Genomic DNA, 205594 nt, shown 5'->3' with positions numbered 1-205594 from the left:
GGGGGCAGAAAACAGCTGTGAGGCTGCAGGGGGTGGGTGGAGCCAGCAACCCTGACTTAGAGCCCCAGCATCCATGTCTTGTCCTCTGCCCAGGACCAGGCTCTGCTGCTGGAGGACATGGAGGTTCCTGCATGTGGGGTCGTAGGAACACACACTAGAGAACACAGGGAAGCTCTCAGAATTCAGCCTGGTGCTGTGAGAGGGCAATAGATCATCATTATAAACACCATTAGCCTCTGGCGTGACCTCTACCACCTCCAGCTCCGGTGCCTCTCTGCCCCGCCCCCACGCAGCCTCTGCCTCCAAGCTCTGGCTCTTCCTTCTACCAGGCCAACACTCCGGCTTGCAGCCCAAGCTCTGATGCAGGAAGGATTCCCCCTCCAGGAACCCTTTCCTGCTGGCCCATTCTGATATCAGTGTCCTCTCCTGTGTCCCCAGGGTCCCACCATGCTGCACACACGTCTCTATTTACTTCTCAGCCTCCTCTACAAAATGTTGAACTCAGAGATTTGTCCCTTTAGTGCTAAACACAGAGCCTGCAGTAGAGTCGGTGTCCCCCCTCCCCCAATCACACAGAATAGATGAAGAAGGAAGGAAAGGAGGAAGGGACAGACGGACAGAAGGAAGCAGCACAACCAGGGCACATCCCCAGAGTCTCCAGGCAGCTGGTCTTCCCACATCCTTCCAAAGACAAGCTCAAAGCAACTAAATCTCCAAAAGAAAGACTGCAGGCCGACTCTGCCTTTGTCCTGGGTGTCCCTGGACTTCAGAAAACTCTGGTTGAGGAATGAGTCATAGGAATCCACTCAGGAGGGACAAGTGGCTGTAGGGAGGCCAAGGCCAGAGTCAGAAAACAAAAGATGCTAATTATGAAGCCAGTGGAATGAAACCGAGGTTTGCTGGGTGCAGGGAAGGAGTCCACATCAGAGGAAGAGAAACGAGGGCAGAGCAAGCAGCCTGTTCAACAGTCAACCGAGACTCCAAGGGCGAAGGACAGAGTAAATCAAACCTCTGACTGGCGATCAATGGACATTCAATTAACAGTTACAATATTACTAATTTACACAAAATGTCTAAACGATACCCTTTCCCCTCTGAGGAGACCTTGATTCATTGCATGCTGGCTGTTGGGACATTCCCTGGTAACCCTGCAGGGCCACGTGGCTGCTGTGCCCTGCTCAGGGGCACCATGGCACCAGCAGCCAGAGCAAAGGGAGTTGCAGGTGGGGAGCTCAGGAGCACGCAGCTGTTTAGCGCAAGGTCAGGGGAGAGAGGTGCAGCGTAAGGGACCAGGTAACTTCTGAGAATGGGGGGCTCAGGAGGCCCCTGTCAGGATCTCGCACTCATCCTTGCAACAGCAGCCCAGAGGCTCCCGGCAGACCTCGAATGCCTTGTTCCCTGAGTCAGACACCCGCCAGGTGAGCTGAAGTCCTTCCTCCCGCTCAGAACATCCCGAGATGGAGACAGGGGAAGGTCCCCATTTGGGAGTAAAGAGGAAAGGAAGAGATGGCAATGGATCCATAGTGGCCACTGATGACCCTCAGGTGACATCCTTGGGCCAGAACCATGAGGCAGCAGGGTTCTAAAGGAGGCAGGAAGGGCTGAGTTCTGACCAAGACCTTGGCCCCTCATTGTTGTGGGCCTGTTTCTTGCTCGGTAAATAGGATGATCCTGACAGCCAGCAGGAGGCTCCTGGGGCACGGAGCCCCTGGTTCACAGGAGACATTGGAGTCCAAGTGCTGATTTGGACAGCACTGCTGAGCAGGATGCTGTCCAGGAGGGGGCATGAAGATGGGCCATGAAGGAGTGTATGCTAAGCAGATGCACCAACCTCCGAGTCACCCTCCTGGCCGTTCTGGCGTGGGGGATGAATCCTAGAGATGCTACAGGGGAAAAATATTTCATCACATGCAGATAAAAATCTCCCATTGCCCACATTTTCTAAGCTTTCCAAAAGCCCAGCTTAAGCAAAGCATGAGACCGACTCTGAAGAACCATCAGACCCTTCTGCCTGGACGGCCCAGCCTTCTCCTCCTGATCCCATGTAGAGGGCCAGGAAGGACTCACTGTCCCCATTTTACAGATGAGGGAGCTAAGTCACAAAGAGCTGAAATGACTCTCTCCAAGTCACACCGTGGCAGGTCTTCTCTTAAATTGGCATTTCCCCAGCCCACGAAGCTTCTGCCAGCAGAGGTGCCGTTGCCTGGCCATCAGAGCACTCCTCACCCTGAAATGCTCTCCCATCCGAGTCCCCTCTTCACCCCAGTGGACCTGCCTCCCCACACCGTGGAGCCTGTGGCATGTCCCTGGTTGTTTTATGAACCTGCCTAGGGCTCGGAATGTCACTCTCAGCCCTGCACCACACAACCCAGCCTGCCCTGCAACCCAGTCACCAGAGGTTCCCTGGAGCACAAGTGTAGGACTTCATGGGAAACAGCTTCCCAAATTAAGGATTTTAAGTACAGATGACATATTTGGGAGCCATTTACCCAGTCACCAGCCTCCTCCTCAGCCTGCAGATGCGGCTACCGTTGGAAAATGTGCTTTCAAACAAATTGCACACCGTGCAGATTAACGAGTCCCCACACTGGAGCAGAACAGAGATGCCCCCAAGAACAACCCCCAGCCCCCACTAAGCCCTGAGCCCAATCTCAGAGTCTTCGATGGCTGAGACCCCTGTCACTCCTTTCGTGAAATATTCTTCTCCTGCCTCCTCTCCCCACCGGCCATCGACCGATTCATTTACTCACCATTATTTTTAAAACTCAAATTTTATTAGCAGTGGAGCATGAGTAATAAATAGTAATACACTGTTTGCACTTGAATTAGCCCTGCGTGTCCTGGGACCACAGGGCTATTCATCAAAGGCAGACTTCCCTCCCCACCTGCACCTTCTGGTAGGGACACAGGTCCTTCCAAGGTCAGGGACTCTCAGGAGCTAAGTGAGCACAGGGGCCTCTGAGAACTCACACTTGCTGTCCCCTGATTCCTAAGGAGGCCACTGAGCTCCTCTGGAGGGGGGCGTGACAGAGGCATGACATCAGAAAATGGTGAACTGGGTTCCAGCTCTACTACTGACCTGCAGGTTGACCTGGGGCACATGGGCCTGTTCCTGGCCTCCCAGGCTCAGGGTCCAGTGGGGGAGACTGAGCAGGAAGCAGATAGCTGTAAGACAGTGTCAGAAGAGTTCCAAAGAGGGGGGAATTGGAGGCTGCTTTAGGAGCACATACAAAGCACCTCATGTATGCTGGGGGCAGAGGCAGCAGAAGAGGACTTCCCAGAAGAGGAATAGATACATACTATTGTAGAAAGAGAAGAAATGAAAGAGAAGTTTCTAAAAGGGTAAACAGCATGTGCAAAGGCCCTGAGGCAGAGAACCAATGCTACACTGAGAGCCAGTGTCAGAAATACAGTAAATAGGATCCCTAAGAGAGGATCCCTGTAATCCTGCCCTCTGCCAGCCTCTATTCAAATAGGGTTGATAAGACTAACACATTGAAGACTGGCTTAAGATATAAACCACCACAAGCAACCAGAATTGGTTAATGTACTCTATTCACAGCATGCATGTTCCTGCTGAGGATCAGATGCTGAAGGGGTTAATCAGGGCAGGCCTCCTGAAGGAGATGAGGCCAACTTAGCTGGAAAAGAAGGACACTTCTCTGGCACTCTGGCCATCAGGACTTTTTCTCTCCCCCTGACTGGGGACCCTGGATACCAAGAAGGCTCTTCTGTTGAGCCAGTTGCATATAAAGGCAAACACAATACTGTCCCTCCCTCCCCAGACCAGGCAGGATCGGCTTAGTGTGAGTGTCAGTTACAAAAGCACCTGACTTCCTCCTTTCCCCCAAGCCCAACCCAGCTGTGAGCTCCTCCCTGCTTCTCCAAGTGAAGGAGAAGACCCCAGACCCCCGCGGGGCGACAGGGAGGGAATCCACAGCTGCAGCTGCAGCCCCCTCTCCTCCGCTGCACGAATAAACACTGTCCTGCCCTCTGCCTGGCAGGGGTCTACGCTGGAGGGTTTTATGGAGCACCCCACCCTTTGTCCTGGAGCCTCCACCTGGCCCCCTTCCCTCACAACCCTGGAGACCCCACAATGAGCACAGCATGGCTCACTCACGGCTCCCCAGACCAGCCTCTTCCTTCCTGGCTTCTGCCTCCCCTACTTCCATTCTAGAAGCATCTCCAGGCTGGGTGGAGCATGGAAACTGAGGCTTTCTCACATATTGTAGGCAAGCTGCGGCCAGAAAGACCTTGCAGAGAGCAACTAAGGTGACAGAGAACCAAGAGCCCAACGCCTAGTCAGGCCGGGAAGGGGTCGGGGCACCTCCATAAACCTCGGTGACCTGCAGACTCCACTTGGAGGAGGGTGCTGCCTCTGGGTCTGCCCCCATCTCACCCCACTCTGCCACAGCTGGCTGTTCGCCTTTGGGCAACTTGGATCACCTCTCTGAGCCTCAGTTTTCCTAAGTGTAAAATGCGGGTTGTTGTAGGATTAAGTGAGAAAATGCTTGTGGAGTGATGAGCACACTACCTAAAATATTCAATAGGTACCAGCTACCATTTTTATTAACATCATTCTGGGTCTCCTCTTAGACATTTGATCAAGTGACTTATACTTTAGCACTATAATGTGGCCATTATATGCACTATAAGCACTTAAATTTTTAAAAAATATTTTTTAGTGTTGATAGATCTTTATTTTATTCATTTATTTATATGTGGTGCTGAGAATTGAACCCAGTGACTCACACATGGCAGGCAAGTACTCTACTGCTGAGCCACAACCCCAGCCCCATAAGCACTTGAATTTTAAAGAACTTTTAACACCAACATATAACGTACAGGTAGAAACGTGCATGTTAGTGTCCACTCAATGGCCATCCATGTAGTCGGCCCTTGATCACGAAACAGCATGACCAATATTCTAGGGCCTCCCTGGGAGTTCCTTCCAAGGGTATCCATCACCCTGACTACCATAGATTACTTTGCCTGGTTTTGAACTTTATATAAATAAAATCCTACAGTATATACTGAAACACCTTGTGATTTAAGAAGCCCTTGTATAGATGTTATCTTATTTGCTCTTCCCCAGCCCGGTGAGATTAGGTTTTTATTGTCCCCATTTTACTACTGAGCAAACAGAAGCTTGTCCTGACCTGTCCAAGGCTGCAGAGAATCAGGGAATCTCACTCTGAGCAGGCCAGGACCCTCTCCTGTCACCTCCCCCCAGGTGACTTCCCACATAGCAACCAGCACCTCCCTATGACAGCAAGTCCTCCGCCCAAAGGCCTGCTTCCTCCAGAGAGCTTTCAAGATCGCCTGAGGACGGCCACTAGCCTGTCCTGCTCTGCTCCTTTCTAACCCAAACTGCAGGACTTCACCCACGCTGTCCTTGGCATGGATCTGATGGGGATGCACGTGGTGTCTGGAGCCCGGATCCTCACCCTGTGTCTCTGAGTCCCAACACCTGCATGAAGCTCCTGCCACACCTGGCCCAGCAGGAATGGAGCTGGCTAGAAATGGGGGTGCCTTAGGTCCCGGCCAGGTGGGGAGCAGGGTAGCAAGGCACCTGTCCCCATGGGCCGATGAGCGGCTCTGAGGGAATCAGTCTGGTGAAAGGCAGGAGACCAAATGGGCCACCTGCGGGGAGCCCATTCCAAGTCCTGATTCTACAGGTCACGGTGACCTCCCCTCTCTGAGCCTGTTTCCTCAATTGTAAAGGATTTGACTGGATCAGTCGGTTCACTCAGGGCCCAGATCAGACCCACGCTGAGCCAGCCCAAGGGGTAAGGAGGGAAGCCACCTGCAGCTCCGAAGAGCACCAGCACCACGGCTTCCTCCAGAAAGCTTCAGTGCTCATGGCTCAAGGTCCAGGCATGATCGTGACCCCAGGCCTGGGTCCTCTTCTGGGTCATGGGGCCTTCTTGTCTCTGCACAGGGACAGCCTTTTCCTAGGACTCTGCCCCCACAGCACCACCTCTCATGCTGCCCCTGCCCCCCTCAGACCTGTCTACTCCAGGGTAAGCAAACTGGAGCCCCCCGCAGTGGGTGCACCTAGAGCAACAGCCTGGGTCTGGCCTCTGCTCCCAGAGCCTCCTCCTGACTCACGGGAGCCGTGTGTCCCCCCAACCCTGATCTAGAATCACACTTGTCACCCCATATGCTGCCTCTGCTTTCACTACCCACCCTGGTCCAATCCCCTATACCCATGGTTGCCAGACTCAGCTGGCTTCAAGGAAGAGGCAAAGTGTCCTAGGCCAAGATCCAGCAGACCAAGGTTACCCTCTACTGGCTCAGCTCCATCACGGGTGATGCCAACCTGAGAAGTGATTCTGCCATCCAGCAGGGGATCCAGAGTTGACTTCCAAACCCTACATGCCTGTGAGCCGAAGCCCTCCCGTCCAAGCTTCCAGAGGCTCATTGCTAGTCCAGGGCTCTGGGATCCAGACCTCTACAGACAAGCACTCACAGAGGAAGCTGATCATTCAACAAGTGTGCATTGAGCATCTACTATATGCAGGTACTACCCTAAATGTTGAGGAATGAATGCTGAGAAAAAGACACAGCGCCTGTGCCAGGGGAATCCATGTCTGTGGGACAGACAGTCTCTGCGGACCTCCCTGAAGCACCCAAGGGTGGCCTGGCCTTGTCTTACCACCTCTACCTGACCATCCCAGGTGGGCTGCTTTCATTCCCGCCCTACTGGGAGCTGGAGGCTTGAGCAGATTCCTCCAAGCTCTGCAGAAGGCCTTGGCCACCGTGGAGACGCAGCAGTGTAAGAGAACAGAGCAATGCTGGGTTCAGCTGTGTGACCTTGTGCAAGGGACTCGGCTTCTCTGAGCATCTGTGGTCTCCCCTGTCAAGCAGGACTAATTTAGCTCCAGTGCAGGGCTGCTATGAGGACTCACAGTGACATGTAAGGACAGAAACTGGGAAGCAAAGAGCAGCAGCAGCACTGCCCCAGGAATGTAGGGCGAAGGACAGCTCCACCCAGGCTCTGCAGCCCAAGGTCAAGCTCTGGCTATCCCACCTCACAGCTCTCCTCCCATGAAGGGGCTAGGGGAGCAGTCCAGAGCGCAGGGGAAACGCACTCTCGGCTGACTTTCCACCCCACACAGCCCGACGCCTGTTCACCGCCAGTTTGCACCTTCCCGGCAGAGCTCCTGTTCCAGCCTATTTACCTGGGCTCTGGCAGAACTCTTCTCTTCAAAGGAGCATCGGATGATGCTATTTTAGCTCCCATAAATGCATGAGCTTTCTCCCCCAGGTGCCCACTCTGTGCTCTTAGATTTGGGTCATCTGAATTTGGGGCCCTCTCACGGATGTCTGCAGCACCACCAGCCACCTAGAAGCTCAAAGGCCCACTTTGTGGCATCTTGCAGACTGAGCCCATACCTGCGCGCATTCCGGAGGACAGGTCTTGGGGCGTGACCTGCTACACCTGCTGCGTCCAGTGCCACTCGCAGCAGGCATTCTGGAAATGGACGCTCACCCGTGGGTATGTGGCAACCCCCACCAGGGTCCAGGCAACGGTCTCCCTGGAGGCAAGCCCAAGCCCTGGACACTTCTCCAAGCCTCCTGGGTCACTGTCACCTTCCTGGTCCAGAGTCTTCAGTCTGAAGAAAAGAGTCTGGGCATGCAGGGAGGATGGGATTGAACGCGGCTTTGTCCCTTGCTCGGTGGGCATCTGCACATCCCAAGGGCCACCCAGGGTTACAAGGAGGGGAGTGGGATGAGGACCCAAGGGAAGTGGATGTGGCTCGCCTAAGACAGAACCTACAGTCACCTACATTGACTGAGCACCTTCCAGGTGCCAGGCAGCAGGCTGGGGCTTGCCCTGCGTGGTCAAGAGCACCGCCCGGGTGGCCTCATTTATCTCCCGGCTCACCACTCCCAAGGCTCACCTCGGAAGAGCTATGCATGCGATCACTGTGGGTCCGCTTCCTCACTCTTAAGACTACAGCACCCATTGCACAGGGAGCCTGGGAGACCAAATTGGTACCTACCAACCACCTACAGCAGTGCCTGGATAAGGCAGGTGTGCCCCAGGTCGCCTTTCAGAAGACAGGGCGGGGCAGCTGGAGCCGGGGAACATCCATGGGAGGCTCCGTCAGGAGAAGCCTCAGGTGGGAGGTCCAACGCCATGACCCCAGGTTCCTCCCAGGAATAACATTTTGTGGTTCGTTTAATCTCCCGGGGTTTAGTTTCCAGCAATCAAACAGGCATTGTCATCCCTGGACAAACCCTGCTTTGTTCTGCGTCCATTCTCAGCCTTGAGAAGAGCAGGGATTATGGAGGATGGCTCTTTCCACCACCGGCACAAACGGAACGCTGGACGGGGGCAGTGGTTCTGGGTCCTGACCCCCTTCCCCATACAACAACTAGGTGGTTTTCAGCTAGTTTTTGAAATTCTGTGAGTTGGGGACAATAATTTCTACCAGTCCTATCCACCTTTCAGGTTTATAGGCCTTGGCGATCTTTTGGGGAGATGGAAGTCACCAAGAACCTAATAAGCCTTTGGGCAGGTGACTGACCATCAGAAGTGGCACGGCAGCCTTGGTCCAAGGGTGGGCTGTGCTCCCAGAGGCTGAGGAGGGGCTAGAGGGGCTCCATGAAATGGCTCCAGAAGGACATTCTACCACCACCAGAAAGAGAAAGACCCCCAGCCCATCCTATGAGCAACCTTGCTACGGATGTTATTTGTAGTGATCTTAAGACTGAACTAGGCTACAGGAGACCTATCAAGAGCAAGAATAGCCCTAACTGTCACCCAGTGCTGCCTCAGACTTCTTCCCAAAGACAGCCCCAGTTATTCTGCTGAAAGAAAGTCCAAGACCCCAGTGAGGTTCCCTCCCAGGAATCCCCGGCTTACAGCCCAGGGCAGCCACGCCAGCCAGCCTGGAGCAGCTGGAGAATAGACTGGACTCTGGCTGGTCCCACCAGGGTGAGGCTGGAGCTAATCCCTGAGTCCAGTGTCACTTGACGGCTCGTGAGAGGGTCTCACCAGTGCTTCCGTCATTGCCTTTTTCCTGCTTCTACCCCACGTCCTTCCCTGGACACCCTCCACGGTGGAAAAGACCAACACACAATTCAGGGAACACTGCAACGAGGGATGGATCCTTAGTTGACTCCCCATCTGACCATCCCACTCAAGGTCAAAGAAATCACACCCAAGACAGAAAAGCATCCCAGTGCAGAGGGCCCCACTGCCAGCTCCCCAGGCCTGCTGGCCGCTGGCTGGGCTGGTGTGGGCCATGAGGGTGTCAGCTGTAGAAATGAGCTTTGGCCTCCTGGCCTAAGGCATGAGGAATGGAAGTGGCGAGGAGGCCAGAAGGAGAGTCTAGGAAATCCGAGGAGAATCCGTGCATATTCCACTACACACGCATATGTGCACACACAGACACACACAGGCACACGCAGGAACTGTCATCAGAGTCTGAAATGAGACTACCTGGGTTCAAATTCCAACTCTACTTCTTACTAGCTATGGGATTTGGAGTTAATAAGTCATCTGTTCTGGATCTCAGCTTCCTCATCTGTTAGAGAGGTATAACAACCGCTCCTTAAAGTTAATATCTTTGTCCATTTAGGCTGCTATAAGAAAATCCGATAGATTGGATAGCTTATAAACAAAAGAAATTTATCTCCAAGTTCTGGAGGCTGGGAGGGCCAAGATCAAGGCACCATCAGGTTCAGGGTCTGGTGAGAACTTTTAAAGACAGCACTTTCTCTCCACATCCTCACATGGTGGAAGACATGAAGGACCTCTGAGGGGTCCCTGGGAGAAAGGCACTAATCCCATTCCTGAGGGGCCCATCCTCATGACCTAATCAATTCTCAAAGGCCCTACCTCCTAATGCCAACACATTGGAGGTTAGGATTTCCACAAGTAAATTTGGGGGAACACAAATATTCAGTCCACAGCAGTTATTAAGAGGATTTTTAACTAAGATAACATGCGAAGACTCCACTGTGTCACACATGCTACGCAATAAGCAGTGAAGAAACGTTAGCTATTATTATGGTCATTGTCATGGATTTTGTTGAATTCACATCTACTCTATGTCAGCCTGGTGTGGGGCAAAAAAACAAAGCCCCATGTCTGTCCCCATGGCGCTCACAGTGGAGGGCTTTCAAGATTCAGGGTCTTCATTCTCCTGCTTCATTATAGTTCAAGTTTGTCTGGATGTTGGGACTGAACCAAAAGATTGTTGAAGCTTCTCTTTTTCAGCCTTTTCACCACCCAAGGACAGCCACAAAACCCAGTAAAAGGGTAAAAGGGACACAGGCAGGGGAGCATGGAGCCTGGGCTTATACCCCAGCTCTGCCCTTCCCTAGCTGTACAGCCTGGTCAAGTGACCTCACCCCTCTGGGCCCTCTTCTGTCTGGGGCTTAGATTAAATCCACTCAAGACTTCACTGATTTAAAAAAAAAGGGGGGGGGGTTCCTGCTTCCTAAAAGCATGACATCCCTACCTCATCCTCTCCCCTACCTCATTGGGCATGTTAACTCTGTGAAGTCTTTTTCCCCCCAGTACTGAAGATTGACCCCAGGAAGGCATTATCATTGAGCTACATCCCTAACCCATTTTATTTTTTATTTTAAGATAGCATTTTGCTTGATAAATTACTGAGGCTGGCCTCAAACTTCTGATCCTCCTACCTCAGCTTCCCAAATTTCTGGGATTATAGGTATACACCACTGTGCCCGGCTTTATTCCTGTAGGGTCTTATGTACTTGGGCAGGGCTAGCCAGATACTATAAAGATAAAAATGTAATAATACTTCTAACAACAACTGCTGCCCGTGACCAGGAACTTCTCCACACCTGCTGAGATTACAGAGGTCACTATGGAGCTGGTTTAGCTCTGTGCCCTAAGCCAGGCAGCTGAATCTGGAAGACCCTGATACACAAGTGCTAACCACTGCACTACCCAGCCTCCAGGGAGCAAGGGAGGTGCCCGCCCAGGTCACCTGACAGAGAGAGAGCTGCAGACAGCCACCCTTCACACCGCTCCTGAGATCCAGTTTCTTTCTTCAGGAGCCAGCTCCAGGCTGCAGAGCTGGCTGAGCAGAGCAGACCACCCCAGCTTCCCACCCTGAGCTCTGCCTCCATCTTCCACTTCATCTCAAACTTTTCTTTTTCATGAAATGTGCCTTGCCGCTGGCCACTCACTCACACATCTTAACCTCCTCTGGGCTATTGATTTCTCATTCTATTAAATCCTCCTCTTTAACTCTCATCCCTAAACTCCAATTCTAAACATGTATTTACCCCACAGCCACCCTCCCAGGCCACCACTAGGACTCCCCTGTCCTGGAGGGTCGGCCTGCTCCCTTCAGGGGTTGGGGCTCCCTGTAAGCATCTCACTGAAATGGGAATTCCGAGAGGTAAAGTTCGCCACATGCCCGTATTTTAGAGAAGAAACCGAGGCAGCGTTTTGTAACCTGGGTTTCCTGCTTTAACCCTGTTCTCTTCCGCGAGTCCACAGCATGGCCTCTCCCCAAGATGCCCAGGGTGACTGTGCATACGGCGGCTTCCCTTTCGTCGCCTCATGGCCACAGTGACATGCAGCACCCTGCACAGGGAATCCCAGACTACCTGGTTTTCCTTGGTGCCTCTGAGAAAACTGTCCCTGACTTAGAGATGAGGAGGTTGGGGCTCGCAGCAGTGGGTCTGTGGACCCCCCCAAGGCCTCTCTTGGGCTGAAGAGCAGCCTATTTCAAAGTCAAGACTGAGTGAGGAAGCAAGGCTTGTCAGCAGTGTTCCCACAGGCCCGGGGACTGCTGGCCACACACGCCAGTACTGCATGGCTGGGCGCCAAGAGGAGAGAGTCACGGACATGAGGAAGTACAGCAGGCTGTGGAGCCGGACCAGTTCCCCGAGGCCTGAGGCCCACGGGGCCTGTGCAGTTAGCTCTGTAACACACACTTACTAAATACGAGTTGAGGCCCCTTAAACAGGACAAATATTTACTAGCACCTGCTCTCTGTAAGCATCAGGGACATCTCGGACACAGTTCCAGCCCTCTTGGATGTCAGCTCCATTCTCAGTCCCCTGGGAGGACTGGAGGGCAGGGAGTGCTGGGTACAGGATCCGGGGCCTTGAAGCGGGCAGCAAGCACTAACAGGAAGCTGGGGAGGTAAAATTCAGACATCAGAGACCCCTGGAGCCAGTTCTTCATGCAGCGTGTGCCACACAGGACTGTTTAGCTGCTGTTCAGCAACTCCAGAGGCCACAGGACCCTGTCCCTGAATGCTCCAGGCAGCCCCCTCAAGGCATTCTGGGGAAAGCGCCCCGGCTTTCCCTCAGCCCTGCTTCCCCTTCTGGCTTCCCTATTTCTGAAAGCAGCATCACCAGTCTCCCTGGCCTCCCGGGCTAGAAATCTCAAAGTTATCCCGACACTTCCTGCTCCTTCGTCTGCTATACCCAATCTGTCGGCACGTTCTGCTGTTCCTTGGAAATGTCATTCGAGTGCACCCCCGCTTAGCCCTCAACCCCTCTTTTGGCACAACACTCTTCTGCCCAAGAATCTTCAGCGACTCCCCACAGCCTGCTGCCTGAGCCTGAGCCTTTTCTCTCTGGAGTTCAGTCAGTCCTACCTACCCTCCTCTATGCCTTGAACGAGCCCTCTACAGCAGACAGGACTCTGCACCTGCCCCGTCCATTCTGCCCACTCACTCCATCCTCTCCCCTCTTGTTCTGCCTGTGCAGCCCCTGTTCATCCCCCTCTCTGTGAAGGCCTCCCCTGCAGGCTCCATCCAGCTTGGAATGCCTGCTTCTCACATCCACGGTGCCTGTGAACACAGGCATGAGGTTCCACCTGAGCAGGGTCCAGCATACTCTCCACCCAAATAATTCACCTGCAGAAGAAAGAACAGGGCCCGCCCACACTAACTACCCACTAACCCCCCAGCCCAGGCTGCACTGCACGTAAATCTGAGTGTCTCCAGGATCTGGAGCTCCCACTAGACTGTGACTCAGGACAGGGTGTATTGACACTGCGGGGCCCCAGGGACTACCTGTTCTCTGTGAAGGTGGAGAGTGGCACATCTAATTCACAGGGCAACTGGGGTGATTGAGCAAAACAAGCAGAATATGTAGTCAATACGATGTTCAATTGATTCCTGCCTTCTCATAATCTATCCAGCCTGGTGCTGTGGTATGAGATTTTTTTTTTCATACTGAATTTGCTAAATGTAAGACATACCCTGTTTTATGTAACAAAATAGTATACTCAAGTAACAACTGTTTCTTATGTCCCCACTATGCATGGGGCCAGTATACAGGTCATGAAGGACAGTGCCTGTCCTGCGAGGAGCAAAGGCCTTGCTCCTCAAGGGATTTGCTGTCCGAGTCAGGAGACAGACAGGGCAGAGAGTTATGAATTCTGGGCAGAATTAGAGAACTAACCAGGCTCAAGGAGAGGGAGAGTAGGTAGGGCACCCAGGGGACATGCCCCAGCATTCCTTTGCCTGTGTCCACTCACATTCCCGCCACTCACGTTCCATGCTGCTAGCCCTCTGATGCAGATTATCCTCATTTTATAGGTGAGGAAAGTGAGGCTCGGAGAGGTGAAGTCTCTTGTCCAAGGTCATGCAGAGAGAGTTGAGAGGACAGATACCTGAATGGGCCTGACACTGAGCAGCCGGAGCTGCTGTCCCTTCCATGCCATAATTGCCTCGGGCTGCACTCTGAAGGGCAAGATGTGGATGGGCAGGGGCTGGAACTCAGTGGCAGAGCACCTGCTTAGTGTGCGTGAAGTCCTGGGTTTGATCCCTGGCAATGAACAAAAAGCAAGGACAGGGGCATAGTGAGAGCATATGGATGGTGCCTGAGCACATAGGTGAGCAGAAGGTCATGCCAGATGACACACATGGCCTGAGGCTACACCACATGCATATGGCCTTCAACTTCAAGCAAAAGCATCTGAACTATACCCAGGAGCCCACTGCCACTGAGGGCTCCTGAAACAGGGTCACCTGTAGACACAGTCTGTCCCACATGAAGGAAGAAAGCCCTGAGCTATCACTGGGATGGACTGAAAGCATGGGAGAGGGAGAGATGGCCTATCTGAGGACTGAGAAGCTGAGACCTTACAAAGTGACAAGGATTCCCCCATGAGCACAGGACTGTGAGTCCAGAGACCTCCCACATGACTGTGGAGCCTTGGATCAGTTATTCAACTTCTCTGAGCCTCAGTTTCTGTGGGTCACTGATACCTCCTTACTGGCTGTTGGTACAGACCAAATGCTATAGGGCCATGGTAGGGATCAAAGTCATTCTGCTGAAAGGCATCTGGAAAGCTGCAGAACTCTGTACACATATAAGGGATGAATACTTTGCAGCAGGGACAAGAGCTGTGTTCTTCCCACATGCGCACTACGGCTGCCCACTCTCACCAGCCACATAGCCACCGGTGTCCCACTCACCACTCTTGCTTTCTGAGCTGGTTTTCCATGTCACGTGGAGCCTGTCTCCCCCCTACCCCCCCCATCCCATCTCTTCAGGGTTGAGACCCAGCTCAGGGGAGTTGAGCTCCTGTCTCCAGGGCCCCCTGTCTTCCAGCAGCACTGCCCACCTTCCTAGAGAAGGGTTCACTTTCCTCCCTTTACAAAAATGTCCCCTCCCCATCCTAAGGGAAACCAAACTGGAAAGTGAAATTATGAAGAAGCCCCAGTCTCTGGGAACTTTCCAGTGCTGGAAAAACAGCAATGATCAAGATGCAAAGGGAAGGAGGAAGGTAATAACTTGGAAACCTATGATCTCCTCCCAACTCCATTAGCACCTGTCTCTTCCCCACTAGGGACCAGCCCTGCTTCTGGGGCTCAGGTGACAGGTCCAGAAGAGGAGAGAGGTGAGCTGGTAAGACAGGCAGGAAGCTGGTGGGCAAGCCCAGGCTACATGAAATGAACAAAATATGGAAAATTAAACAAACCCAGCCACTGTAATGTGTGCATATTAGATTAACTTCTCCAAAGGGTCATGACCTTGAGGAACACATCCAGCCCGTGAGGAAAATAATAAACCTGATTAATGATGAAGCATGAGCTGCCGCTTCAGCAAATAAAGCAAGCCCATAGATGCCCAGTGGAATTCCAGGAGCTTCCTTCCCTGGCAGGACGGATCACAGCTGACTCTCCAACCCCTTGCCCACCACCAAGCACAGACACTCAGGGACTAATGTAAGACAGGATTTTTCTCTCACATGCCCACTGCCAACCCCAATGGCCCCATCCCAGTGGATGCCACATCAGCTGTATCCAGGTGCTCTTAGAAGTGTCACTACCACCAAGTGACCCACAGGGAGTGCACGTGAAGGTAGTTCTCTTCATTCCTGGCAGGGCTCAGACCTCTTGGTCTGGTCTTGAGAGATGCCCACTGCAGGGCAGAGAGGCCCAGCCTTGCCAGAGCTCCTCTCCTCTTTCCAGACAACCCAGGCCCCTGGGAGACATGCCCAGGAGAGCCACTGGAGGGAGGCAGGGAGGTGGCACCGCGTGGCATCACCAGACAACAGCACCAGGAGGAAGATGGCAGCATCAAGTACAGATGCCAAGAGCCAAGCAGCCCAAGGTCCAGGCGGGGAGCGGCTCAGCCCGCATTGCCCCACCACTGCCAGGCAGCCCGGCAAGAGGGACCTGTCCCAGCCCCTTCAGCGATCAACCTCAACCCAAGGCCCTCAGCCAACTCTCCCCAGGCTCCACCTCCTCCCTCACTTTCCTCAGCTCCAGGGAGCCAGGCGCGAGGCACAGGTGCTCACAGCGCCTTGAACCCCCTGTCCCAGCAGTCGCCTGCGCGCCCTCCACCCAGCCAGGTCTGAGCCGCTCCTGCTCTGCCAGTCCCCACCGGAGAGCATCTCCATGGGCTCCCCTCCCCCTCCACCCAGCCCCCTCCCCCTCCCGCGCCTAATGCAGGTCTCTAGAGTTTCTCCCTCACTTCCCCACTCGGTGAACTAGGGTGGGATGTCTGGGAACCCCATTAGTCGCGGGAAGGAGGGTCATTTCTGATAGGACGCTGGTTCTGCCAAAGCAAGACGACCCGTGGGGTGGGGGGTGTGGTGGTGGCCGGAGTCCAGGGCAGGGGCAAGGGGCAGTCGAGGCAGATGGCAGCATGGGAAGGGGAGAGGGCTTCGGGCGCAGGGCTGCGCTTGAAGGAGGACCGTAGCTGGGGAAGAGCAGCGCGGGGAGAAGCGGAGGGTGACGAGATGGGGGAGAAGCGCCAGTGTCGGGAAGGGGCCGTCATCCCTGCAGGGGGCAGAGGCAGGGCTGGGAGTTGTACCGGGAAGGGGGAGGACCACAGCGGGAGGACGGCGAGCCAGGGAGGGGATGCAGAGGGGGGAGGCAGACGGTGATGGAGACTGGAGGAACTACGGGAGCACAGCGGCGGGGGCTCGGTGGCGAATTGGGGGACGCAGGCACCGAGGTGCCGGGGACAGGGCGGCTGAAGGCGGGAGAGGGGAGGCGGGGGCGGGGGCCGAGCCGCGGCCCCCGAGGGTAGGAGCGGCGGAGACGTCAGAAGTCGGGGTGCGGCGCGGCGGGGGGCCGGCGCGATGGCACTGGTGGGGGGGTTCGGGGGCAGCCCGAGGTGCGGGCTGGGGTCTCCGCGGCGGGCCGATGCCCTTACCTGGGCGGCTCCGCACTCCGGGGGCTGAGCCAGGGGCCGGGTGCTGCTCTGCCGGCCGCTGGGCTGTTGTTTTCCTTTTTTTTTTTTTTTTTTTTTTTTTTCTTCCGCAGCAACCGCGGCGGCTCCAGCCCGATCCGCCGGCAGCCGAAGGCAGAGTCTGTGTCCGGCTGCGAGCGAGCCGGGAGCGGGGAGCGCGGGAGGCGCGCTGCGAGGCGCGGGGCGCCGCCCGGCGGGCAGCACGGGAACTGCGGCGGCCCCGCTCGCGCCGGCCGGGGGGGCGCCCCTTCGGGGCCGGCCCGCACCCCGCCGGCAGCCGCAAGCCCCTGAGACCACTCCGGGACCCGCGGAGCGCGCCCAGAGCCCAGGCTCAGGGGCAGCGGAGCGGCGGCAGTGGCGGCCGGGGGACGGGTCCGAGAAGCCCCGGCAAACTTGCGGCCGCCAGGGCCGGCCAAGCGGGAGGCGCCCTGCTGGGGAGCGGCGCTGAGCCCGGACGAGGGGCGTTCGGCAGGCCGAAGCGCGGGCGCGGCGATGTCTGGAGCTCAGGTGGGGAACCCGGACGCAGCCCGCACCCTCCACAGCCCTGCGCAAAGGGGCAGCCCACCCCGGCCCCCGGGAGTTATTAGCCCGGCCAGCTTCGGTGGGCAAAGGGCGCCTCCTGGTGGCGTTTGGGGAACAGCGCGAGGGATGAGCGTCCGCTGTTAACCGAAGAGACTGGCCTTGGTGGGGGCACGGAAGATGAAGAGCCGGAGGATTTCTGGGCAAGACCATATTGACCACGTTGTTCCACCTGTTCCAGGGAGCTGAAGAGCAACAGCTTGCACTTGATGGTTCCAAGACACTACTTAATGAACACAAACATCTTGGGAGGAGCTGTCATTTCACGTTACCCACCAAGAGCCAAAGGCTATGAGAGGGGAAGGGACCAGCCTGAGTACACAGGTAACATGTGGTAGGACTAGGGGGAAACCAAGCCCCCTGACATGCGGTTCCATCCTCATTTACTACATCATAGCTGTCTGAAAAATGGGTCTGGGGAATGGGAGCCCAGCAGGAACAGGAGGCCCAAGGGGCATGTAAACTCCTCAAACCTATTAGTTCCCCTTTTCCAACCCACAGGGCCTCTGTCTTGAAAGCACCAATGAACTGATTGCCTCCCCTCACACACACATACACCCTACTAATGCTGAACACTGGACTCTTTTGACCCCAGATTGAAATGTCATCAAGTTAAGTGAGCAAACATGCAAGCAAGGTTTTTACTGGGGCATCCATTCAGGAGACAGCTCTGCCAAGAAGTCAGTTCTGCTGGCAGGAATTGGGGGGAAGAGGAAGAAGCTAGCTGAACTGTTTGCAGGTTGGGGTTTAGGAATGTTGCCCCAAGAAGTAAAATGAAAGCACTGAGGCTCTAATGATGCACCTCATACTATTTGTGTCAAGAGGCACATTTGGAATCTCACACTGTAAGTTAAGGTGGGATGTTGTAATGGCTGTCAGAGTGCATTTGCCCTCTGTCCCTATCTTACACTCATCAGCACACCCAATCTCAGCAAAATTGTTTGTGAAAAAATCGTTCCCAGACATACTTGGTTGGATCTCAGGCATGAAAGGTTTGTATGTGAACTATAGAATATTCATTGACATTTTCTTCCCCTTGGCCAGCCAGCCAGCACTGAGCTTCCTGCTTGGTGAGGAATATGACTCTCTGCAAGAGCCTTGTCCTCCCTCTCCCACCTCCATACTGGGTTTCAATGCTCCTTAGGAAGGGGAGTCACCATACTGAACAGGGCTCCATTTCTCCAGACAAAAATTATTTAGCACCTACTGTGTGCCAAGAGCAAACTGCCCACACAAGTGTGGTTTCCAAAATCCTTCATATCAGTTTTGTAAGGTAGGTGTAAGGGAAACCTAACCCTATTTCACCGATGAGGAAACCCGTTCAAGTTTAAGATCACCTGCGAGACAGTAAGGCCCTGAGGTGAATGGGCTACACAGCTGAGTTTAACTCCGGCTCTGTTCTCTCATTCTGGAACTCATTCCCCTTACTTGCACAAAGGACAAAATTATCTAATGGAAAGTGCCCTAGGCTGGCAGGAGTGAGGGGCATCCCTGTGACCCAGCCAGAGACTTCAATTCCCTTGGCTTCAGTTTCCATCTCCAAATATGAGGGAAGTAGCCTGGAATAGTCCTAAAGTTATTTCAAACTCTGACATGCATGAATCCCTAGCCTACTGGAAGGATGCAAGATCAGCAAGACCACAGAGGCTAAGTGTCTGGGAAGGAAAATAGTATAAAAGCGAAATGCTTTCTCATATTCTTTGGCCTGATGAGCTCATCCTATGAACCAGGGAAGTGAGGAGGAGCTTTTGGCAGGTCCCAGAGATTACTGATGACTGGCAGTAGCCTTGGCTGTAGCCTCATGAGGACCCCAGTTTCTTCCTTTCCTGCAAGGGTGATATTGATTTTCTTCTTCTTTAAGTCTCCGCCCTTAGAAACAGGAGTCCCTGCCAGGCAGAGGGTGGGCAGCCATGCCAGAGAAGCCTACTGTTAGCCCCAGCTGGTTGTCCCCCACTCACTTCCGGTCTCTTTCTTCCCTCAAGGCTGGCTGCTGCGTTCTTTTAAAATACTCACTTCTTGCTCTCCACCTTCTTTCCTCCTGAACATTGGTGCCACTTGCCAATCAGAACACAGTTCCAGGCAAGCTAACTTCCCAAGCTCAGTCCTAGGTGTGAGAAGGTCTTTCCAGATCATTTTTTGATTCCACAGTAGGGGAAGGTCAGAGCACAGTGAGCTGGCTTGGCTGATCTTGAAGGAAGAAGCAGAATGTTTGGGATGTGGGGCCCCCTCCTTTAGGACTTCTTGCCAGAAACCTTCCAAGCAGCCGACTGCTGGCTGTGCTAGATAGACAGGTTTGGATGAACCTGGGCATCCCCGTGGAGGCTGGAGACTGCAGGAAGGAGTTTGTTCTCCTGGATTTACTTTCAGCTCCTTCCATCTTTGTATTTACCTCGGGGTCATGGATGAAGAATACTTGATCTGAATTTCCTACCATGTCTTTCCCACAGGTCCCTTGGAAGGTTCATAAGTGCATGAATGGAGCCAACTGAGGCACAGTGACTGGGTGATTTGTCCTCACATTTAGTGCTCATGCCATCATCATGCCACTGTCTCTTAGAAACTATCACAACCGTCTCCCTGCCTGTGGACTGGCTTCTTCCTCCAGTACACCCCTAAACGGCTGCCAGAGTGATGTATTTAAAACGAGCCCCACCACTTCACACCCAAGTGAAAAACCCTTCTAGCATCCCACATAACCAGGAAGGTAAAATTGAATCTAAAATTCCTTGGCACAGACACAAGGTCCCTGCTTGCTTCCCCTGCCTCTCCCATCTTCTGCCTCTGCCTGGCTCATATTCCATCAATACCAAAGTACTCCAGGTTCTCCGGTCATCCTGCCCTAACCCTCTGTGCCTTAATACACTGAATTCTGCCTGGCCTCCTCACACCCCCTAAATACACAAGTGCATTTTTACCTTTCAAAACTCAGGTTAGAAGTCCTCTCCTGCCGGAACCATCTCACACATCACTATCTCGTCCCTTCCTGACAGAATGAATTCTCCTTTCTCTGGGCCCCTCTTGCATGTACTAGAGATTATGCTTACCTACTTGTTTTGTGTTTGCTCTAATAGTCTGTGAACTTGTTCTCTGGATCTATATTTTAGCTTCTCCCTTCTTTGGATTTGCCTCAGGTAGACCCATGAAGCAGAATATTTTATCTTAAATTTACCTGCCATTTTTTTTTCAAAGGTCCCTTCGAAGGCTCATCACAAGTTCATAGAGAATATGGACTACAGAGAAAGAGTTAGTGGGGTTGAATGACAATTCTGGCAGATCACAGTTGCTCATGTTATTAGTCCCCATAAGTCAGATGACATCCCAGCTAGCAAATATGACACTCTGGGTCCTCACTATGCTTGGAATCTATGTTAATTTAGGCTGAAGTCAGAGTTCACATTTAAGGAGCTGGAGGATAAGGGAAGCAAGAGTCTGGTTGTACATTGTATTGCCATACAGCGCTACAGTCCATCAATCCTATCGAAGCACTTCACTAGAGCTCCAGATTAAATGAAAGTAAATCCTCTGTGTCCTCGATGCCTGTGCTGGGGACAAATGGTTCATTCCTAAAGGATAAACTGGTCTAACAGAACCAGTTTAGAAATGGAATTGAAGTTAGGAGGAATGTTCTTTGATTTTTACCCATGCCTTACAGGATGAAATAAGCAGTAGTTTTCCCCAGTGACATTATGGATCAGTGTTGGCAAAGAACAAATAGATGTGGTCTGTGGTTTAGACATCGCATAGTCCTCAAGCCTTATCACACCATATTGCTCAGCCTCGCTGGCTGCAAAGACTACAACTAATGGTGAAAACTGCATCCCCACTTGACGACCATATTATAACCCAGCTCCCTTCCCCTAACATCTCTTATCTGCATTTTATTAGTCTAGGCATAACGAATACTGTTCACACTGAAATGAAAATGAAAATCTGGATCATCCTTGATCCGAATACAACCTGTCTCTCAGTGCTGCAGCCCTGCTCTCATCCCTAATGTGGGGACCTAATTCATTCCCGCCACATGTCTCAGTCCCCATTTACTACTCTGCAGAGGAGATCAGCTGCCATGGCAATTAGTTCTTCATGAGATCTTTGGTGCCTATTAGGTGCCAGGCAAAAGAGAAAACAAGATGAATCCAGGGCGAGTCCTTTTGGAGTCCAAAGTCAAGTAAAAGGTATTGTAGATGACACGTTTTTCTTCTAACAATTCTGGCCCATTCTGACTTGGGGTATTTTCTGTATGGTATCATTAACTTACATTGATCAATTAACTCAGTTAAGTGAACACTGTCCAGGCTAGAAGGCAGGGTGGGGCTGGAGAAGCAAAAAGTGGTTTATGACAATTTAAGAGTCAAGGACAAGGAGGAGGCGTCACTAGGATGGGTGGAAACCCAGAACTAGAGATATGAGTCTTCCACAGAGCTGCATGTAGCTGGAGGTCTACTGTCACTACAGCTACAGATGTGGAGAAAGGGGCACTGGTGCTCATGCACAAATGAAGACCAGGGCCGCCAAAGCTGCAGTCCTGTACTCACATCTCAGAACGGCATTTTACACGTATGATGTGCTTCCTCCTTCCACACCCCCTCTCCTCCTTGGATCCCTACAGTTAGTCTAGGTTGGTCCCATTAAGCCATGTTAAAAATACTTGCTTCCGGGAGGGAAGGACTCGGCTGGAAGAATGATGGTCCAAGACCACCTTGGGAAGGGATGAAGCTCCTTTAACTCAGATGGGGATGGGGGGTTGGATGGAAACAAGGAAGCTGCATTTTCCTCATCCTTCTGCATCTCCAAGGGTGACCAAAGAGACCATACAAATGAGCAGGAGCAAGAGGTAGCAGGATGAGTGATAGTGCAGCATTTTCTATCTGGGAGCAAAGCTTAATCAATTTAGCAATGGCAGGTACAGAGCAACGGATCTGTCATCTCCATGCAACCACCCCAGGATATCAGAAATAAGGCAGCAGTTTCCATGTTCCCCCAGGTGTTTGGTATTTGGAATTTATCCAGAGTATAGTTTTGTCTAAACAGTGGCATTGTCTTCCTAAGAATTATTATGGAGTGACATGGAGATATTTGAAGGCAAAAAAAGGTGTGTGCACATTTATGTATATATGGGTATGTGTACATTTATGTCTATTTACACAAATACTATTTACATTTCAGCAGACACCTGTGTTTCAACATATTGCTGGCCAGTTGTCTTTTTAGCTCAGTGGAGCAATAATTCATTGAATAGCATATGACAGGTAAGGTATTGGGCACTAAAGGGGACAGAAAGAAAGATTGGACATGGTTTCTACTTTCCAAAAAACATAGTCTGGTGCATTTAATTTTCCCTCCTAAAGGAAAACCTTTACATTTTATCTCACAGCAATTTTCAAGAGCTTGAGCTCCGTCCAGGAATTCAGAATAGCAAAAGGAATAAGCAGGATTTCTGTTCCCCCAGGACAGATATCCTAATTGTCCCAGCTAAATGAGGGGGTAGGTTACATTGGCGAACCATACTGGCCGCCGTGGTACACCCCTGTAATCCCAAATACTCAGGAGTGAGGCAGGAGGATCCAAGTTCAAGGCCAGCCTGGGCAACTCAACGAGACCTTGTCTCAAAATAAAAAATAAAAAGGGCTGGGGATGCAGCTCGGTGACATCTCCAGGACTGAAAACAACAACAAAAAAGGCAGTGGAATGTGCCCAAGTATGAATTCCCTGGAGAATACTCCACCAGACAGCTGCCATTAAAGCAAAATTTAATGTGCAATCATTTCCACACTTGTTCTCCTAGATACCAGGTAGAAATCTTAATTTTAGAAGAATTCAGTTATCTTAATTTGGAAAAGACTAAAGGAAGATGTGGTAGCTGTGTTCAGGTATTTAAGATTTTCCCTATGTTGCTCCACAACGAGGATCAATGGATAGAAGTCACAGAGAGGCTGATTGTAGCTCAAATAAGAAAGAATTTATGAGTTGCCTTAGGAGATAATGAGCTCCCCAGCACTGGAAGGATACAAGCAGATGGATGGCTGTCTGCCAGGACTGCCCCACAGGGTATTCCTGCAGTAGATTAGGACAGTGCACAAGGTACTTTCCATCTCTCAATTCTTGGATACTCAGCCCCTCTCCTTGGCCCAAGGCTAAAAGGAAATTTGAATACTTGGAGAAATGGGACACTTCTTGTTGAAGGGAGAATCTCACCCCCAGCTCTGGATTCAATTCCCAGCAACACAAACACAAAACAAAACAATAACAGACTTGCCTGTGTCTTTGGGCCTTTAAGTTTAGATACATGGACACTTTAAATGCAGTGAAGATGCTTAATACTAGAAAATGCAGTAATTACTTAAGTACTCTATTGACAAAAGCAATGTTATTGACACACACAAGTGTTACTAGGTAAATAACACTGATGGCCTAGTTGGAAAAGGCCAGATGTTTCCATGTGAGAAAGATAGTTCCAAAATAAGACCAGTCTGAATAAGGGAACATCGAATAAGGGAACATCGTGTTTGCTTTTAAAATGACCTACAACACACACACATTCAGGAATGAAAACAGTATGTGCAGTAAATATGCAAAAAAAATTATCTCAATGTATCTACTGCCTTTGTACCTTGGAGTCAGTGGGCATCTCATCCAGCAGGAAGGACGGTTTCCTTCAAACATTCTCAAGCATTAAGCACTTGAGTAAAGCTCGGTACACAGTGAAACCTAGTTCTTCTGAATACCAATGGACTCTAAGGCACTGCTTTTCAGATGCTAATTAATTAGGACATGGTTGAGGTGATCTGGTTGTCTTACAAATTTGGTGGGGAAAGGGGAACAAAAGTTGAAAAATATAAGCTAAAGAGGTAGACTCAGGCAAAAATACTTGGACATAAATACCTATCCATTTAATAACCAAAATAGAAAAATGGAATTCTCTCCCCTAACCTCCAAAGACAAGATTTTTATTTTCCAGTAGCAGTAAAAGGATCTGTTTTATAATGTTGTTGGTTAAAGAAATGGAGGGGTGGTACTCCAGGGCTATGAATTTGCTGAGTTACTATTCAGAGTCTTCTAGGTGGCAGGCACTGTCTTTGGTACTGGGTATACACTTGTGAGCAGGCGTGGTCCCTGCATGGGCCCAGGAGCTGGCCTACTGTGGTGCATAGAATAGCATGCTGCCCTGTACACCTCCAAGGCGGGCTGACTGCTGATTTCAGTCCTCAGCTCCATACAACTGCCCAGCTGGGGGTGTGGCTCAGTGGCAGAGTGTGGCTTAGCATCTGTCAGGCCCTGAGTTCCAGCCCCAGGACCAAAAAAAAACCCCAAAACCCTGAGTGCATGAATGAATACATTTGGGGACACACACACACACACACACACACACACACACACACAAAGTCAATGTGCTAGGATACTTTCCTGTTGTCAGTATGTAGGTACACAGCTCATCTCACCACTGCACTTCATAACAACTAACATCTGCAAAGCACTTCACAGTTTACAAAGTGTATTCACAGCCAGTATCATATTTGTTCCTCATCTCAACACTGAGTTGTGTTCTCCTCATTTCAAGACAGAAAAGTATTCCATTTAGTAGATTATGAGCCTTGAGGTGGCATTTCTTAAATTTAAACGAGCATGGCCTTCTCCGGCTGCAGTCACATTCCAGCAACCCCATTGCCCTCCTCATACACGTGCTCCACAGAACCAAGCTACACCACTTAAGCGAGCTGCGATCTAAACTCTTGCCCCTTAAGGCCCCAGAGTTTTTTCTTGTCACTGAGCAAAGTCACCAGCTTTGCCTTGGGCCAGATGAAAAGATCAAAACATTCTTTGTAGAATGAAAAACAGAGGTGAGATGAAAATAGCTGGAAAATTCAATCTATCACTTGAAATAAGAAAAAAATTTAAGGTAAAAATCAACCTTACTTCTAAAAGATGTTCAAGTGTATTTTGTTTTTGCCTTTCTTATTTTGTGTCTTATTTTATGTATGTGCCTGCTTTGGATCTCTCTCCCTGAGGGGCTGGGTCCAATGTTTATTAATTTAATAGAAAATATTTGGAAAATATCCCCAAGATGCCATATATGGTCCACTATCCATTTTTTAAATTTTTAGTTATAAAGGCTAAAACTAAGCATTCCAGACCCTAAAGCCAGACAGAACTATGGTATATTCTTTAACAGAGCACACAGAAAACATTTAATAAATGGTAGATAATAAAAATACTTCAAAATAACAATAGATGAAGAGTCTCGCTGAGCAAAGGCAACGTAAAGAACGTTCCCTCCCACATCTGGACTGCACAGGATGCACCTTCCCCTTAGCTAGTACAGAAGACATGGTGTCCAGCCAGACGTGCTGTGCCACCAGCGTCACCAACACCCTGGTGAGAGGAAGGGGGAAACGGCTCTTTTGTTCAGCCCTCTTCCCTAGTGATATCTTAGGTCTAAATAAAGAAAATACAGGCTCAGAAATAATTGACAAGCTAATGAAAAGGCACAGAGTGTGTGGGGGGGTGGCACTTAATCATATTTCCAGTAACAGAGCCAGAGGAAATGGACAGGCCCGAGCACCAAATTATCCACAATGCATGAAGCAGAGGAGATTCAAAACCAGAGGAGAGGAGTCAAGAAATTAACCTGGTTTCCATGCTAATTCAAAACTGTTTGTTTGGAGACTGAAGAAAAGGCAAGCAATGTAGTTTCCAGTAGAGAAACTGCTCGTTAATATCCTAGCAAAGCAATAACCTCGGATAATAGAAAATATTATGATGTCTCCAGAGAACAGAGAGAAATTTAGATTTACTCTCCCATCCATGGAGCTTGGTTTAATATCATATATTCAACAGAGCTGGATAAATATCAACAAGAAGTTTAAAAAATTGATTAGGGGAAATACTTTACATGACTGACAGCTGAAAACAAACAGACCAGTAAGGGGATTTAAAAAAAAAAAAAAAAAAAAAGCAAGCAGGGAGATTGTAGGTGTTTTTATTCTCCTGAAAGTAACACTGGTGATTGTGGCTCCCGCTGCCCAGCAGGGGGTGAGTTAGGGGCGGGGAGCAGGGAAGCAGAGGGAAGGTGGGGTGGGAGGGACAGCTCTCTTGAAGGTTGCTTCTATTGGGTTTATTACAGTGTTTTATGAAGCGATACAAGAGACATCTTCAGCTAACACCAGGATCGCACTAGACACATAATATAACAAATGGCTTATAAAAGGTTGCCAAACCTTCTAGATGACTGAACCTAAATAAATTGTCTCCTGTCTAAGCTTTTGGTGCCATATCATTTCACAATACTTGTCCAATCTTAGCCAAAACAAGGAAAAGAGGTGTGAGGTTAGGTCGAGAAGAGGAAAGGACTCCTTGTTACTTTCATATACTTTACAAACTACTTTTCTGTTTATAACTGTTAGTTTCCAAAGAGAATGGGGATGGTAGGAAAGTTCTGATCAGCGCCTTGTGCTAAATAAAACTGCTCTCAACTCTTAATGTCATTAGAGCTTTGGGGACAGGAGAAAAACACAAACTAAACACAAGTTTCTCCCAACATCTTGGCCATCCTACAGCGGTCAGGATCCCAAAGCTCCTCCTATCTTTTGCCACATGGTACACATGTCCCTTGAAGGGAAAAACAAAACTGGGCAAATTGACCTAATATAAATGCATCAGCAGATTCTAATGGGATTCTTAAAAACCAAAAACAAGCCATACATTCTCATAGCTCATTCCAATTATGCCATTGCCCTGTGTACCTCCACTTGGTACAATAGACTTTTTGGGCTCTCAGGCAATCCAAAAACACTGTGGTAATTGAGCTCTCACTAGGTATTTTGTATTGTGAAGAGCAGGCAAGAGATAAAAAACTAATTGCTACCATTTATCAAACGTTTACAACATGCTAGACACTGTGAGCGTCCTGTGCATTATTTCCAGGTTCGCAGCTCAACCCTGGGAGGCAGGTTAGCTGCACTTTGTAAATGATGAAACTGGAGCTTAGTGAAATGAACCATCTTGCCCAGTGTCCCACAAGTTAGGAAGTGGCACAGCCAGGACCATCTGATGTTCAGAGACCACGCTTCTTATCCAGCTGGAGACCTGTAACATGGGAACGGCTGATTGTGCAGAGTAAGTGTACCATCTTGAGTGTGAGCAGAGGATGGATGGAGGCATTGAGTCACTCAGTGTGGGGACAGAACAGGTACTTTTTCTTCTTCCAATTTTCTAAAAAGATATAATCCATGTGCCATAAAATTCACCATTTAAAGATGTACACTTGGTTTTAGTGTGTTCATCAGTTTGTGCAGCTCTCATCACCATCTAATTCCAGAACATTTTCATCACTCCATTCCCATTAAGAATCTCCCTCTCTGCAGCCTCTGGCAACCACCAATCTACTTTCTGTCTCCATGGATTTTCCTGTTTCAGACATTCCATATAAACAAGTCAGACAAGAATGGCCTTCTGTGACTGTCCTCTATACTTAGCATTTTCAAGGTTCATTGTGTTGCATGTATCGATACTTCATTCCTTTTTAATGGCCAAATAATATTCCACTATATGGATGTACCCATTTTGTTCATCAGCTGATGAGCTCTAAAGTACTTTCAACAGTGAGCTTTCATGAACACAAGACTCCTGTCCATAAATGAACCGGAACAACAAATACGTAGGGCTCAACTCCACTCTGTTCCAAAGCTGGATTTGTAGTAGACAGGTTCAAGTTAAAATAACACTGCTAACTAAAACTCAACACAGCTCAAACTAATTTTCCCCCAGGACCTCTCCCTCCTCCATGCTCCTCCTTTGCTATTAGTGGCAAGACCAGTTTCCTAGGTTCACCAAGGTTTCACTCCTCCCTCCATGTAAATGTCTGTGCCAACACGTGAGCTCTACCTCAACTATTCTATTTTATTCCCTTTGTCACTTTACCAAACTTAAGCCTCTCATTTGGATATTATAATAGCCTTCTACTGGTCTCCCCAATTCCTAACCCCAGACCCTTGCTATTCTATCCTACTTAGGAAAATTCAGATTCTGAGTTCATCTTCTGAATGTTCAGCTATGTTCAAGCCATTCCAAGATTAAATGCCTTAAATGGAATGAAAATGTCTCAGAATTTCTACCGGGGTTCAGTGTGGCTAACTGTAATTTAGTGAGAGAGAAAGGCAGAAACATGATATTCATGGACTTCTCTTTACTATTTGATTAAAAACATTTTAAAGGACAGAAACAATTTCTGCAGCTGGATAATAAAAACGAAGTTTTGGTGGCAGATAGACCCTTCTTGAATTCTCAGGAACATCATAATCACCACTAGCTTCAGTGATCTCATCTGTTAAAAAAAAAAAAAAAGCCACTTACCTCTTGGGGTCCTTGTGAAGATGAGAGGTAATGGAGATGAGGTGGTCAGCACCTGACACAGTTTGTACTCCGAAAGTTGGACCTATTATTTTTAGCACTAAGCTTTGAAGCCTCTGCAAAATGTGGTGCACTACCTGGCACAGAGTGGGTGCTTGAAAATGCTTGCATTGCTAAGTGGAGGTGTGAGGGTCAGGTGGGGGATGAGGACAGTGGCAGCTGCAAACATTGGACACAGAGAACATTAAGGAGTGGTTGCAAGAAATAAAAAGGCTGAGCTTGAAACGATGAGCTGGATGTGGACAGCTAGAGAGGAAGTGGTGCATTTCTGACTGCGGGAATAGCAAAGGTGCAGGCAGGACATGGAATGCCAGTGGGGAGACAGGAAGGAAGCCAAGACTTACTGGAGAAAAGGATTCGTGATGGGGAGGACAAGGAGGGAAATAAAGCTGGCGGCATAAGTTATGGACATCTCAGAAACTAAGCAGATTTGGTCTCAACAGAGCAGTAACTCCAGAGCCAGGGTAGGATCTTGGGCAGGCAAGTGGCAGGATGAAAGTAATGTGGGGGGGAAATCGCAGGTCAGTCCTGCATGGGACACTGGAGAGCAGGAGGAGGTGATTTATGCAAGTGTGCATCTGTGGAGATGGGCTGCAAGAAGACCTGGCTACAGTGGGAACAGAACAAGGGGTAAATCAGAGGGAAGGAAGGAAGGGACAGAAGGTCTGAGGGAGGGAGGGAGGAAGGGGGTGAAGAAGAAAGGAAATCACAGTACCCAGTAACCAATACTCCAATGATCTTAATCTCTGGTCTCCTTTCCCTAAGGCCCATGTTTCATTTTTTTCTCAAACCATATTCAAACGCTGTGCTTCTGCTGTAAATCTTTCTTTTCTGAAACAAAGCTGGAAATAAGTTCACCGATGAATCAATTGACTCTGTAGTCACCGACTGCTCTCAGCTATTCTGACTCAAGATAGCAAGATTCTGCTTATTTGATCTCTGAGGTATATCTAGTCTTAACCACAATTCAGCTTAGAACATTTCTGAAGAGGAAGAAAAAAGTTGAGGATCTAAGTTAATCAAAACTCATGTTTAAACACCCAGAACCTTCCCTACATACTTGTGGTTTGGATACGAGGTATCCCCCAAGGGCTCCCATGTGAAACACTGCAAGGTTTGGAGGAGGAATGAGTGGGTTGTGGGAGTCTTAACCCAGTCAGTGACTTAATCCCCTGAGGGGGATTAACTGAGTGGTAACTGAAGTGCTAGGGTGTGGCTGGAGGTGGGATTTGGGGTGTGGCTTTGGGTGTCTGTCTGTCTGTCTGGGAGTGGAGACTCTCTCAGCTTCCTGATCACTCTGTGGAAACATTAGGCTCTATTACAGCCAAATGTCACAGATGGCCCTGGTTAGAATTTATCCCAAAGAGCACAATTTCTAAGAGGAAAGACAGTTTGAGAATATTTGAGAGCTTTTTTCTTGTCTTTTACTTAAAATAAAATCACTTGAGCTATTAATTTGTAATTTTTTTTTTTTTGCATCAAAACTTCCAAGCTGTCTGAGACTTATTCTCATAGGTAAAACAGTTTTTCCGATGGTGCTTTTGCTTGCCAAGTGCAATCATTAATCCAGCTAGCCCATATTCCAGGGACTCAACTTTGTGACACCTTCACATTTCATAAACTTTTCTGAACAAGCCATCACTCTATTCCTGAGTTGGAATACAGACAGGACCTCACAGTCTCAGCCAATGTTCAACAAGTCTCCTGGGGAACCAAGAATGTCAGATCTTCTTCCACAAAAGGCTCCAAGTTTCTTGTAAACTGGCAGTGAGACCAGGAAGAACAGAAGAGAGAAAAATAATGCTTCTTACCTGAAGGTAACAATGAACAGGAAGAAGCTACCAAAAGACAGACAGATGCCCAAAGCAGAGGGGAGAAAGGACTATAAGGGACAGGCCTCAGCAAGTGAGGTTAAAATCACACTCTTATCTGGAGCAATACACAAGATCACCTAAAATGACCCAACAAGCCATTGGGTAACTCCGTCTGTTTTCTTATGTCATTAAGCTCATGGGCCATCTAATTTGGAAGGACCTTAAGGAGAAGAATCCTTATCCAACTTCTTCAGGGTGAGATGAAAATACTGAGGCCCAGATAAGGTATATGACTTGTTCCAGGTGAGACAATCAGCTAAAATCAGAGCAGAGATTAGAGAGAACTCAAGTTTGGTTTGCTCTTGCTTCCCTGGTATGGATGGAGAAGAAAACCAGAAATCCTGCTTTACACTAGATTTTAGGCCATGATGCTGGGCTCTCAGTTTGTTCAGAAAAGATTTCAAAGTATTATCATGACTTATTCTCTTCAGTGCAGTAGATAAGGCAATCAATGCATTTTTAGGAAGACAAAATACAAACTCATCAAATAACCATCCGATAACTCAGATTCCCATTAGAAATTAAAAAGAAAGTAAACAGTTTACATATTTGAAGAGAATAAAGATGTTTCAAAACTACCAAGATCTAGCTTTGACTAGAAGACAAACCCAAGAAGTATTAACACCCTGCATGTAGATGGGGGTCTGCAGCTAGACACAAATCACTACCAAACTAATGGAAAGTTTCTGGAACATCTACTATCCCACACTGTATGATCTTTTATTTTTTGCCATGCTGGGATGGTACCCAGACTATACAAGGGCACTTGAGTTCTCTTTAGTCTCTGCTCTGATTTTAGGTAAGCACTCTATCAATGAGCCACACCCCAGCGCTCAGACCCTTTAACAGCAGCACCAAAACACAAGAAGCCCAAAACACAGGTTTCTCGAAAACCAAATTTCTTGCTAGATCAAACGTAAAGGATCATTTTTCTTTCTTTACATTTAAATAGAACAATTGGGTTAAACTAGAGGATTTTTTTTAAATGAACACAAATACATAATAGCCTCTGCCAAGAGCCTAGGATTTAAATGTACAAAGCTAGGATAAGAAAGGACTTAAAAACAGCATACTACAGGGACACAGCCACATCAATGTTTGTAGCAGCACAATTCACAATAGCTAAACTGTGGAGCCAACCTAGATGCCCTTCAGTAGATGAATGGATAAAGAAAATGTAGCATATATACACAATGGAATATTACTCAGCAATAAAGAGAATAAAATTGTGACATTTGCGGGTAAGTGGATGAAGGTGGAGAAGATAGTGCTAAGTGAAGTCAGCCAATCCCAAAAAAAACAAATGCCCAATGTTTTCTCTGATATAAGGACGCTAATTCATAGTGGGGTAGGGAGGGGAGATGGGAAGAATAGACGATCTCTAGATAGCGCAAAGGGGTGGGAGGGGAAGGGAGGGGGCATAGGGTTAGAAATGATGGTGGAATGAGGTGGACATCATTATCCAAAGTACACCTATGAAGTACGAATTGGTGTGAATATACTTTGTATACAACCAGAGATATGAAAAATTTGTGCTCTATATGTGTAATATGAATTGTAATGTATTCCGCTGTCATATATAAATAAAAATTAATAAAAAAGACATAAAATGTAGCTGTATTAGCAAAAGAGATATTTATATATTCTAAACTAATTGGTCTTGTGATTAAGATCCTAGAATGAAAAACAACTCTGAGACACTGAACCCCTGCTTGGTAATTTTTCACTCAATCCTCCCAACAACTATTGACTATTATGTTCCCTGATTTACAGATGAGAAAATGGAAACCAAGAATGTAACCTGCTCGAGGTCACAGGGCAAGTAAGTAGAAGAGGGGGGAATGAATCCCAATCCTCCACAGTCAGGCGCTTTTCACTATACCAACAGATCTCAAAAGTGTGGCCTAAAAACCTCTGGGGGTGTCCAAGATGCTCTCAGAGGTCTGGAGAATCAAAATGATTTCCATAAAACTACTAGCACACCATTTGCCTTTTTTACCATGTTGTCGTTTACACTGATGACACAGAAACAATGGAGGGTGAAGCTACTGGAGGCTAGCATAGACCAAGGTTGTGACACCAAGTGTCACCAACAGTCACTCCATTCCTCACTGCTCACTTGCAATACAGATCTGCCTTGTCACTTAAGAATACCCTGGATGAAGCAGTAAAAACTAATAATTTTGTCTGGCACAGTGGGGCACAACTGTAATCTCAGTGGCTCAGGAGGCTGAGACAGGAGGATCCTACATTCAAAGCCAGCTTCAGCAACTTAGCTAGGCCCTAAGGAACTTACTGAGACCTTGTCTCAAAATAAAAAAGGGCCTGGGATATGGCTTAGTGGTTAAGGTACTCCTGGGTTTAATTTCCAGTACAAAAAAAAAAAAATTAAAAAAAACCCTAATAGTTTTATAAAGTCACAATCCTTGAAAACACACTATTTTTCTTATTACACTGTTGCTGGAGATTGGATCTGGGGCTTGTGCACTTGCCTTTGAGGTATACCCCCAGCCCCACATTTTCTTTTTATTCTGTAATGATATGGAAAGTTTGCATAAAGTATGTCTGCTGCATACCAGAGTACCCTAACTGCAGCTGAAGGAAAAGTACTTGTGCAAATGTTTGGGTTGAAACAAAACAAGCCAGTTTTCACTCTTTGTTCATTTTCTAAACAGAAGAACATTTTAACCTCAAAGAATGACTGTAAGCAATGAAAGAACAGACTTAAGAATTTGGCAGGTATTTTCTCAAAAATGAAAAAAGTGAGCCTATCACTTTGAGACAAACAACTACATTCACTGTCAATCATAAAATTCAAGATTTCAAGGAAAAATAGTATTTTGGAAATTTGCATCTACCACTTTTACACTTTTCTGATACGATCAATTGGGAAGTAAATATGATTTTTGTCATACTACAACAAGACAGCCAGCCACCTCAATGTTTAAAGCAGGACAATTCATACTGCCTAAATTATGGAATCAATCCAGATGCCCATCAATAGATGAATGGATTAAGGATCTGTGGTGTATATGTAATGGAGTTCTACTGAGTCATAAAAAAAGAATGAAATCATGGCATTTGCCAGTAAGTTGATGGAAATGGAGAATATCATGCTAAATGAAATAAGCCAAACTCAGAAACTCAAAGGTCAAATGTTTTCTCTCATAAGCAGAAGATAGAGTAAAATAAAGGAAAGGGGGAGGGAAGGATAAGATTACATAAGGAACCAATCAAATATAAATTAACAGATGAGCAAAAGGAAGTCAAGTAGAGGAAAGAGAATGGGGGGAGGCTGAGGGGGATGAAGAACTGAAACTGACTTCCATGCATGTATGAGTTTTTTTGGACAAATCCAACTAACATGTATAATTATAAAGCTCTAATTTAAAAAATGTGATTTTTTTACTTTATATAAAGAAATATGTCAATATTTGGAAGGCATATTTAACTCATTAAACTAATGCTTCCAAATGACCAATAAAGGATATTATGAAACCATGCATGGGTAAAAGATACCTTTTCTCACACATTTAAAGTGTAAAAGGGGCCAATGGATTTTCAGTGTAATGGAATATAAAAATTTCATTGATGTTTTTAGATTCTACATTGCATCTCTTTTAAAAATCTACCACATCAATAATCTATAATTATCTGAAAAGGCTATTAAAATACTTCTCCCTTTTAAAAATAAATATTGGAGACTAGACTTTCTCTGTAGTTCATACTTCAACAGACAGCATGAAGAAGCACATACAAGAACCTAGCTGTCCTTTACACCCGAGATTCAAGATGGTTCAAAAACTTCTCAATAACTATTTTAAATTGTGGAAAAGAGTCTCTTTTTTAAAATAAAAATGTGATTTATGTTAATGTGTAATGGATTTATTGCTATTTTTATAATAATTTTCTTATATTGTGTAAATTTTTTCATTTTAATTTTGAACATAGTAAATACTGAGAAGTAATCCACATATTCATAAGCTTCTCCATTAATCTTGAATAATTCTTAAGTGTGTAAATCAGCCCTGAGATCAAAAAGACTGAATGTCACTGCACTATGTATCATGCTATCTGCCTTTGATATTTAAAATAACAGGCTTGTCATAGTGGTACAGGCTTGTAATCCCAGCTACTCAGAGGCTAAGGCTAGAGGATCACAAGTTCTGGGCAACACAAGAAACCATCTCAATAAAAACAAAAACAAACAAAATAATAATAGTAATTTTTCCCCCTCTGGAAATACTTCTCCAAAAATTTAAATAAATTACCAAGATAAACCCTAATTAGTATCTTTGATCACCACATGTGCAGACAGACCCAATCCTGTGGATCATGTGCACAAAGAGATTTATTTCAAAATGCTTGTAAATCCATCTTTATGCTACAGGTAGATCAAAAAGTACCCTCATCAATGAGAGAAAAGGCTAGGAAAACAGCTCTATCTACCTTAATGCTTTCAAACCAAGACCTCTGCCAGTGCTTAAGGAATGATGATTTCTCACTAAAAGTAACAGGTGGAAACAAACATATTCCCTGACAGCTAAAACTGAGGAAGTGTTTTCAGTTGGTAAAAAGAATTATTGCTGACATTCCAGGGGTAGAGGGAGGAAAACACTTAAATCTAGCTATTTGTAATATTTCATCATAAAATATCAAGATGACATCAAGTTTCATTAAAAGGCAACTTTTAAATACAGTTTAAAAATAAGAGTAGAGCCTCTTATCTTTGAAATTGGTATTAAACCTTTGGTAAAACTGTCATTTGGCTTGAAGGAGCAATAAAAAGTAGAAGTGACTGCTCAAATGCCAACAGTTTTATTTTCTCCATTCCATGAGAAGATGGCTGAGAGCAAATAGGAATGCTATATTGTTTGTTTTACCAAACACACACACACACACACACACACACACACGCTTATAAACAGAATTAAGAGTAAAATAAGTTCATTTCTTACAGAGCTAAGAGTATAAATACTTAACTTTTAATTCATCTTAATTTTTAATAGGTTTAAAAGATCTTACAAAATATTAAAATGGCATTTTTTGTTATACTGCTTGGGTCTACCAGCCAAATATGCCCCTAAATGCCTGAAAACTAAAATACTATCTCAAAATAAGTCAAATTACAATTTAATTTCCAAACCAAAATACAGAAAATACCAAAAGTCAGTGAGCTTTCTAAGTTGAAATGGCACCTTAAAAGCATAGAAAAACTGGTATGTAGGAAGCTCAGCACTGGGGATAGGAATGATAATAAAGATATCATATTTTTCATGTATGTGGTATTAAACTAGAGTTATCTTCAAGTGAACCATAAAAGCTGGCCCATTAATCCTACTGAATTGTACACTTAAAAATGGTAGAAATGGCAAATTTTACATTACATACATTTTACCAAAATTTTAAGAAATTAATAATGTAATATACCAAAACCCATGGAAGTGTATACTTTAAAGGGAAGAACTGTATGATGTATGAATTATGTCTTAATAAATATATTTTAAAAACAGCAACAAAGCTGCCCCACTGCTAGGTGCCCTCTGTGCCATGCAGGGAAGGAATCCATGACCAGTACTAGGGTAATCATTAGCATGGAAGTCCACGTTATAGAGATCAACCAACCAGAGGAAACACGCCCCAACAAGTGGGAAGATGTATGAGAGTCACCGTCAGTAAGATGAGTTAGTTAAAGGCTCTTTGACTCCTTGACTTCTCTAAATAAATTGTATAAGGTAAATGAAGAATGTGTTCAAATAAAAAGTCACATACTGGTTCCTTTAAGCTTATTTAATATTTGAACTCTTATTTTCTATTTTCCCAAACCCCAGAAAACAGAAAGATTTTAGACGACCAATATTTTGTTCCAGAAACATACAGCCTTAACAGCTAGTTCATAAAAGAGCTATTTTACAAAGGTACATCTGGATAATTAGAACAATAAAGTCTTTTAGGCATTTCAAAATGTGATCAGTAAAAATACATGATTATTAATAAAGTTTTTAAAAGATATTTCCAGATTTTTTAAAAGCAATTTCTGTTAAAGAGTACATGATTGTATGGTGAACAAGGAAAATAAAATGTTCTAGTAGGAAGAGGTTTATTAAAAATAACCAACAGTGTGCACGTTACAGTTACCATTTTTGCAGTATACCTGCTTAGCAGTTGGCACCTGGGAATGGCAGGGAGGCTTCCTTCTAGGAGGAACATTTTTTTTTTCCTACTAATTTATTATCAAAACCCTCAGTTCCAGTGGGGAAGGCATAAGGTACAAGACAAAAGGAACTCTTCTTGAAGGAAGAATAATTTTGCAGATCACTCTGAAAAGGGTGCAGAAATGTCAGAAAAACATGATTTAAGAAACAAAAATTGTACTACTGGGGGGAGGGTAGGCTAGCCCACAGTTAGCTGCTATAAGTTCCTGCTAATTTTGTATTTTGAGGTCCTATGCACACAGTTCTCAATGGTGCCCTCTGTGACATGCAGGAAAGGAAACCATGACCAAAGCTCTAGTAGTTCCAAATAACATCATATCAACTTCAGAGAAGAGGACTTCCAGTGTGAGATACCAACACCTCAGGAAATGTGCCAAGTTTACTAACATCAAAGAAAAAAAAAAGATGCGAGTAAAAGAAAACTCACAGGAAATGTAATTATTTTCTTTTAGCTTCTAAATAATTAAGAGAGGGGAAAAAAAAAAGGCCTTTCTCCTGTATTACCACAGTCACTTCTTTCTCCCCCCAAAACAAACAAACAAAAATTTTTAAAAGGGGATTCATCCTAATAGTCATTAGAAGTTGTTTTGTGGGAAAGAAAGCCAGAAATCTTAGGAAATCTACCTCCCATGCAATGTAAGAATTACAATTTAGGTTCTAAAAGTCAACATAGCTCAGGAAGTTCAAGTTAGCTGATTTTAAATTACACAAAAACATATGGTCATGGCAATAATCTGATTTTAAATTATAGCACTTTGGGGGATTGTTGATTTGCCTTGATTAAGTCTATTCTCTGAAAAGGAAGGAGACCCTCCAAATGTAATTTGCCACTTAATAGTAAAAGAGCGGGTAAGCCCACAGGAGAGAACAGAGTATCAGTGCAGGTCACTTCCATAGCCAACATGTAACTTTCTGGCTTAGGGAAGGTTGTTGTCTGCCTCCATCACACTCCTCAGTACAACAGCAGATTCCAACTTCTAGTTATGTAACTTTGAGAAAAATCCTTTAATGGTAACCAATTTCACTCAAAGACAGGAGGAATATCTAATTCTATCTTCCCTGAAGGGGGACAGATATAATATGAAAGTCAAACAGATGTGATTATAATGGCCAAAATGAAATCAAAGTGTGGGAGGTCAGGTTAGGAAGGAGAAGGGAAGAAATTGGGATGGTAAGGTCAAAAGAACACTAAAAGTAGTAGGATGGATTTCAGAATTAACTTTATCTTGGGGCATGAATGTATTTCAAAGTACTAGAGCTACAGTCAAAGTATTTTTCCAGTTAGCCCTGTTTAGCCAAGGAAAGGCTAAATTGCAAGAAAAGAGAAGTAAATAATTACTAAGAACAAAATACTGGCTGAACTAGAAGAGAAACCCAAACTTTGCTAACCTACAACCTTCTTGAGTGCTAAAGAATTATGTAATGACCCTGTAGTGTCTTTCTCCTGAAGGTTTTAGTGTCAAGTGGCTACAGGTTTAACCCTTTTTATTGGAAGTGACTACACTATTTCCAGCAGCACAATGTAACCATTTGGTTTCTACTTGCTTCTCCTAAGAGATACAGAAAAGTTCCAAATTCCAAGCTTCACTTATTTGTTAGCTTCTGCCTCTAAACATTTTCAATTTCATTCTGAGTTAAATTATACTTGGCCTATGACTTGAAATATAATTTCAATTTATAGATGAGGTACAAAGATCCAAGTTGATCTACCTAAAAACATAGATCAGTTTTGAAAGGACAGATACAGGAATCTGGATGCAGATAAATAAGCTTGTTAAGTTGTAGTGGTGTTTATAGAAGTAGTTGGGAATCCTCACCATTTGTGGTGAGAAAGCTTCTGTTTTTGAGGAAGGGGGCTGCAGTGAAGAAAAAAATTACATCCTGATTACCCACAGAGTTCAGAGGGCACTACTGAAAGATGTGAACAATGAGTGAACTCCTTCTTTATTAACAGAATTTACAATTTTGACAAATGAATTCATTTTAGTTGGCAAATACTCCAGAAATACATTTACCTAATGTACAAAGAAAACCACAGACAGCCAATATAAATGAAGGAGTTCTCAAGTTATAATTCTGACATATATATCCTCTGTAGGTGCTGCCAATACTGCTATTCATCCTAGAGCAGGCAGTTACCAACACTTTGCCTGCAGTATCCAGTGTATGCTCTGGTCTGCAATTCCTAAGGTCAGTCATGGCCCAGTATGGACAGAGTTTGTGGCAGTGAGGTCAGAGGAAGTGATTCTGGAGCTGGTGTGAGCAGTTCTGCCTCCTCCACCACATCTTTTTCACTCCACCCTGGCTCTCCTCGTGACTCAAAGAGCCCTTTGGCACCATCAGTGCAAAAAATTAGAGTCAAACCTCCAGGTACTAATATTTTACTGGCCTTATAATCAGCAGTACCCGTGGCTTACGATAGCCATGGTTCAACTCAGTAGTGATTCATTTTAGATAACCTTCCCAAACTCTTTACCCACCCCCATCCCACCCTTCCTTAGCAACCCCCACCACCACTGAAGCATTTCCATTTATTTGTTCTTACTTCCTGCTTAATCTGCAGGAATGATTTTACAAGTGCCAAAGTCTAATGTAGAATTATAAAAATGAAACAATATCAAGAATAACAAATTTATAGTCAAGAAAATAAAAAATTTGCTTTCCTCTCCCTCCCAAATCCCAACCCTCATTAGAAAAGATGACAACAGAAGAGAATACACCCATTTTCAAGTGCCTGCTATTTAGTATGTTGAGGATTCCTGTTAATTGGGGGTATATTCCAGCTACAGAGAAGCAGTGCTTGCATTAGGGTAGGAGGAAGCCCACTACTCTCTGACCTCTGGGCAGCACATAGCTCACATCTTCTGCACATAGGGACCACCATGCCTTTGAGGTGACCCTCAGAAAATCAGCCTGCTGCAGAGCAGAGAGTATGGAACACAATTAGTGAAGATGAGATGCTTTTCCTCCCTCTGCTTCATCTCCTCTCTACCCAACCTCCTAATACCCCATCCTGACCTTTTTACTTCAGGAGCAATTGATCCTTGGGTGTACTAAATACAAAGGGCCAAAACTCTCATTACTCAATTAAAATAAACAAGACAAATAAAAATTAAAATGTGCTTTCAAATACGGAATGAAGTCAAATAAATACATCTGATTTTCTTTTTCTTATGTCTAAGTACAATTTCATATCCTACACCCAAAGCTCTATACATTTGGTTTTTGTTCTGAATCAAAACGACTTTCCGACAGTGAGGAGAGGAGAGTGAGAGAATAGACGTTCCCTCACTGACAGACCAGTGCAGCTGCCAGACTGTGAAGAACTAGTCCTGCTCTGGGCACCTCAGGACATGGTTAATCCCAAGTGGTTCACAGGCAGATCCTCTGTCACACTCTCTCTGTGTCCACACTGGAACCAGGATGTGGTTGATACAAGGCCAATGCTCAAAATCCAACAACCTGCAGTCACCTCCAGGACACTCGGCTTTAACTTTTATCTGATAAAACATAAAGATATGTGGAAACCTGCTTAAGAACAAATGAACACTGCAAAGAATACCATGAAATCTGTAGGCATGGTTATACATTTGTTTCTGAATCAAAAAAGCATAAAAGCGTACCCAAAAGCATACAAGCAAATGACTATAAACTGTTGCACTGAACAGACCCAACCGCAGTCAAGGGGAGACCCTGTCCCTGTCAGAAGAGGCATGAAAGCACAGCAGGACCTGAGGAACAACCCTCCATACAAGGGAGTCACACCAGCACATCTCACCCTGAATCTGTGATTTACCAGACCTCCCACAGCTCCACCTTCTGCTTTCAAAAAGGTGGAGAGAGAGAAGGAAAAGAGTATAGCATGGGAATTGACAACTGCAGTTCTTCTGTGAGAAGGAATAGCAGAGTCAGCAGACAAGAGCTTTTGCTTGATTTATGATGTTTAAAAACAAATGGTTTTTAAAGACAGAAAAGAAATGGAATCTCGGAAGGTTTTCATTTTAAAGAATAATAAATCATTTCATTCAATGTACTGTTCAGGCAGGATGATGCTAAAGTTGGGAACCCATAATTTCACATACCTGAGTGCTTGTCTGTGAGGGCTGATCCAGCCAGCCTTTGGCAAAGAATGGTATAACTTTCCTCCACCTTCTGTAAAACAAAACCACAGGTTTTTCATTTGGACATTATAAGAAAAACAAATTTTGTTAGCAGGGGCAAAAAGTAAATTTCCTTTTCCCATTTCTTCCTTGAATTAATAGCTTAAAACCTTCCTGTGTAAAATGAAAGCAGAGGGGGATACCCAGTAAAGGCAATTCTCCTATCACAGAAGTCACCCTGAAAATGGCCCCACCCCCTGTGGCATAAACTATATAAATAACTTGCCCACAGTGGTTTTCTGGCTATCTCATCTCATCAGCCATAGGATGATATCACATATAATCATATGAAGAGGTGAAAATCTATCATATGAAATAAAAGAAAAGCTAAGGGAGACCAGTCTTGAGCTAAAAGGCTAAGAACACTTTAAATCTATTCCTAAAGCCTTCCAACTAACCCATGTCAGGAAAAAGCACGTGGGCTCTAGTAGTGTTGTCTACTAGGGGCCAACCTGAATAGGGTCCTATTCAACCTGAATAGGCCACACAAATCAGTTTTGAAACAGTAATATCTTCAATTACTAGTTTTAAAGAATTGCATTAATATTCAAGTTTCTGGATTACAGAAGCCACTGAAGCCAATTCTACCCATCCTGGCATCTGGGAAACTACCAACATTACTTAGCGAGTCACAGATAATTAACAGGTTACAGCAAGTCAGAGCATTTCCCTGCTGAGATTCACAACTGTGTAAGCACCACCCAGCTCAGCTTACTGTTACTGTCATCTGATGGAGGGTAGCCAGCTGCCCCAAGCACTTTAAGCTTCTTGAGAAACCCACACAAACCATAGTTATAGAACTACAACTTTTTCTATTCTTTTTGATTTGTCACAAAATAAACAGTATCGATCTTAGCTTTTTATCCATGCTTACTCATGAAAATGGTCAAAGAAAACATATGGTTTTAGAACCTGAAAAAGTTTATCAACATGAGCATTTCAGTCATTCCATACATCCTCTCTGCTAAATGTGTTTCTTTTAATCAAGTCTTGTGGATGCTCAAGTGGGAAGTACCTTTAAGTGTTCAAGGTCAGCCTCTATCTTATGAATGTACTCCATGATCTGGCTTTGTGAATCTGTGTAAGAGGAGGGGCTCTGGATCTCAAAACAGGAATCTTCCATAGTTCCCCAGCGCCGCTGGACCAGGAATTCTGGGGTGAATGGCGAACCTGCCCCATCAGAATGAGCATTCTGGGGAGAATGCTGCTGATGGTGAGTGGAGTCCATAGAAGGGATGCCTGTCACAGGCTGCAGGGTAAATGAGGAAGCAACCTCCTCATCTGTGGAGCTCTCCTGCACCGTTTCATAGCCATCGAGGATCAAACAGTTTCCTATTGATGGAGTCAGAATAGTTAGATGAGATTAGTACTGCTATCAGGACATCAGAAAATAGAAAATAGAGATGGGGTTATATGCTGACAATCTGAAATGCTATTAACAAAGGGAAAAGCCATTAACACCCAAGCTTAGTTTTAAATCCATCAGAATTTTCTCACTTCAGATTAAAGCTAGACCTGGCAAGCTTTCAAGGTAACCTGTGAATAATTTCATATTAGTTGGCATTTTAAAAGTTTACAGCTAGCTACAAAGTCCCTATATGATCTTGTCACCACCTCTCCTGCCAAATACCTCTCTTACTTGGTTTCTTACCGTTTTATTCCTGCCCTGTAAAAACTCCCTAAATACAAAAAGCCTGTTCCTGACATGCTGCTTTGACTCCTCTGCTCTCTGCGGGAACACTGCTCCCAGGTATCCACGTGGCTTTTCCCTCACTTCACTCAGGTACTACTTGACAGAGGTCCTCTTTCCAATCCCTATCTGCCTCATTACTCTATACCACTGTATCCCAACATTTTTCTTTCTAATGCTTCTCACTATCTGACATCTACTTAATTGTTTTCTTTTTTTTTAATATTTAGTTTTTAGAAGTAGTTGGACACAACACCTTCATTCTATATATTTATTTCTATGTGGTGCTGAGGGTCAAACCCAGGGCCTCACACATGCTAGGTGAGCACTCTACTGCTGAGCCACAATCCCAGCCCTTAATTTGTTTTCTTATTTACCATTACTCTTTCCCCTACTAGTACTCAAGCTTCAAGAGGAGACTTTTTCTGCATTTTATATACTGTTGTATCTCTTAGCCCCTAGCATGAGGTCTGGTATAAGTAGATTCAGGAATTATTTATTGAATGAGGAATATGTACTACACACATGTAGACATATATGCAAACACAAATAACATTCATTCCAGCATACAAAACATTAACAATAATCAAAATCAAAGTTTAAATGTGAAAGAAACTTGCCTGAGATGCGTAAATTAACATCCTTCTCCTCCTTTTTAACTGCTCCATCACCTTCTGATGGATTATCATCACTATGTGCTTCACGGGCATCAAAAAAGTGCTCTCCACTCTCATCAAGACCCCCTTCTGGCTCTGTGGCAGGCATCTCTGGGGTCATAATCATGTGGTCCATTACTAAAATGTTACTTGCCTGGCTATCTTGGGATGCCAGTACCACTGAATCCCGTGGAGCAGAAGATTCAGTTGAAGTCCGTGGACCGTAACAAGCTGCAATGTCACCAGTTCCAGTTCTAAAGGGCATCTGTCCTTCACCAGGATAAGCCTTTGTATTTTCAGAGTTCTGGATTTCACTATCTGCCTGCACCCCCTGAGAGGTTATCCTGTAACTTGGGAAACGTTGCCAGTCTTCCTGAGTGTTCTTCTCAGTCAAACCTAGCTGCTGTACCAGCAACTGCTTCAACAGACCCACTAAAGATTTAGAATGGGGGAAAGAGAAAAGAAAAAAAAAAAGGAAAGCATATTTATAACCATAGCCTCAGACAGCCAGAATCAGGTAGCTGAGTTTCCAATCATCTCCAAATCTAAGCACCTTTTAATAACATGTTGCCAAAATACCCATTTTATACAATAACCTTAAAAAAAAAACCATCATCTTCTACAAATGACTTAACATTAAACTAGACTCAACAAGAGTTAAGCATCATGAATAGGGAGGTACTCCTCTTTAGGAAAAAAAAAACCCAAATACCAACATCATGTCTCTATTTTGTTTTCTATATAAGTGGACTAAAACTCAAAAGGTACTTAAGGATGTTGAAAGGCTGTCTAAACTAGACAAACAAACAAAAAAAAGCTAAAATTTCTGATTTTTCCAGGAGAACACTATATACATAGGCATTATTTTTTCTAGTTTTATTAGCCACATAGAACATTTATCATTATTAATAATACAAAGAATTTCCCTACATGGTGAAGAAGAAAATAAAATTGCCCTGTAATAATTTAATTCCTATTTTTTGGTAGTAGTGTATCTAATTTCCAAAGATAAGAAGATATTCATCTGGTTTTTAAAAATTATCTTACTAGCTGTATAGCTTCTATATGTTGTAGAAAATAAGAACCAATTAAACTACGAATGAACTAATAAATTTATGTTGAAGTCACTCGTACAATGACAGAGTTCTAGGGCAATGTTAGTCAAACTATCAGAGATCACCAAGACTAGAAGGGTGCATCAGTGCATACCTGTAATTTAGCAGTTAGGAGGCTGAAGCAAGAGGATGTAAGCTCAAAGCCAGCCTCATCAACTTAAAGAGGCCCTAAGCAACTTAGTGAGACCCTGTCTCAAAATAAAAAATAAAACAGGCTGGAGATGTGGCTCAGTAGTTAAGTGCCCCTGAGCTCAATCCTTAGCTTTTAAATAACTTTAGCTAATTCCCTACTTTCATCCTGGGCTTAATTTCTATCTTATGTTTTTTTAGGAAATTAGTTTCCACATGTGACTGAGTGTCTAACCCTCTTTTCTGTCTTTCATTACATTCACTTCCTGAGAGGTGTCATGAATTCTTATGGTGTTGACACTCAAATATCTCCCTGAAATGCCAACTTTGTGCTAGTCACTTTCTCTTGAATGGTTTGCCACTCATTATCTAAATGTTGACATGACTTAAAATGGAGCCCATAATCTGTGCCAAATCATCAAGTGGGGCAAAAAGAGGTAGGGAAGGTGGTATTCTGACTAGAATATTGAAATTATCTTTACATTTTTGCTTTCCTTTGCCCTCACATCCAAATAAGTCAAACGCTCTAAGTATTTAATGATTCCTTAACTTCATTTCTACTCCTAAAACCATTCTAGTCCAAACCCTTTCAGGCTCAAATCCAGACTACTATAATAACTTACTTAGTAAGCATATCACTCTAAGCCTCTTTCCCTTCAAATCCTTGTATGACTTTTAGCTCAATTAATCTTTTTTCATTTATACCCTAGTTTAAAAACCTCAAATGGTTCTCTACAGCTATACCAACTGTTCTTGGACTTTTCCCCACCTTATTACACCTGAGAGATGTATCTTCCTATTTGTAACAGTGATTCTCAACCAGTCCAGAGAGGGAAGGGGGCAACTAATAGAGTGGGGTTTGTGTGTGGCAATAATCTGTGGTAGATAATATGATAATTTCCATGAGAAAGGTAGAAGAATATGTGTAGTTTGAAAAGGCTCTTAAAACATGGTAATATGCTATCCTTGAAGTATAGAGTGCCCAATTTGGTATTCAAAGTTCACAATGGCTGGGCTGAACAGCACATTTTTAATCTTTTCAACCTTTCCCATAGTCCTGTAACTTACAGCCTCTACCATAGGAGAGCTAGCCTGCTTACTGTCTCTGAACACTTGCACAGTTTCCTGCTGATGCTTTCTGGTCTAAATGGCTTCTATTCTATGCACCTGTCTGAATCTTACCCATCCTTCAAGACAATAATCACATCTTTCTTGTTCTCTAATGCCTTTCTCTGATCATTCTAACCCAAATCAATTCTGACATACCTGCATTGTTACTGTTTGAATGTTTCCTTAAAAAGGTACAGGTAGGGTGGGTAGGGGTTTCTATCATCTTTCCAATTAGACTATAAATATCTTGAAGGGAAAAGTTTATACACCTTTGGATTCTTCCTAAATGGAATTATAGAATGCTGGTACTTAATAGGTATCTGCAGTAATTTATGAATAGAACTTACAATTCCTTAGTGCATCCAATGCCCACCGTTCTTCTGAGACAGGCAAGTATGGATCTGGGATTGTTATTTGATAATTTTCTCCACTCTCCTTTAGTGTCCCATCTGTATGCTGTTCCTTTGCAAACTGTCTCTCAGTCACAAAAAGATCATCTGTCTCTGATTTCCCAGAGATACTCAGTGAATGAGACTGAGGTTTTGATGATATTAAGGGAGACTCTAATCCCAAATCTCTGTCTGTTTAGTGGAACAGAAAAGGTAGAGTATATTTCAACAAAATAACTTTTAACATGAAGCATTCAGAAAATACTTAGAAAAAAACAGCACATAAGTTACAAAGCATCAAGTAAAATACACAACACGTAAAGCAATGTTATACTGGCAAGCAGAAAGTTTACAAGTTGAGTTTGTTAAATTGTATAGCTGATGCCAGCACCTGTGTAAACCAAAAGTTTCAAACTTTCTTTAGGTAATTTCAATAGGTAATAGGCTACATTTGTTCATTCTTATCAGTTTTTGTGTTTGATGGTGCTGAGGACTGAACCCAGAGCCTCATGCATGCTAGACAAGCATTCTACCACTTAGCTAGCTACATCCCCAGCCCCCATTCTTATCCTAAGAGATAAGTTTACCTGGACTTTGTAGACCAGTGACTGAAATGCCATGCTGTTCTACTTTTAATTTTGGTGGTTCTTCTTCATCATTGTCTCCTCTGTAGGAAGAAAACAACAACAACAATCTTTCAGCTTCATGAGGTACCTAAACATCACTGCAAACAAATATAAGAATTACCCATCTCTTTTCTGACCAAAACTACAAAATAAGTCCTATTACAACACCAAGGAACACTTACTCGCAAGCTGGTGACTGTAATGGAATTGGCTTTGTGGATTGCTCCTTCACTGAAGCAGCCATTCGACAGATTAGGTCCTGCCAGCTTCACGAAGTTTGAAAGAAATCCAAAATACAAGAAGCAAAGGAAAAAAGAAATACACTCAGAACGCAAAAATAAAAGTGAAACAGAAACCAAACTAACCGAACCAAAAACTCCCTACTCTGCCAGAGACTATTATTCTGGCAACACACTATTAAGTTAAGATTCCAAAATCACCCCTGAAAGAAAATTCTAACATGGGCATATTACCCAGTAAAACAATTCACTTGATACTTCTGAGAAATTTTTCTTTAGAAAATTTACTTGTAATAGAACAGAATCAAAAGACATCAATGTTAAAAGGAACAAGTTCTTAGAGGAATGTTTCTAAGAGAATATAGAGGAGAGCTGGGGATATAGCTAAGTTGGTAAAGTGTTTGCCTTGCTTTCAAAAGGCCCTGGGTTCAATCCCCAGTACCACATTAAAAAAAAAAAAAGAATATAGAAGAAGTGCTTAGTTTCAATATAGGTTTTGGTTTATAAAGTCTATTATAAAAACAAGTTCATGGAATATTATCCTTGGGATAATAAAAAATGTTAATTAGAACAAAGAAGCTAAATCTAATACATACACAGTCTTTTCAGAGACTGTCTGTGCCACCAATTCATAAATTTGGGCTCCGTTGTCTGACATGGAGATGACAAATAAAGCTTTGTTGTCTGGAAAAGAACAAGACAAAACTTATTTACTAATATGATCTAGAGAGTTCATAAGGGATATTTCTAGGGTCTTAATTTAGATAAAGGTTGAATATGCTCACATTGCAAAAATTCATCAAGCTGTACATTTTAATTATGAGCAACTTACTGTATGTTTTACTACATATGTTACACTTCAATAGAACAAAGATTATAAAAATTAACACTAAATTCCACAGTAGTTAGAAAAAGATGTCAAAATCTAAATTACTAAACTGAATGCTATTATTCTTTTGCATTTATATTGAACTGCCCCTTTGCTAAGTTGTCAATAACATTCAGTGAGTATTGAGAAAAAAGATATCATAAATTTACTTTGCCTTCATATAACTAACAAGTTTTGAAAAGGATCATTGTAATACAGTTAAAATACAACTTGCCAACCTAAACTGGCTTTAATAAACCCAAACTACACCCACCTCTTCAGTTATCAAAAAACATACCACTCTAATGAACGTCTTCTCATTGGGATTACCTCTCAATGCACTATCTTCATTGGCATTTATCAATGATTTGAACACAGAATAAAGACCAAAATAACTGCAAAAAAATTTCTAAATGCAGAAATCACTCAGAGAATCTAGGCAACCCAAGTAATTTGGGGGTATAAACTTTAAATTTCCTTTCTAAACAGTAAATAAACTGCATTTAATTTGCCTAAGAATAGCCAATTGTGCTATTTAAACAACAGTGACTACTGATGCAACTTTATAATTAATCTGGAGGTTACTATCCTTTGGTGGACATACTCACCCGTTGCCACTTGTCGAACCAACACTGTATTCAACTTAATGACAGGACTAAATGTGTGTTTGCTATCAGCTGTAGATGCCAGAATCTTACTATGACACCTTAACACCAGCCTATCATCCTGTTTTTGTAACAAAACAAGAATGTCCTCCAGCAGCAATGTGTACAGATCTAGAAATAAAGATGTAGAAAAGGTAATAAGTACAGAAACTGATATATGTTTAATAAACTTTAAAAGAATGTCACAGAGAAATTTTTTTTTCTCGATACTGGGGATTGAACCCAGGGGTGCTTAACCACTGAGGCACATCCCTAGCCCTTTTTAAGTATTTTATTAGAGGCAGGGTCTTGCTGAGTTGCTAAGTGCCTCACTAAGTTGCTAAGACCGGCTTTGAACTTGCAATCCTCCTGCCTCGGCCTCCTAAAGCCACTGGGATTACAAGTGCGCACCTCTGTACCTGGTTGAGAAATTTTATTTCTGATAAAGCTAATAAATTTGAAAATTGACATTGGTATTCCTTCCTCCCTCCCTCTCTTCCTTCCTTTCTCTCTGTGCTGGGGATCAACAAGGGCCTTACTCATGCTAGGTAAGCATTCTGTCACTGAACAATGTCCCCAGCCCTATGATTTCTTTCTTTCTTTTTTTAAATTTTTATTGTGTTTTACCAAAGTCAGTCTGTAACCAATAAGAACTAAAGAACAATATTCTCTCACCACATATAATTTGAGAGGTAATGGTCTAAAAAAAAAGCTGATTATAAAGATTCATTAGAATACAATAATGATGGAAATGGGACTGAATCATGAAAAAGTTTTCTGCTGCACTCCTAAATGAATATTTCACACACTCACACACACACACACACACACACACACACACACACACACACACACACACACACACAACAAATAACACAAATAGAAGTCCTCTAAATGGCATTGCTAACTCTCTTAAGGGAAAATTGTAAATGGTTCTTTCTTCTTCCCTTTGGTAAAATGAAATTCTTATTCTTTTCTTTTTCCACTCTTCTCAAAACTGACAGATAATATCAGACTCACCAATACTTTTGTCTCTATTCACCTTCCAAACCAATGGTCCTTCATGAATCATCTTCCTTTTTGTTAAATCCAAATTCTGCCAAAGTAAAGAGAGTTACACGCAAATTATTTCCAAGCACTCAATGAGAAGGTATTCTGTATAATTTAGTTTCTTTTCAAAACATTCTTAATATAATGAATACCATTTACATTCAACTATTATTATGCTCTCTGTCTTGAAAATGGAATAGTTTACATTAAAGTAACCTGCATCTCTCTCTCTCTCTCTCCCTGCCCCGCACCCTCTGTGTGTGTGTGTGTGTGTGTGTGTCCCCACGGTGCAAAACAATTTAAAGTATAATTTTAAAAAACTTTAAAAAAAATTAACCTACATAAAATCTCTTAAATAGGAAAGGCATCTTGGAGAAAAACATTCAAGAGTATTATCTTTCAACTCTCACTCCAAAGAGATAATAGCTTATGATAACAAGCAGTAAACCAACTCATTCCCAATCCATCTCTTAACTGCAATAACTGGATGAGGGTGATGTACATGCTTATCTATAAGAGGCTTCTGAGTTCAAAGGTTCTAATTGCAAATAAAGCTTTAAGGCACAGCATTCACCATGAAAAGTCCAAGTACTATTATTCATGCTTACTCTAAAATCAGTAGCTTTTTAGTAAGAGAATCATTTTTTAGCATTAGCAGCTCTTGGAAAATCTTTTTGGAAATCAATGGAATAAGTACATTAGCATGCTTCTTGATAAACTGTTACATGTGACACAGAAATCTATTTTAGTCACCAAACAAATCTGCCAAAACAACCACTTAGTGAAATGGTATAAAAAAGACTCATCGTGCCTAAAAAGTTTATTAGTATAAAAGTCCACATACAAGTGGTGCAATTAGAAAACACTATTATTCCTGTAATGGTTTCAAGTTTTTATGTTTTTCAAGAGCTTCACAGAAAAACAATTAAGTTATTCTGCTTTACTCAATGATCTGGAAAGTTCTTGTAGTAAACAAGCTATAGAACATAATAAAATGGGCCAGGGATGTAGCTCAATGGTAGAGTGATTGCCTAGCATGTGCCCAGCACCATTATAAATAAATAAATAAATAGTTTTTTTTTTTTTAAAGAGAAAGAATACAGTAACATAACTAATAATTAGTGTTCCTTAGTCTCCTGACAATTCCTGTCATGTAAAATTATAGTTTTTCACAAAATGGTCTAAAGACAAAAATAATTCTTACACAGATAAGACATATAAAAGGCAGAATAAAATCATAAATAAAGATAATCTATGATATAGAACTCCTTCATGTGATGAATATTCCCACTAAGATGTTAATTACCTGCTAGGTCTTTAGTACATTCTATTTTATTTTTAAAATTATGATTAGACCATCTCTCACCCTGAGCTCTTCAACATTTGGGTACTCTGATAACTTCAGATTGGAGGTATCAAGGCGACGCTGATAATCTTCTAAGCGCTGAAAATCAGGATGGAGCCAAGGTTACTGCTTTGGTCATCAATGACCTCTCTGTTTCCACACCAAGTGGACATAATTAATCTGTGTTGAACTGAGCTCACTGCAACACTAGACATAACTAACAACCATTCTTTCTTAAAACACCTCTTTGGCTTTAGCATTATTATACTCTATTAACATAACACATACCATTTACATTCAACTATTATTAACACTCTCTGTCTTGAAAATGGAATAAAGTTTACGTTCAAATAACCTGCATAAAATTTCTTAAATACGAAAGGCATTTTGCAGAAAAATATTCAGGAGTAGTTTTCCTTCCTCCTCCTTGCCTGTCCCTTCTCAATCTTCTTTTCAAACTCATTGGCCTTTAACTACCTTATACTTCTGAATATGTAAATCATACAGATAGTACAAATTTCTGAAGGTTAGTATGGCAAATAACCCTGTTCTTTTGCCCTCTCTCTATTCCCAAGTGTCTCTAAAGAAAGCACTAATATCTATTTCTTGGATGGCCATTAAGAAAAATCCTATTCAAAGAGAATACATGTATATACAACTGTGTGTATTATGTGTGTATACACACACTTTTAAGATGTGGTAGTATAATATATTCACACATCTATTTTTCTGGTATTCTTCATTCAATTGGCAGATTGTGTGTATTAGAAGGGGTAGGTGATAGGAAATATATTTTGGAGATTGTTCCATATTAGCACATATATAGAGAGAAGTCTCATGTTTTTTCAAAGACTATGTATAATATTTAACTGAATGAACTATAATTTAACCACCTCTTACTAATAGGCATTTTGATGACTACCAGTCTTCTCTAATAACAAATAATACTGTAATAGAAAGACCTTAAACATATGCCTTTGTACACTGGTGCATATATATCTTCAGGAGAAATTTCCAGATAAAAACACTGAATCAAAGGTTATATGCATTTTTCTTCAACATTATGAAATTTCCAAATACACAGAAAAGTTTGAAATTGTGTCATGAATACCTGCATACCCACTACCTACATTCCACAATTAACATTTGTTTTATTACATATTTATCCATCAATTCTTCCTGTATCTATCAAATCAATCCATTTTGTCTTTTGGATGCATCTCGAAATCATAGATCTAAGTATACACCTCCCCTAAATACTGCAGCATGCATTTCATAAACAGAAGTTCAATATCTGTGTAGAGTTCTTTAAGTAAAATTTAATAAGGTGAAGTGCACATATTTTAAGTGTATCTTTACATAATATTTGATAAATGCATATACCCATGCAATTCAAACTCCTATCAAGATATGAAATATTACCATCACCCCAGAAAGTTTCCTTCTACTTCTTCCCAGTTAACCTCCACATTCCCATTTTTCTGATACTTTTCCTACCATAGATTAATTTGGCCTCTTAGAAGTTTATATAAATATTTATATATAACTATTCCTTTGTGTCTGGTTTCTTTCCAATCAGCATAATGTGAGATTCACTCCTTTTTATCCCCTGGCAGTATTCTATTTTATGACTACACCACAGTTGGTTTATCCACTCTCCATCTGATGAATTCTTAGTTGTTATGAATAAAGCTGCCATAAACATTCCGGTAAGTCTGTTTGTAGGCATACACCTTCATTTCTCTTGAAATGGGTCAAAGGGTATGCACATTTAATTTAGATAAATATTGCCAAATTTCCCTTAGGTTTTATCTTTTTACCCTCCAAACAATACATTAGAAAGTACCTACACTGTTGTTCTACAGCCTCACCAACAAAGCTGTCACCATACTTAGCTCCTAAGATATTACACTCATTTCCATGGGTTCAATTAGCCTCTGTATATTCACAATCTGAAAATTTATCTTCAGTATAGTCCTCTTAAAGGTGGACCCACATAGGTAACTAATTACTGCATCTCTCCACCTCCTCAGATCTGTCTCCACTCCTCCTGACCATCCACATATGCAAACCAGAAACCTGTGTTTATTCTTGACATAGCCTCTCCTCAAATCTTTCTCTGAATCAATCACCAAATCCTGCCAATTTCATCTCCTAAATATTCCTCCAATTCCTGTCTCTCTCAGAGCCACCATCAGTTATTCTGGACTATGGTCAGACCCCTAACTTGTATCTCTCATTTAAAACCTACCTCTTTCAACCCACCCTCCACATAGGAGTATGAATGAAACCTCCCAGTAAAAATCTACACACTTCCAAGTGTATAATAAATACACACTTCATGTCTATAATAAATTCCTATTGTTCTTGGAATAAAAATCAAAGACTTTAAAATGGTTGAAAGAACCCTCTGTTGTTTGCCTCTGGCCTACCTTACCTCATTTTATAGTACTCTCACTACTTTATAGGCACGATCCACATTGATCTAACAGTTGTTACTCAAACAGACTGGACTTGCTTTGTATGTCATACATACTGTTTGCTCTCTATACCTGTAGGTTTTCCCTTTCCATGTTGTTTTGACTCATTTCTACTTATCCTTCCAAACTTGATTCAAACTTCAATTCCTCTTGGGAACTTTTTCTGAAAGTCATTCTAACATCTCAAAACAAGGTTAGGCCTCCTAGTGAGATACTTACTGATAGTATCCTTAAATTCTCCTTCATACAGTTACCAATACTGACTCAAAATGCTTGTACTATAATCTGTTAAATGCCTTTTGATTCTACTAGATAAAAGTTCAATGTGGAGAGTTATTGTGCTCAATTTCTTAATCCCTCTAGACTTGCTCCCAGCCTACAGTGTATGTTCCACAGAATAGATAAATGAATAAACAAACAGCAAGAGATGTTCAAAAGAGTCAAATACAACTCTGATATAACAAGTTGATCTGAACTTCTGGGAGTGATGGCACATGCCTATAATCCCAGTGACTCAGGAGGCTGAGAAAGAAAAATTACAAGTTTGAGGCCAGCCTCAGCAACACTGGAAGATCCTTGGCAAAGGATCTTGGCAAGACTGTGTCTCAAAATAAAAAATTAAAAAATGCTTGGGATGTAGCTCAGTGGTAAAATACTCCTGGATTCAATCTCTAGTACTTAAAAAAAAAAATCTGGACTCATATACTACATGTATAGATGTAAAGCTAACAAATGTCCTTGCCCATCAATCATGTAATGATAATTTCAATTATTTCACAGATCCTAGGTAATATGAATTTAATATTCTTTCAATGCCATCCTTATCTTCTTGCTTTTCCTTTTTACCTGTTTGTTTTCTGCCTCCTTGACAGCTTGATTTACATAATTTAAGATCTGACGACAGTGATCAGCAGCTTTCTTCACCTTCTCTCTTTCCATTGGCCATTCTGAATATGGGGAAGAAATTCAGAAAGTAAAATAGGAAAAATTTAAAAAAGAAAAAATATATAAATATATATGTGAGATTTCATCTTATTTCAACAGTTCATAAGAACATACTAAGACCCTAAATATTTTTATGCTAGGTTAAAATGTATGGCAGAATCTCGATTTGGATAGTCTTTGAATAGGTGAGACCTCTGATAACAATACTTTATTTATTTTTATTGTGACCAAGAATTTTTTTATTTGAAGTTTTCTAACAAAAAACTAGATATATTCAGATGAAAAATTTTACAGTATTGAAATAATTTATTATTTTAACCTGGTTCAAGAATTACTACATATCAACATACATAGTGTAAAAATACAGCCTAAACAAATTGTATATTTAACTCATTATTTAAAACCCTTTTTGATAAAGAAATCAGAATCTATTTCTTAAATAGTTTTCTTTATTGTACTCTCTCAAATTTATAAATATAGGCTTGTAAGTGGCATATGACTTGGATTTTTTTTAATAGAGCATTATGGTTGTAATAGTAGTTGGGTTCATCCCAAAAAACTCATTCATGCATGAAGTCAATTTCAGTTCATGATCCCCCTTCCTCCAACCTTTTCCCTTCTGTTACTTCCCCACCTGCCTCTACTACACTAGACTTCCTTTAGATTTTCTATTAATTAATGCATTTGACTGGCTCCTTATATAATCTTATCCTTCCCTCCCCCTTTCCTTTATTTTACTCTAGCTTCCGCATATGAGATAAAACATTTCACCTTTAAGTTTCTGAATTTGGCTTATTTCACTTGGCTCGATATTCTCCATTTCCATCCATTTACCAGTGAACACCATGATATCATTCTTTTTAATGGCTGAATAGAACTTCATTGTGTATATATACATATACATACATATACATATATATATATATACACACACATCATAATTTCTTAATCCATTCATCTATTGATGGGCTCAACTGGGTAAATTCCATAATGTGGGTATTGTGAATTATGCTGCTATAAACATTGATGTGGCTATGTTGCTTTATATAGTATGTCAATTTTAGATCTTTTGGGAAAACACCTGATGACAGTACTTTAAAACATAAGTTTTCATCTTTAAAAAGAAACTATAATATAGAACCCTAAATTCAGAAATTATGCATTACATAAAATATAATGATCACAATATTACACACTACAGGGGGAAGGTCTCAACTCACTTTGTAAGCTATATAAACAGGACCCTCTTTTCCCCCTGGAATTTCATAGTGCAGAGCCTATATAATTATGTCCAGTGGCCCTGTTAAAGCAATATTTTTTAAGTAACAGAATTCAAAAAAAATTCCAAAACAAGTTTCTTTGAATTATCTAAAGAAAGAAAATCAATTACAATGTTTATATCATTAAAATAAAAGATAAAGTTCACCAAAATGTGCTGAGGCTACACTTTGCCTAAGGGATACAAAAATCAGAACATTCAGAATTATAGTCCTCTAAACAATGGTCCAGCTATACTGAACAGATATAATAAGGTATAAAAATTAACAGGTATGAATGTTTCTCAATTATGCAAATTCTCAGACATAGAAATAGGAATTAGACTGCACAAATATTAATTTAAAAAAAGTATAAGAGCCTAAAGCTAAACTGAGAAACTCAAATTCACTTCATGTTTCAAAACAGGAGCTGGAATGATAGCACATTGGTTTAACTTAGTAGAACTACATATATAGATATAAAACATCTCTTCAACCCAATATAGATGTTCTTCAAACAAATATATATGCTTGAATGAGGATGGACAAATTTTTCTATAAAAAATCAGATAATTGTTTTATACTTTACAGACTAAATGGCCTCTCTTGCACTATTCAACACTGCTATTGCAGTATAAAAGCTGGCAGAGACAGTATGTAAACAGATAGGTAAGGCTGTGTAAGCCTGGGTTTAATAAAACTTTATTTGTAAAAATAGGCAGTGTGCCTGATTTGGACCATAATCCTCACAGTTTGCCAAACTCTCACTATAGCTACTAATGGATACATTAAATCCAATAGTCTAAAGAAGACTGGATAAGATTTTTTTTAGAAAATCCAACTCCAAGCATCAGGATGCTGTGAGAGATTACTTAGCAGGACATATTCTTTTTCTTTCTTTCTTTCTTTTTTTTTGTTGTTGTTCTTGGCTTTTTTTATTTCAGGGAGAATGCTGTACCTGTGTATTTGGCAATGTTATCCAAAAGAAGTGGGTATTTAGTAAGCCTCTGCATTTGGGTGGGAATGATATCTTTCAGCTGAAGACGACGACAAAGTGGATTACTCTCAGCATCCTAAAATTAAAAGAAATAAATGAATATGTACTCTTATTAGGCAGTACATTGTACCACATAAGTATCTATAACATTCTGGTTATTAAATCAAGACAAAAAATAACAAGACACATCATTGCCACACTATGATTCTGCTTTCTCCTCTAATCTCATATAGGGGGAAGAAAGTCTGTTATCAATGGTTTCTGCTATCTGTTTAAGCACTAACTGACAGCATCCACAATCAACTAACAATTACCTTCCTGTGTTAAAACTGCTTTACGTTCACCTATTCAAAAAATGTAAGTACACTTTCCTGACTGGCATTCCTATTAAAAGTTGGTTAACTTCTTTGTTATCTGCCATTCCAAGTAGGTACAATGGATCACCAGTCTGGACATGACAGCTTATCTGTATCAGAAGTCTACAAACATTCAGTAATGTGCCAGTTAGTAAATGTTTAGGTTTTGAAGGTCAGTCTCTTAAAATTACTTGACTCTGCTGTTTTAGCAAAAAAGCAGCCACAGATAATTTATAAATGAATGAACATTGCTTTATGTAGTACAACAACAACAAAAATAAAATCTCTAAGATGGACTCCAAGATTTCCACATTTTGGTGGAAACACTCTGCATAATCCCATCCCACTGAGTGGATGAAATCCATGAATAAAGAGGAATATCATTCCTATGATTAGCTTACTATCTATCAGTTGCCTGTGAGTTAATCACAAAGGAGATTACCCCAAGTGGGTCTGACTTAATCAGAAAAGACTTGAAAAGAAACCTGGGTCAGAGATCTCCATTCCTAATAGTCTGGAAGAAAACAAACATCTATCTATAGCTGTAAACTGGGGATCATATGACAAAGAGAAACATTCTATAGGAGATTGCTCCCTAGCCAACAATTAATAGGAAGGCAAGGACCTCAGTTATTCATTTTTAAGGAAATGAATTCGAACAACCAGTGAGCTTAGAAGAGATTCCTGAGTCTTAAATGAGAACTGCGGCTCTAGCTAACATTTTTATTTCAGCTGGTAAAACCCTGAAAACAGGATCTAGCTAAATTGTGGTCATATTCCTAAACAACAAAAGCTGTGAGACAATAAATTTGCATTAAGTGGTCACTTAATGTATATTATATAATACAAAATAAATACAACTGTGTTCCAATTAAACTTTATTTTTAAAAATAGGCACAAGGTTGGATAATTTACCTATGGGCTGTAGTTATCAACTCTTATCTATACCAATGTAAACACCTACCCCAGTGAGTATGACTGCTGTTATAGTGTTCCTTGGACCCGATATAAGCCCATTTTAATGTTTTAACAATATTCTTTTAAATATATATATATATATATATATATATATATATATATATATATATATATATATGAATTCCTGAGAAAATCTCTATGGTAATGTGAATTTCTACATCAAGTATTTTAATCCTAACATATATTTTTTTTGTTCATCATTCCAAAATCATTTTTATGCTTCCAATAATTTAAGAGATAAATATTGTTATTTTAAATGTTAACAAAAATGTAATCCTGTAAAAGACAGTCTAAGTCAGCATTTTCCAAGTTTATTTGGTAATTGTTAAAAACTTGCATTATTTTCTTTTAACTTGCATTATTTTCATTCAACTCACTTGCACAAATGTCTGGAATCGAGAGTCCTTTTTCTGACGAGACTTGATCATTTCCAGAGCGAAAGGTTGATTACTACAAAACGTAGCAGCAGCATGTTTCAACTTCTCCTCTCCTGGTCCACTGAACTGTACCAAGAATGCAAAGAAAACAATAGAGAATGAGATACAGAGCTTATACAAGGCCATGTAAAATAAGAGACAACCATGATCCTTTCAACATTCTAGTAGAATGTATTCTCAATTGACAACAAATATAGAACTAGATATTCATGTGCAGTATCAATAGCTTTCCATTAGGAAAGGTCTGACCCTGACACATCCAGGCCTTTTCTGATCGGACATCAATGTTTTCTTGCTGGTAACTTATCATAACTTGTTACCTTTCAGCCCACACCACTACTAAATCAGATAGAAAGGTGACATTTGATGAAGGCAAAAAGGAAATAGAATATTTTTCAAGTGCTGTCAACTTCAAGGAAAAGAATTGTCAAACATGCATTGCATATCTATTGAAGCTAACCTTCAGAAATGAAGAAATTTAGATATTCTCAGATGAATGGAAACTAAAATAATTAGCTTCTATCAGACTTACCCTTAAAGAATGGTAAAGGTCTTCAAACAGGAAACTAATCATGGAGCATCAAGAAGGATCAAAGAACAATGGAAAGGATACAAATTTGGACAAATACAATAGATAATCCTTATCCTTACAGAACTAGATATTATGTGCAGTACAAATATAACTGTCCATCTTTTGACCATTATGATGTTTTCATCTTAAATTTCATTTTATTAATAATAAAATTGTTATTTGACTTTAAAAAAATGGAGGAGGGTGACATTTGGAGAATACGAGACACAAAATGCCTGGAGACTCAGATTAAAATTTCATTTTCACAGACCCTGACACCTTTACAAGAATTACCGCTCCAGGAAACAAATCCTAGCTTGTTTTCCTACTAACTATGAAATACGCTGTGACTAAAAGCAGCGTAGAGATTAAATTAATTACTGCTACATTTGTGCAGAGACTAGAGTTGGCTTTGTTGGGGCAGGGGAAGCTATGAGCTTATGAACCTCTTGTGAAAAATTATGCTTTTTAATCAATATTTTTAATTTGTAAATTTGTTATATATGACAGAATTCTAAATGATTATTATTATTTTGGGTACTGAGGATTGAATCCAAGGGCGTTTAACCACGGAGCCACATCCCCAGCCTTTTTTGTATTTTATTTAGAGACAGGGTCTCACTGAGTTGCTTAGAGCCTTGCTAAGTTGCTGAAACTGGCTTTGACCTCATCCTCCTGCCTCAGCCTCCCAAGATGCTGGGATTATAGGTGTGCACCACCACACCCAGTTTAGAATTTTAAAATTTGATGAAACACCTAACAAGTACTTCATTAATAGGGTGTTCTTACAAGTCAAACAAATAATTCTTTAAATAAGTTCAAAGCCAGTTTCAGCAACTTAGCAAGGCTCTAAGTAACTCAGTGAGACCCTGACTCTAAATAAAATATAAAAAAGGGCTAGGGATGTGGCTCAGTGGTTAAGCACCCCTGGATTCAATCCTCAGTACCCAAAATAATAATAATCATTTAGAATTCTGTCATATATAACAAATTTAAAAATTAAAAATATTGATTAAAAAGCATAATTTTTCACAAAAATAATGCTTTATGGTTTTTTTTTCAATATTACTGGTGATTGAACCCAGGGTCTCATGCATGACAGGCAAGTGCTCTACTATTAAGCTATAACACCAGTCTTGTTTTATGGTTTATAAAGAGGTTTCTCATACAATCTTCTATTTAAAGCCATATTCCCAAAAAGTTTGTAAATGAAGATATTTTGTAAAAAGTTCCCTTATAGTATATCTGTATATATTTTCTTCAAGTAGGTCACATACAGATTGATATTTAATAGGTCAAACTTTATATTCTTATTCTATTCTAACTATGACATTTAGCTTAGGGGTTGAGAGCTTGCCTAGCTTGTGCAAGGCCCTAGGTCCAATATTCAGCATTGTAAAAATAAAAAAATAAATATAACTATCAACATGTATCAAGATCAGACTGGCAGCTTTTTTGGTATGTTTGTTGATCAAAGCACCACAAAACAAAACAAAAATCCCCTGGGTTTTCAAAAGAAAATAATGTCACCAGTCTGAAGCAGTTTTATAGTAATTTTTTCAAGTAGTTTGTGTGATCCTAAGGGACCAATACAAGACAGACTCTCCAAAATTATTTTCAAAAAACAGCAGAGCTGGGTGGAAGTAGTGCACACCTGTAATACCAGCATCAGCAACTTAGCAAGGTCCTAATCAACTTAGCAAGACCCTGACTCAAAATTTAAAAATTAAAATTAAAAAAAAATAGCAGGAAGAGACTAGGAGCATAGCTCAGTAACAGAGCATATTCTCAGCATGTGTAAGGCTATGGGTTGAGTCCCCAGCACTGATTTAAAAAAAAAAAATCTAAATCTAAAGGTCTGTTTATGATTTTTGCTTTTAGAATTTCTGACCACTGCTTTCCCCCAAATGAACCTTTGTTATGTAACCATTAATAAATCAAAATGATTATTGCATTCTGTTTTAACTCAACTTTTAATAGATATACTATAATGGCCAAAAATACACTTCTTTTTATGTGTTCTAAAGTAACTTTTTTGTCACTCTTTGTTCATATATTTCTCTATTTTCTTTTGCCATACAGATTTATGCAGTCTAATGGGCTGTGATAAGAGGATCAATTGCACATGTGTATCTTATTAATGATAAACATCACTTGACACTATGTCTTAAACCTTATTTATAGTAAATGCCAATGAATCTGCTTGGGAATCAAGGTGCAATATCTTAAATCCATACACCTTAAACCTTTTAATCAAAGTTTGACATAGAAATCATGCTATACTATAAAATGAAATGATGGTCTTATAAATTTTTTGATTTTCTGTTTCAAGTTAATAGTATACAGTGAAACCACTCAGTTATAATTTTCATTGCCTACACTGAGATCAAGAAACAAGATGAAGCTGGGCATAATGGCACACCCTACGATTCCAGTTACTAAGGAGGTTACAACAGGAGGAATGCAAGTTTGAGACCATCCTAGACAATTTACTCTGTATCAAAATATAAAAAGGGCTGGGGATATCCCAAGCAGATAACTCAAAGGTAGAGTGCCCCTGGGTTTAGTTCCCAATAACACACCAAAACAAGGGGGGCGGGGGGTGGAAGGCGGGGAAATGAGTCACATTATCTATTAGCCATAGAATAAGTTGAATTTTTCAAAGAAATTAAATATCCTTAATAACAATAATTCTAACATTGCTCTAAGATGGAAAGTGCAAGGTAAAACTAGATTAGGATTTGTAGCTCCTGTTCTGAGTCAAGTGATTAAAAAACAGGTCTTTTAATAGATTACGAGATTCTGAGCCATTTCTCACCATCAAGAAAGCAGTAAGATAAACATTGTTTTAGTTAGCTTTCTATTCTCTAATCTTTTTAAAAGTTACAATTTTAGAATTACTAAAATCTCATGGCATTTCCTCAAGAAACACACACACACACACACACACACACTTCTGTGTGCCTATTTTAAAACATTCTTATTCAGTCTATGTTAAAATTTGAGAACTAAATCACAGACTTTATTCTAATTCACAGTCTTAACTACATAGTGATGATGGTGGGATGTGATGACCATTATTATCCAAAGTACAAGTATAAAGACACGAATTGGTGTGAATATACTGTGATATGAAAAATTGTGCTCTATGTAATAAGAATTGTAATGCATTCTGCTGTCATATGTAAATTAAAAAATTTTTTTAAAAGTTTAAATCAAATGCTTTCCTCAAGAAGGTTTTCAATACGTTCAAGTTTAGGTCCCTCTGCTATACATTCCCACAACTTGTGTTTTTCCCCCTTTTTTTGTACTCATCTTGCATTAAATAACTTAAGTTCTGTGAAGGCAGGAGACATGTATGTTTTGATTGTCACTAGCTCCTTTCACAGCACTGTACAGTATATATTCACAGAGTTAGAAAGATGGAATTTGACAAAAAAACTACTACAGCCTTTGGACTCCTTCCTCATACTATTCATAAAATTAAGTAATTTTCACTTTTCTACTATTGTGAGAGCAATCATGGATATACACTTGTCTCAGAGTACAATTTCAAGATCTGAACAACAGAAGATGGCTAAAATTCTGTACCACTTAAATTATTTTTTTTGTGTGTGTGTGACAATATTTTTTAATGTGCAATAACTCCAAAGCCCTGAAAATTAATTTTTCAGATAGAATTACCTCTTGACAAGGATATAAATTATTTAAGAACCATTTTACCAGTTTTTAAAACACAAAGGACCAGTATACTTATTTCAATAAAATATAGCACTTAGTTTGAGCATTAATTAGTACATATTAATCAAGAATATCCACTCTAAACCCTTGCAAACTGGATGGGTTTGCATATTTAGAAAGACTTGGCCTTGAATCTTATCATCAAATGTCTATAAAAACATTAAAAAATTTCCTTACCCAGGTCAACAGATCTTCCCCAATGTGATCAATAACAGAGGTTTCATTCCTCTTTCGAACAGCCTTCATTTGTTCATTCAGCCCAACTAAAGAAAAAAAAATTTAAATAAAAATTTAAAAAAAGAAAAATTTAGTACACAACCTTAAAAAGTTTAATACACAATCTAAAAAATTTTGATAGCTAAGTTTTCAAAAACAAAATTTTCAGAATAGCACAACTCCTAATCTCTGTAAACAAAAATCTGAACATACGCTTATGCATCCAGAGACTGTAAAACAGTGTCTGAACAGTGTTTTTACTGTTAAAGCATCAAACAACATTTTTAGAAACTAGTATATTAAATATAGTGCAGTACCATCAAACATCATTTAACCTCAGGACTTCATCTTCATAATCATGCTCAAAAATAACTTAAGTCTCAACAGTGCTGATTGTGCTCACTGTTCCTTTCAAAATGTGTCCTGTTTATAGGCAACAGATGTAATCAGGCCTAAAGTTATCAATGCATTCTGATGGGACCTAACATTACCCAAAAAGTTGTAAAGAACATCAATTTGGTTGATAGGTGTTGGTGGGAAGTGATAATATTCTTGACAAAGAGAGATTGGAAATTTAGAGAAATAGTAACCTACAAAAGAGCAGAATATCCTACTAGGAATATCCTACTACTATCTATAAAAGTAGATTATTCAAACAGGGAAAGACACAGGTTGAATTTTTGTATATTTACAAAATGTGTATCAAGCAACAATACAATAAAGCAATGCCTAAAATTTATCATACTATGGGATTCCATATTGTGTATTGCTATTTACAAAACCTATTCTACATGTATTAGGACATGGGACACATATGTTCAAAACCTTTTATATTGAAATTGATAAGAAATGTTTAAGGGTAATTTTGACTATTCATGTTTTTAAGCTTAAGTGCTGTCTTTAGACCTGAAGCCCTGTGATAACACTTCGTATACAAAGCTTGATGACTGTAGGGCAAAAGGATCTAGTCAAAGTTCCATCATTTCTTCATTTACATTATGTGCTCATATATAACTTCAGAAATGCTAATATGGATACATTTACAAAATTGCATAAAATTATATAAAAGCTCCAAAGAACTGCCATATAGACTCCCAATCTTTTCTCTATTGGAAATGTAGGGGCAAAGATCAAGTCAGTTTCTCTTACCATGAAGTTGAAGAATATCTTCCAAGTTTGAAAAAATCTTTCGTAGTTCTGAAGGTGAAAGAATTCCTTCTCTGGATACTCGCTGATAGAATACTTGATCAAGAACCTTCAATGTTCGAACATGAGCTCTCTCAGTGTAGAACAATTCTAAGCAAAAAAAAAAAAAAAAAAGGAAAGAAATGGGGGAGGGGAGATATGAGTTATTTCCTCACTTAGAATAATTCCATGGGACTAAATAGAGCCTTTTAGCTGGAATTAGGTAGCAAATGAGTTAAATAATATTTAGCATTTACTTAGCAAATCACTTTGATTCCATGAAATTCTCCAACATAGTGATTCTGAGTTAAATGTGAACAAATGAAAAATATCCTTCAAAATAATTTTGTACTTAAAAGTTAAGTATACCCTACTCTTCCATTTATAATATCTACATATCATAATGACAATATTAGAAAACTGAAAGCCTCAATACCATACAGCCTTTAACTTGAGCCTTCTTCAGAAATAACAGTACTTTTGGCTATCTAATTTTCCTATAAACTCTCATTTATGGAACTAGACTGTAACTTCACTATGTTGTAATGTTGTCAGAGACAGGGAGGGTATTTATTCAAATGACATTCTAGGGATAAGGATACAGCATTCATGCCACATATCTGTCACAAACATATTGGAGTAACTAAAGAATGCTGAACCAGGGTTCGAAAGGACATAGATCCTAGTTTTCCCCTTTTCACTTATGGGCTATATGATCTTTTTTTTAATATTTATTTTTTAGTTTTAGATGGACACAATATCTTTATTTTATTTTTATGTTGTGCTGAGGATCAAACCCAGTGCCTCACGCATGCTAGGCAAGCGTGCTACCACTTGAGTCACATCCCGAGCCCATTGGCTATATAACCTTAATTAACTCAACTAATCCCATTGGGCTTTTTAGCTTCCTATTTATAATTTCTGCATAAAAAATAATTTAATCTGAAAGTAAAGTGATAAGTAAAGGGATAAGTATCTCAATGATTCATCAACTCTAAACTATAATGTTATGGATCCTGAATATCTTGAAGGTTAAACATTCATTCCTATTAAGTTATCAATAAGAATTATAATACCATTTGCATTTTTTGAGTTGAAGCATTCAAGGATCATTTATCTAATTTAATTCCATCTTTGTTTAAAACAAAGGGGTAAGAGAAACTGAAGCAAACTCCAGGGTTGAGGGATTTGCTTTATTCTGAAAAAAACTCAATATACATGAATGACAAAAACAATTAAACTCACCATTAATCACTTCCTGTCTTTTGATCTCAGAAGGTTTGAGTCCCAATAACACTTCTCTACTAACAAGCTGCTGCCAGTTGGGTGGATCTGTCTCTAGGTCATTTTCAAATTGTTCATCCTCACTCTGACTTTCTCCAAAGGCTATGCTGTCGAACCTAACAAAGAAAAATGATAAATTCTGTTTGAGGACTTCAAGTGGATAATGTGAAGCTACACAAGTCTTAAGATTACGGTAATCAGTCAGATTTCTGCAATTGATCAAAAAGCCTAAAATATCTTCCTGTTCTACAAAACAGCTTATAAATGTTATATACACCTTAATGTTTATCTTTTGAATTATATGTGCATATTAAAAACTTTATACAATTTAACAGATTTGTGTACAGGGCTTCTTTTCCTTTAAGATTGGAACTTTAGGGGGAAAAGCTCTATTTCTTAAAATGTGCCTTTATTCAAAGCTACTTAAGATTTACTTACTTTCTAAAGGGCTTTGGTGTCCCATGTTCCATCACCCTAAAACAGTGGAGAATAGAGTCAACATGACATACAATTTTGAATCCAGAAAATACATAACATTTTTACAAGGGATTGGTACTCAAAGGAATACTATAATTATATAGAAAATTCTTGTGGTAGTTACAGTTCCAATTTTAATATTTATTTCCTTTCATCCAAAATTATAATAGTTGATTAGACTTAATTCATTTTTAAGCATTTTAATAATACTTTATTCAGACTGAAATAACAAGATCTGATTATTATAAGTTGGGATATATATGAATATGTCAAAAAACTTTTTAGAAAAATCCATGTTCCTACCATCCAGATATATTTACTGTTAGCATTTTGGAATAGATCCTTCTAATCTTTTTCCAACTTTTTATAAAAAAAAATGCATAAATTATAAATATACAGAACAATGAATTTTCACAAATTGGACTACTTTTTTGTATAAACAGCAGCTAGTCAACAAACTAAATACTACCAGCAAATAGAAGTTCCCTTTTCACCTCCTTCCACTTGTTGGAACTCCCTGTGCCCCAAAAGTAAAGTATTTTAACACCACAGATTCATTTTACCTATTTTTGAGCTCTACATATTATAATGATACAGTATAATTTTTTCATGTCTAAGTTTCTTTTATTCAATACGGTGTGTGAGACTCATTCACATGGTTGCTCATAGCTGTCAATCTTTCATTTTCCTTGTTCTATGTCATTCTATTTTGTGACCACATATCAGAAAGAGAATGTCTTTTTTATTCATTCTATGTTGATGAACATTTGAGTAATTTCTAGTTTTCTGAATAAATAGTACTGCTATAAAAAAAAAAGAGTCAACCTAAAAAAAAAATAACGGATATCAAGGAGTTCATATCAAAGATACTGAAAACTGGGTCAAACTCCAATGGCTAGATAAACAATACTCTCAGAAATAGGATGTATTTAATGTAAAATGAACAGAACAAAAATTTCAGTACCTATCTAATATTTACTACCAACAAGTGCTAGTTCTATATAAGGAAAAATGCTAGATAGTACACAAGTAGAATATATTTCAAAAAACTTTAAGCAATGCCCTAAACTTTTTCAGATCTTCTTTCAAATTACCTTTCTACTTCAAACTCCTCCTCCTGCACTTGGTCTAATGCAGGAGGTGGGAAATCAAAGACGGTATTGGGAGTACGAGGTGTGCCATCCAATGAGTCTCCAGATGCTGGTGTTTCTCCAACTTGTTTTGATCCTGAAAAAAACAGAAGTCAGACATTGAAAGGAAGACTTTAAAAATCTGAGACCCTGGAGATTTTTAAAAATGTTTAATGAGAAGCCAGCAGAGAAAAGAGATTGACAATGTGGCAGAGAGTATAAGCAATAGAACAAAGTTTCAAGATGGCAAAAAGAGATGAGGTATTGAATGTATATAAAGGGCAAGGTTACTAGCTGAAGGCAAGGTTTTAGTTAGATGGACAAGGGGATTTGTAGAGTTATGTAGTCTCAAATAATGATAAAGATGCATTTTGCTTAAACTTTGGATCCTTACACATCTGGAAATGTCTTTATCCTTTCCTCATATTTGATGGAAAGTTTAGGTGGGGGCAAAATTAAAAGTCTAAACTGTTTTCTTTCAGTAAGTTGAAGGAATTTCTCTTTTGTGTCCTAGCAGTGTTATAAGAAATGTGAAGCAGCATAATCACCATTTCCTTTGTCTTAAAAGCTTTTAGCATTCATTCTTGGTGCACTGATGTTTCTGAGGACATTTTAGGTATAGATTTTTTTTAAATCACTCATTACATACAATCATGTGCCACATAACATTTCAACCAACAATGGACCATAAATACAATGGTCCCAAAAGATAACACTGTCTAGTGATAGCATAGCCATCTTAACTTGCTTATGTATAAGACTGTTATAGTTATTTTCTATAACTTGTTTTCTACCTTAAATATTGGAAGCTGTGGTGGTTTGAAAATACATCCACAAACGATTTGATAATCCTCCCTTCAGGAGTAGATCTTGCTTCCTCTGTCCTAAAGTATGGGCCAGATTCAAGGACTTGGGTCTAACTTGCAGAAGTAGCAGTGTGTACCAATAGACTAAGTTGTTAAGATTATCGGCTTCTTCTTGTCTTCTCTATCAGATCATTCTGGGGAAAATCAGCTACTACGTTATGGAACACTAAAGCAGCTCTTTGGAGAAATCCATGTGGTGAGGAACTGAGACATTAAGAAGGGGGTCTCATCCTTTAAAGAGACCAGATGCCAAAACCACCCAGCTAAGCTGCTGTCACATTTTTCACTCACCAAAAAGGTGAGATAATAAAGAATTTTGTGTAAGCCATTAAGGTTTGGAGTAATTTATCACACAGTGATTCATGACTATGCAATAGTCATTGTACTGTATTTAACAGTTATATTAATATTTTTTGGATGGGGAGTACTGGGGATTGAACCCAGGGGTACTTTACCACTGAGCTACATCCCCAACCCTTTTAACTTTTTATTCTGAGACAAAGTCTCACTAAATTGTTAAAGCAGGCCATGAACTGTGATCCTCTTTCCTGAGTCTCTTGAATCACTGAGATTATGGGCCCAGGTTCAGCTTGTCTCTCCTTTTTTCATAGAATCCATTTCTTGCATTATAGATTTGATAACTTCTTTAATGTCTCGAAATATACTACTTAATTTAGAAGTATTTTTAAAAGTTCTTGTCTATTACCAAAAAGTATATTTTCTTTCTAGGGGCAGTTTTCCTATTTGGTTTGTATTCTTTCTTCGTGCCATTGTTTAATGTATCTGGTATTATATATTATAAGAGGTCTTGACTCTCATATGCAGGGCTGGGGATGTGGCTCAAGCGGTAGCGCGCTCGCCTGGCATGCGTGCGGCCTGGGTTCGATCCTCAGCACCACATACCAACAAAGATGTTGTGTCCGCCGAAAACTAAAAAATAAATATTAAAAAAAAAATTCTCTCTCTCTCTCTCTCTCTCTCTCTCTAAAAAAAAAAAATCATATGCAGATTTTTCCAAGAGTGAATAGTGATATTCATATTTAAGAATGAAAGACCAGGCAGCTTATCTGGCTTTCTTTTGCTGCTGTATGGAAACAGCTCTGTTCTGTTGAAGGCCCAAAGCAGGGTGTGTCACTGGCAAGCCTATTATCTGGCTTTACAGGTGCCCAAATGTTGGAATTCCAGGGCATCAACTCCATGAAAAATGTAACTCTCCCTACACAATTCACCCAATTTCTTTGAAAAAGAGCTCACTGAGTCTCTTCTTGTCCATAAATAACAGACTACTAAAAGGGGTCAGAAGGTGCTGACATAGTTGTTTTGATTACATTATTATTATTATTGTTCAATGTATTCATCACTGCAGCTCTATTTCTTACTTACGTACTCCATTACACACACTAACTCTGAGCCCAAAGTCTCCCCAGAGTTTCAATGGATAGAATGGCTTCTACATTGGATTCCTTAAACAAATTATAGGTTCTGACTTCCTTTATGTTGTTTTATCCCTTAGAACAGTCTTGTCCACTTTCAATCTCTCAAATATTTGTTAAAAACATAATCCCTTCCTCTACTATCCTCTCTTTATGATTTTTAATATCTTTCTTACTACTTTTTTATTTCAATGAGTCATGGAAGCCATGAAATATGAATACATTCAATCTAACACCTTCAGATATCCATACCTGACAAAATCCCAACAGTTCTCCAAATGTTACCCTCACACTTCCTTGCCTTAAATAGAAAACTGTTTACTGCCCCAATCCTTTCAAAAACTAATGTTTCTGTCTTACACTGTGTACTTCAAGGTGGAGATATGATGAATAGCCTTCCTTTTCCCTACATGACTTTTAGATTATTATCTTGCTGCCTTCTTGTAAAATTCTTTGCACCACTGAAGTACTCACTCTCTGAATATTATCAGATGTTCTCCCTCCTCAAAACAATCATCTAGCAGCCCTAAACATTTGGCTGCTGGCTCATACTTCTCTTTTCCATACTCAAATCATACTAGGTGACCTCCAAATATATGTATATTAAGCTATTCAAACTTCTGGCTCCTTGGTTCTTTGCCTTCTTCATCCTTAGTAACCTCCTCTATGATATCTTACTGACCACTCCTACAGTCTCATCCTTGATCATGTCATCATCAGAAATGGAACAGCCTTAAGAAACACTAGTATAGACGGGCATTCCCTTCTCCAAATAAAACCAGCTGGTCTCCCAGCTCACTTGCTTAAGAAATCCTTCATTATAACAAGTATAAAGAAATATGGTAATAAGTTGCTTTCCTAATTTTCTCCTGCAATTACTTCTTTTCCTTCTTTACAAATCCCCTTGCCCATCTAACTAAAACCTCGCCTTCAGCTAGTAACCTTGCCCTTTATATACACTCAATACCTCATCTCTTCTTGCCATCTTGAAACTTTGTTCTCTTGCTTATACTCTCTGCCACATAGTCAATCTCTTTTCTCTGCAGGCTTCTCATTAAACATTTTAAAAAATCTCCAGGGTCTCAGATTTTTTTTTTTAAGAGAGTAAACTATACAGATCATTTTATTTGTAACCCCATGTGTTAAGAAGGGACACTGTAAAGTAACAATCAATTAGAAAGCGACAGTCAACAAACCAGCATTTAATTTGGTATTTAAAATTAATAATTAAAAATCAAATGGAGCAGTGCTTAAAGTAACTAAGATAATTCATGACAAACACCATTAATTCAAGCTCTAATTATTGGAAATATGATAATTCGACATGGGTAACTTAAATGTACCAGTAGAGATAGAATAAGGGCATATGTTAGCAAAGTATTAAATAAGTTTTCAGGGAGCCTCTAAAATTATCTTTAAGAACCTTAAAACTAGTTCTCTATATGCAAAAACTTATTAACTACAAATTTCTTTGAAGTTCTTTCATATATGACCTTATTTGAAGCAATGCATTTGCAAAATTCATGTCAAGAAAATATTTTTGAATTATTTCCCAGATCACTAGTTTGAATAGTCACTCCAGAGATTTGTCTCAATTTCTATTGAAAACCTACACTTTAATGAAGACATGCTTCTGAAAATAAGGCAATTTTTCTACAATCTGCTTATGAATAGAAAACAAATCTTTGGTTTTTAGTTAAAGTGACAGGAAGGGCTTTGAAAAAGAAATATGAAATAACCAAAACAATTAAAAAGCTCTTAATAAGCAATGGGAAACTCCAACCCCATCAAGGTCAATAGAGTACCTAAGGCACCTCAGGTGCGGATGATTCAGTCATCTCTGTTTAGAGTTCTAATAATCTATATACATGATTCTGACCATCTGGAGAAGGTCTCAGATTTTTAAAGTCTTCTTTAGAATATCCCATCCCCATATCTGCCTCTAACTACTGCCCAGTTCCCTCTATTCCTCTCTTAGGTAATTCTTTCTTAGACTTGGCACAATCTGAATTTTTCACTTCCTTGACTATTTCCCCCATATAACTAGCTGCATTGGGCAAGCATCTGCCTATAATTATTATATGCTGACTTCTGGTACAAAGCTAATGTCTGACAGAGAGCTCAGTTTTTTGTTTTTTGGGGTTTTTTTGGATGAATGGGAACTACAAATTATCATTCAGCATAAGTTTGTCATGGGTTAGAGAATATTAAAATGTTAAAATCAAATTAAATGGGGATTCAGTCCTGATTAAAAGAATCCGCCTCTCCACTGTACAATTAGTATATTTGTTTAAAAATCTTGACACCAAGTTAAGCTGAACTATAGCACTGGCTCACCTATATCATTCTCTTTCCCTCCTTCTTGGGAAAGAGTGGACCCTGAAGCCACAGAGGACATGGAATTGGCAGGAAGGTATCCAGTGTCTGTTCCTTCATTTGCTAAGCCACATGGCCGCACCTTAGCAAAGTCCTGGGGTTCCGGACTCACAGATGAAGGTGTGGATAAATGCTTAGGATGGCGTGGCTTCTGTAGTTCCATGGCCCTGCCAACTGAACAGAAAATGATAGTTAATAATCTGTGTTGCTAAATAACTTTAAAAAAAAGAGGAAATAAAAATATCCAGGAAAAAAAATGCCTGGAATATGGGCCCTAGAAAAATATAAAATAAATTATTATACAGAGCAAAGCACAGAGAAAAATAAAGAACGGAGTGGAAGGGAAAGAAAGAGAGGTGGGCAACAAGAGAAAGGGAGAGGAAGATGGAGGAGGGAAATAAGGAGATGGAGGATGAACAGAAAAGGGAATGAGAAGGTAAAATCTGAAGGTAAGAGGATGTGGCAGAAGAAGGATCATGAGTAAAGGAGATGAAAGAGCGATGTGGGGTGGAGATGCTGAGAGACAGAGATAGGTAGACATGTAGCTGTTTCATTTGTTAAGAATGAAAAAGAAGCCCTTAATCTCTGTGATGCTTAGCAAGCCCCATTCCACTTTTTTCCTAACACTCACAACTTCATTATCATAATATGCCTCAGACCATACAAAATTATCCCTATTCTGTTCATTATCCTTATTCACATGCATCATTATATGAGTTGCAGGCACTCAGGTTATCATCCACAGCATTGTACATCCTAACATCTTTCCAAATTCCGATAACTTCCTCTGTATCCCTTGGAAATCATGACAACATCTGTGGAAACCTCTAGGTCCTCAACCTCCTCTCAGTATTTCTCAATCAGGGCACTACTGGCATTTCAGTGAGAATTCCACATCATGGAGGATACTCGGTATCACTGTTCCACAACTCCACTTCTACCTCCAGCATGCCAGTAATTTCAAATGTGGTACTGTCCAAGACAGGAAGCACTACATGATCCAGTTGCTCTTCCCAGAGTACCACTATCCCTAATTCTCCTGCAACCCTCTTTAGTGGTCTGATCTCTCTCTACTAGGCCAGGGACTGAGGTAGAAGGAGATCAGAAAATAAAGCACAATGAAAACATAAAGAAACAGAACTACAAAGAGAGTAGTAAATGAGACTAAACAAAGTATGGTAGAGAGATCCATGCACATATTGTTTTTTAAATTTAACAAACAAAACTTGAATGCAAACAAAATCAGAAGAGATAAGTAAAATCATATCATGGACATCTAATAGAATACTGCCATTAAAGATGCTTATGACAATTACCCAGCAACATAGGGGTACTAAGATTAGAAATAGCACTGAAAGGAAATGAACTATGTTGGAAGTTCAGTGACATCATCTCAAGAACACCTTCCTCCAGCCACCCATTCTAGCCAATGAGTCTCTGATGTAAACACTGCATGGAATGGAGGGAACGCAGCATTTCAAACTTCAACCAAACTTCAACGTACTTGCACTATTGTCATGACGACTTGGTCTCCTTGGGGGTCCTAGAATGCTAGGGAATCCTCTTCGCTTCCCTTTTTCTTCGCCTTCTCTATCTTTCTTCATACTTTGCTAGAGTTGAGATATAATCAAAGAGATAAGAGAAACCTTATAGAAGATTTATTTTGCTGCTTTCGAACACATAAATGTAATTCTAATGGCTACTACAAACACACACACACACACACACACACACACACACAATACTTCTCAGAGGCTGGTACATAGTATTATGGATACCTCAACTTCAAGATGTCTTTTCAAGCCCTTTAGAGATAATAATTTTAGGAAATAAAAGGGTAGTTTTACCAGGAGCTTATTATTAACTGGGTGAATTTACACATTTACCAGGAGTTTGTTCTAAACAATGCATTCATCCATCCAACAATTTTATAATGTGAAAGCACTATGATAAAAGCTGGGGATATAATAAGAAAAGTCTTTGACCTCATAGAGTTTTAAAATCTGGCAACATGAAACACAAGTGATTACAAACTATTACAGGTACCCTAAAAGTATAAGGCAATAACATTTGGGGAAGGCGCTCTGTATAAACTGCTATTTTCATGTTTCACACTAATTAATAATAAGCTTACATATCTTTATCACTAATTTCTTGACAATAGGGACCATATCTACCTATTGTTATGCCTAGTGCTAATGTGCTGATTTAGCAAATATTAAAAGGCAGGAAAACAGTGCAACAAATGTAAAGAGTACTGAGCCCTGATCACTTTTTTATCATTCCAGTTTTCATCTTTGTGTGTGTGTGTGTTAGGGATTAAACCCAGGGGTGCTTAACCACTGAGCCCTTTTTATTTTTTATTTTGAGACAAGGTCCCACTAAGTTACTTAGTTAGGTCCTTGCTATGTTGCTGAAGCTGACGGTAAACCTGTGTTCCTCCTGCCTCAGCCTCCCAAGTCTCACCTTGATTTTTGGAAGGAATCCAATCCGACCCCGCTTGTGCTCCAGATTTCGAGGTTCTTTCACTTTTACTCCCAAATGCTTCATATACATGAGAATAACATACTGCATTGTGGAACTGGAGAATTAAATAAAAATAAGACTTCTGAGAACGGAGGGTCAGTATGAATAAAGACCAAAACCCCAACCCAACAATGGAATTATTAAAATTAATTAAGCAAAAAGGAAAAAAAAACTTAGGATTTATTCACTGCACACAGAGATTCTCCTCATATATCACTAGAATATTAATCAAATATAACACAAGGCCACCAGGGGGAAACCACAGTACATTTTTAAGTTAAAAGAAATCAATTGTAATTTAAGGCTCATAGGAGAAAAGAAAGTTTCCTTTTTTCTTAAAATTCTCGGGGTGGGGGGTCAGAACAATTATGTTACCTCTTTTCTTCTTCTACAGCCTGAGCAGTCAACCTAAAAGTACAAATGTTTAAAAATAAAACATATAAGTTTAATTAAAATTTTGCTATTGAACTTAAGACACCTGAAACAACAGAACAAAACCAAATGCTTTGTACCCCACCAGTAAAGAAAAAGAACAGAACTATGGAGAGAATAGTAAATGAGATTAAACAAAGTATGGCAGAGAGACCCATGCACATATAAATCAGAAGAGATAAATAAACCATATCATGGATATCTAACAGAATAATCTAGAGTAAAATATTAAGAGAACCCTAATCCCCAAAGGAATTCTACCATTTTTGCACTTATCAATTGTACATGTTTTACCATAAGAAATATTTCCAAAGTCTATGAGTTAAAAATCAGTGAAACTATTCACCTGTTTTGGATCACTGATTAGAAATTCCAGTGTTATTCATTTACCAACATCCAGAAAAAGAAATGCAAGAACTGTGTGTGTGGTGTGTGTGTGTGGGGGGAGGGTGTTGGGGAGAGTTGGGGATCAAATCAAGATCCTGCACATCCCAGGCAAATCCTCTACCAATGAGCTACATTCACAATCTAAGAACTTTTTCTAAAATGAAATGTCAGGGGGGAAAAAATAATAGTTTTTGAAGTTTTATAACAAAATAAACACTTCCTCTTATACACTGACTGCCCTTTTAAATCTGTCTGGAGTACTTCAAGCAATATTAACTTTTCCACATATACTTCTATTACTTACAACACTTCTTCAATTTTGGCAACGATCTGTTCTGCACATGCCCGCTCCTTCTCCAAAATTACCCGGTCCTTGTCTCGCTCTGCATCAAGTTTAGTCAGCTCACTTTCAGCCAAGGTCAGTCCCATACTACGTTTCTGCCTAAAGGGAATAGGAGAAATCTCCTGAGGTAGCCTAGGGGAAAACCATCTCCCTCTGCAGATGTTTCTCAAAGTCTCCATAGCTATAAATTTCTAGGAACAGGCAAAATGTCACATCACCTAGAATGCCAAAATTTTAGAGGCAATCACTCAAAGATACATATCCTGAAAGAATATACCTAGCATAGACACAATACTGAGCTTAAATCTTGAAAGGACACAGAAGGTAGACCGTAGACTCTCAGTTCCACTCTAACCCTTTGACTCCAGATGTCTGAGGTTGTGGCTCAGAGGTAGAGCGCTTCGCCTACATGCATGAGGCACTGGGTTCGATCTTCAGCACCACATTAAAAAAACAAAATAAAGATATTGCCTCTACCTCAAATAAATAAATAAATAAATACATTGTAGTCACATATAATAGTGGGATTGGCATATTGACAATGTTTTCTCCATTTCAATCCCTAGTATTATATTCTTCTGTACCTTCCTCCCTTACCCTGATCCCATTCCTCTACTTTATTGATCTTCCTTCTAATTTGTGTGTTATAGTTATATATAAAAATTGTTTGCAGGTAAATGGATGGAGTTAGAGAAGGTAATGCTAAGTGAAGTTAGCCAATCCCAAAAAACCAAATGCTGAATGTTTTCTCTGATATAAGGAGGCTAATTCATAGTTGGGTATAGAGAGGGAGCTTGAGAGGAATAGAGGAACTCTAGATAGGACAGAAGGATGGGAGGGGAAGGTAGGGGGCATGGGGTTAGAAATGATAGTGGAATGAGATGGATGTCATTATCCAAAGTACATGTGTGAAAACACGAATTGGTGTGAATATACTTTGTTTACAACCAGAGATATAAAAAGTTGTGCTCTATATGTGTAATAAGAATTGTAATGCACTCCGCCGTCATATATGAATTTTAAAAATTAATTAAAAATTAAAATTGGAATGCACTGTGATATATTCATACAAGCACATGGCATAATTTGGTCAATGTTACTCCCCAGTTTTTCTCCTTTGCCTCCCCTTCTCCCTCATCCTTGGTCCTCTGCTTCTAACTCTATTGTTCTCCCTTTTATTTTCATGAGATTTCCCCTTTTTTATTTCTTATATCTCTCTAGCTTCCATATGACAGAAAACATTCAACCTTCAACTTTTTGATTCTGTATTATTTCATTTCGCATGATGTTCTCCAGTTTCATCCATTTACCAGCAAATGACATAATTTCATTCTTCTTTGTGTCTGAGAACTCCACTGTGTGTGTGTGTGTGTGTGTGTGTGTATGTGTATGTGTGTATGTATATGTGTGTGTATATACACACACCACACGTTTTCTTTATCCATTCATCTAGTGATGGGCAGCTAGGATTGTTCTATAACTTGAGTGTTGTAGGATGTGCTGCTATAAATACTGATATGCATGTATCACTATATATACTGATCTTAGATCTTCTGGATAAATACCAAGGAGTGGGATGACTGGTCATATGGTAGTTCCATTCCTAATCTTTTGAGACATCTCCATACTTTTTTCCTATTCAATAACAGGGATAAGACCACCTAGTTTACTTAATTGATAAGTGAAGTTTTTAATGTGCAACTTTTCCTATTTAAGAAAAATTAATTCAGAACGACCACATAAGGTTTTATGTACACTAAGCTTACCGAAAATCTTCTAAATGCCTCTGAACTTCTGGGTGGACTCTTTCTTGCATAGTTTGGATATAGTGACGATGTAGATCCTCAGGAATAAGTTCAGGTCTCCTCTTTTCTGCATAAAGAAGAAAGGAATTATTTGATCTAAAGGTATGTCCTCTACAACATAAGTTCACTGGCAACATAGCAATGTTACTTTGTATCAATTTATCATGGAGAACCCCAAAGAGAAATTCTTAGTGCAATTCCTGCATTTGATCTCAGAATTCAGATTTCATTTCCCCTAAAATTTATTATACACTCTCCTTCTATTGTAATTCAGGGATTTAACCAGTTACTAAGCATTAGATAAAACCTTTAGAACTGAGCTGAGCTACATACAAAGAGGCATAGTAAAATTCTGCAGGATGTCGGTGCTCCGAACTTACCTAGATCTACAGATATTTCTTCAGGAACAGAAACCTTCAGATGCTAAAACAAAATCAAACAAAGGTGAAACAGCACTAAAGACTTTCTTTTCACAATGCTTGTAAATATTTGTAAAAATGGATAAAACAAGAATACCTACTCTGATAGGCATATTCACAAATGAGCTCATTTACTCATTCAGATCTCATAGCCCCAGAGTGTTCTATTGTTTAAACTTAAAAACAAGCCCTTTTCCCAGTTTTGTGGTATGAAGGAAATATCTACAGTTCTTTCACTTACAAGACTGAATGTGTCAGTGTCATACTTGTTCCTAATGAATAGACCGATTCTGATTTCCTTTTTTTCTTTCTTTCTGGTACTGGCGATTTAACCCAGGGGTGCTCTACCATTGTGATATCCCCAGCACACTCTATTTTTTATTTCAAGATAGGGTCTTGCTAAATCACAGGGGTTGGACTTGAATTTTCAATCCTGCCTCGGCCTCCCAATCTCTGGAATTACAGGCAACCACCACTATACCAGGCTTGGCTTTGGTTTCCTAAAATCATTAGTTAATACAACAAGTTACATAGCACTTGAATTAAAATAGGTAAAACCTAAACTATGTGTATGTTGTCATAGGAAAAAGTGACTCATCTAACTGTGAGGTTTATTTCCTGGATTTGAGATGCTCACCCTACAGACTTCCAATTATTTTCAATGTAAAGTTAAAAATCTGTAGGGTTTTTATTTAGTCACACTTCCAGTGAGCAAGTATTGGATGTCAATGTTGAGTTTTTAATCAGTAATCATCTATAGTGTTTGCTATTGAACTAACTAAATTGAAGGTCTTAGAATTTACTTCTTATAGCTAGGATTTTCCCCATGATAACTACAGTTGTTGGTCTCACAAGCAAACAGATTGTTGTGTTTCCCCTCCAACAGTTTGAGAGAAAACTTTATTACTCTGTATTTAGAAGAAATAGCTTAGGCTCTTCATTCTCATAAAGTATCGAATACCTATTTCAGTGATATACTTCCAGAAATTAAATGATTCCCATAAAGTTATCAAGTTTTAAGTTTTGAAAATAAGTCACTGCTAAAAAATTATGATCTCTCATATTCACTTTAAGAATAATGAAATGGACTGCAAAACTTTCTCTTTATGTTGCCAAGCAGTAGCTCAAATCATTTTTCTTAAAAGTCTTTCTAGTACAAGTACAAAAAAATAAAATTTAATTTGTGTATGTGGATATAAATCTGAAATAAATATGACCTGTAGCATTAAAAAAATAATTAGTAAATTAACCAATCCTTCTTATTCTTTAATGTTGATATACTCTAAATCATGAGCAGCAAAGTATAGTTTTGACTTAGCCTGGAGCTCTCTTATAAAATAAAAAATTTAAACATACTTAAATATTCTGTCATTTCTTCATGACAATAAGCTATTTTAACAAAAGTGATATATGAAAACAATGGCAGTATAATTCACTGAATAGATATGTATCAGAAATTTCAGTGTTAGAGATACTGCATCATACAAATAGTCTTATTGAAGCTTATATTCAGGTCAGGAGAGCAAGTATACACACAAATAAAATTAATAAATAAACTATAAGTCCTAGAGACAAAAACAACACAGAAGAAGTTACAGTAAAGGGAGTGAGATTTAGAAAGCTAGTCAGGAAAGGCCTTGTGGAAAAGGAAAGTATATTTAGCAATACAAAAGTATGTAGACAACTTTGTAAAGGAATACAGAGAAAATGAGGTAGGAGCTGGAGGGAGAAGTACGATCAAAATGTGTATGTTTATTCTAAAATAAAAGAAAAAACAATGTTTTACATGTTAATGTAATGATTCAATAGGGAAAAAAATCAACAATGCAAGAGAGCAGGGAAATAATAGCTAGAGCAAGGTCTCTGAGAAGTTATAAGGAAATACACTGGGTAAAAAAGGGAGAGCTGGCCATGGATAGAGTTTGGACAATTCCTCAACAGTATCCGGACAAAGGGCTGAGTACATGATATGATGGAAGTATGTGACGTAACTTGTAGAAGTTCTTTTTTCTATACTTTAACTTCTGCAGAGAAACAAAAAGGTCATCAGCTGAGAAAAAGCTAGAACAGGAAGTGATACACGTGTTAGGAGAGAAAAGGTATGAAGTACTTGTCTAAGAAAACTGAAACATGAAAGGGTGCAATCCAGGCAGCATGATCACCCATTGAAGCATTAAGGGCTAAGTGCTTTTTGCTTCTAGCAAGGCTAACGATAAAACTTACTAGTTTAAAACCCCTACTGACATTTCTATTAGTAAAAATAAAGCCCTATTATCATTAATCTCAGTATGTGAGATTTTTGCCTACCACTTTTTAGTTAAATTTGTGCCTCTAAGCTTCAAAGAGGCCATACAGATTTCAATTATACAATTATTATCCCTTGGAATACTAACAAATAAATGTGTGTGTGTGTATTATATATATATATATATATATATATATATATATATATATATATATGTATATACATCACACTAGAATATAAATATATATTAGGACTAGCTTATTTTATACTTATTTTATATGTTTTTTCATTCCCTTATTCTAATTATGCACTTATAAAAGTGTAAGTATACATATATAATCCCCTAAAATCTACTGTGAGAATTCATATGCCCAAAATTATTTTAGAAATTACTGTAAAAAGTAATCAATAGTTGAGATATAATACAGATATTTAAAAGCACAAAAAAGTCCAAAAAATGGGAAGGACTACTGGAAACAGCAGGATAATAAATCAATGTACTAAAGCAAAGATAATATTAACATTTAAACTTACTGCAGATCGATCCAGGAAGAACTGATGAAACTCAAGAAAGATACGACGAGTTTCTTTGGAATTGGTCTGTTTGTACAGGTCTGAATAGAGATAACAGAGCTGTCGTAGAGAAAGAAAAGGAAAAGACAAAGTGAAAAATCACCAAAAAAGGTAACTTGCTAGATCCTTACTGAACTGGAATGTTTGGAACAGGCATGTCACCATCAACAATATAGTTTTTACCATGTAATCAAGTCTTTAAAAAGTGAATTAATAACATTTTAAGTATCTTTCATATCTGCCTTTATGTGTTTGGAAAACTAAAAGAAGTATATATGTGAAATCTTATAAATATGAAAAGTTCTATTTAAAAAAAAGGTTCAATAAAAGACTGAATCAGTTAAATTGCAAAATAAGTTACCAATGTTGCAGGGTCAAACTGGGAAACTACATGGTGTAAGAAAACAGCCAAGTGAGCAGGGCGAGATTTTAGCAACTCAATGCTCTGGAAACAGCTGCACTGCCCATTGATCTAGAGGAAGAAAAAATCATACATCAATAACTCTGACATACAAATATGAAATGCAATATAAGTTCAACTAATCACAACTATCCAAATTTCACTTTGATCTCCCTATTTTAAAAAAAAACTCAATATTTTAAAAATTCCACTAAAGGATATTAGCAAGATAGGCCATGGAATCTGAATTTCTTCCTCTGAAAATTAATCATTTCCTGGGATCAGAAAACAGACCATTTTAGGAGAATGGAAGTTCAGGAAATGATCATGTAGGAGCACATACTGTCTTCAAATCAGTATGTGAAAACAAATAAAATTCCTGAAAATGTAGAAAAGTTTTTTGCTCAACAATGGAGAGATGATTTTCCTTTGCTTTCGGGCTAATCACAGAAAGAGAGTGTAAAATGGAGCTGTATGATTTTAAGTTAACATATTGTCATTTGTATAATCCCTAAGTACTCTGAACATAGAAAATAGGTAACAATTAAACTTAAAGACAAACTAGCATTACAATTTCCACGACTTTTCACACTTATATAGAGAAGAAAGTTAATATAAACAAATAATAACAAATAAAAAATACAGTGTAAAAAAAATACCAATTCTACATAGTATCTGCCCCAAAATAGGAGATCGCTTCCCAAATCATTCACAAGGCCAACACTATCTGACTATCAAAACCAGACAAGATATTACAAAAAGTGATATTCCAGACCATTATCCCTCATACATACAGAGGCAAAAAATTTTGGCAAAAATAAAAGCGAATTACATACAATATAAAAAAGGGATAGCACATGATTTGACTGGAGTTCTTTCTAGAAATACAAGGCTGGTTCAACATTCTAATATTAATCAATGTAATCTGCTACACTAAGAGACTAAATGTTTAAAAACCATATGATCATCTCAGGTTTTCAACAAAATTCAACATCTAGTCATGATTAAAACTCATAGCAAACCTGGAATAGTCTTTTATTTAATAATCCTTAACCTAACAAAGAGCAGCTACAAAAATACCTATAGCTAACACACTCAATGATGAAGGACTGAATGCTTCTTCCTAAGAACAGGAATAAGGCAAGGATTTCTCACCATTTCAATTCAACCTCATACTATAAGTCCTCACCAGCACAATAAAAGCAAGAACAAGGGGAAGGGGGGAAGATACACAGATTGACCAGCATGGTGTTGCACACCTGTAAACCCAGCTACTCAGGAGGCTGAGGCAAGAGGATTGCAAGACTGGAGCCAGCCTGGGCAACCTGGTGAGACTCTGTCTCAAAATAAAAATAAAAAGGGTTGGAGATGTAGCTCAGTGGTACAACACCTGAGTAGTACGCACAAAACCCTGGGTTCAATTTCTACTACCACGATAAAAAAAGAAGTGAAACAATACAGCTGGGCATGGTGGCATATACTTGTAATCCCAGAGGCCACGGCAGGAAGACTGAAAGTTCAAGGCCAGTCTTAGTAACTTAACAAGGCCCTAAGCAATTTAGCAAGGCCCTGTCTCAAAATAAAAAATTTACAAAGGACTGGGGATGCAGCTCAGTAGTAAAGTGCCCTGGAGTTCAGTTACCGGTACCAATAAAAAAAAAAAAAAAAAAAAATTATTTTTAAATGCAAAGACTGGAAACTAGAAAAAGATAGTGTAGTTTTTTATGTAGAAAAATCCCCCAAACTATTAAGAAGCTCCTAGAATAAAAGGACAAGAATTAAGCCAGATATTTCTATATACCATCAATGAATAACTGGAATTTTTAAAGTTTTTAAAATATTAAATATTCAATAACATCTCACCTCCAAAACAAAATGAAAAATTTAGGTATAAATCAATGACCTAACTCTTACGGCCTTGGAGAAAATGAAAAAAAAAAAAAACTTCCATTGTTTCCACTGGCCAAAGGTAAAATAAGCAAAGTTAGTTCTAAGATTAATTTCAAATCCTTACAAATGTTATTTTAATCTCCAGAAAATGTTAATTTTTGCAACAAATGAGACATCTCAGAATGTCAAAAATTGATTTTTAGGAAAAAAGTCATTACCTGTTCATGCTCAGTACCAAAATCATCATCCTCTGCTCCAATTATATGAGGTGCAACCCGGGTTGAGGGACTCCCAACAAGTGACTGAGTGTCCTGCTAACAGAAAAATTATCAGGTGGTCAAATTCAGAAAAAGAACAAAGCCAAATCATCAAAAAGATAATGGTTCACTTATGAATAGGAGTTCTTTTTGTTTATTTTCTTTAAGGTACTTTATTTTCAAACCAGTGCTTCTCAAATTTTTAAGGCCATAATACCACTCCATTTATTTATTTTTTTTCCCTTTCTTTTTTTTTTATTGTTGGTAGTTCAAAACATTACACAGTTCTTAATATATCATATTTCACAGTTTGATTCAAGTGGGTTATGAACTCCCATTTTTACCCCATATACAGATTGCTGTATCACATCAGTTACCCTTCCATTGATTTACATATTGCCATTCTAGTGTCTGATGTATTCAGCTGTCTATCCTATTCTCTACTATCCCCCCTCCCTTCCCCTCCCCTCCCCTCCCCTCCCCTCTTCTCTCTCTACCCCCTCTACTGTAAATCATTTCTTCCACTTGTATTATTCTTCTCTTACCCCTCCTTTCCTCTTATATGTAATTTTGTATAACCCTGAGGATCAACTTCCATTTTCATGCAATTTCCCTTCTCTCTCCCTTTCCCTCCCACCTCTCATCCCTGTTTAATGTTAATCTTCTTCTCTAGCTCTTCGTCCCTACCCTGTCCTTAGTTATTCCCCTTATGTCAATGAAGTCATTTGGCATTTGTTTTTTAAGGATTGGCTAGCTTCACTTAGCATAATCTGCTCCAATGCCATCCATTTCCCTCCAAATTCTATGATTTTGTCGTTTCTTAATGCAGAGTAATACTCCATTATGTATAAATGCCACAATAGCAACAAATCCTCTGAAATGGAAATGAGGACAACCACTCCATTCACAATATCCTCAAAAAAAATAAAATACTTGGGAATCAACCTAACAAAAGAGGTGAAAGACTTATTCAATGAAAACTACAGAACCCTAAAGAGAGATACAGAAGAAGACCTTAGAAGATGGAAAAATATACCCTGTTCATGGATAGGCAGAACTAACATCATCAAAATGGCGATATTACCAAAAGTTCTCTATAAGTTCAATGCAATGCCAATCAAAATCCCAACAGCATTTTTTGTAGAAATAGATAAAACAATCATGAAATTCATATGGAAAAATAAAAGACCCAGAATAGCAAAAACAATGCTAAGCAGGAAGTGTGAATCAGGCGGGATAGCGAAACCAGACTTCAAACTATACTATAGAGCAATAGTAACAAAAACAGCATGGTACTGGTACCAAAACAGGCGGGTGGACCAATGGTACAGAATAGAGGACACAGAAACCAATCCACAAAATTACAACTATCTTATATTTGATAAAGGGGCTAAAAGCATGCAATGGAGGAAGCAACTTCAACAAATGGTGCTGGGAAAACTGGAAATCCATATGCAACAAAATGAAATTGAATCCCTTTCTCTCACCATGCACAAAAGTTAACTCAAAATGGATCAAGGAGCTTGATATTAAATCAGAGACGCGGCATCTGATAGAAGAAAAAGTTGGCTATGATCTACAAACTGTGGGGTTGGGCTCCAAATTCCTCAATAGGACACCCATAGCGCAAGAGTTAACAACTAGAATCAACAAATGGGACTTACTCAAACTAAAAAGTTTTTTCTCAACAAAAGAAACAATAAGAGAGGTAAACAGGGAGCCTACATCCTGGGAACAAATCTTTACTCCTCACACTTCAGACAGAGTCCTAATATCCAGGGTATACAAAGAACTCAAAAAATTAGACAATAAGATAACAAATAATCCAATCAACAAATGGGCCAAGGACCTGGACAGACACTTCTCAGAGGAGGACATACAATCAATCAATAAGTACATGAAAAAATGCTCACCATCGCTAGCAGTCAGAGAAATGCAAATCAAAACCACCCTAAGATACCATCTCACTCCAGTAAGATTGGCAGCCATTATGAAGTCAAACAACAACAAGTGCTGGAGAGGATGTGGGGAAAAGGGTACACTTGTTCATTGTTGGTGGGACTGCAAATTGGTGCAGCCAATCTGGAAAGCAGTATGGAGATTTCTTGGCAAGTTGGGAATGGAATCACCATTTGACCCAGCTATTCCCCTTCTCGGTCTATTCCCTAAAGACCTAATAAGAGCATGTTACAGGGACACTGCTACATCGATGTTCATAGCAGCACAATTCACGATAGCAAGATTGTGGAACCAGCCTAGATGCCCTTCAATAGATGAATGGATAAAAAAAAATACCACTCCATTTAAAAAAAAATGACTACAGTAGTATTGATAATTTCTTGGGGAAAGAGGGGAAACTGTTATTGACCCTTAAAATAATAAATACTTTTTGTTCATGTACTTTTGGTTATCTGGTTCTAATTAATTGCTATATACCTCAGGTATTAAATTATACATATTAAATTATACCTTTTACATAAAGACATAAAATTGGCTTATAAGGTTACAAAAAACTTAAAAACAAAAGTGAATGAGGACAGCCCACCATGGTGGTGCACACCTGTAATCCCAGAAACTCAGGAGATTGAGGCAGGAAGATCACAAGTTTGAAGCCAGCCTTAGCAATTTAGAACTTCTCTCAAAAAAATGGTGGTGGGGAGGCTAGGGGTATGGCTCAGTGGTACAGAGCCCTAGGTTCCATTCTTAATTAAAAAAAAAAAATGAAGATAAAGATAACAGGACAAAGAAAAAAGGAGAGCAGAAAGACAAATTTAGCATAGACCTGAGAAGTACAAATCAAAAATTTTCATTGAAAACATAATTAAAATCTCTCACTGAGCCCTAGTTTTTCATTTTGAATTCATTTTTATAAGTGTATAATGCAGGGTTTCTCAACTCTGTCATTATTGACATTTTGGTCCAAATAATTCTTTGCTATGGGGTTGTCCTGTGCATTGTATGAAGGTTTTTAGCAGCATCCCTAACTTCTACCCAGCACTAGATGACAGGTGCAACTTTCCAGGTGTGATAATCAAAAGTACTTCCAGGCACTGACTGTCAAATGTCCCCTACAGGGCAAAAATCACTCCTAGTTAAAAATCACTGGTATATTACAATAACATTTAAAAGTAATATCACAAACATTGCTACAGAAACAAAAATAACCAAATTATAAAAGTAGGCTGGCAGATATCATGCCATGCAATAATTCATCTGTTTGTCTTCTCACAAAATAGGATTTAGCATTAAAAAGGCAGTACAGAGGCATTAACACAATGTGATGTTTGAAGACCATAAAGAGTAAAATAAAAGACCATATAAGATCAAGATAAGTAAATATTGGAAAACTGACAGCACTTGAACATGCAAGATCTGGACCTTGGCAAAGAAGGGTGGAGCCATATTGGTTTAGGAATTGTCTGCATAAGAAATTAAAGTTGTCTATATGTAAATTAATCCACAAATTATAAACTGAGTGGATAGTATGTATCTGTAGTTTTTCCTTCCTTAAGTATGTTATGATACTGCATCTCCTAAATGCTCTTACTCTGCCTTTTTTTTTAATTACTTTTTTATTTCTATGACTTCAAGATTTTTATTTTTAAAAATTCAGGTAAAAGAAGAGAAATTTGTTTAGAACAGTAGTCAAATTTTAATTTTATAAGTGATTTGATGTCTGCTTTTCAATAATTCTTATGTTGCTAAAAATCAATGTGTCACAAAATTCATTAAATATTTTACTATAAAACTTGAAACAAGCTGACCATGATGGCACACGCCTGTAATCCCAGAGACTCAGGAGACTGAGGCAGGAGGATTGCAAGTTCAAAGCCAGACTCAGCAACTTAGTGTGTTCCTGTCTCAAAATAAAAAATAAAAAAGGCTAAGAATGTGACTCAGTGGTTAAGCCTTTCTGGGTTCTATCTCTAGTACCAAAATCAAGCAAACAAAAAACTTCAAGCAAATCTAATTTAAAAGTAAAATCAGGGCTGGAGATGTGGCTCAGCGGTAGCGCGCTCGCCTGGCATGCGTGCGACCCAGGTTCGATCCTCAGCACCACATACCAACAAAGATGTTGTGTCCGCCGAGAACTAAAAAATAAATATTAAAAAAAAAAATTCTCTCTCTCTCTCTCTCTCTCTCTCTCTCTCTCTCTCTCTTCTCTCTCACTCTCTCTTAAAAAAAAAATAAAAAATAAAAAATAAAAGTAAAATCAGAATACTAAAAGCATTCAATTAAAATATGTAAGATCCAATAATCACACTTCTAGGTATATACCCAAAAGAACTGAAAGCAGAGCACCCTTATTTACAACAGCCAAAGGTAGAAGAAACCCAAGTATTCATTGTGCTGGGTGAATGAATAAACAAAAAGTAGCACATAATTGGGGAATATTGTTCATTCTTAAAAAGGAAGGAAATTTTGTCACATGCTACAATATGAAGATATTATGCTAACTGAAGCAAGCCAGTCATAGACAAAAAATATTGTAAATTCTATGTATATGAATAGCTAAAGAAAAGTTAAGAGGCTGGGGATGTGGTTCAGTGATAGAGGGCGTGCCTATCATGCACAAGGCCCTGTGATTGTCCAGCACCACAGAAGGTGGACAGGGGGAGGGGGAAGGAAAAGGAGAGAAAAAGAGTAGGGAAGAGAAGAAGGAAAAAAACAAGAAGAAAAGGTAAAAAAAAAAAAAATTCACTTTATGGATTTCATACTCACAGTGTCCTGAATTGCTTCACTTTTCTCTGGGCTTTCCTCTAGATAAATCCTCTCTTTCATGCCACTCTTGGGACTCTAATGGGAGGGAAAAAAAAAACCTACTCAGTTCATTTCAACAGGCTCACCAAAAGACAATAAGGAAAAACAGTATGTTTTTTTTTTTTTTTTTTACAAAAAAATAGCATTCTGAATTTCATGTTTATATTTATAACTATTAAATAACTTTCATACAATACTTGACTCTACTATGTTTTTCCTGACTTTAGAAAGTCACTTAATCCCTCAGCTTTTCAGTTTTATGTTGATAAAAAATACAGAACCAATAAAACAGTTTTACCTAACTTCTACCAAATAACTCTAACTAGATACATTACATACTTCAAATGCATTATGTCAAAATCAAATTCTATTCATCTTCTCTAACCTCTGCCTTTTCCAACTATCCTTTCTTTTCTTTTTTTTTTTTTATTGGTCGTTCATAACATTACATAGTTCTTAATACATCATATTACACGGTTTGATTCAAGTGGATTATGAACTCCCGCTTTTACCCCGTATACAGATTGCTGTATCACATCAGTTTCCCTTCCATTGATTGACATATTGCCTTTCTAGATTCTGATGTATTCTGCTGTCTGTCCTATTCTCTACTATCCCCCCTCCCCTCCCCTCCCCTTTTCTCTCTCTACCCCTTCTACTGTAAATCATTTCTTCCATTTGTATTAACTTGTCTTACCCCTCCTTTCCTCTTATATGACATTTTGTATAACCCTGAGGATCGCCTTCCATTTCCATGCAATTTCCCTTCTCACTCCCTTTCCCTCCCACCTCTCATCCCTGTTTAATGTAAATCTTCTTCTCAAGCTCTTCGTCCCTACCCTGTCCTTGTTTACTCCCCTTATATCAAAGGAGTCATTTGGTATTTGTTTTTTAAATATTGACTAGCTTCACTTAGCATAATCTGCTCTAATGCCATCCATTTCCCTCCAAATTCTATGATTTTGTCATTTTTTAATGCAGAATAATACTCCATAGTATATAAATGCCACATTTTTTTTATCCATTCATCTATTGAAGGGCATCTAGGCTGGTTCCACAGTCTTGCTATCGTGAATTGAGCTGCTATGAACATCGATGTAGCAGTGTCCCTGTAGCATGCTCTTGTTAGGGCTTTAGGGAATAGACCGAGAAGGGGAATAGCTGGGTCAAATGGTGGTTCCATTCCCAGCTTTCCGAGAAATCTCCATACTGCTTTCCAGATTGGCTGCACCAATTTGCAGTCCCACCAGCAATGAACAAGAGTGCCCTTTTCCCCGCATCCTCTCCAGCACTTATTGTTGTTTGACTTCCTAATGGCTGCCAGTCTTACTGGAGTGAGATGGTATCTTAGGGTAGTTTTGATTTGCATTTCTCTGACTGCTAGCGATGGTGAGCATTTTTTCATGTACTTGTTGATTGATTGTATGTCCTCCTCTGAGAAGTGTCTGTTCAGGTCCTTGGCCCATTTATTGATTGGGTTATTTGTTATCTTATTGTCTAATTTTTTGAGTTCTTTGTATATTCTGGTTATTAGGGCTCTATCTGAAGTGTGTGGAGTAAAGATTTGTTCCCAGGATGTAGGCTCCCTGTTTACCTCTCTTATTGTTTCTTTTGCTGAGAAAAAACTTTTTTGTTTGAGTAAGTCCCATTTGTTGATTCTATTTGTTAATTCTAGCGCTATGGGTGTCCTATTGAGGAATTTGGAGCCCGATCCCACAGCGTGTAGATCATAACCAACTTTTTCTTCTATCAGATGCTGTGTCTCTGATTTAATATCAAGCTCCTTGATCCATTTTGAGTTAACTTTTGTGCACGGCGAGAGATATGGATTCAGATTCATTTTGGTGCAAATGGATTTCCAGTTTTCCCAGCACCATTTGTTGAAGATGCTATCCTTCCTCCATTGCATGCTTTTAGCCCCTTTATCAAAAATAAGATAGTTGTAGTTTTGTGGATTTATCCTTTCTTTTCAAATTAAAAGCATTTTGCCTAGGGCTGGGGCTACAACTTAGTGGTGGAGTACTTGCCTAGTATGAGCTTAGGTTTACTCTCCACTAGCTCAAAAAACAAACCAACCAACAAATAAAAAACTCTTTTGCCCTATTTATATAGGGAAGACAATATAAAATACAAACTATATTATGACATGCAGAAAATTCAATTCTGGGAAAATGTGGAACTCCAAAGCAATACAGCCATTCCTCAGAGAAACTGAAAAGGAGGAACAAGAACTTGTGTGTGAAAGCCACTGGGAAGACAGACATTATCTATCATCATGTGTACGTATGAATATATGTGTGTGTGTGTGTGTATGTGTATGAATATATAGATACAGATATAGAGATATCAATATATCACAGTAGCTTCAAATGTATGGCCCACTTTAAAGAAACAGATAACTCTGGAGCTTAAGATAATAAAGATAAGATTAGAATAATTCCAACATAAAAAGCAAAAAAAAACTATCAAAGATACTGAAGAATCAAGTCAAAGTAACAAAAGAAACAACCTGAAGGCACTCTCACATTCCAAAAACAGGGTAACTCTAGTTAGAATCTCTTAGTTCAAAATATTACATTAATTCATTCATATTCTCTCTGTGTCTGTGTGTGTGTCTCTCTCTCTCTCTCTCTCAATACTCTCTCTCTCTCACGGTCACCCTTGGAACATGTTAGGAAATCAACTGTTCTGAAAACAATCAGGGAAAAAATATTTATCCTGCATTTTCTGTATAAGCTATATTTTAGGGTAACCTAAACACCTGTAAGGGAAAATCGTTCCCTATAAAATAATTCCATATAATAAATACTATAGAAAGAGCCAGGGGTGGTGGCACATGCCTGTAATCCCAGCAGCTCGGCAGGCTAAGGCAGGAGGATCAAACCTCAGCAACTTATCAGGACCAAAAGCAACTCAGTGAGATCCTGTCTCTATAAAAATATTACAAAGGGCTAGGGATGTGGCTCAGTGGTTAAGTGCCTTTGAGTTTAATTCCTAGTACCAAATTTAAAAAATAATGATAAAATTACAAAATCATTCTTCTGAAACCCCTAATTACATCATGAATCTGGACATTTAGGTCACCAATGGCACATAAAAACATTATGTAAAAGTTTGATAGGGAACTCTGTAATGAAGTTCCTCCTCTGAATGAACACCTTAAACAAATTTAGAACCACAGTAAGACAACCAGACATTCACTTCCTAATGTGACATAAAGAGATGTACACAGAACCACCAACAAAATGTTCCTGCCAAAAATCACACCTGAATCTGATCAAGACTCTAGATCAAACTATCAGTTTTCAGGAAATAAAGATAGAGGAACAGGTTACATAACACTGTGAATACAATTGAAAAGTGAGTTGTTTTACTAGTATATGACCCAATTTCTTTTACCAACAGAGTCCTACTACAATGACTCATCAACCAAAGACAACATGAAATCCTTGACTGAATCCAAATTCAAATAAACTATAAAAAGATTTTTTAAAGACGAGTATCAAAGCATATATTAAGAAAATATTAATTCTTACGGTTTGATAATGATATCATAGTTATATTTTTTAAACATCAAGTCTTTCGAAGACACATTAATGAAATAGTCTTTACTTTAAAATAACTCAGTGTTTGAAGGGTATGGAGAATAGAAGTTACATACAAAGCAAGTTTGGGAACATGTTGATGACTGCTGAGACTGAATTATCAGTGACATGACAGGAATATTTTTGAATGTGTATGGTAATTTAAAAAAAAAAATTCAGAAATTGAAACCCAGAAGCAGATGCTCTGAATTTTGGATAATGATGTAGGACCCAGTTCCTTATCTTGAGAGCGGTGTTATGTGAGCATTCTTTAAAACCTCCAGTAAAGTGAGCAAAATCAGAAATTTTTAATAATGATAGTATCACAAATACCAGAGTATACTATTTTAAAGGAAGGAAAAGAAACCTCAAAAAAAAAAAATCAGTGATTCAAAAGTTAAGAAAACAAACCGGTTCCTCCAAACTTATTACAGTACAATGGAAACAAACATGGAAATCCATAAGCTAAAAGCAGAACATCTTTAGCCTCAAACTAACACTTGTAAGAATTCTCATAATTTTCCACAATATTCATGTATTTGTTTTGCCCTAATACCTCATCTTTAGTGAGAATTAAAAATATATGTATACCATTAGGTACAACTTCTGGCAGAAAGTAGGTATTCAATAAATGTTAACTGTCAGCTATTCTACATACATTTGTTATGTTCTAATTCAGTCAAGCAATTTTCATTTCTTACAGATCTCCCTGTTTCTATACTGCAATTTATTTTTTACACTGACATGTTTCTGATGGTGCCCTTCATCTGCATGCAAGATAAAACCTAAACACTTGACTCATTCATTTTGTTGTTCATTGAATACTACAAAATATCAATTACATGCCAGTCTTAATTCATTGGAATGCCTGTTACCTATACTTACCAATTAACTCACTGTTTCATAAAGTTATACTTCTAAGCCACAGATTTTATTGTAACATTTCTCTAAATAAAAGATAAAATGCAAATTTCTCATAGGTATCACTTGCTCTGAATACCTATTCTTTGGAAACATGAAGTCACATAAGAGTGTCTATGCTCTCAAGGAACTTCTTAATAGTAGACAAACCATAAAAACAGAGAGCAATAAATAAATAATAAAAAAACGAATATAAGAAATATTCCCAAGTAGCACTGCTATCTAAGCTGAAGCCTTTATAGCCTCTACTCAAGATAATCTCAAGCCACTTCATCCATAACCCTAACACACTAGGTTGCTCTAAAATTTTCACTGCTCTCCCCAAATGATATGTGTTTTCATACTTTAATAATGTTGTTTATATTGAGAGTGCTGGTACTTTGGAACTAGACAGAGGTAGATCATTTATTAACTGGATAAGTTTGGCAAAGCAATTAATTCCCTTTGGTCTCAGTTTTTCTTTCACAAAGTTATAGTAACAATCATACTACTTCATAAGGCTGTTTTGAGAATTAGTTTAACTAAGATAAGGAATATAAAACACTAATGTATGGTATGTACGACCAATAAATGTTAGCTATTATAATTTTTTTCTTGAGTCAAAATTGAAAGTTTCCGCCACCATGAGTGGGGGCGCATGCCTATAATCCCAGCAGCTCAGGAGGCTAAGGCACAAAGATTCTGAGTTCAAAGCCAGCCTCAGCAAAAGCGAGATGCTAAGCAACTCAGACCCTGTCTCCAAATAAAATACAAAATAGGGCTGGGGATGTGGCTCAGTGGTCAAGTGACCCTGAGTTCAATCCCCCACACCCTCCCCCTGGCAAATTGAAAGTTTCTATTAAAACCTTTTACCCAATCATTAGACTCCTATCACAAAACAAAAAGTTTTCAAATTTACCTTGAATGAGGAACTGAGTCATTGGGTCTAACTTTCAAAAGGCAACCTGAGCCCACCATGTCTGTCCGCAATTCCAGAGAGACTCAAGAGGAATTGTTTGACCCTGATATCCCTGAGGAAGGAGGATTATAAGTTCCAGGCCTGCCTCACCACTTAGTGAAACCCTGTCTCAAAATAAAAAATACAAAAAGAACTGTAGATGTGGTCAGTTAAACACCCCGGGTTCAATCCCTAGTACCAAAAAAAGGTAACCTGAATAATGGTTTATACAGTGACTCTCAATTTTTTTTTTTTAAGAGAGAGAGAGAGAGAGAGAGAGGAGAGAGAGATACAGAGAGAGAATTTTTTTTAATATTTATTTTTTAGTTCTCGGCAGACACAACATCTTTGTTGGTATGTGGTGCTGAGGATCGAACCCGGGCCGCACGCATGCCACGCGAGCGCACTACCACTTGAGCCACATCCCCAGCCCCTCTCAATTTTTTTTTAATCACAACTTTCATTAAGATAAAAACCTTACATAGTTTACCATCACTTACATGTGTATGTGTGTATACAACAAAGTCACAAGAAATAAAATCTTCTATATACAAAGCACATTTATTTCCACTTCTAGTCTTTAAAAAATATGTATCTATTCATCACAATTTACTAACTTGATTTTTATGATCCATAGCTACAAAGACACTGGCTCAGACTACCTCCCTCATTCACTTTTAAAGAAAGTAACCTATTTTTAAGTCTTTTTTCCTATTGCTTCATGCTTCTAAGAGAGTACTGATGAGTAAATAATGCTGAAATTGGCTTTTAACATCAATGTGGCCATGGTGCTACAACATATTCAACTTAATATATTTTATTACCATCTTCTAAAGAAAGACCCATGTTCACCTGATAGTCTCTGAGTTAATCAAAAAAGTGCTGTTATTAAACCTGTACTATTAACTGAAAGCTATCCAACAGAACTAAGGTTTTTCCTCTTTGTAATGGCAAAATGCCCTGTGATTCAAGCCTGAGTCACTCTAACCACAAATGGCATATTAACATGCTCTTAAAGATATCAACAGTTGGCCTCCTAGTTCGGTTAAAAACACTGGCATTATTAACTTCTCTACCCACAAACAAGAAGCCTACTGGGAAATTCCATTCCTGTAAGAGAAAAACTTGGCAATTGGTGTCTGAGGGAAAAAATGAATTCTGAAATTTAAATTTCATATCCAATAGTATCCAGAATTTCTGTTCATCAAATTGCTATATTAAAGACTGGGATGGTAGTAACTAAGTATAAAGATAACACTTCTAATTCACATAACTTAAAATTAAATCAAGAAAGGAGCTGTAAGGAGAGTACAAGAAGATCAAGATTTAGAAAACTTAATGCTTACATCTGCATTGTCACTACTAGGCCGAGATGCATCTCCAGTGCTCCAGTCTGTCCTGCCCAGTCCATCTCCAGGTTCTATTTCTGCCTCACTGCCTGTTAAGGCATCACCTAAAGGCCTGGAGGGTGTAACTACAGCTCCATCCTAAAAGAGAAGAAAGGAGGACACACATACAAACATGTAAAAGAGAATGTTCATTACTGGCTAAACAAAGAAACCAAATGGCATTGTGGTCAACATGTAGACTGCTACAGGTTGAATACTAATGTGATCAAGAATACTTACTGTTCTCAATAAAAAAAAAAAAATTAGTAACTACTAACTCTATGATCTTAAGATGGAATGACCATAAAGACAGGAAAAGGGATATTTTAGAAGAGAACAAAAGTTTCAATTTCCAAATATAGCCAAGAAATATATACATACACACACACACACACACACACACACACACACACATATATGTAAATTTACATTATACATCTATAAGTAAAGAATTATTTACACTATAACTTCTGATTAACTGCCTTTCAGTGCTTTGGAGTTACAATGAACTGCAAATTCTGGGACAATTGATATAACATAAGTTAATGTTAAGCTTTTAAATAAGGAATTACATTTCACTGTTCAAACAGGGTAAGACCGTGGCCTTCGCTCAATAATAATAATGTGAAACTGTCAACATTACTCCAGCATAATACTCAAAATGTGACATAGCAAAATTAAAAGTAATGAAAAAAAACTGTGTAATGAAAAGTACATTGATACAAAAAGGAGACCTACATACTTTGTGACCTTGAATATGTCCATTTAAACAGTTCAGCCCTAGTTTTCTCAACTTGATTTTTCATTTGAAAATGAGATTAGCCTAGATGATCTCAAAGTACCCTTTTAGTTCTATTACTATGTGGTTTTCACTTCAGCCTAATTCAAGAAGTGATAGATCATCAGCTTTTTCACATTTTAAATGGCTAAAGCAAAATTTGTCCCATTTTTCTTTCAGATAAAATATAAGAAGCTTTATACATCCTACATATGAACATTACAAAATACATCTGGTTGACATACAAATGCTGAGCTATTTTTTCTAATGAGACCATTATCTGCATAACATACCTATACAGCAAATTCTATGTAAATCTATTTTAAAATTAAAATAAAAATATAGTCACTAAGAGTATAAATGTGTTTTGAAATCCTCAGACTGGGTTTGAATTGGGATTCAAATCCCAATTCTATCACTTCTGAACTGTACTAGTTCACAAAGTTGCTTATCTAAGATTTTTAAACTATATACGTAAAATGGAAGAAAACAATAGTATCTCACTTCAAAGGGATGTTGTGCAAATTAGAGAATGCTTGCATGTGTATTTGGTACAATGTCTATCACTGTGCAAAATCTTATGTCCCTGTTTAAAAACATATTTACTGCCATTCTGTTTCAAGATGGCAAAATGAACCACAAAAATGCAAATATATTTATCTAAATACATTTTTGTAGTTTATTACATCAAAGCAAAAGTGCTGGGTTCTTTTAAAATTATGGAACAAAGAAACATGATATGAGCAAGCAAACAATCAGAAGCCCTTATTTATTTTTGCTAATCATTACTTTTGTAATATTCTACATAGGACATCTTGTCCTGTGTTCGAAAAACCACTTTAAAAAGGCAACTGCAACATTTTCTGACACATTCCCAGAAGAAAATGTTCCTACAAAAAGTTGGGTAGCATTTTTCATAGTGATGCTACCTGAGCAGAGCCTGTGGCTTTGGATAACTGCTCTTGCAGCTGAGGAATGTGTTTCTTGGCTTCTTGGATCTCTTTTAGCAATCTTTGGGCAGGTGTTCGGTTGTAATCTTCCTGCAATAACTGAAAAGTTATAAAAATATTTTGAGGATTAATTATGCCATGAAAATATAGAAAAAGTTCATTATTAATCAATAAAATAGTTGACGGAACTGCTTACAATTCTACGGGACTGTGATTATGATAAACACCAACTCAACTATGCCCACTCACATTTTTACTGGCCTGTAAACAGCCCCCATTTCTACTTTAGTTACCTGTAGCCGTTCCTGTTCTTTCTGCAACATTTTTCTCAGAATTTCTACTTTCTGGTTATGAACCACATTATTTTCTTCCTGGAAAAAGAGAAAATGAACAAAAAAACCAACATGTGGAGAGTGAAGCTAAAAACAGAGAAAACAATATAGAAAATGTTCTGCCTCAGTTCTAACTATCAGTACTTTTAGGATTTTCTTCATTCCTGCAGTTATGAAGATGGGTATTTAGATCAATTCTTACGAATAAAAAATTACAGGGACATTTCTGCTCTTCCATTTCATTTTTACTAAAGAGAACTTACAAGAACATTACTAATATTAGTTGGAAAACTGAAATTGCCTTCATTACATAAACAGTATCTTATACTTCCTTGCTTTGGATTGTTATTATCATTGCATGGCTCAAACTCCCAGTACTTCCTGCCTGAAATATGAAGACAATTCCCTAATTCCTCCTTGTTTCACAACTCTTTAATATTTTACCAATTTAATCTTCCTATAATCCTGTTACAATCATGTCACTCACTTGCTCAAAAGAATGTTGAATGGAATCTTACTACTTATCCAATTACACGTGTTAATCAGTCTGATAATTGTGAAACATACATAGGCAATCTACTTTTTTCAAGCTCATCTTCTACCATTTACTTGAACAGGTATCAACCAAACAAAAGTCCTGAGTGCTTCCTGAAATATTTGGTGCTTTCTTGGCTCTTTATATCTATTTATCCTGCTTCCTTTACATGGGTTACTTTCCTATTACCACCACTTAAATGTTACCTGTTTTACAAAGTTCAATTCAAATAAAACCCTTTTATGAAAGCTTTCCTTATCACAACTGGATGTACTTTCTTCCTCCTTTGAACTCTCATAGAACGTAATATTTTTACCCTCACCCTACATGCATTCTGCTTTTGTATTATGATTGCTTGTATATTCTTGATTCAGTCTCAATGAAGGTTTATTATTAAACACCTATTATATGTCAAGTAATATTTCAGGTTCAGGGAGACAACAATTAACAAACAAAAAGCTTCTGTCTTCTTAAATTATACATTAGAAGATGACTAAAGACCTGGAACAGAGAATATCTTAATTATATTTTGGGGGGTGACACATTATTTTGTATACAGTAGGTGTTTATTATTTGAATTAAATTTGCCATGACAATACTCTGCAATCTTCCACATTACTACATGATTTCATATTAGGAAATTATTTTTTAGAATCTTGAACTTAAATCTGTCAATGAGTTCAATACCGCAAAACTCTTAATATCAAATAAAGAAATCTTTATACAATTGAGCATTTACTAAGAAATTTTCCTACTCTTACCCCCATGAGCACAGGACTAGTGATTCGCTCCATATTCCCAGATGCTCCAGGTGAGTGAGGGGATGTCATGATGGGAGACATATGTCCAATGACTGATGGTTCTACTTCAGAGTCAGCAAGTGGAATCTGGGGCGACCCAGGAGGGCGTCCCTGAACAGTGAGAGCTACATAGGAACCAGCTTGGGGTGTAGAGATGGGAGAAAGAGAAGGGGAAGGAAAATAATATCATCAAGAAACTTTATATAGCATTTCACTACTTAATCTTTGACAGTTCTAAAACTCCAGTCATGTGAGAAAGTCCCATCATCCATTAATCATGTCTCCACAGAAAAATAATACAATCTCTTTAATGACTGCCTTAAAAATTGAAAAAAATATATACTTTTCTATAGGAAATTACTCATAAGATCAGACTAACTAAAAGAAAACAAAATTTACAATCCAAAGAATATACTTTCCCAATTTAGAGATGATTAACATCAACCATCTACTAATAGATAAATTCAACTAATTTCCTAAATGTAAATGTTTAAAATCATCATATTTGAAGATGACACTAATTAGGCAGGGTTTAATTGACATTTTAGAATGTAATGGCACAATTTCAAAATAATTTTACAAAATGAATATGACCAAATAATATCCCACAAAACAGGGAAAAACACAACAAGCAGAGAGTTGTAACTGAAAAAAGTTGGAAGAGTAGACAGAAAAATTCACTAGACACATGAGAGGGAAAAAATATAGACAGAAAAATTATAACACAAAGACTCAACATTATTTACCTAGCATCAAAAAGAAATGAAATGTTCCAAATAAATGACTTTCTAGATAAACTGGTTTTTTAATGATAAAACCTTTTAATCAAGTTCTTCAATACAACTTTTAAATGTATTTCACACTTGCTTCCCAATTTAATCCTCCCAATAAACTCATTATCAATTATTTCATAATGTATAAGGTTCTAAAAACTATTTTTGTTAACTAAATAGTCACAAATGCTATGTTGCAGGTGAGGAAAGTATAAATACTTGTTAATATTTTTTGGTCTTATTGCTCTATCAAGAATGTCATCTATCACCTTACTTGGAAAGCAGGTGGAGTTAAATGGTAACAAGAAAGTGAAACTGAAGCTAGGGAAATATAATGTATGGAGCCCAAACTTCACTCACTCCTGAGATTCCCAAATACGTACTGCTATCACTTGCAAGCAAAGCTCAGAGGGGTAACTGAACTCTATCTCCTCCCTTTGCAGATAGGAAAATGGGCCTTACAAGCAATGGGGTCTGGCCTACCCATGTCTCACTACCAGGTGGAGAAGTATTATCACTTTGACCCTGAAGTACTTAGAGCTAGTTAGTTGCAAACTCTCACTGACTTGAACCCCAATTTCACTATGAAGAAATAAATGCAGGGGCGCTACACACCTGAACCTGAAGATCACCAATTCTTAACCCTAAACTTTGTGAAGCCACTATTCTGGGTTATATAATCATTTACTTCCCTGAGGGCAAGTAAATGTGCTACATGATTTCTAAAGTTCCATTCAGTTCATCAGGCCATTGTGTCTGATTTCTCAACCTCCTCTATCTCAGGGGATGCATGCATAACAATTTGTCTTTCAAATATATGTATTCAATATCATCAAGAACTACAAGGATAGGGCTGGGGATGTGGCTCAAGCAGTATCTCGCTCGCCTGGCATGTGCAGGGCACTGGGTTCGATCCTCAGAACCACATAAAAATAAAATAAAGATGTTGTGTTCATCGAAGACTAAAAAATAAATAATAAAAAAAAATTCTCTCTCTCTCTTTTAAAAAAAAAACTACAAGGATATAATCAACCATATACATGGAGTTGACAGAAGATAATTATTAGTAAGTTATAAGTTTTTACCTTAGTCCTTCCTTCAATGCAGGGATTGGAAAATTCCAACCAAGGGGCTAAATCTGGCCCACAAACTGTTTTGATAAATAAAATTTAACTGAAACAGCCACATCCATTCGTTTACATATGTTCTATGGCTGCTTTTGTGCTACAATGACAGAGTCTAACAGTAAATAAACTACATGGCTCGCAAAGCCTAAAATATTTGCTATTTGCCCTATTATAGAAAATGTTTACTGATCCTTATTCTAAGGGTTTAAAAAAACAATTAAAATTGAAAATAGCATTCACTTACATTTGATTAGCTTCACCACCTCCAAATGGTTTGAATGAGTCACCAGAGTTCCATTCACCTATAAGAAAATGAAAATAGTGTATGCCAGATACATCCTATTGAGACAATGGGTACGTACTCTAATTATAACAGTTACATCAAAATATGTATATATTTGGTTCAAAATGTGCTTTTATCACTAGTCTATAAAGTGTATTCAGCAACAAAATGAACTTGAACACAAAATCAGTCCTCTATTTAAATTACAACTTACTCACCATGACAAATGACAAAATATGCCATGAAACAGATTTAAAAATCCTTCACAGTGAAGAACTACTGTAATTAGGAAAAAAAAAATCTCTGCTTTTAATTACCAGTTCACTGATTTTTCAAAGTTATAATAAATCAAAACATGATTAAAAAGTAAAGTTTCCATAATGATACACAATTTACTTTTAGTTTTCCAAATATGACCTAATCTTTACCATGAAAATTAATTTTCAGACAGGTTATATGTTTAAAAAAAAAGTCATACAAAGCCTCCACTAAACTAAATAAATATATAAAGGTAAAAATATCAAACATGGATTTAACATTAATTTCTTTCTCTGAGGTAATGTTAAAGTTCGAATACAAAAGCACCCCAGATATGTCACATTTAACTATGATATCTAATCTTTGAGACACTCTTCTAGCATACAACACTATATGAACTGCACACATACATACATATAACTTCCTTTTTTACATTACACTACATATATCTTTCAATAAAGATTCAGGTAGACCTAATCTATTCTTTCTAAAGGCTGCAACTAAAAATGTAGTTTCTCCAACCCTCAGTTTATGCACAATTTGGATTGTTCACAAGTTTTTGATGTGATACAGGCAAAACCAATTTTCCTGTGCACATATCACTTCATGTTTGCAAACTTATCTCTTCAGGTAAGTTCTTAAAAGCAAAATTGTTAGTCAGCATTTAGATACTTTCTTAAAGGTTTTTTTTTTTAAATAAGTATTCAACTAAGTTTCTATTCAAACAAATTTTACCTAATTTACACTCAAGCTTATGAGAGCAGCCATTTATCATGCCCAAACTATGCCTACTATGGATTAGCAATCTTGTAAATTTCCTTACAACCAAATATATTTTCACTTATCACTTTAATTTCAAATTAACTAAATCACTTAAGTTGAAAATATCCTAATCAATATGCTATTTATTCCAATTACTTTATGAATTTGCTGATGAAATTCTTTGCCTATTTTTCTATTAGAATTATTATTTTCTTAGTAATTTAAAAGTGCTTTTTAAATAAGGACATCATATTGTATAACACATTCAAGATTTCTCCCAAATTATTTTTGTAAAATATGTTCATGGAGTCTTTTCTTGTAAAATAATTTTATTTTAGGTAAACAAGTCAATTGTTTCAAGTGTAACTACTCACAAACCTATTCTATTTCTGCTGGTCAGAATTCAGAATTGAAGATCTGTTTTTTAATTCTCCATTGTGTTCTACTGGTCTACATCTATACCAAGTCTACTTCTAGACTAGAATGACATACTCAAAATTAATCAATTCTTTCTTTCTCTCATTTACATAACACACTTTTTCTTTAGCTATTTTTTTTTTTAATGGTGCTGGGAATGAATCCAGGACCTGTATACCCTAGGCAAGCACTCTACCACTGAGCTATAAGCTCCATTTCTCTTTAGCTAATCCTAAAACTTTGTAAAGTTCATCTGTAAGAACAATCAGTTTAACAAGTAATACACTGCCACAATTTTATGCATATAAGCTATATATATAAAACACACATAAGTTTTATACACATACATACACAGACACACGAGTGTGTGTATATAATTTATTTATTATTTTTTTGTGTGTGTGGTGCTAAGGATTGAACCCAGGGTCTTCTTCATGGTAAGCAAGCACTCCACCATTGAGTTAAATTCCCAGCACTCTATATATTTGACAAGTCTTTCTTGCTTACTATTAATCTGGACAGAAATGATCTATACAACATAGGGAGTTATTCTCCTACTTAAGAACATACATGCCTACTTATTCAAGTCTTTCATTATGCCATTCAGTAAAAGGTAACATTAATTTAAAAGAAATGAAATAGGGTTTTACAGTTAATGGATCTACATATAATGTGCTTCTTTTTATAAAAATCCTAGTGGAAAAAACTATATAGCTAATACATGTTGTTTTATAATCTTACCATGAGTGCTGTAATAGTCTTTTCCTTACCTTGATGATTCGATCACCTGTCTGTACTCCAGCCCGCATGGCTGCTCCATCTGTATAAAAAATTAATTACATAATATATTGATTCATTTATATTCATTGATAAAAGAGGAAGTGTAGCAAAGCAGTTAAAAACACAGGCTTAAAGTCAGATGTACTTATTCAAATCCTGCCACTGCCACTCACTATTTCTGTGACTCAGACTTATTTTGTTTTTTTACTGTAAGCCTCAGTATCACCTAAAAAATGGGGACAAAAAATATCCATCTCAATGGACTGGAGATACAGCTCCGTTGGTAGAATGCCTGACTCGCATGCACAAGGCCCTGGGTTTGATCCCCAGCACTCACCCCCCCCCCCAAAAAAAAAACCCTACCTCGAATTACATCCCTCCACATAAAGGAAGTATTCAATATATGGTAATAGCAAAAGGTGATATCATTATCACTTGGGAAAAAGAATTGATAGTTTTGAGCCCATTACCATCTCTTTATCCTTAGCAAAATATCACTAGTGTTATTAAGAAATGAATTCTACAAACTTCTGAAAGTGATGACACATAAAGTGTCATGATCAAGGAGTAACATGATTTCTAAAACTAAGAACTGTTTTATTTCTATGAAGTATAAAGAAATTCAACTACGGTTAATTTGTTCCTTAACACTATAGATAAATCTAGTACAATAGTCCTCATGACCTGCAATCCCTGCAATTATTCTATTCTGGGCAACAGACACTATTTAAACTTTTCTATTCTTACTGTTTGCTTCCAAATAATAGAACTGTTTTTAAAAATGCCTTGCCTTCTTTCACAGACTGTACGAAGACTGGATTGTCTCCACTGACTGTCAGCCCAAATCCATTGTCATCTTTCTGGATGATTACACAACGCTGAACAAGACCTATACAAGATCCACAGAGTAAAGAGAGAGAGAGAGAAAATAGGGAGAAAAAGGTAATGATTATATTTTAGTAATGAACTGTTTTCTATCTAAAGAAATGTACATAGCTCATGAAATTCACATATTATAAAAACACCAACCCATAAGTAAAACAATAATATCACAAGAGTCACAAATATTGTCTTCTCATTAGAGAAGTAAAGTAGAATTGTTCCAGGATTAAAAACAGTGATGATAAACTGGAAAAGAAAGTATTAGAGATGGGACAATTAAAAGGAAAGTCCACCCACATATACGCTAATTATTTGTAATATAAAGTCCTACACCACTGTACTCTAATTGGTGTTTCACCTAAGAAAATTGAAGACTACAGGACATGAGGCCAGGAGTGTCTAATTCCAGAGAAATTCAATCTTAACCTCAATAAAATATACTCAGGAAAATAGAAACAAAGAAAGGGGGTGCTTACAGAATACCTGAAGAAGGAAAGAGTTCAAGGGAAGAAAAACTCTGGCTCATAGAAAAAATAAAAAGAAAGCCGGGCACTGTAGCACACACCAGTGATCCCAAATATTTGGGAAGATAAGGCCGGAGGATCACAAGTGCAAGGCCAGCTCCAGCAACTTAGCAAGACCCTGTCTCAAATTAAAATATTTAAAAAGCGGTAGGGATATAATAACTCAGTAGCAAAGTGTCCCTGGGTTCAATATCCCATACTGAGAAAAACAAATAAATAAAAGAGGAGAAAAAAAGCAGAAAAGAGGGCTGAGGATACAGCCTAGTAAAACAGCACTTTCCTAGCATGCACAAGGCCTTGGGTTTCAATCTTCAGCACCACACACACACACACACACACACACAAAAAAAAAAAAAAAAAAAAAAACAGAAAAGAAAACGAACCTATGGGCGCAACATATCCTTTCATGTTTTTCATATACTCACCTGATTCCTACAGGACAATTGGTTCCCTTCTACTTAAAACTGTCCAGGCAAGGTGAGAGAAAAAAGGGCCCAAAGAAAGAGGAACATTTCAGACTAGAACCCTGATTACTTGTTTTTATAAAGCATCAAATCTGAAGTTCCTAAACTCTGCACTGGACAGACTGTATATTTTCAGTTTTACAGGAAAAATACACACACACACAACATATAAAATAACAAATAAAAAGATGATTAGAAAAACAAACATTTCTTTTAAATAAAGATTTTTATACCAAGAACCACAATCTTTTAAATAAATCTGATGTACAAAGGATAGGTTTAATATATTAATAATATATTCTTACCATAGTATATGCTTGCTGATAATGATGCACTATGAGTATGTGAGCCTATGAAATACAAAAAACTAGTAATAACAGGATCCCCATATAGAAAACATGAACCTCAAACTCATATCCCACACAAAGACTAATTTAAAACAGATCATGAGGGCTGGGTATGTAGCTCAGTTGGCAGAGCCCTTACCTAGCATGCGCAAGTCCCTGGATTTGATCCCCGGCATCATGAAAAAAAAAACAGACCATGAACCTAAACATAAAAGCTAAAACTTTCCAGAAGAAAACATAGAATCTTCAAGATCCAAGGATAGGCACAGATCTCTTAGTAGAAAAAGGGAAACAATTGTAAAAGAAAAATCTGGTAAACTGGTCTCAAAACTGAAAAACATTTGCTCTCTAAAAGCACACTGATACAAAAATGAAAAGCCAAGTCACAGACTGAGAGAAAAATATTCACAATATAGTACAAATATCTGACAAAGAGCCTGTATCCAGATTATATCTTAAAAAGCAACTCTACAGTTCAACAATGGAAGACAAATTTTAAAAGGAGCAAAATATTTAAATAAGCATATCACAAAGAAAGATATACCAACAGCCAAAAAGCACAATGCAAAAGTGCTTTAACATCTGCCATCATCAGGAAAATGCAAATTAAAACCACAACGAAATTATTTTCTACCAACCAGAATGGCTAAAAATAAAAAAACTGATGATAACAAATGTTAGTAAGGATATGGAGCCGCTGGAACTCTCATAACATTGTTGGTGGGATTGTACAAACCCTTGGGAAAACAGTTTGAAATTTTGCATAAAGTTAAACATAATTTACATATGAACCAGCAAGCAATTTCATTCCCAAGTAATGAAAATTCATATCCACAAAAAGACTCAAATGTCCACCAACAGATAAATGGATAAACATATTGTGGGTCTAACCATACTAAAAAATTACCTAGCAAGGAAAAAAAAACAAACTACTCACATATACAACAAACATGGATGAATCACAAAAACATTATATACTAATCAAAACAAGCCAAATACAAAAGAGGGTACACATTATATGATTCAATTGCAAAGAGGAAAACCTAAAGTACAGAAACAAAAAAGCAGAATAGTGATTGCCGAGGAGAGGAGTGAGAATGACTACAAAGAGAAACAAAGGAACTTTCTGGGGTGATGGAAATGTTCTATATCTTAATTAAGGTATGGCATGAGTATATTCATTTGTCAAAACTCTTCAAACCTCACACTTAAAATTAGTCATTCTTATTTCAATAAAACTGGTTTTCAACATTAAACAACTTGTTAGCCATCACTCTAGAGATTACTAAGTACTAAGCAGTATTTGTTTTCACAAATTCACCACTCCCACAAAACAGTAAATTCTAATGAGGGTGAGGAGAAATAGACTATAAGAATTCAAACTCTTTCATCTGTTCAATGGCCTCCTTCAATCAGAAAAACCACAAATCAGAAGGGTATAAACTATATAAAGTTAATATAACATATATAAAGTACTAAGCTCAATGCCTCACAAACAGAAAGGGTTCAGAAATGTTAGCTCTTATATTGTTATGATTAGGGACATTGCCCTTGGAGTTTGCTGCTCGGAAATATATTAACCATCTAGCTGAGTGCAGTGGGTACGCCTATAATCCCAAAGGCTCAGGAGGCTGAGACAGGAAGGTCACAAGTTCAAGGCCAGCCACAGCAACCTAGTAAGGCCCTAAGCAACTAAGGGAGACCCTAACTCAAAATAAAAAGGGCTGGGGATTTAGCTCAGTGAGAAAGCTACCAGTTCAAAAAACAAAAATGTATTACCCATCTATCCATGTCATCATTAAAAACCAAATACGAATACTTTTATATTAATATATTCTAATCATTAATGCAAATGATTCTCAGGACAATCAATCCTCATTCACGTTTTGGATGGGGAAGAAAGAGAGAAGGGAAATTTTCAAGAGCAAGGCTTCTTTTATAGTCAGCTCTAGAAGATGAAGGACACCAAAAAGTCAAGAAACAAATGGTATCCTCTTAAAAGCTTCTCCTAGGGCTGAAGATGTAGCTCAGTAGCAAGGCATTTATCTAGCATGCACGGGGCCCTGGGTTCAATCCCTAGTACTGCCAGGAAAAAAACAAAACCAAAAAACTTTACCTAAATATCCTCATGTAAACTCCCCCTGCACCTCTATTTACTCCTATCACATCACGTCACCATCAATGAACATTGATGGTATTTGGTTTCATTCTCTCATTATTATATGCTTCAAAAGTGCAGAGTGCTATATCTTGTTCACTATTTTAGTTCAGAAATTGGCATGTATTCTGGCACAGAAGAAATTTTTAAAAAATTGCTAATGAAATTCAGAAAAGTAGAGGAGTCTAGAGATGAGTGGAAGCCCAGAGAGGGAAGTGATTAAAAAGAAAAAAAATCATAATTACTTTTACAAATATGTCTAGGGTCCTAAGAGGCTGCTACGGGTTAATATATTAGGATTACTGCATACATTATTTACAGAATATTGTAAATTTGCTTTTTCCAATTCATAATAGTTCCAGCCTGATAAACTTCTCTCTTAATTCTATGTCAAGGAGATAATGAGGTACAAGGGATAAAGAGTAAAAGGAAAAAAAGCTAAGCACACATCTATTCATCTTTCTCTTCTCTCCATCCCCAAAATATGATTCACTTTTGTTCTTCTAAGTCTACTTGCTAATCTGAGACTCTAGTGTACTTCAACACATAAGAATTAATAGACCTCCACAAAAAGAATGCACTTTACATTTTAAACATGTAATCAGTTCAGAATCTATGAATTCAAATTAATTATTATAATAATTATTATTATTACTAATAATTATTATAATAATACCCTATTGCCCTGTTAATCTGTGCCATCTGCATAAATTTAGATTTATGGTCATAATAAAGGGAAAACTAAGTCATAATTCAGAAATCCAATCTCAAATGCTCACTTCTATGATGTTACCTCCCACTCACAATCAAATGAAAATTTTTTTCTTTGTTCTAGAAATACATGATCTACTTGTAGAACAGAAGCTATTCTGACCCACTTCAGGGGAAATCCACCTTCTGTAAAAGTGAAATCATCAACACTGACTAAATTATTACATCATAGCAAAGTCCTTGACCAAAAAACCTACTTTTGTTTTAGCAAATTTGTTTGAGTATTCATCTGCTAGTTAGTTAACACTGCAGTCTACAGGTGCTGTAAAGATAAAAACAAACAAAAAACTACTAGAAGTCTTTGCTCTCAAAGAACTTAAATTTTTAGATTTGAAATAAACAATGAATATCTAACTAAGAATCGGATTATGGTACAGACAAGAGGCCCTATATGTTATAAAAAGAAGAGTAAAAGAAAAGTGGAATCTAACACCAAAACAGACATTTTGAATTTCATGAATTAAAAAATCCCCAAACTAACATTTATCAATTTTACTTTTTCTGGTTGAAGGCCATGGTTTTGTTTTGTTGCTAAATCCCTCACTATAATAAAGTTTATCAATCTAACTATCATACAAATATGTATATCTCTGAATGAGTTTTACAAAATCACACAAACACTTGGATGTAAGCTGTATCCCAGCACTTTATATATAGAGACAGAGTGTGTTTAAGAAGAAGACAGTAAAAAGGCTTCAACTTCCTTGAAACTCTTATCAGAGTAATATTTTTTCACCCTCATGGTTCTTAGTGTCACATGAAGATTGTTCACAGATATCTATTTTTTAAGTATATATGTGGTATTGGTGAGTAAGTGTATCTCTAAATGCATTTATCAAAAGGTATTGCAAAGCTTTCTTTTGTACTAGCCTATGAATGTGTAGAAAGCAAGTATAGACTCCTATTATTTGTTTTCCTATTCCTTAGCACAGTGCCTGGCATATAATAGGTGTTCAATAAAGCATTACTAAATAAATCTGAATTTATTTTACATAAAAGAGATTTGAAATAAATCATACCCAATTATTTTTAAATAAGAAAATCGGAGTCCTAAAGACCATGCAAAGTAAATAAATAATTCTGTAAGGACACTAATTAATCTCTGGTCTGGCAAAATTCCAACAAAAACAATTTGATCCCCAATCTACCCCAAACTAACCCCTCTACTTAATTTTTTTTAATTTCCTGTCTTGATATTTCCCCCTGGACGCCAATAAACTGATATCATGCTTATTCTCAGCTAAATAAAAATATTCTGCCAAATTTACATAAATTATTCCTTCCTAAATTTTATTCCCCTTTCATAACAAAGGACTTTTTTGTTATAAATAACGTGGCATATGAAACCAACACAAAAGACTATTTGTTGCTCAATAGGCAATTTTCAACGATAATATTTTGAAGGTGAAAAAAAGGTAAATCTTTGTAATGCTTTGGAGTGAAGAAGAAAAAGTGATAAATATGTATTCTGAAAAATTTGAGGGGCTGAGTATGTAGCTCAGTCAGTAGAGTGCTTGCCTCACATGCACAAGGTCCTTGGTTCAATCCCCAGCACCGCAAAAAAAAAAAAAAAAGAGAGAGAGAGAGAGAGAGAGAGAATTGTCATATTTCACTATATTTTTTAAAAAGGTCAGAGCTATAGTGCCAGATAGTAAATTAATGAAAATGGAGTGTTAAATATGTAAGGCAACATGCTAAATCTCCTATGCTACTTTCGCCTTAGAGAGCACACATTTTTAGTTTTTCTTCGCCTTTTCTTTTATTACATGACCAAACTTCTTTAAGTCTCACTTCTTAAGAATTAGCTTCGGGGAAAGGTGTGAAGAAAAACCATGTGCAACCTAATAAAAACAGCTCATTTTTAAACTGCTGCCAGACATACATGTTTTATGAGTAAGTCCTCAGATAATCCTTTGATTAAGAAGCCTCTGCATTCTAAATGCACAATGCTGCCAGAAAGAGGAGCCTCAAGTTCCAAGTATACTGATTTCATTCTTTTAGACCACTATCAGAAACAAGTTGCTTTTCTTTTATTTTTTTTGGGGGGGGGAGGGCTACTGGGAAATGAACCTCGGTGCACTCTACCGCTGAGCTACATCCGCAGCCCTTTTTATACCTGAGACAAGAGTCTCACTAAAGTGTGAGGCTAGTCTTTTTTTTTTTTTATTGTTGGTCATTCAAAACATTACATAGTTCTTAATACATCATATTTCACAGTTTGATTCAAGTGGGTTATGAACTCCCAATTTTACCCCGTATACAGATTGCTGTATCACATCAGTTACCCTTCCATTGATTGACATATTGCCTTTCTAGTGTCTGATGTATTCTGCTGTCTGTCCTATTCTCTACTATCCCCCCTCCCCTCCCCTCCCCTCCTCTCCCCTTTTCTCTCTCTACCCCTTCTACTGTAAATCATTTCTTCCATTTGTATTATCTTGTCTTACCCCTCCTTTCCTCTTATATGTCATTTTGTATAACCCTGAGGATCGCCTTCCATTACCATGCGATTTCCCTTCTCACTTCCTTTCCCTCCCACCTCTCAACCCTGTTAATGTAAATCTTCGTCTCAAGCTCTTCGTCCCTACCCTGTCCTTATTTCCTCCCCTTATATCAAAGGAGTCATTTGGTATTTGTTTTTTAAAGATTGACTAGCTTCACTTAGCATAATCTGCTCTAATGCCATCCATTTCCCTCCAAATTCTATGATTTTGTCATTTTTTAATGCAGAGTAATACTCCATTGTGTATAAATGCCACATTTTTTTTATCCATTCATCTATTGAAGGGCATCTAGGCTGATTCCACAATCTTGCTATCGTGAATTGTGCTGCTATGAACATCGATGTAGCAGTGTCCCTGTAGCATGCTCTTATTAGGTCTTTGGGGAATAGACCGAGAAGGGGAATAGCTGGGTCAAATGGTGGTTCCATTCCCAGCTTTCCAAGAAATATCCATACTGCTTTCCAAATTGGATGCACCAATTTGCAGTCCCACCAGCAATGAACAAGAGTGCCCTTTTCCCCGAATCCTCTCCAGCACTTATTGTTGTTTGACTTCCTAATGGCTGCCAATCTTACTGGAGTGAGATGGTATCTTAGGGTGGTTTTGATTTGCATTTCTCTGACTGCTAGCGATGGTGAGCATTTTTTCTTGTGATTCTCTGGTCTCAGCCTCTGGAGTCACTGGGATTACAGGCATGTACCACCACACCCAGTTATAAGTCTCTTTTCTAAGTTACTTGTACATCTACTTTATACTTTTTCAGAAGGGAAGAAAGAGCCAATTAAGATGGGACAAGATGTTATTCTATCACTTCTGTATACTAAAATACTTGACTTCAAATTCAGCAATCATTCACTTGAAACACACTTAAGAAAGTACCTCTCCACAGTACAATTCACAATAGCTAAATTGTGGAACCAACCTAGATGCTCTTCAATAGATAAAGAAACTGTGGTATATATATATCCACTAGAACATTACTCAACATTAAAAGAAAATAAAATCACGGCATTTTCAGGTAAATGGATGGAGTTGGAGAACATGATACTAAGTGAAGTAAGCCAATTCCAAAAACCCAAAGGCCGAATGTTTTCTCTGATATGTGGATGCTGATCCATAATGGGAGTGGTGGGGGGAACATAGGAGAAATGGAGGAACTTTATATAGGGCAAAGGGAAGGAGGGGAAGGGAGGGAGATAGGGGTAAGAAAGATGGTGAAATGAGATGGACATCATTATCCTAAGTACATGTACGAAGACACAAGTGGTATGACTCTACTTTGTGTACAACCAGAGTAATGAAAAATTGTGCTCTATATCTATATTATGAATTGAAATGCATTCTGCTGTCATGTCTAACAAATTAGAATATATAATTTTTTTTTAAAAAAAGGAAGGTAATAGACTAATGGGTTTGAAACAATAAAATTGAGAAAAAGGTACCTCTCCAAAGAGCCAGGTACCATAGAGGGTGCAAATATAAATATAGATGCAAATAACCAGACACAAAGCTGGATGTTAAATTCAGAAACAACAAAATTAGCTGAGCAGCTTTGGAAAAGCCCTATGAAAAGACAGTATTTTTTAATTGACAGATAAAATTGTATGTATTTATAGTGCATAACAAAAATTTTAGATTTAACTATTCTACAGTTTGTAAATATTTAACTAATTAGCAAATGTATTAAATCATATAATTATCATTTTCTGTAAGAACACTCCACATCCATCCTCGGCATTTTTCAAGAATATAACATATTGTCACTAATCACAAGAAACAATTGACCTGTTAAACTTATTCCTCCTATTTAACTATAATTATGTATCAGTATTTGAACTGAGCCTTAAAGGATGGATGGGATTCTAAATTACAGGGCATAAACCAATCATTCAAGACAACAGTATATGAACTGAGCAAAGGTATAATATCAAGATATAGTTGGAGAACGCAAAATTTGGAAGAGCGTCTGGTACCTTTAGGTGAATACTAGTAGATTAAGTAATAATAATTTAGAAACAAATTATTACATATCTTAATACATATTTGTACTTTATTAACAAGTAAATGACCAAATACTTATTTTAATAATATTAATCTCATGAGTCAAGGCAGAATATAGAAGAATAAAGACAAGGAAGTGAATAAATGTGAAACTGAAGTTAAACAAAGTTATGAACCTATTAAAGTCTCATGGCATGCAAAACTAAATGAGGCAGTGGGGATGGAATCAGAATGAGAGATAAAAAACACTGAGATGGTATAAAACAAGGTGGCCTGGCAAATAGTTGAAAAACAGGAAAAAACAGTTGAAAAACAATTAGAAGTAAAAGATGACTATAAGGAAATAAGAGGAAGTAAATGGAAGAACTATAGTGTCATTGAAAGAATTAGGTAAATCAAGAGGAAGATTGATCTCTGGTCATTCTGAATTTGAGGGTGACTTAGAGTGAAATTAAACAATTAAAACATGACTGGCAGCTAGAAGAGAGATTAGGAACAGAAACAGTATCAGACAAGGGGTAAAAAGCAATCAATACACAAAGACAAGACAATTACAAAGATTTTTTTTAAAAAAAAGCCAAATTGATGAAATATAGAAAACAAGGAAAAGTAACTGCATTGCCAAATGGCTCAGAAGGAAGGTAAGAACCAAGAAAAAGCTAATGGATTTTTCAAGCAGGATGTCTTGGTTCATAGTTCAGATAGCATGAGTTCAGAAGCCAGTTTATAAGAGTTTAAGAAATGAAAGAATTATAAGGACACCGAAGGTTCATGTAGAACACTCTTCAAAAGGCTGAAGGGGGCTGGGGCTGAGGCTCAGCGGTAAAGTGCTTGCCTGGCACATGTGAGGTGCTGGGTTCAATCCTCAGCACCACATAAAAATAAACAAATAAATAAAGATATCATTCCAATTATAACTAAAAATATATATATATATATATATATATATATATATATATATATATATATATTTTAAAAGGCTGAAGAAGGACAGGGGTTGTGACTTAGTGGCAGAGTGCTTGCCTTGCATATGCGAGGCCTTGGGTTCTATCCTCAACGCCAAATACATATTTATTTAAAGGTATTGTGTCCATCTACAATTAAAAAATATATTTAAAAAAACACTAAAAAAAAGGAACAACTTGATGGGAGCAAAAATCAAACAAGAACTTTTCTTTTGAAAGATGTGAGAAGTCTGATTAAGAAAAATATATGCATTTTTTAAAAATACATAAACTATGAAGTACCCAAACCAAGATATTTAAAGGTCAGGTTGATAATCCTAATCCAAAAACCTGAAATACAAAATGTTTCTAAATCTTAAACCTCTTGAACATGAAACTGGAAGTGGGAAGCTGCACACTTGACCTCATATGATAAGTCTCAGTCAAAACAATCAAAATTATTTAAAATATTATATAAAATTATCTTCAGGCTATGTATATAGGCATATATGAAACATAAGGGAATTTCATGTTTAGACTTGGGTCCCAAGCCTAAGATAATGAGTTATGTATATCCTCATATTCCAAAATCCAAAAAATTTAGAAATCTGAAACACTTCTGGTCTCTAGTATTTCAGATAAGGGATTACTCAGACTGTACTGTTTATTCCTCAAAAGTCTGAAGTAGGCTTGAAATAAGACCATACACTAAAGCAGAAAGTCCCCAGTAGCTATGACTCTTCTCAGACATATTGTCACATTTCCAGTCTTTCCATGACACCTTTGAGTATCTTTTCTACCCACACTAACTTCATACAGTCTATATAAGTCTATCTATACAGTTGATAAAACATTTGTAATGTGAAAGAGTTACATTAGCACACTAACTCACTAACTCTAATCAATTCGTCGCTCTAAGGAATGCTTTTTGAGGACCAGTGGCTTAGTTCCTTCCAAAAAAGGTATTTCAAGAGTTCTTACAGAGCCACACCTCACTTCCCAACTACCACTTAAAATGCTTCTATCATTACCAAGCTAACAGCGTGTCTGAACTAGTGTAATATTCCTATCACTGGTAAGGAAAATATTAGTATAATATTTCTTGTCATAGATTCCTAAATTTTTGCCCTCATCCAAAGCAAACAACAAGTAACTACATACAAACCACATATCTAGGAAAATGGTGAGGAAGATGAAACATACTACAAAGGCTACTATGAAAGACTGGAACTATCAGGACAGTGTTGATGTTTCCAAGGAAAGAATAAACCATAGGAAGCTATTTACATATAACAGAAAGAGAGAGTACAGGAATTGGGAAGTTATATTTCTTATTCATTAGAAGCCATACTTTGGAGGAAAAGAAAGCACATAAAATTTACATGCCACAAGGCCTTCTAAACATTGTCTATCAAACTACACAGAAAAAGTCAAGTAAAAAACTATGGCTTATATATCTAATGTAGAATCATTAACTAATTTAGAACCAAACACTGAGCCTTCATAATATTAAACAGTATCAGATATTATGGACTCAATTGTAGAAAGATTTTTTAAAAGAGGAAGGGGCAGTTGCATATGTTTTCCTCTCATATACTTCAAACTAGGAAACACCTACATCTAGGTAAACTTTCATTTGATCAACTCTATTACAAAAGATTTGGGTTTTGGGTTTTTATTTTCTTGAGGCTGAATTTGAAATTTTCCTAAAAAGAAGTATGTTATTTTTTCAGAGAATACTTTAAAAGTCTTACTTCAGGTAATGCCTCTCCTACTTACTTTTCTCAAGAAACTTATTAGGTGCCAAAATAAGTGAAGTAAGCAGGTAAAACTGCAAAGGAAAAGGAAATTTCTACAAAAATGTTTTTTTTTATCTTTGAAAGATAGGATATGGTTTGAAAATATTAATGTTTTCATCATCTATTACAAAAGCTGACCATTAAGGTTAAGCTTGTTCTTTGTGAAGATTATTTTCAAGTTATCATTGAAATTTTCACATTCAGAATAAGCTTCAGGGAAATTTCGGAAAGGCACAAATTCTTCAAGGACGAAAATAAAATACTTCTATATTTTTGCTATTATGGATACATTCCATAAGAATGATTCTTCCAGGTAATGAAGCAATTAAAAATAAACAAACATTCCACAGATCTGCTAATATAGTAATACACTTAGAGGAAAATATTTAACATTAACTGCTTAAACTCTACATAATCCAAATAGCAAACAAGACATAGGAAGAAGATGCCAAGAATTCAAAGCCAGTCCACATTATTTGGAGGAACCAGACCCAAACATATTAGAGACAATCACTTTCCTAATATATACAGGATGAAAGGCAAGATGGGTAATGTGGCCTATTCTTAATCTTCAATGTTAGTTTCTAGCAATCTTAGGCTTCCACATCACAGCCACATTAGAACCCCAGGCTCCCTTTCCCTGCAGTAGATCATGCCATGCAGAGCAAACATGGATGCAGTTACAAAAAACAAAATGAAACAGCATGAAGCAAGCTCCAAAGGTGCAAGGCTGAATTAGCTACATTAGCTTACCATATATCTCGGATCTACTCTCCTCTGAACTAGACTTTGTCTTCTTGGAGGAACTATCTGCACAAGAGCGGGAGAAAAGGAGAGATATAGAAAATATGGAGACCAATGTAAGGGGAAAAATTCATGGGGAAAAAAGAATGAATCATGATCAAGTTAAACCGTGCAAACAAAGTATGAACATCACAGATGATAGCACTTAGAACAGTCATGAATAGCACAGGTAATGACAATTTAAAGATTTATCAAAGAAATGACAGTGCAATAAAACTACAGTCAAACAAAACAACACATGAATAGTCCACAAAATACATCATCTGTAACTGGGAGAGATGCCAAAAGCACTAAAAGCTACAATAATCTCATTATAAAGTAACATACTTCTTTGTTAAATCTATCTTTGGAGATGAGGATATCACAGAGGAATACAGAACAAATTTAACAATACTATAACATTTTAATGAATATAGGGCAGAAACTTATGACTTATTAGCAAGACAATTGTAACTATTCATATCAGTGAAAGGTTCTGAATCCCATGACTTCAAAATTAGGTGTCAGAGAATTCTCTCTTTACGGAGATCCATAGCTGACATTCCTACTTCCCAAAACTCCTAAATCAATGACTGAATTTACCTTTTACCTACTATCCAATATGAAGGCAAATTATTAGCTATCCACTTCGTAGTTTTCCTAGATAATGTTTACAATATGTTTTCAAAATAAAAGAGGCACATATATAAAAGTATGAAACATTTTAATCATATACAAAACATATCACTGTTAAATATTTAAAATTACATTTCTAAGTAAAGATATCTTAAGACACTATTTATCTGAGATTATAGCATTTACTTGCTTTATCTTTTGTAAAACTAAATAAAACACTATGTGATCAAAGAACATGTATCAATTTCAAATGACAAAAGCAAAACTATTAAGCAATTTTTATAAATTAAATACTGAGTTCACAAGGAGGAAGCAAAAAGCAAAGCCTATATTTTATAAAAGGAATTCAATCTATATGAACAGCATTAAGAATACAAAGTATGCTAACATGAAAATTCTAGGAAAGATTAACACTATAGAGGCTGAAAGACAGCTCCCTGAGGTAATAATAATTTCTGACTAAAGAAAAGGGATATCTGTTCATTTGTTTACCCTAAAAAGATAATCATTAAATTTATAAAATTGCATTTTCTCTAATACTCAAATTCCCTATGATCATATATGAATTTTTAAATTACTCCAAAAGTTTGTAGTTGTTATATCCTTGATTTTATGACATACTACCATTCATACCATAATTCGTGTGTGTGTGTGTGTGTGTGTGTATGTGTGTGTTCTGGGTTTTTTGTTGTTTTTTTTTTTTTTTTTTTGTGGTTTTGTTTTTGTGGTGGTGGTGGTATTAGGGATCAAACCCAGGGCCTTAGGCATGCTAGGCAAGCACTCTATACCTGAGTTACATCCCTACACCCCATGATTCATCTCAACTAAAGTCCTTGGTATGACTCAAATCTTCAATTATGATATACTCATTTCTTTTCATCATTTTTAAAAATATACTCTATAATAATGTTTCCATAGTGGAATCTATAGTGTTAAAAGTCAAAAATGCAGGCATTCCTATTGAATGCAAAGATTTGATATTATATAACAGGAGTATGCAGAGAGTACAGAAGATCAAACAAATACTCCTGAGGGGTTCAGGTAACTTCAACAGTATTATTCTCATATTCACTATTCTCAATATTCCCAACTAGTGTTTTTACCTGTGGGGTCAAAGTCATGTGATGCACTGCGTTCAACTTTCTGCTTCTTATCTGTTGGTGACTCTCGGTTCAAAATACTTCCATGCCTAAATTAAATCAAAGCAACCAAATATTTACAAGAAGTAAAGCATTAGAATAAAAACTTAAAAAAATCCCAAAAGCATATTTTACAAAGGAAACTCTGAAAACTAGTTTACCTTATACAGCTTCATAAGCCTCTCTAGTTTATATTTTTCAAAAGGTTTTAAAATCCAATCTATACTATGTTTAATACATAGTCTATTTACTTGTTATAAAAGTGCTTTCAAATAATAAAAATAGTATTCATTACTGACGTCTTATTTTATTCCTAGAAATAATTGCTTACAGTTTTTTGTGGTTTTCACAGGTTAATCACTATCATTTCCATTTAATGGATAAGAAAATGGAGCCTAAATGGAATAAACGCATTCCTTAACCCAATATATACATCTAAGGCCTAATCAATTATGCTGATCAGATAATGGCTAGACAACAAATAAGACCCTAAATATGACACATATACTACTATGGCACATATATATACATATATACGTGTGTGTATATATACATGACATATATACTATTAATTAATTGCACTGTTATCCTGGAAAATTCAGTCAGTAAAAATGATAAACATACTGTAATAATTGGGAATAACATATTACATTTGAAATAATATTTATTATAATAATTAAGATAAGAAGAGAGCTATCTCTTCCCCAGGAAATTAATAAATATATAGATATAGACACAAATCTGAACATTTTGGATGTTTTTATTTATTGTCTTAAATTAATTAAGACTAAACTAGTACAAAAAGTTCATTAAAGGTAGCTAGCAATCCATTTTCACCTTACAAGCAACTCACAATTCAAAACAGTCACAAGCAGATTTTAAAATTAAATCTCTTCATAGGGAGTGACCTTAAATATCAATTTGAACAAACTTTTTAAATGCTTGTATTAAAAACACTGAAAATATTATCAAAACAATGCTGTTCCAGAAAAAATACACAACACCTGTTACATTTTAAATTTGTGAAGCATTATGAAATTCTTTATTACTTAAATACACATTCTCAAAACCCATAAAAATCCCTGTAATTCCAAAGGAATGCTTTCAATTAAAATTTAACCTAAATTTTAGAATGAAGGGCAAATGAACAACTTACCTTATAGGTTTTTTGAGGGGAAACCTATAAGAGAGGGAAAAAAAATAAAGGATGTCTGTAATTATTTCACTGGTAGGATTCTGTTATTAAATTTATTAATTATACTAAACCAGAATAAAGATTTTAAATCTTATGTTAGCTTTCCTAAAGAAAGATTCAACAAATAGGTAGAATAAGAGGTGTGATTTTTAAAAATATCTTTAATTTTTTAAACCTTTTTTCCTAAATATTTATATTTTGGTTTTAGGTGGACACAATATCTTTCTTTTACATTTATATGGTGCTGAGATTCCAATCCAGTGCCTGGTGCATGCTAGGCGAGCACTGTACCGCTGAGCCACAACTTCAGCCCCTAATCTGTTTAATCTTAAAGTATAAGTGCATTAACCACCAGTTGTCCCTGAGAATAACTTTAAAAAAAAAAAATCCAAGGAAACCCTCCCACTTCCCAAAATATCTGGATGCTGATTATTGCACTATGGATCTGTATTTACCCTTTGATTAAGATCAAATCATAGAATTTGGGCATGGTGGTACACACCTATAATCCAGCTATTTGGGAGGCTAAGGCAGGAAGGTTTTAAGTTCAGGGATGTCTGGCAATTCAGAGACCCTGAATCAAAATAAAATTTTTAAAAAGCTGGGATGTAGCTCAGTAGTAGAGAGCTTGCCTAGCATGTGCAAGGCCCTGGGTTCAATCACTGGTATAAACAACAACAACAACAAAAAAAAACATGATCCTCAGTTATTTATGTTTAGCTTTACTTAGAGAATTCTTTTTTTGTAAAATTATCCAGGGAGTACTGTTAGCTATTAACAATACATTCTAGTCAGGCATGGTAGCACATGTCTATAATCCCAGCTACTCAGAAGGCTAAGACAGGAAAATCACAAGTTCAAGGCCAGCCTGGGCAACTTTGAAAGACCTGACTCCAAATAAAATAAGAAGGGCTAAGAATGTAGCTTGGTGGTAGAGTGTTTGCCTAGCATATGTAAGGCCCTAGGTTTGATTCCTAGTACTGCATGCATGCATGTATACATACATATATACATAATTTTTTTAAGTTTCAAAAGTAGAATGCAAAGGATACTTTTTTGTTTTCTTTTATTTGTTTTTCTGAACATTCTGTAAACTGCAAGAACCAAAGCATTTCCTCCTGGTTGTCTTCCTTTTAAAGAAATATTAAGAGACTTCTTGATAAGCATTTGATGCTACACATAAACACTAAGTCAAATATCTTCCCATTATTTCAACCTATGATATTTTTTATAAAGATTATTTAGGTAGTAAGAACAGTGAGTGCTTTACTAAGAACATCAGTAAAAGTAGAGTTTTTTTAAAGGCTTTTAATAAAAGATAGTAACAAACATAAAGCAATGATACTTGGATGACTATATTTTTATTTGGATGGAGGTAGTTTTGTTTTGTTTTGTTTAAAAAAAAAAAAAAAACCTTGAAAGACAAATTTAGTTACAATTCCCTTTAACTACTATTTAAGTCAAAAGTGTCCACAGTGGGCTGGGGATATAGCTCAGTTGGTAGAGTGCCTGCCTCGCATGCACAAAGCCCTGGGTTCAATCTCCAGCACCAATCCCCCCTACAAACACAAACACACACACACACACACACACACACACACACACACACACACACTGTCCACAGAAAAAGACAACAAATCTAAAAATTTCCCTAATAAGTGATGGCATGCGAACACACAACGAATTTAGCAGTAACAAGGAAAGGGGTTTCTGGGACAAGAAAGAGGATGCCACTCTAGGGACTATACCAATTATAAAAGACAACCAAATCTTCAGAAGCAGGAGTTCCTATGTAGTCCAAATATGCTTGCTGGGACAATGTGGGAAGGAATGGAAACATGTTTTTTAATTTATAGATATGTATACAAATTGGCAGAAAAAGATTTCCAACTGATCTGCAAAGGATAACACACTTGCAGTTATCAACCTTAGCTAACCACTCTGCCTCACAGCATTATAAAAACTCCTTCCCTAGAACAATGCTACTTGCGTCAGAATCTACAACATCTAGGGGGATTGGCAAAGAATCCTGGAAGTTCCCAGATTACTGACAGTAACCCAGTTTCCTGAAATATTTTCCCTTACAGGAGAATAGAAAAGGAGTGTAAAGAGACAACAAAACAAAAAGATAAAACACAAAAACCATCACAATACAACTCACTTATCATAATGGACTTACTACATCCATAAAAGACAGATAAGAAAGAATTTTTCAAATAAAAAATTTTTAAATCAATATTTTTCTGAATTTCACTTCAAGGTATATGGAAAACCAAATATGCACATACAATATGCAAATATATACACACATATACAAACATATGCATATACACCATAAATAACACTGTCAACAGCCTATTTTATTATCTTTCTATTTGTGATAAGAAAATTGAGACAATCCTATAGTTTTGTAAAATTTTTACCAGCTTCTGAATACTAAGACAGAGATATAATCAGAGAGCCAGAAGTAGGAAGCCATAATCCCCAAGAAAAGCCTGGGGCCACAGTTGTAGATTTGATTCATCAACCTATTGATGGTCACAGCAATCTGCAATAGCAAGTCACAGAAAATTGCCAAGGTGCAAATCCTTGGGGAGGGGGGACATAACATGACTAACAGATGCAGGATTGAGAATGGAGATGAAAGCCAATGACAGAGTTTAAGATGATCAATCAGAAAAGCAGCCAAGGAAGAGAAGATAATAAATACTAACAAATGCCACAGAGAGGCAGATCAGAAAGCTAAAAAGTGGCCCTGTTCAACATTAGCCTTATATGATACAAATTTTGGAGAACAAAATCCTATATTCTCAAGTCTCTGTCCACCACATAGTATAATCATAAAATCTCCTTTGTTTATATGTTTGCATGGGACAGCTGTATTTGAATGGTAACATAACATTAGAGGTGTCTAGTGAAACTGTGTCTGGCTTTCAAATAGATATTCAGTAGATTAGACAAAGGGGAATACAGAGAAGGAAGGGGAAAGGAAAAGGAAAGAAAGAGGAATGAATTGGAAATAATTTTCCTATGTTCATGTATGAACACACAATAGTCAATCCCTCCATAGTGTACAACCATAAGAATGGGGTCCTAAATAGAATGAGATATATTCCATGCTTGTATAATTATATCAAAATAAATTCTACTGTATGTATAACTAAAAGGAACCAATAAAATTTAAAAAAGGAAAATATTAGGTTAGGTACATAAGCAAATAATGAACATCTCATATATGTGTTATGCATTTTTCTATATATCAAAGTCAAAATACCAGTATTAAGAACATGATGAAAAAAATGGAAAGGATTATCAGGAATTTGAGTCACTGAGATCAAGGGGACTAGATGCCCTTACTTTTATTTTCCTATTTAAAGCATAGTTGAATCCCAGAAATCCCAAACAAGCGTCTTAAATGTTTAGAATACATTCCTTTACTAGATTCAGAATGCCCTTTTCTAGCTCTGAGCTCTAATATTAAAGTTCAAGGCAGCAATATATTAGAGGTCTTCCTTCAGCCCCTCCTAATATGTTATTTCAATGTAGAGGAGAATGTGATTGTTAATTAAATATCCAGTAAAAAATGAATAGGAAAGAAAAGCTTGTACATGTGAATGGGATGGAGGGGAGCGTTTATAATTGGCATATTCCTTTAAGATTAAAGATTATTAAACAGAATTTTCCCTTTGGATTAAAGAGAAATTTCAAAGGGTCACCAAGTTTCTGTGTTGTCACATATTATAATAAACCATTTATAAGAAATCATACGTTTTAATGAATAAAGAACTAGCCTTGACAATACTCCAGTAAAAAGTGCTGTGAAATCACATAAGAATGAGGACATCACACTCCAATTTTTGCCCTTCTCTTTCCTCCAAGGGATTAGAAATTTTTCTCCATATTTTTAGTTTTAATAGAAAATTTGGGAATATAGAGGGTTCTTCTAAATAAGAGATGACTGAAATGAGGGAGACATAGTTAAGGAAATTTTATCTACACTGAACAGTTGCCAAGATTATTAGCAGTCAAATAATGTTAGAATAATTTAGAATTATTAAGAATTCCACTGTAACATACATCCCAATTTGAGCATGTTATAATGTGTGTATATGTGTTTGGCGGTAGGAAGGCGGGGTACTGTACCTTCAGATCCATGAAATACAACACCATTTTATTGGAATCCAATCCAGTGAGGAGAATTACTGGACAGAAAAACTGCACAGTAAATAACAATTAAGCTAACGAAAAACTTCAAATTAGATAATAAGTTAATTCTGACATTCAGCCTTCATAAAAATGTTGATACATATCAGTGCAGAAGTCAGAAATGGGCAGGATGGGATTAGAATAAAGTATTATTGATTATTTTAGTCAATCAAAGTTCCATGTAATTTCAAGAACTTGGGTGCAGGGAACTCCTCAAAAAATAACAACTAAGTTCATATTCTAGTTTCACAGTTTAATAGGAGCTTAAAATTACAAGTTGCTTAACCTCTCTAGGCATCACCTATAAAGCAAAGATAATACTAGTACTTACCTCACAAATTTGTTTTGAGGATTAAATTAGAAAATGAAAAACAATGCCTAGCAAATAACATGCCACTTAATTATTAGCTATTAGGAAGAACAGAAATAAAATCTGAACATTAGTGGCTTGAATTCAAATGAAATAGAAAACTCAATTTAAAGACTAACAATACTCAGAATAGGTTTTTAGTAAAAATTTGTAAAATGTACAGAAATGCAGAATTCAAAGCCAGTGATGAAAACTGTAGATTTAACTCACCAAGTCATAGTACATAAAATTTACATCAATACTCAAGTTAATAAACTTCTCACGTGCCATAGAGTTTTAAAAAAGAAAAAGATCAGGTTAAAATCTAAACCTTAATTTTCCTGGCAGGTAGCATCAGTGATTTTTTTTTCTTTCAAACTAGTGAAACTGTGTTGACCATACCCACCATTTATTAGCAAAGAAGTCCTTTATATCCTCACTGCCTTTAAAATAGCAAGACTGAATGATTAAGACATTCCACAGGTTGGATCTTTATCTATAAAATAATTTAAACAGCCTAAAGTATAATACTTCAAATTTGGAACTAAATTAGAATCTGAACCAGTTTGATCTAGTATTATGTCATTTTAACAAAATAACAGCTAAAAGAGCATTTGTCTGCAAAACATAAAAAGTACAGTATTTAGCACATAGTGCCAACAGTAGCTGAACTGTTAATTCAATCTTTAGATCTATGGACAATAAGATCACAGAATGAAAAGTAGTAGATGACCACCACCCATGCCCGAGAGTAAAAAAATATAGTTCATACTTTCACCACCATCTTATAACTTGTCTGTCCAGCCTAGAGTCATCAACAGAGCTAAGGTTATGGAACTGACAAAAAAAAGAAAGGAAGGAGGAGGGGGCAGGTAGGAGAAGGAAGAAGGTTGGTGACAGAAGGAGGAGGAGGAGAAAGGGAAGAACTGTCCATATTACCGAGATACTTTATTATTAGCATATAGATCCAGAGAGCAAAAACTGGTTAGGAGAGCTGCCAATAAAACATTAGCTATATCAAATGGACTGTAAAGCAGAAGCTACAGCTGACAGAATGACTCATGGAGAATTTTTCATGGTGTTTTTAGCTTTAAAGCTCTGTATCTTGCAATACAAACCACAGAATGACAAGAATCAACGAGCTCACTTCTAGTATAAAATCCAAAAATGATTCACTATAATGTAATGTAATTTCTCAAATTAACTTCTATATAGATTAGTATACCACCATTGTTACTGAAGAATTTAAACACCCAAAGATCCTTAGTAAGGCTCTCTTATTTTCTGGGTGTATTTTGACAAATAATAGATTTTTTAAAAAACTCTTTAGTTGTTGATTGATATTTATTTGTACTTATTTATTTATATGTGGTGCTGAGGATCAAACCCAATACCTCACAAATGCTAGGCAAGTGCTCTACCACTGAACTACATCCCCAGCCCTAAATTTTTAAAAATAATTTTCATTCTTTCAGTCAGAGCTATTATAAATTGGATATTGGTTGTTATCTCTAAAGTGGGGAAATAATTAACAATGACTATAATGGCTATTAAAGGCTTTCATTCTATTATGGATAATCTGGGAAATTATTACTTTTGTGAACATTTCCTAGAAGATTTCTAAATGACTTTCTTTTGAGATATGGACTATCAGTATTACCTTACATAATTTCTTTCATTTCAAAAAGCTGGGTAAAAAGAACTACCAAGAAAAAAAATAGTTCAAACATGCTTAAACAGGTATCCTCATTCTATTAAACATCACTCAAACCAACAAATTCATGCTTATGGAAGAAGTATTAACATCATTAAACAAATAAAATAACCTGAATTCTACAAAATGACCTCATGATTTACAAAAAAAAAAAAAAAAAAAAACGACAGGAATTCTACAAAATGACCTCAAGATTTACCCAAAAAAAAAAAAACCAAGGAGGTTTAAAATCTTAATCTCATTTTACATTGCCTTATTTCAAGTTATGGTGGTAAAAATAATAAGAAAAATGTTCATTTAATCAGAATTGGGGGCATTATTCCCAGCCAAATTTTTTTTTTTTAAAGAGAGAGTAGAGAGAGAGAGAGAGAGAGAGAGAAGAGAAGAGAAGAGAAGAGAAGAGAAGAGAAGAGGAGAGGAGAGGAGAGGAGAGGAGAGGAGAGGAGAGAGAGAGAATTTTCAATATTTATTTTCTAGTTCTTGGCAGACACAACATTCTTGTTGGTATGTGGTGCTGAGGATCGAACCCGGGCCGCACACCTGCCAGGCGAGCGCGCTACCGCTTGAGCCACATCCCCAGCCCCCCAGCCAAATTTTATATAAAATACATTGTTAACATTTTGTAAAACGCATGAGAATTGTTGAGCAAAATCTGTTAAGACAATCTGCTTTGTACAAATTTGCTAAAAGACACAACTGTGCTTCTAAAAAATTAGACAGTTTTAGCTTTTACCAGCACCACTGAAGTGCAATGGAGACAAGCTCCAACACACAGTAATTACTTTTCAATGTGAACTTGAAAATTTTATTACAATGTAAAATTAAAAAATAATGTCAATTATTTCACTTTTCAAAATAAATATAGCTAGCATATCTTCTAATATAAAAGAGTTCTACTCTAGATTTCTACATTTCACTTGAAATTGCAAGTATATTTGTAGTTTGGTTGCATTAGTTAAAAAAGAAGAAATCTAAAATATCCAAAAGAATAGCAATCTGTAGCAAGGAAAAAGAATTTTTTAAATGCCTGTAATCCTAGAGGCTCAGAAGGCTGAGACAGGAGGATCATGAATTCAAAGCCAGCCTCAGCAACAGTGAGGCACAACTCAGTGAGACCCTGTCTCTAATAAAATACAAAATATGGCTGGGGATGTGGCTCAATGGTTGAGTGCCCATGAGTTTAATCCCCAGTGCCAAAAAAGAAATCATAATGAGTTTATCTTACAAATTCATAAACATTTCTTACAAAGAAGCAATTAATTACAGGAATAGGAATGTTTTATTTCTAAAATCTGATGAGGAAAACCAACCATATTTACACTAGCCTCCAAACCACAGAGTATTCAAGATCCCTGCTTATCTTCAGGTACTGTACATGGTATGCACTTAATCTATGAAGTACAAAGAAGCATGATCACAGCCAGGCCTATATCAGAAAGCTAAATAGATGAGGACTTGCCCAGAATTCACAGGAGAAGGAAGCACAGGAAATCAGAAAAATATAAACTTAAGTTTTCTCCCATGTGCTCTAAAATTGTTCAAAACTAGAACTAAACCAATATACATCTATTGTGCAAAAAGAAAAACCTCATATATTTTTCATGTAGAACTCTAATGGAATAAAGATTGAGCATATTTCATGTCTTCTACTTTAATTTTTAAAATTACATAAGAAATGCATTATGGAGGGGCCAGGGTTGTGGTTCAGTGGTAGAGTGCTTGCCTAGCATTCATAAGGCACTGGGTTCGATCCCCAGCACCACATAAAAATAAACAAATAAAATAAAGGTGTTGTGTCTTTCTATAACAAAAAATATTTTTTTAAAAAAGAAATGTATTATGGACAAGTCTTTTGGTTATATATCTCTAAATTTAGGTCATCATGTCCCTCAACTGGCAAGTGTTTCTCTATAAATACATAAAACTTAAGACACTGTATGAATATATAATATAAAATATAAAGACAAAATAAAACTAAGAAAACTGACCACAACCAATAGCATTACAATTAAATCTTCTATAAAACACACTTGAGCCAGGCATGGTGGTACACATTGTAATCCCAGTGGTTCAGGAGGCTGAGACAGGAGAATCTGAAGTTCAATGCCAGCCTCAGCAAAAGCGGGGCAATAAGCAACTCAGTGAGAGCCTGTCTAAATAAAATACAAAATAGGGCTGGGGATGTGCCTCAGTGGTCAAGTGCCCCCGAGTTCAATCCCTGGTACAAAAAAAAAAAAAAAAAAAAAACACCACTCTAGACATCCAAAGAAAGTACTTTGTTCTCTTCTTGAGGAAATTTTTTTTCATTAAAATATTTTTACTGGATCTATTCAGAAAGTGTGTGTGTGTGTGTGTGTGTGTGTGTGTGCGCGCGCGCGCGCACATATGTGTATATAAAACATTTGTGCATTTTATATACTATAAACTTGTATATGATATAAAATATATATAACATGTTATATTAATGTTAATATATGGAATACATTAAAAGCAATTCTTGGTTTTCTACTAAAGAGATTTTTATTTAAAATATTTTTTTCTCATGTCAAATATTAACAACTCCTCAATCAGAATTAGCTAGCTATCCACTTATTTTATCACAGAACCACACTCTTGCCTTCATACCACTACATAGGGGGAAAAACACCTCATTTTTACAGGGGAAAGGTGAAAGAATTAGTTATATGCATTCCATTTCAAACTTTCTGCTACAAATTTTTTTTTCTTGACCCCAAACAAAGGAATTAAAACAGGGGTATATGTTCAACTGTACAACGCCTCACCACAGCACTGAATCTGAGAGGATTGGGCACAAGGTGTCTTATTTCTTTTTCTTTTTTTTATTTTGATACTGGAAATTGAGCTCAGGTTCTCATACATGGTAGGCAAGTACTCTACAACATAGATATATCCCCAACGCTCCTCCCTACTTATTCAAACTTTGAGACAGGGTGTCAGTTGCCCAGGCTGCCATCCTCCTGCCTCAGACTCTCAACTAGCAGGGACTACCGGAGTACACCACCACACCCCACTCTTAATGATTCTGACATTCTTCTTATAGCATTCCAGAATTGAAAACCACTGTTCTAAAAGTTCGGTTCATTTTGACATTCAAGTTCCATGCTCTCCCTTAGCTGCTAAATATGTTGCTTATCTTAATATACTAAACACATAGAACTACTGATACTAATAGTTTCTAAGTAAACTAATAACATTATTACATTTTCAAGATAATCTCTTTTCCTAAGGGGCTGAAAAATGGGATTTATCTTTCTAATATGTGAAATTTCCAGCTGGGTGTGGTGGCACACACCTAAAATTCCAACAATTCTGGAGGCTGAATCAGGAGTACAAGTTCAAGGCCAGCCTGAGCAAGACCCTGCCTCACAATAAAAAAATAAAAAGGGCTGGGAATGTTGTGCAGTGGTTGAACCCTTGCTCAGCATGCATGAAGCCCTGAGTTTATCCCTAGTACTAGGAAGGAAGGGCGGGAGGGAGGGAGGAAGGACAGATGGCAGGCAGGCTGGCATACAAGCAATGCTTCTCTACTTTTTATTATGAAAAATGTGTCTTTTTCTTTATACTCAAAGAAATACATGAATAATATCTTAAAAATTAAAAATAAAATAGAAAACAAGAATCACCCATAATCTCATATTCAGCAATTTTTGTATATAAAGCACATTTTATTTTTCTATACATAGATTTCTGTATACCGTGTACAAAAGTTCTTTTATGAAAATTAAAGAATACTGGATATATTGTAACTTTAACTTAATAAAACAACATATTTTACATCACTAAATATTTCACTATAGCATCGGTTTTAAATATGCTCCATGAAATCCTAGGGGTTCATAAGAAGCCCCTTCTGGAGCATGTATCAGAGCTGGTTAGCTTTATTTTTATATTCGGAACTTCCAAACAAAACAAAAGATTTGATAATGAATAGAAATATGATATGCTTCTAATTAAAAAATGGATTTTATTTCAGCTTTCTATATGCCTATCTGCTTAAATATAATCATGTTTATGTTCAATATTATCTCCTAAGTATTCCTACCATGATCATAAAAAATTTTGAAAGTGTTCCTGCTAGTAATAAAATCAACCAAATTTTAAAAAATAGTATTTAGGTAAATTTTTAAATTTTTTTGCAATCTATAAATTATATTTATCACATGTTTTAAGCTATATTTTATTTCAAAGTATTAACAAATTATTTGCTTAATTATTTTATAGTTTATTAAATCTCATTGTCATCGTATTGGATCTTATACTCCCAAAATGACAAATGAAATCATAAATAAACATATTTGAATAAAAAAATTGAAAAACAGAGCTGTAAATATTTTTTGATTGCAAGTTCTTATAATATGGCTATTTAATTAATTTAACAAATTTCCTTTTGTACATATTTAGGCTGGGTCCAGTTTTTCAGCATAATAATGTTGTAAAAAAATATCCCTGTAACTCAAATCCTACACTTCACCCTTGATTTTTTTCCTTAGGATGAATTAATTCATTTAGATCAAGGAATCCACATGGGAGATGGATTAGAAATAACAGGAGTCTGTGTAGGTTCTAAGTAAATAGAAAAGAGCATACACTTATCCTCTCACTCAATTTCATGTACTCATAACTAACTTTTATGGAAAGAGACAGCAGTAGAACCTGAAGCAGCTATTTTGGCATCAGATCTTATAAAACAAAGGACCAGGGTAACATTATTTTGGTGCCCAGCTAACAAGATATGGCACAAAGTGGTAAGACTCCCTATTTCTGCTAAAAATAAAAACAAAAACAGGAACTCACATAATATCTACAGATAAACAATCCACAAATTGAATAAATGACAAAAGCTAGAATAAATTCATAACATCTTCAGAGGAATTTGTGTTTTATTAACCATAACACTGATATATTAGAAAAGAGTAAGCATGGATGTAGAAGATACAGTACATGAAAAGGTGTATAGAGATTCTCAATTTGCCTATCTTAAACAGGAAAATAATCCTTAATTGGGAACAAATTACATTTGCTATTGGTTGAACTGTATCCTTCAAAGATTAAAGCCCTAAGCCTTAGTACCTGTCAGTGTGACTTCATTTGGAAAATATATGTGTGCAGGAGCTTTTAATGGTCACATCTAAAAACCTTCACCTGACCCAAGGTAATAAAAATTGTCCCCTACATCTTCTTCTAAAGCTTATTGATCTTTCAGTTAGTTTTTCAGTGTACAATACATTTTGCAATAATTTTTGCATAGGGCATAAAGTATTGATGTAAGTTTACTTTTTCTTTTTGCATGTGGATATCCAACAATTCCAGCACCATTTGTTGAAAAATGGTTGTCCATATATGTGTAGGCCTATTTCTGCAATACCACAAAGGTGAAGTGTCCTTTTTATCACCTATCAGGGGGTACAGGTTATATCATAGTTATATTCATATGATATATTCAATATCATAGTTATATTCAGGTACAGGAATATAACTATGATATTTACCTTGGTCATCTTGTTAAGTAACTGCTTGTGAGGCTTCTCCCTGTAAAGTTACCGTTTTCCCCTCATCATTCTTCATTCTTTAGAAGCAAGTCACTAAGTCCAACCCACTTTAGGATTTGAGAGGATTAAGCTATTGGAATTTTTCAGTAAGGAAGATTTGTGTCTTCTCATCCATATATTTATGCAGTCATTTATATAAGTATAAGCACATACATACTTATTTTATACTTTTATTCCAATACGTCATTTATCTTTCTGTTCAAATTGTTCCAACTTAAGCCATTGAGAGTTCTTTCAGGTTGGCACCTACATCCCTTTGACACTCCCTTACCCTTGTATATTTTTAGCACTTCCTTGTTTCTGGCACTAAAGGTGCTCTAGGCTCATTATAGTGCCAGAAAATATAAGAACATTTTTTCCTATTCCAACCCTATAATCACCATTTTTTCTAGATACCATTTTACTGGAGAATGGTATTTAGAAACCAAGATCCAATGGCCAAATGTGTCCACTGTTAGTGAGATGGCACCATTCCTAAGCTCTAATAACAGACAGAGCTAAGAAATTTGTGTTTATCGTGTGTGTGTGTGTGTGTGTGTGTGTGCAGAGAGAGAGATCTATAATTATTTCAGTATCTAGTGCTAAAAGCTAAATATAAGTTCATACTGATATCTGATTCTAATCCAGTACCACAGGGTTTGTCTTCCCTTGTTCACCTTCCCTGAGTGAGCAAACTAGTTCCTACCATCTACAACTGATTTACTTAGATTGACTCAAACTGTTTGCAATATTAAACCAACCTTATACACATAGGTTAAACCTTACATGGTAGATATGTATATGTATGTGTGTAATATAACATATATTATATAACACATATTATATAATATATATGTACACACAGTACAGTATAGGTTTTTTGTATTTTTCATATCTATGTATATACAGTATACATAGGTATATTTATGTACTTACATATTATAATATATAGTTGGAATTTATAAAATTCCCAACCATACTCCATCTAAACAATTTACTGGCATAAAGTCATTCATAATGTTCACTATTGTCCTTTTAATATCTATGGAATCTGTGCCGTGAATCTTTTCTTTCATTCCTGATGTTGGTAATGTTTGCCTTCTCACTTTTATTCTTGATCAGCCTGGCTAAAGGTTTAATAATTTTATTAATCTTCTTTAAAGAACAAGGTTTTAGGTTAATTTTCTCGATTGTTTCTCTGTGTTCTTTTTCTTTGACTCCTGCTCTAATCTTTATTAATTATTTTCTTGTGTTTACTTGGTTTAAACTTGCTCTTCTTTTTGTAGTTTCTTTTTTTTATTTTATTTTTTATTTATTTTTTTATTATTTATTTTTTATTGGTTGTTCACAACATTACAAAGCTCTTGACATATCATATTTCATACATTAGATTGAAGTGGGTTATGAACTCCCAATTTTACCCCAAATGCAGATTGCAGAATCACGTCGGTTACACATCCACAATTTTACATAATGCCCTATTAGTAATTGTTGTATTCTGCTACTTTTCCTATCCCCTACTATCCCCCCTCCCCTTCCCTCACATCTTCTCTCTCTACCCCATCTATTGTAATTCATTTCTCTCCTTGATTATTTTCCCATTCCCCTCACAACCTCTTATATGTAATTCTGTATAGTAATGAGGGTCTCCCTTCATTTCCATGCAATTTCCCTTTTCTCTCCCTTTCCCTCCCATCTCATGTCTCTGTTTAATGTTAATCTTTTCTTCCTGCTCTTCCTCCCTGCTCTGTTCATAGTTGCTCTCATTATATCAAAGAAGACATTTGGTATTTGTTTTTTAGGGATTGGCTAGCTTCACTAAGCATAATCTGCTCTAGTGCCATCCATTTCCCTGCAAATTCCATGATTTTGTCATTTTTTAGTGGAGAGTAATACTCCATTGTGTATAAATGCCACATTTTTTTAAATCCATTCATCTACTGAAGGGCATCTGGGTTGGTTCCACTGTCTAGCTATTGTGAATTGTGCTGCTATGAACATCAATGTGGCAGTATCCCTGTAGCATGCTCTCTTAAGGTCTTCAGGGAATAGTCCGAGAAGGGCAATAGCAGGGTCAAATGGTGGTTCCATTCCCAGCTTTCCCAGGAATCTCCATACTGCTTTCCAAATTGGCCGCACCAATTTGCAGTTCCACCAGCAATGTACAAGTGTACCCTTTTCTCCACATCCTCTCCAGCACTTGTTGTTGTTTGACTTCATAGTGGCTGCCAATCTTACTGGAGTGAGATGGTATCTTAGGGTGGTTTTGATTTGCATTTTTCTGACTGCTAGAGATGGTGAGCATTTTTTTCATGTACTTTTTGATTGATTGTATATCCTCCTCTGAGAAGTGTCTGTTCAGGTCCTTGGCCCATTTGTTGATTGGGTTATTTGTTATCTTATTGTCTAATTTTTTTGAGTTCTTTGTATACTCTGGATATTAGGGCTCTATCTGAAGTGTGAGGAGTAAAAATTTGTTCCCAGGATGTAGGCTCCCTATTTACCTCTCTTATTGTTTCTCTTGCTGAGAAAAAACTTTTTAGTTTAAGTAAGTTCCATTTGTTGATTCTTGTTATTAACTCTTGTGCTATGGGTGTCCTATTAAGGAATTTGGAGCCCGACCCCACAATATGTAGATCGGAGCCAACTTTTTCTTCTATCAGATGCAGAGTCTCTGATTTGATATCAAGCTCCTTGATCCATTTTGAGTTAACTTTTGTGCATGGCGAGAGAAAGGGATTCAGTTTCATTTTGTTGCATATGGATTTCCAGTTTTCCCAACACCATTTGTTGAAGATGCTATCCTTCCTCCATTGCATGCTTTTAGCCCCTTTATCAAATATAAGATAGTTGTAACTTTGTGGATTAGTCTCTATATCCTCTATTCTATACCATTGGTCCACCCACCTGTTTTGGTACCAGTACCATGCTGTTTTTGTCACTATTGCTCTGTAATATAGTTTGAAATCTGGTATCACTATACTGCCTGATTCACACTTCCTGCTTAGAGTTGCTTTTGCTATTCTGGGTCTTTTATTTTTCCATATGAATTTCATGATTGCTTTATCTATTTCTACAAGAAATGCCGTTGGGATTTTGATTGGCATTGCATTAAACCTATAGAGAACTTTTGGTAATATCGCCATTTTGATAATGTTAGTTCTGCCTATCCATGAACAGGGTATATTTTTCCATCTTCTAAGATCTTCTTCTACTTCTCTCTTTAGGGTTCTGTAGTTTTCATTGTATAAATCTTTCACCTCTTTTGTTAGGTTGATTCCCAAGTATTTTATTTTTTTTGAGGATATTGTGAATGGAGTGTTTTTCCTCATTTCCGTTTCAGAAGTTTTGTCGCTGATATACAGAAATGCCTTTGATTTATGCATGTTGATTTTATATCCTGTCACTTTGCTGAATTCATTTATTAGTTCTAGTAGTTTCTTTGTAGAGCCTTTTGGGTCTTCTAGGTATAGAATCATGTCCTCCACAAATAGTGATAATTTAAGTTCTTCTTTTCCTATTTTTATGCCTTTAATTTCTTTTGTCTAATTGCTCTGGCTAGTATTTCAAGGACTAAATTAAATAGAAGTGGTGAGAGAGGCATTCCTGTCTTGTTCCAGATTTTAGAGGGAATGCCTTCAACTTTTCTCCATTCAGAATGATGCTAGCCTGAGGCTTAGCATAGATAGCTTTTACAATGTCAAGGTAAGTTCCTGTTATCCCTAGTTTTTCTAATGTTTTGAACATAAAGGGATGCTGTACTTTGTCGAATGCTTTCTCTGCGTCTATCGAGATGATCATATGGTTCTTATCTTTAAGTCTATTGATGCAGTGAATAACATTTATTGATTTCTATATATTGAACCATCTTTGTATCCCAGGGATGAATCCTACTTGATCATGGTGCACAATTTTTTTTTGATGTGTTTTTGTATTCGATTCGCCAGAATTTTATTGAGGATTTTTGCATCTAGGTTCATTAGAGATATTGGTCTGTAGTTTTCTTTCTTTGAGGTGTCTTTGTCTGGTTTCGGAATCAGGGTGATGTTGGCCTCATAGAATGAATTTGGAAGAGCTCCCTCTTTTTCTATTTCCTGAAATAACTTGAAAAGTATTGGTGTTAATTCTTCTTTAAAGGTTTTGTAAAACTCCGCTGTATACCCATCCGGTCCTGGGCTTTTCTTGGTTGGTAGTCTTTTGATGGCTTCTTCAATTTCATCCATTGATATTGGTCTGTTCAAATTGTGTGTATCCTCCTGACTCAGTCTGGGCAAATCATATGACTTAAGATTTATCGATGTCTTCACTATCTTCTATTTTATTGGAATATAGGTTTTCAAAATAATTTCTAATTGTCTTCTGTATTTCTGTAGTATCTGTTGTGATATTGCCTTTTTCATCCTGTATGTTAGTAATTTGAGTTCTCTCTCTTCTTCTCTTCGTTAGCACTTTTTGTAGTTTCTTAAATGGAAGTTGATGTCACTGATTTTAGACCTTCCCTCTTTCTAATAGGTGTTTAATGTCTATAAATTTCTATTAGTGCTTTAGTGGCACCCCACAAATTCTGATGTATTGTGTTTTCAAATTCTGATTTGTTGTATTTTCATTTTCATTCAACACAAAATATTTTCTTATTTCCCTTTTTGATTTCTTCTTTGACACTGGGATAATTTAGAATTGTGTTATTTAAATTCTAAATATTTGTAGATTTTTCCAGAGATCTTTCTTTTATTGATCTCTAATTTAATTCCACAGAAATCAGAAAACATATTTTGTATGACCTGAATTCTTTAAATTTACTGAAACTTATTTATAGCCCCAAATATGCCATCTCAGCGAATATTCCATGCACCCTCTCAATAAGAAAAAAATGTATTATGTTGTTGGCTGGAATGTTCCAACGATGTAATTAGATCAAACTGATCAACAATATTGTTTAACTATTTTATGTCCTTTCTGAATTTAGTTATTTCTATCAATTATTGATAGTGAAATCTCTGGCAATACGACAATGATGGCAGATTTGTCTAATTGCCTTTGTTAGTTTTGAAGCTGTTACAAGGTATATAAAGGTTTAGAAATGTTATTATGTTTTCTTTTTAAATTGATCCTTTTTATCATTATGGAATGATGTTTTCATTCCAAGTAACAGTCTATGCTCTTAAAGCTACTTTATCTGATATTAACATAGTCACTTTAGTTCTCCAGTCTTTCTTTGATTTATGTCAATATGACATATCTTTCTCCACTATTTTACTTTTAAACCAGGTGTGTCTTTATTTTAAGGTAACGATTCTTGAGAGCAGTGTATGTTAAGCTTAATTGCTTCAATCTTATACTCTCTGCCTTTTAATTAGGGTGTTTAGACCACCTTAAATGAGATTACTGATATGTCTAGTTTAAGTCTATAATCTTGCTATTAGTTTTTTATTTGTCTTACCTGTTCTTTGTTTCCCCTTTTCTCTTTTTGCCTTTTTAAAAAATTATGTAAATCAATTAATTGATTTTTAAAACAATTTGAATACTCTATTAATTAGTCTGACTTACTAAATTATCTGAAGACATGAACCATGTTCTATTTGATTTTGTGTTCTAATTAACTAGTATAGTGCAATGTTCAGAATATACTTAATTCAATACGTTTACCATATGAATTCATTTATTCAAGAAATTTTCATTAAGAATTACATGGGATATAAATAATTTCTGATCTAGAAACCACAGCCTTTCTAAGCAAACTCCAATTTTTTTTTTTAATTATCTACCACTCCCCTCAAAGCCAAGATGACTCAAGGGGAGCTGATTCCATTTGCAACAACAATTTTTTGGTCTAATGGTGATTCTATCCTTCAGTAAGTGACTGGTTCAGAAAGAAGCAATGAGATTAGAAAGTATATTCACTGGAAGCATCTATGAAAGTAACTTCTGTACTCTTAATATTCATCCTTAAAGACTAGTTTAGTACAAAGTTGATACTGATAAAAAGATAGAAAATGACTGGACCCTTGACATAGATAAACCACTAAATCAAAAACTCCTGAAGCCTACTTCTGGAGGTCCTTTTTATGTGAGCCAGTAAATGTGTTATACTTAAATCAGTTTGACTTGGTTTCCTATTACAGGCAGCTAAATGCATACTAAGTGACTCTGTGCCACTCTGTGCCAGGCACTGTTCTAGACACTGGAGGCTATTTAGCAGTGCAGAGATAAGGCCCTTGCTCTCAAGACACTTATAGTCTATAGGAAGAAGACAGATTGTAAGCAAGTAAACAACTGTATCAAAGAATTTCAAATAGTGATAAGTGATATGAGAAAAATTAAAAAGATGTGACTGTGACTATATGGGATAATTCAGTTTATTCAAAGAAGACCTCTGAAACCCAAATGAGGTGAAGGACCAAACCCTGAGAAGATCAGGGACAGGAGAGTTATAGGTAATGGAGAAAGCTTGCCCATGGTTACAAACGATAAGCAGCAGAATATTTGAGAAATACAAAGTCCAAGGTGGCTTTAGTGGAGAGAATGATCAAAAAGAGTAATAGTCAAATGAGGGGCCAGAAAAATGTAAGAATGTGTATATCATGAAAACAAGTTAAGATTTTATTCATAATATAGTAGAAAACCACTAGAGAATTTTAATTATGGTCTCATTTTGTCTTAAAGGAACATTAATGGATGGATAAACCTTCATATCACACAGCTTTGAACACTAAGAAAGTCAGGTTCAGTCTGTGTTTACAGTAACAACGTATTTTACCCCAAATGTCATCAAATACTTACCAAGTACCTAATATATAGAGAACACAGCATAAAGTGTGTAATATTGACAGATTCTTTCACTTATCTCTCAAGCAAGAATTCTACATTATCTTCAAGGTAGATCATATTCATGAAAAAAAGACTAAATTAAAGAGAAATTAGCAAAGAATGAGGGGTAGCTGTTATGTTGTCCTTTCTACATCAATTTCTCTAGATAATGTCTCACAGATTTAATATTTTTAAAAAAGTGTGACACAACTGGGAGGTATTTGATAAACTTAGAAGTATAGTTCAGCTATTAATCTCTGCCCAGGCAAGTGATTCGCCCTGTTCTAACACAAGTATTTGGATTTTTCCAAGAGCTGATGTCAGGGTTTTTCACAGAAACAGAACAGCATTTACAGGCCAGAAAAGGAAAAAGGGTTTCCCCAGCAGCTATGCTCAATGTGGCCTTTGTATGATTCCACTGCCAAAGGCAGGAAGACCCTGCTAGATAGAGCCATTCAGTTCCTGAAAAAAAGTCTTCCTAGGAGGGTGGAGGATGGGAAGTGACCAAATTCACCATTAAGGGAACTCTATTTTCTATCAGAGCTTAAACCCTAATTAAAATGAGCTCATCATCAAAACATAGGTTTCTTAATTCTTATTCTGCTTAACTTACATAGGAAGAGGAGAAAAACAGGCTATAATAAGCATAAATTATAGAGATAAAGAAAAATACAACAAGCTGTGCCATTTTTTTCTGGGCTTCGTGTTTCTGAAAAATACTCAATGGTTTAAGAATGATTAGTTGAAAAACACTCCAAAGCTTCAAGCTACCTTTGAGTCCAAAATTATGAAAGGCTGATTGCTCCAAACACATACCATTCAGTATCCATAATAAGAATGCGTAAAAAAATAAAGCCATGACAATAATAGTTAAAAATTGAGTAGTTTACTTGAGTACTTCAGGGTCTCTACTTTAAATACTTTCTATGTATTAGTTCATTTAACTCTAATAATAATGTTGTGAAATAGGTGTTATTTTTAGCCTGATTTTATAGAAGAGAAATGTGAAGTTCAGAAAGATCAAGTAACTATAATTTACTAACTAGCAGATGAAGGAGCTTGGATTTAAAACCTCACTGTTTAACTAGAACCCCTACTCTTCACATCTGGGCAACCACCTTACAACAGATATTACTGACTTCCCTTTGGGTAAATTTTTATAGTTAACCCAATGTTTTTTATAAGTAGAAGTCATAAAATTAGATTTAGTAATAATTACAAGGCATTTCATCTCCCAGTGCTACAGAATCTGCATTTCCACATCCCAAAACTCAGTAGAGAATTCAGTTAATATCTAATTTACTAGATGGGCAACTTGCCAGCTACATATCCAAAGACAAACATATTTCTACCTGAACAGAAAACTACTGGCTCCTAAATACAGATTAAATTACTTTTAATCAAGTCTAAAAGCAAAATTAGAAGGGGAAAAACTAATCTTCAAAGAAAGAAGAACATTATTAAAATCTTAAAACACTAACTACAAAACATACTTGCCAAATCTATTAAGTTGTGGATCAAGATCAAGGAAGTCCTGGTAGATTTTGACAGGAAACACAACTCCCTAAACATAAGGATCACAGACCTTAAATGCAGATGCCAACTATCCTTGGATTCAGAAGGCATATGGAGGTGTGTAGATTGTAAAGATCCAGAACTGGCACACTTCAAGATTTAGTATGCTTCTGGAGGTAAAGTAGATATGATGTGGAAAGGGAAACTGTCACCAACTCATAACACAGAAAACAATGTGTCCTCAAGCATTTTGCTATTTGTAAATTGACAAAAAAGAACAACAGAAAAATGATATAGTAATAACAGCTAACAGTGGGCACTTAACATATTACTATTATATCTGCATTACATATATTACCTCATTTAATGTTAAGTACTATTATTATCCCTATCTTGTAATTGAATAAACTAAGACACAAAAAGATTAAGGAAATTGTCCAAAGTCAGTGAATAAGCAGAGAAGGTAAGATGTAAACCCAGACCTTATAGCTCGAAAGTCTTAAATATTGTGTTTTATAGGAAATAAAAATAAATTTGCAAAAATAATAGAGAAAAAATCCAAAAACTACAAAATGATTTGATTCTAAAGATTGAAAGGGCACACTGTGTCCTAGAAAAACAGACACAAAACAATCAATGCTAACATATACACTGCTTAAGTTATGAAAACTTAAGATTTTAAAATAAAGAGCTATATGAGCATGAAGAAGGAGAGAGGGGGGAGAAGAGGGAGGAGCAAGAAGGGAGAGGAGTAGGAGGAGGAGTCATGTGCAAGAGGGAAATATTAAGCTGGTCTCAATATTTCTCCATAAAGACTTACTAACATGCCAGAAGACTCATATATGAGAAAATGATGATAACAATGTCTAAAATTTCTTTCCTTTTTTTCTTCTTCTTTTTACTTTCGCCCTCAACTTTTTTTTTTTTTTTTTTGCATACTGGAAACAGCAATATAAGAAATACTCAGAGAAGGAAATGAGGAAATGAAGTAGCCACAGCTCTTCTCAGAGATTGGGGCAGGGGGGGGGGACTGGAAGATAAAAATCCATACAATAAGACTCAATCAAAATAACTTAAGAATATAGAAGTTAAGGTAAAAGGATTGAGGGTAAGCACTGGATCGAGTAACATACAGATACTAATAAACAAAATATTTTTAACAAAAGCTATCTCTACCTCATCTAACAAAACACTAGTGCTTTTTCAAGAGAGAACTAGTCTTAACTTTGTATCCTCACTATACCCCATTTGGTACATCTGTACAAAGTAGTTACTTGACAAATGGGTTTTTTAAAAAATGAGAGTCTGGCATCTCCCTCTACTCTCATCCACCCCACTGGAATATAACAGCAGGGTCCTCTGGCTCACCACTATATTCTAGGATGGTGCTAAGGATTAGGTACTCAAGAAATAAGTGTGTAATGAAAGAATGAATACGAATATGGGCAGTTAGACTTGTTCCGTTTTCTGAGTTCATATCAGCAGCATTCTAGGCTCAAGCCAGTAGCTTTCTGGGTATATTCATTTAGATACAGCATGGCATCTCAAATTCAATAGATTCAAAACTAAATCCTTACTTTGTACCCCCAAACTGATTTTCTATCTCAATAAGTAGACCACCACCCACTCAGCTGACCTAGATAAGAATCTAGAAATCATTACTGACATCTTTCTCTCCCTCAGTACCCATATCTAATACCCTCTCTCCATCTATCCAACAATAATTATAGAACACCATATCAGGTACTCTCTAAAGTCTGAAGATACAAGAATAAATAAAACAAATCTGTATGTTCCTGGTGACTTGCCATCATAATGAAATTATTTTATCCTTAATACATATCTCAAATATATCTTTTTCTGACAGTTTCCATTGCTAGCTTAGAACTATTCACCTTGTCAGGCCTAGCCTATTGCAATAGTTTACAGGTCTTGCCCCTTCTATTCTTGCACACATCCTCCAATTCATTTTTCCATATAGTGATCATACAATTTCAAAACACAAACCTTGTGTCTCTCTCCTGTTTAAATTTCCTTCAACAGCTTTCTACTGCACTTACAAATATGACATACAAGGGCCAAATATAGCTCTCATTACCTTTCTAACCCCAACTATCACTCTCCTGTTCACTCACTATGCTTTAGCCATAGTGGCCTTCCTTCACTGCCTCACATGCATTCCATCCCCCAACAGGATCTCTCTCATGCTGGTCTATCTAGGACCCTTTCCCTGCCCTTAAAGCTTGCTAGTTCAGAAAGACCTTTTCTCTAATGCTCCCCAATCTGAGTTAGAGCCCTCCTGTTATCATCTCCCATAATTATCCTATTCTCTTTTTTAATATTACTTACCACATCCTATACTTATTTTGTGTTTCATGTTAGTCTGTATCATCAGACAGTTCTATAAGCACATAGTAAAAACCACGCACATGGCACAGCTCTTAAAATAACTCTATAAAAATTAATAATTCAACCAAGGAAGAAGACAAGCAAATATTCTAAAAAGGGAGAATTGCATGACTAAGTGTTTGGAGAAAATGCAAGTAGCTCAGTATTACTGCAGCACCAGAATTGGGCAGTTGGAGCCTAAAGATGTATAGAGAAATAAGCAGTAATACAATCAATTCAGGTCAACAGACCATACAAAGAATTTAAATTTTGGTATGTAAAAAGAACCCCTGAACCTTGAGGTTAGGGCTGGGGATTAAGGAGTTTCTGGAGAGACTCAACATAGGTCCATAACATCCCTCCTCCAAATAATCACTACTAAAGACAATACAGGCATACTGACAGGTTTTAAACCAGGCAGTAATATGATCCCATCTGGATTTTACACATGCAAACAGCATGGAGAATGGGTGAGTAACACAGGAAAATGGTGGAAGGGAAACCAATTAGAAAATTATAATAGTACAGGTTTTTTTTTAAATGATGAACTAAATGAGAGCAAAATCAGGGTTAACAAGAAAAAGGGATAAATATAATAAAGAATATTATGGAAATAAGCACTGAACCTCCAGTAGACTTAGAAAAATGAAGAAGAAAAAGGAACTCCCAGGATCAGGGTTAGATGATAAATTTACTATGCTACTCAGCAGAAAAAGAAATGCAAGAGCAGGATTGGGAGAAAAGTTTTGTCTGTCAAGTTCCCTGTAGGACACTGTCGGTGGAGATATCTATTAAGGACTTGAATTTAGGGAAGAGATCTGATCTGGAAATTCAGATTTGGATGACATCAATGTGGCAAGACAAATAATAAAAAAGATTTCCCTAGAAAATATACTTAACATCATCTGTAAAGTATAAAGGATAGACCAAATCTGAAATCCTTCTAAAGTTATATGACTTTACTCACATTTTTATCGAATCATAAAAATTTATAAACTTAAGAAAACAAGTTTAAAAGTTCTTATCATATACCTATAGTTTCTACTTCCCTGTGTTCTTATAAAGTATTTTAAATTCAAATTTATGTCACAACTGTTACATAGCACAAAAAAATATTGAAAATGTTTAGTTATGACTTCTTTGGCAATATAAAAAATTGAGAGTGGGAGAATTTACCCATTTAAAAGAGTATTATATTGTAAATTACTCTGAAGGTCTCTCTTAAACAAATGTAAATGTAATCTTCTCTTTTATAAGATTTTTACTTCATTACAATCTATCTTTCTAGTCCTTCCAATAAACATTCATAAGAAGCTCAACAAGAAAAAAAAACTATCAACAACAAAAACAACTACAGTTAACATCACACTTAATGGTGAAAAACTGAATGCTTTTTCTCTATAATCAGTGTTGTCTCTTCACTTTTACTCAATACTGTGCCATTCTAGCCAGTGCAATAAAGCCATAAAAATAAAGGCATACAGATTGGAAAGGAAGAAATTAAACTGTCTCTATTCACAGACTAAATAATGTTTTTTACAGAAAACCTTATGTAAACAAAAAATTATGATTAACGCATTTAGCAAGGTTGCAAGACATGAGATCAATAATCAGTTGTAGGGGCTGAGGCAGTTCAATCCTTAGCACCACATCAAAAACTAAACAAATAAAGGCATGCTGTCCATCTACAACTAAAATTTTTTTAAATCAGTTATTATTTCCATACTAGCAATAAACAAAAAGAAAAATTCATTTATAATGGCAAAAATATTAAATATTTAGAGAGAAATCTAACAAAATATGTGTAAGACTTGTATACTGAAAACTTAAAGACATGGCTGAGAAAAATTAAGACCTAAATAGAGGTGCCATATTTGCAAATTGAAAAATCATTACTGTAAGATATCATTATCCCCAGACTGATCAACAGATTCAATACCTTTCCAATCAAAATCCCAAAAGGCTTTCTTGAAAGAAATTGACAAGCTGATTCCAAAGTTCATATGGAAATGAAAATATCTTGGGAGAACCAACAATCTTGAAAAATAAGAACAAAGTTGGATAACTAAAACTACTTAATTTTAAGACTTACTACAGCTGGGCCTCAATACACTGCTGAGGCTGGCTTCAAATTTGCAATCCTCCTGCCTCAATCTCCTGAGTCTCAGGGATTACTGGTGTTCACCACCTCATCCAGCTATAGTAACTGATACTAATAGTATAAAACTTGAAACAATCCAAATGTTCATCAACAGTTAGAGAAACTTTATGTTATTCTTCATGAAGCATCTTATGAGTAAAAGACTCTATGGTCTGAATATTTTCAACCCATTATAAATTTAAAAGGATTTGAGAGTATACATAAATCAACAGGTAAGTTCGCCAAAAGGGAACTTTGTTACTGTGCTTTTCCTGGCATAATGAAAGTATCTAATAATGTATTAGTAATTCATTAAACATAATAATAGATAAATACATGGTTATCAAGTTACAAAGCAGCAATAATTTTGTATAGCAAACTTAAGATTACTTGACTAAACTTGTTTTATAGGCTTTCTTCTTTTCAAGATTTTTATACACATTAATGCCATAAAGGATCGTTGCAATAGTAAGATGAATAATTTTAGGCCCAAGAGAATCTTCTATTGTTAAAACAGTATTGAGTCACTTATATATTCTACCAATCTATAACTGCACACTATGTAGTCAGGCACCACTCTAGGTCCTTGTGATGTATTTGGGAAAAGGAAGAAGGAAAACCATAGACAATAATGATCTTGATGATTAAACATATATTGTATGCAGTATGTTAGAAGATGACTGCATCCCAGTTATCTCCTCTCTCTACCCAAAGAAATCAGAGCAAGTTATAAAAGATCAGTAATAGAAACTAAATATATTTATAATAAAAACTCTAAAGCAGCAATACTTGTTTCCATAGGCACATATTATATAATGTTATAACTGAATTTTACATTAACTTGTTCAACCCTCACACTTTATAGATAATTCTAAATAATTTACTCAGTCACTCAGTTTTTGGCAGAGACTAGGATCCCTACCTCTGGTCACTCCACCGACATTACTGTGAGGTCAAATAAAGGTGATAAAATGCTTTAATCTGTGCATATATACAATGGAATGAGTCTGACTGTCCTAGACTATTCCACTTCATGGCTTTGTTACTAATGATAAATTACTTTATCCTCTTAAAATTAAATTTTCTCATCTATTAAAGAAGATGAGGATAATTTTTTACTTGGTTGTTATGAGGAATTAATATAGCAGCTTATATAAAACACCTACATGTCAGTACATAAACATATAACCAATACTTTAGCACCAAAATGGTATATCATCTGCATGAGTTTCTTGATACCTCTACTAACCTTGTATACATCTAAGGTACCTAGCATAATGTAAATGCTCAATATCAATAAGCATGTAAATTTACTTCTTAAGGTCATCCAGTTTTAAAAATGCAACAAACAGTATGATAATTCATATCAATGTGATAGAGATAATTAATAAAGCTTTATAATATGGTTCAAATGTTTTCAATCTGTCTGCAGGAAAGTCTGCAGCACTAAACATTTTAATTTTATAAATTATAGTCTTGTCCTTCTGTCCACCAGAAAATCACTTCCTCTATGAAAAACACCTTTGGAGAAAAGCATTTTGTATCACTTCTATTATTCACATTCATGCCTCAGCTCCTCTATTTACAGATATACAGGGAGTGCAAGGGTAGAATGCAATCCTGATGCCATCAGAGCTTTTCAGCAGCTTCTTCATATTTACAATCAGCATTTTAGTTGATGAGCAAAAATATCACCAACTGAATAAAGGACAAAATAATTCAAATTAATAAAAGAACACTTGGTGCTATGGATATAACCTTTTCCAAATGATTATATATTTTAATTTAGTTTCAAATGGAAAAAAAAATCAGGAAGATTACTCTGTAAAAACACTCCCTTCCCCCACTCAAAGATGAATCCCTGCCCCCCATGTCCCAATCATGGTCCCTTGGGCATCAAAGGGAAACAATCATCCCGAAGCTTGAGATAATTAAATCACAATTCACAGAATAATAAGTCAAAGTCCCCAGCTAAGACTCAAGAGCCATTATGCCAGTTCAGTTCTAAAAAGGTTAATAGAAGGATGCTGCTTCCTATCCTTCTGAATAAAGATATTCCTGCAATGCTGTATGTTAAAACCTTTGTTCTCAGGCTAAGCAATTAAGGCATGGGTTTTCAAAACTAGGAATTTTCTTCCTTTAGGTAAATAGGCTTTTTTAAAATAAGGGGGAAGGGAGCTATTGTAAGAAATAATAATGAATTATGTAAAAATATCCTTTTCCTTGTTTAATTTCATTTCTGTTATAGCTACATCCCTTTCACTGAAGCTATTTTTCTACCATTTTGCCACATTTCATATATGACCAAGAAAACAAAGACTGCTATAGATTACCTGGATCACCAGACAAATCAGCAGACGAGTAGAAGCTCAAAAGGCTTGTTTCCATGGAGTAGAGAATGAAATCCTCACCAAACACACCACTCCCTTAGCAATCCTAGGCTTTTCCTTTATACATACATTCCACATCCTTTGAAAGGCATTTGTCGGATAATTTTACTGACCACAGAGGGATGATAAGAAGAAACCCCACCTCTTCTCCCACCCCCAATCATCTACCATCATCATCTGAAGCCCAACACAGCACAGCTAATGGAAAGGCAGAGAACAGCATCCACATATATTTCCCTAGATTATACCATAAAACACACATAAATGACAGAGAAAGCAAAAATTCAGCCAACAGTTTTTTAAGAGAGCAGGCCAAACAACTCCCAATTAAAAATACTTCCGGAAGATCTAATTATAGAGCTACAAAAGCAATTTTCATTCTGAATATAGTATGATTTTTAAATGTGAAATTTCCTGAGTACATAAAATGGAGTCTCCCAAATATCTTAAAAATTTGTTATCATTAATGCTCCTTTCCCTAAAGCCAAATAAACCAAATGTTAGCATTTGGGGGGGGGGGAGTCCCCTTTTGTTGGTAGTATGACCTCTTCAAAAGAATCTGGGATAGAAGGTGGGAGTGGAAGAGAAACAGATAAAAATGGGGGGAGGGGGTATTTTCTGCCCCAATAAGTCTAATTAAGTTTGTAAGCAAGGCTGGGAGGATTGAAATTTCTTCATGCTATTCTGTCTGTTTGTGTTTGATTGTTGTAAATCTTCCCAGGTCTCTAACTCTGCCCCAGGCATTACCATGCCTAGCACTTCGTTAACTAAAATACTTGCCACTTACAATAGAATGAGGGTGGTAAGAGACACACTCATTCAATCTAATCCCTACAAACCCTGTAATTTTGTTAAAAACAGTAATCTGCCTCAAACACTGTTCTCTAACAAATGCACTGCCACACTAGGAAAACTCATTAGCCTCTACTTTCCTTTTCTGAAGCATCAACCCAGCTTGGCAATTTGACATGCACTGCATGTAATTTCTGGGATAAACATATTAGTAATGAATGGAAAAATAGGCTTTGTTTTATGAAACATATTCCTTGGAACAAGTAACTAAACCTAATTTCAAGTTAAATTCCAATAATTAGCTAACATACATAAATAATAACCGAAGATTCTGTGACTTTATAAAGGAATTCACAGGACCTCAGAACTATAGTTAGTGATATATTAAGAATCAGCTTCCAAGGAAACCACATCTTGACAAATGTAGTTTGTTTTAGGAAAAAAATATATCTGTGCATTTATACACACATACATATGCACTTTTCTATATATCTTTAAGATCTTCAAAATAATGTTCACTGGGCAATATTAAAAAATTGATTTACTGGGCTGGGGATGTGGCTCAAACGGTAGCGCACTCGCCTGGCATGCACGTGCAGTGCTGGGTTCGATCCTCAGCACCACATACAAATAAAGATGTGTCCGCAAAAAACTAAAGAAAAATAAATATTTAAAAATTCCCTCTCTCTCTCTAAAAAAAAAAAATCGATTTCCTGAACTTATGGTTTAAGTACTTAATAAATTAGCAGTTAGTGATTAAAGAAAACAGCCTTGATCTGCTAAAGAAACAAGCCCTAATCTTCATCACGTGGGGTCAGGCCCCAAATTCCTTAATAAGACACCTATAGCACAAGAGTTAAAATCAAGATCAACAAATGGGACGAATTCAAACTAAAAAGTTTTTTCTCAGCAAGAGAAATAATGTGTGGTGAGGTGAATAGGGAGCCTCCATCCTGGGAACAAATTTTTACCCCTCACACTTCTGATAGAGCTCTAATCTCTAGGGTATACAAAGAACTCAAAAAGTTAAACAATAAAACAAATAACCCAATCAACAAATGGGCCAAAGACCTGAACAGACACTTCTCAGAAGAGGATATACAATCAATCAACAAATACATGAAAAAATGCTCACCATCTCTAGCAGTCAGAGAAATGCAAATTAAAACTACTCTAAGACACCATCTCACTCCAGTGAGAATGGCAGCCATTATGAAGTCAAACAACATCAAGTGCTGGCGAGGATGCTGGGAAATAGGTACACTCATACATTGCTGGTGGAACTGCAAATTGGTGCAGCCAATTTGGAAAGCAGTATGGAGATTCCTTGAAAAGCTGGGAATGGAACCATCATTTGACCCAGCTATTCCTCTTCTCAGACTATACCCAAAAGACCTAAAAACAGCATACTATAGGGACACAGCCACATCAATGTTTATAGCAGCACAATTCACAATAGCTAGACTGTGGAACCAACTTAGATGCCCTTCAATGGATGAATGGATTTAAAAAATGTGGCATTCATACACAATGGAGTATTACTCTCCACTAAAAAATAACAAGATCATGGCATTTGCAGCGAAATGGATGGCATTAGAGAAGATTATGCTAAGTGAAGTTAGCCAATCCCTAAAAAACAAATGCCGAACACCAATCTGTATACGGGGTAAAAATGGGAGTTCATAACCCACTTGAATCAAACTGTGTAATATGATATATTAAGAACTGTGTAATGTTTTGAACTACCAACAATAAAAATAAAAAATAAAAGAAAAAAACAACAAATGCCAAATGTCTTCTCTGATATAAGAGGGGGTTACTCAAAATGGAATAGGGAGGAAGAGCATGAGAAGAAGATTACCACTAAATAAGGAAGAGAGGTGGGAGGGAAGGGGAGGGAGAAGGGGAATTGCATGGAAGATGGAAGGAGACCCTCATTGTTATACAGAATACACATATGATGATGTGAGGGAAAAAAAAAGAAGTGTGTCACATTAGATTGGGTAGAGAGAAGTGATAGGAGGTGAGGGGCAGGGAAGGGGGGGAGTGAAGGGCAGCAGAATAAAATAGACATTATTTTATATATATATATATATATATATATATATATATATATATATATAAAACCAAAATGATTCTACAACCCTGCACTCAGAAAAATGAGAAATTATACCCCATCTGATTCAAATGTATGATATGTCAAGATCATTGTACTGTCATGTGTAACTAATTAAAACAAATTAAAAAAAAGAAACAAGTCAGACTAGATTACTGACAACTGATATCAACAGATTTCTACCACCAATCCTGCAGTCTTCTGCTCCTCTGATGCTTAACACTTTCTGATGAGCCCATCTAAGAGTCATGAAGTTCCCCACAGGTTGAAAAATCTGTTAACCTACATAGATGAAGCAATTTCAATCCACATGTCGGTTTAAAATTTGAAGTCAACCAATTTCATATCTCAACATCTTCATCATCATAAGTCACCAAAGTTTGAGTTACCTGTTAAACATGTAACACCCCTCGTCTAACAAAATCTGCCACTACTCCTCTCTCCACTAAACTGTTTCTCTGAGTACTCTAGAACTCTTTCATAACAAACCAAATAGTTTTACATTCTCAATTTCTTTATAGTATGCACTTCAACTTCCTTGCCTTGATTAAAACTTGACTATCCTCAAGGACACTGTTTCTCTTACTATCTTTTTAAATGGAACCCACCCCTACTTCCAAACCCAACATTTTCAGAGTCCAGAAGGAACTTTATACCTTCTCAATATTCCTGAAAATCCAAATAACCAGTACACATATAAAAAGCTGCTCAACTTTAAGAAAATGTATATTAAAATGGCAGGGGGGGGGGACAGAAAGAAAATATACACAGTATTCACTAAGATATGGAGCACCAGGACCCTAACATACTGCTGGTAAGAATTTAAATTGGTTCAGTCACCACAGAAAATTGTCTGGCAGTATTAACTAAAGCTGCCCAGCAATTCCACACTTAGGGGAAAAAGTCTACATTTGCTGATGCAAAGACAGGTCCGTGAATTTTTTTAAATACATATATTTATTACATGTTGATGTACCTTTATTTTATTCATTTATTTATATGCAGTGCTGAGACTCATACCCAATGCCTCACACATGCTAGACAAGCACTCTACCACCAGCCTCCCATGAATGTTCTTAACAGCATAATTAGTAATAGTCCCAACCTAGAGACCACCTAAATGTCCATCTGTAGAATGAATTTAAAATTGAGATGTTTTCATACATTAGAATATTAATCAACAATGAATAAATTATGACCACTCAACAATAGAGACAGAGGTCACAAACAATTTAAGAGAAAGAAACTAGATGAAAAAGAGGACATCCTGCATTTCTCCACTTAAGAACAAAAGCAGTCAACACTTAAATACAGACTCATCATATGACCTGCATACGACTCTTAAGGTGTTGATCCAAGTGGATCTGAAAATTTACATGCCTACCCAAAAACCTGTCCAGGGACATTTATAGCAGCTTTACTTATAATTAATAAAAACAGCAAGCAACAAAGATATCCTGTAATGGGAAATGGAAAGATAAACTATGGTTCATTCATATAACAGAAGACCCTTCAACAGAGGCTGAGGCAGGAGGATCACAAGTTTAAAGCCAATCTCAGCAAAAATAAGGTGCTAAGCAACTCAGTGAGACCCTGTCTTTAAATAAAATACAAAACAGGGCTGGGGATGTGGCTCAATGGTTGAGTGTCTCTGAGTTCAATCCCTGGTACACCCTCCCCCCCCCAAAAAAAAAATACTGAACTGTTAATTCACACATCCTGGGTGAATCTTAAATGTATTTTTGCTAATTGAAAGAAGCCATACACAAATTCAATGATTATATTGAATTGCTCCATTCACATTATACTCTGGAAAATGTATAGTATAGGGACAGGAAACAGATTAGTAATTACCAAGAATTAGAGAATCCAAGAGTGATTGACTATATAGGGAATACACAAGGAAACATGTGGGGATGCAGAATCTGTTTTACATATACAGCAGTGGATACATGACCCTATGCATCTGTCCAAACCTATAGAACTGCACATTATGAAAAGTGAACTTCCATAAATGCTAACTGAACTACAACAAAAAAATCAACCAAAATGTCAGAAGATCCCAAAATGAAATATGGATTGCTTTAAATGACTAACTGCATTATAAAAAAAAGTATATCATAATTGCACACTGAAGTGTGGTAATTTAAAAGAAGGAGCTGCCCTAACTTTAATGGGTTTTTTTTAATATTTATTTTTTAGGTGTAGATGGACACAACACATTGCCTTTATTTTTATGTGGTGCTGAGGATCAAACCTGGGCCTCGCTCATGCTAGGTGAGTGCACTACTGCTGAGCCACAATCTCAGCCCTTTAATGGTGTTTTGACTTGAAATTGTAAGGCTAATGACAAAAGATACTGTACATAAACACTGGGCTCTAATTGGAAATTTTATTTCTCACAGGTATAGATTAATAATTCTGAAATTGTTTTTCTTGGGCAGTTTGGACTGAACAAATAAGTGAATGGATAATGTTTTTTACTGTCAGAATGAAAATCACAGAAAAGCAAGGAAAGACAACTAGACTGAATTCTGCGGTGCTGGATTAAAATTGAAGACATCAAAATAAGCCCATGTTGGGCTGGGGTTGTGGCTCAGAGGTAGAGGGCTCACCTAGCACGTGCGAGGCCCTGGGTTGGATCCTCAGCACCACATAAAAATAAAATAAAGGTATTATGTCAAACTATAACTAAAAAATAAATTAAAAATATATATACACACACACACACACACACACATATATATGCCCGTGTTTAATTTAATACACACACATACACACACACAAATAGGTAGTTACAAAAACAATTAAACATGTGTGCACATACATGGGTTAGTATATAGACACATATAACATAGCTCTGTTCCCTCAGATAGGCCTAAAAGCAATGTCACCCCAACAGTAATGAACATATCCAGCACCAATTTTAGTTTCTAAATATAATTCTCAATAAAGAAATTATAGCTCCTTAGGGATATGGCTGATTCTACAGCTAGGCCAAAGGAAATATAAGGTGAGCCTGGTGTATCTTATAGTACCATAAAGTAAGGGAGTGCTCAAAAAATAAAGACATTTGAAAGGGACACCCAAGCACCAAGCTGAAACCCGTCTCAATAGTAAAAGATCTAAGCAACAAAATAGAAACATGGCAGTAGATTAGAACTAAAAGTATAGAATTAATATACATGAGTCCATACTGAAATAATGGTTGAATAAACAAATGAGAGGCAAGACATAAATCTTCCTTTCAGAAAGATCTCAAATCTCATGTAGATACTTCCTGCTTCCCAGTGTGAGAGTTAGACTTAATAACTTTTTTCTAAAAAACAGAAAGTAAAAAAAGAATCATTTTAAAATAAAGAAATTTGGCCAACAAACAGTACTTTAACCAAGTAGTGATTAACAGCAGCAGTGAAGTCATGTGGGCATCAGGTACCCCTGATGTGAAAAGATGAAAAGGGCATTTCACCTCTGTTGGATTCTTTCCAAAATTATATAACCCTAGTCTAACATAAAAAACAGCAGGAAATCTAGACTGGGAGACATTCTACAAACTACCTGCCCAGTAATTCTCAAGACAGTCGAGGTCAAAGAAAGACTGAGAAACTATCACACTCAAGAAGACAGTGAAATGCGAAAACTAAATGCAATGTGATATCCTGGATTTGATCCTGGAATAGTAAGAGGCTATTAATGGAAAAGCTGATGAAATCCAAATAAAGTCTGGAGTTTAGTTACTAGTAATGTATCAATGTCAGTTTCTTAGTTTTGACAGATGTATTATAGTACTTGAGGAACAAAGAGGGATGAGGTACACAAACTCTCCGTACTATTCTAAAATGATTCTAAAGTAAAAAGATTACTGAACAATTAGTCTGAGTGCTAGAAGTAAGAATAGTGGATACACTTATGGGGTGGTGATTTCAATTGTGAATTAGAAACTTTTCTACAAATAAAACTCCACTCTCAGATGAATTCACCTTCACTGGTGAATTCTTGTAAGTATTCAAAGGAGGAAACAGGATTCAGTTGGAGAATGCTTGCTTGGCATGTACCAAGCTCTGGGTTCAATTCCCAGCACTTAAAAAACAAAAACAATAATAAACCCTTAAAGGAGAAGACACGCTCTTTTTGAAAACAGACAACACCTTTAAACTCGTTTTCTGAGACCATGGCTACCCTGATACCAAATGAGGCAGACATTACTAGAAAACTAAAAACAATATCCCTCTCATGAACAAAGATGCAAAAATCTTTGTTCAAATATTAGCAAAACAATATTAAAAGATCATACATATTGACCAAATGGGGTTTATCCTAATAATGCAAGGTTGGTTCAACATTCAAAAAATCAGTCTAAAAAGGTAAAATTGTATGATCATCTCAATAGATACAGAAACAACTTTTGACAAAATTCAATAGCTATTAACAATAAAATGTCTCACAAACTGTAAATAGAAGGATATTTCTCCAAACTGATAAAGGTCATCTATGAAAAACATTCAACATTCTACTTAATGATAAAATATTGAATATTTTCAACTAAGATCAAGAACAAGGCAAAAATGTCTACAGGTCTGAGCTCTCCAATTTTAAAAAAACATTTTAGCTAAATGAGCAAGATAATGAAAACATAAATAATTTGATTACATGTGCATATTGGATTACATGACTGGTGTAACTCCATATTATATACAACCAGAAGAATGAGAAGTTATACTTCACTTACGTATGATGTGTCAAAATGCATTCTACCGTCACGTATAACTAATTAGATCAATAACAACAACAACAACAAAATTTAACCTCAAAAATTTTTTTTCTTAAAAGATTATAGACTGTTGCGATCCATCCATGGGCTGCAGTGTGAGTCACTGTGCATTGAGCCTAGTGGTAAGAACATCTGGTATCTGGGAATGACACATTGTGGATTTCCATCCCGCTCTGCCATGTCCCATACAGCACCTGAGATGGATGTGCTGCCAAGATGCCAATCAACCTGCTGACTATAAGATACCACAAAGCAAGACTCTGCCCCTAAATCTTATCCCTGCCTTTGATATACCCCCTTAAATAAACCACTGGAGCCATCTTTCCTTTGTCTACTTCCAGCTGTCGGTCGTGTGGAATGGACCTATCAGGGGGCTTTGCTTTTGTAAATACATTTCTGACTCTTTGTCTTTTGTTCTTCACTAATTATTTCAGACTTTTAAGTTTTCAGGTGGTTTATACCCTCCTCAGCAGGAAGAAGAACCCCCCAATGAGATGCTGGTCATTGCCCCCATAACAGACTTCATTGCCCCCATAACAGACCGGAAACAAAGAGGCAAAATTGCTTTTAATCACAAATGACATGATCATCTACATTCAGAGATCTATAAGAAAAACTAATTGAACTAATAATTAAGTTTAGTAAGGTAATAGTAGATAAACTCAATATACAAAAATAAATGTATTTCTATATGGACACAATAATCAATTAAAGATGAACATATGAATACCATTTATGATAACTTCAAAACACATTAAGTATAGTATATAGGGATGAAATATATGCAATACCTATATGCTTAAAACTCTTAAAATCTTCTGAAAATTAAAGATGATTACTTAAATGGAGAGAGATATTATGCCCATGTACAGCAAGACTAAATTTAAGATGTCAATTCTCCCCAAGCTCATCTGGATTTAACACAACCTTAATTGAAATCTTTAAACAGAAATGAGTATGCTTATTCTAATATTCATATGAAAATGCAAAGAACTAAACAAGCCAAAATAATTCTTAGGAAAACAACAAGGCTGAGAGACTTACGTTATGTTATTTCAAGATTTAAGATCAAACTAAGGTAATCAAGATATACAGATAGGCACACTGATAAAAAGAATATTATGGACAGAAAAAGTTACTATACTGAACATCATTCAAATTAATAACTTCTGCACTCTGACCAAAAAAAAAAAAAAGAGTGAAAGGCATTGTTAATGAAATAAAAGCATTAACTACAAACCAGGAGAAATATTCTCAAAACATATCTAATGAACCAGTTTCAGCACAGGAGGCTGAGGAAAGAGGATAGCCAAATTCAAAGCCAAACTCAGTAACTTAGTGAGGTCCTAAGCAACTTGGCAAGACCCTATCTCAAAATAAAAAATAAAAAGGGCTGAGGATGTGACTCAGTGGTTAAGCATTCTGGGTTCAATCCCAGTACCACAATACAAAACAAAACAGCAAGACTGGCAGCCCCTTCTCTGGCTTCTCATTCTAACATGATCTTTCCCTCTTGCACACAATCCCATCACTGTGATTACACACAGGAAATGACTTTATTTACATTAAGTGGAAAAGGCAAAGCCATTGTACAGAAGGTTGTAAAGTATTGAATGAAAAGGTGCAAGAGAGAACTTTTTGGGATAACAGAAATGTTACATGTCTTAATTATGGTATTGATGCTTAAAAACTATACACTTAATCAAACCTCATCAAAGTATACACTTAGAATGAATGAACTTCACTGTGTGTAAATAATATCTCAAATAGTTTCTTTTTTAAACAAAGATAAAATGAAGGGAATAAGTCTAGGTGTCTAGAATGTAAACAGATGTCAAATTGACCAGCTTCTTTTAACTTCCTAAATTATTAAAACCTAAATTATTCCTTTAAATAAACATAAAATCTTTAGAATTTCACAAGAAAGCACATCTTTATTTCAAAGTAGACTTGGAAAGGCTGAATACTTTAAAAATTCAATTCTTGTCTCTGAATGTTATTTGTAAAAATATTTAACATTTCTTTGAGCAGAATATATCAATGTGATAACCTTACAATACATAAAACCTAAGCAAAAGTAGCATAACAATTCACCAAACTAGGATAGTCCTATCAGAACATTCTAGTACTTTAAAGTAGAAAAAAAACTGATAAATACTACTTTGGCCAGTGTTATGGTTTGGATATGAGGTGTCCCCCAAAATTTATGTTTGAGACAAAGCAAAAATGTTCAGAGATGAACTAATGATGAGTTGCAACGTAATCTGTGGTTTAATCCACATAAGTGGATTAACTGGGTGGTAATTGTAGCCAGGTTACAGCTGGAGGAAGTAGGTCACTGGGGGAAGGGGATGCTTTGAAGTTTATATTTTGTCCCTGGTGAGTGGAGCGCATGCTTGCTCTCTCTCTTTCTTCTCTCTTTCCTTCCTGGTTGCCAAGTCCTGAGTTGCTCCTTCCACCATGATATTCTGCCTCACTTTGGGCCAAGAATAATGGAGTCAGCTGTTGTCAATATTTGGTCACAGTAATGAAAAGCTAACTTAAAACAGCCAGGTAATCAAAGTCATCATCAACAGTCACAAATCCTGCTAACAGTACCCTCAATATGAGGTGACAAAGATGGATCTTCCAACAACACTTATTCTAGTTTTGTTGTTTTATACATTGCTGTGGGTATACCCCAGGGCCTCCCACGTGCTAAGCAACTGCTCTATCACTGAGCTACATTCCTACCATTACCCATAACTCCAGTCAAATCATATGAAAAATTCTTTAGATGAATTCTCATTTTACAATATACCTGACTAGTACTCCTCAGAACTGTCAAGGCCATCAAAAACCAAAGAAGTCTGACAAGCATGGTGCTACAGACCTGTAACTCTAGCTACTTAGGAAGCTGAGGCAGGAGGATCACAGGTTCAAGGCCAGCCTAGGCAACTTAGTGGGATCTTATTTTATTCTCTTAAAATAAAAATGTCTTTAAAATAGACTGGGGATGTAGCTCATTGGGAGAGCACTTACCTAGGATGTGTATTCAATTTCTAGTACTACACACACACACACACACACACACACACACACACACATGCACACCCCTCATCATAAGAAATTAAAATACTACAGGGAAAGTTGCAAGGGGAAGGAAACCAAGAAAAGAACTGTACAGCTGCTATTTTAAAGAATATAACAATAATTTCAGTTAAAAAAATATATTATACAGCCTTCCCCCTTTATTTTTAGTATAATGGAAGAGGAAAAAACTAAAAGGAAAAGCCAAAAGATGATGTAACAGAGATGTTAAAAATATTCTTTCCTACTGCTTATACAGCTGTACTCATGGTTTTGACGTCAATTTCAAGACTCCCATGGATTATAGCAACAACTTACTCTTTGGTGTTTGCTGTGTAAGTTTCAAAGTAAAACCAGTTGTTAATGTTCACAGTTTCCATGGTGAATATACTAACTTTGCTTAACACCTGAGACACACACAGTGGCTAATTGTGGGAGGAGGAAGGATAGAAACAGGATCATTCTGAGCGTGCTTATTTGAGTTGAAATTATCTTCTCCCTTAGCTCTATAAGCCATTTATCTCCTCTTTCTCAACCTTAACTGGAAAATTAAAGTAAAATGCCAATCTCTCCTGTTTCTTTTACAAGCCTGAAAAGGGTTGATGGGTAAATCACTAGTGTACTCTTTTAAATAGAGAGGTAATATAAAAATTTTTGAAATTTCAAAATACAGTGTATTGTGTGGTAAATTTTAACTTAATAGAGCTATGACAGTAATTTGAATCACAAATATATTTGACTTAATGTATCACTCATTAAAAACAAGTTCTTTGCTGTAACCAACATATAGGTAGTAATTTAAAGAGAAACATATTTTTTGATTTTTTTTCTCTGAGTTTACAACTACATAAGGACTGAGACCATTAAACAAAAACTTACATGGTCAGTTTTGCATACTAGAAGTTAATGTGTGCTATGTTGTAGCAGAGGAAATCACCTTTATCACCAGACATATTTAAATTCCATATTTAGATAAATAAAGCTACTGATTAAAGAGTAAACCTTCGAAGGCAGTCACAAAGACCAGCTCAGATGTTCAGTAGATCAAAAAAGCTATTTATCAAGTATAATGTTGATACATGTACTTGGCCCTACAAAGTAACCCAGCTAGATCCCCAGAAGTACCACCCTACACTTTATAGGTGATTAAATCAAAAAGAATGACTATTTCTTCCCTAAAAATAAAATAACATAGCAATACCATAATTATTAGACTTTCTTTTTAAATTTTAACTAAGCAAACACTTCCTTTTGTGAGAAAAGCATATCTAAAAGTCAAAGCATCTCTCTTGCACTGAACAACAGCTACATGCTCAAAAGATGAGAAATAGGAAGAGCTGTGCAGCAGTTAATGTGAACCACTGGAATAAATGAACTATTTCTTTATTTATTTTTGATACTGGTGATTAAACCCAGGGGAACTGTACCACTGAGCTATATCTCCAGCCCTTTTTGTTATTTTTATTTTGAGACAGGGTCTCACTAAGTTGCCTAGGCTGACTTTGAACTTGCAATCTTCTTGCATCAGCCTCCCAAGTCACTGGGATTACAAGAGTGCACCACTGCGCCCAGTTTACTGAATTACATTTAAAGAAAGAACAATAAAGGAAAGACATTCAGTTATGGGCATCCATAAAAATTTTTTCCATATTTTAATTATTTATTAAAATAAGTTTTTAAGTTGCCACCATTATCAATATAAGAGTTTCTCATTGTAGAGGAAATGGGGGAAAACTAAAAAATATGAGGGAGCAATAGTTGGTCACTGTAGAGAATACAGGGGAGAAGATGTGAGGAAAAAAACCAAAGTCCTTCCACACATCATCTTACTGGTTAAACAAATAATTATACAGCCATCAAAATACTGTATAACCACAGACTATAGGCACTCACATAGAAATAAATCATTTCTAAAGTACACTACTAAATAAAATTTTCAAGTTAAAAAATAGCACATCTTGGGTATCTTAATTTGTATAAAGAAATTTAATGGTGGTTACCACTAGTAAATCAAATCAAACAAGTGGGAAAGGGGAAGTATCTTGTTACTTTATATCTTATATGGCTGTAAAAGATTAAATGGCATTTTTATTACTCAAGTTGATAAAAGGTTACTGAAGGTTAATTAAGTTATTCTAATTTTTATGCATGTCTGAAATTTTATATAATATTTTCATTCACTTGTTACACTTTTAAAAACTGCTAAGAAAAATTCCTGTTGAGATTAGATTAATCCTGAATCCTTTTTTTTAGCCTGTATTTATTTTTAATTTAGGGGTAGGTCCCTCTGGTAGATTGCTCTTTTAAAAAATCATCATAAAGCTAAAGTTTAATAATTTTTAAAAAGCAACCATCCAAAGTCCCTTAAAGTAGATATTAGAATAGATATGAAGGGGTAATGAGACAAAAGCCGAGTTAGAGAATATATGTAACTTTTTTCAAGGTCACTCAACAAACAAATGGTAGGGCTAGGATCTGAACCCAAGACTATCTGACACTAAATCCTGCCGGCTTTCTACAAAAAGTTAAAATTTTGTGGGGAAAGGCCCACAAAAAAGGAGCACCTTGGGCTGGGGATGTGGCTCAAGCGGTAGCATGCTCACCTGGCATTCATCGGGTGCTGGGTTAGATCCTCAGCACCACATAAAAAAATTAAAAAAAGATGTTGTATCCACCAAAAACTAAAAAAAATAAATATTAAAAAATTCTCTTTCTCAAAAAAAAAAATGAGCACCTGTCTTACCATCTAAAACAGCACTTCAGTTTTTGGTAAGTAAATCTTTCGAATGCAAGGAGTTAACAAAATAAGGATTTCTATACTGCATTGGTCATTTGCCTAGAGAAGACCAAAATGTATTTGAGACCACACTTGAACCCCACAAAGCAAATTGCTTAACAACAACTGTAGAAAGGTCTGTCCCAAAGAACTTTGTACTGGACCAATGTATGACACAATGTGTGCTAAAGCACAAAATAACTACAATTCAGGGGCATTAAATAATCTTGATGCCAAAGTTAAAAACAGAACATCTATTAGAAAATGTAAGTATTTTGATTAAAGCAGATCAGCAAGCAGCCAGCTATTATCAACAAATTAAAAAAAGAAAGCAGTGACTTTATTTTAATCATAGGCATTACCTTGTTGTTATTACTATTTATCAAATGTTCCCTTTAAAAAGTCTAGTGGCCTTAGAGATTTCACCAAAAATTCTAATATTCAAAAGTTCATATTTAATATAAAAATATTGGAAGCTATCACTTGTGCTAGATGATAATCCAAATTAGTGCCTCAAAACTTTAGACTGTAACATTAGCTTAGTTTTCCTAAAAAGAATCTGTTTTGGTAAATTGTGCTTTATGTTATTCCTCAGTTTTTCTGTTAATGGTCATTATGAAAGCTAACAAAACATTGATCTCTCACTTATGAAAATGTTATAGCAGATATGTCTCCAATGTTATCTTGAAACTCACATAAACTTTTTTTTTTTTTTTTTTTAATTCTGTCTCCTTTTCTTTCTGTGCACGTGGGCACACACACAGTAATGGGGATTAAACCCAGGGGCGCTCTATCACTGAGCTATATTCCCAGCCCTTTTTATTTTGAGGCAGGCTCTGGCTAAATTGACTTTCTAACCTCAAACTTATGATCCTCTTGCCTCAACCTTTGGAATAGCTGGGATTACAGGCATGCTCCTCTGAGAACAGCACGACATTTTAAGAACATCAGAAAAATAATACTTGTTACAAGGGGGAAATATATCTACCAAGAGAACCAAATCTTATTTACCATTTTCCCACAGCATTCCAAAAGCAGACAGATTTAAACAAATGGCTATAGCAGCCTTCATTATTATCACATTAGCATTTATCTCACTGTAACAACTTAATTTGTATTTAATTATTTTGTGTGCTGATGAGAATCTAACTCAGGGTTTTACCACTGAGATATAACCTCAGTCCTTATTTTAACATCTTTAATTGTGTTTGTTCATATATGTGCATTATTAGAAACCACTACACATCCTTTTTTTTTTTAGGAGCCTGGGTATAAGTATTGTAATTTTTTATTTTATTTTGGGGGCTGCTGGTGATTGAACCCAAGGCCTTACACATGTAGAGCAGATGAGGTGCTCTAACTCCCATCCAAGCACTGTAATTTTTAATTTAATTTTAAGTTATGTATTCAAGATATTTTCCTTTCACAATGTAAATTTTTAAAAATACCTACAGTCTGAGTTGGAGTAAATGGACTTTTATCCTCCATTAATAACTCCTTTTCGAATTTGAATTTTTAATTAGGTAAAAACCTCACACATACCTCATTTGATATGTGACGGAAATAGTATAAGTGTAAACATTATTCTCCCTATACAGATTAGGGAACAGGGCTCAGAAGAAATGACTTAATTATCAAATAATTTTTGAAGAATAAATGTAGGGCTCATTTCTAGACATTCTGACCATATACTTTCATCTGTATCATACTACCTTAAATGAAACTTTCAGCCAAGACAACATTAAATTAAAATATCAGATGATAAGGGGCTGGGGTTGTAGCTCAGCAGAATGCTTGCCTAGCATATATAGGGTGCTGGGTTAGATCCTCAGCACCACATAAAAATAAAATAAAGGTATTGTGTCCAACTACAACTAAAACAAAATATTCAAATAAATATATATATATATATATATTTATATATATATATATATATATCAGATAATAATGGAGGAAAGGATAGAAAGAAAAAAAAGAAAGGATGGGAATGGAGGAAGGGAAGGAAGAAATGAAGAAAATAAGAAAGGCAAAAAATGAAGGAAAGAGATTGACCAATCATTCATAATGGTACTGAAAATCATAAAGTACCTAGGAATAATCCTACCAAAGAGTCTTTTATTTTAAGACTTCTATGGATAAAACCACAAATTATTATTGAAGAAGAATTACCATAATTATTATAAAAAAAACCTGAAATTACTAAAAAAAATCATGTTCATATACAAAAAGACAATATCATAAAGATGTCCATTTTCTCCACACTAAATTAAATATGCAATACAATTTCAATTTTAAAAATTCATTAAAGCTGTTAATGAAACTGACAAGCTGATCCCAAAATTCTTCAGGGAAAAAAAAAAAGCCAAGAATATCAATGAAAATTCTGAAGAAGGAAAAACTAGTAAGGGAACTAGCTATGCTTATAGAGAGAAAGTAATTCAGACAATTTGGTGTTGGCATAGAAATAGTCATATCGGTGAAAGAGAAAGCACAAAACCAACCCACAAATTATGTTAACATTACGTACAACAAAGATGGCACTGCAAATCAATAGGGAAAAGAAACTGTATAGTGTAATGGGACACAACTGGTTATCCATAAGAAAAAACAAAATTCAATCCCTCCTCATACCATATTCACAACATTTTGTTAACATTTATTAACAATGTTTATCATAATAATTAGTAGTTTATTAATATTGTATTTATAAAACTAGTTCATTATGCATATAATGCACTAAAATATTTTTTTAAAACTAAAAGAAATTCAGGATATAACAGGGATTCAAATTTTACAAAGTATAAAATTTGTAAAAAAAAAAATCTATAATGTTTAAAGATGCATAACTATGTATCAAAAGCATTAAACATATATGGAAGCAATAAACACCAAATTTACAGTAGTGTTTACTTCTAGAAAAGGAAAGAATAGAACTAGAAAGAAGTACCAAGTAGAGCCTCAACTTTATCTGTAACTTTTATTTCTTCACCTCTCCCCATTCAAAAGATAATGCCAGATAAATAGGTACATGGATGTTCATTATTTCCTTTTTTTTTTTTTTTTTGGTCTTATGCTTTGCTGTATTTCACAATGAAGTAAAATGAAGAGGAAAAGAAATTTTAAAACTTAGATGTCTTAAAATCTTAGATGTCTTTAAACTCGTTTAATAATACTGAGAAAGCCTAACTTTTTAAAATGTAGAATTAGCTTAAAGAATACTTTTATATAACCCAAATAAACTGCTTTTGTTGAAACTATGCCACTCCAATTAATGAAGATAAAATTATAAATGTAATGCTTAAGGGGCTTAAGCCACTGATTCTCTAAAACTAATACCTGTTTGATCTCCCTTATCTCTGAAATTTACAAGTTTTCAATTAAACCAAAAGATTTGAGTGTACAGTAATTTACTCATTAGTTACTATGTAAGATAATACTGCAACACGGAGATAGCTAAACACTATCTCCAACTCCTCTTTTTTAGCCACTAAAGAATATCCACCTGTATTATAAATGCTGGCAAATAAAAACTATTTAAGGGCTAGATGACATTTACTTATAAAAAGCCTCTAAAAGGGAAACATAAATAGAAAAAAGAATGGGTTTTGGTACTAGTTAGAGTGAGGTCAAAACCTACACATCCATAGGATCTTGAGCAGGTTACTGAACCTCAATTTCCTCACAGGTGATTAAACTAAATAAGAATGTTATAAAGATTAAACAAGACAGGTACATAGATAGCCCAGTATTCAGGATGTCTGAGGTAATAAATAAATATTGATACCCTTTAATAAAATATTGTTACTATCTTAAATCCACAGCAGTTTTCTTCTCTTATTCCACAATGGAATTTTTTTTATTTTTTTAAATAAATAAAAAATAATAGTGGAATGCATTACAATTCTTATTACACATATAGACCACAATTTTTCATATCTCTGTACATAAAGTATTTTGAAACCCAATTCATGTCTTCATACATGTACTTTGGATAATGATGTCGTCTATCACATTCCACCATCCTTGGTAATCCCCTGCCAGCTCCCTTTTCCTCCCTCTCCTCCTTCCCTATCTAGAATTCATCTATTCCTCCCATGCTCCCCCACTCCCTACCCTACTATGAGTCAGCCTCCTTACATCAGAGAAAACATTCAGCATTTGTTTTTTGGGGATTGACTAACTTCACTTAGCATCATCTTCTCCAACGCCATTCATTTACCTACAAATGCAAGGATTTTATTCTCTTTTATTGCTGAGTAAAATTCCATTGTGTATATATGCCACATTTTTTATGCATTTATTCACTGAAGGGCATCTAGTTTGGCTCCACAGTTTAGCTATTGTGAATTGTGTTGCTATTATCTTATATTAGACAAAGGTGCCAAAAACATGCACTGGAGCAAAAATAGCATCTTCAACAAATGGTGCTGGGAAAACTGGAAATCCATATACAACAAAATGAAATTAAACCCCTATCTCTCACCATGCACAAAACTTAACTCAAAATGGATCAAGGACCTAGGAATTAAACCAGAGACTCTGCATCTAACAGAAGAAAAAGTAGGCCCTAATCTTCACCATGTGTGATCAGGCCCCAACTTCCTTAATAAGACTCCTATAGCGCAAGGATTAAAACCAAGAATCAATAAATGGGATGGAATCAAAGTAAAAAGTTTCTTCTCAGCAAAACAAACAATCTGTGAGGTGAACAGACAGCCTACATCCTGAGAGCAAATTTTTACCCCTCACACATCAGATAGAGCACTAATCTCTAGGGTATATAAAGAACTCAAAAAGCTAAGCACCAAAAAAACAAATAACCCAATCAACAAATGGGCCAAGGACCTGAACAAACACTTCTCAGAAGAGGATATACAATCAATCAACGAATATATGAAAAAATGCTCATCATCTCTAGCAATTAGAGAAATGGAAATCAAAAGTACTCTAAGATATCATCTCACTCCAGTTAGAATGGCAGCTATTATGCATACGAGGATGTGGGGGAAAAGGTACACTCATACACTGCTGGTGGGACTGCAAATTGGTGCAGCCAATATGGAAAGCAGTATGGAGATTCCTTGGAAATCTGGAAATGGAACCACCATTTGTCCCAGCTATCCCTCTCCTCCGACTATACCCAAAGTACTTAAAAACAGCATACTATAGGGACACAATGGAATCTCTAGAATATCATCACAGAAATATTCTAACAGGTTTTTTTTTTAATTATTGAAAACACGAACTCTAGATAGCGCAGAGGGGTGGGAGGGAAAGGAAGGGGGCAAGAGGTTAGCAAGGATGGTGGAATATGATGGATATCATTATCCAAAATACATGTATGAAGACACGAATTGGTATGAACATATTTTATATACAACCAGAGTTATGAAAAAATGTGCTGTATATGTATAATAAGAATTGTAATGCATTCCGCTGTCATTTTTTTTTAAAAAATCTATTTTAAAAAAAAGAACCTAAGCAATAGAAATTGTTTTTATGCTGCTTTATAATACTTGGAAAAACTCCTATTGACACATTTTCCCCAAAACCATAGGAAGTTTCAAAGCTATTCACAAATCATAACAATTTTAAGATGCGATTATCAGAATCCTGGATCATCTACTCTTTTTTTCCCACATTATGATTCCTACTTGTGTAAACATCAAAACAAATACAAGATGTCTGCTGGACAGCAATTAAGCTTGTTAAAACTATTTAACTCTACTTTGCCATTATAGCAATGACTGGCTAAAACTTTTTTCTTTCTACTTATTATTCTACCCTCCTGTGTTGGATAGAAATATAGTGACATGTGACCTTAGGGCTGAAAAGATGGGCAAATTTAGAATTAAGTAATCTGAGTCACAATATTGGAATCAGACTGTGGTCATATTAATTTACCTGTTGCCCATAGCCAGAAATAGGAAGACATCAGCCAATTCTTTAGAACAAAAACAGGGAACTAAATAGTCAGTCTGAATTGCTACAACACAGTTTTCACTCAGTATTTTCATTGCCCACAGCATGGCATGAAAAGACCAAAGCAAACACATCTAAATTTAAAATAAATTTGGGGTCCTCAAGGAAGAGCTATTTGGTATTGTTTTCTATTTTTAATTGAACTTTTGCCTCACAATAGAGGAATAGTCATGGGATCACTTTCCTGCCTTTTTGTTGTTGCTTTTGGAAGTTCTACCAAGAATATGAATAATTTCCATAAATTTAACTAAAAATTATTCTTCTCTAGTTGCGAAGTGCTCTTTTTCAACTAAGAATTGCTCATTATAGTCATCTCTAATTTTACTATCACCACTGCCCTAGTTCAGGAACTTCTTATATGTATCACTGGAGTTTTCCATCTGCATTCATAGTCTCAATAATTACTTCCCTCTAATCATCTATCAGACTACATACCATTTTTTATTAAAATAAGGATAAAATAAAAACAAAGTTTTCTTTTTTTTTTTTAAACTCCAAGGGAGATGATTGACCCTTTTATTTTTTTATTTTATTTTTTTTTAGAGAGAGTGAGAGAGGAGAGAGAGAGAATTTTTAATATTTATTTTTTAGTTGGCAGACACAACATCTTTGTTGGTATGTGGTGCTGAGGATCGAACCCGGGCCGCACACATGCCAGGCCAGCGTGCTACCGCTTGAGCCACATCCCCAGCCCCCCCCAAAAAAAAAAAAAAGTTTTCAGTTAAAAGGTTCTCATAACAAAAGATTACACACACACACACACATATATACACACACACAATATTTTTTACTGGAAGCCTATAAAATATAAGCGTAAAAGAATAAAACAAAAATCATCCATAATCTCACAATCCAGTAACAGCAATTAAATGTAGTACACGTCTTAGAAGTCTTTTTCTTTAAAGCATTATATGCACATTTTTTTAAAGCACAATTGAAGCTAGGAATACATCTCAGTAGTAGTGTGTTGGCCTGTCATGCATAAGGCCCTGGGTTCTATCCCCAGCATATTTAAAAAAAAAAAAAAAATGAGGGCATTATAGCTGGGCACAGTGGCAAATACCTGCAATCTCAGCGACTCAGGAGGCTGAGGCAGGAGGATCACCAAGTTCGAGGCCAGTCTCAGCCACTTAGTGAGACCCTAAGCAACTTAGTGAGACCCTATCTTTTTAAAAAAGGGGATCAACTGGGGATGTAACTCAATTGGAAAACACCCCTGGGTTCCATCCCCAGTACAAAAAGCAAGAAAATAAATTTAAAAGCATTAAATTTCAAGTTTTATCTCCTCCTTCTCATACCATGGACACTTGTGCAGTAAGCCTTACTTTAAAATGTCTTTAATGCTTACACATATTCTATCAAATAACATAAGAGTTATTTGGGAGTTCCTTGCCATCACAGTTCCTAGATCTACCTCTTCAGAGGCACTAGACTTAGACTGGTTCCTCTACTTCTACTACAAATAAAGCTGAGGTTGATATCTTTGTATAAAAACTACAGCTAAGTCTTGATTTCTTTAATATCTTGAGATATTTACCCAAACCGACCTTACTAAATTCAAAATGTTCAAATATTTCTTAGGATTTTGCACTATATGTCAAATTATTTTCTGTAAGGTTTAAACAAATTTATACGCCGAAAAGCAAAGGATGGAAAGAGTACTTTACTGAAATTCTCCACTTTGGGTGTTAAGTATTCATTTAAACTGTAATTAATATTAAAAAATAAAAATGAAGTTCCCAGCACAGGTTGGCATGATCTTGGGAATTTTTCTGAAATTTTCTGGTTGGTACCCATGACTTGGCCTTATGCTATGGCACTATGACCTTCTCAATCTGGTTTGGGACCTGTCTTGGAGGGGAGGCAGTTCCTACTTGATCAACAGTCTGTGACAAGGGGAAGTGGTAAGACTAGAGAAGTTAAAGGCTAAGTAATAAGTGGTCTTAAATGCGAGTTAAGAAACTTGCCTTTATCCTATAAGGTGTTGTTTCCCCTGCTTAAATGCCATTTTAATGATTTGCCACAGTCACATAAGCCCTGAACCATTAGGAACTTAATGTTCTTCTTTAACATTTTCATTTCCAAAAGAAACTTTATTTAAATAGGAAATCAGTACTATGTGACAAAACAGAAGATAACAGTAGAGGAAAAAAATGTGTAAATTATCACTTAAATTCAAAATATTAAAAAAAGAAATGAAAGTAAAACATTCCTGGGACCAGGAACAGTAAATCACACTTATAGTCTGCTCATTATAGCAGTCTCAAATAGGAGACATTTCATATTCTTCTAAAAATCTCTTTAAATCATGACATGACTTTAGTCATACAGCAGAAATTATCCTATCCAATCCACTAGTTCCAGTGGATTGGATAGGATAATTCTTTTCTGGTCATTTAACAGAAAAGAACAGTTAACAGCCAGGCACAGTGGTGCACACCTGTAATCCCAGTGACTCAGGAGGCTGAGGCAAGAAAGAGCACAAATTCAAGGCCAGCTGAGCAACTTAACAAAACTCTGTCTCAAAATAAAAAAATAAAAAGGGTTACATGTACATATAGCTTAAGTAGTAGAGCATCCATGGATTCAAACTCTGGACTGGAGGTGTGGAGAAAGGAGAGGTGATGAGATTTAAAACAGAAAATTATTTTAAAACATAGGTTTTTACCTTATTTCAACTTAAAATATATAAATGTATAAGCATTTTCCAATTTTTGAATATAGGATCAAAGCTTTTCCTTTAAGTGAGATAATCATGAGGGCCCCATTATGTCTCTTGGATAAGCTATACTAAAATACAATAGTTATAATTTCCCTCTTAGTTTCCTTACAATGGATCAAGAAACAAAAGATGCTCACAAAAACCTAGAGTATATCTTTTCTCCAAAGAGCTAATTTTTTTTAATCCCCAGCTAATTTGACAGCAATTTCCTCAATGACAAATCTCTATTCATATTTTCAAATCACATAAAAATCAGTTTTCATAGATAGAACCTCCTTTTGTGTTCTTATTTCATCAGTTTTCATAATATTTAATTAAACTATCTAATTCCAATACCACAAGCTGAGATTACCACAATCCAAACAGAAAGAATAGAAGTATTGAGACATACTATAGAATAGCTACACAAGCATTTAACCTACTGTGGATAAAGCCATGATCTACAGAACAAATGAAGTAAGTCCATTAAACTAAATAAGACTATGTATGTGTGTTCAACCACTGTTTCTCCTACTACTACTCAAATATCAGTCACTTCTTCCAAAACCTAATAAGGCTTAGCCTCCATTGATGTTGCAGAAATTCATGAATTCCTAAAAGGCTATACATCTTTACCCCATGTTGTCTCCAATAGCTCCTTAAATGTTCTGAGACATTTCAAAATTTTTATTTTAACATTAAGCATGAGACTCTTTCTTTGTAGTTTTGTATCATCTCTAACACTTTGGATGCTTTTTGTCACCCATTACAGCTCAAAACCATTTATTAAAAATCTTATAAAAGTATTCGTCACCTAACTTCAAAAATGGAACTACATATAGTGTTTGGCAGAAAGAGTGAAAAACTCTTTACACATCCATCAACACATTCAGGAAGAATTACAAATATTTCTGGAAGAAGTCTTCAACTGTGACATCCCTGTATGATGGAGACAAGCTTTCCAAATAGATACATCTGGGCAAATATTATTGCTAACTGACCAAAAATAATCTTCTCACAGAGAAACTTAAATTCAGGTAGGCAAACTGTAAATCAAAGAATGCACTACTGTATCTATTTCATTTTTCAATTTTTTAAATTTAATAACTGTACTTTTTCTACTGTTGCCATTTATATGTGGTAAACAATATTGGTTTTCTATTTGATGTTTCTTTTGGAAATGGATATTAAAATGTAACGTTACTTAGAGAAAAACATTAATAAACTAATAGTTCTGGGGTTATAAGACTATAGCAGATCATTAAGATGGTATCCAAATAATCTAAGTATGGGAAATAGTCTACAGGATAAAGGCAGGTTCCTTAACTGCATTCAAGACCATTTTAAATGGCCTTCCAGTCTCGTTTCTCACCACTTCACTTCATCACAAACTTCATGTCCTAGCAATATCCCACACGTAACATACCATATTTCTGCCTAAAATGTCCATGTTAGTATCCATATTAACACTATCATCATAGTATGTATATAGTAATATATGTATAATATATATTTAGTAATATATAGTGTATGTATATATACTATATAGTGTATATATAATAATATATGCATATATTTAGTTATATATAGTAATATATAATAAATGTTATAATACAAAATTTTAAAATGGATGTGTCCTAATGATCTCATCTTAGTTATAATCCAAACAAAGGTCACTTTATTGCTAACTGACCAAAAACAGTCTTCTCACAGAGAAACTTAAATATATATATAATATATAGTAATATATATGTATAGTAATGTATGTATATATAGTACTATAGATACATATAGTAATATATGTATAATATATATACATATTAATACTATTATCTTAGTACATATATAGTAATATATGTATAATATATTATATATAGTAATATATGTATAATATATTATATATAGTAATATATAGTATATATACTTGTAATATATGTATACTATATAATATATATGTATACTATATATAATATATAATATATAATATATATGTATAGTATACATTATATATATGTATAGTAATGTATGTATATATATTACTATATACATATAGTAATATATGTATAATATAGACTATACTATATATACATATAGGTATATAATATATACTATATATTATATATATACAATATGTATAATATTATATACACACACACAGTAAAGAGAATGGGGAAGGAAGGAATGGAGGGTAAGTAAGGATAAGTACTGGAAACTGAAATGGAACAAATTATATTCTATGCATTTATGTCAAAATAAATCCTAATTTATAACTATTATGATGAATTAAAAAATGAAATACACAGTGGCGCATACCTGTAATCCCAGAAGCTCGGGAGGCTGAGACAGGAGGATCATGAGTTCAAAACCAGCCTCAGCAATGATGAGGTGTTAAGCAAGTCAGTGAGAACCTGTCTCTAAATAAAATACAAAATAGGGCTGGGGATGTGGCTCAGTGGACAAGTGCCTACTGAGTTCAATCCTATATATCAAAAAAAAAAAAAAAAAAAGAAAGAAATCCAAATTTTACCACTCAATACACATGCCACTTAAACTTTCTAAGTTTCTATTTCTTTCCCTATAAAATTGAGATTATAAAATTTATTACCTCATGAGGTCGTTGTGAGGATTAAAATATGTATAAAATGGTAGAGTGCCTAGCACATAATTTTTACTTAATAAATGTGATTTTGAATGGAGAGATTAATGATTATTACAAGGATCTACTACCTCATCAGAAAATTATTGGGCATTGCAAAAAGATTTGGTCAAAAATATATAAAAGGATGAAGAACAGAGAACCTACACAAAGTAACACAGTGGAGACTATAAATCTGGTGGTGACAATAAAGGCAAGAGTACATGTAAAAGGATATGGGGGAGAAGGGAAACAGAAGGCAAAAGAGAGGGAAGAAAACACAAAAACTGGAAAACAGAAACTTTCCAAGTAATAACAAGATTGAATATGCTCTCATATTGTTAGATAGTTCCTAGGATAAATCATGAAATTGCAAATTTTAGGCTATTTTGAGTAATAAAATAGATTAATAAAATGGATTAGGCCATTTTAAAATTATAATAAAATAATAATGAATAATAAAATAACAAATAAGAATAAAAGCCTTGGGATTTCTCAGTAACTCTATTTTACATTCTACCTTTGCCTTGAGTGCCTGAATGCAAGGTTCCAGCTCATAAGACAAAAAAATTAGACTCTTTAATAAAGTATCCTGGAGGTTCTATGGAACACAATTTAGAAACTACTGCTATAATTTATATCAAAAGAAACTAAAATAATCTTTGGTTTACTCTTCTCATTTGAAATTTAAACTTTGGATTTGTGTTGATATTTAACTTCACAAAAAAGACAGCTATATAAAATGTGTGCAGTAGCAAATACAGTGAACCAAGAGTTGAAAGACCTGGATTTTAAACCTTGTTCCAAAAAAGTTCTCACTGGAAAATACTAGACCAGTAAATTCACATCTTTGAATGTAAGAATTTTCCTCTCTGTAAAATGTGACTAACATGTGACTTGTTGGGTTATTATATGTATAAACTATAATATTTATAAAGCACCTAGGATAATGCTTTATATGTGGAAGCTAGTTATTGTCAATAGGTGAGAAAATAGTCATAAAAGTATAGTAAATGCATATGTAAGCCACTAGTGTTTTCATACAACACGAAAGAAATAATTTGTTAGGGGCTCGGGTTATGGCTCAGAGGTAGAGCGCTCGCCTCGCACATGCAAAGCCTTGGGTTCGATCCTCAGCACCACATATAAATAAATAAATAAAATAAAGTTATTTAAAAAAAAGAAATAATTTGTTAGATGTGACAATTTGTTAGAAGTGAATTATGATTTTTGTGGTGATAACCTTGTCTCAAAAATAAATTTGGGACAATGAGCACTGATAAATGTATCTATAGTAACCAAATTATTTATTGAATATATATTATTTACCCCCTCATAATTTTTCCAATTTGACTTTTTAAGTTTGTCAACCCTCAAAGAAAACAGAACATTCTCCAGATGAGTCATATTGATAACAGTAAATTTTTCAAGCTGGATAAGCAAAGGTCTCCTCACTGCTAACAGTGTGAGGAAGCAATGCTAGCTAAAATGAGATATGGTAAATATTTATGCAAAATTAACAGACCTTTACCCCACAGGGAGGCTGCAAGCATGGGAAAAAGCAGCTTCCCAGAACTCAGCATAGCGGATGTCTGTAGATCTCCCTAAGGGCTATAAACTCTCCACATCCATAAGAATGCTTCCAAGAGCACTGCCTTTTTGCATGTAGCCTCTTTGTAAATTTTAAACATAGTAAAATTCTCAAATTTCAATGCTTTAGTCTTTTACCTCCTAACAACAATACTTACTAGGCAGAAGACTTCATTTATGGGCTTTCTTTTTAGAACTACTATCTGCCAAGTCTGTTCTAGATTTTCTGGAGTCACTAAGAAAATGTATAAAAAACAATTTATGGTTAAAAAGTGTTGGGCTAAAATTAAAAAAAAAAATCACACACTTTTTCTCTCCATGTTGTGGCGTACATGGCTAGACTGAAATAATTCATGCTACAGTAATAGGAAAAAATTCACACAGAAGACATGAAGATTAAAAGTAACAAGGTTTTGTGGCTCAGAAAATTAATCTATACTTATACAAATTTACACCTATATATGAATCTATACCTATATAGTCTTTAAATGGTAGAAAATATAAACTAAATAATAAAAGGAGAAAATCACTATGCTAACAAGACTGTTTTTTGTTTATTTAATCTCCATTGCCACTTAGCTAAACATAGATCCTGGCTTAAAAAAAATGCAACCCAATTTACTTATTACTCACTTAGGCTTCACAGAGGCCTGATCATCTACAACTAAAAGGCAGTTGCTGCCTTCACCTCCCCCACCTTACATATTCAGTATAATAAATTTGGGGGTCACTTCCTGTTTGCTTTGTGTTCCTATAATACTAAAAAATGTAAAACTTGTATTAGCTAGACCTTAAATTTCTTAAAAGAACTTTAGAATAATTATAATGGAAAATTACTTACAAGTAACACAGATTAAGCTCCAAAACAATCCAATATATAAAGACCTGTTTATATTTAAAGCAATTAATAACATCTAATCTAAATGTAGTCTTCTTTAGAGGAAATTAGATAAAAAATCCTTACATCAGAAACGGAAGAGGGGATAAATAGATTATGAGCAGAAAGAAGATACAATTATAAAATTATAATGTGAAGACTTTTTTTAATACTGTTGTGGAAGACAAAATACATTTTCTCAGTTCCATTCAATTAGATCAAAAGATCAACTGACCAATCTGAATAAGCCAATCAAAATAAGCAGAACTGACGGGCTGGGGTTGTGGCTCAGTGGTAGACAATTGGCCTTGTATGAATGGGGCACTGGGTTAGATACCCAGGACCACATAAAAATTAAAAATAAAGATATTGTATCCACCTAAAAAATTGAAAAATAAATATAAAAATAAGCAGAACTGAGACCATTACTACCCCCCAAAATTTTTTAAATTTCAAAAGGGAATCAATGAGTTGTAATTTCAACTCTTCTTTTTAGAAACTACGTGACATTCAGTATGTTAGTAAACTTCTTAGAGTCTTATTTTTCTCAGTTTGAAAGGGAGACAACATTTAACTTATAGTTAGCTATATTTAAGAAAACAGAAAATACCTCTAACACTGCCCATTACTTGAGTATCCAAATATTCTTTTCTATACCCCAAGTTTCATTATAAGATTTAATTTTATTTTTAAATGCTCATTTTCACCTATATTACCTCTTACCACCTTTCAAAATCTAAAATAGAGCAAAGAGTCATTATGATTTGAACATTACCTTGCTAATCAAACTAGAATCCTTCATGGACCAAACTATTCCCATGTTTATCATCTCTTCACTACATGTTCAAAGCACAGACTTACAGGACTGCTACTTAAAGAAATCCATGAGAGAGTTCACCTTAAAGAAACGAAAATGCCTAATTAGTAAAAGGTGATTTCCTCTATCCAAAAGAAATAGGCGTCAGGGCTTGATACAGCATATAGCTCAGTTGGTAGAGTACTTGCTTTGCATTCACAGGCCCTGGGTTCAATCCCCAGCACCACCACCAAAAAAAAAAAAAAAAAAAAAAAAGCCAAAGGAAATGGGCATCTAACCCTCTTTAAATTTCAATTAACACCAATGCCCTTTCCATTGCGGTTAACTCACTAAAATGTAATCCAACTGAAAAATAAGTTAAAAAGAAAAAAAAAAAGGACAGTATGTGATATGAAATGTTGTTGTTTTTTTAATTTGGAAAATAACATCAATTTAACTATTAATTATGTTCTCATACCACTATATCCCCCAATGAAACTTTTTGCTTTAATCTTCAGCACTAATCGATAAATATCACTCTTAGGGGTAAATTTTTGAATGTATAGCTATAATTCAGCAGATAGCAAAAGTTCAAAAATAACTGCCACAACAATGACCTACAAAGAGCAGGCATTCAATATTTACTGAATTAGTAAACAAATGAAGTAATATTGAGAAATACAAAAATGCACAAATTTTGAGTGACCAAAGACAGATATAAAAGTGACTGTCAGTACTGGGGTTATGGCTCAGTGGAAGAGCGCTCGCCTTGCACATTCAAGGCCCTGGGTTCGATCCTCAGCGCCACATAAAAAAAAAAAATAAAGTTATAAAAAAATAAAGTTTCTTAAAAAAAAAAAAAGTGGCCAGCAATCACTTTATGGTGCTCTGGCTGGGATGGAGTGTAAAAGTGAACTGTTAATTCTAAACATCTTACCCATGTTTTTTATTATTATTAAGAGTTGTAACTAGTCTACAATCTGAACTTTTAAAAATCTATTCATCACTTCTAAATACACCTGAATTCTAAAGAATAACCTATAATTTGGGGCTGGGGCTGTAGCTTAGTGGCAAAGCACTTGCCTAGCATGTGTGAGGCCCTAGGCTCATCCTTAGCATCGCATAAAAATAAAATAATTAAAAAATAGTCTATAATTATAAATATAAAAGATAAGGTAATTATAACAGCAAGTGGGGAAGAGAATAATTATCTTTCCAGCAGCAGCAGCTGAAAGTACATGTGAATTCAAAATCATTTCAAAAGCATAGATTTAAGGCTTAGGAAAACATAACTAATTTCTGAGGTTTTAAACAGTAACAGCTACTATGGCTTACCTCGAACTATGTGCCAGATACTTAAACTCTTTCTTATTTAATCTTCACAACAACTCTTCAAAATAAGTGTATTCCCATATTTTATAGATGAGAAAACTAAACTGCTGTTCAGAAAAGAAAATTTGCCTAAGGTCTCCCAGCTAGTAAATAACAGAACAAATCTGACACCAAAATCCTGACACTAACATCATCCTCATTCAGTTCCTTTCTACTTCTCTTCTAAGAGCAAAGAATAAACACATACACACCCCCTCATATATTAAATTCAGAGCTGAAACAGATTTCATGTTAAAAGGTACTTTTTATCTCTGACAAAAAGAATTATCTTGGGGTTAGGGTTATGGTTCAGTGGTAGAGAGTTTGCCTAGCATGTTTGAAGCCCTGGGTTTGATCCTCAGCACCACATAAAAAGACAACTAAATAAAATAAAGGTATTATGTCCATCTACAATTAAAAAAAAATATATATATATATATATTAATATATATATATATATATTAAAGAATAATCAAGAAAACTCCTGACAGGGGAGTCAGAATTAATATAATTAGTAATATTTGGGCATATGTGACTTAATTCCCATTTTTGTAAATAAACTAATACACTGTATGCTATTAAACTATAATTGCATGGTAGGAAGCTTCTCTCTCTCTGTCTCTCTCCCTCTCCTCTCTCTTTCTCTCTCTCTCTCTTTTTTTTTTTTTTTACTGTTCACATCCAGGCAACACACCTAATTTACTTTAAACACTGTCACAAGAATTCTAATCATATAGGATTTCTGGGTAAATACAGTTAATTAGAAACTACAAACCTTTCCCCAAATTACCTACTAGCAAATAAAACTGAAATGCAACTAAAGTACATTTCCTTAACAAAGGTACTGACAAATTATTATCTCTAAAAAATAATGTTTTCAGTTGTGATAAAATAGAAAAATAATAAGAAAAACAACAAATCAAAGAATTATTCTCCATGGGGGAAATGCAGTTTTTTATATTTTCAATAGACTATATTTTCCCACACAACCAAAGACAGAATCAACTAAATGGCAAGAAAAAACCAAATTTAAATAATTTTATTTATAAGCCAGTTATGACCATTTTTTTCCTATACTTCCTAAAAAAATTCTGAAATAAATTTAACAATATAACTTTTAACTAACTAAGGCTAATACCTATAAAGACTAATCTAAGTGTCTCTATGCACAGTGATAAGCCAATTAAGAAAATAAATTTGACAGTAATACTATACTAAGATACTTTCATTGTGTTATATACAATAATTTATATATACACTAAGCTATGTAAACTCTTTGACTACCTACATTGTCACCTACCAATCTATAAACTGAAAAGGGGATTATCTCTTTAATTTGCTTCCCATTATTTCCCCCAAAAGAAAACATCCTATAAAAGTGATAATAATCTTACATCTGTAACATAATACCTCTTGCACCCTACAACCATGGAAATGACAAGTAAACTTAGATGACACTGACATCTAGAATCCAAAATGGAGGCTTTCAGGTGCTCTAATAAATTAACTCGAGCTGCTGAAAGTGGGTGGCTTTAATGACTTCTAAACTAAAATTAGATAAAATTACTTTCTTACTTTTATATCATCTTAGAGATTGCCTTGAAGATATGACAGACCCTTTCTCAGTGTAACAAATAGCATAGGTGAGCACAGAATTTTTATAAATGATTCTGATGTTCTTCTCCAGAGTAAATAACATCACTGACTGAGAGCTCCCAGAAGAGCTGGAGCCATTAAGAGCTGGGATTCCTTTCAATTGGCATCATCCCAATAGAGGCTCAGTGAGAAATGAAACCTCCTGCAAATCAAATCTGTTGCAATGTTATTTTTTCCAGAGGTTAATTACCTGCTTCTGCTACACACACACACACACACACACACACACACACACACTCTAAAGTGGAGTAAAGGCTGGAAAATAGATGACATTCTATTGTAAGCCTCCTCCAGAAATTTCAAAATGAAATCAAAACAAGCCCTCACTATCAAATTCCAGATACACTCCATGAACATCCTCTCCCACTTGACACCTATCAGCCCACAGCCCCAGGACCTCAAACCATAATACAGTGAGAATTTACTATAAGAAGTTACATTTTCAGACATCATCTTTTGGAGATACTCAGTAAAATATTTATGGATAAAATTATGATATCTAGAAACTGTTTCAAAATAATTCCTTAGGAACTTAGAACAAAAGAAATAGATAAACCTAGACTGTCCATGCATTAATAATTGTTGAAATTAATGATGGGAACGTTCAACATACCATTCTCTGTACTTTTGTATATGCTTACAATTTTTCCACTTTAAAAAAAAAGCTAAAAAATTGTTCACAGACTCAAAACAACCCATGTAACAAGCATTTATGGAGCACCTCCTATGGTACATTATATTATTGTCCTTAATTTTTCAACTTTCTCTTTCCTTCCTTAATAGGATTACATACCCTTACCCATTACCATGTGACTTATAATGCCACCTGTGGGAGAAGTATATATTCCTACCTCAGAAACAGTCAGCTTGACCATATTACCTTTTTTCAATCAATGACATTTGAGCTGATATGATGTACACCATGACTGAGTGACATTAACTAATATTTGCATCAGTTTTCTTTGCTATTTTATTCTGCCAAAATAATGGCATATCCTAGGCAGGTAATGTTTCTTCACTCAGGGTTCCAAAATAAGACACATGAAGCAATGCTGCAGCCAATCCTGACACTACAGTTTGAAGATGTTGATATGGCAGCATAATATAGCAAAAGCTGATAGGTCCACCTACTATGGGAATACAGATGTAAAAAAATATTAAAATGAGAGGGTGGCATATTTTTTAAATGTTTTGGATATAGACCAATAAGTGTAGTTACCATTGAGGAGAGTATCTAAGAACTAACGAATGCACTGGGATAGAGGCAAGATCAAAAGAAAACTTTTTATTTAATACCATTACATATTATTTGAATTTTCTGTGCGTTGTATATTTAACCTGAGCAGAAACATTTAGTAGTTGGATCATTTAAGCCATTTTTTTCTTCCTTATGCTTTTCCATATTAAAAAAGAATCAAAGAAAGTAAAGCAAATAATTACTTTAAAATGATTAAGAATTATCCTCCTTCCTTGAGGAACAAAAAAATTGACAATTCATATTTAAAGAAAGCCTCCTCTCTACATACCCCAAAATAAGGCATATGACATACTCAATTCTATCATTTTGTTTATTTTCAGACTTCAGCAAAGCAAATATAGGGTTTTGTATATGGATAGCATAGCTACTGGTCTCAAAAGGAAATTCTCTAAATTTCATTATTTTAGTATTCCAATAAAACTGATGAATAAATCTGTGTTGTTTTCTGAATAGGCTTTAACCAGTATTATATACAAGATACTCTACTAAGTTAAATTATGTAGGGTAAAATTTAAAAGGAGAATTGGAAGGAAAAATTCTAGTTACGACTTTTCCTATTTCTCAGTACTGAGGACTGAACCTAGAGATATTAGATATATCCCCTAGCCTTTTATTTCTTTTTTAAATATTTTTTAGTTGTAGATGGACACAATACTATTTGTTTGTTTGTTTGTTTATTCATGGTGCTGAGGATAGAATCCAGTGCCTCACACATGCTAGGCAACTGCTCTACCACTGAGCCACACCCCCAGACACCTTTTTATTTTTTATTTGAGACAGGCCTCATACTTGCAATCCTCCTACCTCAGCCTCAAGAGCAGCTGGGATTACAGGAGTGCACCACTGCAGCTGGCCTTTGACTCTTTGGAAATTAAACAACACTTCAATTGTCACAGAAATCAAATTCGATAGAACAACATTTTATTACATGTTCTTACTTTGATTGAGCAGTATACATAGCAGTAACCTGCAAATATGACTATGTCTTCATTTTTCATTCTAGGATCTCAAAGCACTTTACAAACATTATTTTAATCCTCCCATCACTGGAGAGATAGATATTATACAAAATAATCTACCTACTACAAATATTTAAATACCCTTTCAGTAGTACTTACTTGCCCTGAGAAGGTCTTGCCCAAACAGCCAGTAATACAGGAAATAAGCTGACAGTGCATGTGCCACCAACAATCTCCAAAAAGATCAGACCTTCACCCACAAGAACCACTTCCTCTGAGTAAACCACAGAAGCTACACTGCGCAAACCACAATATATCAGCTTGTGTCTGTAACACAGGCAGATAACCCATCTAAAATCTATAGAAGAATATGGTTATACACCTTCATAGAATTTCCTATGTATGTTAAAGTGTACTGGAGAGAGAGCCTATTCTTACAGACAACATATAATCATATTCAGCATTATGAGATCAATTTCAGGTACAGTTCCTTCAGACACTGATAGTCTCCAACAGTTTCTGTACAACAAAATAATCTACATTTTCATAATTCATGGAAAATCTACAAAATCCTCTCTGCTCTTTTAAATGTATGAAATGAAAATCAGCATTTATATGTAATATTTGAGCAAAACAGTGGTCTGAGAGCATTACCTTTAATTTTTGTTTTATTTTTCAGAGTATAAGCATTAACTAAACCAAATTGTCTTATATACTTCTAATTTCTGCATGAACTCACAGTCCCAAGATAGGAAACAATTTTTCACTGGCCATTAGATTTGCTTGTTTCTAAACACTGGGAAACCACCCAGGCCTGTCATGTGATTATAATTTTAAAAACCAGGACTCAGCATTCGAATTAGTAAAAGATCCTGTTTTGGTATGAATCTGTCAGCTGTGCTGGTACATGTTAACTCAATAAGGTAAACTTAGTTTCTTCTTGAATAAAAGTCAACGCCACACATGCTTATGTAACTTGAGCAAAGAATCTGACCTTCAGCATCAATTTATGTATTATCTTTACAGATTAAAAAAAATAAAAATCATTTCAGTCTTGGTTTCATAAAATTCTCTTGAAGTCTTAGAAATATCTTTCATATATGGCTATCTTGATGTCCCAGACACTATAAATTGAAAAAGTAAAATTCTCTAAATTTGGCATGTTTCCAAAATTCTAAAATAACTATCAAAACATAAAGATATCCATGTAAATAATCTTATACTCAATTAGTATCAAAGAAAACAGTCTACAGATAAAACAATCAAGAGTTCTATAATCTTAAGTATTTTACAATAATTTATGCATTTTTTCTGTTATAGTCTTGTCATTAGTAACAATTCTTACAAATATAAAGGCATCAAAGTAAAATATTTCAATTTGAATTATATATTTTGCTGGAAAAAATACTGCTAAACATTGCAGGCAGTTTCACTAACAGAAAAAAATCACAGGAGACAAAAAGGTAAAACAATGAAAAAAAGAAAAAAAACAACATAAAATCTAAGGTAACACAGACTGAAAAAGAAAAACACTGGAAAAGTAACAATTTCTGGATGTATCCCACAATATTACAACAGATATTTTATCTTAAAGCTACAGTCATCTCTTCACTTCAAAGACGTTTTATCTCACATCTAACTAATTTAAAATATATATTTTTATTAGTTGTTGATGGACTTTTATTTTTATATTTATTAATATGCAGTGCTAAGAATTAAACCCAGTGCCTCAACATGCTAGGCAAACACTCTACCACTGAGCCACAATCCAACCGCCTGACTGGTTCCTAACACTTAAAATTTCTATAGTCTACTTTTTTGTCATGTAATTAAAACATCTGTTACATTAAGGGCACTTATTTGAAAGCATAAGTTTGGAAAGAAGACTTCTATGATGTCAGTAATTGTTTAGTTGACTTGTTAATTATACAATTTATATGTTTGTTTTATTTGATTGCTACATTTCTTACATTAATTCTGAAAACTACCTAAAATAAAACTGGGGCTGAGGATGTGCCTCAGTGGTAGAGTCCTTGACTAGGATGTGTAAGGCCCTGGGTTCAATCCTTAACATTGCAAATGACATGAAATAAAAGTTAATTAAAACTGAAAATCTTTCTACCTGTAATTTTTGGTTATTCCTGAATCAAAGACTTCTGAATCACTGTAAAATTTTTGCTTCTCTAAAATATGGGTCAAGCTTGGCACAGTGGTGCATGCCTGTAATCCCAGCGGTTTGGGAGGTTGAGATAGGAGGATGATGAGTTCAAGCTAGCCTCAGCAACAGGAAGGTGCTAAGCAATTCAGTAAGATGATGTCTCTAAGTAAAACATAAACAGGTCTGGGGATGTGGCTCAGTGGTTGAATGCCCCCAAGTTCATCCCCAGTACCCAAAAAATAATAAATAAATAAATAAAGATAAAATACAGAATATTATATTTTGTACTAGGAGAAAAACTAAAGAAAAAATTGTTCTAGAAGAGCAACTGGAAAAAGCTAATACAATATTAACAGAGACAGGTTGATTTTTAGACAATGGATCAACAGAAAATATACAATGTAGCTAAGCAAAAAATAAGGAAGGTGGAATGGAAATAGTGATGAATAACTGTTTGAACCATTTAGTCATATAAACATTAAAGAGGAAGAGAGCATTATGTAGCTTAGGATAGCAAGAACATATAAGTACAGGAAAATCCAAAAGTTAAGTTTGAGATGGCACGGTGACACACACACCCATAATCTCAGGGACTCAGGAGGCTGAGACAGGAGGATCACAAGTTCAAAGACAGCCTCAGCAATTTAGTGAGGCCCTGTCTCAAATTTAAAAATTTAAATTAAAAAAAAAAAGAAGTTAGTTTACAACTAACTCAGTGGTAAAGCACCCCTGGGTTCAATCCCCAGTGTGGTGGTGGTGGTGGTGGTGGTGGTGGTGGTGATGATGATGATGATGATGATGGAGGAAGAAAGGAAAATAGAAAAGTTTGGGTTAAAGATCAGGAAAATTAGCCAGATGCAGTGGCACATGCCTGTAATCCCAGCAGTTCGGGAGGCTGAGGCAGGAGCATCCCAAGTTCAAAGCTGGCCCCAGCAATTTTGCAAAGCCCTGGGTAACCTATCCTGTCTCAAAAAAATAAATAATAAAAAGGTCCAGGGATGTGGCTCAGTGGTTAAGTGCCTCTAGGTTCAATCCCTGGTGCCAAAACAAATAAACAAACAAAAAAGATCAGGAAAATCTTCCTAAGACCTATCTGTTTTCTGCTCATTCTCCTGAGGAAGTGATAGACACTTTATCTCCGGAGGCAGATATTTAAAGTTAGTATAGATGAGTACCAGAAAGAAAGAATCCTGCAAGAGAAAAATCCAAGTGAGGTTGGTAAATTTGGAAAGTAATTAAAATATAACAGAAAAATAATACACATAAAAAGACAATAATTTAAAATGAAAAATGGGCAACTTGAAAGTCAGATAATCCAGGTTAAAATCTTGGGCCTGTACTTTCCTGTTTTATTATCTTTTCTTAAACTCCATGTTGTCTTACTGTGTAATGACAAACACAGGATCTGCCCTTTATGTTGAACTGAAAATATTGCAAACACTTTAAAAAAATCACAATACCATAGGATACCATTACATACATGAACATATTTTATTCAAAACAAAAAAATAAAATTATAATTTTATTGGTTTTAAGATTTCTATTCAAATGGCCCTATTTTGAAGATTAGGAAATTACTAAAAAGGAAAGGAGCATGTCTTCAAATTAAGCTTTAAAACATCATAAAAACCAAGTTTTAACAGATGAGACCAAATGAAGTTAAGCTTTCTGTTCCATATTTCTGAAAACATGGCAGGCCACTTTCTAGGAGAGAAACGATTATATAACTTTTTTTTTAATATGTGTGTGTGGTCCTAAGTACAGAGTCCAGGGCCTCTTGCATGCTAGCTAAGCACTCTACCACTGAGCAAGACCCCTAGCATGGTAATAAGTGTCTATAATAAGATAAAATTATTAGCTGCAGAAGAATGCCTCAAATTATCTCTGGTGAACCATTCAAATATCCTGCTTTTCTGTGACCCATGGCAATCACATATGTATACTCAAAGATTTGTTTTTCCAATTGTTTGCTCACAGAATATCTACAATGTAAAATTTATAGGTTCCATGAACATCTGCCTCATACTTTTTTTTTGAAAATTCAAAAGTAGTTTTTAGAAAAAAACAAAAATAAACCTACATGTCAACTCAAAATTACAGACTATATGTTGACAACTGGGAACCACAGAAGTGATTAAGTGGTATCACCAGGTTAACATACTTTTGAAATGATTTCAAATAAAATTTCTCTTGTCAATTCAAAGAATATATTTCTTAAAAGTGTGCCATTAGTAAAACTACATGACTTAATACTTTTTAAAAATTTGCTTTGTACTCTATATATGGTCTCATAGAAAAATGTACAAGTGGATGCACTACTGCATTCCTATATGAACCAAGATTTTATAATGAACTAAAATACAAAAATAAAACAATGCAGGCCCAACACAGTGGCACATGCCCATAATCCCAGCAACTAGGGAAACTGAAGCATGAGGATCTCAAGCTTGAGGTTGGCAAGTTTGAGGGCAGCCTTAGCAACTTAGACCCTAAGCAACTTAGCCAGAGCATGTCTCAAAATAAAACAAATTTTTAAAAAAGAACAAGCTGGGGATGTATCTCACTGGTAATGCACTCCTGGTTTCAATTCTCAGTACCCCTCCCCCCAAAAAAAAACTAAACTAAAAAATAAAATACTGCAAAGTTAGCACTGTGATTCTTATCCCCTATTACAATTTTGTGTTAATCAACCCACTAGCATTACAAGAAAATGTTACAAGTAATTTCACCTTGCAGATAATGACTCATACAACCTTAAATACAGCAGATAAGTATGAATTCTTTTTTTAGCCAAAAGCATTATTATATGGCAACTGTAGCAGAAAAAGTATCCTGAATAAAAATGCTAATTACTTAGTACATGCATATAAAGTTACAGGTCTCCACATTCACTTTAAAAGTTTGCTTGAGTTAAACAAGCTTAAAGCTGATTTCAGTGCTAAGAAAATTCCATTACAATCAAAAAACTTTATCTACAAATCAAAAACAAGAAAAATCCATAAGTCACAGACAAAACAAAGATCCATTTATTTCAAGAAAGACCCTTATAACTTTCCTGCCCTGTCCTGTACTTGAAAATTCAGTTATGGAATCTGTCATAAAATCATTTACTGAGTCCACTGAAAGAGAACTCTCTCCTTATTATCCCTCAAAAGAAACTCTAATTATCATAGCATGGAAAAGCTCTCAGGAATAGAAGAAAGGCAAGAAAGGAAGATTAGAAACAATTAGGATATACTTTAGGTCTGAAGGCTGCAATTAATGTAGACTAAAAACCAGCAATCAGACATTTCTACCACTTTTCAAATGCTCATTCTACACATTGAAAACTTATATAGTCTGCTGGTTTTCATAGAAGTTACAGCAAGCGACCAGAAGGTATACATATATCAATGACTTAATTTTTTTTGTTTTTGTTTGTTTTGGTGGTGGTACTGGGGACTGAACCCAGGACCTTGTACATCACAGGCAAAGCACACTCATCCACTGAGCTGCATCCTTAGTCCCAGATTTTTTTTTTTTAAGCTGCCCAGATATACCACATAGAATCAATAGCTACCATGAATGTAGTTTGAGTTTTTTAAGTTTAAAAAAAAAAAAGTGGTAACTGAAGAGTAAAAGAAAAAGGGGGAAAGAAAGGAGCAAATGAATGTGTTAATTTAACTGCAAAATAATAACAGGATGTAAGAGAGTTCTAAGTATCCAAAGTGACCAATCAGAGACTAAACATAGCTGAATTCCATCCCAGCCCCAGCACGTCCCTAACACAAGAATAAAACCCTTCTTATCTTGTTCAGCCATGTGTCGCCTGCCACAAACTGCAAAACAGAACAACGCCCAAAACCAGCTAGTCTGATTTCAACTGAGGACAGACAGACTCTGTAGTCAGAAGCACCACAATGAAAGAACTCCAACTCACACAGCTGGCCTGGTGGTTCTGTACACTCTACAGAACAAAGCCATACCACATAGAGTACTTCAAACTTGAAAGGATCTCTAAAAAGCTACACTGGCACTATTAATTTGCCAATAGTCCCAGAATCAGTAAAATACACCCAGCACAAATTAGAGCCAGATAGTGGGGGGAAAAAATGAAATAGGTAGGGTTGAGAGGAAGCTAGAAATTATTCTACATTTATAATTTTGTTAAGGCACCCTGGCATAGAAATAATACCAAAACCATTACTTCCAGATTTCACCTCAATGTATATTCAAATCAGGAATCACTCTCTTGAAGAGAAATGGCTGCTTAATTTTTTATAGAATAAGGTGATAAGGTGTGTTTAAAAAAAAAAGTCATATAATAATTCCCATTTTTAAAATATTAGAATAAATTCCTAAGAGACAGTTCTCAGCAAAATTAAGCAGCTTCTGATTTGTTCCTTTATCTTTTAGAAAAATATGTCAAAGGCCATGCACAGTGTCACAAGCCTATAACCCCAGAGACTCAGAAGGCTGCGGCAGGAGGATTGGAAATTAGAGGCTAGCCTCAGCAATTTTGCAAGACCCTCAGCAACTTTATGAGACCCTGTCTCAAAATAAAAAAAAGAACTGAGGATATAGCTTAGGGGTAGAGTGTTCCTGAGTTCAATCCCCAGTACTAAAAAAAAAAAAAAAAAAATAGTAAGTTTAAAAAAAAAATAAGCCAGGTGCAGTGGTACACACCTGTAATCCCAGTGACTCAGGAGGCTGAGGCAGGAGGATTGAGGCCAGCCTCAGCAACTTAGTGAGGCCTGAGCAACTTATCGAGACCCTGTCTCAAAATAGAAAGGGCTGGAGACATTGGCTCAGTGGTTCAAGCATCCCTGGGTTCAATCCCCACTACCAAAACAATTAATATTTAAAAATTTAAAATAAAAATTACCTCATTGAGCAGCACCTAGACCATTGTTAATCCTCAAAACAATTTAAAGATTAATCTTAAAATAATCATCTTTTGTGCCCAGCCCAACGTCTGGCAAAGAACAAGCTTTCAGTAATTACATGGTTATTAAATATTATTACACTATCTAATTTACAAAAAAAGGACACAAATCCCAAGATTTTATTTCCAAAAAATGAGACACCTTAGAAGCAATGCTTAAGAAATATCATTTCTTGGGGGCTTTTAAGTGACTTTTGTAAGGAATCAGTTGGTGACCCTAAGTTCTGTTTCTACAAATTAAACACCCAGCACCTCAATGAAAATCAACACCACATCAATTCCTAGTAAGACTTCTTGTCTACATGTCCAACGAAAGGGCAAGAATTGAGCGGACCAGGAAAACAATTATCCACACACCCGTGAAAGTGATTTTTCAGAAGCAAAACACCCTCAAAGGAAAAGAAATAGGGATAACTAGAATAAAACAAGAACACATTACTCATGTGAAGTGTATTCTCAGAAAAATTAAAAATTTATTCACTGAAAATGAAAGCCCACTTACCAAAATATGCAATGGATAAACATAAATAGTTTAAATATTTAATGGAATCTTTTAGGTGAACATTCATGTGACACTGCAAAGCCATCAACAGGAAGAGGAAGTTCTGTTTCTGGAGTAGCTGTTATGGTATGATAATGGAATTTGGCCCTTTTAAAATCAACAAATGAGTCTTACAATTGGGTGAAACCCTCTTATTAGGAAATTAAACTACTTTCTGAAGGAACACTATTGTTGCACTCTTCACCTGAGATTTGCCTTTAAATTCAAGTTATTTGATCTATTTTTATGACGTAATAGTTTGAAGGCCGACTTCAATATAAAAGTGAACTGACTGAAATTTGGGAGTAATATAGTCCTAAATAAATTCAGAAATAAAATGTGGTAAAGGAAGCAATATGCTTTTATCCCTTATTAATCAATAAGCAATATGCTTTTATCCCTTATTAAGACTAAGGGAACTCCAGTTCAACCACACATAGTCTATACATACCATCCTGCAACATTGATAAGTAAACAAAATCCACTTGCCATGCTTGCGCCTTGCTTAGAGTTTCCATCCCTTAAACTTAAATGTTTCTGGGAGATGAAATATGAAAATATATAATTAAAGGCAAGTCCCACAGTTTTTTCCCTCATTGCTTTCAGCTCCTGGATTCTGCCTCCGGCAAGAGCCTTTGATTTACTGGCAATGTCAACATTCTGGAAAATTATTAGACAATTAATAATTAAACACTTCGGGTCAACACTCAAAAGAGATCAAGTTCACAAATCACCATGCAGCAGGCTGAAAATTAAGTCCAAGGATAGAAATTTCAAAAATATAACAATGTTTAAGAAGTAAATCCAATGATGCACCAATACCCATGGACTTCAAGAACTGACCTTCACCCAAAATGACCTTCCTCTGGCTTCAAGATGGGTACAGAATTCTAATGCACACTTCAGACAGAAAAACACAATCGTGGTTTCCACTACCTCTTCTCTGGGGAAAGTTTCTCTCCAAAAAGCACTACATTTCCAAATTCAATCAACCGGATAACTTGGCAGAACCCCTAGACTAATTGCACAGCTCCTTTTTCCTATGCCTGTCAACTTCACCGGCCAAAGGCAATCTGCAATCACTGACTTTCCTGTTGGATCGGGCCAAATCCAGCGAGGAGGAATTCATACCCACCTGTCCGTGATAGTCGACTGTGTGCCACTCATTGGGGCCCTTGGCGAGAGGTCCTCCTTTTATCCAACTTGCATTTTAAGGTAACACCTCCACCCCACCCCCAGTGCTCTAGGATCAGGCCCGATTCCGGCGGGGACACAAAAGTCCAACTCAAAACTCCATTCAGTCATCTAGAACATCCGATTGATGAGGATCAAGGAAAGGGAATGCGGATTGGAGCAAAACAAGTTATTTCCCAAAACAAACCCAGAGAGTCAGCGGAAGGCAGTTCTAGAGCTAGCGATAAAATCCTCCAGAAGGCACAAGGAGAAAACTTCGTCACAGAGGGAAGTCCGCGAGCCGTGGGGAGGGGACCTGAGAATCCCTCCGGGGCTGGGGTGGAACTGGCTCAGGGACGGGCGTCGCCTACTGCTCCGGAGTCGCCGGGCCTCGAACTGCCAGCCGCGGCAGGACCGGACCTTCTGGCCCCGGCTCTCTATCTGGGGCTGCCGGCGGCTCGCGGCCGCACTCTCGGCCGAGTCTCGGGCCGTCCCGCGCCGGTCTCGAGCAGCCCCATGTCCCCGGGCCCAGGGCCCCTCTGGTCTTTCTCGCAGCCCCCACCAGGATCCAAGCGCAGGGTCTAGTCGCGGGTGCTGAGGGGGAGGGGGTCCCACAGCCCCAGGTGACAGGGACCGGGTCTCTCAGCGCCGCAGGCTGCTCCCCATCCCTTTAAGGCCCGGACTCTTCCGCAGTCGGCACCGGAGGCGGCGGCTCCTCCCCGACACCCCGGCAGGCGACGATTCCCGCGAGGAGCTGAAGTCCCCGTCCGGCCCGGCCTGGAAGTCCCGGCCCAGGAGCGGGAGCGGCAGCGGCGGCGGCGGCGACTGCAGCACTCCCAGCGCAAGGCCGGCACGCCGGGTCCTGGGGGCCCTCACGGGAGCGCGCGTGGAGGGCGGAGGAGGCCGCGGGCGGTGGGGGCCGCGCGACAATTACGAGCGCGCGCGGGGGTTCCGGTTCCGGTTCTGTCTTCCCTGGCCCCGGCGCGTCCTGCGCGAGCGAGCGAAGGAGCAAGCTCGTCCCCTCCCCCGCCGACTTTTTGGGCCTCCTCCCCTCTGACTTCGGGAAGCCGCCTCACCGGGATCCCTCCGCCGCGCCGCCGGCGCCCCGCACCCGCCGCCCGCGCGCCGTCTCGGTTTCGCGCCGCCCTCGCGCGGACGCCTCCGCCGAGCCCTGTTCGAGGGACCGAAAAAGTAGTTCTGCGGGCCGGAGGGAAGTGGCAGCCCACTGGTCCTGGGACTCCCACCCAAGGCGCCTCGTTTCTCCGGCCCTCTGAGTGCTTGGGGTGTGCACCTTCGAAAATGACTTGCACCGAGTCGGCTTTAACACAGCCGACCTTCAAGGAGCATTCCCTCCAATCCCAAGGAGTTCACGATGTAGGGTCTTTGATATTATCCGCCCCACTTGTCCTGGAAACTTTTATTCCTGAGGAGGATGTACTTATTCATATTTCCTGACAACATTTATCAAATGCTTTTGACTGCTGGAAGCGAGCTCAGGTCCGGGTGCCTCCTTCTCTTGTGGAACAAACCCCAGCCTAGACAAGTTTTGGTGATGACCGCTCACCTGAGGCACCTGCTGGCCTCCTCCTCCAAGGGGGCCCTCACGCACAAGCCTTGGCTGCCAGTGCTGGGCTGGAAGAGGGAGGCCCGGAGGGCTGGCAAGAAAGGATTTGGGGACTAGGGCCAGCGTTTCTTGGTATAAATATTGCTTTTAGGCTGTTTTGCCTTGGCAAAACGAAGTGTATTATTTGCCAAATTAAGGAAGCATGGTGTTTTCCATAGCGACTTAACAAGCTTGTTGTGGAAAGAGAGAGAAGAAAATAAAGTATAAATATTCAGTAAATAGCATCCGGTTCTCTCTGAAGCCTTCTTAATTTTAATTATTGTTCTGGTTTCTTTCTGTACAGGGTAGACACTTTAGATAACTATCTAGTTTTATGATGAAATTATTCAGTATTGTGACAATTGGAGTACCACATACAAATATAGTTCTCCAATCTTCCTGTGTAAAGTAGCTATCTCTTTTATCCAACTCTTTTCTGACTTCTGAGATTAAACCTGCATCGGTGGTAAAGAGACTTTCAGCCATTTTGTGGAAATCCAGTCTAATAAACAGTGGATGTGGAGAGAGGAAACAATTACCTCTTAACAATGCTGTTTCTAAAAGTCATTCCACAACAGTTCATGAAAGGATCATTATCCCTGAATAGATGCATGAGTTCAAGCTGACGTTCGAAAGGGGTAAAAAAAAAAAAAAAAAATAGAAAAGATAAACAGAGCCAATGATGACTCTCTTTTTGCTGGATTTTTTTTTTTTTTTAAAGTTCAGGGCACAGCCAGCTAATTTTGTAATGTTTATTTTTGGAAAGAATAGAGGCAGATTAGGGTTCCAAGCCACTTTCCTATGATTAGACCTGGACACATTGCCACCTGCTGGTGCATCCCAACATGACAATTCTATTCTGGAGACTCCCAGTTAAATTGTTTCTATACATAACTAGAATGAGTTCACCATTGGTCCATATTCGGCAAAATACACACCTTATCCCCTATCTTAAGAAATTGTCCATAAATGTACTAAATGTCTTGTTTTCCCTTATTCTAACAATGTTACAATATACATATGGAAAGAATTGGACCCCATGACTCATCAAATGCATTTTAAAAATTAGTTCCCATCTTCCATTCAAGTGTGCCTCAGTACTTAAGCTTCAGGAATAAAACAAACTGGGAAAGTTTCCTAATTCACCTTCTCTTCCTTGCATACAAAACCTCTTGGCAAAGGGCTGTCAAGATCCTTCCAAACTTAACAGACCTAAGGTTCTAGCTGTGAGCAAAGAAGGCTGTGGGAAAGCTTCAGAAGATGGTTAAAAAAAAAAAAGAAGAAGAAGAAGAATTGAAAAACTAATGGTTATTCATCCCAGAACTACACTTTTAAAATTTTTTTTAGCTGTAGATGAACACACAGTATTTTTATGTGGTGTTTTATGTGGTGAACCCAGTGCCTCACGCATGCTAAGCAAGCACTCCACCACTGAGCTACAACCCCAGCCCTCTACACTTTTTTTTAATAATGAAAATCTCTATAATCACCCACAAAACATTAGTGATAAAAGCAACAACTTACAGTTTTGGTAGAGCCACTATTCTAAAGACTCTGTGTATGAAAGTTCTTCAGAAGAGTCAAGCTGGCCCACATAGAATACCCTCCCTTGGGTTAGAGTCCTATGCCCAGAAAAGTGACAGTGGTGACCCAGACCACTAGTCAGACTCTTTGAGAGGTTTTTCCAATAGGAGTTATTCTAAACCACATCCTCATTCTGTCATCCAGTTTTTCAGCATGTTTATTATGTACCTACTATGTGTCAAGGACTGTTATAGGCCCTGGAAGTTCAGGCCTTGAGATGGCCAGAAGCCCTGTCTTCAAGGACCCATTCAACATCATCATATTCAAGGGAACTGCCCAAACAGGTGGCAGAACTAGAAAGAATTAAGTTCTTCCTCTTTTGGCAAACTATTTTCTGTATTTTGGTTATTGCCTCTCCCCAAAATAAAAATATTATAGGAATAATTAATGTTAAACAGCAGATTAGAGATATTTCTCCAGTAAGTGTAAATAGGAATCAACATCTCTACAAGTCAAAGGCAACTACTGGGCTTCTTTCCTCTTTTTATTTATTTTGTAACTTCTTGGCAAAACTCAACAAAGACATAAGGGCAGACTCTGAATTTATAAAATGTTATTTTATTTTTTATAAAATTTAGTACAAATCTTATCGAAATATAAATCCTTCTTGAGCAGTGTTAGTTATTATTACATAGTAATCCAAATGCAAATAAGTACTTCATTTTGTCAGGCCAGACCACAGGTTAATTAGCCCTTTATCTACTTGTGGTGCAAAAACTCAACATCTTAACTGCTGAGTCATCTTCATTTCACACTTTTCTCCCAGAGAAATTTCTTCAGTTATTAGCACAAAACCAAAAGAGCTGAAATGAGGGATCCCCCAACCCAGCATTTATTCAGATTTCTCATTATGAAACAAAAACAAACACATTCCCATGAGAGTACCCCAACAGCAAGATCTGCAATCCCTTTACGTCTGATGGGTAAGGGAGAAAAGAACTGGTACCAGATTAAGCCTATTCATTTGTCTGGTATGGAACAGGTTGCAGAGTGCCAAAATTCAAGAGCCAGCTTTTTCTTTTTATTTTAAGTTCATGCGCCAAGCCACTCTTTTCTGCTAGGCTTTTGCTGAAATCAGCATTCCCCCACATCCTACTTTGCCCACAATTTTGCTGGAAAGAAGTTCACCAACATTTTAGGGATACTAATCATAAAGAGGTGGAGACGCTATCTGTCAGATTATTTCAATGTCCAGCAAAACTCTTTAACTAAATTACAGTCGTTTTAATGTGCCTTTAAAGTTACTTTTTCCTTTGCAGTAATAACTTTATCCAGTATTAGACCTTCCCTGTCCCCGTTTCTGAGGCCAATGATTTTCATTTTCAAGACCACTTATTAGGTTAGTATCTCCAGTGGCCATGGACTGATACTTCCTGTTGACCTTGACTTCAGTAGCACCATTTGCTTACTCACCAACCAATCACCATTGGTCAAATAAGATGGTAAAAATAAATAAGCAATAAATACATAAATAAATACTACTTCATCTTTTTCATAAAAACCCTACATTAAAGGCCTCCATTAACAAAATGCCACATAATATCTCTATGAAATACAGAGTATTTCATTCATTCACCTGGGGTTTAAATTGAGAACAAGAGTAGACAAGTGACATGCTTAAATGATCTGGCAAGGGAATAGCAAAATCAGTTAAAGTAAACTCAGGAATTCTTGATTCCTAACCCCTTGTTCTAAATTCGTATTTAAGTTCCTCCTATGTGAGATATTAAAGATTATCACACTAAAAAAAAAAATTCCCTTCCAAGACTGGCGTTGTCATTTTAGTTTGTTCTTAGAGACTGGCACCAGTTTTAGAGAAAGGACAACAAGTAGTAAGAGTACTAAAAGGGAACGTACCTGAAATGCAAAAAAGAAAAGAAATTAGCCTTATCACCCTGAGGCCACACATTAAAAAGTCTTTGGTTCTAGTTTGCAACACGTACTCAGTGCTCCACATACCAACAAAGATGTTGTGTCCGCCAATAACTAATAAATAAATGTTAAAAAAAAAAAAAAAAGAGCTGAAACCTGAACTCCCATCTCAAGCACAGTGGAATCCACATGGTAAATCCCTATGGAATTTAGTCATGGCCTCTCATGCCTAGGAGATTAATGCACAAAAGCCCCGAGAACTGGCATAGTTTTCCTGGTTGGGCAAAACCCGTACAACAGGACTCAGTAAATCTACCCACACCTCATTCATCTCATATCCAAAGTTCTGGCTCTTATTTTTGTGCAAAAAAAGTTAATGTAACAGACCCGACCTGCTCTTCTCGGAAAGGCCTACAAGGTTGGCCCTTGATGGGCATCTGGGAACTCAGATTATGAAGGGCTCTTACCATTCACTGATAAGCCTGGCTCAGCTGGGCATGGTGACACATGCCTATTATCCCAGTGATTCAAGAGATCGAGGCAGGGCGATCACAAACTTGAGGCCAACCTCAGCAACTTAGCAAGACCCTCAGCAATTTAAGGAAGAATCTGTCTCAAAATTAGAAGGGCTAGAGATATAGCTCAGTGGAAAAGACCCCCTGGGTTCCATCCTTAATACCAAAAAGTAAATAATAATCATCATAATAATAAAATTTTAAAAGACTGGCTCATTGTCCCTTATTTTTGTGTGTGTGTGTAAACAACAGGGCTTGTGCTGAATGCTGTTTTCCTTTTGGGAATCTTGAATCTTGCTACATGCCAAGAGGCTGCCTGTATGACCAGTCGCCATTAGAAATCTTGGGCACTGAGTCTTTAATAACTTTCCCTGATAGGCAATATTTCTCATAAGTTGTCACAAAATATTTCCAGAAGAATTAAGCACATCCTGTGTGATCCAAATAGAAGAAGACTCTAGAAGTTTGTGTCTGGTTTCCCTTGGTCCCAGGTGCCTTTTCCCTTTGATAATTTTACTTTGTATCCTTTTACTATCATAAATCAAAGTTGTGAGTGAGACTGTATGTTGAGCCCTCTAAGTCCTCCTAGTGAATTATGGAACCCAGGGGGTAGTCTTGGGGACCTCCAACACAGTGGGCACAGGAAGGTTCAGGAAGTGACCACCTACCACTGCCAGTTTCACTCACCTCTTATCACCCTTTGTTTAAGCAGATCCAATTCTCTGATCAGTGCTCAGAATGCCAAATGTACATCTTTTCCTGAATGTCCCTCACTTTATAGTACATGGAATGAACTTAAATAAATGGGCTACATGAAAAGCAGGAACAAGTTTATGCTGAAGAAATTCCCAAAGGAACAAGAAACAGTACTAAATTTCTTCCAGTTTCTTTCAAGGCTATCTGAATATCATGCTTCCCAAGGACAAGAGGACCCAAGGTCACTGTATTTTGAAAACGCCAGTAGTTCTCACCTCATGGTCCTGACATCTTCCCAGCAATCACTGAGGATTCTCACTTTCCACAACTGTGCCATTGTAGAAGTTACTGTTTTAATACTGTATATGCTCGGCTTGAAGACTGACCAAAGTGATCAATAAATTTAGCCCTTTTTTGAAACTGAAATTTGTTATGAGCGTGATTCCACGACAGTCAGATTTCCGACCTAGTTCCCATGGCTGATTCAGTCCGATCCAATATCGGAAGCAAGCCTTGGCTAGTGTGTTTTGAGATGTCCATTATGTTTTAGCTGCCGTTCCTCACTCCGCCCGCTTCTCCAGGCATGGTACTTCTTAATGCTTTTCTTCCATGCAAAACGCCAGATGCTAAACATAAAACACCAAGACACAGCATACATCGCTACTCCCCCGACTTTCACAAACCACTTGGGTGTGGGGGAGACCATTTCACAGAAAAGCAGGCGAGCTCCTACACCAATCCTCACTCCAGTGAACAGAGCCACAAAAAGGAAATCCACCACATCTCCAGTGAAACTGTGATAGTGTCCTGTTTCACGGAGAAACCAGCGTATCTGGAGCAAGGGGTTGGTGATCTCACTTCCAAAAAGGACTGCATTGACTTCTGTGCCCGACTCCCCAAGCACCAGGGCCATGATAATGCCCAAGATACTCAGTGTGTGGTGAGCCAGCATCAGGGCACCCTCAGACCGGAAGTAGATGCACCAGCCCAAGTCGAAAATGAAGTAGCCCAAGGTGAGACAGAGAACGTGAACTTGGAGAGGTGTGTTGGGTGAGCCTGAAACAAACCAAGACAGAAGCAAATTGAGTAATTGGGGATTGTGCCATCTTGCACAGTGATCCTACATTGTTCTTTCAAACCTTACAGAATCACTGAAGGATTCAAAAAATTATGGCAGGCGCAAGCTTTTGAATGGTAACAACAAAGACTAAAATCTAAAACCTTGATCTTTATCAAACTGAATGATGTTGGCCCCAGAAAATGCCATTCTAATGAATCAGAACAAGGAGTGTTCTCTGCTGTCAATAATCTCAGGGTCCTCTCTATAGAACAGTATAAAATCAAGTCAGTATGTTCTTCCAATTAAAATCAATAAGGATTTTTTTCCTCTTTTATTTTTTTAATTTAATTTTTTTTTTCTTGGTACTGGGGATTGAACCCAGGAGCTTTACCACTGAGCTTAGGTTCCTTTTTTATTTTATTATTTTGAGACATTATTTTTAGTTGCTTAGAGCCTCACTCAATTGCTGAGGCTGGCCTCAAAGTTGCAATCCTACTGCCTTGCCATCCTGAGTTGCTGGGATTACAGGCAAGAGGCCACTATGCCTGGCTTTCCTCTTTTCTTTAACCAGATAAAGATCTATTTCCACACTTGGGTCATTCTGTCCTAAATGTCAGAAAAATTTCTTAACTTAATGGATTAAGTTATTGGATACTAGCAGCACTAACCATTTTGAAAGCAGACTCTGGAAAGAACCCCCCAAATTAGGATATTCCCATGTCCAAGCACATAGGGTGCAAGAATCTGATATGCTTGAAACCATTAAGAACCATTATATAAAACAAAGCTTAAAAAACCCTTTCACCTCAATTTGACAGATTTGGGGAAAACTTGAACACTCAATTTGGGAATCTAAGGAAATTTTTTAAAAATCTATGGAATTTTAAAAAATCATATTCCAATGGAATTGTGGGTTGAATTGTGTTCCCCAAATTCTTAGGTTAAAGCTCTAGCCTCTTGTACCTCAAAATGTGACAATATTTAGAGATGGGACCTTTAAGAAGGTAACTCAGTTCAAACAGGGTCATCTGGGTGATTCCCTAATCCATTATGATTGATGTCTTTATAAGAGATTAGGACACACACACAAACACAGCAGGGTGACCATGTGAGAAGGCAGCCATCTACCAGCCAAGGAGAGAGGCCTCAGAAGAAACCAACACACCTTCCACCACCTTGATCCCATTCCTCTAAAACTATCCCGAAATCATGAATCGCTATGGAAAGATCCCTAATGACCTCTACCTACCTGGGTGGGTAAAAGGCCAAGGACCATCGATGAAGCCAATATAAGCTGAAAGGACTATAGAGAGGACTCCATGGGTGAACGTCACCAGTCGGCAGCTCCACTCATAGCTTCGGTGCTTATTCAGGTGACAGAAAGATGCATAGATCGAGAGCCAGCCACAGAGACTGCACAGCACCTGCAGACACAGAGCCACTGCCATCCTATGACAAAAAGACCAAAACCAGAGAACAGTGGATGCACCCTAAGAAGACAGCACTGGGGTGTTCTGTATACAGGTCCTCATTACTGTTATCGAATAGTTCAAAAGCAGCGCTTTTACTGAAATGCTTCTTCCTTATCTACATATACAAGAATCTTCTATTGCAGTATGGCTATATATGGACCACTCCAGGGTCCTTAGAGAAAATATGTTGGCCACTGGTGAAAACTGTAAATGAAACTAGAAACTGCATTCTAACATCATACGTTATGGTTTGTATAGGAGATGTCCCCCCAAAGCTCGCTGCTAATACAGGAATGATCAGAGGTGGAATGATTGAATTGTGAGAGCTCTGACCTAATCAGTCCATTCTGGTTGGAATGGACTAAATGGATGGTCACTGTAGGCTGGTGGGACATGGCTGGAAGAGATGGGTCACTGGGGGCGTGCCCTGGAAGGGTGCACCCTTCACAGATCCCTTTCTCTCTTTTTCTCTGCTTCCTGGTTGTCCTCTGTCATATCCTTCCCCACCATGTTCTTCCTCATCTTGGATCCAAAACAATGGAGTCAACCATCTATGGACTGAGACCTCTGATACCGTGAGTCAAAATACATTTTTCCCCCTCTAAGTTTTCTTGTCAAGTATTTTGGCCACAGTGACACAAATGCTGACTAAAACAACATATTATAATGAGCAGATGTCAACAATAACCCTCTGGCGATGACCAACCTTTGACAATAATACCCAGAAAATATAGTACATGTATCTGATGTATTCACATCTCAAAAATCTCAGTGCATAGTTCTCATGAAAAAGCACAACACTTTGGTTTCTGCTAGAAGTCACGTGACATGTGACAGTTTCATGTGGTTTTAAGCTGAAACTGAATTCAGCTGAGGTTTGGATTTGGGTCACGGGTTTATCAGTGAAAATCAAAATTTGAGGTAAACCCAAATATAGAACTGAACAAAAAGTCCAGACATCCTGGAAGGGTGTCTGGAAAAATCCAAATTGTAGTCTGTTCTGAAATCCAACTCAACCACTAGGGAACAAGAATTCTGAGGCACAAGAGGAGTTTTTATTGAGATGTAAAAATACCTGTAAGGCAATTATTCAGTTAAAAAAATGAAATAAAAATCATAAAGTTACACTTTGGAATTTTTACTTAAATAAGTTTGGACAAGAACAACTATTGAGTGAATTTGGCCATACAGAAATAAAATCCAAAAATGACCAAGATGCCATTATTAATATTCACTAGCTCCTCTGTTGAAAATACAAATTAAAAAAAGTCAAAAATATTTCAGGTATCTGTCTCATCTCAGCAGGAATTTTCTGCATGGCTACTCTTAGTGCTTAACCCTATTCTGACAAGTGAAATAGTATCTGTGGACCAACACACTTCAATACACAAGACACTCCCAAGAATGTTATCCAGAGAGGACTTTATGAAGGTCAAGTTCTGTACAGCTTTCATCTGAAATCAGATTTCCATTCAAGAAAACAGCAGGTGTCCATCAAAGACCTAAGTTTCATTGGGTCTCTGCCCTGAGCTAGCAGCATGAGTGTGGGCAAATCACTTCAACGGCAGAGACTGTTTTTAAAACAAAAACAAAACAGAAGATAAACGGGAGGAAAGAAAAAAAAGGACTTGGAGAACTCTCTAGTCCAGTCCAGCTCTGACATGGAGTTCTAAGACAAATTTTGCAAAACTTCAAGGCCAATTTTCAGAGCAAGGAACAGAAAGACAAAGTATCCGGAATGAAAAGAAGGGTTCCCCTTATTTCCTTTTGAAGGCCAGAGTCACGGCCAGTAAGGCGGATCAGTTTGGACATGGCGATTAGTATTTTTAGAGTCTTCTTCTCTGAATCCTAATTCCCTGGCACACCAGAGCAAAGAAGGGACATTTGTAACTGGCAGATGCAACTCTGTGACCTTGGAGCTGCGTGTCTGGGTGCCGGCGTTGTGGATGAACTGGGGGTCCCTCTCGATGGCCCTGGCGGTTCGGAAGCCGAGGCTCCTCTGCGGCGGCGGGCACCCCAGGCCGGGTAGGCGAGGAGGGCACGGGGCTGGCTCCTTCTCGGAGCAGGCGTGGCCGGCTGCGAGCTGAGCGCCGTGACATCCCCTCTCCGCCGCGCCTGCAGCAGGCGGCCACGCCCGGCGCCGAGCCCGGGAGCCCTGGACCGTTATCCCGGCACCCGGCGGGGCGCCCGGAGCCTGGCGCAGAGGCCCCGGCGCCCACGGGCAGGAGGAGTCCCTCCCGGCCCGAAGCCAGGCCGGCCCTGCCGCCCGCCCGCCTCGGTCCCTTCCGCGGGCCGCACGGGCTGGGACCCCCGCGCCCGAACCAGCCGGTACCCATCCCGCCGGGCGGCTAGCCCGCGCGGTTACCTGCGGAGCGCACCGGGAAGCCTCCGGCGCCTCGGCGCCCACAACCCAGGCCCGGGCCGCAGCAACAGGAAGCAGCAGAAGGAGGGGGAGAGGACGAGACTGACAGAGGAGGAGGAGGAGCCAGGGGCCTGGGGGCACCTGCTGGCTGGGAGGACAGAGCGCAGAGCCGCAGCTGGATGAGGGTCACTCAGAAGGAGAACTGGGTGGAGGGTCCTCCTATTTTGGGCAAGGGAGGGGAGGGCGATCTAGTGGTAGCGAGGCCGCAGGCTGTTGCTTGGTTGGTTGGTTGGTTGAAATCATCATCCATCCATTCCTCCCTTTCCACGGTGGCTCACCCTATCTACTCACCATTTATCGAGCGCCTACTAAGTGCTTGCACCCCTACCAGGCACTGTGAGTGATGCAACACAATCCTTCCTTAATGCTTGAATCTGAGGTGTGAAGCAGCACACGTATGATTGGTTACCGGGAAGATGCTCAGACCCAGGAATTAGAAGTTACACTAATTTCAGTGCTGTCACAAGTTTGGCGGTACAGCCTAGGCTTAAGAGTAAATCCTGCTGGATATGCTTTTGGGTGGGTTATTTTCCTGTCTCTCCCTTTTCGTTTTTTAAAAAATATTTTTTATTTATTTATTTTTGTTCTAAGTAGTTATACATGACAGTGGGATGCATTTTGACACATTATACATAAATGGAGTATAACTTCTCAATCTCCTGGTTGTACATGATGTAGAGTTACACTCGTCATGTAATTGTGTATACACATAGGGTAATGATTCCTTCTACTATCCTTCCTGCCCCACACCCCTTTCCTCCTTTCCCTCCCCTCTAATTCAAATGAACTCTTTTCTTCCCTGGGTATCGCCCCCTTATTGTGAGTTAGCATCAGCATATCTGCCTTTGGTTCTTTTGTCTCTCCCTTTTCTTGTTTACAGAGTAGGGACAGTAATAATACCTATGTCATAATTGGGAGGGTTTTTGTTTGTTAGTTTGTTTGTTTTTATACCAGGGATAGAATTCAGGGGTGCTCACCCAGCAGAGGTTAGCCTTGTATTGGGTTCCTCCTGCCTCAGCCTCCCTAGTGGCTGAGATTATAGGTGTGCACCACCATATCTGCCTATTAAGAGAATTTTTTAAAATTACATCTGTAGTGTGCGTAGAACAATAGGGACGTGGAAGGCTCCATATAAATATGAAATATTGTTTTTATTTCACTTTGGGTAAATCCTTGTTCCTCTCTGGGTCTATTTTAATACCAAGGAGAAGGAGAGCAAGTTCAAAGAGAGAACTATGAAAACTCAATGGGGGTAAGGAGGTTGTCTGTCCTTTTGATCAAGATGAGCAATGATGGGGTACTGAGAACCCACACATTCTTCAAAAGACAAAACCTTTAGCAGATGTGTTTATGCATTGGGAATATTAAATATTAATTTAAAATATTAAATCATTTGGTCATTTATCTTGCCAACCCCTCAAAGGTAAGGGTGGCACTATTTTCATCTTTTTCCCCCTAGGGCAGGTGCAATTAATGTTTATTGACTGAATAATGGAAAACTATATTGAAAGCAAACCTAAAGTTTGTTTACAATGCATGCTACTTGGAAAGTGTTTTCAAAATACCCTTATGCAGATGTCACCTTGAATATTGTGATTTAATAAGTTTGGCGTGGGATCCAGGAATCTGTAGATTTTTCTACCTGCCCCAGGTCATTCAGATGATCAACTGCATTTGAGAACCATTGATGTTAGAGGGCATTTCTACGATGCCAGGCAGGGGGTGGGGGTGGGGATCTTCTTACATGGAAAAGAGGAAACCTATATGTTTTTTTGTTTGTTTGTATCAGAGATGGAACTCAGGGGGGCACTTAACCATTGAGCCACATCCGCAGACCCCCCACCTCTTAAATTTTTTGGTTGTAGTTGAACACAATACCTTTATTTTATTTACTTATTTTTATGTGGTGCTAAGGATTGAACCCAGCACCTCGAACAAGCTAGGCGAGTGCTCTACCGCTGAGCCACAACCCCAGTCTCCCCAGCCCTTTTTTTTTTTATATTTTATTTAGAGACAGGGTATCACTGATTTGCTTAGGGCCTCACTAAATTGCTGAGGCTGGTTTGAACTCAAAACTCTCCTGCCTCAGCTTCCCAAATTCTAGTATTTCAGGTGTAGTATATATAATCATAGGCCCAGCAGATGCCTATGATTTTATATATGTATATATGTACTGGAGATTGAACTCAAGAATGCTCCACCACTGAGCTACATCCCTGGCCATTTTATTTTGAGACAGGGGCTAAGTTGCCCAGACTGAACTTCAACTTTGGATCCTCCTGCCCCACCCTCAAGTAGCTGGGGTTACAGGGATGCATCACCACACCCACCAATTTTATTGAGCAAGGGAATCATATTACCATGCTCTCCAAGCTTGTGCTACTTAAAGTGTAGTCTGTGGGCAAGCAGAATCTGCATTGCCTGGCAGTTCATTAGAAACACATAATCAGACCATAATTCTGGAACTACTAAACCAGGATTTGCATTTTATTTATTTATTTTTTTAAATTTTAATATTTATCTTTTAGTTTTCAGCAGACACAACATCTTTGTTTGTATGTGGTGCTGAGGATCGAACCCCGGGCTGCATGCATGCCAGGTGAGCGCGCTACCGCTTAAGCCACATCCCAGCCCCGAGGATTTACATTTTAACAAGGTTCCAGTGATTTGTACACACATTTAGGCAGTTGTTCTCAACCTTGATCACACAGAAGAAATGTTTTCAGAGCTTACATTTATTTCTTTATTGTTACCAGCTATTGAACCCAGGTGCACTTAACCCCTGAGCCACATCCCCAGCATCCCCGGACCTTTTATTTTTTATTGTTTATTGTATTTTTATTTTTTTATTTGGTCATAGTTTTTTATTGATTCTTTTCCATTTATATATGACAACAGATTTTGTTGTTGCTGTTTTTGCAGGGGTTGGGCACTTAACCACTGAACCACATGTCTAGCCCTTTCTCTAAAATACATTTTATTTTGAGATAGGGTCTCACTAAATTGTTTAGGGCATGACTAAGTTACTGAGGCTGACTTTGAACTTGCTATCCTCCTGCCTCTACCTCCCAAACCACTAGGATTTCAGGAATGCCCCACTGCACCTGGCCAATAGAATTAATATTGAAATAATTATAGTTTTTTTTTATTGTGAGACAGAGTGTCACTAAGTTGCTTAGAGCTTCATTAAGTTTCTTAGAGCCTCGATAAATTGCTGAGATTGGCTTTGAACTTGTGATCCTCCTACCTCAACCTCCCATACCGGAATTACTGGGTATACCATGGTGCCTGGGATTTTAGGAGATTTTTTAAATCCTGATGTCCTGTCCATACATCAAAGTGAATCAGAATTTCTGTGTATCAACTATTTTTATCCCCCACCCCCACCCGCCGCAATTCAGATGTGCAGAATTGAGAACCCTGCTCTGGAACTACTAAACCAGAATTTGAATTTTAACAAATTGCAAGCAGACATGACTAAATTTTAAATTTTAACAAATCACTATAAGATGAATTGGAGAAGACCTGTTACAAATGTGTTGAAATAGACCTAATAAAAGGTGATGATACCCTGAAGAAAGAAAACATCCCAAGATTCATTTCAGTAAATGGATAGTATGCAAATCTCAACCTTTCCCCTGTTTGTTTTGATTGTAGTATTTTTTTTCATCCTTTTGTATCTGCATTTGGGACTTTCTTTTTATTGCCACCATTTTCCATAAAAGAATATAGCCTTGGGCTGGGGATGTGGCTCAAGTGGTAGCACGCTCGCCTGGCATGCGTGCGGCCCGGGCTCGATCCTCAGCACCACATACAAACAAAGATGTTGTGCCGCCAAAAACTAAAAAATAAATTAATTAATTAATTCTCTCTCTCTCTCTCTCTCTCTCTCTCTCTCTCTCTCTCTCTCTTAAAAAAAAAAAAAAAGAATACAGCATTAAAGCCTTCAGGAGTCCAAAGGCTGAGGTGATTAAGGAAGGCACCTGTCCTTTAGGCTTGGGTGACTAGGATTCCAGGTTCAAGCACCATAACGTGGGATTAAACTTTATTAATTTATATATCTTTGGCCACATCTCTGTTCCACCAAAACAGATCCTTGTTAATACTGGAATCCCTCAGGAAAGATTTGGGTTATTAGGGAGAGCAGAGAACAGGAAACTTTTCACTGATTTAATAACAATGACCCAATAATCACAATAACACTGACAACACTTATACAGCATTGCCTTATTAACTCACCAGACATAACTCAAGCATTGTTCAAATACTAATTCATTCAATCCTCATCATAACAGTAAGGAATGGGATCTGTTTTTACATCCATTTTACAGGTGAGAAATTAAGGCACAGAACAGGAGAGACTTTTCTCAAAGTGACATGATTAATACGAAGCAAAGGAGGCTGAGGTTGTGGCTCAGAAGCAAAGTTCTTACCAACAAGTGCAAGGCACTGGGTTCGAGTCACAGCACCACATATAAATAAAATAAAGGTCCTTCAACAACTAAAAAAAAAAAATAGGAAGCATAGGTGGGCATGATCTCAGGGAAGATAATTTAGGGGTTCATGCTCCTAACCACCAAGATATGGTACTAACTGGACTAGATCTCCTAATATGTATACTATGTTTTGCATTTGTATCTCCTACCACAGTAGAGAATATTAGAAGTTGTTTAGAGAAAAAAAGAAATTCTACTTTAAAAATCTTAATTGCCTGGGCTGGAGTTGTATCTCATGGTAGAGCACTTGCCTCACCCTGTGTTTGATCCTCAGCACCACATAAAGATAAATAAATAAAGGACAAAAGAAAAAGGACCATATCTAACTTAAAAAAATATTAATTGCCTATTATGTGTAGGCACAATGTTAAGTATGGGGACACTGAGAAAAAAAATAAGCCCCAACTCCAAGGGTCTGCTTCCACACTGTAAGGAGCATCTGCCATAGACAGGCTGGGACATGCTGGGACTCACTAAGTTGCTGGCCATAAGGAACAGCAGCCATTGACATGCTTAGTCATGTCTGCTTGCAATTGATAAGGAGCTGTAAAGGACACTAGCTATAGGCAACCTTAGCAATGACTGGTTACAATTGATAGGGAGCACAGCTCCATGGATATGCACGAAGAACATGCCCAGTTGCAATTATATCACCTCACCAGACGTAACAATGGACATTGACTTTCACTGGGTGTAACTAATCACAAATGTACACCACCAACTTGGAACTGTATTTAAATTGCTTGTCCTGCCACCTTAAAGATTTTTTGCTCCAAGGACATCAGTGAGACTGGCCACCTTGCTGACTGTCCAGGACTGATTCCACCATTCTCTGACATCCAGCCATTGGCTGGAGAGAACCACCAGACAAGGACAAGTCTGCTCTTTGGGTAAGAGAAGTCACGTGGCATTGGAGGTATTTTGGGGCTTGTGGTTAGCCTAGGATTGTGTGATTTGCTTATAGTGTTTAATTATCGTGCATTGAATTGTAGTTGGGGTGCTCCCGCACACCCAACACTTTTTGTATTAATTGTTTATATTTGATGATTGGTGTGATTAAATATATACTGGCATTTAAAGACAATCCACCTCCGAGTAATTATTAATAGCACCACTTGCGACACACACACACACACACACACACACACACACACACAATCTATGGGAGCAGAGGAACCCCCAAAGATATACCAGGAGCATGCAAAGTACCCATAGAGGGGATCACTGCACCCAGAAATTTAGGCCTCAGGCAGACTTTCTTATTCGAGACCTGGGGTTAATAAGTGCCTTCCCTGAATTGAACCAAAAATCCTTTGCCTTAGGAGCCCACAGTTGTACTCACCAGCTTTGAGTGAACTAAAGATCAAACAAAGAATGAAATAAAATTTGAAAAGCAACAGTAACAATCTTTTCCTCTTTTCTTTCCCCACTAACAATGATTGGTTGTTGCCCTTAGATTCTTATTTATAAATAGATGCTGAAGAAACTAACCAAACTTCTAGTCAACTTCCCTGGAATTATGGATTTCACAGAATCATGCAGACATGAAAGTTAAATTTGTACTCACTTCCAGGTTAGACTCTGTGCAGCAAATGTCCCAGTCAATGGAATCTTCAGAGATGGAACAATTAGGCTACAATTTTGTTTTTCATAAAAATCATGGGCTGCTGGGTATGGCTGTGCATGCCTACACTCCCAGTGACTCAGGAGGCTGAGGCAAGAGAATTATGAATTCAAAGCTAGCCTCAGCAATTTAGCAAGACCCTGTCTCAAAATAAAAAAAATAAATGTGTGTCGGGGGGGACATGCTGGGAATGTGGCTCAGTGGTTAAGCATCCCTGGATTCAATGCTGGGTACCAAAAAAAAAAAAAACCAACCATGAGCCCTTGGATGAAAACCAGAGTTTGGAGACAGTGCAAGAGACCAACTTTCAGCTCACTGATTTTAACTAGATCTGTTCTTCCCTCCTCCTCCTCCTCCTCCTCCTCTTCTTCTTCTTCTTCTCTCTCTCTCTCTCTCTCTCTCTCTCTCTCTCTCTCTCTCTCTCTCTCTCGCCCTTTTTTTTTTTTGGTGGATTATAATTTATTCTAAATAGGGTCCCATTCTTGTGGTTGTGGATCTTTTTCTTGAGAAAGTAACTGCTACCAATAGCCTTTCTCCTACCTCATGGCATGAACTACAAGTCTTAGAGTAAGCCCTATTCAAACATCCGGAGGAGTCCACTCCTAAGGATTTATGTGTAGGTTTCCCATGTGGATGCTACTATTTGCAACAACTATTTAATATTAATTCTAGTTTTTCCCCATTCACCATTACCCAGGGGTGCTTTACCACTGAGTGACATCCCCAGTCCCTTTTATTTTGAAACAGGGTCT

General features: G+C 37.4%; 2 protein-coding genes across 8 annotated transcripts; both read right to left on the bottom strand.

The window, feature by feature from the left end:
* Positions 1 to 36394: 36394 nt before the first annotated feature.
* On the bottom strand, positions 36395 to 187547 carry Arhgef12 (Rho guanine nucleotide exchange factor 12). 6 transcript variants are annotated; one of them, XM_077796958.1, is made up of 41 exons: positions 187461 to 187547; positions 118257 to 118280; positions 117065 to 117150; positions 115296 to 115352; positions 102939 to 103037; positions 102139 to 102188; positions 99893 to 99950; positions 97710 to 97888; positions 96375 to 96452; positions 96061 to 96180; positions 94312 to 94452; positions 87485 to 87559; positions 82724 to 82819; positions 80577 to 80687; positions 80177 to 80275; positions 77359 to 77401; positions 76940 to 77045; positions 75135 to 75272; positions 74387 to 74419; positions 73952 to 74066; positions 72990 to 73095; positions 71447 to 71659; positions 66775 to 66907; positions 65642 to 65677; positions 65165 to 65319; positions 63884 to 64030; positions 62696 to 62781; positions 58147 to 58272; positions 56397 to 56511; positions 54084 to 54184; positions 50779 to 50856; positions 49383 to 49458; positions 48327 to 48494; positions 47447 to 47534; positions 46794 to 46877; positions 46573 to 46652; positions 45944 to 46177; positions 43207 to 43674; positions 41912 to 42228; positions 40819 to 40888; positions 36395 to 40236 (listed from the first exon to the last, which is right to left on the bottom strand). In XM_077796958.1, the coding sequence occupies exons 1-41, from the start codon at positions 187490 to 187492 to the stop codon at positions 40226 to 40228; spliced, it is 4632 nt and encodes a 1543-aa protein (XP_077653084.1). In that variant the 5' UTR covers positions 187493 to 187547; the 3' UTR covers positions 36395 to 40225. The 6 variants fall into 6 exon arrangements, with proteins under 6 accessions (XP_077653084.1, XP_077653085.1, XP_077653089.1 ...); XM_077796959.1 differs by having other exon boundaries at positions 82724 to 82816; XM_077796963.1 differs by lacking the exon at positions 96061 to 96180.
* Positions 187548 to 191829: 4282 nt separating this feature from the next.
* Positions 191830 to 196291, bottom strand: Tlcd5 (TLC domain containing 5). Of its 2 annotated transcripts, XM_026403486.2 has the most exons (3): positions 196078 to 196291; positions 194752 to 194824; positions 191830 to 194394 (listed from the first exon to the last, which is right to left on the bottom strand). In XM_026403486.2, exons 1-3 carry the CDS (start codon positions 196274 to 196276, stop codon positions 194286 to 194288), a joined length of 381 nt encoding a protein of 126 aa, XP_026259271.1. In that variant the 5' UTR covers positions 196277 to 196291; the 3' UTR covers positions 191830 to 194285. The 2 variants fall into 2 exon arrangements, with proteins under 2 accessions (XP_026259271.1, XP_026259269.1); XM_026403484.2 differs by having other exon boundaries at positions 191830 to 194824.
* Between the last annotated feature and the right edge of the window lie 9303 nt (positions 196292 to 205594).

Source organism: Urocitellus parryii, chromosome 4 (assembly GCF_045843805.1).
Source record: "Urocitellus parryii isolate mUroPar1 chromosome 4, mUroPar1.hap1, whole genome shotgun sequence".
In the NCBI taxonomy this organism is placed as follows: Eukaryota; Metazoa; Chordata; class Mammalia; order Rodentia; family Sciuridae; genus Urocitellus; species Urocitellus parryii.
Note: the sequence above shows the minus strand (reverse complement) of the source record. Positions and strands in the feature narration are given on the sequence as shown.

Bases quoted from the DNA above. Each gene is read 5' to 3' on its own strand.
- Arhgef12 (XM_077796958.1), bottom strand. From the start codon at position 187,492: ATGAGTGGCACACAGTCGACTATCACGGACAG. The intron at 56,512-58,146 runs GTGAGTTGAATG...TTTTAATTTTAG, and splicing joins GATTCCAGACATTTGTGCAA to GATGCTGAGAGTAATCCACT. The intron at 46,878-47,446 runs GTATGTATTAGA...AACTTCGTGAAG, and splicing joins ACAGTCTCTGAAAAGACTGT to CTGGCAGGACCTAATCTGTC.
- Tlcd5 (XM_026403484.2), bottom strand. From the start codon at position 196,276: ATGGCAGTGGCTCTGTGTCTGCAGGTGCTGTGCAGTCTCTGTGGCTGG. The intron at 194,825-196,077 runs GTAGGTAGAGGT...GGTTTGTTTCAG, and splicing joins TTGGCCTTTTACCCACCCAG to GCTCACCCAACACACCTCTC.